Source organism: Mytilus californianus, unplaced genomic scaffold, assembly GCF_021869535.1.
Source record: "Mytilus californianus isolate M0D057914Y unplaced genomic scaffold, xbMytCali1.0.p SCAF_1, whole genome shotgun sequence".
In the NCBI taxonomy this organism is placed as follows: Eukaryota; Metazoa; Mollusca; class Bivalvia; order Mytilida; family Mytilidae; genus Mytilus; species Mytilus californianus.
In genome coordinates, this window is record NW_026262581.1 from 97,919,955 (window position 1) to 98,198,362 (window position 278,408).

The 278,408-nt window shown below is 32.3% G+C and overlaps 4 protein-coding genes, 1 long non-coding RNA gene and 1 pseudogene across 6 annotated transcripts; 2 read left to right on the forward strand and 4 right to left on the reverse strand.

Moving 5' to 3' along the window:
• Nucleotides 1-11,403: 11,403 nt before the first annotated feature.
• LOC127726819 (ectopic P granules protein 5 homolog) lies at nucleotides 11,404-94,541 on the reverse strand. 2 transcript variants are annotated; one of them, XM_052234273.1, is made up of 45 exons: nucleotides 94,449-94,541; nucleotides 86,175-86,951; nucleotides 85,158-85,325; nucleotides 84,560-84,720; nucleotides 83,287-83,369; nucleotides 71,127-71,266; nucleotides 70,021-70,220; nucleotides 69,281-69,386; nucleotides 68,673-68,787; nucleotides 67,778-67,934; nucleotides 66,797-66,937; nucleotides 65,402-65,556; nucleotides 64,098-64,252; nucleotides 61,837-61,977; nucleotides 58,834-58,998; nucleotides 58,317-58,439; nucleotides 57,466-57,713; nucleotides 55,410-55,550; nucleotides 54,942-55,062; nucleotides 52,524-52,630; nucleotides 52,022-52,118; nucleotides 49,765-50,010; nucleotides 49,358-49,524; nucleotides 48,879-49,009; nucleotides 46,390-46,471; nucleotides 45,735-45,858; nucleotides 44,621-44,756; nucleotides 43,963-44,134; nucleotides 42,585-42,675; nucleotides 42,022-42,099; nucleotides 40,790-40,932; nucleotides 40,349-40,517; nucleotides 39,883-40,077; nucleotides 38,829-38,960; nucleotides 34,141-34,222; nucleotides 30,844-30,965; nucleotides 30,082-30,274; nucleotides 27,436-27,606; nucleotides 26,759-27,108; nucleotides 25,962-26,119; nucleotides 23,553-23,752; nucleotides 22,571-22,813; nucleotides 21,899-22,118; nucleotides 15,769-15,975; nucleotides 11,404-15,433 (listed from the first exon to the last, which is right to left on the reverse strand). In XM_052234273.1, exons 1-45 carry the CDS (start codon nucleotides 94,491-94,493, stop codon nucleotides 15,127-15,129), a joined length of 7,665 nt encoding a protein of 2,554 aa, XP_052090233.1. In that variant the 5' UTR covers nucleotides 94,494-94,541; the 3' UTR covers nucleotides 11,404-15,126. The 2 variants fall into 2 exon arrangements, with proteins under 2 accessions (XP_052090233.1, XP_052090234.1); XM_052234274.1 differs by lacking the exons at nucleotides 86,175-86,951; nucleotides 94,449-94,541 and adding an exon at nucleotides 86,007-86,020.
• A 26-nt stretch (nucleotides 94,542-94,567) lies between these two features.
• LOC127726875 (uncharacterized) lies at nucleotides 94,568-99,659 on the forward strand. The gene is made up of 2 exons (XM_052234277.1): nucleotides 94,568-94,689; nucleotides 97,953-99,659. Exon 2 carries the CDS (start codon nucleotides 98,006-98,008, stop codon nucleotides 99,236-99,238), a length of 1,233 nt encoding a protein of 410 aa, XP_052090237.1. The 5' UTR covers nucleotides 94,568-94,689; nucleotides 97,953-98,005; the 3' UTR covers nucleotides 99,239-99,659.
• A 1,799-nt stretch (nucleotides 99,660-101,458) lies between these two features.
• Nucleotides 101,459-124,746, reverse strand: LOC127726914 (EKC/KEOPS complex subunit TPRKB-like). The gene is given in 5 exon segments (XM_052234290.1): nucleotides 101,459-101,775; nucleotides 107,014-107,187; nucleotides 117,063-117,185; nucleotides 124,499-124,528; nucleotides 124,531-124,746. Coding segments are annotated over 5 exon segments (540 nt in total). The 5' UTR covers nucleotides 124,651-124,746; the 3' UTR covers nucleotides 101,459-101,682.
• A 9-nt stretch (nucleotides 124,747-124,755) lies between these two features.
• On the forward strand, nucleotides 124,756-156,708 carry LOC127726859 (coatomer subunit gamma-2-like). Its single transcript, XM_052234276.1, has 25 exons — nucleotides 124,756-124,892; nucleotides 129,253-129,302; nucleotides 132,257-132,337; nucleotides 133,142-133,213; nucleotides 133,689-133,768; nucleotides 136,374-136,449; nucleotides 136,897-136,989; nucleotides 141,583-141,669; nucleotides 142,312-142,428; nucleotides 142,988-143,028; nucleotides 143,401-143,602; nucleotides 145,981-146,091; nucleotides 147,351-147,451; nucleotides 147,909-147,981; nucleotides 148,220-148,298; nucleotides 150,135-150,299; nucleotides 151,687-151,762; nucleotides 152,604-152,707; nucleotides 153,006-153,128; nucleotides 153,285-153,356; nucleotides 153,801-153,943; nucleotides 154,426-154,594; nucleotides 154,932-155,029; nucleotides 155,734-155,872; nucleotides 156,265-156,708. Exons 1-25 carry the CDS (start codon nucleotides 124,853-124,855, stop codon nucleotides 156,495-156,497), a joined length of 2,625 nt encoding a protein of 874 aa, XP_052090236.1. The 5' UTR covers nucleotides 124,756-124,852; the 3' UTR covers nucleotides 156,498-156,708.
• On the reverse strand, nucleotides 131,942-166,791 carry LOC127726933 (uncharacterized). Its single transcript, XR_007993704.1, has 2 exons — nucleotides 166,700-166,791; nucleotides 131,942-132,151 (listed from the first exon to the last, which is right to left on the reverse strand). It is a non-coding gene; the product is annotated as an uncharacterized LOC127726933 (long non-coding RNA).
• Nucleotides 166,792-253,420: 86,629 nt separating this feature from the next.
• On the reverse strand, nucleotides 253,421-254,429 carry LOC127738466 (uncharacterized; annotated as a pseudogene).
• Nucleotides 254,430-278,408: the final 23,979 nt, after the last annotated feature.

Here is a 278,408-nt window from a genome sequence, read left to right on the forward strand (position 1 = left end):
TCGAAATTACTCTTATAATATTATATAAGTATAGATTTTTGCAAGGAAAAAAACAAAAACACAAAACAAAACAAAAAACTATCATCCACAAACAACATGTAGATAATGAACAGTTTGATTACACTCTAAAAGACACCATAGTATTTCTCGAATCAATCCAACTTATTCGTAAACATCGCAAGTGACCTACACTGGGGAAGGGAAACTATGTACATATGTTACTTTTAAATCCAATTTTGGTTGCGAAAAATATCTTGATATTGTTAAAAAAATTGAAGAGAGACAGAGTCTAACAATATTTCGCATATCTGCTTGAACCATTTACTTATAGAGAGAGGTAGATATAATAATAATGTAATAGTAATGAGGTCGAAGATGAAAAACATTTTCTTTTTAACTGTCTATCCTGAGACTACTATAGTCTCAGGTCTATCTGACTAACGAAAAGATATGATAACAATGATAAATAATTGCTGCAAATTTTAAAAATCTAGACCCTACAAAAAAACTGCTGTGCACTGGTCATGAGGAGAACTGCTACAAAATGAGAAACTATATTTCTGGTTCTATTATTTCCTGTTAATAAATTTTATATCTATTTTTTTTATATAAAATCGACCTCATTACACTTAATGCTTCATACTGTAATAACATCCTATATGGTCCGGGAACACAGTTATCACAAATATAGTCCCTAGTGTGGACAGTGTGTTACTTGCCAATTTTGTTATATCCCTTCCAAATTTATTTCTTCATGTTTTATGCTTCAAATAGCAAAGTAAGGGGAAGAAATTACACTGCAAAAAAATTTGGGTCATGAATTTTAAAGAAAAGTAGTGATTTGGTCCAGCTGAAAAAGGTTAAAAATTAGTATTTCGGGAGCTGACAAAAAAATTCAAGACCCCTATCACAAAATTGTCCATATTTTGAGTTAGAGCTGATGAAGTTTTCTATAATTTGATATAATTTGTCCCAAAAGTAGTACACCACACTGTAAAAATATTATTGAGAAAGCGCAGGTGCGATTTCTTTTTTACTTTCCATTTATTGTCTTAAAGAAATGCACTACGAAATAACTGTGGTCTCGGGCCATATTGCTCATATTTGACCTTATTTCTTTGTGTATTGTGTATTTTCACTAAAAACTTGCACACTTTATAATAATTATTGTATTATGTATCTTGCCTGACAAGGGTCCATGATGGTAAATAAAATAATGTCTAATGTCTATTGAAGAAATCTGTAACAAACCATAAAGAACACCACAGACACTAGACGTTCTATCAATAATAATAAAATATGGGCAATGGGAAGAAAATAGTGTCAATATATATTTATAAAAATAAAATATGGGCAATGGGAAGTAAATAGTGTCAATAGATATAAGAAGATGTGGTATGAGTGCCAATGAGACAACTCTCCATCCAAGTCACTATTTATAAAAGTAAACCATTATAGGTCAAAGTACGGCCTTCAACATGGAGCCTTGGCTCACACCGAACAGCAAGCTATAAAGGGCCCCAAAAATTAAAAGTGTTAAACTATTAAAACAGGAAAACCAACGGTCTAATTTATATAAAAAACGAGAAACGAGAAACACTTATGAACCACATCAACAAACGACAACCACTGAACATCAGGTTCCTGACTTAGGACAGGTGCAAACAAATGCAGCGGGTTTAAACGTTTTAATAGGCGCCAACCTTCACCCTAACCTGAAACAATAGTGTAACATCACAACAAAGAAACACACACTATAAAATATCAATTGAAATGGCTTATTTCAATCAAAAGACATAGTTTTTACTAACAAAAACACGTGAACATACACTGAACGAATAAATTTGATCTATGGCACAATGTAAATACAAAATTAATAAATTTATATACATTGACACTATTTTCTTATATACATTGACACTATTTACTTCCCATTGCCCATATTTTATTATTATTGATAGAACGTCTAGTGCCTGTGTTATGACACTTAATACTCTTTGTTAATTTCATCGAAGTTTAGAACATTTGATATTTCCTGTTGATTTACAAGTGGAAAATTCGTGACTATGATCAGAGACATATAACACACAATGTGTATATGTCTCTGGTATCATGTTGTAGGTATAAAACCACTAATTTATAGCCCCATTGCTTTCTATGTTAAATTCTGCAATTTCAAGCATAAATGGCTACTTTATCTTAAGTTCAAATAAAGTGGCAGTTATTTCATGTCAAAACTGTACCTTATGCTGACTTGTGCTGAAAAAATCAACATACCTTTAATTGCATATTAGAGCGTACTGGTTCCCGGAAGTTTGATAGTACAAAAACAGGAACTTCTGATCTGAACAACAGGCCAAATGAGCCCTCCTACTAAAATTTCCTATACTTCTTTATTATTCAAATAAAACTTTCAACAAGGGTTCTACAGTGACCCCAAGTCCCCAAGCTTTCATTTGATACTAAAACTACCCAAATATTCCCACTATTGACAAAGATACAGCTATGCGTAGGAACTATTTTGTTTAAAATATGTACTATTTTCTTGTATGTTCTTTCCGACCGGGCCTGAATTAGTGGTTCTATACCTATAACAGCACCAAACTTGTTATATTGACTTCTGCTTGACTTAATTTCCTTCTATGATCTATTTCTAGCATAGAAAAACACATAAAGCTTTTGTCAAAACACTATATCACTGAATTCAAGCTCAAATTGGACTGGTAGTAGCATATGCGTTAAACAAAGAAAACTACATATAGATACTAATAGTGACAGATATGACACTTTTTCAATTTTTACCAGTTCTGATTTGTTAATATCTACTCAAATAACAGTGTTCTTACCTATATGTCTTATTTTTATCAGAGATTCTTCCTTGAATACAAATACAGTGGTCCGAACATAAAATATAATTGATAATTTTGTCCCCCCTTTTTTCTACATGTTGGAAAAGGAGAGTGATTAGGTAAAAAAACATACTTTTATGTATAAACATGGATCAACAAAGCAATTTATGTATCTCCAAGCTAGACAACTTGCTAAAATGATTATAAAATGCATTTCAAGTGAGATTTTGGAATTCCTATATAAGTATACACCAATTTTCCTTGAAATAAATAATTCACCAAGAAACACAATAAAACATGAACACTCACTAGATAATTTGACCAAAAACAATATTTATACTATAAACTAGTCATAATATACAAGTTTCATTGGTTTCAGTGTTAGATAATCCAAAAATTTAAATTTCAGGTAAAATCTTAACTGTGTGCATGCTAAATGACCAAAAAAGGCTAAAATACCTTATTGTAGCAATTTGAGGGCTGTAATTTGACACTAACATAATTGTTACATAAAAAAAATAATGTAACATGATTTCTGACAACAAATGTGACCAATTTTCACTGTAAAGGGTATGATTTCTAAAAATAGAATTTCTCATGCCTGTCAGTAATAGGTATAAAACCACTAATTTATAGCCCCATTGCTTTCTATGTTAAATTCTGCAATTTCAAGCATAAATGGCTACTTTATCTTAAGTTCAAATAAAGTGGCAGTTATTTCATGTCAAAACTGTACCTTATGCTGACTTGTGCTGAAAAAATCAACATACCTTTAATTGCATATTAGAGCGTACTGGTTCCCGGAAGTTTGATAGTACAAAAACAGGAACTTCTGATCTGAACAACAGGCCAAATGAGCCCTCCTACTAAAATTTCCTATACTTCTTTATTATTCAAATAAAACTTTCAACAAGGGTTCTACAGTGACCCCAAGTCCCCAAGCTTTCATTTGATACTAAAACTACCCAAATATTCCCACTATTGACAAAGATACAGCTATGCGTAGGAACTATTTTGTTTAAAATATGTACTATTTTCTTGTATGTTCTTTCCGACCGGGCCTGAATTAGTGGTTCTATACCTGTAATGGACTACTCCATGCAGTTTAGTTTGGCACCTTCTCCACAAATACACTGGGATGTGCTGATTATTTGCTTAGCAAAACCACTAAAGTGATCATTGATCTGGCAAATAGTAATAATGACAACTAGAACAGTATATGTGAACTGAAACTAGAGGCTCAAAGGAGCCTGTATCGCTCAACTGTCAATTTGAATGAAACTGGTACAATGCAAAGAGTATATTTTAAAGTTTCCAGCAAAAAAATGCAATAACTCCTAAAAGGAGTGGACTGACGATTTTTATATAATTTCTATGCCAATTTGAGAAAAGGTATGTTGTCCAGTATTTAAGAAAAGAAAGAAAAAAAAAAAAAAATAACCAAACAAACTTAGATATTTTTTTTAAATATTCTTTGTAAATGTTATAATTTTTACCCACTATAGTTTCCACAAAAAAACAACACAAAAAAATGGGTAAACAGGGTCTTTCAAGGATAGATCTTGTCCTGCTGATCAATTATTTTAGTTCACAGCTTCAATCTATTATAGTTTCTGTAAAAAACACAAAAATGTGTAAAACACTGTCTTACAAGTACATTAACTCTTTTTTGGAGTCAACGGACGATTTTGGCAATGATATTTTATTTGTAGATCAAGTCCTGCTGATAAATTTTTGGCATTTACAGTTTACCTCTATCTATTAAGATACTAGCCAACATCGCGAAAAGTGGTGAAAATCGTCATTTTAAGGGCAATAACTGCGATAAGAATTCATTCTGTTCACCATGCAGTGTTGGAACAAAACAATCAATATCATTACAATCAGAGGCAGATTTGGTGGGGGACAGGGGAAGAGCCCTGGGTCCTCTCTTGAAAGAAACTTTTTGCTGTGAGTATATAAATATATTCAAAACAAATTCCTATAAACTTTCATGCAAAAAAAGTTATTTTATGAATGGACATGTGTAAAATAGCAATTATGTATATCCCCATTGAGAGGCCCCCGGCATACTGTAATTGCGTCAAGTCTTTGTTGTCGACAGCCAGTGACCGACACGATATCATTTAAATATCAGGTGTCCATGTCCACACTGTTATGAAATTTATTCTAGTCTGAGTTTCTCTCTATCTTCGTTAGTTTTTGCTCAAAACACAAAAGAGGGTAAAAAAATCCTCAATTAAGGGCAATCACTCCTATACAGAGTGACAGTCAACTTACTATATCGACGTAATTTGACTTGTTAGTAGATCTTGCCTTGCTGATTATTTTTGTGATTTAAATTGTCTATTTATCTATTATAAATTCTATCATATAAGGCAAACCGCCAAAAAAAATGCCCGGGTAAAAATCTTTCTTAAAGGGCAATTACTCAAATTGGCAATAAGGAGTCATCGAACCGGCAATTTCTAAGATATAAGGCAAAAATGCAAAAAGTTGGTAAAAATCATCATCAAAGGGCAATAACTCTAATAAGGAGTCGACTGACGATTTTGACCATTAGATTTATTTGCAGAAATTGTCTTGCTGATCATTTTTCCAATTTAAAGTTTCTCTCTATCTATTATAGTTTTCAAGATAATAGGCCAAAATGAAAAAAAATGGTAAAATTTGTCATTTAAGGGCAATAACTCCTATAAGAAGTCGTCTGACAGTTTTGACATATAGAACAATTCGTAGAGCTCAACATTCTAAATATTTTTGCTTTGTTAGATTTTAACGGTTTTCAAAATAATAGACAAAACTTACATTTTACACCTATGTTCTATTTTAAGCCATGTTGCCCATCTTGGTTGGCAGGCTGGGTCATCAGACACATTTTTTTAAACTAGATACCCCAATGATGATTGTGGCCAAGTTTGGTTAAATTTGGCCCAGTAGTTTTAGTGGAGAAGATTTTTGTAAAAGTTAACAGACGACAATGGACAACGGACGCCAAGTGATGAGAAAAGCTCACCTTGACCTATGGGCCATGTGAGCTAAAAAACATCTTTCAAGGCAATAACTCCTCTCATATGAGTCAAATGACAATTTTGGCCATCTTGATTTATTTGAGGATCTTATTGTGATTAACATCTTTGCTATTTTCATTTCTCTCAATATCATGGTTTCTGCAAAAAATGAAAAAAATGGATAAAAATCATCTTTCAAGGGCAATAACTCCTAAAAGGGGTCAATTGATGATTCATCCATAATGGCTTATTTGTAGATCATATTTTGTTGAACATTTTTACTATCCAAAGATTCTCTCTATCAAGTATAGGTTCCTAAATCAAAATTGCAAAAGAGTAAAAAACATCATTTAAAGTCAACAACTCCTATAAGAGGTCATTTGACGATTTCTATCAATTTGACTTATTTGTAGATCTTATTGTTCTGGAAATTTTCACTGTTTAAAATTTGTCTCTATCTGTTATCGTTTTCAAGATAATAACTCAAACCTGGGAATTTTGCAAATAAATGTACATTTTAGGGGCAATAACTCCAAAATGGGTAGTCTGATTTTTCTTAAAATTCCACAGGAGATAGACTATAACATGTATATAAATTCTATTTTATGTAAGATTTTCTCAAATTTAGTGGCCATGTCTGTGGATGGATTAAATCCTCAACAATTTTTAAACTAGGTAAACATAAGGAACATTCAAGTGAAGTTTGGTAACATTTGGCGAAGTAGTTTAAGAGGAGATGATTGTATAAAAAGTTTATGACGATAACAAATGCTGGACGCCAATAGCTCATGCTTTTTTTAGGCCAGGAGAGCTAAAAAGGAAACAGATTAAATACAATTTTAGTCTTCTCAGAGACATTCCTTTTTTTACATGTAGGACATTGATAATATTCCTTTATGCACATATTGCAATATTTAAGCTGGGACCTAATATACTAATGTTAAATAAAGTCAAAGATCAAAGTAAGTAAATTCCATTATCTCCTCTTTAACCTGTAGGATAAGGATAACATTTCTTTATGGACATTCTATGTATACAGTTCTAAAACTTGGAATATTTTCTTCAATCTTCACCAAGCTCTTTTTCAGAGTTGTACTTACAAGAGACTAGTACCCATTGGCTTCTTCCCCTTCCCTATATCTTCCATGTGAATAAGTTTAATTCAAATCAAGCAAGGGTAATTCAAACTCAAATTAATACCATCTACAGACCATTTTTCCCAAAAAAATCTTTTTTTCAGTAATAGTGACTTTGATCTAATGAGCCCAAAGCAATTGGCTTCTTTCCCTTCCCTTTATTTTCATCTGTATAAGTTTCATTCTAATGAAGCAAGGAATACTCAAGTTATCATCTGGGAACCATTTGTTTAAAGCACACATACGGAAGGAAGGATGTACAAAGTGATTACTATATGCTCCGGAAATATTTTTGGAGAGCAAAATAATGAATGAAGGAAAATATGTTTTTGCATGTTTGTTTCAAAAAGAGATAGAAGATATCAAGGTGGGCAACAATAAATCACAAATAAAACAGAACATCATAGAAGATACCAAAGTGGGCAACAATAAATCATAAATAAAACAGAACATCATAGAAGATACCAAGGTGGGCAACAATAAATCACAAATAAAACAGAACATCATAGAAGATACCAAGGTGGGCTACAATAAATCACAAATAAAACAGAACATCATAGAAGATACCAAGGTGGGCAACAATAAATCACAAATAAAACAGAACATCATAGAAGATACCAAGGTGGGCAACAATAAATCACAAATAAAACAGAACATCATAGAAGATACCAAGGTGGGCAACAATAAATCACAAATAAAACAGAACATCATAGAAGAACAGAAGTAAGAGTTAACTGACAATTTCAGTTATGCTGACATATTTGCAGATCTTATCCTGCTGAGAATTTTTCCTTTCTGAAAGTTTCTATCTATTATAGTTTTCAAGATAATAGGTAAAAAATGCAAAAAAAAAATGTCAAGATGATCATTAAAAGGCATTAAGTCCAATAACAGGTTGACTAAAGATTTCAAACATATGGCTTATTAGTAGATCTTGTCTTGCTGATCATTTGTGATATATAAAGTTTCTATCTATCTATTAGTTTTCAAGATAATGGACAACAATGGGAAATAAAATGCTTCGCTGAGCGCAGCCTGATATGACCGCAGAGGTCGAACCCTGAACAGTTGGGGCAAATTTGGACACAATATTCAAGCTTGACACTATATGAATTTGGATAGTGATCAAATTTTTGACATAATATAGGTTTCTGACACAAAATAAATGTGGTCAAAGATCTTAAAAATTTGAAATGGGACATTTAATTTACCTAGAATGGTCTGATATCCAAAATCTAACAACATGGTTAGATTCAGCATATAAAAAAAACACCACTAATTTAATTTAAGTTGAAATCAAACAAAGTTTAATTTTGGACCCTTCAAACCTTAATATGAACTAATTTGAAAACGGCCCAAAATAAAATCTAAATGCACAATAAGATTCAGCAAATCATACAGCCGCAATAATTCAGATTTTGATGAAATAAAACAAAGTTTAATTTTGGACCCTTTTGACCTCAATGTAGACCAATTTAAAAATGGGGCCCAATATCCAAAAAAATTATACAAGGTTAGAACCCCAAAAAATTAAAGACTTAATTAATCCCATCGAAATTGGTTAAAACATTTGTATTTGTTTTCAATTGAAGATTTCTTTCTATTGCGCAATATTGTGCAATTGAAGATTTCTTGCTATTGCGCAATACTGTGCAATTGAAGATTTCTTGCTATTGCGCAATACTGTGCAGTTGAAGATTTCTTGCTATTGCGCAATACTGTGCTATCGTGCAATACTGTGCAATTGAAGATTTCTTGCTACTGCGCAATATTGTGATATTGCGCAATACTGTGATATTGCACAATACTGTGCTATTGCGTAATACTGTGCAATTGAAGATTTCTTGCTATTGCGCAATACTGTGCTATTGTGCAATACTGTGCAATTGAATATTTCTTGCTCTTGCCCAATACTGTGCTACTGTACAATACTGTGCTATTGCGCAATACTGTGTAATTGAAGATTTCTTGCTATTGCGCAATACTGTGCAATTGAAGATTTAAAAAATTTGTGTGATACTTTATAAATTTTGAAGAAAAAAAATGACCCCCCCCAAAAAAATTTAAAAAAAAAATCCCCCCAACTTTTTGACCCCCCCACCTTTTGGAGTAATTACCCCCAAACTCAATCCCAGCCTTTCCTTTATGGTATAGAACCTTGTAGTACAATTTTAGAGAGATCCATACACTTAAACACAAGTTATTGTCTGGAAACTAGAATAAACTGTTATCACAGAGATATGTCTCGCCTTTTTGTAATTTTGATAAAGCAAATGTTGAAATTAAAATAGCAATACTTTAACATGTAATTTATGCAAATATTCAAAGTCAATGAACCATGACTGAAGGTACATGGCTAAACAATCTCCATGGAATAAGATGTGCCAATGCTTATACAACTGCATACCAAATACCATTGACTTATTATAAGTCGTTCCCTTTAAATAAACCTAAACACAAACATTAACTTGTAAACTATGTAAAAGTTTCAAAGACAATAAACCATGATCAGGGGTGGGGCTATGTAATCTCCATGGAAACGATACTTGCAAATGCCAATACATTTGCATACCAAATATCATTGACTTAACATTAGCAGTTCATCTTAAACTGATCTAATCACAAACTAATACATGTAAGCTAAGTAAAAGTTCCAAAGTCAATAGACCATGACTGAGGGGGCAGGACCAAATATTCTCCATGGAATTGAGATGTGCTAATGCTTATTCAACTGAACACCAATTAACATTGGCCTACCACTAATGGTTCCCCTTGAACTGACCTAATCACAAACTAATACATGTTAACTTAGCAAAATTTTCAGTCTATAGACCATGACTAAGGGGGCGGAGCCAAATAGTCTCCATGGAAATGAGATATAACAATGCTTATACAACTGCATACCAAATATCATTGACCTACCACTAGTGGTTCCCCATAAATTGAGTTAATCACAAACTAATACATGTAAACTATGAAAAGTTTCAAAGTCAATAGACCTTGACTGAGGGGGCGGGGCCAAATAATCTCCATGGTAATGAGATGTGCCAATGCTAATACAACTGCATACCAAATATCATTGACCTACCACTAGTTGTTCACCATGAACTAGACCTAATCACAAACTAATACATTGTTGACGCTGCCGCCGCCGTCGCTGCCGGAAACAGCATACCTATGTCTCGCTTTTTGACTCCGTCAAGGCGAGACAAAAATGTTTGTTTTTGGCCCCTTTTTGCCCCTAATTCCCAAACGTTTGGGGCAATTAATCCCAAACTCAATCCCAGTCTTCCCTTTGTGATATGGAACCTTGTGGTACAATTTCAGAGAGATCCATACACTTACACACAAATTATTATCCGGAAACTACAAAAATGCTTGTTTTTGGCCCCTTTTTGGCCCCTTATTCTTAACTATTGGTACCATCACCCCCAAAATCAATTCCAACCTTCCTTTTGTGATATTGAACCTTCTGGTAAAAATTCATAGAGATCCATTCACTTAAACTAAAGTTATTGTCCGGAAACCAAATGTGTCTTCGGACGCCAACGCAGACGACGAAGACATCATAGCATTATACGACGACGACATCATAGCATTATACGACGCAAAACATTTTTCACGGTTGTATAAAAATGGGAAAAATTGTGATTAAAGGTCAATAACTCTAACAAGGAGTTGTCTGACGATTTTGGTCATGTTGAATTATTTGTAGATCTTGTCTTGCTGATCATTTTAGCTTATAGTTTCTATCTATTTTAATTTTGATAAAATTTGTCAAGGGCAATAACTCCTATAAGAAGTCATCTGACAGTTTTGACTTACATGGACAATAGTTAGAGCTCAATATTTTAAATATTTTTGCTCTTGTCAGAATTTCTGTATTTATAGCGGTTTACGGGGTCATGGGACACATTTTCAACCTAAATACCCCAATGATGATTGTGGCCAAGTTTGGTTAAATTTGGTCCATTTGTTTCAGAGGAGAAGATTTTTGTAAAAGTTAACAGACGATGATGTCGAGGACGACAGACACCAAGTGATGAAGAAAGCTCACTTGGCCTTTCGACCAGGTGAGCTAAAAATAACCCATTGACAAACAATAGTACACAGAACCCTACACAGAAAACTAAAGGTTAAGAAACATGAACCCACACCAATAAACAGGGAGTAATTTTTAGGTGCTCTGGAAGAGTCAGCAGTTTGACTGCTGTTTAAATAAATGTATTTATGTGTCACATCTGGTGATAAAGCATTATACAATAGCTGACTGGTAAAATTTTCTTGTCTACCTTTATGTCCTTATCAAATTTAAAACCATCAGTCATGTGAATTTTTCTAACCCTAAATCTTTACCACATGTTAAAATTCAAAAGAACACAACTTGTTTAAATGAGTAAATAAAAATATAAATAATTGCTTTATTGATAAACAAATAATTATTATCACATATGTTTACAACAACCAACAGCAAACTCTAAAATACAGTAAGCATAACAATATATAAATGCATCTTGTTTTATCCAATAGAATTTGTTATGCATTGTATTTTTACTTCATTCAGTGGGAACAGAATATACTGTGAGTGTCCAGGACAAAGTAGGAAAGGGTCTGAGTGAGGATGTATTTGCAAGTCAAAAACTGAATACAGGTAAATTTGAAGGTTATACTGTAGTATCTTAAGATTAATGACTTGGTTTTTCTAAGCACATCCAACTGCCTTCTACCAGTACTTTTAGGGTAAAATATCAACATGAAAGTTTAAACTGCATGCTTCTTCCTTTTCTTGTCCAATATAATTATTTTTCCCTATCATTTTAGGAATCAATTAGAAGCCTGAACCACTCACCTGGCATATTTGACCCTTTATTTGTTCAATAGAAGATAACTGCTGACAAATTTTAATTTCAAATTGCTTTGTTTTTATCAATTTTTTAATGTTTCAAATCATTAAGCCTTGTAGCTTAAGTAGAAACTTTCTTGCAGCTATGTTTGCTATCTCATCAGAACCAAACAATGATCATTTACAGAGGACTTTTAAAATATCATTCCTGCCAAGTGTTATCAAAATCAACCAAGAAATTTCAGAAAAGAAGATGAAAATGACATTTTACATAGGTTTCAATTGGAAATATGTGCCATCATTCAAAATTTAAGTGAGCATCAATCAGAATCAAGATCGCCTAGTTGCAATCTTTTTTTATCCAATCAAAACCAAATGACCATTCTTTGTAGCAGATCTTTAATACTTTATTCCTACAAAGTTTAGTTAAAACCCAATCTAATTAAAATTAAATCTCTGCACTCTCTCATTTCACAGCAACCAAGCATAAAAAATGAGAAAATGCAGAGGTTTCATTTCAATTAGATTGGTTAAAACCCAATAAATGTTTCTTAGAAGAAGCAAGTGACAAAAGTTTACAGATGATGGATGTCAAAGGATGGCAACAGCTGACAAAGCTATTTAACACCAAGTGATGCAGCATATTGGTACCTTTTATTACCAAGAATTATACAGTAAATTTACAAAGATATTGATAAAACCCTGGGATCTTATATTAAGTCCCACTTTAACCTGAAGGATACAAATCATACAAAATTAAACTGGAGTAACATTGTTAATTGGAATGAAAAATTAGAAGTAATCATTATTACCATAAAATGAGTTATATTTTTCACAAAAGAAATGAATATAAATCTATAAGATTTATGAACATATTATAATATTTTGTAATTAATGACACATGAAGAATTATTTGATTTTTAAATTTACAGCAAAAGCACCAGATTAATAATGATATATTATAATGTTATAGCATGTGGGAACTTAATACAATGAACGACATATACTGTTGCTCAGTGTATAACAGAAGGTATTACAATGTCTGATGGATATCTAATGTTGAAATATTGATATATCATCATGGTTTCCAAGAAATAAACTATAACACAAAATAGATCAAAGTCAAGTCAGTCTGAAATATAAGTCAAGGTGAGTGAAATGTTGTTGATCAATGTATTTTTTTAAGAGTATTATAGTGATGACTGATGAGGTATTTTCATTTATCAATGACTTCTGTTAAATGAACACTTAACATAGTCAAACCTGAAAGAATTACACATATATATATATATATATATATATATATATATATATATATATATATATATATATATATATAAACATACAGACAGACAAAAACATTTAACTTTTAATCTATATACCACAATCCCCTCCCCCCCACCCCCCACCCCCCACCCCCGCAAAAAAAATTAAAATAAATTAATTCCTTTATTGCACTTTTAGTTGTTAACAAATACCTGAAATGGTACAACTATCCCATATAGGTATATCCCTTTGTATAAGTGATCAGCTAACAACTTTTCATTCACTTTATCAAATCTAGTCGAATTCAGTATTATAGCAAAACAGGTCATTGACGTCCTGAGTATCATAAGAAAATACCCTGTGTACTTTAACTTGATCAAACAGTACCCAGGTTTATTCATTTTTGTGTGATAGTACCCAGGGTAACTTGGGAGGAAGAAAAGTATCCAGGTCATTGAGAATTTTGGCATATTTACAAGTTTTTATTGATTCCATTGAGGTAATGCTTAGCCTTTAAATCATTTTCGTTTACTTTTGTTATGACTAACATGATACAAGTGGAGGTTCAGCATCACGAACTTTACCAAAAAATTGGAAAACAGCAACCTGGGTACGCTTTTATGATCGGGGTTAACCTGGGTACCTTTAACAGCTTTTGTTTTAACATGGGTACTTTCTCTAAAATACCATGTTCTTATATTACAACAGTGAATCATTCAGCAGTATTATAAAATTATTTGGAGGGAATTTAAACCCAATTACCAACACTGTACATGCATTTTTCTGGATTGTTTCAAGAAACTGCTTCTGATTTTTTTTCATTAAAACTACTTCATAAACCCTTTTACACACCAAAGGAAGCAAAATGATAAATCAGTAGTATGTATTAAAGGACATTGGAGAGGGAACATAGGGGAAAAAATAAATCACAAGATACCATAAAAAAAACATACAATCAACACCAAACACTTTTTTCAATGGCTTTTTAAACTGAAAATATTTCTATTACTAACAGTTTTGATATGGGTGGATAAAAGAAAGTAATTTCTAGACCGAACAAACTTCCTTAAAAATCATGTATACTGAAACAAAATTTACAGTCATAACATCAAATCATCAACACAGAATGAATGTCTTCCAGAGAAACAAAGAAAACTTGTAAAAAAACAACTTATGTTACAGGAATAATAAAGCTTTACAAAGATCTAGACTTTACGATTGAACAAACATAAGAACACAATAAAAATACACATCTGTGCCAGGAGCAAATGATACAATCTTCGACTAATCAGTGAGAGCAGACAATTGTATGAAGATTAAATGCATGTTATTGCTTGAATAATCGTGTAATTATTGCATAAGGATTTGTGAAAGCAAAGATATTGTGACACATATGAAGATTTTCCTGGTACTTTGATATTTAAAATCACATATCTCTTGAATGGCTTATCTGAAAATCATTGAAATTGAAATGGATTTTATTTTTGTAAGTTGTTACACTGTAACAAAAGTTCACAAGAGCAAATCATCAGATATGGGGGAAAATTGTCTTGTTTTTGATGATTTAAGTCTCATAACTCTTCAACAACTAATTTGAAAACCATCAAAATCAAAAATAGCTCGTCTTAATGAAGCCTTTTATTGTGTAAAAAATCATAAATATTCATGAAAGCATACCTCAAGTTGAATTATTCTGAAATATATAAAAAAATTGCCATGTTTTTGATGATTAAAGTCTCATAACTGTAGAGCAATTAATATGAAAATGTTAAAATCAAAAAAGGAAGGTAGTCTTCAGGTAACCTAACATTGTGTAAAAAATTTAGTAAGATTTTGTTACAACATACTTGAGTTATCGTGAAACATGTCTGGATGGACAGACAGACAGCAGTATACCATAAAACATATATCTTAAGGTGTAAGTGTCTAAAAAACTGACAAATACTGTAATAAAATAAAACAAACAACAACCAATTAACAATTCTACATATTAATCAACAGTACAGTTACATATATATATATTATGAATGAATATTATGCAACACTGATAAGAATTTTTTATCACTATAGAATATAGTGCTTAGTCTGCTGAGGAGATCCACTGTATCAGCTAAGTACTTGTCTGAGCCTGTAACAAAGTCACATGACATTTGAATATCTGATTTAAACTGATGATACTGTCTGTTGCTCTTTAATGAATGAAGGAATGTTAGCTGTTGTTTTGAGGAAGAAGTCAATACAACAGGTTCACCGGGACATCGTAGAAGTGATTCACCAAATATCTGTGCAGACAACATGGCTGCTAAGGCTCGACACACTATCCTGAACCTTAAAAATAAGAACAAATGTAAGTAAATAAACTTGAAATACAACCCCAGATGATTCAAAAGCTGCAATTGTAAATGACTAAACTGGTTGACTATTATCTGTCAGGTAAATTTACCATCAAGTCATTAATTTAAAACAAAATAGTTTCTCTCAAAAAGTTTTATAGGTAAACTTATTCACGTGCTTTTGATGGCCCATTTAATTTGGTTGACAGTTTTGACTTTTCAACTCTTTACACTACACTCCCATACAATCATTTCAAACAAAGGTTTTCCTATTTAATTAGATGGTCGTTATAAAAATCTGACTGCCCAAGTACAGACATTTGTACTTACTGTTGTGACATGGGGGACTTTTTACCAAGTCCTATTGCTCCAAGTAATCCAGTAGACAACCTATCTTCCCCATACTGATGTAGGTAAGATATAAGGGTATTTAACATCTTTATTAACACTTTGTGTGAGGCACCAAAATTTACTTCCTTCAGTACTATTTCCACCAATATTGACCACCATAATAACAGCTTACATTCATTGTCAGAGCTACAATGCGTAACAATAAAGATCTCAATAGTAACAGCTATAAAACTACATTTGTTATTTTCTGTTTTAAATTCAAACTATTTATTTATTGACATATTTTAAAATTGATAAATCTTAAAAAAATAAATGCAAAAAGTTATCTTTCCTTAATATTGACCATAATTTTATAGCTATTGCTTCACAGTCTTAAACTCAGAAGATAAAACAAGAGGCTCTCAAGAGCCTGAATCGTTCACCTGTATTTCAGAGGAGAAGATTTTTAAATGTTAGCAAACTTGATGAACAAATTGTGTAAAATTGTCTTTAAAGGGCAATACCTCCTTAAGGGGTCAATTGACAATTTTGGTCATATTAACTTTTTTGTAGATCTTACTTTGCTGAACATTATTGCTGCTTACAGCTTATATATATCTATAATAATATTCAAAATAATAACAAATAAAATGCTCCGCTGGGGCGCAGCTTGATACGACCGCAGAGGTCGAACCCTGAACAGTTGGGGCAAGTATGGACACAACATTCAAGCTTGATACAGCACTGAATTTGGATTGTAATTAAATATTTGACACAGCATAGGTTTCTGACACAGAATGAAAGTGGTCTAAGAACTTAAAAAATTTCAATTTACCTATTCATACATGTGATGGACTGTGAAACTCAGATCAGGAGATTGGGAAATTTTGGTCAGGAGATTAGGACTCAGATCAGGAGGTTTTTAATCGACATTAATTTTGTTGTAAATGTAACCGTGTGCTGTAAAAATGGTCTTTTAAAGTGTGTTTTCTTCAACTTTCCAACCAATTTATTATGTTTATAGTACCCTTGTACTTATAAAGTTTCTCCATCTTTATATTCTACATGTTCAATCTAACATTGTTTTTTTCCAGTATGTTCTTTAAATTTTTTACTTCATATTCTATAAAACAATCATTGCAACCAGAACATTTGTTTAGCTGTCTGCAAATAGTTTTTATTTTTTTTTTTTTTCTCTTGCAAATAGTTTTTATTTGCAAACTCAGAAATTCATTCTATCTGTAAAGTTAGGGTCATAGTTATTATATAAATTTCAATTTAAGCCTTAAAAGGAAGTATAGAATCCTCAAATAATTTTCAAATTATTATTTTTTTATTTGTTCTAAGACATTTAAAATCATTTAATAACCATCCTTTTATGATTATTTGTTCAATTTATATTTTATTTATATTCTTTTAAAAATTTTCATTATTAAAAGGAAAGTAACTTAAAACAGGATAAATCAAGGGAAGTAACCCAATAAATACACAGTTTTTGTTACACAACGGCAGTTAGCCTGAGGTAAAAATCGTTGCTTACCAGTATGTTTGACACCCAAGCTGACAAGTGAAGCCATATAATTATGCATGTTAATTGATTTACAGGTAAAATATAACTTCAGGTAATGTCAGTTACACCAGATGCCTGAGATGTTATGTTGGGCAGAAATTTTTCATTCATGAAAAATTTCATACACGGGATTTTTTCAACGGGAGGGGGGGGAGGAGACCCCTGAAAACGGGATTATTGTACTCCCGTCGGGAGGTTCACATGTATGCCTATTCAAACCATATCATTATTATTTGCTTTTATATATAAATCAGAAATAACCAATTTAAAATGGAAAATGTTAAAGAAAAAAAAGGAAAACCCCCCCCCCCCCCCCCCAATTTTTTGAACCCCCTTATGATTCATCGCCCCCAAACTCAATCCCAGCTTTCCCTTTGTGGTATGGTACCTTGCAGTACAATTTCAGAGAGATTCATACACTTGAACACAAGTTATTGTCTGGAAACTAGAAAAATGCTTGTTTTTTGGCCCCTTTTTGGCCCCAAATTCCTAAACGTTTAGGGCAATTACCCCCAAACTCAATTCCAGCTTTCCCTTTGTGATATGGAACCTTGCAGTACAATTTCATAAAGATCCATACACTTACACACAAGTTATTGTCCTGAAACTAGAAAAATGCATGTTTTTTTTGCCCTTTTATGGCCCCTAATTACTAAAATTTTGAGGGAAAACCCCCAAAATCAATCCCAGCCTTCCCTTTGTGATATGGAACCTTGTAGTACAATTTCATAAAGATCCATACACTTACAAACAAGTTATTGTCATGAAACTAGAAAAATGCTTGTTTTTTGCCCCTTTTTGGCCCCTAATTCCTAAAATTTGGAGACAATTACCCCCAAAATCAATCCCAGCATTCCCTTTGTGATATGGAACCTTGTGGTACAATGTCAGAGAGATCCATACACTTACACACAAGTTATGTCTGGAAGTTACAAAAATGCTTATTTTTGGCCCCTTTTGGCCCCTAATTCCTTAACTGTTAGTACCATAACCCCCAAAATCAATCCCCACCTTCCTTTTCTGGTATTGAACCTTATGGTAAAATTTCAATGAGATCCATTCACTTAAACTAAAGTTAGAGTGCGAAAAACTAATGTGTATTCGGACGACGACGACGACGACAACGTCATACCAATATACGACCACAAAAATTTTTTTGCGGTCGTATAAAAACTGCAAAATTTTGTTAAAACTACCAATTCGGTGGCAGCAACCCAACAATGGGTTGTTCGATTCGTCTGATAATTTCAAGGTCGATAGATCTTGACCAATTAAACAATTTTACCCCATGTCACATTTGTTCTAAAAGATTTAGTTTTTGAGATATAAGCCAAAAACTGCATTTGACCCTTATGTTCTATTTTTAGCCATGGCGGCCATCTTTGTCGATGGATACAAACTTCGGATACAATTTATAAACAAGATACCCTAAAGAACATTAAGTTAAAGTTTGAAGGTAATTGGCCCAGTAGTTTCAGAGGAGAAGATTTTTAAATGTTAGCAAACTTGATGAACAAATTGTGTAAAATTGTCTTTAAAGGGCAATAACTCCTTAAGGGGTCAATTGACAATTATAGTCATATTAACTTTTTTGTAGATCTTACTTTGCTGAACATTATTGCTGCTTACAGTTTATATATATCTATAATAATATTCAAAATAATAACAAAAAACTGCAAAATTTTGTTAAAACTACCAATTGAGTGGCAGCAACCCATCAATGGGTTGTTCGATTCGTCTGAAAATTTCAAGGTCGATAGATCTTGACCAATTAAAGAATTTCACCCCATGTCAGATTTGCTCTAAAAGCTTTAGTTTTTGAGATATAAGCCAAAAACTGCATTTGACCCCTTTGTTCTATTTTTAGCCATGGCGGCCATGTTTGTCGATGAATCAAAACTTCGGATACAATTTATAAACAAGATACCCTAAGGAACATTTAGTTAAAGTTTGAAGGTATTTGGCTCAGTAGTTTCAGAGGAGAAGATTTTTGAAATAGTTTACGACGACAGACGATGACGACGACAGACGACGGACGCCAAGTGATGGAATAAGCTCACATGGGGCCCTTTGGGCCCCGGTGAGCTAAAAATTAATAAAGAACAAGCCATAATTTTTCATTGATAGCTTTGCCCAGTGGTCTCATGGGAGAGTTCCAGGATAGTGGTTGTTTTAATGTGGAGGTTGACAAGTCATATCATGTGACAGTTTTCTTAAACTGGTCTGCCATTCCATCTAAATCTCCACTCCGAAAGGAACGGGTTGGAGCCATTGTCACCTTGGCATTAATTGTACAGTCTTTCAAATCCAACGATTCGCTACGAAATTGACCAATTATATTGACAGGAACTTTTGACCACTTGACCTCAAATGTTAATACTGCGATGCCACAAAATAAATAAGTATCTGTTAATTAACTCCATACGGCAAGCTATTCATATCTTTACGTGGTATAAATTTTGTGCATTCATTGTATTTTAAGACATGATACGGGTGTGTTCAAACATGGACGTACTACTAGTATCAGAGACATATAATAAAATTATTATACAGTACACACAGAGAGGATGTAATCTCATACTCCCAACACTGATTCTGGTGTAACACAGTGTCACACTGTGAAACACAGATTTCTCTCCCAAAAAACACCAAGTAATTACTCCCATCTGGGAGGGTTTTATGACCTGTTGATTGCAGGTAAGAGTAATAAAAATCAACAAAGCACGACTGCATGGTCTGACAGTGACATAATTACAGGTCAACTATTCTCTCACTTCTTCCTATTTCAATCATTTCCTATTTAGTTTTATTTCTGAAAGCTATAAAAAAAAGGTTAACGAAATGATTTTAACATTTTTTATACAAATATGTATTTTTAGATTGGAAAATTATTTACATTCTTTCATAATCTCATAATCAAGAATGGCAACTTGATATTTACAATAAGTTGTATTTATAGTCAGTTTAAACATATAGATATTAGTATATACATGGTTTAAAAAATAATAGTAATGATACAAAAAAAAATAATGAATAAAATAAAATAATGTAGATAAATTACATATATATATTATATTTATATAATCTTCCTTTATTTCTTATCATTTAAATTTAGAAAAAACGATTGAATAAATTCAATTAAAATATATGTCTTTATTTTCTATTAATAATACTCCACTTACAGGTGATGTTTTGTTTGTTTTTGTATGTTTCTTAGGTATGAAAAACCAACACTGTCAGAACAAATGCTGAATATAATTTCAATAAATAAAGTTGTACAGGATTCTTTAATAAAATCAGATTATAATATGTCTCTGATTAAATTTAACAAATCTCACACTTTTCATCATTTTTGTGACTGTCATTTAATGACAGGAAACACAAGAAATGTTTATTGTAGTCATCAACTACTGGCACACTTCAAAGGTAATCATAGCAATAAAAATCATGTTGTTGGGAGAAACCACACCAAGGTAATAAACAATTAAGGAGTTTTAGGGAGGATTTACTCCAAGTTTCTCCCAATTTCCTCCCAAGATTTGGAGAGAGTTGCTGGAGTTTCTTGGTGTGACACCAAGTTTTTACACAGTGTAGGGAGTATGAGATTACATCCTCTCTATGTGTACTGTATGTCTATGCTGGGACAAATTATATATATTTAGTATACTATTGTCTGGTCTATGAACAAGATTCAAAATATGACATTATATTTCATTTTAGGTAGATGTAAAAAAAAATAAAAACTTATCTGACTTAAAATTCTGAGTGTTAGAATGATAAATGCAAAATTTTATTTTTTTATGTTGATCAATCAAATATTCACAGATTTTTTTTTTTAAAGATCTTTTGAACATTCAATTTCATTTATATAGCAGAAACAGATTACGATTGGATTTAAAAGATCCACAATTAACCACGGTAATGTGATAAAATTTGCTTCAATTATTGAAAACCAATGCATGGTGGCAGCGCAGATAAATGCCTCAAAAGCGTGTTATCAAATTCTTGACAAACTGAGAACTCAGTAGGGATAGGAATGTGCTAATTTCTCGTTTAAATTCCTGTTAATATAATACATAGTAAACACATCACATGATGAACTAATCTCTTTGAAATTATTAAATCACACGGTCAGCATTCTGACCACGAGATTTAGGCCATACCTGTTGTTAGTGTAGCAATAAGTGAACACAACAGGGGTCCAGTTTACAGTTTTCTATGCATTTGCCTAATTTTTCAAGCCAATTAATGGAATTATTTAAATAGATTTCCACTTAAAAAATTCAAACCACACTTTTCTATTTTGACCCCCTCATCCTGTTGAAAACCTACACCTAGGTGACATCCCCCATAAGATCATGTTTCATGGAAACAACGTGCATAGATTTCTGATGTTTACACATGAATTTTGTGTGAAAAATGAAATCAGGAAAACAAAGCATCTCAGAACTAAATTAATTGTTGAGATCTGTTCTATTTCAATGACTTTCACAGCAGTAGGTCTGACCTAATAGCTCTAATGACTGACAGCAAGTAAGGGCCCCACTCGAGGGTTAATACCTAGGTTTAGCTTTGCCTGTCCAATCTAGAAGTCTTCCCAGTAAAACATTCATCTGTTCTAAAGATTGACACAGTGGTAGGTTCTGTACAATGTAACCATACAACAAAAGATATGACCCTTCTTCCAAAGCTACTGTCAGGTAATCATCAATGTCAAGGTCAGGTACTTGGATTGCTGCCAAAACATGGTCCCATCCACCTCCTGTTTGTTTGTCATGACCTTTAAAAAAGTTGTATAAAATGCAATTAAAACTTTCTCATTTCAGGATCAATAAAATTTCCTAATTCTAAGTAAGATTAGATCTAATGAGCGGAAATCCTTTGTTTTCTTTTGTCCACAAGAAAGACAAAATTATGTTTATTCTATTCTTTTTCAGATTATTCTACTACAAATACTTGTAAACAGTAAGCAAGCAAACAATACTTTTATTTCAAAATTCTCAATTGACTTAAAAATGATGAGAAGCTGACCATATGCTGAAAATACAAGTTTTTCATAATTCATCTACAGGAAATATAAAAATTCAAGATTTTCTAAAAAAAAAAAGACAAATACTCAAATCCCTAAAATCCCTAAAATAGACGTATTGAGTAGTCAACTAGCATTAAATTTCAAATTTAAACACACTTTTAAATTCATAATTACAACTACAAGCATACAAAATTATTTACCTCCTACAAAATAAGCTTGGATACATTCCTCAATTATCTGCACCATATGTCTATGTGATGCCAGACATCGTGAGGCACTCCTCACACATGGTAACAGTAATATACTGCTAGGTGATGACTCTAACCACTGTATTATAGTTGTCACAACAACAGATTGGTTACTAGGGTTACAGTTGTTAAGTAATGACAACACTTCCTTCATGAGATCTAAGCTTTCCTCCTGTTGTATTCTTGAATCAACAACTGCCAAAATTAATTGTAAACAGTTAAAATTTTAATTCTATTTTTCTTCAATTTTTTTTCACAACATTCCTTTCTTATAGATTTATACAACTCAGACAAAAAAAAAGTTTAACTAGATGTGTCAGAATAACAAGAAAGCCCCACCTCTGACAGGAATCTATAATTCTGTGAAGAAGTATATCATCAAGAACAAAACACATTTATTCACCGTTATACACTAATGAACCAAAAAGTAGCTCAATATCTACAGGCTAAACACAACTGTGTGGACAAGTACTACTATTTATTGTTGAAGACCATCTCAATGCTAAATCTTTTCATTTTTAGTGTCATTGGGTTGCTTGCCTTACAGACTATCTCATTGACCATACTCCAATTTCAAATTACTGATATGACCACAACTATCTCTGTATTGCTAAACAATAAAGTGTAAGATGATAAGAACTTACCACTAGCCACAACTGTCTCCGTAGCTAAACAATAAAGTGTATGATGACAAGAACTTACCACTAGCCACAACTGTCTCTGTAGCTTAACAATAAAGTGTATGATTACAAGAACTTACCACTAGCCACAACTGTCTCTGTAGCTAAACAATAAAGTGTATGATGACAAGAACTTACCACTAGCCACAACTGTCTCTGTAGCTTAACAATAAAGTGTATGGTTACAAGAACTTACCACTAGCAACAACTGTCTCTGTAGCTAAACAAAAAAGTGTATGATGATAAGAACTTACCACTTGCCACAACTGTTTCTATGTCAGTCATCAAGTTCAAGATTACAGTTGTGATAGATTCCATACTAATTTCATTATCGTATGTACACTGGCAGATTAATTGGACATAGCTGTGGACATAGCATTGTCTTTTTATAGCCATATCTGAAGTCCAACTACTAGATGACTGGACATTAAAATCAGAGGCAGCTTTCAATAGCCTGAAAATATACAAATAATAAACAGCTGCGCCATGAGCGCATGATACACCCGTCGTCTTGTGTGTGAATTGTTATGCAATAATCATAAATAGTTTCTGACATACGGCCTGACATGCTAAAACACCTTTTTTTTTTACAAAAAACTCAATATCTCTAAAATAAAATTTTGAATCAAAACCAAAAAGTATACAGATCTTTAGATTAATATAACTAAAAAGTGTGTAAAATTTTAAGCAATAATCATAAATCGTTTTTGAGATACGGCGCAACATGTGAAAACCCCCCTTTTAAAAAAAAAAAATAAATATCTCAAAAATAAAATTTTGAATCAAAACCAAAAAGTATACAGATCTTTAGATTAATATAACTAAGAAGTGTGTAAAATTTTAAGCAATAATCATAAATCGTTTTTGAGATACGGCGCTACATGTGAAAAACCCCTCCCCCTTTTTTTACAAAATACTCAAGAAAATTTTGAATCATCACCAAAAAGTATACAGATCTTAAGATTAATATAACTAAGAAGTGTGTAAAGTTTTAAGCAATAATCATAAACTGTTTTTGAGATACAGCGCGACATGTGAAAAACATGTGAAAAACCTCTCCCCCTTTTTTAACAAAATACTCAATATCTCTAAAATAAGTTTAGTTACTAAGTCCCGTAACTCAAAAAGTTTTAAACTTATTTTCACCAAAAAGTATACAGATCGTTTGACCATCATAAGAAACAACTATTTTAAGTTTCATGAAATTTGGATAAGTCGTTCTCAAGTTACTGTGTGACATGTTTACGCCAGACAGACAGACGGACAGACGACATTTGTATACCATAATACGTCCCGTCAAAATTTTGACGGGCGTATAAAAATGAGTACTAGACTATTATATTATGGCTCTAACTGACAGATAATATGAGGTGGCCTTGAGATCACATATATCCCCTGTCTTCCATAACATCATAATGCTAAAGATAAGCAAGCATAATAAATTCACACATTTCATGTCAACTCTAGCAAAATTGAACTCAATGTATTTTTATAGTCCATGATATTCAGTGTCTGGGTTATATAATAGTGCACACTACAGAAAGTAATTAATATACTGGTAAATGAAATATGATGTAATGCTTTTCTTAATGTTTTTTAATTATTTCTTTTTATATTCTTTTTTAAAAGATCATTCTTTTTCTAACATTTATATCATCTGAATGATATTTGCCATTTATCAGTTCATCATCCTAACTCTCTTTATCTAAATTAAAATAGATGAATTTATCATCCACCTGAGATCCATGTTTAATACAACAAATCTGAACCATTCAATGCACACTGCCACAGCATATTTGAAAAAGTAGTATACTTTTGAAAAAAGAGATATGGTTTTTCATGTTTACTTAGAATCATGAATGCTTATTTTGTTTATTTGTTTCATTTCTATTACACCAGTCCAAAAAGAGGTATGGCTCAAACTGTCGTGGGTGCTAAGCCAGTGCAGAACATAATTTCTGGAACTATACAAATTGATTGATTGATTTTTTGTGTTTGAATACCACTTTCAGCTCTATTGGCTATTTTATGGAGGCCATTTTTATTGGTAGAGAAAGCCGGAGTGCCAATAGAGAGAACCACCGACCTTTTGCAATCATAGTCTCATTTAAGATTGGAGTCAAACACACTTGCCATGTGTGGGCTCAAACTAACAACATCAGTGCTGACAGGCTAGTGGTACAGTAGAAGAACTATTCAGACCATTTGCATTACCTCCTTCATTTTTGACAATATGGCATTAATTTTTTGAAGAAGAAAGTTCTAACCTTGTTCCCAAAAATTCAGTAAATAACTTACTGTCGGTGTTGTAGTTCTTCAGTAACTTTTTATTACCTTATTCCCAAGTTTATGATAGGTGACCATTCTGCAGTGAGCTTTTTCAGAAAACCTTTTCTTACATAAGTGCCACTGTGATTGCTCATGACCTTTTGCTATGAGGTACTTTTTCATGTTCTTACCATAGTCCCAATGTGAAGGTATATGACCTTTCTACTATATGGTTTTTGGTGTAATCCGTCTTTCTTGCCTTTGTCCCAAGGTGACGATAGAAAACCTTTCTACAATGAATTATCAAGGAGGAACCTTTTTTCAAATCTGAGTCTCAAGGTGACAGTAGAAGACCTTTCTACTCTGAATTATTCAGGAGGAACCTTTTATCTTACCTTAGTCCCAAGGTGACTGTAGATGACCTTTCTGCTATGAGGTATTTAGGATCACACATTTGCAGGTACCAGTTGAAGGCATGACGATAATTATCAGATGTTAACTTTATCCAGTTGTAATTAATAGATGATACAATCTTCTGCTCCAAAGCAGGGATCTTAAAAAAAGAAAATATATAGTTTATGCTTGTATAAATAACTTCAGTAGCTACATATGAAGACGAATCTATGTTAATTTGACATATATCACATCTACACTAATCAATCTATCAGAAAATGCAGGTCTTATTGACAAACTTTGTGAATGAACCTTTGATACTATCAATGATGTCACAATCTATAAAATATTTTCCCCACCCTGACCTGTAGTAAATAAGATCTTTACTTAAACACAAACTTAGATAATCATTCATGTATAAAATGTAGGCATTATGTTTGCAAAGAATTCTACTCGTATCGGTGCTAGGGCCGTCTTAAGCTTGCAGTGATGTGAGAGTTTTTTTTTATTTCGTGTTGAAGGCCTCACTGTGAGCAATAAAAATGTTGTTTCTTTGCTTTTTTGTGTATCTTGCTGTGCATTTACTGATTTTGTGTCATAGAAGGATACACCATATCCTTTCTTTTCTATTATGGTGACCAATATTGCATCACCCTTTGTTACTACTTCTATGTGTCTTCTGACATTCCACTACAATTTGAACAAGTTATGTCTCAGATCAACAAATAGGATTTTATTTCATAATGATTTGTCAGTATCCTTAATACATGAAGTGGTGACGCAGGTTATCTAGTATTACCTCAATATGTTTCTGTTCACCAAAACACTGTATAAGCAGGATAAGTATGGAAGACAAAGCTAAACTTTCATCTTGGAAGACTTGTTGGTATACTTGTAATATCTCTGCCCAGTCTAATTCACATACTATATGTGCCAATAAGTCAAATCCTTCATTACATTTCAACTCTTTGAACTGAATCATTGACTGTAAGACATATTTGTCTGGTTTTAAGTGTTTCCAAGGTAACTGACTCAGGACAGATGAATATACATTAATGATATGTGGTGGTGAAAGTTTATGGCACAAAACTCCAGCATAATACATCCAGACCTTTCCTAAGGTGTTTGGTTGATATGGAGGGATCAAATCTACAAACAAAAGAGCACTTCTAATTAGCCTTATCAATGGATCAATGATTTTAACTAAACTGAACCACTGATATTGAATTTCATAGTTCATGGACGAATAATTGGCTCATCGGATTCTGAATTTGAGGATTTGAATACTACAAATTTATAGAAAAAGTTTTTGAAGGGAATTTAAATTAATTGATTGGTTAACCTGTGAAAAATCAGTGACCAATCAATACAAAGTACTAGAAAAGACAACTAATATGGTTGACACTGTGCAATTATTTCTAAAGAAATAACATTTGATTTTATTTCTAGATTTTTTATCTATAATCCTTTTCTTACCTGCAAAACAGGTAAAAACATGTTCAAACACTGTCAAAGCAGATTCCACCATTTTTGTTCCGGACTCTGCATCGGACTGTATCCATGGTAACAGCTGTGTCTTTTCATTCTGTATTGTCTGTATCCATGGAGCATAGGTCTGTACAATAGTCTGCCATACCATGTCTAGAGCTAGAATAAAACAATATGTGCCCCCTATATATTACAGTATATAATATTATTTGAATTTTAAGTATATAAATTTAAAAAAAAAAACATCTGATTATTTTTTTACAATAAACTGTTGACACAGAGATATGTCTCGCCTTTTGTAATTTTGGTAGTATAATGCAAATGTTGAATCCAAATGGCAATATTTAAACATGTAAACTATGCAAAACATTCAAAGTCAATGAACCATGACTAATGTGCAGGACAAATAACCTCCATGGAAATGAGAAAAGCCAATGCTCATAAAACTGCATACCAAATACCAATGACTTTATACTAATCAAAACACAAACTTTAACTTGTAAACAATTTAAAATTTTCTAAGTCAATGAACCATGATCAGGGGATGGGGCCATATAATCTCCATGGAGAAGAGACTTGCAAATGCTAATACAAATGCATACAGAATATAATTGACTTAACATTAGTGGTATCTTCAACTGATCTAATCACAAACTTTAACATCTGACCTATGCAAAACATTCAAAGTCAATAGACCATAACTGAGGGGCAGCGCCAAATAATCTCCATGGAAATGAGATGTAGCAATGCTAATGTATCTACATACCAAATACCATTGACCTACCACTAGTGATCCCCCTTAAACTGACCTAATCACAAACTAATACATTGCTGTAGCCAACACCGACGTTGGAAACAGCATACATAATACATGTAAACTAAGCAAAAGTTTCAAAGTCAATAGACCATGACTGAGGAGTTGGGGCTAAATAATCTCCATGGAAATGAGAAGTGCCATTGCTTACACTTCTGCATACCAAATATCATTGACCTACCACTAGTGGTTCCCTATAAACTGACCTAATCACAAACTAATATATAATAAAATGCTTCGCTGAGCGCAGCTGGATACGACCGCAGAGGTCCAACCCTGAACAGTTGGGGCAAAAATGGACACAATATTCGCGCTTGATACAGGTCTGAATTTGGATTGTAATTAAATATTTGACACATACTAGGTTTCTGACACAGAATAAGTGTAGTCAAAGAACTTAAAATTGATTATATGATTTGAATTTATATTAAATTTTTTGCTTTTGTGCAATACACTATGCTGTTGAATATTAACCCCCCCCCCCCCCAAAAAAAAATTATTTCTGAAATCTGAAATGAGAAAAATTGTAGCCCCCCCCCCCCCCCCCCCCCGCACAAATTCTTATTTACCCCCCCCCCCAAATTTTTTTCAACTCCCCCTTTCCCTTATTCCAAAAATGATCTCAATTCAAATTTCTAATGGAGTTTGCAACCATAACTACTTATTTAAATACATCATAAAATATTAAAATATAAAATGACATACAGTCATCGTTAATATTAATATTAATTAATAGTAACTTCTAAAAATAAATTTACAGCTAATCATCATTTCTTAATACATAATTTACAAGCAGTGTAAGGGAGGTAATCAAACATATATACAACAGTATTCTTGAAATGGATTGCATTACCTCCCTTACACTGCTTTTAAATTGTCTAAATTGTCCTTTAACCATAAAAACCCTTGTTTTTCCCCCTTTTTTGCCCCTAATTTCTAAATGGTTTGAGCCATAACCCCCCATAACCATCCCTTTGTTGTATGGAAACTTGTGGTATAATTTCAGAGAGATTCATACACTTAAACACAAGTTATTGTCTGGAAACTGCTAAAATGCTTATTTGGGCCCTTTTTTTGGCCCCTAATTCCTAAACTTTTGGGACAATAACCCCCAAAATCAATCCCAACCTTCCTTTTGTGGTTATAAACCTCTTGTTAAAATTTTTTTGATTTCTATTAACTTATACTAAAGTTATTATCCGGAAACCATCTGTCTTCGGACGATGCTGACGACAACGACGACGACTACGTGATACCAATATACGACCTAAAAATTTTTAATTTTTGCGGTCGTATAACAAAAAATTTTTAATTTTTGCAGTCGTATAAAAAGTAAGTAAAAGTTTCAAGTCAATAGACCATGACTGAGGGAGCGGGGCCAAATAATCTCAATGGAAATGAGATGTGCCAATGCTAATACAACTGCATACCAAATATCATTGACCTACCACTAGTGGTTCCCCATAAACTGACCTAATCCCCAACTACCGGTAATACATTGTTGTAGCCGACGCTGACGTCGGAAACAGCATACCTAAGTTTCACTTTTTGACTCTCTCATGGGGAGACAATAAATTATGATTGTTAAAAATGTCATTGCAAGTACATGTAGTTAACTATTAACTTTCAATTTTAACATGATAAATTTGTTCACTTCCATTTATTATAACACAAAATTACATCACAACATGTTAACTTGATAACTCCAGTTTGAATTAACACAAAGTTACAATAGGCTACCCCCTCCCCATGTTAATGGAAGAGGATGATCATTTCAGACAGAGTCTTACATTCAGATAAATACAATAACTTAGACCTACCACTGACTGGATTCATGTCCGACATATTAGGAAGTATCTTATGCATCAGACAGAGTAAGAGATCACGTATCAGGTTCCTGATCTCATCAATATACCGAGCTAAACATGGATACAGACCAAATGCACTATTATCTGGCACTAAAAGTCGATTCTGAAGGAAAAAGTCTCCTAGCTGGTGCAAAACTGTTCTAATCTGAAATAATAAGCTTGATTCTGATATGGTGAACTACAGACATCAAATGAAATACATGTAGAAAAATATCAAATAAACAACAACTAGCAGAAATCAAAAATGTCAGTGTGTTTTTCATTATTTTTTCGCAAGTTGGGCAAGTCATAAAATGTGAAAACAAATCATATTTTTCACAGATAGTGCAACTAATAATAGAATCACATGGTATGTTTTAGATTTAACATGTGATACCAGCTATAATGATATTTTACCCATTGTATTTAACTTGTCTGATCTATGATTCAATGAATTTAACTAGCCTGATCCATGAATCAATGTATTTAACTTACCTGATCCATGGATAAATGAATTTAATTAGCCTAATCAATGCATGAATGAATTTAATTAGCCTAATCAATGGATCAATGATTTTAACTTAACTGAACCATGGATCAATGAATTTAACTAACCTGATCCATGGATCAATGAATTTAATCCAGCTTATCATTTGAACAATTAATTCAACTTACTTTATCTATGGATCAATGAATCTAACTTACTTGATTGATGAATCAATGAATTTAACCTACCTGATCAATGGACAATACAGTCATTTTCTGTGTTCCATTAATTCCTTCTTCTACATTTACCTCAAATATACATTTGTTTAAGATCTGCCAACAGTTCTCATGTAATGCCTGGTCAACAGAACCTAGTAATCATAGAGTTATTTTGCATAAGTTCTTTGTGCAGATAACTAGACACTAACATCAGATAGAAATTCACAACATTTGAAATAAATTTTAAATACAGGCTTGAGTGTTTTTTTCAACTTAGATATAGGCACATCTTTGTTTCTTGTGTTATCTTGTTAAATTCATTTATAATCATCACTAACTACCACATAAACAATGAAGTACATAACCTATACAATTGTAAAATAATTGGTGAAATCTTTGTGATAAATACTGGTAGCAAAAAATGTAAAACATATTGGAGGAAATAGTGAAGGGAGGCAATCTGGGCCTATTTAAATACACCACCAGGGTTTCCGCTGGCGGTCGCCATTTTCGCATTTTGCGAAAAAATAAAAGTTGTGGCGATTAAAATTCATTATTGGCGAAAGAATTTGGCGAAAGAAATATTATAACGATTTGATTTCATCCATCTTGTTTTTTTATTTTTTTCGGGTTTCTCGGACTTTACCTGATCAGACAATACTGGGAATTCACCTTGAACTCGTTACGATTTTAACAGAAAATCAATAAACAGCTGATTGCATTTTATAGCTGTAGGCAACAATGGACTAATTAATAAAGGTGTTGATTGTATTGTTTGAAGAAATGATGTGGTAAAATGGCGTCCGTCACATGTCACATAAAGGATTTATTAGCAACTTTGCGACGTACATGTTTGAAGCATAGTTTTATGTCTCCTCTCCTTCTTTTAGTTTAAACGATGGTCCGGAAAGGAAAACTGTTGTTATGACGAAAAATATTCAAAAGCAAGAAAAATCTCCAACTTAAACTTTATCCTTTATCTTTGATATAGATAATTGATTTGAGAGAGTACTTTCGTTTTGGCAACGCATGTGTTTCAAGCATAATTTTACGTCTTGACTTTTTCATTTACGATGGTCTGGAAAAGAAAACTGTCGTTATGAAGAAATATAATCAAAAGTAAGAAAAATCTCTGCCTTTATTCTTTATCCTTCAACTAGAAGGGAAATATATATCCGATAAACTTATTGAAGATGAATCTCATGTTCGGGGAAGTCAAAACGATGATTTCTATAATGCTATTTTTACAGTATCTTTTAAAAAGTAAATGTTTAGTGTTTATTCATTACAATGTAGACTAAAATATAAGATTAAGAGAATAATCATAGACATCAATAGGCAAACTCATTTTGGGGGGGAGGGGGGAGGGTAGAAAGAAGGAAAATTTTAAACGAAAAACATATCTATGTTACTTGGCAAAAAAAAATTGAAAGTGGCGAAAAATATATTGTTTTGGCGAAAGAGGTGGCGAAAAAAATAATTGACCCAGGGGAAACCCTGTACACCACTAAGAAATGTCTGTGTCCTACATAAGTCTGTGATTGAAGTGATCAATTTGGTCTTTTGAGTAAGTCTAATTCATTATACGTGTTATATACTTATTTTTTTAATAGATATAATATATTACAAACCATTAAGTACTAAATAATGAGATCTAAAATCACATTTCCAACCATACATGGCTGTGTATCTATACAAAAATCATTGTGGGGTCATTTTGGTCTGATTTTGTCACATATATCTTTGTCTGTTTGGTTAAAATTTTCTTATGAGCATTTTTAAACACAAGTTTTACCCCCATCTTTCAACAGTAGTTTTAAAAATGTATTTTATAAGAAATATATAGGTAAAATTTGTAGGTAAAGAATACTAATGTCAATTCACTGTAGCCCATCTTTATTCATTCATGCTGGTAACATATGTTCATACTAAAAAGGTTATTTCAATTCACCTTAACCTTCACTAAATAAAACAAGCATGCAAATGCAGAGTGAAATACTTTTTGATACTGTAGGCAGGGTATAACATGTAAAACCAACCAAATAATGATTATCACAGAAATTTATCTATAGTCTAAAAATCCATATATTTGTCTTGAACATCATTAAGAAAATATGTTCATGAAACGTAACACTTAAAATCTGTATGTTTTTCATCATTTGTTTTGCATAAAAAGTTGTATGTATGTATGTATATGTATATATTATATTATTTTATTAACCAACTTACTACAATATGTATAGAAATGCCCAAGCTTTATAAATGGAAAATTTCGACAACTGGTCATTATGAACGGAGAAATTGCTATAGCCAGTCATTACGAAATCTCAGCCATGCATTACGAAATCACACCCGTGCATTACGAAATCACAGCCATGCATTATGAACAGATGAAACGGGACATCGATTAAATCAAAATGTCGTTTATTTCTCTAAATAAGTGACATCTTTTTTAAATTTTTTTTTAACTTAATGTAAAAAAAAAGTTTAAATGATGTTCAGTGTTTTGTAATGTCTTGAAACGGAAATATTTCACAGCCTTTTCGAGTACGACTTTCGATTATTATCACTGTTTCATTTCCGATGATCAATCATCAGAACGCAGACTACTCAAGAGTAAGAATAGTTAAACTGTCTGATTTATTCTTCCCAGCTACTTTATATTTGCTAGATAAAATGAATTGTAATAGCATAACATTAAGTACTTGGACGAGAAAACAGAAATTACATCTGACAATGTTGACCAAAAATCCATCGTGAATGCGAAAAGACAAGTTCAGCTATGAATTCCTGTATCTTCTTCACAGTAAGTTTCTTAATCTTAGTTTAATCTAAGAATAAAAAACAATTTAATAAAAGTGTTATGAACCGGCTGTATTTGTATTGGCCCTGTTATAGATTCGTGGTTAGCTGTATTTGGACCCGAGACTGGAAGACTGTTCTTGAATGAAGTTGGTTAATAAAAGTATCAATATATGGACTTTTTCATATTGGCCCTGTAACATGCCCTTGGTATTAATAATGGCCTCGGACAGGTGTAATGGCCCTCGGTGTTGCTTCTGGGCCATTACAACCATCCTTGGCCATTATTAATACCTCGGGCATGTTACAGGGCCAATATGAAAATGTCCATACATTATTACTATAATATTTTAATTTATTCAGAGGGAATAAGGGGAGATTAGTATTGTACTAACTGATTTTCCCCTCTTTAAATAAAGTATTTATTATATTATTATTATTATTATATATATCATTTATAATAAAATAAATGTTTACTGATATATGTTTGTGGTTAAGCTTTAATGGCAATTATTTATTACTGACCTTTGAGTATGAGGCCTAGGACATCATTCAAATTACATGGAAAATGAAAGTTCAACAAAGACTTCAAGTGACTACAATATAGCTGAAATAAAATCATAGGAACTTCAGCAAAGACTTCAAGTGACTACAATATAGCTGAAATAAAATCATAATTATAAAATGATTGTTTCATTAGATATTTGTTCTCATTTAATAGAATTAAAGCATATTTTCCTCTGTAACACTATTTTGTTATTCTAGCAATATAAGATAAAATTGAGAATAGAAATGGGGAATATGTCAAAGAGACAACAAGCCGACCAAAGAGCACACAACAGCCGAAGGCCACCAATGGGTCTTCAACGCAGCGAGAAAATCCCGCACCCAGAGGTGGTCCTCAGCTGGCCACTAAATAAAATTGTGTGCTAGTTCACTGAAAATGGACGTCACACTAAACTCCAAAACATTTAAATGAACTAAAATTAAAAAACATACAAGACTAACATAGGCCAGAAGCTCCTGACTTGGGACAGGCGCAAAATTTGCGGTGGGGTTAAACATGTTTTGTGAGATCTCAACCCTCCCCCTATACCTCTAGCCAATGTAGAATAAAGAAACACATAGCAATATGCACAGTAAAACTCAGTTTAAAAGAAGTCCGAGTCATATATTCTATTTTTTGTGGTGAATAATCTTGTCAGTTTCATCACAGAACTCCAAGGGTTTTAAAGTTAGAGAGTGGAAATGATTTTTGTACACATGCACAGTGGTGGAAAAGTTGAACTAAATATTTCACCATGACATTCAGTTTAAAAAATAAGGAGATGTGGTATGATTACCAATGAGACAAATATCCACCAGTGTTCAAATGAAGTAGATATAAGCAATTTCAGGTCACCTCCTTGTACATGCACACCTTCTGAAAGTAGTGAATAATCATGTCAAGTTTGATAACTGAACTCCAAACAGATTAAAAGTTAGAGTGCGGAAACAATTTGTGACGGACAAATGCACAAGCTGATAACTATAGGTTGCACTTTTTAAGTACAGCTGAATCATAAACCATGCCTCTAAAGTTATATGAAACTTCAAATTCCAAAAAATAGTTGAATATGTTTTATATATTTGAATGGCTAAGTTTTACTATAAAACAAGTGTATGTGAACTTTCTTGTAAAAGAAAATCCTTTATATCACCAAAATCATCATAAATGTACAGCTATATTGAATTATTGTCTTCCCGTATACTGATTCACGGATATTTTCCCATATGCAGTGACCTTAACTTCAAGACCTCTTGTTAGAGCTTTAGCCAACCCACAGCCCAAAACCATGATGAAAGAATGTAAACAAGCATTCTGCATGGCAATACATAGTCCCCTACCTGTTAAAAAATCATTGTATTGGAACAAAATTCGAACTTGATCTATAACTTGTCATGATGTTAACTAACTAACAAACATCAAGTCATTATCATTAGGCATGACGAAAAAATGTGTTGAAAACTGATTACCTAAGTGAATTTTCTAAGTCCAAGGTTCATAACTCTGCATGAAATCATTTAACCGGAACAAATTCAAGCTTGATTTGTAACTTGTCATGATAAAACTATATACCAATTTTCAAATCAATATCTTCAAGCAAAACGAAAAAAAAGTGCAGAAAACTGATTATTTGAGTGAATTTTCTAATTCCAAGGACTATAACTCTGCACATAATCATCAAACCGGAACAAAATTCAAACTTGAACTGTAAATTGTCATGATAAAACTATATACTAATTATCAAATTAATATCTTCAAGGATGACAAAAAAAAAGTGCGGAAAACTGATTATTTAAGTAAATTTTCAAAGTCAAAGGACCATAACTCTGCACAAAATTATCAGACCGGAACAACATTTGAACTTGATCTGTAACTTGTCATGATAAAACAATAAACCAAATATCAAATCAATATCTTCAAGTATGAAGAAAAAAAGTGTGGAAAACTGATTTGCCGGACTGACGGATGGATGGACACAGATAGACAGACAGACAGACAGAGTGCAAACCTAAAGTCCCCTTTGACTTCGTCGGTAGGGGACTAATAAACGTGCACAGGAAGGTAAATAGTAATAACTGATTCTGAAAGGACAAATTTAATACAACAAATCATTTAACAACTGTTAAGAAAAAGTTTAATCAACAAATTGAACACATGGAAAATATAAAAAAAAATAATATCAATGCTATATCAATTCACTTATTTGTCACGAGCTACACCTGCTCTGTGTTGATTGTTTATCAATGATTTGGTAAACTTAGACAACAAACTTGGAAGTTAATTTACTTGCAATCAACAATCACTGAAGGAAATATTATTTGTAGATAATACATTATAAACTTAGTTTAGTATATATTCATGCATTGGTTCAATAATTTCGATAACATTAAAATTACAAGAACTCATTTCATATGACTTTAATATTCATAGATATTTTTTGTTTACCTACTGGTTCCCAGATATGATCTCCATGTTTCATTTCATAGAGACACAACTTGGGAATTTTACCAGTGTAAAGACAGTTGGATAGCAGTCAAAATAAATTCTCAGGAAGACGCAAAGTAAAGGGAGGGGAAGAACAGAATTTTAGTATAAGTTTAAACTCTTAGAAGTTCAAGGCAAATAAATGTTAAAAATATCCCACACAACCCTATTTTTTGACCTTTCCAAAACTAGAGGCTCTCAAGAGCATGTGTCGCTCATCTGTGTCTACTGTGGTTTTGCAAACCATGTAAAATAAGGTTAAAATCATATAGATACCCTAATAATGATTGAGGCCAAGTTTGGTTTAATTTGGCCCAGTAGTTAAATTAAAAGCAGAAGATTTTTGAAAAGATTTACAAAAATTACCAATAAATCGCAGAAAATAACTTTAAAGGACAATAACTCCAATAAGATGTCAATTGGCAATTGGCCATGTTAACTTATTTGTAGATCTTTCTTTGCTTGAAATTTTTGCTGTTTACAGTATATCTCAATCTATAATGATATTCAAGATAATTAACAAAAAATAAAAAATTTCCTTTCCTCCGCTCCAAAATTTATTTCACCCAGGGCCTGTATAATGCTGAAAATGCCTTTAAATGTTTTTATGGAACACTCTTCAAAAACAATTTAGGCAAGGGTTCCCCTAACCCCGACTAACAAGCCTGGTCTGGGGGATAATTCACCCAATATAAGTATGCTGAAAGAAAAGATATAATGTTGGTTTATAGAAAAAGTAACAATGAATAATTCTAAAAATGGAACATATCAAAGAGAAATTATTAGCACCCCCCTCCCCAAAAAATTGCACGCCCTGGAAAAAAATCAAGTCATCCCATTACAGTCTTACAATAGTAACTGAAGACCCCTTATCATTATTTAAATTAGTTTTCAAGTTGTGACCATTTGAAATTGTTTCTGACATTATCCCCATAGACTTCTATAGTAAATCACTATGTTCTATTTTTACCAATGGGGACCATGTTGGTTGTAGGGCAGGGTCATCAGACACATTTTTCAATCAAGATACTCTATTTATAATTGTGGCTAAGTTTAATTCCATTTGGCCCAGTAGATTAAGAGGAGAAGATTTTTGTAAAAGATTAAAAAAATTTATGAAAAATAGTGAAAAATTGACTTTACTTTAGTAATTCCTTAAGGGGTCAATTGACAATTTTGGTCATGTTTTACTTATTTGTAGATCTTACTTTGCTGAACATTTTTGTTGTTTACAGTTTATCTCTATCTATTATAATATTCAAGATAATAACCAAAAACTGCATAATTTCCTTAAAATTACCAATTCAGGGGCAGCAACCCAACAACGGGTTGTCTGATGCATCTGAAAATTTCAGGGCAGATAGATCTTGACCTGATGAACATTTTTACCATGTCAGATTTGCTCTAAATGCTTTAGTTTCAGATATAAGCCAAAAACTGCATTTTCCCCCCATTTTCTATAATTAGCCATGGTGGCCATCTTGAAAAATGGGCGGGGTCATCGGATACATTTTTTAAACTAGATAACTAAGGATGATCTAGGCTAAGTTTGGTTTTATTTGGCCCAGTAGTTTCAGAGGAGAAGATTTTTGTAAAAGTTAACGGATGACGGACGCCAAGTGATGAGAAAAGCTCACTTGACCCTTTTGGGTCAGGTGAGCTAAAAAAAGCAGTGTATTTGAACTTTCAATTCTAGGATATAATTTTCTATGAAAGTTCATAGTAAAAGTGGTACAGTTTAAGCCATATAAGGAGTTCCTAAGGGAAATTGCATTGTCTTTAATTACAGAAGTGCAACCTATAGGCATTCCCCTGCTTAATTTGCTGGGCCATAATAAAAGATTCATTAATAATTTATATCCACCCTTCATACTTTTTTTCTCATTAGTATTTTCAAATGAACATATATCCCTGCAGCTGTTTTTTTTAATGCAGTTGCAGTGAAATGGACATCTAGCAAGAATTTAGCCCAAACCAGGGAAAGGAGCTGCCTTGAACTTGCTTAACGAGAATTTTTTGCTCCATGTCCACTGTGATAAAGAAGAACCATTAAAACACTATGCCAATGATTTTGTTCCATATTGATTTTATTTCATGAATAAATACATCATATCCTTTCTTTTTCATTTTGTTACTTGCTTTTGTTTAAGACCAAATGCAATCTTTTATGAAGAAAACTTACTGCAAAGACCAAGCTGTGAGGTTTGTCTGGGTCTATACCACAGCTGTACAGGGCTATACCCAAGACATCTATTAGTCGCTTCATCTCTATCTGAGCAGGATTGATTGTGGACAACCATAATGGTATGTCAAACTAAAAATAGATATTTATAATAGATATTACAGTTATTCAGTATTTTCATCAAAAGTGAACTGATGATGATAAGGATATGTATATACACACAATATCTTAATTTAATAAAGATTCACTCTCTCCTTTTAAAAATTTTCAATAAACCTTAAAAGAGTTCATTATTTTTGTATTGGGTCTTGCAGATATTTGTCTGCATTAAAGATAATGAAATTGATCTGCTGTCAAATATCTAAGTTATACATCACAATACTATATTCTATTTATCATTGATAAACAATGTTTACAAATGTATGATACATGCATTTGGTGCATCTTTGTTTACATGTTGACATATTCATTTTTCTAAATAATATTTGTACTGGAGTGCTTTCCATAGTGTATGTTAATATTTGATAAAACCACATAATGTCGGTCCTTTGTCAGCTTCAAGATAGTTTGTAATTACTGAAAGCATTTACATACATAAAAGAAATTTTTGTCAGATTATTGATTGTTCAACAATTGTTTTCTTTTTTATCTTTATTCAATCATCATTAAATTACAAATTTGCCTTTGTTAGAAGAACAAAGACAAGATCTGGATTATCTCTCTTCAGAATCTGTACTAGTTTACCTTGGTTAGAAGAACAAAGACAAGATCTGGATTATCTCTCTTTAGAATCTGTACTAGTTTACCTTGGTTAGAAGAACAAAGACAAGATCTGGATTATCTCTCTTTAGAATCTGTAATAGTTTACCTTGGTTAGAAGAACAACAACAAGACCTGGATTATCTCTCTTTAGAATCTGTAATAGTTTACCTTGGTTAGAAGAACAAAGACAAGATCTGGATTATCTCTCTTTAGAATCTGTAATAGTTTACCTTGGTTAGAAGAACAACGAGAAGATCTGGATTATCTCTCTTTAGAATCTGTACTAGTTTACCTTTGTTAGAAGAACAAAGACAAGATCTGGATTATCTCTCTTTAGAATCTGTACTAGTTTTTCATACATTGTCACATAGATCCTAGGACTATTCAGAGGTATAAAATGTGGTGATATGAGACCAGCAAGGCGTGGAGAGTCCAATGAAAATTGAAGAATGTTCTCTGTCTGTGAAGGGTCCTTTTGCATAAACTCCTGAAAGGTATTTAGATAAGAAACATTGTTATAAATCTTCAAAAGAGAACCAAAAATCTTCTTTTATTCATAAATTCAGAAAACAACAGTGTAACCTGCAAGTAAAAATTTTACTGGTATACTTATCTTCTAAATGTATTAAGTTAAGTCACATAATAAATGTCTGTTTGTCATCAAATATATCTTTCCAACCTTAGTGGCCCCAGATAATAAATTACAGAGTAAAACCAATATGAACGTCCACAGTTCAATAAAATACATTTATGCCTACCATTCCTAATAAATCTATACAAGATGAGTAGAACTGTCGTGCTGGAGGGTAGAACTGTATATCATCGTTAATAGACTCAGCTAACTGGAAAAACAGGGTGCACACTGTATCATTCAATCTAGAAACTTTGATATTATCTGTTGAAGATCTAAACAGCTTTACTAGCATACTGAAACCAAAAATTATGTCAATGTTTTAAGAGTGAAATATTGATATAAAGAAATATTCTTAAGGCAATTGGATAAATCTGAAAATGGAAAATTTTGTCAAATAAAATACAAGAAATCAGATGAAATGAGGAGCTTAAAGTACTACCAAATAATTTGAATTCATTCTACATGTATTTAGTAATTTGAATTATTGTCAAATAATTTTAAATTGATGAAACCATGTAGTTGAGAGAATTATTCAACAAAATTTATACAAGTAGAAAAGTCTTACGTTAGTGCATTTTCCATGTGGACTACAGCAACACAAATATTAACAGGAGGTGGGTTTTGTCCTTCTATCAGCAACTGTTTATATTCTGCCCGGTTCTCATCTATTTGTCGTTGAACATTCTCATCTCTTGCTTTTTCTCTGACCTAATGAGAATTAATGTCAATATATCTTTAAATATCTCCTAAAAAATATTTCTACTCATTTCTCTAATTACTGTCAAGGTTCATAATTTTATCTAAATGTTATAACTTTAACGCAAGGATATGTTTCTCCAACATTGAAATAAAACAGGGATTTTCTATCCATGGACATCACCTATCCATTATCTTTTATAGCTCATTTGATTAAAAACTAATGAACATTAATACATGAGTCACATTTGCAGTGTCACATGACTAAGGTGTCAGACTTGAGCATCAACTTGAAAATGAGATATTCAGATCATAATACAGCAAATCAGCAAATCAGCTTTATTTGGCTTATTTATAGTTTTTCTTCTGTAAAACAATCAACACCAAAAGTTAAATTTATGAAGAATGTAAAAACTTGGATGTTACCAAAACATGAATGCTGTGATGAGTTCTCATATTCAGTTTGAAACTAACAAGCATGGGTGCTAATGCAATACCATATAAAATCATTATCATAAAGAAACATAAAAGCTCACTATTTGAATAACATAAAATGCACAACTAAGAGGAAGAACACAATACTGTTCTTGAAAATGAGTTATATCAACAGTGTATGAAATTATATTTTTATATTCTGTAAAGGGCCTCATCATAAAAATAAAGAAGTTGAACAACAAATGGGAGTTTTTAACGACCTTGACTGGCTATACAGCCCTTGCACGGTCGGTGAGAAGTTGAACTGTGAGCTATAGCTCACTAATAATACCCCCGCTATAAGTATTCGGTAAACAGAAAGTTGGTTTGCGATAAATGTGAAAATACATCACACAGTATAGCCTCTTCCAAAAACTCATTTCCAGAATCATGAATTTTACTCTAGAATTATGATTTGAAGTAGGTCATTTCCCTTGTCTGGAAGTAGAACTGCTTTGGGGCAACAAAGCTCAATAAAGAGTAAACGATAAGTGGTTTTTCATGCCTATTGATTTAAAGATAATAATTGGTTTATATAAATCATTAATGGTGCAAATGCCCCCTCTTTACTACCATCCCTAATATACCCCTTAATTACAATTAAATTGATATTCTTCATAGACTTACATTAACATTAATGACAGCTGGATTTGAACATTTGTGTAGTGGGTTAATATGACTTTTACATTCTGCCGTTACTTTCACCTGAAATGAAATATGAACTGGTGATCAACTGACAAATTAAAATCATGGTTGAAATTTCAAAGCTTATCTTATTTCTTCTTACAGTTAGCTTAACTTTCTCTTGAAAATTTACTCCAGTATTCTAAAATATTGCTACTGGTACTTGATACTCTATACTTGAAAACAATTTTTTTTCTACAAACCCGTCTTGCCTGTTCTTATTATCTGTCAAATATTTAATCAGTTTGTGTAGATATATGCATTTATTCAAATAGAATGTAAGTTATCCAGAAAATATTCATAATGCTGATTTTACTAGGTTCCGGAGACATAACTCCTGAATGGTAGTTGCCATCTTGACCAGTATTTAATGATCAATAATACAAAGAAGAAGGATATTCCTCAAAAGCTTGTCATCTGCTTACCAATTACTTCTAACATTCTGATCAATATTGAATAAAGTAGTCATTATATGCCCCCTACCAATTTATTTTATGATAATATACCTGTTTTTGGTTATTGTAGTGTAACTTGGGTAACAAAGTACAAAAATCATCATCTATGGCAACTTGGTGGTTACATCGACTGTGAAATGATCTGAAACAAACAATATATACAGTTATATGCTATCAGTATTTAAAAAGGGTTATAAAAGTTTTCAAAGTTTATCTAAATCTTCCGAACTTGACCAAACCAATAATGAGACACTGCTACATTTTTAACACTAAAAGAGGAAAAATTTCTTTTTGCTTTTATCTAAAAAAAAATAAATAAGAACATGACCTGTTAATTGTTTCATAAGTGATATATCATATTAGCTTCAAGAATGTCAAAGTTGCAAGAATAAAAATCAATGGTAGGTTTTTTTCTGTATGCATATCCAGTAACAGGAGGGCTTCCTTTCACCAATAATTGCTTAATTTTGCAATAGCTTTATGTAAACCAACTTTTGCTGAACTCAAAGTCTGTCATCAAAAAAGATATTACAATAAAATGCTCCGCTGGGGCGCAGCTTGATACGACCGCAGAGGTCCATACACTTGAACACAAGTTATTGTCTGGAAACTAGAAAAATGCTTATTTTTGGCCCCTTTTTGGCCCCTTTTTCCTAAACTTTTAGGGCAGTTACCCCCAAACTCAATTCCAGCTTTCCCTTTGTGATATGGAACCTTGTAGTACAATTTCATAAAGATCCATACACTTACATACAAGTTATTGTCATGAAACTAGAAAAATGCTTGTTTTTTGCCCCTTTTAGACCCCTAATTCCTAAAATTTGGAGGCAATTACCCCCAAAATCAATCCCAGCATTCCCTTTCTGATATTGAACCTTGTGATACAATGTCAGAGAGATCCATACACTTACACACAAGTTATGTCTGGAAGTTACAAAAATGCTTATTTTTGGCCCCTAATTTCTTAACTGTTGGTACCATAACCCCCAAAATCAATCCCCACCTTCCTTTTGTGGTATTGAACCTTATGGTAAAATTTCATTGAGATCCATTCACTTAAACTAAAGTTAGAGTGCGAAAACTATCGGTCTTCGGATGACGACGACGACAACGACGACGACGCCAACGTCATACCAATATACGACTACAAAAATCCAAAACAAATAAAACTGTCTCAACTCCTTTGAAAAGTTATGTCATTTGAACAGAAAAGTATAATAATTCTTGAGATGTCAAAATTAAACTGAATATCTTGAAAATGTGTTTTTCTTTTCTTATATCAAGAATACATATCAAGTAAGACTCTGTGTCAAAGTTTCAGGGAGAAATCGATGTAGGATCTCTACTTTTACTGTTTCTTATGTATTTCAACAATGCCATAAGAACCAACAGGTTAAAGACAATTATTTTTGTAAGCTTTGATAATTACTTGGCATATTCTTTAACAACATTCAGATCAGATTTGAGAACATGTAGAATGGTAGCTTTGTCCTCTAAAACAGTGACACTGATATCTGGAACTGGTGGTTTGACTGGCTGTAGGGGAGGTAATTCTGATGGTAATTCTGATTGTTTCAATGCAAATAGAATACCTTCTGCTCCTAAAATGACACAGTTCAAATAAAATATGAGAAAGAAATATAAATATATATATATAAATAGATCATCTTAATAATTAAATGTGAAGTCTATTAATTTCTAATTTAACAGTAAGATAAAAATATTCAAGATTAATATGATAAAGAAGGTTGAGAGTTATGCTATCTGAACTTATATTAAAACAATACAGATTTGTCCTGCATATATGACCATTTTTGAATCTGGGCCATAATACATTTTTTCTGTCTTTTTATTTTTAATTTTAAACTTGCTTTTGTATGTAATATGTATCTGATTACCACAAAGTATGTCTTTTTTAAAAATTAAAAATAGCTGAGCCATGCCAAGACTGAAGACAATAAATCTGAGCTTATAACATGACTGATATTTAAAAACTCTTACTAAAAAAACAACATTAAGAAAATGACTTTCATTCTTTGTAATAATGTTGTTTCTAAAATCCATCCCTTAATGTAAAATGACTTTACCATGTTTGATATGATCTGTATGGCGTAAGTAGGATTTTCTAGGTGAGCCAGGTTCTGCTGAGTGATACCATTCACTTGCTGTCTGTGATAACTCATATATAATTCTATCAAGATCTACATACTCAAACCATAAATCCTGTAATATAGGACACCATAACACCTAGTGTAGAACATCTTCATTTCCTTCAGTCTTGTTGATCATTTAGTTTACTGTATCAATAATTGTTATTTTTAAAGAAGTTGATTGATGTGAAAACTCAACCGACTCACTCAAAACTGATGGAAGTTTAAAGGACTTCATGTTCTGTTTATGAGTGAAAAACAGATTATATTCAACAAAGTCTGTAGAAAACTGTCATTTCTATTTCTATTTTTCTAAGTTCAGAGATAAATAAGTTTAACCTCATCTCAACAGATTAAAAATTGAAAAGATCCAAAAAAACCTTTTTATGACATATTTTAACAGAAATTTTCTCACTGAAATAAAGCATTGTCATTTTGCTACTTACTTGCTAGAAGGTTCATGTAATGTAAATCTGAAATCCATTAAGACCATCTTAACATCAATAATAGACAGATAGGGTAATTTCAAAATCAAACTTGAACAGTAGGGTTTATACTAAATTGATATAGCTGATAAGTTTAATCTATATTAGATAACAAGAATTTTCAGCATCATGTATGGATTAAATAGTGATTAAAATAAAAGCCTAGAATACCTGGAATTTACAGGTCATGACTAAGAAATTCAATATATTTAATGGTAATAAAAATAATAGCCTCAAATACCTAGAATTTACAGTTCGTGCCTAACAAATAAAATACAAATACTCCCCTCTTAAAAGTCAAACTTTTAAAGTATATAGATGATTTTTTTAGCCTTTTTTATTGATTTCTTTTTTTTCACATTCATGAACACAAAACATTTCATCATATTAGTCAAACTTTGATAGTAAATAGATAAATAGCTCGGTCAATTTTTTTCATTGATTTCTTTTTGTTTACATAAAAAAGAAAAAAAGATTTGCTTTTCAACTATTTCCAACGATCCCTCTATGGTATACTAGTATTCAACTTCATGAATTGTAAAGAATATTTCATTTGAATAACTTACAGTTTGGTTTTGAAACATTTGAAGTAACTTTCCAGTTTCATATTGTGCAGGAAGAGCAGGGATGTACAACTTAGCATCATGGAGGAAAGGTTCATCTATCCACAGCTGATAGGTCTGGTAAAGTCTGTTCAAAGAAATCAATTCAGTTTTTTTCTAAATAAATGGTCAATATAACATATTTTTTGCATTATCCTTTAAAATAAACCATTTTCTTAAATATTGTCATAACAATTATCTTGTAGATACCTATTTCACATTCATTCTTATACGTTTGTTACAAACATGTTTATGTGTTCTCTATCCCAATCTTGTAATTTATATAACGATGAGAATTATACTTATCTTTTCACACTTCGAAAATCTTACAGTTGTTATGCAAAAAAAAAATTCTAAACAAGACGTATAAAAGGAGAAGATGGTAATACACAAACAGCAAACCAACAACACAAATAACCAAAAGACATCTGGAGGTCATTCTTCAACAATAGACAAGAACTAGTATTGCTTACAGCAGAATTCTCACATGAAAACTTTGTTCTTTTTAAATAATGTCAAAAAATTCTCAATCAATTTAGGGACTAGTAAAATCAGTGACTGCAGAATTAACAATTAATATTAATTACTACTATTCTTTTTTAATAAAAAGATGTCTTACCTTGCTAAATTTAGATGGAATTCCTTCTTTGATACATATCTGAAATTTTCAATATTGTTATGCTGATCATCAGCATTACTTTCTGAAAAAAAATATGTAAAATATGTCACAGGATCATACAGGTTAAATATTATCAACAGTAATAATCTATTACCTGTGCAACCATACAATATAGGGTTGTAGCTGTGATTTTTATACGTACATAAATATCTTTTTTGTCAGTTATGATTGTTTAATATTTGTTTTCTTTTTTATCTTATTTAAATTTGTTAAATGCCAAGAAGTTGCTTTCTGTCAAGTTTTTCTTTCTAGCTTTGTTCATTTTGGTGTGTTCTTGAATGGAACTTTTTTGAAGGTTTTCAGTTCCATTATATTTCATCAACAATGCTGTGGTGATTTATTTGGAATTATTTGTTGGTTTTAAATCTTCTCTTTAATTACTGCAGAAGTTAGTTGCCCATATGCATGGAAAAGAAAGGGAAGATTTAAATATGAGCCCAAGATTCTACAAGTTTTACAAAATTATTTAATCTAGGAAGAAAATGATTCTTACAAATTTCCACAGTTTTGTAGTTTCAGATGAATATGGCTCATAAAAGCTTTAAATTTAATAGTAAATTCTGAGGTTTATAAATGAAAAAGAGTGAGCTATGAAGTAACTGAAGTAAAAGAAATGCTGTTATTTCAAATTGTGAATTATTTCACTTCCATAGGATATCAAGTTATTTGTAACTATCTATATATGATATTTATTCTCAATGGCAATGATTCTTTATAGTAGATACCAATTCACTTTAAGATAGACTTCCAAAAACATGTAAATAATTACAATAAATTCATAAATTTTGGGTATGTCCATTTAAAAAAAAAATTGCTGATCAACTATGGAACAGGACATGGTTGTATAGAATTGTGTAATGTTCTATTTTAGTCATCCTAAAATGAAACAAGTGACATGCTTCCAAACAATTTTAAGGGCATACGATACAGTTTTGATCCCATGGTGATTTTTTGACGAAAATTTGCATACAAGTTAATTAACTTAATTTTAACCTAGTTAATTCATATATGCAATAAAAAATATATCTTCATGTTCTCTTTTAGAGATAAAAAGGGTAGAAATGTTTGACATTTACTCAAAATTTCAGTTTCTTGGACATTTCTATCCTTTGAACAGACACATCTCTAACTTTTTTGTTTCAAAAGATAATCACAAGTCGATTTTTGTAAAAACATTTGAAATATCGTATTTACATATGCATACCATAAGTTTATGGTAACAATTCTTTGGAAATACAAATTGGTTCAAATTAACTTCATACATGATCAAGTCAAATGTCTTTTTAAAAAAAAAGGGTCCATGTACTCGTTTTCAAGCTAATGATTAAAATCAGTCGAAAAATGCATCTTTTTATGATATTTCACAGTTTGGCATAGCTAAAAATAGCATTTTTCGTTGACAACGTCATTACCTCCCCTGTAACTGCATCGTATGCCCTTAATATAACTATTCCATCAATACCGTAGAAAGGCTTGTATAGTTCGCACTGGTACATAGTCCGCACCCCCTTCTCCCCACGAAATTTTAGGTAAAAAAACTTTTTTGTAACTGTTAGAAAAGGTCTAATGAACCTCCGGTAATTTCAAATCCTGTGCGGTCGTTTGCGGTATTTTCTTGGAAAAACCTGTTTTCCATCATCAAACAGAAGCTGAAACTGCTTGTAAATGATTCTAAAACGCTTCATGATTGTTAAAATTAGTTTAATTCACTTAAAAAACAATTTAGAAACTTGTGTATGTTTAAACAGGAAGTTTAAAAAGCACGTGTAAAAGAAGAAATTAACCGGTGGGAGTCGAAATCCGTACATAACAGATATCACTATAATACGACTTTGAAAGTAAAACAGTTCCATCCTTTTGTAAAACAGTCTTTAATATATCTATCACATTAATGTTTGAAGGGTCTTAAGCTAATACAAACCATATTTATTATTAGTCAGTATGAAACACCAAAACGGAACGAACAATAACCGATTACGTTTTGTAGTTTACAAATTCTAAGCTGGTTTACGGTTGTCTTTTTCACTATGTTTGTATCGTTTTAATCAAGCAGATACCAGTTTATTTCAACCAATGCATTGAAAAGAAACGAGAAATTTGTAATGAAAGGTTTAATTTTATATATTTATCAGTATTAATTTGATATTGAATAGAAATAACTTATTAATATGGATTAGTTAAAATTATTAGTTTGAAAAATGATAAGAGCGCCCTCTACAATATAAATAACATAGATGGCGGAACGTAAACAAACCACCTCACCCGCGAAATTGAAATTTTTCTCTTATTTCTTGCTTATTGTACTCTATAGTCCGCACCCCTTCTGGAAGGTCCAATTTTGGAGAATAAAACCGCGGACTATACAAGCCTTTCTACGGTATTCATATATTTTCATTATTTGTTTTTTGTATTTGGCTATAAAAGTTAACCTGATGTTGCAGTGGGATAGTCCATATGTAAATTGATTGCTTCATTAAATCTTTTCTTTATTTTCTTCAATGTGCCAGAATGTCCAGACACTTCAAACATTTTCTCCCCAACACTGGCCCTCTGCTGATTACTGAGAAAAATATAATAAATTTACATAAATAAAACATATTGGAATCTTGTAATAAAGAAAAGTAAAATAAGAAACTGCTTATGAAACTTTTGTTTTTAATAAAAAATAATTTTAAAGAAGAGAATGACTATGATTTTCATGCAGTATGAGCCCTGTGATTATTTGAATTTAGCTAAACTATCTACTGTTTTCTGTCAAATTTGATTCAACAATGTTAGAACTTAATGATAACATCATAGTAAAATATTATAATCAAACAGCAAGAAAATTTTCTACACATGTTTGAAATTGTTGATACAAATAGTTACACAATATGCCAATTCATAGTGTCTAATAAAAGAGACATACCTAGCTTGCGAAACTTGTCGTCCAAGGAATAAAAGAAAGAATCGCTGACAAATAAGAGGCAATACTGGATGGTCTATTGGCAGATCTAACATGAATCTAGAAAACCTATATATAGTCATGCTGTTTAATCCTGGAGCTTGTTCTAACTTCAATCTACTGACACATTTCTGAAATTAGAAGAAACTAGATGATATGTCTGTATGACGAGGGTATCCTGCTTTACAAGATTTAAGCGAAAAAACTTGCTACAATGTACCATGATAAAGTGCTTGTATAAAAAGTTATCCAGAAACTGTTTTGTTCTGATCTCTTTTTTCTCTTCGTTTGTTTATTGTAGTAGGGATATTTTATGAGTGGTTTTGTTATCAACCTCTTCTTTTTGCTGAAGACCTATTCATATATCAAACCTTTAAAGCATGAGATGGAGAAGCTTTTGAGTCAGTGTAAATTTCTTCTCTAAATGAATGCCACAGTTGTGTTTCTTTTTCATATGTGAACTCCATGTCTAGTAACACTAAAGACAACCATCCAAACAGTTCAGGGTTACACATCACTTCTGTTAATGAAGGAATCTGAGAAAAATTAGCTCCTGATGAAACCCAGTTAACAAACTGGGACACTGCACCTTGTTGATGGGTTTCCTTTTGGTGTCTCTGGAAATAAAAAATCAAGTCTAATGATTTTTATAGCAACCAAATACTAAATCAATTGTTATCAATTTTAAAGATATTCATATAAAGTAAGACATATAGTACATCTAAATTATTGATTACTCAAGCAAGTTTGGGAAAAATCAAAAATAACTTTTCTGGGTAAAATTTAAAATATTATATACTGAAAAGCAACAGCTGATTTTAATCAGAATGATAGGAGTATACCTTTCTAGACGTTTCTTATCTATTCAATTTAGAGTTTGAGTTATGGTATGGACACATGTTTACATTGCATACATTATTTTCATCTTTAGATGTCCTTTTAAAAAATCAATTTGTTGTTGTCTCATTTTTCACATATATATATATACTCAACATCTCCTTTTATTCCAGGGTTCACCACAGAATGAAAATCAAGGGTGGGGGAGAAAGTTCATCAAATCAGAGATTTTGTGTTTCTAGCAGTTTATAAAATCATATGTGTTATGTAGAATTTTATTAAATTAACTCCCCTCTTTTCCAATACAATTATGTAAAGGAATTATATATCCAGTTTTACTCTTTTCTTACTTTAAATGAGTTTTAAGATAAGAAAACTCCTATCCCAGATCTAGCTGTCCAAAAATAACCAGACAATGTTTGTCTGTTATTTAGGTATTCCCCAGTATTTTCCTGCCAAAAGAGATCATGTGACATTGGTGTCAACAAAAGGACCTTGTGGTCAGGGAATCCATTTGTTCTCTGGATTACTGCTTTTATTAATCTAGTTAGGATATAAACATTCCATTTAAGGTATAGTCAAACATATATATTTATAAAATAACTGTAGTTTGCAAACAAGTTTTACTTTTCAATTTGAAGAAATTGGGTCATGATCGTTCATTGGTTGTTACCTTGTTCAACCACGCGAGACCATGTAAATACTATAATCAGCTGTCAGTCTACATCCCTTGAGGCAATTAACAATAATTCGACTTCTTAATTGCCACTGACATGATAATTGGATTAGGAATATCTGAAATTTAACTTCAATCTATTGAATTTTCAAGTGTGGCGGACAATGAAATAAGCGTGGCGTTGGGAATTTTAGCGTGGTGCTAGAAATTTAGCGTGGCGCACTGCCATCCTTAAATAGGTTGTGGTGATCCCTGTATTCATATGCATACCAAAATCGTTAATCAATAAAAATAATTATTCCATATTGATAGAACTTTAGTAGGTTTTTCTATATGAATGGGATTTTGAATAAATAAGCATATTCACCTGCGGAAAAAGTATATTCACCGCGCAAAAAGTCGCGTGCTTTTACGTGTATAATAACGATACAATGTTTGACGTTTAGTTGGTTTTGGTAAATAACTGTTATTTTATACATATTTTTCTCGCTCGGAACATGGAATAAAACAATTACTGTCTTTTGTTTCGGTAAATATGTGGTTTAATTGACTTTTGAAAAACCTAGTGACATTCACTTCGGCCGTTGGCCTCAGTGAATATCAGTTTTTCGAAAGTCAATAAAACCACACATTTACCTCATCAAAAGACAGTAATTGTATATTATTACATTGGTTGCAATGAATTACATTGATTTCCCAGTGAAATAAAAACCGATAATTTCACATGTGAAATAAACGTGGTTATTTCACTCCTCTGACGTCATACAACAATAGGCGTTGTCATGACGTCGGATCAAAACAAATTGTGAATGCTTAGAAAAAGATATAGTTCCTTACATATTCTAGTTTAATTTCAGAAAAAAGACCATTTGCCAATGTAATAAAAAGAATAACTAATCAAAGAATTCAAATATCGAAAAATATTCAACTCGTGACCGAACAACACTAATAATAAACTCATGCGCTATGCGCATTCGTGAATTAATGTGTTGTTCGGTCACTCGTTGAATATTTTTCTCTATTTGAATTCTTCGATAAGTTATTCTATAATTATTTTTTAACATATATATTAATTTTTTTACTAAATAGAAAGCTTTACACTTAAACATTTTTACCTGAAAAGCTTCCTGCAGGGCAGTCTTCACTGTGTCTAATCCACTCTTATGTCTAAATGCTGATTTAACTGTTTGGTCCAATACATAGCATGAATTTCTAAAAAAGAGTTTATACAGCTGTGCTGAAGAAGACTGCTCCTTTATTTTTTTCATTGCATTCAAATAAGAAAATTAATTTCCAAGTTGAAATTTTATATTTGATATGTTCCAAGAATCTACACATAAAGAAAAACTAATATTTACGTTTTTTTTTTCTTTATCGCTGGATCTATTTTTTAAAACCCCTAAATTGCATAATATATAGAAAAATCTTGTCATCATATCACTTTTTTGAGGGGTTGTGTTAAAACAGATGAAACCTCTTTGATTAGGAGTTCTGCTATAATAACAAATGATACGAGCTAGATCAGTAGTTATAGTAAATCTAATGTATCTATCTTCTCTATCATGACACCATGTTTGGTAAGGGGTTATATTTTAATAAATGTAGGTGTTGTCTCACTTATCATGGTACCACTTTGGTGGCTTCGTTAACATCTTTATCCAGAAACTGATGCCTCTCATGACACCTGCTACATCTCCTTGGTTCACAAAGGTTGATAACTGACCCTGTAAAATTGGTTGTACAAATTTAATTGTATTATCAACTGAAAATGCACTCAAAATATACATGTGCAGAAATTCTATTAAAACTAGATAGAAGTCTTTAATGGGAATTAATATTTAAGCATATCAGAAAAATTTATCATATGCCCTTAATCAAATTATTTGAGGTCAGTAGTTGAAACTAGAAATTCAGAAATATTATCATTGCAAAAATTGCGATGGGACAGCAAAAATAAATAAAATGCTCCGCTGGGCGCAGCTTGATACGACCGCAGAGGTCGAACCCTGAACAGTTGGGGCAAGTATGGACACAACATTCAAGCTTGATACAGCACTGAATTTGGATTGTGATTAAATATTTGACACAGCATAGGTTTCTGACACAGAATGAATGTGGTCTAAGAACTTAATAATTTTGAATTTACCTATTGAAACCATATCATTATTATTTGCTTTTATATATAAATCAGAAATAACCAATTTAAAATGGAAAATTTTAAAGAAAAAAAAGGAAAAAAGTGAAAAAAAATCCCCCCTCCAATTTTTTGAACCCCCTTATGATTCATCACCCCCAAAATCAATCCCAGCCTTCCTTTTGTGGCATGGTATCTTGCAGTACAATTTCAGAGAGATCCGTACACTTGAACACAAGTTATTATCTGGAAACTAGAAAAATGCTTGTTTTTTGGCCCCTTTTTTGCCTCAAATTCCTAAACGTTTAGGGCAAATACCCCCAAACTCAAACCTAGCTTTCCCTTTGTGATATGGAACCTTGAAGTACAATTTCATAAAGATCCATACACTTACACACAAGTTATTGTCCTGAAACTAGAAAAATGCTTGTTTTTTGCCCCTTTTTGGCCCCTAATTCCTAAAATTTTGAGGCAATTACCCCCAATATCAATCCCAGCCTTCCCTTTGTGGTATGGTACCTTGCAGTACAATTTCAGAGAGATCCATACACTTGAACACAAGTTATTGTCTGGAAATTAGAAAAATGCTTATTTTTGGCCCCTTTTTGGCCCCTTATTCCTAAACTTTTTGGGCAATTACCCCCAAACTCAATTCCAGCTTTCCCTTTGTGATATGGAATCTTGCAGTACAATTTCAGAAAGATCCATACACTAAAAGACAAGTTATTGTCATGAAACTGGAAAAATGCTTGTTTTTTCCCCCTTTTTTTCCCCTAATTCCTAAAATTTTGAGGCAATTACCCCCAAAATCAATCCCAGCATTCCCTTTGTGATATGTAACCTTGTGGTACAATTTCATAAAGATCCATACACTTACCCACAAGTTATTGTCCTGAAACTAGAAAAATGCTTGTTTTTTGCCCCTTTTTGGCCCCTAATTCCTAAAGTTTTCAGGCAATTACCCCCAAAATCAATTCCAGCCTTCCCTTTGTGGTATGGTACCTTGCAGTACAATTTCAGAGAGATCCATACACTTGAAGACAAGTTATTGTCTGGAAACTAGAAAAATGCTTATTTTTGGCCCCTTATTCCTAAACGTTTGGGCAATTACCCCAAACTCAATTCCAGCTTTCCCTTTGTGATATGGAACCTTGTAGTACAATTTCAGAAAGATCCATACACTTACACACAAGTTATTGTCATGAAACTAGAAAAATGCTTGTTTTTTGCCCCTTTTTTGGCCCCTAATTCCTAAAATTTTGAGGCAATTACCCCCAAAATCAATCCCAGCCTTCCCTTTGTGATATGGAACCTTGTGGTACAATGTCAGAGAGATCCATACACTAACACACAAGTTATGTCTGGAAGTTACAAAAATGCTTATTTTTGGCCCCTTTTTGGCCCCTAATTCCTTAACTGTTGGTACCATAACCCCCAAAATTAATCCCCACCTTCCTTTTGTTGTATTGAACCTTATGGTAAAATTTCATAGAGATCCATTTACTTAAACTAAAGTTAGAGTGCGAAAACAAATGTGTTTGGACGACGACGACAACATCGTACCAATATACGACCGCAATTTTTGCGGTCGTATAAAAATCACATTTAAAATTTTGATAGCATTATTTGTACACAACATTTACTGATACAGGAAAAATTAATCTGGCACTTTTGTCCATTGTCTAAACAAAACATTATCTGTGGAACCCAGTGTCTCGCCTGCGATATTTGCTGTCAGTGAAAAAGTGTGATGTTGACTGTAAAAGTGAGTCTATTTATCAGTAAAGTACAGAATTTAAATTAAAAAAATCAATTTATTTCTTTCGATCTTTAAGATAAGTTTCTGTCAAAGTTTCATACAATGGAATCCTGTTCAATGAATTTTTTAAATGATCACAAACCTCAATCATTGTAGAAAACCACTTAGTAAATGGTCCAGGGAATTCCTGTGACCAGATAATCTTAGAAAGCTTTGAGGCAGACTCATCTGCTACCATCAGTGACTGTATTATCTTCTGAAACCTATGAAAAACAAAAAAAGGGGGGTATTAAATATATAAATTTATTCGCTCTATAATCTGTATGTAAAATAGTTAAAAAAAAGAAACTATGCATCCTAGAAAACTGTCTAAAATTCGTAAGTTTTATTGTGCTCAATATGACCATGACAAGATTTAAAAAGTCAATTCCTTTACTTCCAATATTCTTAAAACATAAAATTTGATCATGTAAAGATATAAAGTTAATGTTATAAATATATTTTAATTTTCAACATTAAATATAAAGAAAAAAAGTTAAGAATAAAGCAATTAAAATACAGTGTGATCAATGTGCAAAAGTTAGTTCTTAATATCTTTAAATTTTCTTACTTTTCATTATCTGTTAGAATATGTGGATTCTCAAAGAACATATGAACAATACAGTTCAATACATTGATAGTTGGTTTGTAGTGAAAGTTCTCTGACAATGTTGTTAAGTATTCTAATCCTGCTGGTATAAAATCTCCATACCTAAAAATATGCAAAAATCAATTATTCTACATGACTGTACGTTTAAGGAATAACAGTACTGTGATTAAAGAGTTGCCGCCGTCAGTTAGTGATTTGACAGTCGCAAATGCAGTTTTACTGTTGACGCATGGTACAGACAGTAAAACAGATATTTGCGAAAGTCAAATCAAAAAGACTTATTGTTTATAGTATCAAGAAACAAAGTTATCCAGGAAAACATTGACAATGAACCATGAAAATGAGGTCAAGGTCAGATGATACCTGCCATACAGACATATACACCTTACAATCATTCCATACACCAAATAGAGTTGACCTGTTGCTTAAAGTTTAAGAAAAACAGACCAAAACACAAAAACTTAACATTGAGCAATGAACCATGAAAATGAGGTCAAGGTCAAATAAAACCTGCCAGACTGACATGTACATCATAAAATATTTCCATACACCAAATATAGTTGACCTATTGCATACAGTATTAGAAAAACAGACAAAAACACAAAAACTTAACTTTAACCACTGGACCATGAAAATGAGGTCAAGGTCAGATGACACCTGCCAGTTGGACATGTACACCTTACAATCATTTCATACACCAAATATAGTAGTCCTATTGCTTATAGTATTTGAGATATGGACTTGGCCACAAAAACTTTACCTTGTTCACTGATCCATGAAATGAGGTCGAGGCCAAGGGAAAACTGTCTGACAGACATGAGGACCTTGCAAGGTACGCACATACCAAATATAGTTATCCTATTACTCATAACAAGAGAAAAATTAACAATACAAAAAATCTAAACTTTTTTTTCAAGTAATCACTGAACCATGAAAATGAGGTCAAGGACAATGGACATATAACAGACCGAAACTTCATATCATAAGGCATCTATATACAAAGTATGAAGCAACCAGGTCTTCTACCTTCTGAAATATTAAGCTTCTAAGAAGTTATTTAACACTGCCGCCACCACCGCCAGATCACCATACCTTTGTCGAGCTTTCTGCGACTTTTGTCGCAGACTCGACAAAAATTACAAATGCAAACGCTCAAACCGAAGATCATGTAATTACTTGTAAGATTCAGATTTGGATAAAATCTCATTAAAACGTTGTTTTTAGGTAGGTTATGTTTAATTTTCAATTTTATTGGATTAAAAGAGCATTTGTGGATTCCAGAATGGCTCAAGGCATGTCAACTATGGATTTAAAGGTAAATTTTAGTCAATGAAAAAAAATAAAAAAAGTTGTTACATAAAGATTGCACTAGAATTTTGCAGTATACCAAACTGATTAACTGGTAAAAAATCTTTTGTTTGTAACGGGTTTTACTTTTGCAGCAACAGATAGATAATACTTACTGTGATTTTGAGATGAAAAACAGCATTAAATGTGCTATTGGTTTACTTTAGGTTCCTCAAGTACTAGAAGGGATTTTATGTCATGAGTTAAAACATAATATCCCTTCTTTTCCATTACAACTATAAGAATCAAGCAACTGGCCCTGTTTTGGCTACAACAAAGCCCCTAAAGTCATTATCAACAATTCAACTAGATGATGAGAAACTTCCATTTCCTGATAAGGATTATATTCATGTCTGGTTGGTTTAAATGTGATTTATTTTAAAAAAGGAGTCATAAATATTAGAATGTTTTATGAAAAATGACATAAGAAAACTCAGAGAAATGTCAATGTGCTGACCCTACTATGCAGGTGAAAGAAAATTGTTTTTAAAAATTCAAAGAACAATAATTTAAATTTCTATTGCCAAAGCATAATTAAAAACTTTATGTAGTATATACATGGTACATTTTCTTGAAGTTCATCTCAACGTCAACAATTTATACCAATAAAATTTGTGCAAGACAGGTATATAGCAAAGTTAATTGTTTATAATGAAGCTAGGCAACTTACTTATGGCCAATATTAGAAACAAGTATAGCAACATAGCAAGCCATAGCATTCTTGTCCTTCAGGCCTCTGGTGACAGGAAGAAACGAATTGTCATTGGCCAGATCTGGTGGACCTCCTTCTGCATTGACTAACTGAACATCATTAGGTGGGAGTGTAGTGTGGTGTAGGTGGAGTTTCAGAGCAATGTCCCATGCCCAGTTGTTAAACAGTTGTTCAATGGTCTGTTGTTGCTTTACAACTGATGCCACCTGAAATATAAAACCACTGTCTTTATCTTCTAGTTCTTTAGTGACTATTACCATTCCAAAATCATCAATTTTATAAACTGTCTGTAGATGCCAACTGTCTTTCAATTGTGGGTACAAGTTACACAATGTTTACAGAACACCACAAAAAAGACATTAAAAATCTAACAATTTACCTGCTTTATAATTCTATCCCTGACACAAAACATTTCTACTGTATAGATAATTAGGCAATGAAGCTTGAAAATTATCTATTTTACTCAATAGCTGGATAGATATTATTTAAATCATATTTCCCTTATGAATATAATACAAGTATATTATAAAGCAATATCTGTGAATTCATTACTATTTGTGGGACACCAATTTTTGTGGATTTCTTGAGTATCAGTGAACCATGAATTTAAATGTTAAATTAAGTAAAAATTTTCTATCTGCTAAGCAAACTTTGGCAAAACTATGAAATCAAATATCCTAGAATATACAATTTCCTCCATCTACGAAAATTGGTACCCACAAAAATAAATGAATCCACAGTAGCACATTAAATAATGACTAGGAAAATGTTTTGCATAAGTGTTTCCTCTCTAATGCATTCTATATTACTTGTTTCATTCCTTCTGTGAAGAACATCCAGTGGTGTCTGCTTCCAATAAATTTTCCATAAGCCTGTGTTAACAAAATGGCAGTCTTCTTATGTACATCATATGGAATGAACAGTCTGTTTTTCTATAGCAAAAGTAAAAAATAAGGCAATATATAATGAGTCCTGGTCAATGTGAGAATCGATCAACATTTTCTAAAAATATATTCTCGAAAAATGGTCTAAAAAAGCCTAACCATGAATTTGATTTTAAATTTACAAAAATAATAGCTACCTTGTTTCTTTATATCATTTAACCCTTTAAAATTTTTCTACAGAATGTTAGTCAAATAGGTGATGATATAAATTATCTTCTTTCTAAAAATGTGAAAGTTTTCAAAAATCTTGAATTTTAGGTATTGAATAGTCTTTTTCACTTTAACTTTCAATGATTTTTTAAATTTGACAAATTAAACACAATAAAACCAACAAAAAACAAGTTGGTGAATTATAAAGGGAATTACTAAAATTATGCAGTACCTGTTGGTCAACACCCCAGTTTATATTACAGAGTACAGACTGAGCTAGTTGATTGGTTTTTGAAGTAAGTTCAGAGGTCATCAGCCATTCCTCAATTACAGTGATATCATTGTCCATTGGTAGCCACAAGTGGAATGGTAGTGTTTGAAACAAATAAAGTGACATCTATAAAAAAAAAAGAAACATTTTCATAATTATGTGAAAGTTCTTTACAGTTGTTCCATAAAAAATACAGAACAACAATTTATAATATTTGCACTTTCAATATTAACAAGAAATTGCACAGGTTGTTGTGATAAGCATATCCCCAGTGAACTGGTAATTCAAAGTATAAGAAAAACAGGAAATAGGTGTTAGAAAAAAAACAAAAAGTGCTAACACTTAACAACTCCATCACTGTCAAACTTCTGACCAAATAAGAAGGCATTCCACTCAGTAGTTCCTGAGAAAATTGTAATGGAAATGGTTGTTAAACAACTACACAAAAGAACAAATAAAGCAACAACTACACCTAGAAAGGGGTATAATAAGAAATATCACTTATGTTATGGGTACGTTCACATGCTTTCCCCTAATTGTTGTGGGCTTAATGTTTCAGTAATAATATGTTTCCCTAAGGCTTTACAATGTTTGACCTATGGAAAAGAAATATTTTATATAAAGGGAAATACTACTCTACAAAAACATCTTATCTCACTCACTTCACCTCAGTCGACAATCTTTTCTCAGAGTAACAATCTGCTCTATCACCCTCTCAGCTATGTGTTATTTAATTTATTATACTGAAGGCTCTGTCATTATTGTCTTTTAAATTGAAAGTACTTAACTATGACGTCATGTACATAATAACGTTACAGTTATTAGAAAAACAACAAAATTGAAGCAAGATGGATTTTTGTTTATGTCGAAAGTCGATGAAAAAGGTCGGATTCTGAAACGTAAAAATTGAGCATTATTCATTTAAACTATTGATGAAAATTCAATAGACAACTTTTGAGTTCGTTATATTTCTGTCAAAAACTTTGGTTTTAGTTAACATCATTCGTGCGTTTAGGGGCATCGTCACTTCCTTCTCAAGTTGAGCAAGCGGTTGAAAAAATATGATGCTATATTGCACGAATTATTCGGCAAATTAAATTCTTATAATTGATAATCAGTACTTAGGGAATTGTGATTAAGTACCTACGGAACAAACATTATTTCTTGTTTATCCTGCATAATGACGATCACGAAGACGCTAGATGAACTTTAATAGTGCAGGGATACAGGCGATCCCCTCTATCTGGTAAATGATGTCATAAAGGAGTGCATAATTGACAAACTTTTCCTGTGAAGGGCATAACTCTGGAGTGGTCTATTCATTGTCCTTTAAATGATCAATTTTTATATGTTTGCACGAGAGGGTGACATTAAAAAAATTGTCTCCCTCTGAGCCACGGGATAGATTAAATAATCACCCTTATATTAACTAATCAAAATCTAGCATGTTGATATGAAGTATAATTAAAAATTCGTAAGGGTTCCACGGAACCCAGTGTCTCGCCTACTTTTTCTGTTAATCGTAGGCTCAACAAAAATGAGGAAGTAAATCAATAAAAATATTCCTCATGATACTATCTTTTGATTGCAAGAAGCTTCTGTCCAAGTTAGGTAAAAATCCAGGATAGTTTATGAATCTAAATGTTTAAAAACTTTAACTGCAGACAGAATGTAATGTTAACTGGAAGAAAACAAAATTTCCTTCTAGATACTAGCATTTGATCATAAACAAGCTTCTGTCCAAGTTTGGTACAAATCCAAAATAGTATAAGAAAGTTATTAAAATTTTAAAAACTTTAACCGCAGAGTAAATGCGTTGTTTCCTGGCAGAAAATCTAAGTCCATTTAAAAGTAAAATACGGAAAAAATGGATTTATTTTTTAACAAAATTTCCTTCTAGATACTAGCTTTTGATCATAAACAAGCTTCTGTCCAAGTTAGGTACAAATCCAAAATAGTATAAGAAAGTTATTCAAAATTTTAAAAACTTTAACCACAGAGTGAATGTGTTGTTTCCTGGCAGAAAATCTAAGTCCATTTAAAAGTAAAATAAGGAAAAAATGAATTTATTTTTTTACAAAATTTACTTCTGGATACTATCTTATGATCATAAGCAAGCTTCTGTCCAAGTTTGGTAGAAATCCAGGAGAGTTTAAGAAAGTTATTAAAATTTCAAAAACTTTAACCACAGAGTGAATATTTGTGGACGCCACCGCCGACAACGCCGACGGAATGTAGGATTGATATGTCTTGCTTTTTCGACTAAAGTCAAAGGCTCGACAAAAATATAACTGCTGTTAAATTTTTTAGGTGTGAAACCTCTACCTGGTACCAACAAGTGAAACTTCGAGCTACTGCTCATTGATGATACCCCCGACCAAATACTTGACGGTAAACAGGAAGTTGTTGAATGATGAATCTGAAAACGCATCACACAGTATAGCTGATTTATATAAACCTTGAAACCAAATTTCAGAAATCCTTTTGATGTAGTTCCTGAGAAAAATGCGATGAAAAATATTCAAGGGACAGATGGACGGATAGACGGACGGATGGACGGACAGACAGAGGAAAAACAGTATATCCCCACTTTTTTAAAGCGGGGGTATAATTAACTGAGAAAACTCTTCCACAAAATGAAAATAATAACAATAAAAAGCAATCGTATAACATTATTTATCTTTTTTAAATTCACAAAATAGATGCATGGATACCATAATTTAATAAGCTTTGTACATTTTACATAAAAATGAATATAGAGCCATGAAGGAGAACAAGTTATTTGTTTATGTTACGGTTTAAGTTATGAGGAACAACCCAAACTACAGTATTAAGTAAGAAACTAAAAACAAATATTACAGAACTTCAAAAATAAAGATAAAACATGCTTTTAACACAAAAATTGAGTGAATATTTGATGAATGACTTCATTGCTTTTCTACCACAATATTTTCTGTAACTTACTCCTCCAATGTTTACTAAATTCTGATTGGTCTGCTGTATGATAAGTGAGATAATGAATGGATGTGTTGTTGCTATTGAAACAAGAAGGTCTCTTCCTAACTTGTGACACATTTCTCTTGTCTCTGCACAGACATAGCAAATCTGAAAAGAAAGGGACAGAATGTCAAAAAAAGAAAAGGAAAAAATGTAAGAAAATAACCTATAATTCATTTCTAAGATGTACTATTAGGCCATAATATTCTCTTTCTCCATCAATTAAAATGCCAACAAAGTTCAGACCTGAACAATTATTTCACTGATGTCATGTTTTATTTACCTTTATCAAGGAAAATGTCATTGATTTTTAAGTCATTGGCTTACTGTTTCATTAGATGTATATCTAATCCAGCATCTCTTTTTATTTGTATCACTTGTCTTGCAGATACAAATTGTATATATGTTTTTAATCTTTCAATTCATGCCATTGTGCATTCTTACAAACGTCAACTGAATTCACCATTTTTTAATACATATATATTATTTTCAGAAGCGATTAAATCCAGAAAATGTGAATTCATGTATACATTAGGTACCCTCAAATAATTATTCAAATATCAAGAATACAAACCAATTGTGTATTACATATTATGATTTAAAAAATTCATAAGGGTTCCGCGGAACCAAGTGTCTCGCCTACTTTTGCTGTTAGTCGCAGGCTCAACAAAAATTGGGAAAAAATTATTAAAAATTTTCCTTTAGATACTATCTTTAGATTGTAAGAAGCTTCTGTCCAAGATTGGTAAAAATCCAGGATGGTTTATGAATCTAATAAATGTTTTAAAAACTTTAACTGCAGACTGTATGTAATGTTAACTGGAAGAAAAACTAAGTCCATTTATAAGTAATATACGGAAAAACAAGAAATAAATTTTACAAATTTCCTTCTAGATACTAGTTTTTGATCATAAACAAGCTTCTGCCCAAGTTTGGTACAAATCCAAGATAGTTTAAGAAAGTTATTAAAATTTTAAAAACTTTAACCACAGAGTGAATGTAATGTTAACTGGCAGAAAAACTAAGTCCATTTATAAGTAAAATACGGAAAAACAGGATTTTTTTTTTTACAAAATTTACTTCTGGATACTATCTTATGATCATAAACAAGCTTCTGTCCAAGTTTGGTAGAAATCCAGGATAGTTTAAGAAAGTTATTAAAACTTCAAAAACTTTAACCCCAGAGTGAATATTTGTGGACGCCGACAACGACGATGAAATGTTGGATCGCTATGTCTCACTTTTGCGACAAAAGTCGCAGCCTCGACAAAAAGGAAAGAAAAAAGTAACCGGTAAGTTTTTAAGTAAATACAGAAAAAGGTTTAATTGGTCAACAACCTCATCCCTCCTTTATGAAAATTCACAAAATATAAATATATTAGTTATAATTCTTACAATATTCATACAACCAATAGTATGTCACATATCAACAATTATGTATTTGAATTGAATGTGAAACTGAGGAAATTCTCATTCTGACATACGTTCATTAAGTTTTAAAAATAAGCACCAGCCTCACCAAAAATAATATTCGGCCAAAAGATATTTATGTGATGAAAATATCAAATTGAGTAAAACTGAAGCTCAAATCTTATTGTACAAAAGCTGTCTAAAAATTGTCCATTCATATTCAATTTGTATCAGATCTTTGCATAATATCCCATTTTGGACAAAAATATTAATTATCAATAAGTTTTAATGTGACTGTGACATCATAATATGACATTTATGTAGTAAAATTGCTCGATTTTAATAAAATAAAATTTATTTGATTCTAAAATATAAAAATAAGAAGATGTGGTATGATTGCCAATGAGACAACTCTCCACCAGTGACCAAATGACATAGAAAGTACCAACTGTCTTCAACAATTAACAAAACCCATACTGCATAGCAAGCTATAAAAGGCACCAAAATGACAAATGTAAAACAATTCAAAGGGGAAAACTAACGGCCTGATATATGTACAAAACAATAAAAGAAAATCAATGTGATATACAGCAACAAACGACAACCACTGAATTACAGGCTCCTGATATTGATTTTAAATGGTCATTTGAGTTTGATGGTTTTTTGTCCAATTTATGGACCAGATAATGTGTTTTATCACATCTCCTCCATACAGAATCAATCTCCTCCATACAGAAACAAATGATCAAATATCAAAATCTTTACATTACTAACAATTTATCATTATTAACTTTATGTATATTCATTCCTAAGCTAACCTCAAACAGTCTGAATGACACAGCTTGAATAAAATCAAATTCTCTAGGTGGTCGACAAGATGCCATATGAGCAAGTGCAGTCAATAGATAAATAGTCTCTGCTGAGATCATGGATGTGTGAACAATATCTGCCAACTGCATGGTACTAAAACAGTCTGAAAAGTAGTTAGTAATATTCTTTAAAAAACATTTCTCAGAAAAGTATATCTGAAATTATTTCTCAGATCTGTATGACTATGTTAATTATGCATAGCAATTCTAATAACTTTTCCTGGTGAGGGTGTCAAACAAATATTTTGAGACAAAAAGTGAATAAGGGAACACATATTGAATAATAATAGGTGAGTGCCAGGGGTAATTTGGAACTTTAACATGAGATAAAACTATCATAGTTGGTGCATACAAAAAATAATCTTAAATGACTTTCCAATTTGGCATTTTGGAATCTGATACATTCTGGGTAATAATTTCAAAAGCATACACATAAAAGTTGTGATTGGTTAAATACGTCCCAAACAATAAACAATAGAAATTCAACCAATGATGTAATGTTATCATTATTTTGGGGTTCGAACAATGAGATTACCCATAGTTCTTTAGATTCTGAAATGGTGAATTCTAAATGTAAAACATGGATATGCATCAAACAAAGTTTGATAAACAAAAAAGTGTATCAATAGATAATTCTTTCAAGATTGCATGAAATTCTATATTACATGCTCATATTTATTGTGTATTGTGCTCTTCATTTTCTCTTTATCATTTGATACACTTTTCAAAATAATTAGAGGATTTTTGGTAATAACTTCGAAGTGAAGCAGTAAAATTGTTGTAGAAAACAAAACAGAAGATAGTACCAATCTTCTGAAACTATAGTAATAATCTTTGGGGTCAGAATAGGTCAACATGATGGATAAGTCTTTTAGCTTCCTTGACTGAAGGTACCAATAACTTCAATTGTTTATGCAAGTCCTTTGGAGGTAGAACAACTAAAGCTCTAAAACTCTTCTTATTTAGAAAATACAACAATGAATAATGTAAAAATTTCAATGGAGTAAGACTTGGGAGTAACAAATCAATAGCTGCTTTGAGATGAGACATTCTGATTCCAATGCAACAGCATCAAAAATGATAAACTTAACATAATTATCTTAATTTTTCTCTTAAATCCAGGCAAAATATGTAAAATCTCTGTCATAAAAATAAGAAGATGTAGTATGTTTGGTAATGAGATAACTTACCACCAGTGACTAAATGACAAAGAAGTTTTCTAAAGTATAATCTTAACAACATTATGTTTTTACCATTTATGTATTCTCTACATTTGTTTTCTGTTGGCAGACTATCAATATCTATATTTTGATTGGTGCCCTGATGTAATAACCATAGCAACTTCCACATGGTTTCCCTGGAAACTGTAGCATATGAGGTATTGGTCATAAACTGCCATGATCCTAACCTGTAAATAACAAGTTAAATCAGATATATGGAATACATCTAAAACAAATCCTGTAAACATAGTAAAAAATAGGAGAGGAAATATACCAATTTTTATGTTGTTTCATGGCCTTGCACAATGCATTTAAATGGAACAGTAAAATGTTCATGTCAGGTAAATTTTGGTATAAAAAGGCAAAAAATTGGACACACAGGAAATTGTCCCCATATACATTAATCAGATAACATATTAAAACCTAGTATACCTCTAAAATTTTAACATATATGTTTTCAATCAGAAATCTTGCATTTAAATATCTTAACTTTAAAATTTGATTTATAAAGTGTCTACTTATATCCAGATATATAAGCAGGTATCTCATATTTTAATAGATATGTAAACAGTTATCTGTCTTAATAGCTATGCAAACAGGTATCTCTCCTTTTAATAGATAATGCAAACAGGTATCAACAGTTATTTCCAATTTGAATAGATAATTCAAACACGTATCAACAGCTATCTCCCATTTTAATAGCTATGTAAACAGTTATCTCCCATTTTGATAGCTATGTTAGCAATTATTTCCTATTTCAATAGCTATGAAAACAGGTTTCTCCCATTTCAATAAATATGTAAAAAGTTATATCCCATTTTAACAGCTATGTTAGCAGTTATAGATATGTAAACAGTTATCTCCCATTTTTCTAGCTATGTAAACAGTTATCTCTTATTGGAATCATTATACTATAACCCAGTAAGTAAAACAACTTCAGAAGCTCCTAAATCTTATCGAGGCCACATACATAAAAGCTTTAATTGATAAATTTAGATCTTTTAAAATTCCTTTAATCTTTTTATAATACATAGCCCCTCTATCCTCACTTCCCCATTCCTAATAAACTGTCATTCCTAAGTTTCATCGTTTGAATACAAAAAGTCATTCTTGGATTAAACGTCTTCATGAGTTCATATACAATTTTAAAAGTATATATATTGCAAATCAGCACTTTTTTCTTTCCATTTTTTTCATTTGTTCATTATTTATCTATCTAATTTATCATTATTTGCTCATATTTTTCTGTTTTCAAACCATTTTTTAAAGATTGGGATGTCTAATTCTATTGCAGGAGAAAATGATATTTTCCAAAAAAAAAATATTGTTGAAAATCTTTAACTTTAACGATTTTTTCACACTTTTCTTTAATTTTTGATAAGCATTTACATCTTTATAATGCCACTCACACAATAAAGTAATACATACTTTTGAGAGGTAAGTATACAGTTTGTAGCCCTGAGAAAGAACTGGTCATACTCTAGTTGGAGTCTGTGAACCATATCTTCTGGTAAACTATTATGTGACAGAAAACTCTCTAAATGGTTGGATACATATCCAACTACTTCTCTGTAGAAAGAAAACAACATTGTTATTCTAAAGTAGCATGTTACTCATAATTCAAAAGGATGGAACTCCAATAACTTTTTTATAAACATCAATTTACTAATTATTTAGGTATTTCAGAAAGAGACCTTTTGATTTTTTTTGCGGTCAAAATCTGTTGAAAATATCATTTATATGGAGAATTCCATGGCATTCCCTTGATTGTTTCTGTACATTTATTCACAACTTTAATGTATTTTGTTTTTGTTTTGGGTTGCTGTCTCATTGACAGATACCTCAAATCTCCTTTAATACATACTGTGGATTCATTTATTTTTGTGGGTACCAATTTTTTTCGTGGAATGAGGAAATAATGTACTTAAGTGGTTATTTGGTGCTGTTATCCTGGTACAAGTTTAAGCAAGTTTTCTTAGTCAGGAATAATTTTAGTTATTGATAGTTTATTTCAGGGTTTTGCAAAAGTCTGAATACAAGCCAATACAAAATTTATACTTTGTTAAACATTTAAACTTGTGGTTAACCTTTGCCTATGAAATCAACGAAAATTTTTATCTCACGAATAATAAAGAATTCACAGTAGTTGAGATGGCGTCCTAACAGTTTTTAACATAATATACATTTTTAAGAATTATAATGCCTTTATAAGTTTACCTTTGGCTTCCGTTTTCGATCTCAACTAAAATTCATCAATATAAACCAAACCAACAACATAAATATTGTAAATACTTAGATGTGATATTGCTAACAAGGCAGATAAATACCAGGTATTTCAATGTGTCCTGCTTTGCATTATGTTAAGGGACCAGAAACAGTTGATAATAGGGTGACACTTTCTGTCATTACCTGATGGCTCCTCCTATTCTTTTGTTGAGCTGTCTATATCTTGCCATGTTGTATGTCTGTAAACCTTCCCCTAATATTCTAATGAGACACGTACTGAATGCCAGTTGTTTTATAAAAGTTGACTCTGTAGTTCTATGTATATCATATTGTAAATTGTCTACAAAACAGTAAAAAATATGGACTTTTAAAACAATTCACGATGCTGATATAGATTTTTAAAAGTTTAAAGGCTTATATCAGAGTGTGAAAAAAAGCATGCTATTATTATTATCAGATAAAGATCTTTGAGCTAGGTTCAAGTAAAATGCAAGCCTTCCTTGGTAGGGTATTAAAAAGAACTATCTGTATGTCATTGTGTTCAAATCTTCTGAGATACAGATAAAACTACTGTTATCTTACTACAAGTTTAAGTAAGTTTCCTTAGTCAGTAGTTTTAGTGATTGATAGTTTATTTCCCTTTGATTTTGTCTGGTGAGAATTTTGTTTTCATGTCAGATCTTTATTCCTTCAAAAAAATTTGTCCAACTTAATTTGAAGTGATTTAGATTTGCCACACAGTGTAGTACAATGAACTGCCAATTTCCCGTTTTTCTTCTGTTGTTGGATTGCTATGTCATTGATATCAATCCAACATCTCTATTCATTCCTATTACCGGGTATTATAGGTTATTTGATAAAAATTGAAGGAAGTCCAATATTCTAGAATAAATATATAACTAGAATGTTACCCCATGATATTTTTTATATATATAAAACGTTTTCCTGAATATGACTCCTTACCTTTAAAGTATCCCTAAACTGGATTCAATATAAAACAATTTTAGAAAATGTTAACAATAGACTCAGCTATTTAAGCAAATCATTGTATTAAATCTAAAAGAAAACAATATCATACCTGATCCAGTAATCAGTAAAATGTGTTTAAACATCTCTGACACTGGAAACTGTTTTAAAATGGCAACAAAATCATTCTCCAGTAAATATTTCCATGCATTCTTTGGATCTTCATCCTACGGTAAAGATTTAATGCATACTGGTAATTCAATACTTTCAAAGTACAAAACATATATATACTTAAATCAAATGTAACGATGTCTAGATGTTAGAAATATCAGGAAATAAATAACAAATCAACACACATTAGAAATTTGAACATCTAAAGGATATTGATAAATCAAAAACAAATTGGACTCTACCATGTTAATGTACCTGTTTCACTTCCCATGCTAGGAGCTGTCTTGAGTCATTTCTTAGTGCTTTTTGCCCTTTAAAAAAATTGGGGTTGATAGAAGATCGTTGTAAGTATCTGTAAAGTTAATTTCCATGTTGTCTAGACTTCGTGCAAATCTTCACTTGAGGTATGGTACAGAGACACTTGTCTGTCTTTAAGACTGAATGTTGACAGTCATTTTTTGTTGTTTGATTTGTAAAAAAATACTCAATTTTTCCTTCTAATGCATATGAACCTGTAGTTAACTCGTTTAAGTAATGTGTTTAATATACCTCTTCTCCATCACAGTTTATGAGTACCCAGGGATTTGTAACCTGTTGGGGATCAGGACTAGTATTAACAGCCTCCTTCATCAGACAAACAAAGTCCTCTCTTGATCTGTAAAACACAATCATTATATTTATTTGAAAACTTTTCATAAAATAGTTCTGTGATTCTTCTAATCAGAAAAGATTTAAGTTTTAAATAAACATTTTGATTTTAAATTGATTAATATTTCATGTTTGCCATTTTTGTATTCTTAAAAAATATGAAGAGATGAAAGTTTTAACAGTAACATACATATTTGGCATTAAATAAATAAGTGATGTTTAGAAACTGTCAATGAGATAAGGGATTTCTTTTATTTACTAACTCAATGAGTGAATTGTGCATCTCTGCAAAATGCTCCTTGTAAAACTCATATGATATAACTTTATCAAACATGAACTTCATAATTATCTCTTACAATTGTTTTAACATTTTGACAGAATTAGAATATACCATCTACAATGGGAGATAATTTGTGAACAAAACAAATACCTGCAAGGAGAGAATTTAAAAGAGTTATTGAATAGCAAAACTAAATCAAGTACTAACGACTTAAAATGTAGTAAACTCTTTATCAGCTCAATATAAAGTTTTGTAATCTGTGACATGAGTCATTGACTCTTGTTGAGCTATTCAAAATCAGTAAATAAATATATATGAAAGTTTAACAGAATTGCTTTTACAAACAACTCTTTATTCCTACCTTATTGGTGTAAGTACAAGAGCTAAACAAGCTATATAATGGTCTAACGCAGGATTCCCAAAGCTAGTCACAGACTGTGGGATAGCTGGCATCTGTATGAAGTTGGCTGCCCAAGTCCCAACACCAGCTGGACATCGTAATATATGATTAAGAATAAACATATGGTCATCAAATGATGCTACTTTTACCAAGGCAGAAACCTAAAAACAAATATATATAAAATGAAGATGGATGGATGGCAAATCAAATGCATATTCAGGAAAAGAACATAATAAAGTGATATGAGTTTATACCCTCCTATGTACTAGATTGATATGAAGTTGGCTGCCCAAGTCCCAACACCAGCTGGACATCGTAATATATGATTAAGAATAAACATATGGTCATCAAATGATGCTACTTTTACCAAGGCAGAAACCTAAAAACAAATATATATAAAATGAAGATGGATGGATGGCAAATCAAATGCATATTCAGGAAAAGAACATAATAAAGTGATATGAGTTTATACCCTCCTATGTACTAGATTGATATGAACTTATACCCACCTTTGTACTAGATTGATACTCTGAGCTGGATTTTTAATGTGCTAGTTCACAAGGTAACAGTCCGCAGGTAAACATGTCATCCATCCAGGCACACAGTTCTGACTCTGAGCACACCAGTCTTTGCTCTCACTCCTTAATTCTGTGTGCTTAGTAGAGAAGCAGCAAATAGCAATTTTCAAGTCTTTGGTTTGACCCGGCCAGGGTCCAAACTCACGACATATCCCACTCCAGGCAAATACACTACCACAAGACCACAGAGGTGGTCAAAGATGAAGACATCAAGTAACTGTTGTTTAAATTGGATAATGCCAGTAACTAAATTGACAGATTTATTAATTTTATTTAGTTTTCCAAGCTAAGAACTGGAATTTCATATAATTTTGATATACAAATAAACATACAACTTCAGGAAACCATTAAAAAAATCAGCACAATCTGATGGCATTTTTAAAAATCAATGAGAAAAGAAATATTTAAGAGCTTTTAATTTATAACTATTACTGTAAAAACGCATCTAAAGTTTAAAACAACTGATAAAATAATCATAAAGCTAATTACCAGTCTCTGAGTCCATCCTCTTGTGTTGATAACAAATTCATTATCACTAACCGGTCTGCGATGGAACATATAAAGCACAGTTATACAGTCTCTCAATCTGTTTATCTGGTGTTGATTATTAGGACTGTGTAATCCTAAAGCTATAAAAGTAAACATAAAAGCATATAACTATATAATAAAGAATTAAACCAGAGTATAGTGTTGTGCATTCACTACAAGATCAACGTAAATTGTAATATAATATACAATGTATTTGCAGACAGACATAAATAAATAATGCAATACTGTAAATTCAGAAATTATTGCGAGGTTTTTATTATTACTAATAATGCGACTGGGTAAACATCGCAATAATAAGAACTCGCATTCTGATATATGAGAGATATATCTGTATGCAGCTTTTCCACAAATCGCAATAATTAATCTCGCAATTTTGTTCATTCTGCAAAAATCGCAAAAATAAATGCATGCAATAATTTCTGAATTTACAGTAATCAAAAACATAAATCAATGTAAGCTAGGAATATCACATATACAGGGTGGATCTGTTATCAAGGTTCTGAGTTGGCAGGTGGGAAATAAAAAGTCAAGACTAACTTCTCTGTATCAACTCTTTTGAAGCAAAGTTCACATTTGTCAAGTGCTAAAAAGTTTCCTTTTATAGTTACCGCAGAAATTGTCTGTGCAAAAAATTCAATACTGCCTTATTTCAAGTTTTTGTAATCATTCTGCCTTGTTTCTGTGCTTAGTTAATAATTGTTTATAGTACAGTACTCCGCAATAAGTATTCGTAAAAACAACAATTGCGGTCACGTCATGGAAGGGTAAACAAGTTTTTACCATCGTCTCCATGGCACAATCGGGATGACAATGAATCTATATATAGGTGGTTCTGTAGAAAAAAATGTGCATATCATGTGACACGTGCGTGATGACGTCAGTCGTCTGCACTTACGTTGTAGATAATGTAAACAAATGGGTCGCAAGGGAAAAGAACTGACATCTGATCAGAAAAGTCGTCTTGCTGCATTAAATGATGCAGGTTACAGAAAAAGTGAAATTGTCAAATTGACAGGCATCAAACAGAGTACCGTTTACAGTTTTTTGAAGAGGTAATAACATCGGGGTGATTAGAAAACATTCGGAGATCAGGATGACCAAAATCCTTTCATGACAGAGACATGAGAAAACTTTCCCATTGTGTAAAAAAACATCGCCATAAATCTTTATCTGAAATTACTAATATTTTTAATGAAAGCATTGATCGACCTTTCTCAAAAAGAACAGTTGAACGTAAATTACATTCTGAGGGGTTCCACATGCGGTCAGTAAAGAAAAAAATTTGTATCCGTGAGGTCAACAAGAAAAAACAAGTGGCATATTGCAGAGGAAATTTACATAAAACTGTGAATGCACATAGGAGTAAAGTAATTTTCAGCGATGAATGCAAGGTAGTCATTGGGCAGGATTCTCGTGTCAGTGTCTGGAGAAAGGTCGGAGAAGAGTGGTTGACGGATTGTATTTGCCCTCTGTCTCAGCACAAGTATAGTTTAATGATCTGGGGATGTATTACTTACCATGGTGTCGGAACTATAACTGGTGTTGAAGGGAACATAAATGCCTTAAAATACATTGACATAATTGACAATAAGTGGTTGTTAGTCATTTTCCCGATAATGACTACATTTTTCAAGATGACAATGCCCCCGTCCATCAAGCCCGTTCCGTTCAAGATTTTCGTATGGAAACGGGGTTAAAAAGCATGAACTGGCCAGCTCAGAGTCCTGACCTTAATATTATTGAGAACTGTTGGTGGGTTTTAAAAAGAGAACTATAATCAAAGCGCGAAATCGCTGTAAAGGCAGTTAATTACAGGTTGTGTGTATTTTTAGTCCAGTTATATCATCATCTTGCATAGTACATTGTACTTATCAGAGGTGGCTTTCAGTATTTAAGATTTAGAGTTCTCTAATGATATTGAACAAGTTTTATGAATGTCATATTCTGAGCACTATATGAAGGCGATTGTTCTCACTTGTTTATGAACTAGTGCATTATGTCCAGTTAGTACCTTTTTTATCTATGTTTATAGTCAAATACTGTTTAAAATAGTTTGGCATTTTCTTTTAAGTAATAAGTAAATGTTATCAACTGTATTTTATTCAACTTTGCAAATGTGGTTTGTTACTGGTAAGTACAATGTATGGATGATAGTTGTTTCATTGGCAATCATAACACATCTCCTTATTTATATAATGATCTATATTCAACGACCTCAGGTACAAAAAAAATGTATGTAACTTAACTATGATGGGAAACCTTTGACTTCTTTCTTTAATATAAACTTTTGATTTGGTACCATAGAACTATGTAGAATAAATGTACATTGCAACATGTCAACTCTTTCAATGACAATACTTTTTTTAGAAACTATAACTCCAAGCAAAATTATATTTCCAAGTATAAAGTAATTTATGAATGAACAAGAGTGCACACGCTGAAATGTCTCGCCTTCTTTACTAATCATTGATATTATGTTGATAGTCCTAAATATAAAGCTTTATTACAACTGTCACATAAACTTAACATTAACCAAGTAAACTAAACATTGACCAATGAACCAAGAAAATGAGGTCAAGGTCAGATGAACCATGCTAGGCAGGCATGTACAGCTAACAATTCTTCCATACAACAAATATAGTTGACCTATTGCTTATAGTTTAAGAAAAACAGACCAAAACACAAAAACTTAAAACTGAGCAATGAACCTTGAAAATGAGGTCAAGGTAAAAAAAAACCTGCGTGACTGACATATAGATCATAAAATATTTCCATACACCAAATATAGTTGAACTATTGCATATAGTATTAGAAAAAAAGACAAAACTCAAAAACTTAACTTTGACCACTGAACTGTGAAAATGAGGTCAAGGTCAGATGACACCTGCCAGCTAGACATGTACACCTTACAATCATTCCATACACCAAAATTTGGTAGACCTATTGCATACAGTATAAGAAAAACAGACCAAAACACAAAAACTTAACTATAACCACTGAACCATGAAAATGAGGTCAAGATCACATGACACCTGCCAGTTGGACATGTACACCTTACAGTCCTTCCATACACCGAATATACTAGACCTATTGCTTATAGTATCTGAGATATGGACTTGACCACCAAAACTTAACCTTGTTCACTGATCCATGAAATGAGGTCGAGGTCAAGTGAAAACTGTCTGACGGGCATGAGGACCTTGCAAGGTATGCACATACCAAATATAGTTATCCTATTACTTATAATAAGAGAGAATTCAACATTACAAAAAATCTCAACTTTTTTTTCAAGTAGTCACTGAACCATGAAAATGAGGTCAAGGACATTGGACATGTGACTGACGGAAACTTCGTAACATGAGGCATCCATATACAAAGTATGAAGCATCCAGACCTTCCACCTTCTAAAATATAAAGCTTTTAAGAAGTTAGCTAACGTCGCCGCCGGATCACTATCCCTATGTCGAGCTTTCTGCGACAAAAGTCACAGGCTCGACAAAAAGGAGTTCTTAATAAGTAATAAACTGATTCGCTGAGCGCAGCTGGATACACCCACAGAGGTCCAACCCTGAACAGTTGAGGCAAAAATGGACACAATATTCAAGCTTGATACAGGTCTGAATTTAATTGTAATTAAATATTTGACATATTATAGTTTCTGAATAAATGTAGTCAAAGAACTTGAAATCGGTTATATGAATTGAATTTATATTCAGTTAAAGATTTCTTGCTGTTGTGCAATACACTGTGCTGTTGTGCAATACTTAATAAATCTGTTGCCAGACTATAAACAAATAAAGTTCAATTTCTTCTCAATGTCATATTTGAAATTTATGAAAATCAATAGGGAGATTACATCAATAGCTATAAATAATTCACCAAAGTTTCATGCGAACTGCTTAAAGCATTTTTGAGTTGTTGTCCAAAAACTGGAAAATCCCCCCCTTTTTAATGAATAAAACCCCATAACTCAATAATGTAAAATCTAAAATTTATAAAATTCTAAAGGGAGCTTACGGATTGATAATTTAGTCTTAGATGCAAGATTTTTTTATCAGTTGTTTGTGGCTTTGAACTAGCTGTCAGTAAATGCGAGTACTCTCAGATCTGTACTTAGTGTCTTTTTGTTGTTTGGATGTACAACTACCCGGCCACGTCCACTTGTATTTGTATTTATCCATCTGATGAGTTAAGCCTCTTTCAACTGATTTTTATAGTTCGCTCTTATATTGTACTGTTACACCACTGTCCCAGGTTAGGGGGTGGGTTGGGATCCCGCGAACATGTTTAACCCCGCCACATTCTGTATGTACATGTATGTGCCTGTCCCAAGTCAAGAGCCTGTAATTCAGTGGTTGTCGTTTGTTTATGTGTTGCATATTTGTTATTCGTTCATTTTTTGTACATAAATTAGGCCGTTAGTTTTCTTGTTTGAATTGTTTTACATTGTCATTTCGGGGCCTTTTATAGCTCACTGTGCGGTATGTGCTTTGCTCATTGTTGAAGGCCGTACTGTGACCTATAGCTGTTAATTTCTGTGTCATTTGGTCTCTTTTGAAGAGTTGTCTCATTGGCAATCATACCACATCTTCTTTTTTATATTTACATCAACAGATATAAACAATTCACCAAAGTCAAGGTGAGACAACAAAACTTAGTTGTAAGATCTCTGAAATTATTTACACGGTACAAGTTTTTCTAATTGTTGGAGATTGTATGGTGACAGTAACACCTGTAACTGCTTAACCCATTTCTTATGCACTTTGGTTCGATAAACTCACTGAATATCATACCACATCTCCTTATTTTTATATGCATTACAATTTACATGTGCATGTAATTGTAAATAATATTTATATATATATATATCAGAACAAACTTCATTGCGTCACTTTTATTTATGCATCCTTTGGCACAATACAAGTTCTAAAATTACACAACATAAAACAACTAAATGTTATTTCAGATGAAAGTTTTGTTTCAGTTCCATTCATAGGATTTATTAGAATTTTGTATGTTTTGCCAAGTCCAATAATTAGCTCTATGTGCACGTGTTAATTGGAGACTTTTCTATCCCGTATAAGAGTTTTGGAACTAATTCTGTTTCTTTTTTTGAAAAAAGTGAGCAAACAAATCTTGCACATTCAAACCTTTGTCTGTCATCACACTGTCACCTGGATCACATAATTGAACTATTCTACATCTTTCAACTATTTCACAGTCACTGGTACAACCAACATATGCATTAGAGACATAGTTGACTAAACCACCAGGTGTCGAACATACAAGTATTTTCAGTGTTTCTGTTTTTATATGATGAAAAGGTTGCCTGAGCTCTAGGAGCTTTAGGTTTTATCACGGGATATTCTGTGCTGTCAATTATAATCCAAGTTGTAGGAAACTTTAATTCTAAGTTGGATGGCGAAAAATACCTGACTAAACCACTAAATGGCCAAGTGTTAGCCTCACGCCACTGTTTAGACATAAAAACAATCCATGTTTACACAATATTCTTAACACTAGTTTCAATCTAGAATCTAGACAGTTCAAAGTTGGTTGTATAATGCATCAATTTCATCAAAGTCATAAAAAAACTGATTTTCAAATGACACCCTATCAATTTGAAAATATATGTATCTCAAACAATGTGCTGTTGGACCAAGTGTGGTCAAAACAAATAAAAATTTAGTATACAACTCTAAACCGGTATAAAAATGCATGGCTGTGTCACGTGTCTTCATTTCAAAATTCTCTGCTGAAAATATAGGCATTGATGGTGTTAGCGTAATTCCATCTGTGAAGCTCAACATTAGCTCGGCAGTTGGTGGTGGACAGTCATAAATCCTGTCTGCAGTATGAATTACTTCTTCAGGAAAACCACCTTTACAATCAAAACTTTCCTCTAGATATCTACTACAATATTCATCAAGTTTAGTTCTTTTGTTTTCACAGGAAACTGCCCTGATTTTTCTTTTTGCGAACGATTCAGTCTCTTGCTTGGTCCAGGAAAATAGGCTGGGATTGGCAGTAGACTTAAGTCTCTGTATGGTGGGTTTGTGCCCTGAAAAAAGGTTATAAAACATTAGTTTTTTGATAATTAAATGAACTTCCATTAGCAATGCATACTTTGTACAGAAGCAAGTTAACTCGTACCATTGTAAACTCGTACCACGTAAACTCGTACCAATATTAATAAAATGCTTCGCTGGGGCGCAGCTTGATACGACCGCAGAGGTCGAACCCTGAACAGTTGGGGCAAGTATGGACACAACATTCAAGCTTGATACAGCTCTGAATTTGGATTGTTATTAAATATTTGACACAGCATAGGTTTCTGACACAGAAAGGATGTGGTCTAAGAATTTGAATTTTTTTAATTTACCTATTATGGTCCAATGTCCAAAATCAAAATACATGGTTAGATTCAGCATATCAAATAAACCCCATATATTCAATTTTTGTTAAAATCAAACAAAGTTTAATTTTGGACCCCAACTTGGACAAACTTGAAAACTGGGCCCATAATCAAAAATCTAAACACATGTTTAGATTCAGCATATCAAAGAACCCCAAGAATTCAATTTTTGCTAAAATCAAACTAAGTTTAATTTTGGACCCTTTGGACCTTAATGTAGACCAATTTAAAAAACGGGACTTAAAATTAAAAATCTAAATACACGGTTAGATTTGGAATATCAAAGACCCCCAATAATTCAATTTTTGATGAAATCAAACAAAGTTTAATTTTGGACCCTTTTGACCTCAATATGAAGCAATTTGATAGCGGGGCCCACAAATAAAAAATCTAATTTCATGGTTAGATTCAGCATATCAAAGAACCCCATATATTCAATTTTTGTTGAAATCAAAAAAAGTTTAATTTTGGACCCCAACTTGGACCAACTTGAAAACTGGGCCCATAATCAAAAATCTAAACACATGTTTAGATTCAGCATATCAAAGAACCCCAAGAATTCAATTTTTGTTAAAATCAAACTAAGTTTAATTTTGGACCCTTTGGACCTCAAAGAAGACCAATTTAAAAAACGGGACCCAAATTAAAAATACGGTTAGATTTGGCATATCAAAGAACCCCAATAATTCAATTTTCGATGAAATCAAACAAAGTTTAATTTTGGACCCTTTTGACCTCAATATGAACCAATTTGATAGCGGGGCCTACAAATAAAAAATCTAAATACATGGTTAGATTCAGCATATCAAAGAACCTCATATATTCAATTTTTGTTGAAATCAAACAAAGTTTAATTTTGGACCCCAATTTGGACCAACTTGAAAACTGGGCCCATAATCAAAAATCTAAATACATGTTTAGATTCAGCATATCAAAGAACCCCATATATTCAATTTTTGTTGAAATCAAACAAAGTTTAAATACTGGACCCTATCTTGGACCAACTTGAAAACTGGGCCCATAATCAAAAATCTAAACACATGTTTAGATTCAGCAAATCAAAGAACCCCAAGAATTCAATTTTTGTCAAAATCAAACTAAGTTTAATTTTGGACCCTTTGGACCTCAATGTAGACCAATTTAAAAAACAGGACCCAAAATTAAAAACCTAAATACACGGTTAGATTTGGAATATCAAAGAACCCCAATAATTCAATTTTAGATGAAATCAAACAAAGTTTAATTTTGGACCCTTTTGACCTCAATATGAACCAATTAGATAACGGGGTCCACAAATAAAAAATCTAAATACATGGTTAGATTCAGCATATCAAAGAACCCCATATATTCAATTTTTGTTGAAATCAAACAAAGTTGAATTTTGGACCCCAATTTGGACCAACTTGAAAACTGGGCCAAAAATCAAAAATCTAAATACATGTTTAGATTCAGCATATCAAAGAACCTCATATATTCAATTTTTGCTAAAATCAAACAAAGTTTAATTTTGGACCCTTTGGACATTAATGTAGACCAATTTGAAAACTGGACCCAAAATTAAAAATCTAAATACACTGTTAGATTCGGCATACAAATAAATAAATGTGATCAAAGATTTTACAAATCTAATGCGCCATACTGTGCAATTAAAGATGACTTCTTGAAATTTTTCAATATTTGAAATTTGAAAAAAAAATAATATTTGAAGAATAATTCTTTTTAATTTCTGAAATCTGAAATGAGAAAAAATTGGCCCCCCACAATTTCTTTTTATCCCCCCCCCCTTTTCCCCCCAAAAAAATTCTTTCCCTCAAGATATGGTCATAATCTCAATTCAAATTTCCAATGGAGTTGGCAACCATAATTACCCATTTAAATTTGGACATTAATGTAGACCAATTTGAAAACTGGACCCAAAATTAAAAATCTAAATACACTGTTAGATTCGGCATACAAATAAATAAATGTGATCAAAGATTTTACAAATCTAATGCGCCATACTGTGCAATTAAAGATGACTTCTTGAAATTTTTCAATATTTGAAATTTGAAAAAAAAATAATATTTGAAGAATAATTCTTTTTAATTTCTGAAATCTGAAATGAGAAAAAATTGGCCCCCCACAATTTCTTTTTATCCCCCCCCCCTTTTCCCCCCAAAAAAATTCTTTCCCTCAAGATATGGTCATAATCTCAATTCAAATTTCCAATGGAGTTGGCAACCATAATTACCCATTTAAATTTACCATAGTGCTAACTTAATCTATTTTATAATAGAATTAATAAAAATATAGTGTCAAATCTTTCATATGGATTTTTTTGTAAAAAAAAAAGATGAAAACATTTGCAGATATTTTTACTGGTCTTCCTTTATAAATATGCATTTCTTTAAACATAATTTAAAAGCAGTGTAAGGGAAGTAACCAAAACGTTGTATTTGGATTACCTCCCTTACACTGTTTTAGATTATCTTTATTGTTCATTAACCATTACTTTATACATAATTTAAAAGCAGTGTAAGGGAGATAATTTCAATGATGTATTTGATTTATCTCCCTTACACTGCTTTAAATTATGTTTTGTACTAAAGTATTTGTCCATTAACAAGGACAACCTTGTTTTTCCCCCTTTTTTGCCCCTAATTCCTAAACGGTTTGAGCCATAACCCCCCAAAGCAAATCCTAACCATCCCTTTGTGGTATGGAAACTTGTAGTATAATTTCAGAGAGATCCATACACCGTTCCACAGTTATTGTCTGGAAACTAGAAAATGCTCATTTTTGGCCCCTTTTTGGCCCCTAATTCCTTAACTGTTGGTACCATAACCCCCAAAATCAATCCCAACCTTCCTTTTGTGGTATTTAACCTTATGGTCAAATTTCAAAAAGATCCATTCACTTAAACTAAAGTTAGAGTGCGAAAACCAATATGTATTCGGACGACGACGACGCCAACGTCATACCAATATACGACCACAAAATTTTTTTGCGGTCGTATAAAAATATATTCAAAAATACGAAAGTTTTATGATTTTTTTTTTGGTAAACTAAATAAAAAAAGTTGAATTACTTGAATTTTATACTAGATTTTAATGAAAACTTAGACAAAAATACGAATGTTTTATGATTTTTTTTTTTAAGCTTTATACAAAAAATTAAAATATCTTTGAAATTTATACCAGATTTTAATGAAAACTTAGACAAAAATACAAATGTAATTTCTTAATTACCATGCTAATAAATATATTAAATTCCTTTGATTGTGTGATTATTGGTTGATTATTAACTAATCAACTTGGTTTTTTTTTTATCTTTAACTAATGAACTTGTATAATCATATAAGCATGGTCATATTCTGCTGAAATGTGCTGAATATTGTATAAAAATAAATTTCATACTTTCTAACTGTTGGTCATAAACAATTTTAAACCTTTAAAACACAATCAATAAATTCTTTCATTAAATAAAATTCCTTTTAGAAACAATAGAAAAATACCCAAATCTATTCAATGTTACTGATTTGGAATGATTAAAAATTAAATCAAATAGTTGTCAGTAAAAGTTTAAAAAAGAGTCTATTCAAGGGAGACAACAAAGCCAATCTGCCACGGTTTTCTCTATCCAATTAGACAAGGAAAATTAGCTACAAATTGGTTATTGTAATTTCAAATTATATACATTTTACAGACTTAAGAGGTATTGAGTGAAATTAAAGTATATATTCATCATTAAACACCATTTGAATGCATTTAAATAAGTGGGTACGAGTTTACAATGGTATGAATTTACCGTGGTACGAGTTAGCAGTGGTACGAGTTTGCATTGGAACGAGTTTTTGTTTAGTGGTACGAGTTGACATTGGTACGAATTACAATGGTACGAGATAACTATAATTCCTTTGTACTTGTAACCTGGCAAAATATTAACTAGATTTATTCATTACAATCTGGATAAAACTATGTTAGCCTGATTCAATGTACATCAAAATGTATGTTATGTAAATCCAAAGGACAAACAATGAGAGACGTATGCAACAAACATACATTGTTTGTACCTAAATAACTATAATATAGATGAGAGCATGTCATTGTTTTGTTCCTGTTAACATTGTCATTGATATTTTTCAAGAAAGTCTATGAGGCATAGCTTAAGCATTCCTGTCATTACTACATAAGCATAATTACTGCTAAAATAATACTCAGTATGATATACCTCTTCAAGGATTTGTATAGTGACACTATACAAATCCTTGACCTCTTGTAAGAAATCATTATAATTGTAGCAAGCACCAAAAAATCTCAAACAGATCACATTGAATCGTAATCCAAAAAATTATGACGTCTTGAATTAACCACCCCCTTTTATTCTAAAACGATAATTGCGGTTGTAAACTGACTTTGATTTATTCGCATGGCGATTACATATATAACTATATATTTTAAAAAGAAAATAGAGTTTTACCATGAATAGTTTCCTGCACGTAGTCTTTTTCAGTAAAATGTGCCTTGCAAACAACAGCTGATTAAGATGGACTCCACGATTTCATCGTGTTCTCGTCCAATCTGCGTATGGGCCATGGCGTTGATCCAACTTTTCCTTCTTTTTAAGTCATTTGGAAATGCATGTCCTCCTCTTAAATGACATCCAGGTACACAACAACAAGTACTTGGCATCGTTAATTAAAAATGCAACTGTAATAGTTGCACAGTGCAGAAACCGGAAGTTGAAGTACAGGATCGGCTACCACGGCGCCACCTATTCAGGAACGATAATTTGCTACTTTATATAACTGCGAAATAACAATAACGTTAGACGGGTTCGCGTGCATAAACAGAAATGCGCTTTAAATTGTATAATATAATTCATGTTCAGTCGACCTTTAATTATTATATCAACGACTGAAATGATTTATAAACATCTAGATTGCAGAAAACACTCGGAATTAACCCGAGCTCTTTCCACACGGAATTCAAATAATTCTAGTTTGTCAATCGGTTGACTGCTTATAATGTAAAATACAAATATATCAAAAGTTTTTAAAACTAACAAAACACAATGATCGTTTCTCTATTTCCCAATGTAAATGAAATGAGACAAAAAACATTTTATACCACAATAAGAAGAGGAGAGAATCAACATTTTCCGGATCTACTTGGAGCTAAATGACCCCCCACGTAGATAAGTTGGATATCGCGGAAAGAAATATTAACACGGCAACTAGAAAGGCATTAAAGCACTGCCTTTAAAAACGAACTCAGAACATAAATAATACCTAAGACTTGGAACGTGAAATTCGTGACATATGGGACAATTTAACTGTAACTTACCTGAAATCGTTGTATAACAGCATTCCTAGGAGGATTTTACGAGTAATGAGGAATAAATGAAACATTACAAAGTATTAAGGTAGGATTTGTTTATTTTGTGACTTGTTCAATAGTTTCGAAGTTTTTTCATGTGCAGATTTACATCGACTGTTGGCCATTTTGTTTTTACGAATACTTATGGCGGACAACTGTAGTTTCTTAAACATTAAATTCTTCATGAACATTAAAGAAGATATATCTATTATGGAACCTGTAATTAAAAGTCATTTGTGAAGAAACACATTGCATCAAAGCTTTGTGCAAAATGCAGCTGTCTTGTCAAAGAACAATAAGCAAAATCAAGGGTAGCTGAACTATATACCTTGTGGTGGTGCATTACTGGGTATATCTCTCAGTAAAGGGCAAGTGATAAATAAGTTGTGGATGTATGACTCTACTTGCAGTCTACAATGTAAATCAAAATATGAAATTCAATGAAAAATATATTTACAAATTGTTTTCATTAAACATCATGTATTAATCTATTGTCTACAACATTTGACATGTGGTGTTGTTCACTTTTTTCTATTGGCTACAACATTTGCCATGTGGTGGTGTTTATTTTTTTTCTATTGGCTACAACATTTGCCATGTGGTATTGTTCACTTTTATCTATTGTCTACAACATTTGCCATGTGGTGTTGTTCATTTTTTTTCTATTGGCTACAACATTTGCCATGTGGTGCTGTTCATTTTTTTCTATTGGCTACAACATTTGCCATGTTTTGTTTTTAAAAACTTTCTAATGATATGAAAAACCAGTAACTGTTTCAAGGAATGTGCCACAATCAATACAGGGTAAATAAATCCACATTAAATCAACTTCATCATAATTATTCTATTTAGCTGTCATATTAGTTCATGTTTGTATATTAAATAAATTAATGCAGATTTTAAAAGCTTTAAGTTGTAAGAAAGCAAACAACCTTGCATATTTTAAGCCAGAAGCTATTTAACACTTCATGAAAAATTCAAAGCCTTCAAAGATAAATACCATAGGAGTCTTTAAAATATGTCATGCTCTTAATTAGCCAGAGAGTAGAGTCAACAAGACCAGAACTTGGTCTGGACATGTGTCACTGCATGCAATTGATTCAGGTAACATGTATACTAACGCATTATTATTCATAACCTTTCGTTGAGCCAAGAAAAACTTTGATGAAAGTTTTCAATTTACTATGGTTGTTGAAGAACTTCAAACTATTGGCCATCAGGAATTTGCTACACTGCAGATGTAAAAATTCTTTACATACTACAAATCAGCATTATCAAGCTGCAGACTAAATATAAAAAAAATTCCCTTTCAGATAAGCAAAGCAAATATTGACGAAAGTTTTCTACACAAGATTTTTCAGACAGATGGACAGAGACGAACAGTACCTAGACCTGCTTTTTCAGTAAGTGATGCCGGTAATGAACAATGAAACAAAGATCATGTGACCTTCAACTTGCATTCTACACACTAAATTATATGGCTCTATGAAGGTTTCTGAAAAGTCTGTAGATATACAAGCACTCATGGTCACCTGAAGTTTTTGTTAGCACCCAGCTTCTGCATGTACATAAAAATCAAATATATGTTTAAAACAAATAACCTGGCAAGTTGTGATGAATAAGAATGAAGTGATAGTTTGGTCTGCAAATTTTCTCTGATAGTCTCTAGACTTTTCTTCAATCTTTTAAAAGCATCATCATCAAAGTCTATCATTTCATACTGATGGTTGGCTTTACATGTAACTCCATCCCCACAAGGTCCCTAGAAAAGCGTACAGCGAAAATAGCATTACACTAGAGGACTATATGCAAAAATATTTTTTATAAAGCATAGTTCATTTGACATATTGGTCATTACCTATGATCTCATTGTCATATGTACATTTATCCCATAGTAATTTTATTAAAAGGCAAATCTGCTTTCCTTTCAAGCTATTTCAAAATCATAAGTGTATACAAAATACATGTTCATGTTGCAATATAGACCTTAAACAAATCATATACATATACTTTGCAGGTGTATAAATGTATATCAATCTTTGAGAGAGATGAATATTCCTTTTTAAAGACTTGTGATTTCACTCCTCAAAAAGTTTTTAAATCTTTGCATTGCAGATTGTTTTTTTTTATCGTGTACCTTTTATAGTCACCTCAACTGACAAATTTGTAGATCTAAATGTTCTTAAAGTCAAATCTTACCTTAGCCGTGACAAAATGTTTAGAAGTAACCCATGACTGTTCCTTTATTGCACTGTATTGTTCATGTAAGACTTTTATCTCTCCTTCTGACTGCATTAAGTTCTTACGAGCTCTCAAATAACTCAGTAAAATCTCATAAAATTCATGGTTATCTTTCTTTTCATCTTCCTGTAAAAATTTCAGAAAAATAAATAAAGAAATAACCCCTTCTGATTAAACATGCTAGTTTTACAAGCTTTCACATATCTCAGTAAAATATCATTCATGTAATATGCATGATTTGCCTATTTGCTCATCTTACAAGGGCTACCTCTAAATGTTTATTCTTAGTAAAGTTGTGGTTCTATGTTGCTGTCTTATTGATGTTGCCAAAACCTTTCCTTTGGATGCTACATATATCTAAATAATAATAACATTTTAAAAGTTTGAAAAGGGGGATAATTTAATGCAATCAAGAACCATTAGATAAAAAAAATATTAGACAACACCAAATCCATAAGGAAATTAGGAACTGTCAAACAATTATTTGTAAAACCATACACAGAAAACTAAAGATAGAGAAAGACAACAGTTCTAAAATCAGAAGTGAACTCAGGTGCTCAGGAAAGGTCAATAGTTCCTGCTCCACTATTGATCACATAATAATAAAGACCATAAAGTTGAAATTTTCATGTGACTAGACTTTTCTTCTAAAATCAAAGCTACATGTAGCACATACTTACTCACTAATTCACCATGCAAATGTTTTCAACTAACAAATAATAGTGTATATATGTATCTACATATACTATACTGTACCTGTAAAACATGTCAACAAAGAATTGTGTATCTACATGTACTATACTGTACCTGTATAAACATGTCAACAAAGCATTGTGTATCTACATGAACTATATTGTATAGTACTTGTATAAACATGTCAACAAAGAATTGTGTATCAACATGTCCTATATACTGTACCTCTATAAACATCATGTCAACAAAGAATTGTGTATCAACATGTACTATATACTGTACCTGTATAAACATGTCAACAATAGCATCTATCTGAATTAATCGAGGATTGTAATACAGACTCTTAAGTTGCTCTAATGTTAATGGTTGAACAATATGCTGACGGATTTGTGAATTTTCTTTTCTATGCTGTTCCTTTTGTTCTATGTCAGATCTTTTAAGCCTTGCTAAATCATACTGAAGATTAGGATATAAATTGACAGACGTTTTCTTCTCAGAGAAATCATTTTTAATGTCTAATTGGTTTGTGTGTTCACCTTCTTCATGTTCTCTCACTACTTTTAGTTTTGGAATATTATTTAGGGATGCATGTTCTGATTTAATATTTTTGGTGGATTCTTCTCTATTAATTTCAGATAGCACATGTTCTGTACTACATGTATCATTATTCACATCGGTCTCCTCTGTCTTTTCTTGGTCCTCTTTTATTGTTTCAATCTTTTCTTTTTTTGTCACTTCCATGTCTTTATCTTGCACATTTTCAGCAGAAGAATTGTCTTCATCAACTTTAAGTTTTTCCATATTATCAATCAAAACATTGGTTGTTAGAGCTGGTAAAGTTCCAGATTCTGGTACATTAGGATTTTGAATGGTGCTGTCTTTCCCTTGTTTGTCAAGAGAGAATTTTTCTTCATCTGTCTTTGGGTCTGATTTCTGTACTTTATTTTCCACATTTTCTGTGTTTTCCGATTCTTTTGTGAATGAGACTTTTGTTTTGTCACCAATGTCTAATTTCAGACCTGGTTCTTCACTAACAACATGTATCTTTTCCTTCTTTTTCTACAAATAAAATGGGAAAAAAAGTGTAACAGATGTTCCAAGAACATCATCATGATTATTAGCAGCTTTCAAAAATTATAAGTATTCATATATAAAAAAAAACAGAATTCAACAATTAACATCATCTAATGTAAAGCCTACTAAAATATGTTACAATGGATACCTATGGGACCAAATTGAGCGTTGATTTATCATCTATCCTTTCCATATTTTATTTTAATTATGGATTTCATTTGATATATCAAGAATTGCAACTTGAGAACTACAAAAAAAAAATGTACATGTACTCTCTGACCAGTATAGTAGAGAATTGCTGGCACCAAAATTAAAAAATTCGTAAGGGTTCTGCGGAACCCAGTGTCTCGCCTACTTTTTCTGTTAATCGCAGGCTCAACAAAAATGAGGAAGTAAATCAATAAAAATATTCCTCTTGATACTGTCTTTTGATTGTAAGAAGCTTCTGTCCAAGTTTGGTAAAAATCCAGGATAGTTTATGAATCTAATAAATGTTTAAAAACTTTAACTGCAGACTGAATGTAATGTTAACTGGAAGAAAACAAAATTTCCTTCTGGATACTACCATTTGATCATAAACAAGCTTCTGTCCAAGTTTGGTACAAATCCAAAATAGTATAAGAAAGTTATTAAAATTTTAAAAACTTTAACCACAGAGTGAATGTGTTGTTTCCTAGCAGAAAATCTAAGTCCATTTAAAAGTAAAATACGGAAAAAATGGATTTATTTTTTTACAAAATGTCCTTCTAGATACTAGCTTTTGATCATAAACAAGCTTCTGTCCAAGTTTGGTACAAATCCAGGATAGTTTAAGAAAGTTATTAAAATTTTAAAAACTTTAACCACAGAGTGAATGTGTTGTTTCCTGACAGAAAATCTAAGTCCATTTAAAAGTAAAATAAGGAAAAAATGGATTTATTTTTTTACAAAATTTACTTCTGGATACTATCTTATGATCATAAACAAGCTTCTGTCCAAGTTTGGTACAAACCCAGGATAGTTTAAGAAAGTTATTAAAATTTTAAAAACTTTAACCACAGAGTGAATGTAATATTTCCCGGCAGAAAAACTAAGTCCATTTATAAGTAAAATACGGAAAAAATGGAATTTTATTTTTACAAAATTTACCTCTGGATACTATCTTTAATATGATCATAAACAAGCTTCTATCCAAGTTTGGTAGAAATCCAGGATAGTTTAAGAAAGTTATTAAAATTTCAAAAACTTTAACCACAGAGTGAATGTTTGTGGACGCCGCCGTCGACAACGACGACGACGCTGACGGAATGTAGGATCGCTATGTCTCGCTTTTTCGACTAAAGTCGAAGGCTCGACAAAAAAAAACACAGGAATAGTTTTAAAATTGAAAGGACATAATCATATCTTAGTTTATTTAAGATGAAAATATGTTGTATAAAATAACTTCAGGCAAGCAACTGTAAGATATGAATTTTTATAACCTCCAATCTAGTGGAAAATAATAGAGCTTACACAATGAATCTAATATTTGGGATTCTTTTTAACACGACCCAAGATTTTGAGACATTTGACCTGTTGATGTGATACAACAATCACTTTTGCTTTGTGGCATTTAACTCTGTCTCATGAGTGGGAGGAATTGGTAAGCCTAAATTCAGTGGAATTTGATTCCTCTTCATAAGTGGGGTGAGTTGGCAGGCCTTCATTCATTAGGATTAAACTACTTTTCAATAGTGGGGCGAAGTGGTTGGCCTAAAATGATTGAGATTAAAACTACATTTGATTTGATAAGCCTGAATTCAGTGGGATTTAACTCTTTTTCATGAATGGGGAAAGTTTACAGGCCTAAACTCAGCGTTGATTTAAACCCTTTTCAGTACCAAATTACCACACTTGTGAAATGTAGATCAATCTCAATGATTTGAGGCCGACCAAATCGCCCAACTTATGAAAAGTATAACCCGAAGAATAAAGGTCTGCCAACTTGCTGTGTATCGCTACATCAAGTACTGTCTTTTTTAATTTTCAAATTGATTGAAAAAAATAAAGTTATTCTTAAACAAATACACCAGTTACATAATAATATATAATGTATCAGCAATTCTATTTTAAGAAATGAAGCAACATTTAATTGCAATCAGAATCAAATATTAGATTTTCTTATTAATATTACAAGTGTATTGTAATTCTAACATTACAGTGCGGGCAACTCATTTTCATAAGTGATGCAAGTTTGTAGGCCTTTATTCATCTGGATTAAACTCCTTTTTATAAGTTTGGCGAGTTGACAGACCTTTATTCATCTGTATCAAACTACTTTCATAAGTGGGGCGAGTTGGTAGGCCTAAATTCCTCAGGATTTTACTATTTTTCATAAGTGGGGCGAGTTTGCTGGTCTACATTTAGTGGGATATGACTTCTTTTTGTTAATGGGGCGAGTTGGCAGGCCTAAATTCAGCGGGAACTAACTCCTTTTCAATATTGGGGCAGCTTGATAAACAAGAGTGGGGCGAGTTTGTGGAAAGTGAGGCGAGTTGATCTGGGGAAGATCGGCATTTTGGCGAGTCGATCTGGGGCAATTTGGCTCTGGGGTAATTTGGCAGTAGGGCAAGTTGTCTTGCTTCCACCTTATAGTAATTTGACTGCCATTACTTAACATCTGGTTGCTCCTGTAAAATTTTGATGTCATAAGCATGATAAGGGGAAATGTCTCCACACCACAAATCAAAAGTATTGTTGTATGGCGTCCATACGTGTATCAAGTTTACTGTTTACATTTTAGTGTATAAATGAATGAATCGATTATTTGTAGAGTCAGCATGGTTGATATTATCAACGGTTTAAACCAAATTATAAGAGAATATAATCTTTATTTGTTTCACTAAAAAGGTCCATATATATAAATATATCAGATTGATACATACTTTAAAAAAATATAATAAAATAATTTTCATTAAAATTCATTTCAAGACATACGTATTGTACTACTAAATATAACAAATTTTGAAACTTTAAAATTTTTAACAGCAAAAAATCATCTGTAAGTAATTGACTTTTCAATAAATTTATTGTTTAAATAGTAAATATAAACTTTCTTTTGCTTAATTTGTCTTCTTGTCGCTACTTAGTTCGACTGCAGTAAGCAGGTAAGAACCAATTCAGGCAATTGTTTAAATACATCATTACCACTGATTGACCTCAGGTCAAAGTGTAACTCATTCATAAAAAGCAACTCCAGAATGGTCTATACCTTGACATATATCACTGGTTCTCCGTTAAAGCGCCCAACGTCAGAGTAAAAAATGATAAAATATAAATGGCAGCAAAAACTTGTAAATAAAGAACTTTGAACATCCTCATAGTATATTCTATCCACCATATAAATTTCAGCATGTAATATGCTACCGTTAATTTATAATGATCGAGATAGTTTAGATGAAAAAAAGTAAAAAAAAAATACATTAAACGTCATTTTATTTCCTTTGACGTCGTGATTTTCAATACCAAAAATACTACAAACTTTGAAATAATTTTCTTTTACGGTGTTTTGTTATCTTTATTAATTCACATAAACTTTAATGTGCGTTTTTCTTGTGAGTTGAAATTATGGTCTATTCAGTCATGTCTGCATTATTATATATAAGTCTTTTATTATCTCTTCAACACAAATTAAGGTGATACATCTTCATGTGCACTGTTTACGTCTGAACTAGTACGCTAAAAAATTTACTCAGCATGTCGGTCTTGTCGAAAGCAGGATAAATTTTAATATCGTATTAGCATGCTTTCGACCCGAATATGCATATAATTCGCCGCCGAATCCTCCTCCTTTTCATCATTATCATATAGTTTGCCAATCTGTGTTATCATGAATTATCATTGATGTGGTCATATTAATATCGAACAAAATATAAATTAACTGTTTCAATTTCAAAATTTACAAGAATGGCGTATAATGCATTCATCCCTTCTTTTAATTAGTTTGAATAGTTTGAATAACTAAGAATTTTCTTTTAAAGCAGAAACACAACCCTTGTACTTTTGATGGGTTACTTCCTTTGATATTCAATAATACTTTTTTTCTTTGTATCGGAAATTTGAAAAAAAAATAAATTAGGAGATTGACAAGACGTGTCTATATCTGACCAAAGGATTAAACAAATCATTTATTTGCTAATGTTATTATAATACTTGAAATTTTAGAGGAGATATGATTGATTGATTGTTGTTTTCTGAAAGTAAAGTCGCAAATATTTCATGCAGATTGATGACCGATAGAAGAATTATCAAACAATGCATAAGATGTTGCACGCGTTGTCGTTGAAAAAGAAAATTTTCAAAAAGTCCAATTAAAATAGATAGACAAAACAATGACGAGAGAGAGACGACAAAAAAAAAACCAACAGCAAAATATAAAATATAAAAATATTTTCCATAGATTTTTTAGTCATAGCAGGCAACCCTCTTAGTTGGTTAGTTGTAGCATATAAATCTCACCTACTTTAATTTTAAAAGAGACCCCAAAAAACGACCAATTAAACAGCTTTCCATGTAGATACCCTTACACTAGTACTATTATGCATCCTATTCCGCTTGAATATCAAATATTTATTTGAAATAACCCAAGATATATGTGGTGGTTTATAGAATAGAAAATAATGCACCGCCCCCACTCCACCCTTGCCAAAAAAAAAGGCTAAAGACAAATAGGCATTCAAATAAAGAATAGAAAATACTGGAGTGCTAAAATGTGAAAAAGAAATAATCGTATAAAAATTAAGAATAATGTAAAAAAAATAATACTGATTTCAGAAATAAATGATTTACAGAATAATGAAATTTTGCGTTTTCTGTTTATCAAATTTATTATTGATAATTGACAATAGACTAGTAGATCATTTGGAATGAACTGTTGAACTCTGGTCGTAGTCGGAACTGGTTCATTGAAATTAGCGATGCAAATAATAAGCATCGGTATTTTTCTCCAAAATCTCGGTCTTTCACGAGTTAACGTATCATTTCGTATCCTATTGCAGACAAAGTCAACCTTACATCCTTCTCCTGCACTGTGACAGCAATGATTACATTTTAATAAAACAGTGCGTGACAGAGGTCAGAACAAGATAACCATTGACAACAAAAAGCTCTGCAATAGTAGAAAAAAAACAAGTTATAAATTTCATGCGACCGAAGCGCTTTTTTTTTTTTTATCTTCATTATTTACGCCCAGCGCCGAATATTTGAAAGCCAATGATGTCAAAGAACATTGCCCGATGGAGTTGTAACCTTGAGTTTCTTTATAATTTCAAAATTTATAAATGGACAATTGAAGGGAATTGAAAGGAATTGCAGAATCAAAATGTCTCTTTCGCTTACATAATTCCTACGTCTTCAGTTTCATATTTTTGATATCCATAGCTCATTAAAATTTGAAACAACAATTTATTGGTCAGGGCTGGAAGACTGATGCTTGAGTACGGATGACATAGTCTTAGATTTCTTGGGCGTATAACATTTTTTTTAGTACCAATAAATGTTAAATATATTTCAATATTCTCCAAAACAATTGATTGATAGGCAATGTTTTTTTATATTTTGTTGTACAGGTGGGTAATCAAGGATAAAATCTATTTCTGGTGATCGAATTTTTATTCTATCAGATTTCAGATTTCTCTTAATGTTGGTTAACCACCGGTACTGTCTCTGTTATAAAACTGAATGTTCATCTTCTTAGTACTAGAACCTCATAGCACAAGCCAAATATGATCAAATATATCTAATGTCATCTTAACTTCTGTTTATTATCCCAGATATCGATCCAAATTATTACGAAGAAATTAAAATAGATTTTTTTCTTCACGTTTGATTTTAATCAGATATAATTCAAAATTGATAAATGGTATCATTTGTGCAGTACAGTGACATATATTAAAAAAGGGGGCTACGGGGTAGTGTCGTCATATGTATGTCGTTGATACAGACAAGAAGATCTATCATGCCAAATTGTGATACAACATATGCAGGAACTGAACACAAGAATTTTACAGAATAAACATATTTCTTACTGAACAGAGAAAAATGAACAAAAGAATTACTGAATACAGAAATGTAGACCCCCCTCCCCTAATCCAGACCGTCATATATCATTGTGACTGATAGTTTTGTTTGATCTATTTAACTGTTTTTATTTTCTAAACGAATTTTGTACAAGGTGTTGTTAATAAATATGTAACGCACAATATATACCATGCCCGCTCGGCCGACGTCGTAATTTCTTGTTAATGAAAGAAAGTAATTGAAAGCTTCTCTCCCTGTGCAATATGATATAAAACTCATTTAGGCACTACTTGCATAATTGTTAAATCGTATTAAATTCGGTATCAAATTTATATTAATAATAAAAGTTTCATATTTTGAATATTGAAAACGGGTTAAAATTATTTACTTGCACATATGGCAAAATTTGGGGTACTTTGCTAATTTGCATAGCGGCCATTTTGCCTTATCATGGCGACAGCCATTGCAATAACGTTATACATGCACCTTAAATATAAATGCCAATATGCCAATTCTTATGTCGAATCAACAATTTGTCAGCATATAATAATTAATATTGACAGAAAAATAGCAACTCTGTTACATTTAAACAACTGATTAGTAAAAATTGTTACATGGTGTCTTCTTATGTCGTCTGAATTACAATGTATGTTATTGATCTGTAAGTTATATATCCGCCATCCGTAATAATTATCTCATATGTTTATTTGGCATGCCATACTCGATAAAAGTGCGGACGTGATAGAAAGCACCCTTTACCAAAACGTCAACGGAGATTACATTCCACGGAGGTTACATTTCGTTGATTTCGTCGTTTGTTAAACATTATATGTGTATCTGAAGATAGAAGTTGTACTAAAAACATTTCGACGGCCGGTACGACCGCTATCGTTGTGCAATATGTATTAAACTTTATACAAATTAAAAATATAGATAATAAAGAAATCTAAAAATCTGAGATACAACATGCAAGTATAACAAGCTACATGTATATAACTCGAAGTCGTTGTTTTTGCTTTCTTACGGTGGGACAAAATAACGTCATAAAATGGGCGCTTTAACGGAGAACCAGTGATATGTCTCTTGTGGGACATTTAAACTGGGTATTGTTTGGTATAAGCAAAACATGTTAAATATAGGAAAAAAATCTGCAATAATAAAAATGTTTAATTGAAAATATATGTTACACAGAAAAAATTAAAAGAAGGGGCCTATGGCCCAAGTGCCTGGGTCTGTATTATTTTAATCTGCTTGGTCAGTTAATTGTAGAATATAAATCAATAAATTTCTTGATAGTGAAGTCTACATGCTGAACTTTTTAATCAGCTGTTTCGTCATTCTTCATATCAGAAAAAAATCCGACTAAAAAAACTGAAAATTGAAGGACAACATAAAATAAAAATTTAAAAAGTCGTAATGACACCAAATTGGCAGACGTGAGTGTACTTTTTTCGCCTTAGTCGATGATTTTGGTTGAACTGCTTCAGCCATTGTCACAAGATTATTTTGATTCGTTCGGATCTATATTTACATTTGTTCTTCGATAAATCTAGAAATGAGATAAACACGCGAGGGGGAGTAACTCCCACCTTCAATATTGTAGCTGTTTTAGTTTCTAGGAAGGAAAGCCGAAACGGAAACGTCTTAATGTTTAAAATCGACTCACCATAAACAGGACCTGTCAACAGTAAGCAGCTACTAAGAACGATACACACATACAAACACCAAATAGTACACATGGACGGTAAAATAGAAATATTGCAGTGCAACAAGCAGATAAGCATAATATAACGAAAAAACATTACGGTATAACATAGTCCAACTACTAACAAGAAACATGACTTGGAACAGGCACAGGCAAATGGGATCCGCATGCAAATATGGCAGTAATGTTTTTTGGTTTGTTTTTTTTTTTTTTTTTTTTTTAGATCTAAGCTCTCGCTTTTTATATGACCGAAAAAATATTGGGGTCGTATATTGGTGTCACGTTGTCATTGTCGTCAGCGTTGTTCGAAGACATTTGGTTTCCGGACAATAACTATAGTAAATGTAAATAGAAATCTATGAAATTTAAACACAAGGTTTATAACCACAATAGGAAGGTTTGGATAGATTTTGGGGGTTATAGTCCTAACAGTTTAGGAATTAGGGGCCAAAAAGGGGCCCAAATAAGCATTTTTCTAGTTTCCAGACAATAACTTGTGGAACGGTGTATGGATCTCTCTGAAATTATATCACAAGTTTCCATACCACAAAGGGATGGTTAGGATTGACTTCGGGGGGTTATGGCTCAAACCGTTTAGGAATTAGGGGCACAAAAGGGGGAAAAACAAGGGTTTCTTGGTTAATGGATAATTAAAAAAAAGTACATTGTACAATGTTATGTTTGGATTACCTCCCTTACACTGCTTTTAAATTATGTATAAAGAAATGTTGTATTGTCTTGAGGTGATAAGCTGTCAATTTATTTTTAGAAGTTACTATTTGAAAATGCTGATTGAGGAATATTAATTTTAGCCATGATTATGTATGTCATTTTCTATTTTAAGACTTTTATGATGTATTTAAATGGGTAATTATGGTTGCAAACTCCAATGGAAATTTGGATTGAGATTATGACCATATCTTGAGGGAAAGCATTTTTTTTTTTTAACTTAAAATGGTAACAAAGTTCACAGGTCTTCTTGATCATGACTAAGGGATTAATGTACTAGCACATGAATTTATGATTAACAAGAGGCTAACCGGATTTCCTGCAGAGGTCGACCTCTGAACAGTTGAGCAAGTATGGACACTACATTTAAGCTTAAAACAGCTCTGAATTTGGATTGTGATTGAATATTTGACACAGCATTGGTTTGTGACACAAAATGAATGTGGTCAAAAAACTGAAAAATTTGAAAATGGACATTTACCTATTATGGTCCAATATCCAAAATCTAAGTACATTGTTAGAATCAGCATATCAAAGAACCCAAAGAATTCAATTTTTGATGAAATCAAAGAAAAGTTTAATTTAGGATCCTTTGGACCTCATTGTGAACCAATTTGATAAAGGAACCCAAAATCCAAAGTCTCTAAATACATGGTTAGATTCAGCATTTCAAAGGACCATATAAATTCAATTTTTGTTAAAGCCAAACAAAGTTTAATTTTGGACTCTGATTTGGACCAACTTGAAATCCAATATTTAAATACAGGTTTAGATTCAGCATTTGAAAGAACCCTATATAAATTCAATTATCTTGAAATGAAACACAGTTTAATTTTATCCATATACTTTTAATTTTCTGTTCAAAGGGAAATAACTCAAAGTGAATAAATAATATAAAAAATAGTTCTCCCAAATTAGATATGATGTTATATCTGTTTTCAAATTATAATCCAAAATAGTTCTCTAAAATTAGATATGATTTAACCACTAAAACAAGAATTCAATTTTTGATGAAATTAAACAAAAGTTTAATTTAGGACCCTTTGGACCTCAATGTGGTATTATTTAATTAATAATGAAAATAAATACAGGTTTAGATTCAGCATTTCAAAGAACCCTATATATATATTCAATTTATGTTGAAATCAAACACAGTTTAATTTTGGATCCTGATTTGGATCAACTTGAAAACATGGCCCAAAATCAGAAATCTAAATATATGATTATTAATATTTGGATCAACTTGAAAACTGGGCCCAAAATCCGAAATCTAAATATATGTTTATTAATAGACAATATAAGCTTAGTTTTAAAAGGAGTTCACTTCATAAAAAATACCATATATATATAGCATTCAGAATAGTATAATTTATACAGAATAACAAACAAACCTACCACAAAATTCTTCAAACAATTTACCAAAGAAAAGAAAGAAAAAATCCAAAATGTCATTTATCATTAATACAATGTCTTTTAAAAATCTATAAAACTTATCAAAATGTTTAATAATGAACAGTAAATTTCTAACTATATTTATACAGTCCTACAGAGCACAGAGCTTATAATCATCAACACTTAGGAAACAGAAAATTTTCAAATAAATCTGTCACTCCAATTATAATTCTGTGATATTTACCACATGCTCTAATATCTGATAACAGGTGAAAATTATTTAAAAACACTTAGTGTAATCAAACTTTATATATATAATTAACCATTTCTGCTCAAAGGGAAATAACCCAATCACATAATAAATACCACTTTTGGCTACTAAAAAGGGCTTAAATTCAACAACGAGAAAAGCTGAAATTGTGAAAATTGAACTTGACCTTCATTTAGTCACAGGAAACAACATATCTAATTTTGAAAAGATTTAGTCAAATTTTTTTCATGTTAATGAACAGACACTGTTTGGCAGCCGCCCGTCGTACATCCCCAAATTAATAACCGATTTTTCCTTCGAAAATTCAGTTAAAAACTTTAAAAACAAGATAAATTGATGAGGTTGTAATTTTGTAATTAAAAACATCAGATTAGAACTGAAAATTAGATTTTAAGGTAGAAGATAGTATATGTATAAACAAGTGTTGTCAGCCAAAAATGCTCTGATTTTTCATTAAAATTTAATAACAAATGTATTATGGACATTAAAGATATACAGCTAACAATTGTACTGTCAATTAATTAATCAATTTAAATCCCGGAAGTCATGTTTTGACTTATGTGTATTACTTCGACATAAAGAATGTAATTTTAAAAATACTTTTGTTAACCTTGGGACTGTAATTTTAAATTCGAGACATCCAAAATTTCGACCCGTCTAATTTCGACTTGTCAGGAGTAGAAATACATGTATTTATATGGAACAAAGTTTGGGACCACTGGAAAATTTCGACTTACCCGAAATTTCGAAGTCAACCGAGTTCTAGACAACGAGAGTTAACTGTAGGTTCATGGTTTTTGTTAGAGAATGCTTTGTATTAAATGCATTCATGTATATTCAATTCTGTTTGTAGATGATGAAATTAGCAGATGTCACATAATAGAACTAACGAGAGAAAATAACATAATGCCATCAGTTCGCCAAAAGAAAATTGCCTTGTGGACAAGTGCAGTTTGTATTTGTATGTATGTTTTACTAAAATGTGAATTCAAAGTTGTGAAGTGGATGCAGAATGATATTTATATAAGGTACTTTTATTTTTCAACAAATCTCAGGGAAGAATGGATGAAAAACCAAGTGATGTTTTGTGGTGGAAAATTCAATGGCTATGGGAATGAGTTTGCTAGATTACATGATGTTGCAGTAAATGTTCAACAGCCGGGTGATTTTTTCCTAGAATGTCCACATAATACATATCCTGTTTATACTTTTAAGGAGATAACCAGCAAAAATCATTTGAATGATTGGATAAAATCATTAACTCAAATGAATACAAATATTGTTAGAACGCTCAGGAAAAATACAACATTTGCTGTGTTAAGGTATGAATATGCAAATTTTTTTCACCAAATTACAGACATGTATAATGTTTTTGTTGTTGCTAAATTACTGCATCTTAATCCTAGTCAGATGAATGTTTTGTTCTTTGGACGACATAATCCTGGTCACATTGATAAAACATGGGATACATTATTTGGACAGATTGAAAGAATAGAGAAGTTTAACCAGCCTGTGTTATATAAGGATCTTATTTGGGCTGTTTTAGGATATAACAGTCCAATAAACTTTTTCTCACTGGGATCACTTCCATTTGTTAATGAATTTTCTGGATATTTCCTATCTCAACATAAATCCTCATGGAAAAAATTAAACTGTGATAGTGTCTCAATATTGTTTATATGGAGGCATGACTACATTGCCCATCCAGGAAATCCCTCAGGTTTAATTAAAAGAAAGATATCAAATGAAAATGAAATTATCAAAGCGGTAGAGGATATCTTTCCGGGTCATTATGTTGCAGGTGTACAACTAGATCAACATGACATGACAGATCAGGTACAATGGATATCACAGACAGACATTTTGGTTGCAATGCACGGTGCTGGAATGACACACACATTGTTTCTACCATCTCATGCTGGTGTCCTAGAATTATATCCAAATTACTGGCCCAAAACTAACAGGCATTTTAAATCAATGGCTAAATGGAGAAAACTCCATTATTTAAATTGGCAGAATATAAATCCAACTAATGAGAATAGTCGCTTTTACACCTACATTCCTCCAACAATTGTGGTACAAAGACTTATATCATTATACTACAACATGTGTAATAGAAAGCCAGAGAACTGGAAATAAAAACATATCTCAAATTGTGATACAAAGACTTATATCATTATACTACAGCATGTGTTACAGAAATCCAGAAAACGGGAAATAAATAAAACATATCTCATTTTTTATCATGTTAATAGAACAAATTTGTTATTTTGAAATGATTTTTGTTATGCTTTACAATTAGATTTATTATTCAAAACAGTATATATTTTTTACGTATCCAACCAACCATTGTATTTCTTTGTTTATTATAAGATATTATTTGAGCATGCAGTTTTAAAATTAGTATCACATAATTTAAAATTATAAATATTGTAGACAAAATCTACTTTTGAGATGACTCTGATGATAAAAGTGTTAACTTTGTTAGCGTATATACTTTATAATATTGGTATTGCTATCTGACTTTTTGTTTACGTCAAAAATATATTTAAGAGGTTTACATGTAGGTTGATTAATGGTTATTTGCTTAACATCCTGTGGCAAGAATTTCAAGCATGCTCAGGACAAGAACTCGTGAGCAATAAATTTAACAGGAAAGGCAGCATTTAGAAGTAAAAGCAAGGATTTGTATAGTATACTATACAGATCCTTGGTAAAAGCAAATGTGGTTGGCTTAGATTAAGATTAATGTGTCTGAGTTAGGTGCTATATCTTTCTGCAGACTATTACCTTGTGAACTAGCATGTTTAATTGTTACTATGTCAGCTATTAAAAAGCATGGTATATTCACATCTCATTAACATGACTGTCATCATCTTGAATATAACATGATTAATTATCAATCAATGTATTGTGGTATTTAAGTCTTGGTCTGATTGGGGCATCTAGATTCACACTTACACTACTTTATAATTAGTTTGTTCATCTGGCTCAAATAAGTTTGAGTATATTTCTTAAAACTCTATTATGGTAAATATTTGTCATGATAAAACAATACACCAAATATAAAATCAACATCTTCAAGCATGAAGAAAAAAAGTGTGGAAAACTGATTTGCCGGACTGACGGATGGACAGACAGACAGACGGAGTGCAAACCTAAAGTCCCCTTCTACTTCGTTGGTAGTGGACTAAAAAGCTGAGTTACTTTAACCTTCATGGTTGAATGACTGTAGTATTCTATATTTGTGCTCAGGTTAAATTCTAAACAACTTAAGATGATATATCAATGATATTTTAATGATTATTTACCTTTGAAAACAGTGAAACAGATAGTAAGCAGTGTGGTCAATATGACCTGCATCTTTTATCTGAACAACTATGTGGTTTGTTTCAAGCCCACTCCTTACAAACCTATGATGATAAATATTTACAGAAACATGGCATTGCAGTCAATTCAACAGCAAAATACATGACATAGGTATGTAAATGTGGCTGTGGGGTGAACACATACTGTTTGTATAAACTATACACATGTATTTAATAAGAAAGAAGATATCTAGTAGAGAAATTAATAATAGACAGAATCTCTTTTTGGTACATGTATATAGTAATAGATATATTGCAAAGTATATACCGGTATGTCCATCAGACAGAGTTGATCTGACAATAACTTTGACCTTATTTTCATAGCTGTATGGTCAGCTGTAAGTTTTCATGAATAGGCCTGTTTCTCAGATATTATAAGCAATAACTTTAAGTTAGCTATTTCAGCGTAAGGTATAGAATGATTATTAGGTGTACATACCTTTCTGACAAGGTTCACACAAGTTTGATCTCATATTCATGGATCATAGATAAGGTTATGTTTATGTAACACCTGAAGAAAGACATTCATCTTAAAGGCTTTGGTTTCCAACATACGGTTCAATAAAAATCAGTGAAACAGACACTACATTTCAGTGTATGCACTTTTTTTTCATTCTTCCTGTGTGTTTTTCTTTCAAGACCAAGCTCTTGGTAGGTACATGTCAAAACCGAACTTGACCTGTATTTTTTGGTCCATAATAAAGTATAAATTTAAAGATCTGGTCAAGCTGTACTTTGATTATCATCCAGAAACTAAACATTTGACACACAATTATGTAAACGATGGACAGATGGACATGTGCATCATCATACAACTCCCGTCTTCAAGGCATGAGCATAAAAAAGACTACTGTGGCAATAGTTGTGTATTGAATTCTTATAATTAAAAACTTTCCTTCAAAGAACATATAAGGCTAAAATCTACCTCATTCAAACACTTCTTTTTAAAATGCATTTTTCTCCAAACCTTGATTAAGAAAAAGGATAAAAATTCATGTAACAAGGTTTTTAATTTTAAAATAGGTAATACATGTAGATCATACAGTGTTCTTTTCTATGTGTTTTACTTTCCTCTTCTCACAATTCGCTAACATTATTCTAAAACACCACAATTCCTTTTTCAGTCACAAATGCCAAATGTCACAGTTTGATCTGTTCTATTTCGTTGTTATTATAACATATCAGCTATAAGGTTGCTAGATGTAGCTCTTTGTCTCATAATGTTAAGACATCTTTACTTGATATCCTGGAAAGAATACTGTCTAGTAATTTACTAACTACTAATTCCTCATCTGGTATTTTGTAAATCTGAATTAAACAAATTAACATTCATTTTAATGAGCTTACTAGTTTGTGTCAGAATACCCCAAATTCAGAAATCATTACATGCATTTATTATTGCTATTTTTGAAGAATGGACAAAAATGTGAGATTAAATTATTAAATGCGATTTCAAGAAAATCTGCATACAGATATATGTACATTTGTAGTTGAACCTATTTTTAGCTCAATGGGGCCCAAAGGGCCCCATGTGAGCTTATGCCATCACTTGGCTTCCGTCGTCGTCTGTCGTCATCGTCTGTCGTAAACTATTTAAAAAATCTTCTCCTCTGAAACTACTGGGCCAAATACCTTCAAACTTTAACTAAATGTTCCTTAGGGTATCTAGTTTATAAATTGTATCCAAAGTTTTGATCCATTGACAAACATGGCCGCCATGGCTAAAAATAGAACATAGGGGTCAAATGCAGTTTTTGGATTATATCTCAAAAACTAAATCTTTTAGAGCAAATGTGACATGGTGTAAAATTGTTCAATTGGTCAAGATCTATCAGCTCTGAAATTTTCAGAGGAATCGAAAAACCCATTGTTGGGTTGCTGCCACCGAATTGGTAGTTTTAACAAAATTTTGCAGTTTTTTGTTATTATTTTGAATATTATTATAGATATATATAAACTGTAAGCAGCAATAATGTTCAGCAAAGTAAGATCTACAAAAAAGTTAATTTGACCATAATTGTCAATTGGCCCCTTAATGAGTTATTGCCCTTTAAAGACAATTTTACACAATTTGTTCATCAAGTTTGCTAACATTTAAAAATCTTCTCCTCTGAAACTACTGGGCCAATTACCTTCAAACTTAAACTAAATGTTCCTTAGGGTATCTTGTTTATAAATTGTATCCGAAGTTTGTATCCATCGACAAACATGGCCGCCATGGCTAAAAATAGAACATAAGGGTCAAATGCAGTTTTTGGCTTATATCTCAAAAACTAAATCTTTTAGAGAAAATGTGACATTGGGTAAAATTGTTTAATTGGTCAAGATCTATCGACCCTGAAATTATCAGACGAATTGAACAACCCATTGTTGGGTTGCTGCCACTGAATTGGTAGTTTTAACAAAATTTTGCAGTTTTTTGTTATTATTTTGAATATTACTATAGATATATGTAAACTGTAAGCAGCAATAATGTTCAGCAAAGTAAGATCTATTAAAAAGTTAATTATGACCAAAATTGTCAATTGACCCCTTAAGGAGTTATTGCCCTTTAAAGACAATTTTACACAATTTGTTCATCAAGTTTGCTAACATTTAAAAATCTTCTCCTCTGAAATACAGGTGAGCGATTCAGGCTCTTGAGAGCCTCTTGTTATAACAAATTCATACACCATGCAATATGTAATTTTAAATAATATAAATGGGGAATGTGTCAATGGGACACAGATGATGCCCCAGCTTGCATATCATATAAAATTATAAAGGGACATAACTGAAGAACGGTAAAAGTGACGCTACCCAAATTTGTACTTGATCTGAGTTTTGTGGTAATAAGTATTGTGTATAAGTTTAATAACATTTGGTTAAGGCAAACTTAAGTTAGAGAACAGAAACAAAAAAATCAGCATTTTTTCTATTAGTAAAGGGGCATAACTCTAGAACGGTTTAAGTGACACAACCAAAATTCACACTTGATCTGTATTTTGTGGTAATAAGCATTGTGTATAAGTTTAATAACATTTGGTTGAGGCAAACTAAAGTTAAGAGAACTGAAACGAAAATTCAGCAATTTTTCCATTTATAAAGGGGCATAACTCTAGAACGGTTAAAAGTGATGCCACCAAAATTGAAACTTGATCTGTGTTTTGTGGTAATAAGCATTTTACATAATTTCATAACATTTGTTTGGGGCAAACTAAAGTTAGAGATTGGAAACCAACTTTGGGACGTACGTACGGACGGACGGACAGACGGACGTACAGACGGACAAGGGTAAAACTAAATGCCCCCTCCGCTACAGTAGGGGCATAAAAAAAAAATGTTTTCTTGACAAGTATGGTTATTCAAATACACATCATATTGTAACTTAAATGTCAAAGTATAACATATCACCAATACATTGCATGACATTGACTGGATAGGATCTGCATGACAATGACTTGATAGGATCTAAAAAATAAACTGCTTCGCTGAGCGCAGCTGGATACGCCCGCAGAGGTCCAACCCTGAACAGTTGGGGCAAAAATGGACACAATATTCAAACTTGATACAGGTCTGAATTTGGATTGTAATTAAATATTTGACATATTACAGGTTTCTGAATAAATGTAGTCAAAGAACTTGAAATTGGTTATATGAATTGAATTTATATTCAATTAAAGATTTCTTGCTGTTGTGCAATACACTGTGCTGTTGCGCAATACTTAGTAAATCTGTTGTCAGACTATAAACAAATAAAGTTCAATTAATTCTCAATGTCATATTAGAAAATTATGAAAATCAAAAGGAGCTTACATCAATAAATATAAACAATTCACCAAAGTTTCATGGGAATTGCTGACAGCATTTTTGAGTTATTGTCAGAAAACTGGAAAATCCCCCTTTTTTAATGAATAAAACCCCATAACTCAGAAATGTAAAATGTAAAATTTATAAAATTCTAAAGGGAGCTTACATCAATAGATATAAACAATTCACCAAAGTTTCATAAGAACTGCTGAAAGCATTTTTGAGTATTTGTCCGAAAACTGGAAAATCCCCCTTTTTTTTAATAAAACCCTGCAACTCGGAAACGTAAAATCTAAAATTTATAAAAATCGGAAGGGAGCTCATGTCAATAGATATAAACAATTCACCACAATTTTTTTGCAAGTTGGTGAAAGTATTCTTGAGTTATTGTCCGAAAATTGGAAAATCCCCCTTTTTTTAATGAATAAAACCCCATAACTCTGAAACATAAAATCTAAAATTTATAAAAAACGAAAGGGAGCTCACGTCAATAGATATAAACAATTCACCAAAGTTTTATGCAAATTGGTTAAAGTATTTTTGAGTTAATGTCCGACATGTTGACGACGGACGGACGGACGGACAGACGGACGGACAGACAGACGGACAACGGTATACCATAATACGTCCCGTAAACGGGCGTATAATGATCACTTCACTGCACTATTTTGTTTGAACTATCAAAGGTAGTGATAAACCTTGGAAAATATAGATAACTACCGGTAGTAAGAACCATAGGGTTTTGATTGCATTTCATGCAATCTTAACCCAAAAACCTTGCAATAACTTCCGAATTTACAGTAAAAGAAATGGTGAAAAACTGTTTTAAAATACTGGAATAGGCATGTGTTTATCTGAAGTCAAAAACCTCTTCAGTGGTTGTCTTTAGCTACACCTTTTTTTTAGGAAATTGATTGTTGATGGCTGATAACTGTTTAAGGCGCACTAGCTACGAGATATAAAACTAGAGGCTCTCAAGAGCCTGTGTCGCTCACCTGTATTTACTGATGCTTTGGAAATCATGTAAAATAAGGTTAAAATCATAATTAAGAGTATTAGATATTAGATATTATAATGAAATCTAAAATGATAACAAAAAACTGCAAAATTTTTGTAAAATTACTAACTCGGGGGCAGCAACCCAACAACGGGCTGTTGGATTCGTCTGAAAATTTCAGGGCAGATAAATCTAAATCTGATGAACATTTTTGCCACCTGTCAGATTTGCTCTAAATGCTTTAGTTTCAGAGATAAAAACCAAAAACTGCATTTCACCCCTATGTTCTATTTTTAACCAAGTTGGCCATGATGGTTGGAAGGCGGGGTCATCGGACAAATTTTTTAAACAAGATACCCTAATAATGATTATGGCCAAGTATGGTTAAATTTGTCTCAGTAGTTTCAGAGAAGAAGATTTTAGTAAAAGATTACAAAAATTTACAAAAAATTGACTATTAAGGGCAATAACTCCTAAAGGGGTCGACTGACAATTTTGGTCATGACAACTTATATGTAGATCTTACTTTGCTGAACATTATTGCTGTTTACAGTTTATCTCTATCTATAATAATATTCAAGATAATAACCAAAAACTGCAAAATTTCCTTAAAATTACCAGTTCAGGGGCAGCAACCCAACAACAGGTTGTCAGATTTGTCTGAAAATTTCAGGGCAGATAGATATATGAATTGTGTGCATGTAAATGTACTGATTGATGTTTTAGTCTTAGATGCATGATTTTATTTTATTAGTTGTTATTTGCTTTGAATTAGCTGTCAGTAACTGCAGGTACTCTCAGATCTGTACTTAGTGTCTTTTTGTTGTGGGGATGTATAAGTACCCTGCATTATTTTTTTAGACTGGAGGTACTTTATAGATTATGGGGGTACCAAACCCAGTCGGCGAGGGGTCTGGATTTAAAGGGTTTTGAGACTTAATTTTTTACTTAAAAGTATAGGATTAAGTCTGTAATATTTGCTTCAATTTTGGGTATATTTATCATTGAATTGGGTTTTTTTTCTAGAGTAATCATCTGATAATAAAACATTGCTTATTGTCTAATCAATTATAACATATGTATGACCTATAATGCTATATGCAGGGGTATCATGTTGTTAACATGGTTTTTTTTTTTATATTTTTATTAAATGTTTTGCATTTGTTCAATTTTGTGAATATAAAATGAAATTCCATAACATGGTATATTATGTTGATTAAAAAAAATTGATAATAAAACTTGTTGTTTATTGCCTTGTTATAATTATAACTGTGTCAATTGTTTGTGTGAGAGTCATATATTGGGAATCTGAAGGCTGTACTATGACCTATAGTTGTTTATGTCTGTGTCATTTGGTCTCTTGTGGGGAGTTGTCTCATTGGCAATCACACTTTATATGAAATGTACGTCTGACAGGACAACCAAAAAGTTGAATTATTTTGTACTATAAGCATGATAATAGAATTGTAGGAGTGAAATTTCATGGATATTTTGGTATATTAGATCAGAATCAACTTTACCCTAACCACAAAGATGCATACTATAAGATCATGGTGACCAAAACTCTTCTTCATAGCATATGATTACTGTGTTATTACTGAAACTTGGTTATAAATGTTTCTCTCCACCTATTGCAGTTAATTCAAAATTCTGACCCAATTGTAATTTGTTTTATCAAACCAAACTGTTCAAGTGGTCAGTAATTTTAACCAATTGCAAAACACTTACAACCAATTAACTGTAATAGTAGGTATATTTACCTTCTGTACTAGCTTTGTTTCTGTCAAATGTATAACATCTTGCACATCACTTAATTCCCCTTTAACACATTTACATATTGCTGACATGGTGCTGCCATCTATGTCATCTGCAACAACTACCATAACACTAGTTTCATTATCAGCTAAGCCAAACTTCCGAAAAGAATCGGATATCTGAAAAAAATAAGGCATAATTGAATGAAATCAACTTTAACACATGAAATTGTATTTAGATTCTTATTATCACAAAAAAGACATGGGGAGGTAGGATTTTGTATTTATAAGTTGTTGTCTATTTTCACCCACATTCTTGACATTGTTAGCAATTTACCAAAAAGATTTAAAATGGAAAATAAAATATTGATTCAAATTTTGAGAGATGGCATTACATGTAAATGTAAAATGTAATAAAATGCTCCGCAGGGCGCAGCTTGATACGACCGCAGAGGTCGAACCCTGAACAGTTGGGGGAAGTATGGACACAACATTCAAGCTTGATACAGCTTTGGATTTGGATTGTGATTAAATATTTGACACAGCATAGGTTTCTAACACAGATTGAATGTGGTCTAAGAACTTAAAAATTTTAAATTGGACATTCACCTATTATGGTCCAATATCCAAAATCTAAATACATGGTTAGATTCAGCATATCAAAGAACCCCAAGAATTCAATTTTTGATGAAATCAAACAAACTTTAATTTTGGACCCTTTGGACTTAATGTAGACCAATTTGAAAACAGAACCAAAAATTAAGAATCTAAATACACGGTTAGATTCGGCATATCAAAGAACCCCAATAATTCAATTTTTGATGAAATCAAACAAAGTTTAATTTTGGACCCTTTTGACCTCAATGTGGACCAACTTGAAAACTGGGCCCATAATCAAAAATCTAAATACATGTTTAGATTCAGCATATCAAAGAACCCTAAGAATTCAATTTTTGTTAAAATCAAACTAAGTTTAATTTTGGACCCTTTGGACCTTAATGTAGACCAATTTGAAAACGGAACCAAAATTTAAGAATCTAAATACACAGTTAGATTCGGCATATCAAACAACCCCAATAATTCAATTTTTGATGAAATCAAACAAAGTTTAATTTTGGACCCTTTGGACCTCAATGTGGACCAATTTAAAAACGGGGCCCAAAATCCAAAAACTAAATACACGGTTAGATTCAGCATATTAAAGAACCCCATGAAATCAAGAATAAAACCCCATTGAAATTGGTCAAGAAATAAGCAATTTATAGGAAGTATCTTCTTTTGCACAATCCTGTGCTATTAAATATTTCTTGCTATTGCGCAATACTGTACAATTGACAATTTCTTGCTATTGCGCAATATTGTGCTATTGGATATTTCTTGCTATTGCGCAATAGAAGATTTCTTGCTATTGCGCAATACTGTGCAATTGAAGATTTCTTGCTATTGTGCAATACTGTGCAATTGAAAATTTCTTGCTATTGCACAATACTTATTATATAATAATTTACACATCCTGTTTGGTGTGTATCTCCTACCATATCATTATTATTTGATTTTAAATATAAATCAGAAATAACCAACTTAAAATGGAAAATTTTAAAAGAAACAAAAAAGGAAAAAAAGAAAAAAAAGGAAAAAAAAATAAATCCCCCCCCCAAAATTTTTTGAACCCCCATTATGATTCATCACCCCCAAACTCAATCCCAGCCTTCCCTTTGTGGTATGGTACCTTGCAGTACAATTTCAGAGAGATCCATACACTTGAACACAAGTTATTGTCTGGAAACTAGAAAAAAATGTGTTTTTTGGCCCCTTTTTGGCCCCAAATTCCTAAACGTTTAGGGCAATTACCCCCAAACTCAAACCCAGCTTTCCCTTTGTGATATGGAACCTTGTAGTACAATTTCAGAAAGATCCATACACTTACACACAAGTTATTGTCATGAAACTAGAAAAATGCTTGTTTTTTGCCCCTTTTTTGGCCCCTAATTCCTAAAATTTGGAGGCAATTACCCCCAAAATCAATCCCAGCATTCCTTTAGTGATATGGAACCTTGTGGTACAATGTCAGAGAGATCCATACACTAACACACAAGTTATGTCTGGAAGTTACAAAAATGCTTATTTTTGGCCCCTTTTTGGCCCCTAATTCCTTTACTGTTATTACCATAACCCCCAAAATTAATCCCAACCTTCCTTTTGTGGTATTGAACCTTGTGGTAAAATTTCATAAAGATCCATTCACTTAAACTAAAGTTAGAGTGCGAAAACCAATGTGTCTTCGGACGACGCCGACGACGACGCCGGACGACGACGACGCCAACGTCATACCAATATACGACCACAAAAATTTTTTTGCGGTCGTATAAAAAAAATGAGCAGGTTTGTGTGGATATTTATTTCGAAATATCTTTAAACAAACCCTACACTGTTATTCATAAAAATATAACAATAATTAACCAAAAATATTGAACAGTACAACAAACCATACCAACCACCAACAATTTTTAAGAATGCTATTATTATAAACAAGAGAAAAACACTCTAAAAAGTCTTGCCTCCTTTACTGACTATTGATTTTATGTTGAAAGTCTTAAAGATAAAGGCTTTACTACAAGTATCGCATAAACTTGACATTTTTAAAAGATCCATGACAATGAGGTCAAGGTCAGATAAAAACAGACATGTGTACCTTACACCTTACAATTATTCCATACACCAAATATGATCAAATATAGTTCACCTAATGCTTATGGTATATGAAAAAAAGACCAAAACCCAAAAACTTAACATTGACCAATGAACCATGAAAGACCATGAAATGAGGTCAAGATCAGATGATAACTGCCAGACAGACATGTACACCTTACAATTATTCCAGACACCAAATATAGTTGACCTATTGTTATTAGTATTTAAAAACAGACCAAAACACAAAAACTTAACATTGACCAATGAACCATGAAATGAGGTTAAGATCAGATGATACCTGCCAGACAGACATGTACACCTTACAATTATTCCATACACCAAATATACTAGTAGTTGACCTATTGTTATTAGTATTTAAAAAAAAGACTCAGAAATTAACCAAACAAAATACTGGGTTTGGTGTTTAGGGCACAAATTTTGTACTCCAAGTACTGAGTAAAGTTTTACGACCAAGGGCCCAGATCTTCAACCTTTTGAAATATAAAGCTTTATACAAATATTTTACATTGCCGCCGCTGGATAGTAATCCCTATGTCTCGCATACTGCGACAAATACTGAGACTTTCATCGCAAGCAAGATAAAAATGGATGTACAAACTAAGACAAACAGCATCCACTACACATGGTCAAGACACAAAATGTGATAGGGGTTTGTGCACACACACACCCTTTTTTTTGTGATATATATATAATAATAAGGAGTTGTGTTGTGAGATAAAAAAATGTAAAACAATTCAATAGAGAAACTGCCTGATTTATTCCAAAAGAATAAACAAAAAATAATTATGGCAGACAGCAACCAAGGACAACAGACCAAATATCTTAAAAGTTAAACCCACACCATAAAACCTGCAGTCCAGCTGCCAGCAGCATGGCCACTTGATCAAGGAAATAAACTAAATTTTTCTTCGCATCTTTCTCATGAACTACCGGTACATCATAAGGATTTCTGAAATTTGGTTTCAGGGTTTATATAAGTCAGCTATACCGTGTGATGCGTTTTCAGATTCATCACTCAACAACTTCCTGTTTACCGAACACTTACATATTTTTACACTATTAAAATTATCCAGTTGCGGCGGGGGTATCATCAGTGAGCAGTAGCTCGCAGTTTTACTAGTTATCTCTCTATTTTCTTCAGTTTTTGCCCAAAACACAAAAAAAAGTTTAAAAAAATATCAATTAAGGCAATCACTCCTATAAAGAGTAAACCAAAAATTACGGAAAATTTTACTTATTTGTAGATCTTGTCTTGCTGATCATTTTTGTTATTTAAAGTGTCTATCTATCTTTTATAGTTTTCAAGATAGCAGTCAAAAACGTAAAATATTGGTAAAAATCGTCATTAAAGTTCAAGGAGTTGACTGATGAATTCGGCCATTTAATTTATATGTACATCAAGTCTTGCTGATCATTTTTTTCTAATTTAAGTTTCTATCTATCTCTATAGTCTTTCAGATATAAGACAAAAACGCAAAAAAAAATTATGGTAAAGATCATTATCAAAGGGCATTAACTCCAATAAGGGGTAGTCAGACGATTTCAAGATTGTTAACTTATTTGATTATCTTGTCTTGCTGATCACTTTTGCTTATTTAAGTTTCTATCTATCTATAATAGTTTTTCAGATATAAGGCAAATATGCAAAAAAATGATAAAAATCGGCATTAACTCCAATTAGAAGTCGTCTTACGATTTTAACCATGTGGACTTATTTATAGATCTTGTCTTGATAATCATTTTTGGTTTATAAAGTTTCTCTCTATCAATTATATTTTTTTCAGATATTAGGCAAACATGAAATAAAATGCTTCGCTGGGGCGCAGCTTGATACGACCGCAGAGGTCGAACCCTGAACAGTTGGGGCAAGTATGGACACAAAATTCAAGCTTGATACAGCTATGACTTTGGATTGTCATTAAATATTTGACACAGCATAGGTTTCTGACACAGGATGAATGTGATGTAAGAACTGGAAAAAATTTAATTTACCTATTATGGTGGAATATCCATAAACTAAATTGTTTGTTAATTTCAATATATCAAAGAATATGTAGAATTCAATGTTTGATGTAATGTAATAAAGTTGAAATTTGGACCGTTTTTGTTCAATGTGGACCAATTTGGTAACATGTATAAATAATCAAAAATCTAAATACATGGGAGCCCATTTAAATACATCATAAAGGTATTAAAATAGAAAGTGACATCATAGTCATGGCTAAAAATAAAAAAAATCCTTAATCAGCAACATTTAAAGTAATATCTAAAAATAAAATTCCTTTGTAACCATAAAAGCCCATTTAAATACATCATGAAGATATTAAAATAGAAAATGACATCATAGTCATGGCTAAACATAGCAAAAAACGCTTAATCAGCATCATTTAACAGTAATATCTAAAAATGGAAATTACATCATAAAGGTATTAAAATAGAAAATGACATCATAGTCATGGCTAAAAATAAACAAAATCCTTAATCAGCATCAGCAACATTTTATAGTAATATCTAAAAATAAAATTCCTTTGTAACCATAAAAGCCCATTTAAATACATCATAACAGATATTAAAATAGAAAATGACATCATAGTCATGGCTAAACATAGCAAAAACCTTAATCAGCATCATTTAACAGTAATATCTAAAAATAAAAATTTCTTTGCAACCATAAAAGTAAAATAGAAAATGACATCATAATCATAGCTAAAAATAAACAAAAATTTTTTTTATTGGCAAATTTTAAATGGAGTTTATTATACTAAAACAATAAATTTGCAACCATAAACATGATAAAACCCCATTTAAACACATCATAAAAGTATTAAATAATTCAACTACATCATAAGGCTATAAAAATAGAAAATGACTTCATAGTCAAGGCTAAAGGTAAACAAAAAACCTTCATCAGCAAAATTTTATATTGGCAAATTTCCAATGAAGTTTATTACACTAAAATTGTTGGCAAATTTCCAATGCATTTATTAACAATAAAGTTATTGGCAAATTTCCAATTTACATAATTTAAAAGCAGTGTAGATGAGATATTTAAATGAGTTTGAATTACCAACCTTACACTGCTTTTAAATAATGTTCTTTACTCAATTATTTGTCTATTAAAATGGAAACCCTTGTTTTTTAACCTTTTTTCCCCTTATTCCTTAAACATTAGAGCCATAACCACCACAACCCCCCCCCCCAAAGCCAATTATTACTTTCCAATGTAACTTAAATTTCCAATATACATAATTTTAAATTTCAATTCCTCATGATATATAACCGTATCATTATTATTTTCTTTCATATATAAATCTGAAACAACCATCTTTAAATGGAAAATTTTAAAGAAAAAAAAAGGAAAAAAAAAAATCCTACCTCCCACACATTTTTTCAACCCCCTTTTGATTCATCATCCCCCACCTCAATCACAACCTTCAATTTGTGGTATGGTACATTGCAATACAATTTCACAGAGATCCATACACTTGAACACAAGTTTTTGTTGCAAACTAAAAAAATCCTTATTTTTGACCAATATTTGGCCCCTTATTCATAAATGTTTGAGCAATTAACCCCAAAACTCAATTCCTACTTTCTCTTCGTGATAAAAAATAACTAACTTAAAATGCAAATTTTAAACAAAAAAAAAAGGAAAAAAAAAAATTACCCCTTTTTTGACCCCCGCCCCCCTTATGATTCATCACCCCCACCCCCCTTTCCCCCCAAACCAAGCTCAATAACAGCCTTGCCTTTGTGGTATGGTACCTTGTAATACAATTTTAGAGAGATCCATACACTTGAACACAAGTTATTGTCTAGAAACTAAAAAATGCTTATTTTAAACCCCTTTTTAGGCCCCTTATTACTAAACGTTTTGGGCAATTACCACAACACTCAATTCCAGCTTTCCCTTTGTGAAATGGAACCTTGTAGTAAAATTTCAGAAAGATCCATACACTTACACACAAGTTATTGTCATGAAACTAGAAAAATGCTTGTTTTTTGCCCCCTTTTGGCCCCTTATTCCTAAAAATTTTGAGGCAATTAACCCCAAAATCAATCCCAGCATTGACCCTTTGTGATATGGAATCTTGTGGTACAATGTCAAAGAGATCCATATGCTAACACACAAGTTATGTCTGGAAGTTACAAAAATGCTTATTTTCGGCCCCTTTTTGGCCCCTAATTCCTTAACTGTTGGTACCATAACCCCCAAAATCAATCCCCACCTTCCTATTGTGGTATTGAACCTTATGGTAAAATTTCATAGAGATCCATTCACTTAAACTAAAGTTAGAGTGCGAAAACCATTGTGTATTCGGACGACGACGACGACGCCAACGTCATACCAATATACGACCTCAAAATTTTTTTGCGGTCGTATAAAAATTGGTAAAATTTGTCATTTATCTGACAGTTTTGAAGTAGAAAAACAATATGTAGATCTCATCATTCTGAACATTTTTGCCCCTGACAGATTTTCTCCATTCATATCTGTTTTCAAGATAATAGACCAAACATGCATTTTACCCCTATGTTCTATTTTTAGCCATGTCAGTCATGTTGGTTGGCAGGCAGTGTCATCGGACACATTTTTTAAACTAGATACCCTAATGATGATTGTGGCCCAGTAGTTTCAGAGGAGAAGATTTTTGTAAAAGTTAATGACGACAGCCAGTTGAGCTAAAATAACACATAATTTGGAAAGTTGGAACAATTAGCTCTGGCTTCTAAAGTAAGCTAGCTAAGAAGAAATAGCTATGAGCTATTGGTTAAATATTGTCATTCAAGATGGAAAAAAAACAACACAAACAACACTCCCAACAGGTTTCATGAAGTCTCTTTATAAAATCTAATTGAAATCTGCAGTATTTGTGAGAGGCCAGTATGTATATATACATTTTACATTTTGTTCATGAATTTTCTATTTCTAATTTTTGTTTGTTTTGGAAAACATTAAAATAAAAACATCTTTATAAAATTTGTATGTGAAATTGATTGAATAATTCATGTAATTGTCTCAATACAAATTCTTATTATTATTATTGTGTTGTTTTTTTTGTACCAGTATAGTATGTGTGAAAACTTTTACAGATGAACACAAGCTTTAAACAGCAAAAATAATCAGCAATTTATGACCAAGAAAAAGCAACAATTGACTCCAAATATGAGTTATTAGTCTGTAAATGACATTTTTTACCTCACTGCTGAACAACTTTAGTGTTTTGCCTATTATCTTGTAAACTATATTATTGCAGATCAATAATAAAATGCTTCGCTGAGCGCAGCCTGATACGACTGCAGAGGTCAAACCCTGAACAGTTGGGGCAAGTTTGGACACAATATTCAAGCTTGATACTGTCTGAATTTGGATTGTGATCAAATTGTTGACATAATATAAGTTTCTGACACAAAATAAATGTGGTCGAAGATCTTAAAAATTGGAAATGGGACATTTAATTTACCTAGAATGGTCTGATATCCAAAATCTAACAACATGGTTAGATTCAGCATATAAAAATACACCAATAATTTAATTTTAGTTGAAATCAAACAAAGTTTAGTTTTGGACCCTTCAAACCTTAATATGAACTCATTTGAAAACAGGGCCCAAAATAAAAATCTAAATGCACAATAAGATACAGCAAATCATACAGCCGCAATAATTAAGTTTTTGATGAAATCAAACAAAGTTTTATTTTGGACCCTTTCGACCTCAATGTCAAATGAATGTAGACCAATTTAAAAATGGGGCCCAATCAAGGCTTCCAAAACGGTCATATATTCCGGACATTTGTATAATGTCCGGTAAAAGTCCGGCTGGGCAAAGCATGAAACAGTCATCTACTTTTTAGTTTTCAAGGTTTTCTCAAGAGACGGTCATTTTAACATAATTCGCGATCTTTTTGACCCAACCTTTTGCCTTTAACAGCCACACATTTCCGGTCATAAAAGTGACATGATCATTAAGTACTATCAAAACAACCCCTACTTTAATACCTTCTCATTTTAATCAAGGCTAATTAGTTGTCGAACAGCTGAAGTTTACCTGTTCAGGTGACAGGTAAACTATTTTGAACCGGACATTGATCGGTCTATTCAAAGTTATTTCTTACATTTCAGCGGTTTGCATCTAATTAATTTAGTCAAAAAGATTTAAATTATCAGAAATACGTTTACAAATATCCAAAAAAATTGTACAAGGTTAGAACCCCCAAAAATTAAAGACTTAATTAATCCCATCAAAATTGGTTAAAACATTTGTATTTGTTTTCAATTGAAGATTTCTTGCTATTGCCCATTACTGTGCAATTGAAGATTTCTTGCTATTGTGCAATACTGTGTTATTGCCCAATACTGTGCAATTGAAGATTTCTTGCTATTGCACAATACTGTGCAATTGAAGATTTCTTGCGATTGTGCAATACTGTGCAGTTGAAGATTTCTTGCTATTGCACAATAGTGTGCAATTGAAGATTTTTTGCTATTGCGCAATACTGTGATATTGCACAATACTGTGCTATTGCGCAATACTGTGCAATTGAAGATTTCCAAAATTTTGAAGAAAAAAAATGAACTCCCCCCCCCCCCCCCCCCACCCAAAAAAAAATTGGAAAAAAAAAATCCCCCCAACTTTTTGAACCCCCCACCCCCCTTTTGGAGTAATTACCCCCAAACTCAATTCCACCCTTCCCTTTATGGTATGTAACCTTATAGTACAATTTTAGAGAGATCCATACACTTAAACACAAGGTATTGTCTGGAAACTAGAAAAATGCTTGTTTTGGCCCCATTTTTGGCCCTAATTCCTGAACGTTTGGGGCAATTAACCCTAAACTCAATCCCAGCCTTCCCTTTGTGATATGGAACCTTGTGGTACAATTTCAGACAGATCCATACACTTACACACAAATTATTGTCCAGAAACTACAAAAATGTTTGTTTTTTTTGCCCCTTTTTGGCCCCTAATTCCTAAACTGATACCATCACCCCCAAAATCAATCCCAACCTTTCTTTTGTGGTATTGAACCTTCTGGTAAAAATTCATAGAGATCCATTCACTTAATCTAAAGTTATTGTCTGGAAACCATATGTGTCTTTGGAGGACGACGCTGACACCATAGCATTATAAGACCCAAAAAATTCTGTGCGGTCGTATAAAAACTGTAAACAGCAAATTGATCATCAAGACAAGATATATAAAATTACATTTAAAAGTCTGATTGATTGGAAGATTTTGTAAATAATATTTTCTAATCAATTTTTACATAAATATCAATATGGCATATTTTTTCCAGGTAAGTCTCTACTTTTATCTTTATAGTTTATGGTTACATGCTTACATTTTTAGTTGGTGATAGACAAAATAAGATTTCTGAATGAACATTCTTTGTTATCATCTTATTCTGTCTTTTCAAATGAATGGCTCTGTTGGCTGCTACAATTACTTGGAAAGGATCACAAATCTACAAAATAAAATCAAGCTTTTTTATACTATAATTATATTGTCTCTGCATTATACTAATTCAATATTTCAGTCAAGATATAGAATTTTTTATAGATGTCATGATAGCTCTTGAAAAGAGTTACTTTTATTCACATTGAATCCCTGCTTTAAAGTTGTACTTGAAAGCCAAATGTTTATTCTGATTAATATACTTGGTTTTCTAGTAATGTGAATTTTATATCCCTAATCATGCTAATGGTCCTCAAAGTGAGAAAAATAATTATGTTTTGTATTAAAACAAAAATTTTCTGCCATGATATAGGACATATTACTTTTTCAAATAAGTTGACAGAACCATATGGACATGTGGAGGAAAATTTCCTTCTGGTTTTTTTCTACTTTCAGGATGACTTTGACAGAGAGGTTTTTAGAATGAAGGTCAATGTGTATGCTGTATTTTTAATTTACCTTGAGTGAAGAATTTTTGGAAACATTGTCAAACTGCATTTTCTGACGTCATACCTGTCATTTAATATGACGAAGTACTATTATTCATTTAAATTTAAGGAATCCTATAATATATTTTATATGAGTATTCAAAGTTGAAATTATATAAGTATTCTTTATCTTAATTGGAAAACATTTTTGGTCATATTCTAACGGAATCCATGTCAACTCGCCCCATTGTCAAATTGCATCAGACCAACTCACCCCAACTTTCTACCAACTCGCCCCACTTTTCACCAACTCATCCCATTTACGAAAAGGGTTTCAATCCTAATGGATCTAGGCCTGCAAATTCTCCCCACTCATGAAAAAGAGTTAAATCCAGCTTAATTTGGGCCCACTTATAAAATGTAGATTATAGTTTTATAGTTTAATCCTGATTATTTTAGGCCTACCATCTCGTCCCCCTATTGAAAAGTAGTTTAATCCTGGTGAATAAGGGTCTGGCAACTCACACCACTTATGAAAAAAGAATTGAAGTCCGCTGAATTAATGCCTACCAAATCACCCCACCATTGAAAAGTAGTTTATTCCCGGTGAATAAAGATCTGCCAAACGGCCCCACTTATCAAATGTAGTTTAAATCCTGATGATTTTATGCTTCCCAACTCACCCCAATATTGACATTCATGTTCAATACACAATGTAAAAACAATATTGTCGACATCTCGATATTTACAATGTTAACACGATATCATGTCAACAGTGAACAGTCAACATCATTAACACTGTAAGAACTCTTATATTCTGTTAACATCGTTGACATTGTTAACAATGCAATGTATACAATGAAGTATTGTAACAGGTCTTATATACTGTTTACATTGTTAACATCGCCATATATACAATGTGTTATCAATATCATAAAATTGAGAATGGAAATGGGGAATTTGTCAAAGAGACAACAACCCGACCAAAGAGCAGACAACAGCCGAAGGCCACCAATGGGGCTTCAACGCAGCAAGAAAATCCTGCACCCGGAGGTTGTCCTCAGATGGCCCCTAAATAAAATTGTGTACTAGTTCAGTGAAAATGGAGGTCACACTAAACTCCAAAACATATAAATGAACTAAAATTAAAAAACATACAAGACTAACAAAGGCCAGAGGCTCCTGACTTGGGATAGGCGCAAAAATGCAGCGGGGTTAAACATGATCTGTGAGATCTCAACCCTCCCCCTATACCTCTAGCCAATGTAGAATAAAGAAACACATAGCAATATGCACAGTAAAACTCAGTTTAAAAGAAGTCTGAGTCCGATGTCAGAATAGGTAACAAAAGAAACTAGGCAAAATGACAATGATACATATATGAACAAAGGACTACTAGCAGTTACTAACATGCCAGCTCCAGACCTCAATTAAACTGATTGAAAGATTATGTCTTCATCATATGAAAATCAAGTACAATCCCTCCCGTTAGAAGTTTAGTATCATACCATCATAAAATATATGAGAAGAACATAACCCATATCATGCCAACAACTGGTTTTAGAATAAATGTGTTCATTTCCGATGCAAAGACCCTATGAGTGAATCAATATTAATACCAAAATATGCAATCCTTAATGACTTGACAACAGTATTGTAACTATATCCTTTCCGAATAAGTCTGTTTAAAGGTTTGGTTAGCTATTGAGGTGAATGCCGACATTTTTGTGCTTTGTAAAGAATATTACCATAAAATATTGGATGTGAAATACCTGAACGTATAAGATGTCTGCATGTTGATTTATATTTACGAATGATGTCCTTGTACCGATGATAAAATTTAGTAAATGTTTTGACTAGTTTGTGATATTGAAAACCCTGGTGTAATAATTTTTCAGTAATACAGAGATTTCTTTCGTTGAAATCAAATACATTGTTACATACACGAGCGAAACCGAACAAGTTGAGATATATAAACACCATAAGATGGCGACAAGGGAACGTCACCATCTAAAAATGGATAATTAACAATAGGAAATGAAAAATCATCTCTTTTATCATAAATTTTGGTATTAAGCTTCCCGTTAAAGATAAAGATATCAAGATCCAGGAAAGGGCAGTGTTCATTGTTAGTATTAGCAATGTTTACATTGAAGTGTTCACTATATTGTGTCCACATCATTTATATTGTATGAACTCTTACTGTTTTCATCGTTCACTTAGTAATACAAAATGTATTTACAATGTATTAATGATATCGTGTTTAGATCGTTTACATTTATGACTAATCATAGGAGTTATTGCCAATTAAAGGCAACTTTCCTTTTTTCCTTTTTCAATTTTTGCTTATCAAACAATTAAATCAAATTAAACGTTGAAAACAGAAAAGTATAGACTATGTATACAATAAAATTTGTAAGGGGTTCCGCAGAACCCTGTGTCTCGCCTATGATTGCTGCTGTCTGTGTAATAGTGTAATGTTGACTAAAAAATTGAATTCATTTATCAGTAAAATACAGAATGTCAAAAAATATTCCAACTTTTTCTTTAGATGCTATTTCACAGCCTTGAAGATTAGCTTCTGTCCAAGTTTCATAACAATCCATGAAGGTTTACAAATTTATCATATCAAAAAAATTACTCCCAGACCATCTGTAAAAGTTTATTGATGACTGAAAAACTTTAACCTCAGATTAAATCTGAATGTTATTTGTAAAAAAAACTTAATCCGTTTATTAGTAGAATACAGATAAATGAAAATAAATATTTTTAAAATTTTGCTCTGGATACATGGGATACTGTATTTTTGGTCATAAACATGATAAACAAGCTTCTGTCCAAATTTCATAAAATTCCATGAAGGTTTGACAAAGTTATTGATGTCTAAAATCAAAGTGCTGGGTAGCACCTGTGGAAAGTTTGCAACGATAGATGTGTAATATTTCAAATAGGTTGTAAATGTGTAGATTGGATGTTTAACTTTTTTTCCGACTTTAAAAAAAAATTACTTAATACAAGAAAAAATTGCAACATGATGCTGTTACGAAGTCTCCCAAACAAAGCTCCCATAATAAGTCATTCCCAGGAAGGGGGTGGGAGTGACCCCAGGGGATTTGCCTTTTATTTCATTTGATTTGTTTTATTGTCCCATAGAAGAATATATATGGTTTCGGGGTGGGGATCTTGACAGTTTAAAAGTTCTCAAAACAGGATGGGGTGGGGGTGACACCCAGGGACTCCCCCTATATTTCATTTGATTTGTTTTATTGTCCCATACAAGAATATATATGGTTTATGGGTGGTGATCTCGACCGTTTACAAGTTCTTAAACAGGAAGGGGGGGGGAGTGATCCCAGGGGACTCACCTTTTATTTCATTTGATTTGTTTTATTGTCCCGTACAAGAATATATATGGTTTCGAGTGGGGATCTTGACCGTTTACAAGTTCTCAAAACAGGATGGGGTGGGGGTGACACCCAGGGACTCCCCCTATATTTCATTTGACTTGTTTTATTGTCCCATACAAGAATATATATGGTTTAGGGGTGGGGATCTTGACCCTTTACAAGTTTTCAAAAAGAAGGGGGGTGGGGTGACCCCTGTGGACTTCCTCTCTATTTCATTTGATTTGTTTTATTGTCCCATACAAGAATATATATGGTTTATGGGTGGGGATCTCGACCGTTTACAAGTTCTTAAACAGGAAGGGGGTGGGAGTGACCCCAGGGGACTCACCTTTTATTTCATTTTTGTTTTATTGTCCCGTACAAGAATATATATGGTTTCGGGGTGGGGGTGACACCCAGGGACTCCCCCTATATTTCATTTGACTTGTTTTATTGTCCCATACAAGAATATATATGGTTTAGGGGTGGGGATCTCAACCATTTACAAGTTCTCAAACAGGAGGTGGTGGGGCTGATCCAGAGGGACTCCCGCTATATTTCATTTGATTTGTTTTATGATCCTGTGATCATTACTGAAAACCGTGTGTGTTTATCACTTACTGTTTTCAAGTTATAGTCATTTGAAAATTAAAAAAAAATAAATTCCATAGGGTTCTATAGTAAATCCCTCCCTTCTTTTGGCCCCTCAAAATACCCCTAAAAAGACCTCAAGAAGAAAAATAATAATAACTTTGTTTGGGAGACTTAATAGCAAGTTGTATAATTACGAATTTTGTTATAGTCCGATTTTCTGATGCCGATTATGTAATAGGCCGAGTTTATTGTAGTCCGAGTTTGTTGTGGGCCTAGATGAGACACCGGGATACTTTCGTTACACTCGGGCTTTTACATCTTAAATAAACATTGTAAAAATCGTAATAAGCGTAGAAAAATGTTCATTCATGAAATATTTTAAGCACGGTATTTATTTTCTCTTCAACCGGAGGACGGGAGGAAACCCCTGAACCCGGGATTATAGTACTCCTGTTGATATGGATCTCACGCATGTCTGGGGAATACCGATAAAAGCATAACGTAGAAACTGCTGTCTCGTGTAGATGTGTATTGATTTTACTTTCCGCGCAGCGCAGATGCCCGAAGTAGTGTTTGTGATAGCCATTTTCAAAATGAAGTTGAATTATTTGAATTATCGATGAACATTCAGTACATTTTAATTCAAACTGTAAGCTAATCAAAATAGAAGTTACTCAAAATTTCAAAAGCATCTTTCTAGAATTAGTTGTCAAACACCAGTACTATATTATCTAGGAGTAGAACACACATCCTAAATTAAGATAGTCTGTCACTTCCAGTTTGAGGCTGATGCCTTAGGAAAGTTTTTGCTATAGCAAGCTATAGCAAACTTTCCAAAAACTTTAACCACAGACTGAACCTAAATGTTGACTACGCCAATGCCGACATCTAGGATCGCTATGTCTCTCTTTCGTGTCAATAATAAACATGATGTTGATTAGCTGTTGTCAACATCGCTATGTTGTCGATGTAAATGATGTACATTTTTTGTAAGCACAAAGATAAAGACTTGGTATACAATATAAACATGATGTTGACACAATATTGTCAACATTGCGATGTCTATGATGTATACAGAAAGGTATAGAATCGGTAAACAAATATTAACACGATGTTGATTAGCTATTTTCAACATCGCAATGTCTACAATGTAAACACTATGTCATCATTGAACAAAGTAAACACAAAGATATAGACATGGTATACAAAATAAACACGATGTTGACCCGCTCTTGTCAACATCAGGATGTCTAAGTTGTAAACACAAAGGTAAAGACTTGTTATGCAATATAAACATGATGTTGACTCGCTATTGTTAACATTGCAATGTAACATACCTGCCAACCCTCCCGTTTTGATCGGGAGACACCCGCTCAAATGGCAAAATTTGGGAAATCTCCTGCTTGCCGGGACCCTCCCGCTTTTGGATATTTCAGCCATGAGTTTACCAAAACAAATTTGTACTTTCAATTTCCTCTAATATTTATTTTTTATTTAATAAACGCGATCGCGATTGGACGATTCGATACCAACTAGCCAATGAGTGCGGATCTTACAAACAACAGGTATCACCATGTTCCCTGCAGAAATTGCGTGGAAACACATGGTAGTAAAAGGTTAATTGGCAGTCATGATTCTTACGTGCTGTTATGAATGGGGTAATACTGAGAACTCATTCCAAAAATAGAAAAAGGTAATCCCAACCATCTGCAAAAAATAGACCGTCCACCGGACTGTTGAAATTTAATTTTTGACCGCCAGATCATAAAATAGGATGTCTCGGGCGGTCGGGCGGGCTATAATTTCCAACTCTGATTATCATGCAAATAAAGTATTCATAGTACCCTCAAGAGAGGGAACAATACCCCCCTCCTCATGTGGTTTTTTGCATCAATTCTCCAAATGGAACTTTGTGACTGGTTGATAAGTTCTGTTGGAACTTTTAGGCTAGTTTGTTAGTTCCGGTTTTGACTTATTTGCCAAAGAGGAACTTTGTGGCTAGTTGATAAGTTCCTTTTGACTTTTGTAATCAGTATCTTGGTTTCCCTTTGAAAGGTTCAAATATAATATGTTGCGCTTTTACTTTGCATCAATTCTCCAAATGGAACTTTCTGCCTGGTTGATAAGTTCCGTTGGAACTTTTGGGCTAGTTTGTTAGTTCCGGTTTTGACTAATTTGGCAAAAAGGAACTTTCTAACTAGTTGATATGTTCCGTTGGATCTTTTCAACTAGTCACTTTGTTCCGGTGGAACTTTTAAACCAGAGGAAGAACAAAGTAACTAGTTAATAAGTTCCTCCGGAACTTTTCGGCTAGTTAGTTCTTTCTGCCCGGAACTTTCCAACGTCGGAACAAAACAGCATTTACAAATACACCATCTGTGACAATGTGATTAAACACCTGAAACAGAGGTAACTTAATTGAAAAGCTGTCCTGATGGGATGCAAATGTGGAAGATGATGAAAAAGGAAAGAAACAAACAACATACTTTGTAAAGGATATAACCATACTTAAAGAAATAAAGTATATCTATTAACTCTTACATGTGTTTTGTAGAAGAATAAATAAACAGGTCATATATTTCACCTGAAAATGTCGTTCGCGCAAAATCTCCCCCTCAGCTGTCATAGCTAAGAGGGAGATCTCCCTCTTTGAAGGTTTCAGAGGTTGGCAGGTATGAATGTAAACAATGTTAACACAAGGTATAGATACAATACTATGTAAACACAATTGGTGCCAATTTTACATGACGGCGACTATAATTGGTGTGAATCGATATAAAGTCAATTGAGCTATATAACTATAAGCTACAACTGTCAATTTCCAGCACCTGTTCAAATTAGAAGAAAATGTACTTGAACTGTTAATTAGCATTCTTATTAGTTAACAATAATCATCTTAAATTTATCTAGCATACCATTGAAGGCTTCAATAGAGCTCCTTCAAATGTACCATTCTGCCATTCATCACATTTTGTCTTACTTCTTTGGCATTTTCAACGTTTCTAAAGAGAGCCAGCGAAATAGTCGAATCCATGTAAAACTCATTCTTAATGACTCGCATTGACATTTTAAAATGAAGAAAGAAACGACGTAAATCTGAAGCAATGCAATAATCTTCGAGTCGAGGTGTTTAATTTCTACTTTTTCTTTGACAGGAAACGAAGGTTTTTCTTACCTCACGTGTGGGAGAGCTCGTCGCATGCGTAGAAGTCGTATTCAACGTGGAACAAGAGTAACTTCCTGTCGGGTCAATCTAATTTTTAGGAAAAATGCATATGCTTAGGCGTGATAAGAAAGAAGAAGAAGATGGTAAATATGACAACTGAGGATAAACATACCATCTTTACATCCAAGTTGGATATTTGCTCACACATTTCTTTCAATTTGTTTACCATTGTTAAATCTTTTGGGTACAGTCCTAACCCAGGAGTATGGTTTATGTCCATGTAGTGTGGTAAAACACATATGTGGATATTATATACAGTTTGTCAGTGCTCCATTCAAATTAAGCTTAACCGGTTTATACCAGGTATGGGAAGATTCTCCTTAAGAGAGGCGAAAGATATCGAAGGGGCATTCAAAACAAGCCAAAAATAACTGACAATGCCATGGCTAAAAAGAAAAAGACCATCAGACAAACAACAGTACAAAAAACACAAAATTGAAAACCCCGAAGATTTCGCAACACAAACCCCACCAAAAACGGGGGGTGATCTCATGTGCTCTGGAAGGGTAAGCAGATCCTGCTCCACATGTTGCACCGGTCAACCGTCGTGTTGCTCATGTAACATGTTAGTACAAACCTGGTGATAAGTCTAATAGGCCCCTTCACGGTTAGTGCAGCCATGTTGAATAGGAGGCAGATTTTCATAATGGAGGTAAAAATGGTTTGAAAAATATGAGAAAACATCATTAAAAGAGGACAGTTGCTTGGAAACATGCATAGGATATCCCGTACTATCATACTATTTCCACATCTATCCAAAAAACCTGCCCCTATTCAATATGGCCAAACTAACCGTGAAGTTGCCTTTTCAGTAGGTCACATTCATGGAAAAAAAAGGGTAAGGGTACTATCCATATGGGACAATTCGGCCAGGGACCAACTAATGAGTCAACTCTACAAAATGTATGTTACCAATTGTTTTACATTTGTCATTTCTGGACATATATGTTCATTTCAGGGCCTTTTATAGCTGACTATGCGGTATGGGTTTTGCTCATTGTTGAAGGCCTTACAGTGACCTACAGTTGTTGACTTTTATGTCATTTGGTCTCTGGTGGAAAGTTGTCTCATTGGCAACAGTGTTCTCCCCAGGATTTTTGGATAGCACCAGGGTAACGCGTGTGAACAGCTTGGTGAAATGATTCATACAATCAGTTGTGTCTTGTGGCATCGCTATATTTCTAGTTACTGCAGTTTTTATGTCTCTTGTTTTGTTTTAATACTGTGGTACTGTGTTATGTCAGAATATTATTGGTTAAAAAGATCAATAAAACAGTTTGTATTCTTTTTAATATTTTTGGAAAATAAATAAAACATGATTCATTACATAATATTCATCTAAATTTAAAGTAATTAAATCTTTTATCCATGATCAATAAAAATAAAATATCATTCAAACAGGAACATATATATTGTTAGATATACTGTTCCCAGATTCAAAAGAGAACAAAAATGTTCAATTTAAAAATACTTTCTAGTTTCTAGAAAGAAAGTTGTTGTTTGTGAAAGGATTCCTGTCATGAGGAGATAAAAAATTAACAAGAACAAAATCGTGTTATAATTTGAACCAGTTTCTATCTTAAATTTTAATAAAAAGAAATTTTTCACAAATTTAAAACATTTTGCCATAGATTTCATGTACATGTAAATATTAACCTTTCTTGTCTTTGGTGATGATCAAACATAGATACAAACTTAATACTGCAATGAAATCTAAATCTAAATCTTTATTTGTCATGATCCATTTAAAAAGAATTCCTAAATCTATAAATTTATCTTAGGTCTATAGATCTATAAGTAACATATTCAATGTCAACAACAAAGTCTCCCTATTTTCCCGCCTAAATGACAGGAAGTAGATATAAATAAATTAAACATGTGCTTATGGATTAAAATTGCAAGATCACTTCTGTTATTCATTAATCATCATATGGATATAGATATCCAGTTTGAAGGTACAGTCATGCATTTTATTTATAAAATAGAATAGATTGCAGTTAATTGTAAATAATTTTGAATATTCTACATGAACTAACTGGGTCATGGGATCCTTCCCCTTTGAATTACTTGTTGACAGTTTGAAACCGGAATATCATGCAATAACTATGTCATAATTAAAGATAATTTTGGCCATGGTTTAATCAGAGACATATAAAACTATAATATAAGTATTGAGCTAACTTTATAATGTACAAAATATGTACCGTCGTGTGTACAACTATCGGGTCAACACGGTTTGTGTACAAAGTATTTGCCGACTTGTCAGGTGGTGAGTGAAGCCTTAAAATAGTTATCTATGATCATAAAGTTATGATTTCTAAATTAAAACACAAAAGAATCATGTAAAAAGTGTTAATTACATCGATTAAATCCAATCAACAAAGGTTAACCTCATAAAGGTAAATCGATCACGTGGTGTAAACAATCCGTGTTGAACTGGTTTGAACTGGTCAAATTTCACCTGGAATTTTATACCGCACGGAAAAGATTAAACAAGTCGTTTAACCGATTTACGATTTTTTAACTGAAAATTTTAGCACCACGGAGAAAAATTATACATCGCGGTAACAACGATACCACCGCGGTAAAAAATTATACATCGCGGACCCGTGGTCCTTTAATGGTCTGGGGAGAACACTGGGCAATCAAACCAGTGATTTTGTTAGCGCTCGTCATCTTCACCATTTAAGAAATGATTTTCTAAATGACGAAAGTATTTCTGATCAATTTCATCACGTAAAAGTAAAATTGAAAAAATTGTGCAAAATTTTGCCTGGTGACAAGTTTACGACCCCAAGCTAATCAACGGATACAACATGTGTCATAATTTGTTGTTACAGGTAATCCATTTATCCAATGGGTCATAAATGATCATCAAAATTTATTCACACATATAGAATCGGTCAGTCAGCATTTCGTCATTTCGTATGAAACTGATCATACCACACGTTTACTGTATTTTCATGATGAAAAGGTAATTTGCACCATAACTCAAGGAACTTATTCAAACACATCTTTTTTTATCTCGCCTTGACGGAGTGTAAAAAGCGAGACATGGGTATGCTGTTTCCGGCAGCTGGGGCAGCGGCATCAGCAATGTATTAATTTGTGATTACATGTAGGTCAGTTTTATGGTGAACTACTAGTGGTAGGTCAATGATATTTGGTATGCAGTTGTATAAGCATTGGCACATCTCATTTCCATGGAGATTATTTGGCCCCACCCCTTCAGTCATGGTCTATTGACGTGGAAACTTTTACTTTGTGTACATGTATTAGCTTGTGATTAGGTCAGTTTATGGAGAACCACTAGTGGTAGGTTAATGATATTTAGTATGTAGTTGTATAAGCATTGGCATATCTTATTTCCAGTCCCTCAGTCATGGTCTATTGACTTTGAAAGTTTTGCCTAGTTTACATGTATTAGTTGGTGATTAGGTCAGTTTAAGGAGAACCGATTTTGGTAAGTCAATGATATTTGGTATGCAGTTGTATAAGCATTAGCACATGGAAATTGTTTGGCCCTGCCCCTTCAGTCATGGTCTATTGACTTTGAATGTTTTGCATTGTTTACATGTTAAAGTTTGTGATTAGATCAATATAATATGAACCACTAATGTTAAGTCAGTGATACATGGAATGCAAATGAATTGGCATTTGCAGGTCTCATTTTCATGAAAATTATATGGCACGATCCCCTCATCATGGTTCATTGACTTTGAAACTTTCACATAGTTTACAAGTTAATGTTTGAGTTTAGGTTTGTTTAAAGGGAATGACTTATGATAAATCAATGCTATTTGGTATGCAGTTGTATTAGCATTTGTACATCTCATTTCTATGGAGATTGTTTGGCCCTGTACCTTCAGTCATGGTTCATTGACTTTGATGAATATTTTGCATAACTTACATGGTAAAGTATTGCTATTTTAATTACAAAATTTGCATTTTCTAAATAACAAAAAGGCAAGACATATCTCTGTGTTAACAGTTTATCTTGAATTCCTTAAAAAAGTGTTAAATTCAGACATATTTTGTCTTTATCTGCCCTCACTTTTGATATAGAATAACAAAACGGGCTGCCATTAATTGAATGTGCTTCTACTATCAGTATGTATAATCCTCCGAAGAGTAGGAGCACACCTGAATCAAGAAAGATAATTCGATTATAATTTTTCCTAGTAGTGAAATGCCTTCTCATGATCTGTCTACATACATGTACTTCTCACTTTAGGACTTATAGGTTTAGGAGGTCTTTTGAGTTATGGTGCAAATTAGGAGAAAGGGGGAGGGTGGAGAGGGGGCTTGGGTCATCATTTTCTGTATTCTTTATTTTTATACAAATTTTCTCAATCCTAAAGCCTTATGGCACAACTTGGCTCATGATCTTTAAAAGTGTTCACTGATATGTAACAGTTCATAACATTTCACTTTTTTCTGCAGGAGGAGGGAATCCATTTCATAATTTGGAGAAAAGTGTAGTATTACAAGAGGTAAGTTTATTAAGATGGTAAGAATTTGTCAGATTTGTTAGTCTTGTTTCTTACTGAGACCATATTCTCTGCTGTTACGGAAATGCAAAACTGTTGAAAATGGTAAATTTTTTATCATAAAAAAAAAAAAGATGATAAAACTACACTGTAACAAGTTGGACAATTACAGAATGATGGAATGTATTTTAATATTTTTATTCTGATTAAAATATATTACAAACTAACATCTCTATGCAAGGTCTTTTTTATACGACCACCAAAAAATTTGTGGTCATATAATGGCATGACGTTACCGAAGACATTTGGTTTCCAGACAATAACTGGAGTATAGGTGTGTGGATCTTAATGAAATTGTACCACAAGGTTCCATACCACAAAAGGAAGGTTGGGAATGATTTTGGGGGTTATGGCCCAAACCGTTTAGGAATTGGGGCAAAAAAAACAAGAATTTTCTGGTTTCAGGACAATAACATGAATAAATTGAGTATACATGTAGTTTAATTTTAACAAAAATTTCATTTTTGGGGTTTGATATGCTGAATCTAAACATGTATTACAATTTTGATATTGGTCCAATTTTCAAGCTGGTCCAAATCAGGGTCCAAAATAAAACTTTGTTTGATTTCAACAAAAATTGAATATATGGGCTTCTTTGATATGCTGAATCTAACATGTATTTAGATTTTGGGTCCTGTTATCAAATTGGTCCACATTAAGGTCTAATGGGTCCAAAATTAAATTTTTTTTTGTTTGATTTCATCAAAACTTGAATTCTTGGGGTTCTTTGATATGCTGAATCTAACCATGTATTTAGATTTTGGATATTGGAACATAATAGGTAAATGTCCAATTTCAAATTTTTAAGTTCTTCATTGTTCTTTGACCACATTCATTCTGTGTCAGATACCTATGCTTTGTCAAATATTTAATCACAATCCAAATTCAGAGCTGTATCAAACTTAAATTTTGTGTCCTTACTTGCCCCAACTGTTCAGGGTTGGACCTCAGAGGTCGTATCAAGCTGCACCGTTCCGAGCATTTTATTTAGGAATGATACACTTAAAACTACATTAGTTCTATCATTGTATGAGTAATAGAGAGAATACTGATATAAAGTGGTCTCTAAATGCAATATATTTTGTAACTCCTAGGGAGCTTTCTTTAATTGAAGCCATATTAATTAAGTAAATCAGCGGGAAGAAATTAGGACAAATAAAAAGTTAAGCCAAAACACATAAATATAAATTGATTTTATTTTAGCTTGCTATAACATAGTAGCTAAATCTCTTTATCATTATCCTGCATTTTTATTGCTTATTGTTGAGAAAGCTTGTTTACACATGTTTCTCTTTTAGTTAAAAACAACAGAACATGAAGTTTAGTCATTATGAAGAAATTTTGTCCAATAAATATTCAGGATTCACTAGGCCCAACATTTTTACTAGACATTTCATCCAGAATAAATCACACCTTATTTGACCAATGTCTGATGAATGTTTAAAAGACGTCAGGAAAAGGAAAGGATTCATATATTTTTGGTCAACTTTTTATACGACCGCAAACAATTTTTGCGGTTGTATATTGGTATGACGTTGGCGTCGTCGTCGTCCGAAGGCACATTGGTTTTCGCACAATAACTTTAGTTTAAGTAAATGGATCTTTATGAAATTTTACCATAAGGTTCAGGAGCAGGAAAAGGAAAGGATTCATATATTTTTGGTCAACTTTTTATACGACCGCAAAACATTTTTGCAGTCATATATTGGTATGACATTGGCGTCATCGTTGTCGTCGTAGGCACTTTGGTTTTCGCACAATAACTTTAGTTTAAGTAAATGGATCTTTATGAAATTTTACCATAAGGTTCAATACCACAAAAGGAAGGTTGGGATTGATTTTGGGGGTTATGGTACTAACAGTTAAGGAACTAGGGGCCAAAAATAAGCATTTTTCTAGTTTCCAGACAAATACTTGTGGAACAGTGTATGGATCTCTCTGAAATTATACCACAAGTTTCCATACCACAACGGGATGGTTAGGATTTGCTTTGGAGGGTTATGGCTCAAACTGTTAAGGAATTAGGGGCAAACAAAATTAGTACAAAACATAATTTAAAGCAGTGTAAGGGAGGTAATCCGAATACAACGTTCTGATTACCTCCCTTACACTGCTTTTAAATTATGTTTAAAGAAATGCATATTTATAAAGGAAGACCAGTAAAAATATCTGCAAATGTTGCATCGTTTTTTTTTACAAAAAAATCCATATGAAAGATTTGACACTATATTTTAAATTATACTATAAAATAGATTAAGTTAGCACTATGGTAAATTTAAATGGATAATTATGGTTGCAAACTCCATTGGAAATTTGAATTGAGATTATGACCATATCTTGAAGGAAAGAATTTTTTTGGGGTAAAAAGGAGGGGGGGGGGGGGGTAAAAAGAAATTGTGGGGGTCAATATTTTCTCATTTCAGATTTCAGAAATTAAAAAGAAAAATTCTTCAATTATTATTTTTTTTTTGCAAAAAAAAGTGTGTTCAGAGGGGGTTAAACGCAACAGCATAGTGTATTGCACAAAAGCAAAAAAAAAAGGGGGGTAAATATTTTATTTTTTTTAGTGGGGTTAAGGGGGGGGTGGTCAATTTGCAACAGCAAAGTGTATTGCACAAAAGCAAAAAATTGAATATAAATTCAAATCATATAACCAATTCTAAGTTCTTTGACTACAGTTATTCTGTGTCAGAAACCTTTTATGTGTCAAATATTTAATTACAATCCAAATTCAAACTTGTATCAAGTGGGAATATTGCATCCATTTTTGCCCCAACTGTTCAGGGTTGGACCTCTGTGGTCGTATCCAGCTGCGCTCGGCGAAGCAATTTATTACATATGTTGAATATCTTTTTAATATCAAATATTTAACTATATCTTGGTACATTCTTTTTCAGACAAGACTATTTAATGAAACACCAATAAATCCAAAAAGATGTGGACACATACTGACAAAACTTTTATATCTCATCAACCAGGTAAGACGTGTACATATATATGCAGTTAATGCCATTACCATTTCTGATACATTTGTACTATGTCTCCTTCTAAAGTTTCTTTTTGAGGATAACACAATACCAGAAAAGTTTGACATTTATATACAAATGATACAGATAGATTAATAAAATTTTTAATAAGTGGTGACCAGGATTAAATGTCAGTTGTAATGACCAGATAGATATAATACCAGTTAGCTATGGACCTTCACAATATTTTCCAGGATTGACAAAGTCGTGTACATTTTTAGCTCACCTGGCATCACTTGTCGTCCATCAACGTTAACTTTTACTAAAATCTTCTCTGCAACTACAGGGCCAAATTTAACCAAACTTGGCCATAATCATCATTGAGGTATCTAGTTTAAAAAATATGTCAGATGACCCCACCTGCCAATCAAGATGGCCGACATGGCTAAAAAATAGAAGAAACGTAAAATGCAAGTTTTGTTTATTATTTTGAAAACCGTTATGAATAGAGAAAATCTGACAAGAGCAAAAATGTTCAGAATGTTGAGCTCTACCAACTGTCCATATATGTCAAAACTGTCCGACCATTTTTTTTGCGTTTTTGCCTTATATCTTAAAAATTATAATAGCTCTAGATAGAAACTTAAATAAGCAAAAATGATCAGCATGTAAAAAAACGAACTCAATGTCAGTTAAGCACAAAGCAGGGCATATTTGTTTTATAATATGTTATCATCTTGAATATGCATGTAAAATTTGCCACTGAAGTGTGACTGAACATTCAACAGCTATCAATTTATGTTTGTATTTTGACAGGGAGAAAGTATTGGAACAACAGAAGCCACAGAAGCATTCTTTGCTATGACCAAGTTATTTCAAGCCAAAGATGTAAGTCATAGAAGCTGACTGGAAGTTTAGTTTAAACATATTTTATTTGCAAAAGTAGCAAAAGGGATTGGACACTAGTTATAGCAACATTAGTGACGTCCTCTCCGTAACTGGCTGACTGGAAGCGTGGAGATCATATGTATACAAGTTCAAAAAAATTTAAACAATCTCATGAATAAATCATGCTAAACATTGTTTCATTTATGGTATTTCTGACTAATTCATATTTCTTAGAAGACAGGAGAATCAATGAACAGCAAACAAGCAGAAATCAAGAAAAATGTTAAATTGCATTTGTTTGATAGTCATTTGAAAATTACAGGCATTGCAATAGCAAATATGAAATAAGACATAATCCATAGTTAAACTGTTAGAACAGTATTTTTTTATCAGATTTAAACTGAAAAAATTTAAGCAAAATATCATAGTTGATGAATAATTCTGAGCTTGAATGTTATTTCTTTTTCTTCTGTAGCCTGTATTAAGGAGACTGGTCTATCTTGGGATCAAAGAAATGTCCAAAATAGCAAATGATGTCATCATTGTTACTAGCAGGTAAACATAAAATCAAAATGGGATTCAAGAATTTTCCAAAACATTTTCTAATTATATCTTTCTTAGATGCTTCTCTACTCTACCAGTGCTTAATATAGGTACTTTCATGAAACAGAATATTTTATTTGATCTTATCTGGAAATGACCTATTGGTGAGAACATGTGCCCATAAACAAATCGTTTTTGTTTCTCAAGTGAACAAACCGCCATCATACCACATCTTATTATGCCCCCGCCGTAGCGGTAGGGATATTAAGTTTTACCCTTGTCCGTCTGTACGTATGTATGTACGTCCCAAAACTGGTTTCCGTTCTCTAACTTGAGTTTGCCTGAACCAAATGTTATGAAACTTATACACAATGCTTATTACCACAAAACACAGATCAAGTTTTAATTTTGGTAGCGTCACTTTAACCGTTCTAGAGTTATGCCCCTTTATAAATGGAAAAATTGCAAAATTTTTAGTTTCCGTTCTCTAACTTAAGTTTGCCTCAACCAAATGATTTGAAACTTATACACAATGCTTATTACCACAAAACCCAGATCAAATTTGAATTTTGGTGGCGTCACTTTAACCGTTCTAGAGTTATGCTCCTTTATAAATGGCAAAATTGCAAGATTTTTAGTTTCCGTTCTCTAACTTAAGTTTGCCTCAACCAAATGATTTGAAACTTATACACAATGCTTATTACCACAAAACCCAGATCAAATTTGAATTTTGGTGGCGTCACTTTAACCGTTCTAGAGTTATGCTCCTTTAGTTTAAGTGAATGGATCTCTATGAAATTTTACCAAAAGGTTCAATACCACAAAAGGAAGGTTGGGATTGATTTAAGGGGTTATGGTACCAACAGTTAAGGAATTAGGGTCCAAAAAGGGGCCAAAAATAGGCATTTTTGTAACTTCCAGACATAACTAGTGTGTCAGTGTATAGATCTCTCTGACATTGTACCACAAGGTTCCATATCACAAAGGGAATGCTGTAATTGATTTTGGGGGTAATTGCCTCAAAATTTTAGGGATTAGGGGCCAAAAAAAGGGGCAAAAAACAAGCATTTTTCTAGTTTCATGACAATAACTTGTGTGTAAGTGTATGTATCTTTCTGAAATTGTACTACAAGGTTCCATATCACGAAGGGAAAGCTGGAATTGAGTTTGGGGGTAATTGCCCAAAACGTTTAGGAATAAGGGGCCAAAAATAAGCATTTTTCTTGTTTCCAGACAAAAACTTGTGTTTAAGTGTATGGATCTCTCTGAAATTGTACTGCAAGGTACCATACCACAAAGGGAAGGCTGGGATTGAGTTTGGGGTGATGAATCATAAGGGGGTTCAAAAAATTTGTTGTAGGGATTTTTTTTCTTTAAAATTTTCCATTTTTAAATTGGTTATTTCTGATTTATATATAAAAGCAAATAATAATGATATGGTTTGAATAGGTAAATTAAAATTTTTTAAGTTCTTAGACCACATTCATTCTGTGTCAGAAACCTATGCTGTGTTCAAATATTTAATCACAATCCAAATTCAGTGCTGTATCAAGCTTGAATGTTGTGTCCATACTTGTCCCAACTGTTCAGGGTTCTACCTCTGCGGTCGTATCAAGCTGCTCCCAGCAGAGCATTTTATTAAAATTGGAGTTATCTTCCTTTGTCCATGATTATAGTTGAATCAACTACAATCAATGTTTTATACAATGCAATGTTTAATTTTGACTTCCACTGATAAAACACAGATCAAGTTGAATTTGGGTAGTGTCACTTTAACCATTATTGAGTTATGCCCCTTTATAAATCGAAAGATTGCAAAATTTTTAGTTTCCATTCTGTAACTTAAGTTTGCCCCAACCAAACATTATGAAACCTATACACAATATTCATTACCACAAAACTAAGATCAAGTACAAATTTTTTGTTTCCGTTTTCTAACTTTAGTTTGCCTCAACCAAATGTAATGAAACTTATACACAATGCTTATTACTACATAATACAGATTAAGTACGAAATTTGGTGAGAACACTTTTACCATTCTTGAGTTATGTCCCTTTATAAACATAGAAATTGCTGAATTTTTGTTTCCGTTCTCTAACTTTAGTTTGTCTCAACCAAATGTTATAAAACTTATACACAACCGTTCTAGAGTTATGCGTGTTTACAAATAGAAAAATTGCTGAATTTTTAGTTTCTGTTCTCTACTTAAGTTAGCCTCAATTAAATGTTATGAGACTTACACACAATGCTTATTACCCCAAAACTCAGATCAAGTTCAAATTTGGGTAGCGTCACTTTTACCGTTCTTCAGTTATGTCCCTTTATAACTATATGCTATGCAAGCGGGGGCATCATCTGTGTCCACATGTGAACACTATCCACATTTGTTTTTATAAATGAAATATCATGAATATACTCTGAACAGTGAGTAGTTGAAGAAACCTTAAACTACCTTAGTTGAGATGGTCCATGAAGAATCTTAAATATGTCCTGTTAAACTTAATATACATTGGATCTTACTTATATACACAGAAAAGAATTTGATTCCATTAAAAATATAAATTTGTTAAAGTTTAACATAATGAGAGGAATTTATTTATTTATTTTTTATTAACAGCTTGATGAAAGACATGACAGGAAAAGATGATCAGTTTAGAGGACCAGCCATTAGAGCTCTTTGTTCTATTACTGACGTAAGTATCCTAGTGCAAAGTAAGTCATTAGAGCTCTTCTGTTCAGCAACTGACATGATTCCACATGTATAGAGCTTGACTGATATGTAATGTTCAGAATTTATCTCAAGAATTATAGCATTTAAAGACAGATTTAAACACACCATACATGTACCTAAGCCCTTTATAAACAACAGAATAGTGTTAAAGGTGAGCTAATAGCTATTATAATTCCTCTTCAGCATGAGGAAAAGCAGATGTAGCTTTGTTGAAATAGGCTGTCAGAGTACAAATACAATAAATTTCAACCTAACATAAGAACATTAGGATTTTTGATACATGAATAAAAAGAGGTATACATTGATGAGACGACAACCCAACAATCTAAAAAAAACAAGAGATCAATATGTGATTAAAGTATGGCAAGAATAGTTAAGTGATGTAAGATTTGTAATGTTTCCATTTCAGAATACCATGTTACAAAGTATAGAGAGGTATATGAAGCAGGCCATCGTAGACAAGAACCATGCTGTGTCTAGTGCAGCATTAGTATCTTCTCTGGTCAGTCTTGTAGTTCACATTTTTTTATTCTCCAACAAAAAACAATTGAGAATGGTAACACTTTTCATTTTTTTCTGCAATTAAAGATGAATTCTTGCTTGATGTGATTGGTAAATGAATTGTCTCATATTAAGAAAATCTGTATTCAGTATTTTTGATTCAGCCATGCTGGATCTATGCGATCACTCCAGATTTGTAGATGGTGCAGAATTCTAAGTTGAAGACATATCATGAAACTAATTGTGTTTTTTTATGACTTACAGTAACTATACACCATTTTAATCATCTATTGCCTATTTTGGACATGTTATTTGCCCTTCTATTAAGAAAAGATTGGTCGAACAGCTTCTTTCTTTTAGAATTACACTTGCATATAGTTCCTTTGTAGATCAAAATTCATTATAAATTACTATTTATTAATTAATGTGAAAAAGTTATATATCAAATTTAAGCAGTTAACGAGAATTATGAAAGTATTTTATCAGTATCTTACTTGTGTAAGTAATTGAATAAAATTTGGTACAAGGTGTGTATTGATATCAAAGTTGATTCCTACACTTTTTTGAAATGCTAATTTTCCAATTCTTTTCTTAGGCAAATAAGAGTACAGATACAATACTGTATGATAGACAACTGTCATTATTTAAAAATAATTTCACTCAAAGGTGGGAGTATAAATTGGAATCACCTACACTTTAATGCCAATCTTAATTGACCACAGTTAATATCTCTTGTATTACATAATTGAATACACAATAATATTGACCTCAATAGTAGACCTATAATCATTATTCATCTACACTACATGAAATTATTCTGTAAATTATTTCTCAGAGATGAACGATTAGGATAAAAAAGATGCATGTCTTTGCAAAGAAATGACAAAAAAAATATGTATGAAAAAATGCAAGCATTTTACTTGTAGAATCAGTGTTATAATCATCTGATATTAGTCAACAATTTATGTTAATTTCAGTCACAGTTATCATTAATCAGCTTGAAACAATAAACAAAATTGCATAACTCTAACTTGATGATTTTCTGCAATCAATTTTGTTTTGTTTTTTCCCTATTATATTGCTATTTAACAGTGTAAGCTATTGTACATGTATATTTGAATACAGAAATTATTTTTTCTCAATGAAGAATGAACACCAATTTAAATGAAAATTAGTTATTTGATTTTTATACGACCGCAAAAATTAAAAAATTTTTGGTCGTATATTGGTATGACGTTGGCGTCGTCGTCGGCGTTGTCCGAAGACACATTGGTTTTCGCACTCTAACTTTAGTTTAAGTGAATGGATCTCCATGAAATTTTACCATGGGGTTCAATACCACGAAAGGAAGGTTGGGATTGATTTTGGGGGTTATGGTACCAACAGTTAAGGAATTAGGGGCCAAAAAGGGGCCAAAAATAAGCATTTTTGTACATTCCAGACAATAACTTGTGTGTAAGTGTATGGATCTCTCTGACATTGTACCACAAGGTTCCATATCACAAAGGGAAGGCTGTAATTGATTTTGGGGGTAATTGCCTCAAAATTTTAGGAATTAGGGGCCAAAAAAGGGGCAAAAAACAAGCATTTTTCTAGTTTCATGACAATAACTTGTGTGTAAGTGTTTGGATATTTCTGAAATTGTACTACAAGGTTCCATATCACAAAGGGAAAGCTGGAATTGAGTTTGGGGGTAATTGCCCGAAACGTTTAGGAATTGGGGGCCAAAAAGGGGCCAAAAATAAGCATTTTTCTAGTTTCCAGACAATAACTTGTGTTCAAGTGTATGGATCTCTCTGAAATTGTACTGCAAGGTACCATACCACAAAGGGAAGGCTTGGATTGAGTTTAGGGGTGATGAATCATAAGGGGGTTCAAAAAATTTGGGGGGGGGATTTTTTTTTTTTTTTTTTTTTTTCTTTTAAAATTTTCCATTTTAAGTTGGTTATTTCTGATTTATATTTAAAAGCAAATAATAATGATATGGTAGGAGATACACACCAAACAGGATGTGTAAATTATTATATAATAAGTATTGTGCAATAGCAAGAAATTTTCAATTGCACAGTATTGCACAATAGCAAGAAATCTTCAATTGCACAGTATTGTGCAATAGCAAGAAATCTTCAATTGCACAGTATTGCGCAATAGCAAGAAATATCCAATGGCACATTATTGCGCAATAGCAAGAAATTGTCAATTGTACAGTATTGCGCAATAGCAAGAAATATTCAATTGCACAGTATTGTGCAAAAGAAGATACTTCGTATAAATTGCTTATTTCTTGATCAATTTCAATGGGGTTTTATTCTTGAATTCTTGGGGTTCTTTAATATGCTGAATCTAACCGTGTATTAAGTTTTTGGATTTTGGGCCCCGTTTTTAAATTGGTCCACATTGAGGTCCAAAGGGTCCAAAATTTAACTTTGTTTGATTTCATCAAAAATTGAATTATTGAGGTTCTTTGATATGCCGAATCTAACTGTGTATTTAGATTCTTAATTTTTGGTTCCGTTTTCAAATTGGTCTACATTAAGGTCCAAAGGGTCCAAAATTAAACTTAGTTTGATTTTAACAAAAATTGAATTTTTAGGGTTCTTTGATATGCTGAATCTAAACATGTATTTAGATTTTTGATTATGGGCCCAGTTTTCAAGTTGGTCCAAATCGGGGTCCCAAATTAAACTTTGTTCTATTTCAACAAAAATTGAAAATATATGGTTCTTTGATATGCTGAATCTAACCATGTATTTAGATTTTTGATTTATTGGCCCCGTTATCAACTTTTTCCACATTGAGGTCAAAAGGGTCCAAAATTAAACTTTGTTTGATTTCATCAAAATTTGAATTCTTGGGGTTCTTTGATATGCTGAATCTAACCATGTATTTAGATTTTGGATATTGGACCATAATAGGTGAATGTCCAATTTAAAAATTTTAAGTTCTTAGACCACATTCATTCTGTGTCAGAAACCTATGCTTTGTCAAATATTTAATCACAATCCAAATTCAGAGCTGTATCAAGCTTGAATGTTGTGTCCATACTTGCCCCAACTGTTCAGGGTTCGACCTCTGCGGTTGTATCAAGCTGCGCCCTGCGGAGCATTTTATTGTTGTTGAAAAAGTGCATTTTCAATGCCTCCTTTCTGAAATTATTAAGTCAAACTTCAATAAAAAATATACTACACCTTCCTTTGAAGATTTCTATTTCCTGTCATGCAAAATTATTTAATAGAAAAATAAGAAGATATTAGAAATCAGTGCCCCTTCTAAAAATTGAAATATCTAAAGAATTTGTATCAAAATTGAGAAATCAGTGTCCCTTCTAAAAATTGAAATATCTAAAGAATTTGTATCAAAATTGAGAAATTCTCCATCTATATTGGGCAATAGAAGGGGCACTGATTTCTAATATCTTCTTATTTTTCTATTAAATAATTGAATACAATTTTTTGAGTAAAATTATGGAAATGAAATAAAACCATTTATCTTCAGTGTCATATAATTTTTATCAAAAATCAATAAATGATCTTAGATGATAAAAGTTGCACATATTTGTTTACAATTAGAAATATTCCCAAAAGCAACCATTTACTAGTAAATTTAGGGAGACAAGCTTGTTTTAGATGATAAAACCAAGCTTGTCTCCCTATAAAATTTACTAGTAAATGGTTGCTAATATCAACTGAAAAAAAAAACAATTATCTTTCTGAATTTAATGCAAGAATGATATATCCCAAGTTTTTTTTTTTTTTTACAATACCTGAGAATATGATTTGAAATTATGCACACAACTCTTCCAGTCTTTCCATCAGTGATTTCGATCACTTTGATTGTCAGAAGTACCTTAGAAGAAGTACATTTTACTGGGAATTTCATGAACTGAAAGTGGTGATTTTAAAAAATGAAAAATAAGTGGTTATTTTTTAGTAAAATAATAATGAAAATGATAATGTTCTACATTTAATCCTAGTGTTGTCTGTTTTTTTTTAAACATATGATATTAGATTGTCCCTTGGTTTCTTCTCTGTTTAAACACAAATTAACATTTTGAGCCAAAATCACTAGTTCAAAGTTGTGATGCTTGTCTCTAAATGTCTTACAATAGCGTGTATACATTTTTTTTATTAAAAATGAGATCAGAAAAAATGTCGTTCTACCGGCAGTAGCTAAACAAATGGCTGAATCATAGCACTGACGATGCTTTGATTCTTTTTTCTCTGTTGTAAATATCACATTGATGGTCAAACATTGAAAAAGAGTTTTGTATACATGGAATCTAAAATGAGATTTTTATCTATGTTTTGCTCCTGTTACTCTCCTTAAACTGGAAGTATATTTTGATGATTTCTAAAAAGTGAACAGCATGAAATTTTTTTTGTCATTTCATGATTTATTTTTGTTTTGGAAAGTTTCTTACAGCATCTAAGACAAATGTCAGATGATGATTTTTACCTTCTTCTCAGTACTTCCCTCTGCAGATATCTAGTTTTTAAGCTAACTTTTCCATAGACATCACAATATAAAACAACATACAGCTCTAATACAAGAATTATATATATATATATATATATTTAGACTCTATATTTTTCAGCATTTAAGTAAAGGCAGTCAGGATGTTATAAAGAGATGGGTTAATGAAGCACAGGAGGCTGTATCAAGTGATAATATCATGGTCCAGGTAAGCAAAAAGGATTAAAACAATCTTTTTCAGGTTCAACATATTCTAGTGAGTCAAAATATGTAGGTCCAAGATATACGACCTGTTCATAATTTTATAATGGTAGTCTTTGCAATTATTTTAGCTGTTTAAATGAAAAAAAAACAAAACAGTGATTTTTATGTGACATGAAATTGCCAATAGGCAAATGACTTTTGCTTATACTTGATCTACATAAAATTTACTTGCCATATGTTTGGTAGTGTATTTTTTCTCGCGACCCACCAGACTCAAAATTAAGATCTTTGACTGTGAGATTATTCTACATTAAGGGGTGACAAAAAGATATTTTCCCACAAAATCAGATGAAAATCTATCCCTTATGATCATATCAGTTTTTTTTCATAGGGAAACGTTTAATTTACCACCTCTGTAAAATATATAGGACTACATTAGTATATATATATATATAGGTTCTACCATACCACCCTGTTGATTACGATAGTTATCTCCCCAAGATAGTTAAGATTTGAAAACTATTGAGAGTGAATACAATATTTAGATAAAAGAGTAAAGTGATAGAATATGCTTCTCTAATGATTTCAAGTGCGATTTTGCTCAATCGGCAACACATATTAAATTGATGTATTTCTTTATTTTCAGTACCATGCATTAGGCTTGTTGTACCACATTAGAAAGTATGACAGACTTGCTGTAACAAAACTGGTCAGCAAATTCAGTAAACATTCACTCAAGTCACCATATGCCTATTGTTTGCTGGTAAATATTATATAGTTAGGTTTTTTTTTCAGCTTTGGTCCTCTTATGGTTTATATTGTTGGTATAAAGTTAAAGCATTATAATACTCTTTCTATATCATGTATATATCATTTACATATTTAATTGATTTATATCAGTTTTGCTTTTTGAACTGAAACATGCTTATTACCTTGTTGGTCAAACTATTTGCAAGTAAATTTTTTCTGTGTTTATGTGTAGTAGTAATTGATGACTGACTTGGCACATTTTGTTTTAAATGTTTTTAATACTGTACTGATTATAAATAAGATCTTTCCTGGTTCAAAGTTTATGTTTAGAAGTACAAATGTGGTTTGATTTCTATAAACTCAATTGTTCAAATTTGATTTTGTTAGAATTCTTTTCTGCTTTTGCTATGCAAGGCCCTAATAAAAATAAGAACAAAGACGATGTTGCAGAATAAAGCAAATGTTGCAGTTTTTCTACATATCATGTTACATATTCCTACTACTGCATTGTGTACACATATAATCTGTAAATTTATTGGTGATTAGAAAAAGAAAATATGTCTAAATTGTAGATTAGGATTGCCAGTAAACTGATGGAAGAAGAAGGCGCAGGGTAAGTATATGACTAAAAATAACAATACACCACAATGTCCTAAATGAAACACAGCCAAAAGTTTCAATCAACATCACTTCACATTGTTCTTAAATGAAAATAATATTACAGGTTAATGTCAATACTTCAGTACATAGTTACTGGACAAAAGATTTTAACAAAAACGAAGATGCACCACAAAGTTAAATGATAACAAAATTTGTATTAGACAAACAAAATAGTTCAGTTTACTTTCAATATTATTAATTTCTACATGTACTTGATCAATTGACAATGCAAATTTGGAAAATAAACAAAATAATTCAATTCACATGCCCACAATTTCTCCTAGAACATACATTTCTTTGATGACTTGTTGTTTTTCTTACACAGAACTGACAGTCCAATGTTTGATTTCATTGAGAATTGTTTACGTCACAAGAGTGAGATTGTTATTTATGAGGCAGCCCATGCCATTGTCAATCTGAAGAATACAACAGCTAAAGAATTATCCTCAGCTGTTCCAGTGTTACAACTTTTCTGTAGTTCACCCAAACCTACACTTAGGTTTGCTGCTATCAGGACACTGAATAAGGTATAAAAATCAACATGTATTCACAGTTTTAGCTCACCTGACCAAAAGGCCAAGTGAGCTTTTCTCATCACTTGGCTTCCATCGTCGTCCGTTTACTTTTACAAAAATCGTCTTGTCTGAAATTACTAACCAAATTCAACCAAACAAGGCAAACAAGGATTCAACCAAACAAGGCAACAATCATTATTAGAGTATCTATTTTAAAAAAATGTGTCTGTGACCCCGGCTGTCAATCAAGATGACAGACATGGCTAAAAATAGAACACTGGGGTAAAATGCAAGTTTTGTCGATTATTTTGAAAAAAGATATAAATATTGAAAATCTGAGTAGGCAAAAATGTTCAAAATTTTGAGCTCTACCATCTTAAAAACTATAATAGATAGATAGAAACTTTAAAATCAAAAATGATCAGCAAGACAAGATCTACAAATAAGTAAACATAACTGATATCGTAAGTCGACTCCTTATTGAAGTAATTGCCCTTTAATGACGATTTTATCCAGTTTTCCTAAGTTTTTCCCATTTTTGCCTATCTTGAAAACTAATTATTAATAGATAAATAAAAACTTTTAAAAGGAAAAATTATCTGCAGGATAAGATCTACGCCGTAGCGGAGGGGGCATAAAGTTTTACCCTTGTCCGTCTGTACGTACATACGTACGTCCCAAAATTGGTTTCCATTCTCTAACTTTAGTTTGCCTCAACCAAATGTTCTAAAACTTATACACAATGCTTATTACCACAAAACACAGATCAAGTTTGAATTTTGGTGGTGCCACTTTTACCGTTCTAGAGTTATGCCCCTTTACAAATGGAAAAATTGCTGAATTTTTCGTTTCCGTTCTCTAACTTGAGTTTGCCTCAACCGAATGTTAGGAAACTTATACACAATGCTTATTACCACTAAACACAGATCAAGTTAGAATTTTGGTGGCGTCCCCTATTCCGTTCCAGAGCATATTCCAGAGTTATGCTCTTTATAATTGAAAAATTGCTAAAATATTCGTTTCTGTTCTCTTACTTTAGTTTGCCTCAATTAAGTGTTATGAAACTTATGCACAATGCTAATTATCACAAAGCACAGATCAAGTTCGAAATTTGGTGGCGTCACTTATACTGTTCTAGAGTTATGCCCCTTTACAAATGGAAAAATTGCTGAATATACCACAAAACACAGATCAAGTACAAATTTGGGTAGTGTCACTTTTACATTTCTTGAGTTATGTCTCTTTATAACGTAATATGCAAGTGGGGGCATCATCTGTGTCCCATGGACACATTCCCCATTTATTTTACATTTTTATGCATTTTTTGCCTATTATCTTGAAAACTATATTAGATATATAGAAACTTTAAAAAGGAAAAATTATCAGCAGGATAAGATCTACAAACATGTCAACATGACTGAAATTGTCAGTGAACTCTTATTAGAGTTATTCCCCTTTTATGCTGATTTTTACTGAAAAAAAGTGGCCATTGTTGAAGATGCAGGTGAGCGACACAGGCACTTTAGAGCCTCTAGTTTCTTTCATCGTAAAATAGGTATTTAATTATCAGTTAGACATTCAATGTCCAACAATTTGGTAACAGCATACTGAGTTAGTTATGTACTTTTTAATGAGCTAGTCGTAAAAGGTCCAATAATAATCTATACTCAGTTAGTTTGGTACTTTTTTTATAAAGTATACATTCATTGTCCAACAATCAAATACAATTTTACAGAAAAACAAATCGTAACAAATCACCAATCAGGTGAATTATGACCATAAAGTATTAGCATAAAGTCTTTGTATTTTGACTGCTCAGATAGCACAGTTGTGTTAAGATTGGATATTTTGCAATGATTTCTTGATAAGATTTATACTTCTAAAGATAATATTTGCAATGATTTCTTGATAAGATTTATACTTCTAAAGATAAGGATGGGAACAACCAAAGGTCACTGCACAACTTTAAACTATGAGCAAAACACAAGCTGACAGCAAGCCACAAAAAGCCCCACACTGACCAAATGAGAAAAAATACCAAAGAGAAAACACCCTAACCCATGCCATTGCAAACAAATGAAAAGGATGACAGACAGCAAACAACAATAACCACTGGACCACAGACCCTCGGCCAGGGACAGGCACACAAAGAATGTGATGGGTTGAACATGTCTGTGAGCCCTCAAACTTTCAAAATAGAAGACAGCATAATTACAAAGTGCAAGTATCAGTTGAAAAGACGATAGACTCATCAGATCAGTACTTAGTGGAAAAAAATTACAAAGACAAGAGCACTCACAATTACTGAAGGCTAGTTCAAAGTCCAATTGTAATAGATAAACAAACCATTTCCCCCGGACCTCTGACATATATTCTGTGTTGTTTTGTAGGTTGCTATGAAGCACCCATCAGTAGTATCATCCTGTAACTTGGAGTTAGAGAACCTGATTACAGATTCCAACAGAAGTATAGCAACCCTGGCCATTACTACCCTCCTCAAAGTAAGTCTGTAAATAGTCATGTTTATTAATTCTATTATCTGATTTTGAGTACATTTTTCAGGCCTGTGATTTTGTCGGTAATCCAAGGACTTGGTAGCTTGTGCAATAAAGAGTATTTTCAGAAAAAAATTTGATGATGAAAATTATCTTCAATAAAGATCTGGAAATGAACAGAATATAAGGATTATTGATACTGGAGAAGTATTTAGATACAGAGATTCAAAGAAAAATATTTATACTGCCTTCAATTTATTATTATTTGTAGAATCCCTATTTCTGTGGATTTTTGAGTCATATGAAGTATGAATTCAAGTGAGAAATGAAGAAAAAAGTGGGAATGCAGCTTAGTTTTGCTATTTTTCTGTGGTAAAAAGATAAAGAATATTTTTAAAGTTTGTAGTTCTGACAAGATAAAGCTTTGCAACTTCAGAACATTTTGAAAGAAAAGGGATTTAGTGAAACAGAATTTTTTTTCTTTTTCAGTATTTTTCTTCATGCCTATTCCAGAATTAAGTGTATGAGGGGAGGGATATTTACAGCTTTTAATATTAATTTGTAGGAGTAGTGGGTATCTTAACAAGTTTTCCCACAATAGCTCATTAAATTTCTACTTACAATTGTATGGCTTGGGTTTTTTTTGGAAAAAAGGCCTTCCAACCACCCCTAATATTCAATTTTGGAATAGCCCCACATTAAGTTGGTGAATCTTTGTAGATTTTTTGTTTTCTAGTAAATTAAGATATCTTACCATATTTTGGAAAATATGAATGTGAAATTCTACAAACCATGAATAATTTGAATCCAATAATAGAGGAACTTTTGTTATATGTATATGTTTGTTATATTTGCATATTTTTGTTATACAGTAGACTCCACCTAATCGGATATCAGCTAAACGAATATATCAGCTATTGTAATATTTTTTCAAAACATTAAACCCTTCCCTTTATGTTTAATGTTAATTTTATCTTGTAATCGAATATCGGATATAAGAATATATCGGCAAATAGGATAAGAATATTCAGGAAATTTTGTTCAGAACCATGCACAATCGGATATTTTCAATGTTTTTCTGACAGGAAATGGAACCGGATTAGCTCTACTCATTATTGCAGAATTTTCAATGAATATACATTTATCGTCTAATTGAATATATCGGATAATGGGATATTTTTTGCTGACATTTTGGGTATCCCATTTGCCGGAGTCTACTGTATTTGCATATTTTTGTTATATTTGCAATATCTTGTGAATTGTAGACTGGAAGTGAAAGCAGTGTTGACAGATTGATGAAGCAAATTTCTAGCTTTATGAATGAAATATCTGATGAATTCAAGATTGTTGTTGTACAAGCTATACAGTAAGAAGTTTTATTTATAATTATGTATCACTGATTAAAAATTAAGAACATCAATGAGATAGCAACCCAATGGAACAATAAAAAACATAAATTAGAGATTGCATAATAAATCTGATCTTAGTTCTAACGTGTTCTTATACACAACAGGCTGCCCTATTCATCTTGTATTCTTCTTTGCATCTATCAAAGACCCCTTAGGACACTAAGTTCAGCAAGCACTGGTCTATGATGAGAAAGCAAGATAATTTCTGTTTTGTTTGTTATCATTACCACTAGATTATTTAATATGAGGGAAATGTTATCATTACCATTAGATTATTTAATATGAGGGAAATGTCATTTGGATATCAACCCAGCAGATATGGATACTGAAAGTAACATTTCTGATATGATATGAACTTAAATGGTTATAACTATTACAATATCTTCATGCAAATATTTGTTTCTTCTCTTTCAGGTCATTATGTTTAAAATTCCCAAGAAAGCACAATGTTTTAATGAATTTCCTGTCGTCCATGCTTAGAGATGAGGTAATTAAATTTAAAATTTCTTGTAGGCAGTATATAGAAATGTGTATTTTTTCCTGTTTAGATGTAATATAGTGTGACACTTAACTTGAACAAATTTAGCTCACTTATTGGACAATGGAATTGTACCCAATTTACTGATATATATGGTGAATTTAAAAGTTACTGCATTTTTAATTGGTTATAGTGGAATTACTGAATTTACATTCATATTAAGACTTTTAATATGTTTTGTGTCTAGGGTGGATTTGAGTATAAGAAAGCCATAGTTGAGAGTGTAATCACTATTATAGAAGAAAATCCAGAGGCAAAAGAAGCAGGTCTGTATTTTGTGTCCTTATTTTGTGGTAATGTAAAATTGCATTTTGATAATCATGACAATTTCTGTACTAAATGTAATTTTGTGAGAAAGGATGATGGTAAGAGCCCTTATCTGGCCCTTAAAATTGCTAAAACACTTTTGATTTTTTAATTTCTTTTAAAGTTCAGTTTATTTTATTGATCAATGAAAAAAAGTTCAGTTTATTTTATTGATCAATGAAAAGGATAAAAAAATCTGGACAGTTCTTGATGTCATGAACATTTTAAAATTGACATTTTCAATTTTACACCTTATTTTTTGTTAAAAAAGGTATGAGATAAAGCACTACCCCAAAAGGTATTTTCTGATATCAACTTTTTTGGTTATGACATCCTGTAGCAAATATAATGTTTGTAAAATAGGGGTTCATCTATAAATATTAAAGACAAGAATTAAAGATTGAAAAATTTGGCCTATTTTGCATTTTTTTGTTGTAGTTTTGTGTTAAATGCAAGAAGTTTCAAGCTCTAAAGCAAACATGCAACATAAAGTTCAAAAATGTAAATTGTGATTTCTGATGTCCTGTTAACATTTGAAGAATGTTAGTGGATAGATTTGTATTTATGAGGGACAAAAAAAATTAGCCATATCATGCCTTCTAAACAGGATTTCCCCTGGGTCAATTTTCTTTTTCGCCACCTCTTTCGCCAAAACAACATATTTTTCACCACTTTCAATCTTTTTTCGCCAACTAACAACTAACATAAACATATTTTTCTTTAAAATTTTCTTTCTTTCTAACAAAAAAATATCAGGTTGCCCCATTGCTGTCTATGATAATTCACAAATCTTTTTTTTTAAATCTACATTGTAATGAATAAACACTAAACATTTACTTTTTAGAAGATACTGTAAAATTGCAATATAAATCATGAAATCATAATTTTTTACTTCTGGGAACACGAGATTCATCTTCAATAAGTTAATCGGATATATAGGATAAAGATTAAAGTCAGAGATTTTTCTTACTTTTGAATTAATTCTTCGTAGCAACAGTTTTCATTTCAGGACCATCGTAAAAAGAAAAAGTTGAGACATAAAACTATGCTTGAAACACGTGCGTCGCCAAAACGGTTGTAAAGTACAGGTACCCACTTCAAATCAATTATTTCTATCAAAGTTAAAGGAAAAAGTTTATAAAGTTGGTGATTTTTCTTGCTTTTGAACAGTTTTCGTCATAGGGACAGTTTTCTTTTCCGCACTATTGTTAAAAAGAAAACGAGGAGACGTAAAACTATTCTTCAAACATTGCAAAATTGTAAAATCCTTTAGGTGACACATGACGCTATTTAACCACATCATTTCGTAAAATAATACAATCAACACCTTCTATAAAACGCACTTAGCTGATTATTGATTTTCTGTCAAAGTCGTTACGAGTTCAAGGTGAATTCCGAATATTGTCTGATCAGGTAAAGTCCGAAAAAGCCGAAAAAAGTAAACAAGATGGATGAAATCGAATTGTTATATTTCTTTCGCCAAATTCTTTCGCCAATAACGAATTTTAATCGCCACTATTTTTATTTTTTTTCGCAACGTGCGAAAAATGGCGTCCGCCAGCGGAAACCCTGCTTCTAAGTAAATACTTGTACTTTATTTGGCAAAATCATACTTTTCATGATAATTTATGATTAAATAAAGATGAATCTTGCTGGATAGAAGGCTTTAATGGCACAAAACACATGTTATAATGAACCAGGAGATACATGATATAAGACATATAGATTATGAAAAATTAATTTGAAGATTTTTAAATGTATGTCATAGAATGTTTAATAAATTTTGTGATTTTTAGGACTTGGTCATCTCTGTGAGTTCATAGAGGATTGTGAACATACTGTCCTGGCAACAAAGATTCTTCATTTGTTAGGAAGAGAAGGACCAAGAACACCAACACCATCTAAATACATCAGATTTATATACAACAGAGTTATACTAGAGAATGCTGCTGTCAGAGCAGGTATAGTTCTCATTATTTCAGTTACATTCATTTTAGCAGTAGGCTAATTCTTAGTATTGCCTCAATTTTCTGGATCCTCTTTTATAACCAGTACTGGTAAATTTTTTTACTCTTTTTAAATTATACCAAATATGAATGCTATCATACAGAATATGACTTTAGCGTTAGATAAAAAATGCAGAACAATTATAGAAATATAAGATATTTGAGTCTGTTTTCTTTAAAACATTTTAATTTGACAAGAAATGACAAACACTACTGAAATTTGCTTTTTAAAAATACGTCAAGAAAAAATATATGTTTTATTGTCGAGCCTTTGACTTTTGTCGAAAAAGCGAGACATAGCGATCCTACATTCCGTCGTCGATGTCGACGGCGTCCACAAATATTCACTCTGTGGTTAAAGTTTTTGAAATTTTAATAACTTTCTTAAATTATTCTGGATTTCTACCAAACTTGGACAGAAGCTTGTTTATTATCATAAGATAATATTCAAAAGTAAATTTTGTAAAAAAAAAATTCCATTTTTTCCGTATTTTACTTATAAATGGACTTAGTTTTTTCTGCCAGGAAACATTACATTCACTCTGTGGTTAAAGTTTTTGAAATTTTAATAACTTTCTTAAACTATCCTGGATTTCTACCAAACTTGGAAAGAAGCTTGTTTGTGATCATAAGATAGTATCTAGAAGTAAATTTTGTTAAAAAAAAAATTCCATTTCCGTATTTTACTTATTAATGGACTTAGTTTTTCTGCCAGTTAACATTACATTCACTCTGTGGTTAAAGTTTTTAAAATTTTAACAACTTTCTTGAACTATCTTGGATTTGTACCAAACTTGGAAAGAAGCTTGTTAATGATCATAAGATAGTATCCAGAAGGAAATTTTGTTAAAATTTTGTTCCATTTTTTCCGTATTTTACTTATAAATGGACTTAGTTTTTCTTCCAGTTAACATTACATACAGTCTGCAGTTTAAGTTTTTAAAACATTTATTAGATTCATAAACTATCCTGGATTTTTACCAAACTTGGACAGAAGCTACCTACAATCAAAAGATAGTATAGAGAGGAATATTTTCATTAATTTTTTTCCTCATTTTTGTTGAGCCTGCGATTAACAGCAAAAGTAGGCGAGACACTGGGTTCCGCGGAACCCTTACGAATTTTATATTAATTAGTTACTTCTGCAACCTTTCATTTCATGAAAAAAACTGTAATTTTGAAGAAAAATTTCTAATAATGGTAAGAAAGACCCTTATTTTAACACTCTTCAAAATAACTTTTCAAAATTTTGGACAGTTTAAAGGCTTAGTAGTTTTCACCTGTTCTATTAATAATTTAAAAAACTATGCTTGAATTAACTTTGACCGTCTTTGTATTCCAGCTGCTGTAACTGCACTGGCTAAGTTTGGTGCTCACTGTGAAGAATTATTACCTAGCTGTTCAGTCCTGTTAGAAAGGTCAGTATTTATCTACTATTTTCAATGCTAGTTTCCCAAAAAATGTGGAAAAAGAGATTAAAAGATAGGATTAAATTAAGGCGGTAGTATAATGTAAAAAACAAATATATCTCTTCTCATTATACAGACATGCATCACTTGCCTTTGGATTTTCTGCTTCTATCTTATCTGGTAACTACAGATTTAAATTATAGGAAAAGCACTAAAAATTCACTAAAAAGAGGAGATAATCTAGGAAATATACAAAATACTAACATATCAAAAACAAGATTTTTCTGTTGGCAAGCATTCAGAAGTGACAGCTTAAAATCATTTCTTACTGGGGACAATTTACAATCTTAGTTTGGTACAGTTTGTAAATGATAAATTGCCTTATGTCAAAGAATAGCAGTGACTGTACAAATTTTATATACTTATCTTGTACAAATCAGAGGAGCCTACTAGGTAAATTTTACTAATTGATGTATATTGTAGGTATTTGCGTCAATTTTGACTAAAGTATGTACATGTATATAGTAGGTATTTATCATAAATTTTTCTTAACTTATGTTTATAGAAAGTGTTTATTGTAAATATTGACCAAATCGATGTATATTGTAGGTGTTTATTGTAAATGTTGACCAAATCGATGTATATTGTAGGTGTTTATTGTAAATGTTGACTAAATTATGTATATTGTAGGTGTTTATTGTAAATGTTGACTAAATTATGTATATTGTAGGTGTTCATTGTAAATTTTGACTAAATTATGTATATTGTAGGTGTTTATTGAAAATTTTGACTTAATTATGTATATTGTAGGTGTTTATTGTAAATTTTGACTAAATTATGTATATTGTAGGTGTTTATTGGACACTGATGATGAAGTAAGGGACAGAGCTACATTTTATGTTGATGTTCTGAAACAGAAACAGAAGGCACTCAACTCTGCTTATATTCTCAATGGTATGTTAAAACAAATTGCATCTATATTTCAGAATGAAAGGCTTTCTTGGATATATTTTCAAAAGTCGCAAGCAGACACTAAATCATTGTACTTGGATGAAAAACATCCTGAATAATTGATTTTTGATCAGTAATATTCCATGTTTATTTTGATATTTTGTAAAATTACCAATAGCCTTCAACTTCTGAAACTGAATTTTTTGTCCAATTGTATATTTTTGAATGACATCATTATAACCTTGGATAATGTTCCAATATATTTGTTAATTGGATTACATTCTATTCTTTATCTGTTTAGGTCTACAAGTATCTGTGATTGGATTGGAAAGAGCATTACATAATTACACCCTGGAACCATCTGAGGCACCATTTGACTTGAAGTCCGTACCTCTTGATACTCAACCTGTTTCTGAACAGAAAGGTAATATATATAACATAAAATGTTGACTTGAAAAATTATGAAATTGTTTTTGGTGAAAAAAATAGAAATAACAAAGTTGATTTGTAAACATCATTACACCTAGTCAGTACATTGTGTTACTTTGTACTATATTTGTATAATTGGATTATTTTTTAGTAAGGGAACCAGGAGATTCTGTATCTAAAGCAGCAGACAAAGTGGTTGCTTCAACTCAAGATATTTATGCAGGTAATTTTAAAGTTAAGAGTTACATTCATATTGCTAAACGATATGACAAATTGAAATTCTGTGCAATTATTTCATTCTCATTAAACTTAGGGAATAGTTTTATGTTAAGTATGATGTACATGTATAAACTTTTTATAGTACACAATTATCATTTCAATAAAATCCAATGGCTAATTTCCTAATTTTTTGTGTAAATGAAAAAAAAATGTATTTGTACAATTTTTTTTCCCTGAAAATACACCCTTGGAGAATTTTCATATTTATAGTACAAACCAATGTAAAGAAAAATCAGATATTTGGTCTTAATATAAAATAACAACAGAACCAGCAGAAACCTTCAGACCTTGAATTGTTGATATACTTTATTCAATTTATACAAAGTCTATGCAGAAAATACTAGTTGAAACCATTTAGAATACATATATCTTGTATTGTATACTGCAGAACGATTGGCAGCTGTTCCTGAGTTCTCCAACCTTGGATCTTTGTTCAAGTCCTCCAGTCTGCCAGTGGAGCTTACAGAATCAGAGACTGAATATATGGTCCAGTGTGTTAAACACTGCTTTGGTAGATACATGGTCTTCCAGGTATGATTTAATCTTTATGTTGTTATTATGAAATTAAACATTATGAATAAGAGAGCTTAGTGGTCAGTGCATTTAAATCTGCTTTGACTGATACATGATTTTATACTGACAGTTTTACTATTTGTTTTAAATATTGTTGGAACAAGGTTAATGCAGTCAAATGCTTAACCATTTGATAGATGCTAATAAGTGGGGGGGGGGGGGGGGGGTGGCCAACCCTTGTAAACAGATTTCTCATTTACAGAACATGGTGTTCCAGGCTAAGCAGTTTTTCTGATATATGCCCATTTGTTGGTAGAAGTTCGAATATATGAAGTTGGGAGATTTTTTGTTCCTTACCTAATTGAAAGATTTTAAATGAAATACAAAAATCAGTAGTTTTGAAAGGAGGAATTGAAGAATCATGTAATCCAAAAACAACAAAATTTCCTCAAACTATGAAAATGAAATACCAATAATGTGTTTAATGTCTTAAATTACAGTTTGATTGTACAAATACACTAAATGATCAGGTCCTAGAGAATGTGACAGTTCACATGGATCCTGCTGAAGGATTTGATGTAATGAAGTATGTCCAGTGTCCAAGTCTACCCTACAACAAACCTGGTACCACATATACTATGGTCAGACTCCCAGAGGATCCTACTCAAGGTACGCTATAATCAGTAACCTGCAGAAAATATTTAAAACAGAAAACAAAAAGTTAAATCTAAAAAGCTGTTAAGAGGAAAAAAGGCATATATTGACTGAGGTTATTTTGTGAATATAAGAAAATAAAAATGTAGAAAAAATCCAGACATTTTTGTGATATAACTTATTGATTAAAACGAAGTGTTTGAATTATTCGTTTAGAAAAATAGGTTTACAAAGATCATTTAACTCTTATAATGGATGAACAGCTTCACAAGGATCATATAACTATAAAGATTGAAAAAGGAAGTGATTCGTGCTCAAAATTAAGATAAAAGATGATTATATTAATTTGCAGTAACTGGAACATTTAGTTGTACACTGAAGTTTATTGTGAAAGATTGTGATCCTAACACAGGGGAAGCTGATGATGATGGATATGAAGATGAATATGTTGTAAGTTTTCTAACAAAATAAAATTAAAGTTTGTATGTAGTATCATTCATAATTTGTCAGCAGAAATAAAATATAATTACAAAATTTTCCTTTTAATATGTTATGTGCAGTTAACAACACTCAATACATGATAATTATTTTTGACCAGCAAATATAATTGACTTCATACAAGAATATTCAAACCAACCAAATTTCTGAACAAATGAAAACTAGCATGTTTGAACCAGTGGCAGTGAAACAAATTTAAGGAAATGCACAAGAAATGTTTTAAGACAAAACATTTCTTTAATGAAAGGCTACTGCAGCAGTATAAATACACCATTTGCCAATTTTTTTCATCAACTTTGAAAAGTTTTTGACAAAAAGTGGGGGTCCTGCACCTCAGAGGATTTAAGAAAATAAAAGGAGGTATAGGTATAAAATTAAAATTCAATGAAAAATAATGGATTATATAAAATACTATTAAATATTTTCAATTCTATCATAGTTTAAAGAAGATTCTTAAATCATACAATCTTAATTTTGTAGTATTGTAGATTGATCTGAATAAATCAAGGGGAGACAACAGTTTTATTTGTAGTTTTATTTTGTAACTGCAATAAATTAGAAATTCCAGGAAATGTGGCATTTACTTGTATATTTTCACTGTAGCAGCTTATCAAAATGAAAATGTTAGCCAAGATAATTCTTTGATATTTTCACAGCTTGAAGATGTTGAAGTCACTGTTGCTGACCATGTACAGCGTGTGATAAAACCAAACTTTGGAGGGGCATGGGAAGAAATAGGACCGGAAAATGAACTTGAGGATACATTTGCTCTCTCAACTGTCAAGTCTCTGGAGGGTAAATATAATAAGATATACTGTACTATGTTGTACTAATGCAAGAAAAAATACAACTAATCTCAGGTATTGGCAACAATTAAAGGATGCATATCTAAATATCTAAGCCAAAGATTTTTTATACGAAAATATTTTAAATTACTCAGATTTAATAGTGTTCGAAGTTGACAAGTTTATATTAATGTTCTACATTGATTTAAAATGTCAGATCATGTATGATAAACAAAATGCCAAAAAAAAATATGAATGAAAATTTTTTTAGATGAATTTTGCATTAATAACTATTTAGAAATATCCTTCTTAGGTAAACTGAATCAAGATATTGTGTAGAAATAATCATGTCAGCATCAACACAGACACATGAATAATACTGCTATTGTTTTTTAATTACAGAAGCTGTGAAGAATATCATTCAGTTTATGGGTATGCAGCCATGTGAGAGATCAGACAAAGTACAAGAAGGCAAGAGTTCACACTCATTATTTTTATCTGGTGTATACCGTGGTGGCCATGATGCTCTAGTCCGAGCTAAATTAGCTATGACAGATTCTGGTGTAACTATGCAGTTAACTGTGCGTTCCACTGATCCTTATGTGTCTGAAGTGCTAGTTACAGCCATAGGATAAATATTTGAAGGACAGTAATTTTTTTTGTAGGAAAATTTTGATAAAGAATATTGAAACATACCTTATTGTTTCAATATTAAAAAAAAACTGAAATATTATTTATTGTAATGGTTTACAAATTGATTTGTTTTGATGGAAAACATCATGTAGTGTTGGATGTGTTTTATATTATGTATTATTGCTTTTGTGCAATAAAAGTTGGAGGAGGGAGGATATGTTTGTTATCACATGATTGGAGCCATTAAACAAATTTAAAATTGCATGTGTAACTGTAGGATTATCACATAATTAGAGACTCTTGTTGTGTTTTAATTTTCAATATGAAAGTAAGGCAAGAGACCATACATCAAGAAAAACAAAATGTGAATACTGTACATTGTCATACAAAAAAACTCAAAGATACCAGGCTTATAATTTTGTACAGCAGATGCTCTTTTCGTCTACAAACGACTCATCACTGACTGATCAGTGATGTTCAAATCAAAAAAGTTAAAAGGCTAAATAAAGTACAATTTGAAAAGCATTAAGGACTTGAAGTTCCGAAAGGTTTTGCCAAATATACAGTACACACTGGGACATAGTCTGATAGATCATCAGCATTTTGTATGCCTGACATCAGATACTGGGCTTTTTTTGGGGGTCATAAATCATTGGCTGGTGGTCAGGTTACCTGCTGTGATAATTACAGGTTGACCACCAGGTGTTTGATTACCATGGAAAGGTGGAAAGTTTCATTACTTGATTACATAAATACTTACCTTTACAGGTAGATTTAATTGTGCTGTACACACAAAATTAAGAAAGTGTCATGAATTTTGTTCTGCTTTTGTGTTTTTATATGCCCGTTTACGGGACGTATTATGGTATACCGTTGTCAGTCCGTTGTCAACATAACTCAAAATCGCTTTAACCAAATTGTATTAAACTTTGATGAATTGTTTATATTTATTGATGTGAGCTCCCTTTCCATTTTTAAAAATTTAAGATTTTACGTTTCCAAGTTATGGGGTTTTATTCATTAATAAACTGCTTCGCTGAGCGCAGCTGGATACGCCCGCAGAGGTCCAACCCTGAACAATTGGGGGAAAAATGGACACAATATTCAAGCTTGATACAGGTCTGAATTTGGATTGTAATTAAATATTTGACATATAATAGGTTTCTGAATAAATGTAGTCAAAGAACTTGAAAATGATTATATGAATTGAATTTATATTCAATTAAAGATTTCTTGCTGTTGTGCAATACACTGTGCTGTTGCGCAATACTAAGTATCTGTTGTCAGACTATAAACAAACAATAACTTCTCAATGTTATATCAGAACTTTATAAAAAACTAAAGGGAGGTTATCTTAAAAGATATAAATCAGTCATCAAAGTTAAATGAAAACTGCTCAAAGCACTTTAAGGATATTGTCCAAAAACTTGAAAATCAACCCTTTTTTTATGAATAAAATCTTATAACTCGGAAAAATAAAATCTTAAATTTATAAAAATCAAAAGGGAGCCTACAACAATAGAAATAAACAATTTTCCAAAGTGTCATTAAAAATGCTGAAAGCTGAGTTATTGTCCGAAAACTGGAAAATCCCCCTTTTTGTAATGAATTAAACCCTATAAATCGGAAATATATAGTCTAAAATTTAAATTAATCAAAATTTCTTGCAAATTGGTGAAATTATTTTTGAGTTAATGTCCATAAACTGGAAATGCCCCCCTTTTTTAATGAATAAAACCCCAAAACTCGGAAATGTAAAATCTAAATTTATAAAATTCTAAAGGGAGCTTACATCAATGCTGAATAGATATATACAATTCACCAAAGTTTCATAAAAATCCCCCTTTTTGTAATGAATAAAACCCAATAAATCAGAAACGTATGGTCTAAAATTTATAACTAGAGGCTATCAAGAGCCTGTGTCGCTCACCTGATTCTACTTTGGTTTTGGAAATCATATTAAAATAGATTAAAATCATAACAGATACCCTAATAATGAGTGAGGCCAAATTTGGTTTAATATTGGCCCTGTAATTAAATAAAAAATCCTGGTGGCTATCTTGTACAGTAATCAGCAACAAAGTAGCAACACTTCATCAGCACCTCATAAGAAACATTTATGCCATGTTTGGTTTCATTCCATTCAGAGCACCTCTAGAAGAAGCATTTGTATGTATTTCCAATAGGATCTTATGTTAAAGGAAGTCCCCCCGCTGGCGGCCATCGTGGATGAAGGATCAGCTTCAAAGTAACAACACTTAGTCAACACCTCATAAGGAACATTCATGCGATGTTTGGTTTCAATCCATTTAATGGTTCTCTAAAAGAAGACATTTGTATGTATAGTCCATAGGGTCCTTTGTTAAACACTGTCCCCAGCTGGTGGCCATCTTGGATGATGGATCGGCTTCAAAGTAACAACACTTGGTCAGCCCTTCATTAGAACATTCATGCCATGTTTGGTTTCATTCAATTCAGTGGTTCTCTAAAAGAAGCATTTGTATGTATTTCCAATAGGATCTTATGTTAAACTAAGTCCCCCGCTGGCATCCATCTTCGATGATGGATCGGCTTTAAAGCAACAACACTCGGTCAGCACCTCGTAAGAAACATTCATGCCATGTTTGGTTTCATTCCATTCAGTGGTTCTTTAAAAGAAGACATTAGTATGTATTTCCCATAGGGTCCTATGTTAAACTAAGTCCCCCGCTGGTGGCCATCTTGGATGATGGATCGGCTTCAAAGTAACAACGCTTGGTCAGAACCTCAGAAGGAACATTCATGCCATGTTTGGTTTCATTCCATTCAGTGGTTCTCTAAAAGAAGACATTTGTAAATATTTCCCATAAGGTCCTATGTTAAACTAAGTCCCCCGCAGGCGGCCATCTTGGATTATGGATCGGCTTCAAAGTAACAACACTTGGTCAGCACCTCATAAGGAACATTCATGCCATGTTTGGTTTCATTCCATTCAATGGTTCTCTAAAAGAAGAATTTGTATGTATTTCCCATAGGGTCCTTCCTATGTTAAACTAAGTCCCCCGCTGACGTCCATCTTGGATGATGGATCGGCTTCAAAGTAACAACACTAGGTCAGCACCTCATAAGAACCATGTTTGGTTTTATTCCATTCAGTGGTTCTCTAAAAGAAGACATTTGTATGTATTTCCCCATAGGGTCATATGTTAAACTAAGTCCCCCGCTGGCGGCCATCTTGGATGATGGATCGGCTTTAAAGTAACAACACTTGGTCAGCACCTCATAAGAAACATTCATGCCATGTTTGGTTTCATTCCATTCAGTGGTTCTCTAGAAGAAATTAAAAATGTAAAAAGTTAACGACGACGGACTACGACTGACGCCAAGTGATGAGAAAAGCTCACTTGGTCCTTCGGGCCAGGTGACCTAAAACTCAAAAGGGAGCTCATGTCGATAGAAATAAACAATTCACCAAAGTTTTTTTGCAAATTGGTGAAACTGTTTTTGAGTTATTGTCCACAAACTGGAAAATCCCCCCTTTTTTAATGAATAAAACCCCAAAACTCGAAAAACGGTAAATCCGAAATTTATAAAAAACGAAAGGGAGCTCACGTCAATAGATATAAACAATTCACCAAAGTTTCATGCATATCGGTTTAAGCGTTTTTGAGTTAATGTCCGACATGTTGACGACGGACAGACGGTCAACGGTATACCATAATACGTCCCGTAAATGGGCGTATAAAAAAGGGGGATTTTCCAGTTTTCGGACAATAACTCAAAAATGCTTTGAGCAGTTTTCAGGATACTTTAGTGAATTGTTTATATCTAATAATATGAGCTCCCTTTCGATTTTTATAAATTTTAAATTTTACTCATAAAAAAAGGGGGGGTTTCCAGTTTTCGGACAATAACTGTAAAGTGCTTTAAGCAGTTTTCATGAAACATTGGTGACTGGTATCTTTTAAAATAACCTCCCTTTAGGTTTTGATACGACTGCAAACAAATTTTGCAGTCGTATATTGGTATCACGTTCGCGTCGTCCGAAGACATTTGGTTTTTCACAAAAATAACTTTAGTATAAGTAAATAGAAATCTATGAAATTTAAACACAAGGTTTATGACCACAAGAGGAAGGTTGGGATTGATTTTGGGGGTAATGGTCCCAACAGTTTAGGAATTAGGGGCCAAAAAGTGGCCCAAATAAGCATTTTTCTTGTTTCCAGACAATAATTTGTGGAATAGTGTATGGATCTCTCTGAAATTATACCAAAAGCTTCCATACCACAGAGGGATGGTATAAATTGGCTTTGGGGGGTTATGGCTCAAACCGTTTAGGAATTAGGGGCAAAAAAGGGGGAAAAACAAGGGTGTCCTGGTTAATGGACAATTACTTAAGTACAAACATAATTTAAAAGCAGTGTAAGGGAAGTAATTCAAACACAACATTTTGAATTACCTCCCTTACACTGCTTTTAAATAATGTATAAAGAAATGTTGTATAGACTTGAGTTGATTAGCTGTCAATTTATTTTTAGAAGTTACTATTTTAAAAATGCTGATGAAGGTTATTTAATTTTAGCCATGATTATGTATGTCATTTTCTATTTTAAGACTTTTATGATGTATTTAAATGGGTTATTATGGCTGCAAACTCCATTGGAAATTTGAATTGAGATTATGACCATATCTTGAGGGAAAGAATGTTTTTTTGGAAAAAAAGGGGGGGGGGGGGGATGTTAAAAAAAATTTGAGGGGTGGTGGGGACAATTTGTTCTCAAGATTTCAGAAATTAAAAAGAAAATTTCTTCAAATATTTTTTGGAAAATGACGCTGTCAAAGCGTCAATTTTACTATACCATTGACCAGATTTCATTTTATCGCTTCCGGTCGCTTCCAACCAGACTTCCGAACTCGGTTCCATATTTTACATAACTATGTCCTGTACAGAATTTCATTCTTAACCTGTCCATATGTTTATTGTTATTAAATGGTATTTTGAGCTATCTCTTTGGAATATTTTTCATATTTATATGAACTTTCGCATTTTTTTTTGTGCATGACTTTCCATCCGTAAAAAAATCAGAATATAAATAGATCCGTATTGTTATGGTTTTGGACTTTTTACATACCAATGATAACAAATCGCTATCGCTAGAAAATAGTTCTTGAAAGAATGTTTACTTTTCTTGTCAGCTGAACTTTGAAATCATTCAAAAAATAATAATCAGAATCATCTAGAAATCATACGAAAGATAATGGTCTTTATCAAGATTTAAGAAGTTTTTAAGAATCGAAAATTAGTAATACGATTATATCCACGCGGTGCGTATGCATTTGTAAGTTACTGCTGCAGACATAATAGAGGTCAAATATCGCAGGGGCCAGTTCTATTAAAGAATACAATGGCGATAATTGCAGAAGTTTTTCTGTCAAAAAGACTTTATTTCTTTCTGGATTTCTTCACTTTAAAAAGAATTATAAGATGCAGAAACTTTATGAAAGGAGTAGGCAGTGCTCAATGAATCAAAAGTATTTAAGGAAAGTTTTACCCTTTCTCTGACAACGTGGTCTCGTCCATTTTTGAAACATTACGATTATTTCATTACTTTTAAGCTCACCTGGCCCGAAGGGCCTGGTGAGCTTTTCTCATCACTTGTCGTCCGTCGTCGGCGTTAACTTTTTACATTTTGAACTTCCTCTAGAGAACCACTGAATGGAATGAAACCAAACATGGCATGAATGTTCCTTATGAGGTGCTGACCAAGTGTTGTTACTTTGTAGCGGATCCATCATCCAAGATGGCCGCCAGCGGGGGACTTAGTTTAACATAGGACCCTATGGGAAATACATACAAATGTCTTCTTTTAGAGAACCACTGAATGGAATAAAACCAAACATGGCATGAATGTTTCTTATGAGGTGCTGACCGAGTGTTGTTACTTTGAAGCCGATCCATAATCCAAGATGGCCGCCAGCGGGGGACTTAGTTTAACATGGGACCCTATGGGAAATACATACAAATGTCTTCTTTTAGAGAACCACTGAATGGAATGAAACCAAACATGGTATGAATGTTCCTTATGAGGTGCTGACCGAGTGTTGTTACTTTGAAGCCGATCCATAATCCAAGATGGCCGCCAGCGGGGGGACTTAGTTTAACATGGGACCCTATGGGAAATACATACAAATGTCTTCTTTTAGAGAACCACTGAATGGAATGAAACCAAACATGGCATGAATGTTCCTTATGAGGTGCTGACCAAGCATTGTTACTTTGAAGCCGATCCATCATCTAAGATGGCCGCCATCGGGGGACTTATTTTAACATAGGACCCTATGGGAAATACATACAAATGTCTTCTTTTAGAAAAACCATTGAATGGAATGAAACCAAACATGGCATGAATGTTCCTTATGAGGTGCTGACTAAGTGTTGTTACTTTGAAGCTGATCCTTCATCCATGATGGCTGCCAGCGGGGGAACTTCCTTTAACATAAGACCATATTGGAAATACATACAAATGCTTCTTCTAGAGGTGCTCTGAATGGAATGAAACCAAACATGGCATGAATGTTTCTTATGAGGTGCTGACCAAGTGTTGTTACTTTGAAGCGGATCCATAATCCAAAATGGCCGCCTGCGGGGGACTTAGTTTAACATAGGACCCTATGAGAAATACATACAAATGTCTTCTTTTAGAGAACCACTGAATGGAATGAAACCAAACATGGCATGAATGTTCCTTATGAGGTGCTGACCAAGCGTTGTTACTTTGAAGCCGATCCATAATCTAAGATGGCCGCCATCGGGGGACTTATTTTAACATAGGACCCTATGGGAAATACATACAAATGTCTTCTTTTAGAGAACCACTGAATGGAATGAAACCAAACATGGCATGAATGTTCCTTATGAGGTGCTGACCAAGTGTTGTTGCTTTGAAGCCGATCCATCATCCAAGATGGCTGCCTGCGGGTGGACTTAGTTTAACATAGGACCCTATGCAACATATTTACAAATGTTTTCTTTTAGAGAACCACTGAATGGAATGAAACCAAACATGGCATGAATGTTCCTTATGAAGGGCTGACCAAGTGTTGTTACTTTGAAGCCGATCCATCATCCAATGGCTGCCTGCGGGTGGACTTAATTTAACATAGGACCCTATGCAACATATTTACAAATGTTTTCTTTTAGAGAACCACTGAATGGATTGAAACCAATCATGGCATGAATGTTCGTTATGAGGTGCTGACTAAGTGTTGTTACTTTGAAGCTGATCCTTCATCCATGATGGCTGCCAGCGGGGGGACTTCCTTTAACATAAGACCATATTGGAAATACATACAAATGCTTCTTCTAGAGGTGCACTGAATGGAATGAAACCAAACATGGCATAAATGTTTCTTATGAGGTGCTGATGAAGTGTTGCTACTTTGTTGCTGATATACTGTTCAAGATGGCCACCAGGATTTTTTATTAACTTACAGGGCCAATATTAAACCAAATTTGGCCACACTCATTATTAGGGTATCTGTTATGATTTTAATCTATTTTAACATGATTTCCAAAACCAAAGTAGAATCAGGTGAGCGACACAGGCTCTTGAGAGCCTCTAGTTCGAGTTAACAACTAAACTATTGAACCTGTATTGTTTTGAGAAAAGCATTCCCGTTGTCCAAGTGTTCATTACAAGCCCGTATTTTACGATTACTTTTTCAAAATCGGAAACGAAAATTTCTTGAAAATAAATAAAAAGTATTGAGATTTGCCATCCACTTTTCAATAACTATTAATTAAATATTAATTTAAAATCAATGTTAACTGTGGATGACTTGGATAAGGAATGGCATTTAATGATTCCTAGAGATACAACAAAGTGTTTAAACAGGAAGTTGTGAAGGGAGACAATTTCAAAAGTGCTTAAACAAGTATTGTCAAATCTTGTAAAATATTTCTGGTGGCAATATTTCACATATTCAGAAAATAACCAAACACAACTTTTAAAGGTGGTTGTTATGTTTCAATTAGCAAACATTTATTTATTGATAATCCACCTTTAATAATAAAAAAAACTTCTTAAAAAAAGATTTCTATCATATTTATCTTGGAATATGATCAAATAAGTTAGCCTATTTTAAACATGCCTTTAATAACATTTCAGTACTTATGGAAAGAGTTATTCCATTTCTTCCTTTGATATTTAAGAATATACCAATTTTAATTGCAAAATTGTAATTTGATAAATGTAAATAAAAATTAACGAAGAAATTCCAATTTTGTCATTGTAAACCTTCTTAACTTTGTGTATAAGTAAATTATGAAGCTGTAAAGGATATATAACTAGTTTATTAGTCAAACAACTGAAATTGAGAAAAGAAGATATACCTACTGTGCTACATTTGGAGACGGGTGGTAATAAAATCAAATTTTAGTAATCTAGGTATTTTAATTTTTAAAGTTTACTTAATAATTGAAATGTCACTTATTTGCATTTCAGTTAATGCACATGGCACATGTATAAAAAATCCAGGTATTTGTCTATTCAATAAAATAAAACTAACATGATAGTTACGAATAAATGTAACATCAAGTCACAACATGAAACTTAAGGTGCATCAATCTTTAATCGGGCGCTAATACCACAGCGCTATAAAAAAATCCCTGGGAGAACACTGGATTGTATTGCTTTCAGAGTTATATAATACACCTTGCCTAAGAAAAAGGTTTAGCTAGGTCCTTAAAAAAAATGAGGCTATATTGATGTAAAGTGACTTATAACTGCCAACAGCCACATTATTTAGACTCTGGTGGATAGCTAGCTAGTTATCAGACTGTTATCTCATTAGCAATCATGTAACCACATCTCCTTATTTTAGTACGGGTTAATTATTTGAAATAAATGATTGACAAACATTAAATCATTTGAAAAAAAGATAATTCTGCAATAATTTATGTTGTCATTTAAAGATTTCAGTTTATATATATATAAATATCAACAATGAAATTTGGTTGTATAAATGGTGTCACTATATTTGTAATTGTCAAACTAGTATAACAATACTATTGTCTAAAGTTTGTTTAAGTAACAGAAATAACAATGTCACTAAGTCACTAAGTCACTTGTAACTTGTCTCTTAAATAAGGAATATGTGGGGTATAAGAGCTTGCTTACTGCTAGCTCTCCATCATCATTTTGTTAAATAATTCTACAAAGAAGGGGATTGTCTGTTAATGTATCCTTGACTAAGAATAATGAAATTGCAAGAAACAAATTCACAAATTACTTTGAATATTGTAGATCGTTCAGGTAGTCTTGAGCTATTTCCTCATACAAAAGATACAACCAGTATATAAATATAGTCATGTTACACCACTGTCCCAGTTAAGGGAAGGGTTGGGATCCCGCTAACATGTTTAACCCCGCCACATTCTGTATGTATGTGTCTGTCCTAAGTAAGGAGCCTGTAATTCAGTTGTCGTCGTTTGTTGATGTGTTACATATTTGTTATTCGTTCATTTTTTTGTACGTAAATTAGGCCGTTAGTTTTCTCGTTTTAATTGTTTTACATTTGTCATTTCGGGGCCTTTTATAGCTGACTATGCAGTATGGGCTTTGCTCATTGTTGAAGGCCGTACGGTGACCTTTAGTTGTTAATTTCTGTGTCATTTGGTCTCTTGTGGAGAGTTGTCTCATTGGCAATTATACCACATCTTCTTTTTTATATTCACTTCGCACACATATACACATATCTTGTCAAACAAATAAAAAAGCCATAGACATTGAAAACAACTCTGTTCTATTCTATTGCCTGTCAGCATACCTACCATGAACTAAAAAGTCTGATTCAGTAGGTAAATTATGTAAAAACTAAGACTTGCATCAAAAATATCCCAATATTAGAGACAATGGCGTCATTTTTCCTCAGAGCTTTCAGCTCTGATTTTTTTTTTGCAAAAAAAAGGGGGTGGGGTGGGGGTGGTGGGGTAAAATATTTTTTTTTGGGGGGGAGGAGGTCAATTCGCAACAGCATAGTGTATTGCACAAAAGCAATAAAATGAATGTAAATTCAAATCACATAACCAATTCAAGTTCTTTGACTACAGTTATTCTGTGTCGGAAACCTATTATGTGTCAAATATTTAATTACAATCCAAATCCAGACCTGTATCAAGTTTGAATATTGTGTCCATTTTTGCCCCAACTGTTCATGGTTGGACCTCTGCGGTCGTATCCAGCTGCGCTCGGCGATGCAATTTATTATAAATTTCTGATATGACATTGAGAAGTTATGGAACTTCATTCTTTGAAAAAGCGATGGGCGTATCATCCGCTCATGGTGCAGCTCTTTATTTTATTCTGTTTGAATAACATTGTGCTATCAAGTATTTATATAGTATTATATAATTTCCATTTCTTCTTTCCTGTCTGTATTATTGGAGGACTAATTCAATTTTGTAAATATAAATAAATATTTATAAAAATTCATATAAATGATATTCAAAATATGAATATTATTTATAAATATAAATATTATTATAAATATAAATATCATTTATATGGCAAGCCATTGTGGTATTTATTCTGTATTTATTTATATTAAAAAATCATTTATTAATATTCAAAATTATTTTTTAACATTGATAAATCAAATTTTTAATATAAAAAATTATTTTTTAATATTCAAAAATAGTCATTTTTTAAAATTAATAAATATGTTTCATTTTTTAATATTAAAAATTCAATTGTTAATATTAAAAATTGTTTTGTGAATTTTTAATATTATAAATTCGATTTATCAATACTAGGAAATAATATTAAATATTAAGAAATAGATTTTCTTTTTTCTGCCAAACTATAAAAGATTGGAATAAATTACCTGAACCAATAGCCTGCAGCACCACTACTGAGTGCTTCAAGGAGAAACTCACCAGAGAAGTTCTCTTTGACATTTACCAATACCTACATCTTGTTTTTATCTTATACCAAAAAATAAAAAAATTAAAATTAAAAAAAATTACTTACAAATATAAAAATTAATATGAAATTAGTTAAATAAATTTGTAATTATTAACAATACTGTTAAACCAGGCATGCAGCGGAAAGTAAGCATCAACCAGTTGATGTTTTTCTGTATATAAAGAAGAAGAAGACCACGATCTAACTACGGCTTCCAAAATTTTTCATAATTTGAGAGGTCGTAGCGGTATCGTGGTCCTAGTGTGATGGGGGTATTAAGTTTTGTTTTAATATTGCAAAATTAACAATTTAAAGGGCCAACTGGATTATCAAAGATAATTATTTTTGTAGAAGCTGTTTTAATGTGATCCATGAAAAACTTGATGTAAACTGAGAAATATAATAAGAAGACTAGGAAAGTATATAACTTGTTGAAACTGTCCTTTTAGATAAATCATGACAGTAGTTTACTACTTCTGTTCAAAATCGATTAATACGACAAATCAAGGTATTAAACAAAAAAACTGCCCTTATGGTCATTTTGGTTCTATAGTTTCTTATTATTTTGAGATATATTTAACAATTTATTAACATAGTTTAGAAATATATATATTTATATGCATATACAAGTGTGGACACAGATCAGTGTGGATAGTAATTGTTAAATTTGTGTTAGTATGTTTGACAGTGTTATCATCAGCGAGTTTATGTATTGGTTGTGCCCCTTCCAGATGTTGTTTGAGCTATTTCTTTGTCTTTCACATAGGGTTCTATGTTAAATTGTGTTCAACTGTGACGGTCATCTTAGCTTTTTAGATAAGAAGCAAAAGCTCAAAATTAGCGTTGTGCAGGGTTCGACAAAAGTTTGTTTTTAAACAACTTGCCCTTTTTGCAAGTGACCATCCTATAATACTTGTCTGAAAGAGACAACCCTCTGAAATTTTGTACTTGCTTATGAAATTTCTATACTGCCATTTACAGACATAAAATGATGTAAAATTAGCTTTCTGTTTTTCTGCTGAAAAACTTCCCTAGAGTAAGCTGCCATGTCATCTTATTACAGATAAGCTCAGGATTGTTATTTATGAACATTAAATGTTCTCTATCCGAAGAAAATGCTGAGAATAAAACTATTTTCCAAGGCCCATGTGCTTTACCTGGGATATACAATGTATACTGATGCGTCTCTTGTATATTTTCACCCACAGAAACCCTTTCCTTAAATAAAGTAGTGCTGAACTTTGAGAAAGCTCATAAATTAAATTGTGTTCAGTGGTGGTGGCCACCTTGAATTTTGATTGGCAACAAAAACTCATAATTGGTTAAAGGCTATGTATGGATCATTTTTACAATATTTTAAATAAATAGAAGTTCCAAGATATTTGCAATTTAATGTAATCAGAATACATTTTGACCCTTGCAACTATAAATTTCAGATCCACACTAAAAAATAATTTTGTGAAGAACCTACAAATATGAAAATTCCTGCCAATTTTGATTTTAGTTGGCAATAAAAATTTTGCATAAAATTAAAATGTGAAAAGTTTTCAGACAATTAATCAAAAGTATATGGCAATGCCTCACATGACCCTTTGGGGCTCACCCTAGGTGAACTAATAGGTGTTTAAACTATCATTTTATTGTTTGTCTGGAAGGAAATGATTTCTGCTTAGACTCCCAAGGCCTGGTAGAAATAAAATAAAATAATTTTTTTCTTAAATATAACATTAATTAATGAAATGGTAAATTCAATTTATTTGTTCCCGATTATTGATTTCAAGGAGAAAAAAAAGAAATATGAAATATTAGAATTTAATATCATGACCATAGTATTTGACTGAATTTGAAATGGAAAAAAGTAATGCAGAATCAATTTTGTTTAAAAATTATTGTTTTGTGAGGAAAGATATAAATAACAAACCTTGAAGGAAAATGCTGTTGAAAATAGGTGCATTCAGATTTTACATCATAAAATAAAAATAAAGCAGTGCTGTTAGTACCACAAAGTTAGATTTAACAAATAAGTTAAACAATGTAATTTAATTTTAGAAGTCAGTTAGGCCTTGAGAGTTTCGTCCCTTTACATAATAATGATGTATAAATGAATGACCATTTGTACTTGGGACTCTTCAGTAGGCAGTACAAATGGTTAAACTATTTGTCAAAAATACCTGGCATCATACATGTATTGCAATAAGCATATTTTGTGTATTTATTTGTGTTTTTCTTTAGTTGGCTGTCTGGCAGACAGAGAATGTTAGATTCTAATGCAAATACTATCTATAATTTCCCTTAAGAGTTAATGTTATGCTTCAATAGTACCATGTGCAGACAGTTGGTAAAGAGTGCATAGATTATACAAAATGTTTCAACCATCATACCTTACAGTTCATATCATGTACATGTAGATATGGATTGTCTGTTTTAAAATCTGAATTCCATACATAATGTATATGCATAGCAATAAACTGAGCTTAATGCAAAGGACTTTAAAACTACATTTAGACAGAAAGCTCAATTCAGTGGTATACTTTGTAATACTGGTTATAATCATGATAACTTATAGTTACCAAACTGCATGGAGACCCTGAAAAAATAAAAAAAAATATTTCTATTAGATGTAGAATACAAAGGAAGCTATAGCAAAAATATTCAGTGCTAATCTAGTTGATATTTGCTTTGTGACATCGAATTTTTCCTTGGAAATGCAATAATTGGAAGAAGATTTATATATATAGCTATAAGGTCTTTTAATTTAAATTAATGATATTAAACAATGATTAAAGTTTTAGCATTTAACCCTATTCAATTTTCACAAATTATTACATTATAGTACATGTAGTATACCAAGATATACAACACAACAAACACAAAAACCCCCAATAATTTTGGATAACGAACCCAGTGCAAACCTAAATGTGAGCGAACAGCTCAGAGACATAGAGATGAAAGATTTATTAAGTCAGTACACATTGATGACATAAGTGCACATAACCTAAGCTCTGTAGAGCTTTAAAAGGTCACATATAATTACAACACAGTACGTATATATACAAATTTATACAATTAGGTTAGAGTACCAAACATGCATTATACAGTATAGCAGCTACAGTAAAGTATTATTGGTTATAAGCACTAAATGCATAATCAGCACATTTTAAAAGCAAAGTCTACTATAAAAAGAACTACTTTTTGTAAACAATAAACACTAGCACAACATGGACAAGCAAGTGAGTAAGCTATGTTTAAAATGTTATAAAGAAAATCTCTGTAATAAAGTGTGGATTTTCTGTAAAAATAAAAAAAAGTTGTGGAGTTAAGGTAGATACACTGTATACCGCCATCTTGGATTGTAAAATAGAATAAATTTTTCAACTTTAAATAGGTGGCAGAAACCAGTTGTTTTGCAATAATCTTTAGAATTTCATGGATATGTCAAGGATTTGAAATCCTTGGATATGTGATTTAATTTTTATTGAAAAATCATTCAAGCTAATATGCAAATAAAATTTATGGTTTCGGGTGACTAAGATTTGTGCGTGCTTATGTGAATATATAGAAAACCTGTAAATTTGGGTGTCTGTCCAGCATGGAGATTTTAAAATTTATAAATGCATTGCAAATAAGGCAAAAAATGTGTTGCCCTGATACAAATCTAATCCTCACCCTCAGAATCCTGCTAATTTGTGTGAAGGAAATTTCTTTACCTGTGTATGAAACTACTTACTGGGTACTGATTAATGTAGTACAATAGCCTAGCATTTAAATTCATTTGTTTTTTCAGTCCATATGATGCAATCATATATTTCATTACTTAACTATAACAAAATTTCTGAGTGGGACACATGTTCTGGTACACCAAAAACTGCTGGTACCTGCCACCTTAGCCATTTAAGGGGAGATAACTCTAATAGTAAACATTCTATAAAGGGATGTTAAAGAAATTAAAAATTTTACTTGTAGCAAGAAAACATTAGTAGCACTGTGACACATACTTTTTATTATATTTAAAAAAAACTTGGTAAATTATACACTTTGTGGTAAATTATACACTTTGGCAAAGTATGAGAAAATTATATTTGAGGAAAAACATACTGATGATCCACCTTAAGTAGGACCTTCAATGAATAAAAATAAGATTAACAGCAGGCTTCTCTTATATATGATCAACAAGTAAAGCACATATTACAAATTACACAGTAAAATTCTGTGTTTTTTAATCCTTACTCAGTTATTCCGGGTTCCAGGATGTGTGTCTTGATTGGCACAAGGATTTGTATAGTATACAAATCCTTGATTGGCAGAAGATATAATTTATCAGAAACAGATTGGCCAGGTTAGACATTTTAGAAGCCTGACCTTAGCGACTTTTTTACTACTAATTTTACATTTTTCATACTGTACTTCTCGTTAACCAGCAGATTCACAGCTGGATCTTTGAAGAGTAGCTTTCGGTAGACACATATTAACAATAAAATTTCATCACTGAAATATCTTTGTTATCCTTTTGTACTTTCATTAAATTTAAAAATGAATAAACCACATACGGCCATAAACGAAAACTATAATCAGATACAAACGTTTACTAAAAATAGTGGTACAGAACAAGACTATTGAAGAAATATAAATAGAGTAAAATTAAATGAGTGATCCACCGACAAGTTATATAATTAAGCGCACAAGAGTGTGGTTTTATGTAACGTTTTGGCGATCTTTTACCTTTATATCTTTTGCTATAATCAGATATATCAAAAATGATCCATTGTTGCTACTTTCCTACAAAAGTACCACTTCAAGGGTTTGTCGACTACCACAACGGACGATGAATATTACTGCAGGAAATAGTGGTCGAGTTATATATACTCCATGATTCTTTGCTTGAAAAATGAAAACGCAACTACGGCCATAAATGAAATTGATCATCAAATACAAATGCTTACTTTTAAATCATGTAGTAGAACAAAACAGAACGAGAAATCTTCCGACAAAATAGGCGTACACAGTTGGTCCATTTATTAGGCCGTTTAGGTGATTTATTGTTTTTAAATCTATAGCAGTATTCAGATATATTAGAAATTATCCCTTGCTACTACTTTCTAACAAAATACAATCATTTTGAAAGAATTCGACGATCTACCGAAAAGAACGACGAATATTACGATATTAAAAACGGTTTCGTTAATCAACGAATTAATTGCAAAAGTCTTCAAAAAAACTTGTAGAAGCTGTGATGACTTTTATTAATTCTTAAATCTCTATAGAAAAAAGTAAAATAACAAAAATACCGAACTCCAAGGAAAATTCAAATCGGAAAGTACCTTATGAAATGGAAAAATCAAAAGCTCAAACACATCAAATGAATGGAAAACAACTGACATAATGTTATCTGTAATGAATATAGATTTGACTAAACATAAAATAAATAAATCGTAAGTAAACTTATAAACAAACATAAAGATTTTTCCTTACCACAATGTCTAAACGAACATAACGTATTTTCATTTCCTATTGATATTTTCACTTTCCTTGATGGTAATCATCCGTAGGCTATCTAGACAGGTTGCTACACTTGTTTTTTTTAAATAACTCCGTTTTTATAAAAACGAGGCGAAAGATACCAAAGGAACATTCAAACTCATAAGTCGAAAATAAACTCATGGCTAAAAAAGAAAAAGACCAACAGACAAACAACAGTACACAAAACAAAACATAGAAATCTAAAGACTGAGCAAAACGAACCCCACCAAAAACTGGGGGTGATCCGGAAGGGTACGCATATCTTGTTCCACATGTGGCATCCGTCATGTTGCTCATGTAAGTACAAAACCAGTGATAAGTCTAATTCGGTAGGTCACATTCAGGACGGGATTGTAGTTACGACAATTGGAACATATCCGTCGTCATCTGTGAAACAGATATTCCATAACGGTCAACCAACTCGTGATGGCGTCCGTAAAATTTACGAAGGGATGATTTCAACTTCACCACTTGGAACATTTGGTTTAATAGCTTCCTTGTGAGCAGCAACCCTCTATCAACGAAATCATGTTAGGAAATACAAGCCCTGGAATATTGTATCAACTGGGATATAAGGACTCTTTCATTTTATATACCATATCATAAATTGGTCAGAAACTACTAAATGTTTTCACAAATATGGAGATTCTGTTTCGAAGTAGGACTCCACCTGCAGAAATAAGTAGTATTTTGCAAACAAGCCCTTAAATTGTGTAAACTTCCCAATTAAACGTGTATGGTATAAAGTTGTAGTATGCATGGTGTAATGATGCATTGTGTATGGAGAAATGGTGTAAAGTATGCGATTCTATAAAATAAAAAAAATATTCTTTACACAAATACTTATCTCCAAGGTAAATCAAAAAAGGGGGAAGTCCACAAAACCTGATAAAACCAAACGCTCGACTATATCAACCAAGAGAAGACATTAAAACAGCTGTCAAATTTCTGACTTGGTACTGCCATTTTCCGAAGGGTTACATCTGATTCTATAACTAGCCAAATCACCCACTTTCATTTCATGACAGTTATTTATGGTAACGTTTTGTTGACAAAAAAAATTGTGTGAGCAACCCAAACAGACACAATTTGTTAACGTGACAATAATTCTGACCAAGGAGTCAAAATGATGTTAAAAAAAAACCAACAAAAAAACATACAAATAAATCTGACAAAGACGCCAAGAAAAAAAGTTGTAATTGATAGTACGAGACGGGTCTAAATCACTCACCTGCTGATACGGCACCTGCTGATTTTGCACCATTAACCTGCCAATTTTGCCCCTATGTAGAACAACTAAAGTTGCTTCCCTTTGTACATTAACCGATTTTAAATTGAAAATTAATGTCATGTTACTTTATTAATCAAGTTAAGATAAATGACAGCTAGAAATTAATTATGTAAAATCGCAGGAAAGTATTATTTAAATGGTTTGTATAATTTTGAATACACTGTTGAACATTTTGCCTTTTTTTATAGTTCACAATAAGAATACATCAACGATTTGTATGGTCGTACTATACAAATCCTTGAATACATATATTAATTTGGAAAACAATAATTTATTAATCTTGCAAAGTTAAAAAAAAATAGTGAAATGAAATTATTTAAACTTATACATGTAGCAGGAAAATAACTTATATGACTGTTAGGTTATTTTTTTCTTAAAATATTATTGTTTGGACACCACTAATAGAAGTTAAGCATACAATTAATATAATTTCACAATGATTTGATGATTAATGCAAAACGATATATTTCAGTAATTTACCAGGGATAAAAAGGGGGAGGTAGTCATTCTGGAATTTGACTACGTTTATGATGATCATGATTATCATGATAAATGTAGGGTATCCTTATACTTTCAATGTAAACATGGTGTAAATGTATTTTATAATTTGTATAAATACATACAATTTGATTACTTATTTTAATCACATATATTTTGATGGAGGTACCTACGGAAGCGTATATCGGTCAAGCGTTATTAGTAATTTCGATGTAAACTTGTGTTATTTTACGATAATTAATGCCTTAAAAGATGAAAATATAGGAATATTATATAACAAATACGTCGTTATTAATTATAGTGTTGCTTTAGTTTTCTTTTGGTGTTACTTTATAATATAAAAACAAATTTAATTAAACTGTTGATATTATTATAGTTGACCGATATACGCTTCTGTAGGAACCTTTATATCACTAGTGTTAATTTGCTTCAACTTTGTGTACCAAGATTAACTTTATCAATTACTCATTTTTCAATTATTCAACATATACCCCCATAGCACTAGCAGAAGAAGAATATTTAATTTACACTGATATTAAGAGCAATATTAAATTTATTGATTGTAGTTCGTTTTACGTCCAGTGTCAAATATTTCATGCATGCTAATGGTGATAACAATTTTAATAATGAATAAAACTCGAAATGAATGTCGAGAAATTTGAAATACCACTGGAAAATGAGGGTATACTGGATAGAGAAATTGAAATTTAGCCTTGCAACAGCCCGCCTACAGACCCTTCAAGGAGGATTTCTTTCAAGGATCTTTAACGTGCAGAGAGCCTGGCACTCTATCTCTTTACGAGACAAAGGATGAGAAATCTTTTTTTTACCAGACGTGGCTGCGTATTTATCACCCAACATGACCAAAACTAATGCAACTTTATAAGGGACTTTACTTTCGGTTCAAAGACAAAAGTGATCATATTTTCTGTCCCTGAGTCACCTTTCTTTACTTATAACATCAACTGCTGATATAAGTTTCCCTAAAGGCACCATAAAAAGTGTCTCTATTGACCCTTTCTTTACATATAACATCACCGGTTGATATGACCCCGTCCTATAGGCACCATAGAAAGTGGCTCTATTGACCCTTTCTTTACTTAGGACATCAACTGCTGATATGACCCCTTCCGATAGGCACCATCAAGAAAATATCTATCGAAAATTTCTTTACTTATAACATCACCAGCTGATATGACCCCTTCCTAAAGGCATCAAAGAAAGTGTCCCTATTGACCTTTTCTTTACTTATAACATCTCTTGCTGATATGACCCCTTCTTGTAGGCATCAAAGAAAATGTCTCTATGCCCCTTTCTTAACTTAATATACCATCTCTTGCTGATATGATCCTTCTTAAAGGCACCATAAAAAGTGTCTCTATCGCCCCTTTCTTTACTTATAACATCACCTGCTGATATGACCCCTTCCTATAGGAACAATAGGAAGTGTCTCTATTGACCCTTTCTTTACTTAAAACATCACCTGCTGATATGACCCCTTGCTATAGGCACCATAGAAAGTGTCTGTTGGGTGATGTTAAAAGTAAAGAGAAGGTCAATAGAGACACTTTCTATTGTGCCTATAGGAAGGGGTCATATCAGCAGGTGATGTTATCAGTAAAGAAAGGGTCAATAGAAACACTTTCTATTGTGCCTATAGGAAGGGGTCATATCAGCAGGTGATGTTATAAGTAAAGAGAGGGTCAATAGAGACACTTTCTATTGTGCCTATAGGAAGGGGTCATATCAGCAGGTGATGTTATAAGTAAAGAGAGGGTCAAAAGAGACACTTTCTATGGTGCCTATAGGAAAGGTCATATCAGCAGGTGATGTCCTAAGTAAAGAAAGGGTCAATAGAGACACTTTCTATGATGCCTATAGGAAGGGGTCATATCAGCAGGTGATGTAATAAATAAAGAAAGGGTCATTTGAACACTTTCTATGGTGCCTATAGGAAGGGGTCATATCAGCAGGTGATGTTTTAAGTAAAGAGAGGGCCAATAGAGACACTTTCTATTGTGCCTATAGGAAGGTGTCATATCAGCAGGTGATATTATAAATAAAGAGAGGGTCAATAGAGACACTTTCTATTGTGCCTATAGTAAAGGGTCATATCAGCAGGTGATGTTATAACTAAAGAGAGGGTCAAAAGAGACACTTTCTATGGTTTTGCCTATAGGAAAGGTCATACCAGTAGGTAATGTCCTAAGTAAAGAAAGAGTCAATAGAGACACTTTCTATTGTGCCTATAGGAAGGGGTCATATCAGCAGGTGATGTTATAAGTACAGAGAGGGTCAATAGAGACACTTTCTATTGTGCCTATAAGAAGGGGTCATATCAGCAGGTGATGTTTTAAGTAAAGAAAGGGTCAATAGAGACACTTTCTATTGTGCCTATAGGAAGGTGTCATATCAGCAAGTGATCCCCTAAGTAAAGAAAGTGTCAAAAGAGACACTTTCTATTGTGCCTATAAGAAGGGGTCATATCAGCAGGTGATGTTTTAAGTCAAGAAAGGGTCAATAGAGACACTTTCTATTAAGCCTATAGGAAGGCGTCATATCAGCAGGTCATGTTATAAGTCAGGAAAGGGTCAATAGAGACACTTTCTATAATGCGTATAGGAAGGAGTCATATCAGCAGGTAATGTAATAAATAAAGGGTCAATGGAGACACTTTCTATGGTGCCTATAGGAAGGGTTCATATCAGTAGGTGATGTTTTAAGAAAAGAGAGGGCCAATAGAGACACTTTCTATTGTGCTTATAGGAAGGGGTCATATCAGCAGGTGATGTTATAAGTAAAGAGAGGGTCAATAAAGACACTTTCTATTGTGCCTATAGGAAGGGGTCATATCAGCAGGTGATGTTATAACTAAAGAGAGGGTCAAAAGAGACAGTTTCTATGGTGCCTATAAGAAGGGGTCATATCAGCAGGTGATGTCCTAAGTAAAGAAAGGGTCAATAGAGACACTTTCTACTGTGCCTATAAGAAGGGGTCATATCAGCAGGTCATATGAGTGAAGAAAGGGTCTATAGAGACACTTTCCATGGTGCCTATAGGAATGGGTCATATCAGCAGGTGATGTTTTAAGTAAAGAAAGGGTCAATAGAGACACTTACTATTGTGCCTATAGGAAAGGGTAATATCGGCAGGTGATGTAATAAATAAAGAAAGGGTCAATGAAGACACTTTCTATGGTGCCTATAGGAAGGGGTCATACCAGCAGGTGATGTTAAAAGTAAAGAGAGGGTCAATTGAGACACTTTCTATTGTGCCTATAAGAAGATGTCATATCAGCAGGTGATGTTATAAGTAAAGAAAGGGTCAATGGAGACAATTTCTATTCTGCCTATAGGAAGGGGTCATATCAGCAGGTGATGTTATAAGTAAAGAGAGGGTCAAAAGAGACACTTTCTATGGTGCCTATAGGAAAGGTCATATCAGCAGGTGATGTCCTAAGTAAAGAAAGGGTCAATAGAGACACTTTCTATGATGCCTATAGGAAGGGGTCATATCAGCAGTTGATGTAATAAATAAAGAAAGGGTCAATGGAGACACTTTCTATGGTGCCCATAGGAAAGGGTCATATCAGCAGGTGATGTTTTAAGTAAAGAAAGGGCCAATAGAGACACTTTCTATTGTGCCTATAGGAAGGTGTCATATCAGTAGGTGATGTTATAAGTAAAGAGAGGGTCAATAGAGACACTTTCTATTGTGCCTATAGGAAGGGGTCATATCAGCAGGTGATGTCCTATGTAAAGAAAGGGTCAATACAGACACTTTCTATTGTGCCTATAGGAAGGTGTCCAATCAGCAGGTGATGTTATAAGTAAAGAGAGGGTCAAAAGAGACACTTTCTATGGTGCCTATAGGAAAGGTCATATCAGCAGGTGATGTCCTAAGTAAAGAAAGGGTCAATAGAGACACTTTCTATGATGCCTATAGGAAGGGGTCATATCAGCAGTTGATGTAATAAATAAAGAAAGGGTCAATGGAGACACTTTCTATGGTGCCTATAAGAACGGGTCATATCAGCAGGTGATGTCCTAAGTAAAGAAAGGGTCAATAGAGACACTTTCTACTGTGCCTATAAGAAAGTTTCATATCAGCAGGTGATGTTATAAGTAAAGAGAGGGTCAATAGAGACACTTTCTATTGTGCCTATTGGAAGGGGTCATATCAGCAGGTGATGTTATAACTAAAGAGAGGGTCAAAAGAGACACTTTCTATGGTGCCTATAAGAAGGGTTGATATCAGCAGGTTATGCCCTAAGTAAAGAAAGTGTCAATAGAGACACTTTCTATTGTGCCTATAAGAAGGGGTCATTTCAGCAGGTATGTTTAAGTAAAGAAAGGGTCAATAGAGACACTTTCTATTAAGACTATAGGAAGGTGTAATATCAGCAGGTCATGTTATAAGTAAAGAGAGGGTCAATAGAGACACTTTCTATTGTGCCTATAGGAAGGTGTCATATCAGCAGGTGATGTTATAAGTAAAGAAAGGGTCAAAAGAGACACTTTTTATGGTGCCTATAAGAAGGGGTCATATTAGCAGGTGATGCCCTAAGTAAAGAAAGTGTCAATAGAGACACTTTCTATTGTGCCTAAAAGAAGGGGTCATTTCAGCAGGTATGTTTAAGTAAAGAAAGGGTCAATAGAGACACTTTCTATTAAGCCTATAGGAAGGTGTCATATCAGCAGGTCATGTTATAAGTAAAGAGAGGGTCAATAGAGACACTTTCTATTGTGCCTATAGGAAGGTGTCATATCAGCAGGTGATGTTATAAGTAAAGAGAGGGTAAAAAAAGACACTTTCTATTGTGCCTTTAAGAAGGGGTCATTTCAGCAGGTGATGTTTTAAGTAAAGAAAGGGTCAATAGAGACACTTTCTATTAAGCCTATAGGAAGGTGTCATATCAGCATGTCATGTTATAAGTAAAGAGAGGGTCAATAGAGACACTTTCTATTGTGCCTATAGGAAGGGGACATATCAGCAGGTGATGTTATAACTAAACAGAGGGTCAAAAGAGACACTTTCTATGGTGCCTATAAGAAGGGGTCATATCAGCAGGTGATGCCCTAAGTAAAGAAAGTGTCAATAGAGACACTTTCTATTGTACCTATAAGAAGGGGTCACTTCAGCAGGTGATGTTTTAAGTAAAGAAAGGGTCAATAGAGACACTTTCTATTAAGCCTATAGGAAGGTGTCATATCAGCAGATCATGTTATAAGTAAAGAGAGGGTCAATAGAGACACTTTCTATTGTGCCTATAGGAAGGGGACATATCAGCAGGTGATGTTATAACTAAAGAGAGGGTCAAAAGAGACACTTTCTATTGTGCCTATAAGAAGGGGTCATATCAGCAGGTGATGTCCTAAACAAAAAGAGGGTCAGAAGAGACACTTTCTATGGTGCCTATAGGAAAATTCATATCAGCAGGTGATGTCCTAATTAAAGAAAGGGTCAATAGAGACACTTTCTATGATGCCTATAGGAAGGGGACATATCAGCAGATGATGTAATAAATAAAGAAAGGTTCAATGGAGACACTTTCTATGGTGCCTATAGGAAGGGTTCATATCAGTAGGTGATGTTTTAAGAAAAGAGAGGGCCAATAGAGACACTTTCTATTTTCCTATAGGAAGGGGTCATATCAGCAGGTGATGTTTAAAGTAAAGAGAGGGTCAATAGAAAGAGTCTCTATTGACTCTCTCTTTGCTTATAACATCACCTGCTGATATGACCACTTCCTATAGGCACTACAGAAATTATCTCTATTGACCCTTTCTTTACTTAAAACATCACCTGCTGATATGACCCATTCCATGACACAAACGAAAGTGTCTCTATTGACCCTCTCTTTACTTAAAATATCTCCTGCTGATATGATCCCTTCTTATAGGCACCATAAAAAATGTCTCTATTGACCCTTTCTTTACTTATCACATCACCTGCTGATATGATCCCTTCCAATAGGCACTACAGAAATTATCTCTATTGACCCTTTCTTTACTTAAAACATCACCAGCCGATACGACCCCTTCATAAAGACACAATAGAAAGTGTCTCTAGTGACCCTTTCATTACTTATAATGTCAACTGCCGATATTACCCCTTCCTATAGGCATCATAGAAAGTGTCTCTATTGACCCTTTCTTTACTTAGGACATCATATGCTGATATGACTCCTTCTCATAGGCATCAAAGAAAGTGTTTTTATTGCCCCTTTCTTCACTTGGGACATCACCCAAAAGGGTCTATAGAGACACTTCGTCAAGGCACCATAGAAAGTGTCTCTATAAACCCTTTCTTTACTTATAACATCACCTGCTGATATGACCCTTCTTATAGGCACAATAGAAAGTGTCTCTATTGACCCTTTCTTTACCTATAACATCACCTGCTGATATGACCCCTTCCTATAAGCATCATAGGAAGTGTCTCTATTGACCCTTTCTTTTCTTAGGACATCATATGCTGATATGACTCCTTCTCATAGGCATCAAAGAAAGTGTTTCTATTCCCCATTTCTTTACTTGGGACATCACCTGCTGATATGACCCCTTCCTATAGGCACCATAGAAAGTGTCTCTTTTGACCCTCTCTTTAGTTATAACATCACCTGCTGATATGACCCCTTCCTATAGGCACCATAGAAAGTGTCTCTTTTGACCCTTTCTTTAGTTATAACATCACCTGCTGATATTACCACTTCCTATAGGCAGAATAGAAAATGTCTCTATTGACCCTTTCCTTACTATTACATCAACTGCTGATATGACCCCTTCCCATAGGCACAATAGAAAGCGTCTCTATTGACCCTTTCTTTACTTAGGACATCAACTGCTGATATGACCCCTTCTTATGAGCACTATAGAAAGTGTCTATTGACCATTTCTTTACTTAAAACAACACCTGCTGATATTAACCCTTCTCATAGGCACAATAGAAAGTGTCTCTATTGACCATTTCTTTACTCAAAACATCACCTGCTGATATTAACCCTTCCTATAGGCACAATAGAAAGTGTCTCTATTGACCCTTTCTTTACATAAAACATCATCTGCTAATATGACCCCTTCCTAAAGGCACCATAGAAAGTGTCTCCATAGACCCTTTCTTTAATTATAACATCACCTGCTGATATGACCCTTCTTATAGGCACAATAGAAAGTGTCTCTATTGACCCTATCTTTACTTATAACATCACCTGCTGATATGACCCCTTCCTATAAGCCTCATAGAAAGGGTCTCTATTGACCCTTTCTTTACTTATAACATCACCTGCTGATATGACCCCTTCCTATAGGCACAATAGAAAGTGTCTCTATAGACCCTTTCTTTACTTATAACATCACCTGCTGATATGACCCCTTCCTATAAGCATCATACAAAGCGTCTCTATTGACCCTTTCTTCACTTATAACATCACCTGCTGATATGACCCCGTTCTATAGGCATAAAAAAGTGTCTCTATTGCCCTTTTCTTTACTGATAACATCACCTGCTGATATGACCCCTTCCTAAAGGCACCATAGAAAGTGTCTCTATAGACTCTTTCTTTACTTATAACATCACCTGCTGATATGACCCCTTCCTATAGGCATAATAGAAAGTGTCTCTATTGACCCTTTCTTCACTTATAACATCACCTGCTGATATGACCCCGTCCTATAGGCATCAAATAAAGTGTCTCTATTGCCCCTTTCTTTACTGATAACATCACCTGCTGATATGACCCCTTCCTTTAGGCACCATAAAAAGTGTCTCTATTGACCCTTTCTTTACTTATAACATCACCTGCTGATATGACCCTTTCTTATAGGCACAGTAGAAAGTGTCTTTATTGACCATTTCTTTACTTAAAACATCACCTGCTGATATGACCCCTTCCTAAAAGCACCATAGCAAGTGTTTCTATTGACCCTTTCTTTACTTATAACATCACCTGCTGATATGACCCCTTCCATTAGGCACTATAAAAAGTGTCTCTATTGACCCTTTCTTTACTTATAACATCGCCTGCTGATATGACCCCTTCTTATAGGCACAGTAGAAAGTGTCTCTATTGACCATTTCTTTACTTAAAACATCACCTGCTGATATGACCCCTTCCTTAAAGCACCATAGAAAGTGTTTCTATTGACCCTTTCTTTACTTATAACATCACCTGCTGATATGACCCCTTCCTATAAGCATCATAGAAAGAGTCGCTATTGACCCTTTCTTCACTTATAACATCACCTGCTGATATGACCCTGTTCTATAGGCATAAAAAAGAGTGTCTCTATTGCCCCTTTCTTTACTGATAACATCACCTGCTGATATGACCCCTTCCTATAAGCATCATAGAAAGTGTCTCTATTGACCCTTTCTTTACTTATAACATCACCTGCTGATATGACCCTTTCCTATAGGCACAATAGAAAGTGTCTCTATTGACCCTTTCTTTACTTATAACATCACCTGCTGATATGACCCCTTCTTATAAGCATCATAGAAAGTGTCTCTATTGACCCTTTCTTTACTTAAAACATCACCTGTTGATATGACCCCTTGTTATAGGCACAATATAAAGTGTCTCTATAGACCCTTTCTTTACTTATAACATTAGCTGCTGAGATGACCCCTTCCTATAGGCACAATATAAAGTGTCTCTATAGACCCTTTCTTTACTTAGAACATCACCTGCTGATATGACCCCTTCCTATAAGCATCATAGAAAGTATCTCTATTGACCCTTTCTTTACTTAAAACACCAACTGCTGATATGACCCGTTCATATAGGCATAATAGAAAGTGTCTATAATGCCCTTTTCTTTACTGATAACATCAGCTGCTGATATGACCACTTCCTTTAGGCACTATAGGAAGTGTCTCTATTGACCCTTTCTTTACTTATAACATCACCTGCTAATATGACCCCTTCCTTTAGGCACTATAAAAAGTGTCTCTATTAACCCTTTCTTTACTGATAACATCACCTGCTGATATGACCCCTTCCTTTAGGCACTATAGGAAGTGTCTCTATTGACCCTTTCTTTACTTATAACACCAACTGCTGATATGACCCGTTCATATAGGCATAATAGAAAGTGTCTATATTGCCCTTTTCTTTACTGATAACATCAGCTGCTGATATGACCACTTCCTTTAGGCACTATAGGAAGTGTCTCTATTGACCCTTTCTTTACTTATAACATCACCTGCTAATATGACCCCTTCCTTTAGGCACTATAAAAAGTGTCTCTATTAACCCTTTCTTTACTTATAACATCACCTGCTGATATGACCCTTTCTTATAGGCACAGTAGAAAGTGTCTCTATTGACCATTTCTTTACTTAAAACATCACCTGCTGATATGACCCCTTCCTAAAAGCACCATAGAAAGTGTTTCTATTGACCCTTTCTTTACTTATAACATCACCTGCTGATATGACCCCTTCCATTAGGCACAGTAGAAAGTGTCTCTATTGACCATTTCTTTACTTAAAACATCACCTGCTGATATGACCCCTTCCTAAAAGCATCATAGAAAGTGTCTCTATTGACCCTTTCTTTACTTAAAACATCACCTGTTGATATGACCCCTTGTTATAGGCACAATATAAAGTGTCTCTATAGACCCTTTCTTTACTTATAACATTAGCTGCTGAGATGACCCCTTCCTATAGGCACAATATAAAGTGTCTCTATAGACCCTTTCTTTACTTAGAACATCACCTGCTGATATGACCCCTTCCTATAAGCATCATAGAAAGTATCTCTATTGACCCTTTCTTTACTTAAAACACCCACTGCTGATATGACCCGTTCATATAGGCATAATAGAAAGTGTCTATATTGCCCTTTTCTTTACTGATAACATCAGCTGCTGATATGACCACTTCCTTTAGGCACTATAGGAAGTGTCTCTATTGACCCTTTCTTTACTTATAACATCACCTGCTAATATGACCCCTTCCTTTAGGCACTATAAAAAGTGTCTCTATTAACCCTTTCTTTACTGATAACATCACCTGCTGATATGACCCCTTCCTTTAGGCACTATAGGAAGTGTCTCTATTGACCCTTTCTTTACTTATAACATCACCTGCTGATATGACCCTTTCTTATAGGCACAGTAGAAAGTGTCTCTATTGACCATTTCTTTACTTAAAACATCACCTGCTGATATGACCCCTTCCTAAAAGCACCATAGAAAGTGCTTCTATTGACCCTTTCTTTACTTATAACATCACCTGCTGATATGACCCCTTCCATTAGGCACTATAAAAAGTGTCTCTATTGACCCTTTCTTTACTTATAACATCACCTGCTGATATGACCCCTTCTTATAGGCACAGTAGAAAGTGTCTCTATTGACCATTTCTTTACTTAAAACATCACCTGCTGATATGACCCCTTCCTTAAAGCACCATAGAAAGTGTTTCTATTGACCCTTTCTTTACTTATAACATCACCTGCTGATATGACCCATTCCTAAAGGCACCATAGAAAGTGTCTCTATAGACTCTTTCTTTACTTATAACATCACCTGCTGATATGACCCCTTCCTTAAAGGCACCATAGAAAGTGTCTCTATAGACTCTTTCTTTACTTATAACATCACCTGCTGATATGACCCCTTCCTATAGGCATAATAGAAACTGTCTCTATTGACCCTTTCTTCACTTATAACATCACCTGCTGATATGACCCCTTCCTTTAGGCACTATAAAAAGTGTCTCTATTGACCTTTTCTTTACTTATAACATAACCTGCTGATATGACCCCTTCATATATGCACAGTAGAAAGTGTCTCTATTGACCCTCTCTTTACTTATATCATCACCTGATGATATGACCCCTTCTTATAGGCACAATAGAAAGTGTCTCTATTAACCCTTTCTTTACTAAAAACATTAATTGCTGATATGACCCCTTCTTATAGGCATCATAGAAAGCGTCTCTATTGACCCTTTCTTTACTTAGGACATCACCTGCTGATATGACCCCTTCTTATAGGCACAATATAAAGTGTCTCTATTGACCATTTCTTTACTTAAAACATCACCTGCTGATATTAACCCTTCCTATAGGCACAATAGAAAGTGTCTCTATTGCCCCTTTCTTTACTGATAACATCACCTGCTGATATGACCCCTTCCTATAAGCATCATAGAAAGTGTCTCTATTGACCCTTTCTTTACTTATAACATCACCTGCTGATATGACCCCTTCCTATAGGCACAATAGAAAGTGTCTCTATTGACCCTATCTTTACTTATAACATCACCTGCTGATATGACCCCTTCTTATAAGCATCATATAAAGTGTCTCTATTGACCCTTTCTTTACTTAAAACATCACCTGTTGATATGACCCCTTGTTATAGGCACAATATAAAGTGTCTCTATAGACCCTTTCTTTACTTATAACATTAGCTGCTGAGATGACCCCTTCCTATAGGCACAATATAAAGTGTCTCTATAGACCCTTTCTTTACTTAGAACATCACCTGCTGATATGACCCCTTCCTATAAGCATCATAGAAAGTATCTCTATTGACCCTTTCTTTACTTAAAACACCAACTGCTGATATGACCCGTTCATATAGGCATAATAGAAAGTGTCTATATTGCCCTTTTCTTTACTGATAACATCAGCTGCTGATATGACCACTTCCTTTAGGCACTATAGGAAGTGTCTCTATTGACCCTTTCTTTACTTATAACATCACCTGCTAATATGACCCCTTCCTTTAGGCACTATAAAAAGTGTCTCTATTAACCCTTTCTTTACTGATAACATCACCTGCTGATATGACCCCTTCCTTTAGGCACTATAGGAAGTGTCTCTATTGACCCTTTCTTTACTTATAACACCAACTGCTGATATGACCCGTTCATATAGGCATAATAGAAAGTGTCTATATTGCCCTTTTCTTTACTGATAACATCAGCTGCTGATATGACCACTTCCTTTAGGCACTATAGGAAGTGTCTCTATTGACCCTTTCTTTACTTATAACATCACCTGCTAATATGACCCCTTCCTTTAGGCACTATAAAAAGTGTCTCTATTAACCCTTTCTTTACTTATAACATCACCTGCTGATATGACCCTTTCTTATAGGCACAGTAGAAAGTGTCTCTATTGACCATTTCTTTATTTAAAACATCACCTGCTGATATGACCCCTTCCTAAAAGCACCATAGAAAGTGTTTCTATTGACCCTTTCTTTACTTATAACATCACCTGCTGATATGACCCCTTCCATTAGGCACTATAAAAAGTGTCTCTATTGACCCTTTCTTTACTTATAACATCACCTGCTGATATGACCCCTTCTTATAGGCACAGTAGAAAGTGTCTCTATTGACCATTTCTTTACTTAAAACATCACCTGCTGATATGACCCCTTCCTTAAAGCACCATAGAAAGTGTTTCTATTGACCCTTTCTTTACTTATAACATCACCTGCTGATATGACCCATTCCTAAAGGCACCATAGAAAGTGTCTCTATAGACTCTTTCTTTACTTATAACATCACCTGCTGATATGACCCCTTCCTTAAAGGCACCATAGAAAGTGTCTCTATAGACTCTTTCTTTACTTATAACATCACCTGCTGATATGACCCCTTCCTATAGGCATAATAGAAAGTGTCTCTATTGACCCTTTCTTCACTTATAACATCACCTGCTGATATGACCCCTTCCTTTAGGCACTATAAAAAGTGTCTCTATTGACCTTTTCTTTACTTATAACATCACCTGCTGATATGACCCCTTCTTATATGCACAGTAGAAAGTGTCTCTATTGACCCTCTCTTTACTTATATCATCACCTGATGATATGACCCCTTCTTATAGGCACAATAGAAAGTGTCTCTATTAACCCTTTCTTTACTAAAAACATTAATTGCTGATATGACCCCTTCTTATAGGCATCATAGAAAGCGTCTCTATTGACCCTTTCTTTACTTAGGACATCACCTGCTGATATGACCCCTTCTTATAGGCACAATATAAAGTGTCTCTATTGACCATTTCTTTACTTAAAACATCACCTGCTGATATTAACCCTTCCTATAGGCACAATAGAAAGTGTCTCTATTGACCCTTTCTTTACTGATAACATCACCTGCTGATATGACCCCTTCCTATAAGCATCATAGAAAGTGTCTCTATTGACCCTTTCTTTACTAATAACATCATCTGCTTATATGATCCCTTCCTATAGGCACCATAAAGAAAATATCTATCGAACATTTCTTTACTTATAACATCACCTGCTGATATGACCCCTTCCTATAAGCATCATAGAAAGTATCTCTATTGACCCTTTCTTTACTTAAAACACCAACTGCTGATATGACCCGTTCATATAGGCATAATAGAAAGTGTCTATATTGCCCTTTTCTTTACTGATAACATCAGCTGCTGATATGACCACTTCCTTTAGGCACTATAGGAAGTGTCTCTATTGACCCTTTCTTTACTTATAACATCACCTGCTAATATGACCCCTTCCTTTAGGCACTATAAAAAGTGTCTCTATTAACCCTTTCTTTACTGATAACATCACCTGCTGATATGACCCCTTCCTTTAGGCACTATAGGAAGTGTCTCTATTGACCCTTTCTTTACTTATAACACCAACTGCTGATATGACCCGTTCATATAGGCATAATAGAAAGTGTCTATATTGCCCTTTTCTTTACTGATAACATCAGCTGCTGATATGACCACTTCCTTTAGGCACTATAGAAAGTGTCTCTATTGACCCTTTCTTTACTTATAACATGACCTGCTGATATGACCCCTTCCTATAGGCACAATAGAAAGTGTCTCTATTGACCCTTTCTTTACTTATAACATCACCTGCTGATATGACCCCTTCCTATAAGCATCATAGAAAGAGTCGCTATTGACCCTTTCTTCACTTATAACATCACCTGCTGATATGACCCCGTTCTATAGGCATAAAAAAGAGTGTCTCTATTGCCCCTTTCTTTACTGATAACATCACCTGCTGATATGACCCCTTCCTATAAGCATCATAGAAAGTGTCTCTATTGACCCTTTCTTTACTTATAACATCACCTGCTGATATGACCCGTTCATATAGGCATAATAGAAAGTGTCTCTATTGACCCTTTCTTCACTTTTAACATCACCTGCTGATATGACCCCTTCCTATAAGCATCATAGAAAGTGTCTCTATTGACCCTTTCTTTACTTATAACATCACCTGCTGATATGACCCGTTCATATAGGCACTTTAGGAAGTGTCTCTATTGACCCTTTCTTTACTTATAACATCACCTGCTGATATGACCCCTTCCTTTAGGCACTATAAAAAGTCTCTATTAACCCTTTCTTTACTGATAACATCACCTGCTGATATGACCCCTTCCTTTAGGCACTATAGGAAGTGTCTCTATTGACCCTTTCTTTACTTATAACATCACCTGCTGATATGACCCCTTCCTTTAGGCACAGTAGAAAGTGTCTCTATTGACCTTTTCTTTACTTATAACATCACCTGCTGATATGACCCCTTCCTATAGGCACAATAGAAAGTGTCTCTATTGACCCTTTCTTTACTTATAACATCACCTGCTGATATGACCCCTTCCTATAAGCATCATAGAAAGAGTCGCTATTGACCCTTTCTTCACTTATAACATCACCTGCTGATATGACCCCGTTCTATAGGCATAAAAAAGAGTGTCTCTATTACCCCTTTCTTTACTGATAACATCACCTGCTGATATGACCCCTTCCTATAAGTATCATAGAAAGTGTCTCTATTGACCCTTTCTTTACTTATAACATCACCTGCTGATATGACCCCTTCCTATAGGCACAATAGAAAGTGTCTCTATTGACCCCTTCTTTACTTATAACATCACCTGCTGATATGACCCCTTCCTATAAGCATCATAGAAAGTGTCTCTATTGACCCTTTCTTTACTTAAAACATCACCTGCTGATATGACCCCTTGTTATAGGCACAATATAAAGTGTCTCTATAGACCCTTTCTTTACTTATAACATCAGCTGCTGAGATGACCCCTTCCTATAGGCACAATATAAAGTGTCTCTATAGACCCTTTCTTTACTTAGAACATCACCTGCTGATATGACCCCTTCTTATAGACACAATAGAAAGTGTCTCTATTGACCCTTTCTCTACCTAAAACATCACCTGCTGATATGACTCCTTCCTATAGGCACAATAGAAAGTGTCTCTATTGACCATTTCTTTACTTTAAACATCTCTTGCTGATATGACCCCTTCTTATAGGCACAATAGAAAGTGTCTCTATTGACCCTTTCTTTTCTTATAACATCACCTGCTGATATGACTCCTTCCTATAGGCATCATAGAAAGTGTCTCTATTGACCATCTCTTTACTTAAAACATCACCTGCTGATATGACCCTTCCTATAGGTACCACAGAAAGTGTCTCTATTGACTCTTTCTTTACTGATAACATCACCTGCTGATATGACCCCTTCTTATAGGCACAATAGAAAGTGTGCCTATTGACCATTTCATTACTTATAACATCACCTGCTGATATGACCCCTTCCTATAGGCACCATAGAAAGTGTATCTGTTGACCCTTTCTTTATTTATAACGTCACCTGCACTTTAACTTCAAATGAGGTATATCCATATCTTTTACAATATCGCAATATAAAGGAATTCTTCCTAATCCATTTAAACAGCTATATGTGTTGCTTTTGAAGGGTACTAAGAATAAATTTACAAATGCGTTTTTTTTCTGCAAAACTGTTGTCATACATTTGGTAAAAGGACATCAAACCATTCCTTAATTTAGATTTGAACGCGAGTTAAACATTCTCCACACTTAATTACCATATAACGGTGTAGGTTTAACTGTATGGTCAAGCACGCATTTAGTTTAAATTTTTAACACATAAATAATGTAGACTTTTCATTTCTATGTCATTTGGTGTCTTATGGAGAGTTGTCTCATTGGAAATCATACCACATCTTCTTATTTTTATATCAACTGCACAATCAGGTAGCTTCTCTGATAACAGCAAAATCTAGGGAATTTAAATCAGATCATAATTATACGCAATGGAACCAAGATATTTATGATGATAATGCATGTATACGCGGTGCTTATCATAGCGGTCAGAGATGAGCACCTGTTACAGTTGTCAGCCCATGAAGAGATTACTTCAATGATATCTTTATTGCATTCGTGTCATTTGATATTAACAGTATTAGACATTAGATTGCATTTTATTTACATTTAACTGCTTTATTGAGATATTAATTTCATTGAATCTTCACAGATAATTAACCGTCAGTGAAGTTATCCTATCATGTTATAAGACAATATAACGATTATTCACCAATATGCTCCCCTCTGATAAAATAACTGTATATATTTAATCCATGCAATCTTATAAGAAATAGAAAAAAATCAAAAATAGTTGGGACACCAACTGATAATCTATTTATATTTTGTTCTAAATTGATATCTCAGCCAGTCATGTCAAACGATATTTGAGTTGTTAATTAAAGAATGACAAAAATAAAAATAAAATATATAGATTATATCAAATTCTAGGCTATATGCAGCACTTTTACATTTTTTTAAAACAAAACAAAACATCATCGAATTTTCCAATAACTCACCGTCGTAAACATAAAGGATTCAGTTTTTATATTTCTATGGAAACTTTCGATTTGTGTTAATTTTTTGGTGTAAAAAAAACGCTGAAATAATTTTGACACAATAATAGAATCATAAAAAAAGAATGCGAATATGCGTTTGGGTATTTACATTAAACAAACGGTCAATAGAAAAAAAGAACACTTTTACTGAATGTAAGAACTGCAATTTTAGGATTGTTTACATTTTTACATTTTTTGATAGATGCCATTATCTTATTTTGCAGTCGTAAGATTTAAGACAGTTCTGTATTATACAATGATTTAAACATGAATTATAGTGTCAAGTTATATTGCTAATGCCTGTTTATCGAAGCAGTCTTATGATTATGATATGTCCTAAGACCATCATCACGGCTGTCATTCGGTATATCGAAAGATGATCGTGAAAGAATACCTAATGGTGGTCAAGCATTGCGATCGGATCGTGAGGATCTGGTATCGGATTGTGAATGTAATTAATAGTAGAATTACTTCAAAATCTGTGAAAAATCGACAGTATTTTCAAAACGCGGAACAAATCCGGAAAAATAAATTGTCTGTCAAAATGATTTAACTTTCTCAATAATACTGTGTAAGAAGATAAATAAAATATGCAGTACTTTATGAGAAAACACAAAAGGTGCAACACAAGTATATTGGATGTATTGAAACAAAACACGCTGTGTACCTATAATGGTCACATTCCAATATATAATGGTATATTTGAAACTGAATCTTTGGTGTGTCAGATAGTACAGTAAACATATAAGTTTTTACCCCCTGAAACCGTTCATTTTGTTTTCGAAAACATTGAATTTTGTTAATTTTTTTATCAAAATTGATTGTTAAAGATCGGGCAATGCATAATCTTGATCGTGAAAAAAATGGCGTGACCAGACGGACGCACCTGACGTTTTTGCTTTTTACCTGTAGCACTATAAAGGACATTTGCGCCTTAGACTTTGATACACCTGAATAAAATTGACAAGACATTTGCGCTTTTTACCCATAATAGTTTACATGTAATCTTTAGAAATTTACCAAAGTCATGAAAAGATGTTCACATATTCTTTGAAAGTTCTTCCGAACAAACGACAAAATCAGAAAAAAAAATATTCGGGTTATCCAGACATATTTGAAAAAAAAATTTAGTACACGTTTCTGGGTAAATGATAGAAAAAAAAAGAAAATTTTATGGATGGATCATTTAAATTTTGATCGAAATTCTTTAATAAGCTTTCTTACTAGTGGATTAGAATTAGAAACTGTATTCCTCTTGTGGCTATTTTGTTAATGAATAGTCGAGGAACTGTACCATCATAGTTTTTTTTAAGTTTGTTTCAATTTGTGAAGACCGAAATTTTATTTTTAAACGACTTGCTGTACCTGTTTACTTTTAAAAAGACTAATACTCGTGGTTGTTGTAAGGTATCCATCCTATTGAAGTGTTGTCGTTTTCATCTGACACAAGCATGATGGGGAAATGTTTATGATTTTAGCTGTATATAAATATACGAATGTTTTGTGCCTTTTTTATATATTAAATGATTTTTATACGACCGCAAAAATTAAAAATTTTTTGGTCGTATATTGGTATGACGTTGGCGTCGTCGTCGTCGTCGTCGTCGTCGTCCGAAGACACATTGGTTTTCGCACTCTAACTTTAGTTTAATTGAATAGATCTCCGTGAAATTTTACCATAAGGTTCAATACCACAAAAGGAAGGTGGGGATTGATTTTGGGGGTTATGGTACCAACAGTTAAGGAATTAGGGGCCAAAAAGGGGCCAAAAATAAGCATTTTTGTAACTTCCAGACATAACCTGTGTGTTAGTGTATGGATCTCTCTGACATTGTACCACAAGGTTCCATATCACAAAGGGAATGCTGGGATTGATTTTGGGGGTAATTGCCTCAAAATTTTAGGAATTAGGGGCCAAAAAAGGGGCAAAAACAAGCATTTTTCTAGTTTCATGATAATAACTTGTGTGTAAGTGTATGGATCTCTCTGAAAATGAACTACAAGGTTCCATATCACAAAGGGAAAGCTGGAATTGAGTTTGGGGGTAATTGCCCAAAACTTTTAGGAATAAGGGGCCAAAAAGGGCCAAAAATAGCATTTTTCTAGTTTCCAGAAAATTACTTGTGTTAAAGTGTATGGATCTCTCTGAAATTGTACTGCAAGGTACCTTACCACAAAGGGAAGTCTGGGATTGAGTTTGGGGGTAATTGCCTCAAAATTTTAGGAATTAGGGGCCAAAAAGGGGAAAACAACAAGCATTTTTCTAGTTTCAGGACAATAACTTGTGTTCAAGTGTATGGATCTCTCTGAAATTGTACTGCAAGGTACCATACCACAAAGGGAAGGCTGGGATTGAGTTTGGGGGTGATGAATCATAAGGAGTTTCAAAAAATTTGGGGGGTGGGATTTTCTTTTTTCCTTTTTTTTTTTCTTTTAAAATTTTCCATTTTAAGTTGCTTATTTCTGATTTATATTTAAAAGCAAATAATAATGATATGGTAGGAGATACACACCAAACAGGATGTGTAAATTATTATAATAATAAGTATTGTGTAATAGCAAGAAATTTTCAATTGCACAGTATTGCACAATAGCAAGAAATCTTCCATTGCACAGTATTGCGCAATAGCAAGAAATCTTCAATTGCACAGTATTGCGCAATAGCAAGAAATATCCAATAGCACAATATTGCGCAATAGCAAGAAATTGACAATTGTACAGTATTGCGCAATAACAAGAAATATTCAATTGCACAGTATTGTGCAAAAGAAGATACTTCGTATAAATTGCTTATTTCTTGACCAATTTCAATGGGGTTTTATTCTTGAATTCTTGGGGTTCTTTAATATGCTGAATCTAACCGTGTATTAAGTTTTTGGATTTTGGGCCCCGTTTTTAAATTGGTCCACATTGAGGTCCAAAGGGTCCAAAATTAAACTTTGTTTGATTTCATCAAAAATTGAATTATTGGGGTTCTCTGATATGCCGAATCTAACCGTGTATTTAGATTCTTAATTTTTTGTTCTGTTTTCAAATTGGTCCAAAGGGTCCAAAATTAAACTTAGTTTGATTTTAACAAAAATTGAATTCTTAGGGTTCATTGATATGCTGAATCTAAACATGTATTTAGATTTTTGATTATGGGCCCAGTTTTCAAGTTGGTCCAAATCGGGGTCCAAAATTAAACTTTGTTTGATTTCAACAAAAATTAAATATATGGGGTTCTCTGATATGCTGAATCTAACCATGTATTTAGATTTTTGATTTTTGGGCCCCGTTATCAACTTTGTCCACATTGAGGTCAAAAGGGTCCTAAATTAAACTTTGTTTGATTTCATCAAAAATTGAATTCTTGGGGTTCTTTGATATGTTGAATCTAACCATGTATTTAGATTTTGGATATTGGACCATAATAGGTGAATGTCCAATTTAAAATTTTTAAGTTCTTAGACCACATTCATTCTGTGTCAGTAACCTATGCTGTGTCAAATATTTAATCACAATCCAAATTCAGAGCTGTATCAAGCTTGAATTTTGTGTCCATACTTGCCCCAACTGTTCAGGGTTCGACCTCTGCGGTCGTATCAAGCTGCGCCCTGCGGAGCATTTTATTTTATGTTGATAAAGCGCAAATGTCCTATTAAAAAACAGCCAATGTCTTTTTTTTAAAAAGCGCAATATCCTAAAAATTTAAGCGCAAATGTCCTATCAAAAAGCGCAAACGTCCTGCGCCGGACCAGCATTAAAAATTTGTTTACCAATTGATATATTTGCAACTAGTTGAAGCGTGTAATTATTCAAATAAGAAAGAACATTAATGTTTTAATTTTTTTTTTTTCATTTTTTTTCAACACTTTTACTTAAAAGTTATTAGAATAACCAAAAACGTGTCTAAATAAGAAGATATCCAGGATAAAAGGACCTTCAGCAGCGTAAGATTTTCGAAAAGTAAAAATATATATGTATCTGTAATGCTTAATGCATCCGCCCTGGAAATATATGCATATGTACACATTATTTTTTATTGTGTAAGGGTTGTTACCTTCAGTTATATGGTGTGTCGTTCGTGCGCACATCGTATATATGACAATATTGGCTTATTTATTGTTTATTTCGTGGATGCTCTGGCATAAACTGAAAAGGTACCAAGATAACGTTATTTTACTTGATTGTTTGATCAGTGTGTTCACAATAGCTATACGTCATTGTACCCAACTTAGTGGCGAAATTACCAATTCAAATATTTATTGCCATATAAACTTTAAACATTAAGTTTGTGACAAATTACGAATCAACGAACATCGCTTTAGATTCTGCCTGATGCCATGCTTGCACTGTAATTCAGATTAGGCTCTATTCTCAATCTTAATTTGTATAAAATAATCAGATCATATGGCATTGAACGAGTAATAGCCCTATTCATCAACAAAAGAGAACAGGAATGAGTCATGCAAATCCAATATTTGCTATACCAATTAGAAATATAAACCATCATATAATTAAATAATGGTTTGAACGTTTTCGTTCCATCAAATCTTCCACGATCCTTTTCACGAGCTTCAAAAAGCGGTACGCGATCTTTCACGATCATAAAAATCAATGTTTTGTAAATATTTCATTTTTTGCAGAATGTCTGATTATGCTAACACAAGATAACTTTAGGAACCATTTAAATCATGAAAATGGAATGGCATGTTTCAGAAAAAAAAGTTGGTTAGTAATTTGAATTATGAAAAAAATTTTTGTTTGTTTCCATATCTAATATCATTTAAATGTCGAGGAGCAATCTGCCTTTTGTATTTTTGTAAAAACGGTTTACTTTTAAACCTTGAATTTCTCAGATACTAATCATAATGTTGAACCATTTTGACAGACAGTTTTATTTTTTGGTAAATTTGTCCGTATAATTCATTAAATTAGATAAGTAATTGACCTTGCATATTTATTCTCGATAAGATTTCCTTCCCGATCCTATACCAGAGCTTTCACGATCCAATCGCAATACTTGACCACTGTTACGTATTCTTTTACGATCTTTTTTCTCGATATAACGAATGACAGACATATCTTATGTGGGTGTATCAAACGTGTCGCAACCTAGAATATATCATAGGAATTATCCTAAGTTAAGACACTAATTTAGGTGTCTAAGGATGGTCTTTTTAATATGGTCCTAACTTAAGGATACATTTGATGTTGCTTAATTTGAATATCAGATCCCCCTTTAAGCACTATTATTCGCAACATTGCAACGGAGAGTTCACTGAAAGGTAATGATTTATGCGTTTCCACTGTCAACGTCTATTTGTTCCACCTAAAAAAAAACGTTTTCTTGGATATTTTGAAAGAAACAATGCCATATATAATATGTGTTCCTGTTGGAACAAATATTCTATACTCTTTATTCCGTAAGGTACAAAGACTGTCATAAATGCATTCAGGGGAGTCTGTTGTTCTGAATATGTAAAGTTTGGTTCCATTATTGTGCTCATATTCACTCGTATATTTCAACGTATGTGCTCTTTGACACTTTGAATTAACTCACTCAAAATTATTTCACCATTTCTTATAAAATTATGCAAGTTTCCAGTAATATCATAATTTTACATGATGGTTCTTCTTCTTGTCTGTTTCAACCTTCAGTAGATTGTTATTATTGACAAGTGATTATTGATTGTGTGTGCTCCTCGAATTGTGCTTTAATAGAGCTAACCTCAACTCGACGTCACATTGAGAATGTTATCAAGGGGGATGTAAATCCTGAAAACAGTATAGAAACTGCCGAGCGGAGCTGAAAAATATACGTTTTCCAATCAAACGTGGGTGGTTTGTACATGCGCTAATGATGTTCAAAGTAGAGGTATGGCGACCCTATCCCCTATCCATGACTTTACTTCACAAAGGACACCTTGTATTTATTTTAATTAATATCTGATTAAAACTTAACACGGAAAATTTTTAATTATTTCAATTTCTATGTAATACTTTAGAAATCTGGGATAATAGAGCTTTCTTACATTTTGACGAAAGGTTCGAACGAACGTAAAGGGAGCATGCACTACATTTCCCCGATTACACATAGAATCTTTGTTTTATCCGGTAAAACATCATTCTTGTCTGAATAAAACGTATCTTTAAAAAATTTAAACATATCGCAACTGAAACACGCTTTAAATATCTGAAAATAAAGAAAACTAGTTGCATATAAAAAAAGTAAAATCACAAAAATACTGAACTCCGAGGAAAATTCAAAACGGAAAGTCCCTAATCAAATGGCAAAATCAAAAGCTCAAAAACATCAAACGAATGGACAACAACTGTCATATTCCTGGTACAGGCATTTTCTGATGTAGAAAATGTTGGATTAAACCTGGTTTTATAACTAGCTAAACCTTTCACTTGTAGACATTTTGTTTTACGGGTCGGGTCCGGGTATTTTATTTGTCTTTAATTTTCGGCGTTTGTGTGTCCATTGTCATTCGGTGCTGATCTAGTCCCCGGATTTGTTTATGTGTCTTGATTTACCTTCTAGATCATCAATTTCACCCTTTCGTATTTTCACCGCTATTAACTACATAAGTAAATATACCAGAGTTGGATTACCCTACCCGCCCTCTTTGGTCGTAACACTTTTAACCACTTGTATCACTCAACTAAGCTTTATTTTTTTAATTTGGTCGCGGAAAAAAACAAATGAAGCGTCAGTTAAAAATGAGGAAAATCACCAGACAAATACAAACCCAGGGCCCATAAAAAATAAGACATATGGGACGAACTATGTATGTACTCCGAACAGATTAGCAACTCTAGCTGCTACAATGTATCAAGACACCTAAATTGCGGTTTGATAAATTTCATGTTCGGAAATACGAATCCACGAAATACGGAGACAGTACGCGGCACCTACAATAACGGTCGATCAGACATAGGGATATTACACTCATTATATATGTAGGGCTACCGATTTTATATCCTGAGCTTATTTTGAAATCTAGAAAAAAACATGCCACTTTAATAATGCAGTTTGGGGGCGCAGGACGGGGTGAATAATAACAAAACTATTTACGAAAAACAAATATAACAAGCATGAACCAACGACAACCACTGAACTTCAGGCTCCTGACTTGGGACAGGCACATAAATAATGTGTCGGGATTAAACATCTTTGAAGGCGCCAACCCTCCACAAACTTGGTTCAGTGGTGTAAAAGTACAACATAAGAGCAAACTATAGAAAAGCAGTTCAAAAGAATTTAACTCATCCGATCGAAACAAAATAGAAAGCATCTAACACAAACACAGACCGGACGTGGCAAGGTATTAATACATCCCTCACAGCAATAAAAACACAAATAAGACAAATTTAAAAGCACTCGCAGTTACTGACAGCTAGTTCAAAGCCAATAACAAATATTTAAAAAATCGTGTATGTAAGACGCTGTGTGCCTTTCTTGTCCCATGTGTGTCTTTGTCAAATGATTTCCCTTCTCCTGGACTTACACTTGGAGTGTCTACCATTCATTGGTTTAGTCAGGACAATTGTTGAGACAAACTGACTGTACATAACACTACTGTATCGATTTTATTTCAATATTGGATTAAACTGGCGGCAAGGTCTTTAAAAAGATATTGAAGTTTAAGGTCAATTTCAAAATGCGATTATTGAAGTAAAAAAATACTTCTATAATAAAGAATATCTTGTAAAAAGAAAAGTGTTTGTTAATGTATCATAATACGGGGCCCAGTAGAATACCACCTTAAGGTCGCGTAAAAAATGCAACAGTTCGTCTCACTTTTAAGCAAATATAAAAAAAAAAATAATGTCGTAGGTTGTTATAAATGAAACGCAGATTCGCTTATTTAATCCCTTAAGTGGCGGGTCTGATTACTCTATATTGGGGCCACACAATATCCAATATACACAATAAATTCTGTATTTTAAAAAGCAAACCTGCAGAAGCAAATTGTTGTTTTTGCTTCGCCGGGATTCGAACTCATGCTCTTGTGATATCGAGACAACGCCGCCTGCAATATGTCCATCGCTCTAGACAACTCGGCCACCTACACTGAACTAAATAATTCAGCTTTCGGTGGACTATTGTTACCTTCTCGTCAGTAGAATCTAGAGTTGTAACACAGTGCATGATATATGGAATTGATTGCAGATTAGCTAAATATCGTAAGATACAGTCACAGAAATAATTAATTTGATGAGTACGTCTAAACACGTGATACACGGCTGAAACACATATTATATTCTTAATTATTCCAATTATCAGCAAAGCTCTGTATTTGCGTATAAATGTTACGTCATAATTCCGTATACACGGAATTTGAAGTCTATCCATACGGAAACAGTTCTGAATATCCGTCTTTTGAACTCTGTAATACATAATCGATATCTGTATATACAAAAAGGTGCGAACATACATAATTGAATAATATACCTCTATACACAAATTGTAATTTTATTGCTGTTCTTCATCTCAAAGTCACAGTGAGGCCTTCAACACGGAGTAAAAAAAAAATAAAAACTCCCACGTGCACCTCACTGCTCACTAAATAAAACCGTCACGGCCCTTAGCACCGGCTTCAGCGGAATTCTTTGCAAAACTAATTTGGATAGACTTTGTAAGATGTAACACCACATAATCGGGCCTAGACAGAAAAGAACATACTGGAAAGTAGTACATATTTAAAACAAAATAGTTCCTACGCATACAGGTAAAACTGTCGGAGTAATGGGTTGTCGGATAATTTGGTTGTCGGACTAATGGGTTGTCAATCCCTTGCTGCTGTGCATGTGTCATGAGGAGAACCACTATTGGGATAATCTCATATCTGTAGCTAGTTCTGAATGACCTCCCTTTGATGACCTCTGCATTGTTGTGATGTAAAGTCCCTCGCTGCTGTGCACTTGTCACGAGAAGAACTACTACAACATGAGCTAGAAACAATATTTCCTGTGAATAAATTTTATATCATATTCTTTTAAATTTTTTATAAAACCGACCTCTTTACACTTAATGCTTCATACTGTAATAATATCCTACATTGCTCATATTATCACTTTATTACTTTGTGTTTTATGTATTGTGTATTTCACTAAAAAATCTTTTTTTTTATAATTATCATTGTATTATGATGTTTAATGTCTAATGGTTGTCGACCTAATGAGCTGTCGGAATGGGTTGTTGGAATAATGGCGTTTAACCAAAAAGACAAAGGACAGAAAAACAGTCTATTGCTTGGCTAAGATCAATGACACAGATCCGTTTACGATCATTTCGACATTGTATACCAAATGATCTATACTCGTTTAATGTCAATTATCAAAAATAAATCGTATGTGCAGAAAAATCACAATTTCATTATTTTTCTGTTAATCATTTATTTCTTAAATCATTTTTTTCCCATATTCTTTATTTTTTACAGAATATTCTTTATATTTTAGCACCACATTTTTCTCCATTCCTTATATTTGAGCACCTCATTTTTCTCTATTCTTTACTTTTTGGGTCATTATTCTCTATTCTGTAAAACCCATTGATGTACATTCTCGGCATCGTAGGATAAAACAGTCCTCAGTTCACTCTAAATCATGTCTTCGGACCGATCACAGAACAAATCCCCCCCTCCCAAGGGTGACATGCCCTTTTTTCCTGACGCCATGTCCCTTTTATCGGACGCCATGCCCTGTTTCTTCTGAAAAATTTGACGCCATTTGCCCTTAAGCGTAATAAGGGTCGAGATCGGATCGCGGTATTGGGTGTTTTTCGCTAATCGAAAGGCGACAAGCATCGTCTAAAGTAAGTTGCATGTTATTTCATGTTATTTCATGAATACAGTATTTATCTCTTCCGCAATACTCTGGAGCGTACGTCAAATCATTCTTAATTTCGGCATAATAAGTCGGTAAGAACGTGGTGAAAGTTGCATGAAGTAAATTTGTTATTCATTTATAGCATTAAAAACGTCATATTCCTTTCCAAATTGCGTGCCTAACATCATTTTTTTTTTGTAAATATCCTCGTCCGCCATTGAAATATTTATCGGAGTCGGGAAACGGACCAGCTATGAACGAAATCCGGATCTTTACGATAATGACTACGGACGCACGAATGGCACAGCTGACGGAAGAATATTGATCCCGAAAGGAAAAATTACGCATTCTACACGCATTAACATACTTTTGTTTAGATCAACTTGATTAATGTATATATTTCCATGTATATGCATTGTTTCAATTTATTTATTAAAGTTGCTCAACTCTGGGACTATTATACTTATATCATTATACAATGTATCAGCTTAACTTTGTTAAATTTATATATCTTTTAATGAGAAACAATGAATATGTGTAACTTACTAGTTTATTTATGTGCCCTATTTGGTATAGTAGACGCGTAAAGTGCCCTTTTGGTAAACAAAATACCATGCCTTTATTCAGTTCTGAGATAAAACACTACTGGGGAATAGAATTATGGTCATTTGGTATTCTTCCGACCGGCAGTAAAACGCTTGCCAAAGTGGGGCGTCCGTTTGGCTGTGCGGGATGAATCAAGTTTGCAGCCACGTCCGATCAGAATGGGGACGTTAAATCCGATGCCTCGTGTAAAGAGATTGCCATGCTCTTTGCGCGTTAAGAACCCTTGCATCAACTCTTTGGTAGGTGGCCTGTTGCAAGGCAAAATTTCTGTCCCTATCCAATATACCCTCATTTTCCAGTGGCAGTCCAAATTTCCCCGACCATCATTCCGGATGGCCTCTATTGCAGGACCTACCTATTCTATTTATTGTTGACTTGTTCTCGTCCTGAATATGTATGAAATATTTGCCACTGGACGTTAAGCAACCAACAATCAATCAATCAGAACAAATTTGATTAATAGGCACACGAGGGTGTGGACAAGGGTTTACAGAAAAGAGAACAATGGATAATTTATTCTGTTTGAAAAATGTAAACGAAAAACTTTAAACCGTGAACGTGATTTGATGAAAATATTGAAATGTTCGGTTTACTGGTAACGTTACGCGAAGTCGTTCACGTAAATTTTGATCAAATTTCAGAACTTTGCACTTTTTACACAGATTACATTCGGATTTTAACTATTTACTATTTTAAAATGGACAATGAAATATAGGAAGCATGGGATGTCTGTATATGTATAATACACTCGTTCTATCAAAGAAATGTATCTTGTTCTAGGTGCCATTTATAAGCAAATGCACCGGTTATCTTGTCTTATATACCATAGATCCTTATATACTTACATTTTTAGGATTATGGTAAGATTTATTTTGCGACTTAATATCATGCTGGGCATTTTTGGAACAAGTTATGAGGATGTGGATGGGGGTTTACAGAATAGAGAATAACGAGTTGCTAAATTATAATGAATAGAGAATAAAGGCTGTATGGTTGACTATGATTGTTTACGTCCAATTCATTTGAAATCGCGTGGATAGTTGTCTCTTTGTCACTCCTTATTAAAAAAGAAAGAATAAAGAATAGAGAAAAATGGCATAGAAAATTAAAGAATACAGAATTGAAGGACTCTCCACCACTCTCATGCAGCCATTGCGTAAACTAACGTATTGAAACCGCATTTTTTTCACGAGGTACGTGTGTGGCACTGTTTCGAGAAATTACAACTAAAGTAGTTGTTAGTTTCTGTGTCTCTTGTAGAGAGTTGTTTCATTGGTATGGTGGCCAGTTAAGGCCATTTCGCGTTTTCGTGATTTCGCTTTTCATATTCTAAAGAGCGAAAACGCGAAGTCAACATGCAAAAACGCTAAAACGCAAAGTCGAAAACACGAAAACGCGAAAACGCAAAAACGTAAAAATCGCTAGGTGAAACCATTCGCGTTTTCGTGTTTTCAAATTACTGTTTTCGAGTTTTCGACTTTGCGTTTTCGCATTTTCGACTTTGCATTTTCGCATTTTTGACATCGCGTTTACGAAAAACAAATAAGACTGACACGAACCAAAGAAAACCATTGAACTACAGACATCCTGACTTGGGACAGGCACATAGAGTATATGATGGGTTAAACATGTTGGTGAGAGCTCAACCCTCCCCTAACCTGGGACAGTGTTGTAACAGCACAACATAAGAACGATCTAGAAAAATCAGTTGAAAAGAATTAACTCAACAGATCGATACAATGCAGAAAAGCATCAATCAAAAACACAGACCAGACGCGGGAGGGTATTTATCCATCCCTCATCCCTAACAACAAAACGACACTCAGATCTGATAGTACTCACAGTTACTAACATCAAGTTCAAAGCCAATAACAACTAATAAAAAGCTCATGTATCTAAGACTTAAATATCAATTAGGTCACATCCAAATTCCAATGGATTTAATGTAAACACGTCATTAACATGGCCTTATGCAATGCCAGAATATAGGTATCGAAAGAATGTAGTACCATGAAAGAACATATGTCGCAGTACGAAAGCCTACGGAAGCCGGTTCTGTCAAGGTGGAGTTTTAATTTTAATTCGTTATAACGACTTAGCAAACTTGTTATAACGACTAAGCTTATCTAACTCGTTATAATAGCTTATCAACTCGTTGTAACGACTTAGCTAACTCGTTTTTAACAACACCGCTTACTCGTTTAAACAACTAAGATAACTCGTTTAAACGACTTAGCTTACTCGATAAAACAACTTAACTAACTCGTTAAAACGACTTAGCTAACTCGCTATAAAGGCTTGTGTTAATATGTCTTTTGATTGAGTTAAGCCATTTTAATTGATATTTTATAGTGTGTCTTTCTATGTTGTGATGTTACACTATTGTTTCAGTTAAGGGTGCAGGTTTGGTACCATTAAAACGTTTAAACCCGCTGCAATTGTTTGCACCTGTCCTAAGTCAGGAATCTCATGTTCAGTAGTTGTCGTTTGTTGATGGGGTTCATAAGTGTTTCTCGTTTCTCGTTTTTTATGTAGATTAGATTGTTGGTTTTCCCGTTTGAATGGTTTTACACTAGTAATTTCTGGGGCCCTTTATATCTAACTTTTCGATGTGATCCAAGGCTCCGTGTTGAAGACCGTACTTTGACCTATAATGGTTTACTTTTATAAATTGTGACTTGGATGGAGTGTTGTCTCATGGGCACGCATACCACATCTTCTTATATCTATTAGCTACTTTCCTGAACTTAACTATAACCCCTTATGTATTGGTCTTGATTTATTTCGATTGTCTTCTTATTTATAGATTTTTAAATGTCGACTATAATTGCACATTAAGGTGGCTCGGGCCTATTCGAAGTTTCTGTCAGAAGTGCCGTATTTTTTTATTATTTCAATCTTTACAGAGAGTGAATCAAATTGGTCGAAAAAAAATATGGGGTCCCGGACCATTTAAGATCAAAATATTACTTTTAAACAGGTATGTAAAAGGGACCATTTTTCAATGAAATGATAGGCAAAATAGAGGTGTTGACATATTTTTATCGGAATATCAAAAAAACTGTCTGTGACACTTGGTCCAAAACTGTAATATAAAAAGCTGAAATATAGCTTCAAGGAATAAGCAAAGAATTCTTGTGTACAATTTGGAGTTTCATATGGCGTTCATTATCACTGAACTAGTATATATATTTGTTTAGGGGCCAGCTGAAGGACGCCTCCGGGTGCGGGAATTTCTCACTACATTGAAGACCTGTTGGTGACCTTCTGCTGTTGTCTGTTCTATGGTCGGGTTGTTGTCTCTTTGACACATTCCCCATTTCCATTCTCAATTTTATTAAATAAAAAATATAGGTCACCGATAAGGAAAAAAATATTTAGCCTTAAAACCCAAAAATGTTGGCGGGAAAATGGTGAAATTGGGTGAAATGTCATTTTGAGCCTTTCACAGATACACATAGTGAGAAATAATATGATACCTAATAAACATATCATATCACATAGCAAAAGATAACTTTTTCTTTTAAAAATGGCTGCTATTGCATATTGGTTACCATGGAAACCAGTAGTTGAAGCATGAAATTGTTATTTTTATAAATGATAAAACATGATAAGAGACCTTAAATAGCACCTGAAATAACCAAATAGGTAAAATTAATTTAAGTGTGTGCTGAAAGCGTATATCAAACCAAATAGACTGACATAAGTTGAAAACTTTTATAAGTGCAGAAAGGTCAAGTGAGATGGCACGTGCGACGAAGTATATACATATATTTAAATTCTAAATTAACATATTTGGTAAAATGGCTTTTAAGTCTAAAAATTTAAGTAAAACAAATCAAAACTAAACTAAACTAAAAATCCTTATATTATTGCTAATCTAACCCTCAAAAGTAAATTAAAACAAGCACCAAAACAGATTTTGTCAGTGAAGGGTTTATACAAGTAATTGCTTACTTTTTTGGTACCGGCTTCCTCCATTGATAAAAACTGGCCGCAACGAAATAGCCCAAAAGTGGCGTTAAAATGCCAACAATCAATCAATTTGCTTAGTTTCTTTTGTTACCTATTATGACATCGGACTCGGATTTTTTTTTAAATGAGTTTAACTGTATGTATTGCTGTGTGTTTGTTTTTTCTACATTGGCTAGAGGTATAGAGGGGAGGGTTGAAATCTCACAAAACATGTTTAACCCCGCCGGCCTTTGTTAGTCTTGTATGATTTTGAATTTTAGTTTATTTGTATGTTTTGAATTTAACATGGCCTCCATTATCACTAAACTAGTACACATTTTTGTTTAAGGGCCATCTGAAGCACGCCTTCGGATGCGGGATTTACTCGTTTTGTTGAAGACCCATTGGTGGACTTCGGTTGTTTTTGCACTTTGGTCGGGTTGTTGTCTCTTTGACACATTCCCCATTTCCATTTTCAATTTTATTGAAAGATGTAAAACTGCAAAAAAAAAAAAAAAAATTGAAGATGGTATATATTTTTTTTACTTAAATGTCTTTAATACATCGAAGATTGCAAGCCTTTTCTAATTAATGTAGAACTAAATAAGGGTGTAAAATTAAAAGACATTCACTGACAAATCTAATTTTTTTAATTTGTCTTGATGTATTATTCAAATGGAATAGGTAAATCACAGAAGTCCATTTTTGGTTTTCATTACACGCCGGAAATATTTGTGGATCTATACAAGTGTGTTTTTGTTGAACAATCTACTGAGCTTCAGAGTTAGTACCTCTTTTAACACAATTGTCGTGATTACGAAATGTGCTAAGTTTTTAAGTTCAATTTCAATTAGCGGAAGTGGAATTTATATTATAAACGCGATTTTTTAAGCAGGTGAATATTCGAAGTGTCATGCACAGAGAGTTTTTTTTAGTTATTTTACCGGTTTTTTTTAATCATTATTATCATAGTTTAAAAGAAGATAAATAAAAGAGGCCGAAAGACAAAGCCTTTGAATTTGGATCATAATAACGGGATGAGTACTAGGTAGTGCAGTCAAAGAATTCTAAAATAAATTGACCACAGTTATTTCGTAGAGCAATTCTTTTTTTGGACAATAAATTCAAATAGAAAAAAAAATCGCTCCTGCTCTATCTATATGTTCGTTGTATTTTAGCACCCCAGTTTTTTTTTCTATTCTGTATATGTTAGTACCCTATTATTTATTCTCTATTCTTTAAATTTTAGCATCACATTATTCTCTATTTTTACTCTTTTTTTCAGTTTATTTTTAGTCCATTCTGTAGTCTTTTTCCATTATTCTCTCTCAACACCCTACCCAAACCTTCATTCATGTATATGACAGGCATCACGATTAGTCTAGTTATATAAAAAATTTCAGAACGAAATTTACATTTTAGTCTTTTTGTTTTAGTTTACATATTATTCTCTATTTTTATCCTATTATTTTTTATTCCTTTTTTGTGTGTCTATTCTGTGGTCTTTGTCTTTTATTCTTTATTGTATAAACTCCACCCAAAACTTCATTATGCATATGACACGGCAGGCATCATTATGTGTATAGTTATATAAAAATATATTTAGAACAAAATTTATATCTTAGTCTTTTTTAGCTTATAGTTTACATAATATTGAAACTACCAAGCCAATGAAAAATACTTACATTTTCTAAATATTAATTCATATAAATCCTGACAAAAACAATTTGAATACGTTTAAAATGAGAAGAAAAGAGATGTATATTAAATCTTTTTGTGAAAAATACATTTGTGGATATATTTGTAATTTCAAAATGGTTGTGGGAGCACACATCTCGTTTAGTTATTCTCTGAAAACTTAAGATACTGTGCAAAGGGAGGCAAATCAAATTTTACCAAAAAGGTGCCGTATCGCCAGCTGATGGTGCAAAATCAGCAGGTGCCGTATCAGCAGGTGAGTGATTTAGACCTTACTGGATAGTACTGTATATTAAAACATACTGACATGTACACTTTCCAGATAAAGAACAATTTAGATAAAATATAAATTCAAGGGCATACAACACGAAAACAACACTATAAAAACCTTATGCCACGTCAAGAGTTCTACGTTTGAAAGAAACATCATAGTGCTTGAACATTCGACCTCAAATTCAACAAATATATTGTCAACGAGAAACTGCAGCATAATGATCGCTTGTTACTCGGTGTAGCATGTTTTATCCTTGTATTCATTCTTAACAAAATATGACGAATTGTATCCAAAAACAATACATTTTTAGCGAATTGTACCCTTTTATATGGTAAAAAGCATTTTGTATTTACTTCTTTTAGACGGGATTTAATGTTTTCATGTGATATGGTGGTTTAAAGGGTGGAAAAATCAAAGGTTTTGATAAAATTTATTTCAGAGAAGGACCGATATTAAAATTGTCCAGAAGTTCTTTAGAGTTCTTAAGAATCCACAAACGGTTAATCTCTTCGCGAGTAAACAGTATTACAATATTTCTGTAAATCCTCTTTCACTATGGACAAAATTTTGTCCAGTCTAACAGACAATGCCTTGTTATAACATACAGAAGAGCTGGTAATATACCGTTGTTTGTACGGAGTTTTGTGAAGTTAAGGTATCCAATACAAACAAGGTAAATCCTCAGATTTGTTTCTTTGGAATATCCAATGAGGCCACTAAAACACGTAGTAATAAGATTTACAGACAAGACAATATTGTTGCTTCGTCCACATGAACAACAACATATTTATCGTGAAGAGTAGATAGACAATTCACAGATTCTTTGTCTCTGAATACGGACTGATGTCGAACATTTACACAGTTTTTCGACTGGTGGATTCGACATTATATCAAAAACTTAAAGATTTCACCCATTCTGACAGAGTGTCTTGTTCAACCTGTTCTCGTTTTTCCCATGCTCTGGCGAAGTCCTCAAGCTATAGTTCCAATTGATGTGTTGTGGCTATCTAAATTTCTATTGTTTTTGTTATACCAATATTATGAAGATAAGTGTTTTTGTTGTATAGTTTTTAACGTATTCTATTGACACCTCTCACTGATGGAAATTGGATGCTGATATGGGTCTCTGTGTATGTTCCACATCTTTTACATCTGATATGTTTGATTAAATGACATTTTTTTTACATTAAATCTACCGGAGTTTAGCATTTGTATGATGAAAATATTTTCGATCTTTCCAGCCTAGTGGAAAATAAAAGTAAAGGCACGAAATATATATCAACTGATCCCAAAAATAGGCATTGACTGCAAGCTGAAATGCTAGAACAGATTCCCTAATATAAAGAAATTTTATTTGAAATATCTCTATCACTGAGTGTCATTTCCCCAAATGCCTGTGATCATTTTGATGAATGAAAATAGTCACAAAGAAAGTAAGTATACAGCAGACATGAAACTTCAGTTCATTTAATAAACGTTCCTATTATTAATGTTTTCAGATTAACGACATTTTTTTTGGACAAATATAAATGGTGTTGCATTACATCATTGATAAAATTTTTATTTCTATTGTGAATGAAAGCATGATTTATGACTAATTAAATTTTGTCCAAAAATACCCATCTTTTGAAAAAGTCGGACAAATGATCTATTAGCACTTTTAAACTGAACATTATAATTACACAGAAGGGCAATGATCCACGAGTGCATATGTAATAGTTGACATGTACAATTGTAATTGTACTTTTGTGACGTCTTTTTATCTGGTCTGTAAACTTAGATTGACACATGTATTTGCTATTTAGCCCGCCATCATTAAGTATCTTGTCTTATGGAAGATTAAAGATAAGTCATGGACCAGATAATTATAGGTTTACTTCAACAATACGTTATTTTAATTAAACATCTGCACTTGGCACTGAATATCAAACAAATGGCTTTTTTTAAAAATTTTACGGAACGGTATTATTTTAGTAATTTTGAGTTGACACCGTTTTTTAGACGGTGGTGACTCTTTGGATTCATCTTACGGTAATCATATGTACCAACTCGTTCTCTATAATAGTGTCTGAAGTGACGTTATACATATCAATGCACATAATCTACGTTTCATTAGTAAATTATTAAATCCGAGATATGCATATCTACATATTATATGCAGCATGATTTATGCCAAGAAGTCAACCACTGTTATGTAAAACCAAAAATAAATTTATGGGGTAATCTTTTTATTTTCGGGTGAGTGGAAAAAGGGGGGGATTTACAGGAGAATTTTTCGCGGATTGAATATTCATGTTAACCTCGAGCTAGGCATTCTTATTTACTCTTTGTCATTTTTGATTTGTACACAATTGAATTTTTCATTTAATGTGATGGATATTTTTATTTAGAGATGTCTCAGCAAACAGCATCCAAGTAAGTTTTGAATCTCCCATATGGAGTATTCAATTTAGCATCCGCAATTCATTTGTTTTGCACAAATTGCAGTAATTTTGACCCTGAATTTTAAGGTATTAACCTCAGCATCAACAGGTATCTTCTTCTCATTATATGTGACCAAACACAAGGAAGTTGTAATTCCGATAAAGTGTTTGATTTAGCATCCAGGAACCTCGTTTTTTTTTACAAAATTTGGTCAATTTATAGTAACTGTGATCTCATTATATGTGACCATATATCCAAGTAATGAAGCAAGCTGATATTTATTATTTGAGTTAGAATCCGGAAACAAAAATGACTGACGGGTAACAAGCTATGTAACCCCCGCTACGTTGTTTTTGGGGTATAATAATATAAGAATATAATGATATAGAATAAAAGAGATACACATTTTTTATTTATCAGATTAGTTCAAAATAATACGGAAAGTGAAACATATCCTAGAGTTTAATTTGTGCACACTTTTTAGCTCTAAATTTTGGAGCGGATATAAGAAAAAAAGGAAAACATATCACAAGAGCATTAACAAAAATACCGAAGTCCTTAAAACCCTGACTATATCAACCAACGGAACGAACGGAAAACAACTTTCATATTCCTAACTTGGTACATGAATTTTCTGAAGAAAATGTTGGTTGAACTTGGTTTTATAGCTAGCCAAACCTCCCACTTTTATATAACAGTTGTTTATAGTTCCGTGAAATTGACAAATTATGTGTGCAGCCCAAACAGACATAACAATGATTGAAAATATCTGTAATATAAACAGGATGTAACTGCTCTTAGCACCTGAGTTAGTTTTATACTTCTTAGGTTAAGTTGGATATACTTTTTCTCCCTTATAATTATTACAAGGAAGGTAATCATACAGCAATCGGAAACAACATGTAATAACACCCCTAATATAAGTGTTTACAGCATAAGTAAAACTAATTTGTCGAAACATTTGCAAGTCATATATCAATGGATTTATATCTCAACATTAAATATAATTTAATTTTTTATGGTGAGGAAAAGCTTTAATTATTGTTCAAATATACCGTGCAAAAGTGCACTATCTTTTGGAAAAAATAGACAAAGGAGCTGCGAAGTGTTATTTCTGACAATAACACACTATCGTATACTAGTATATTAGATTTCTTTCGACGGAAAATGTCCGTACTGCTTTTCATAAATTTGTTGTTTCAAAACGAAACCTTTATCCTTTATACAGACAAAACCGGGTCCTTATATTGTAAACAACATTGACAAAATCGGGTCCTTCCATTTTGACATGGCCCTTTTCTTTCGTTCTATGCATAGACATACAACTATTGAGATGCTCAAAGTGGCTAATCCTGCAATCTCCAAGCATATATCTTTCTTACAATATGTTTCTTTCCTTACAATATGTACAATTTAATGAGAAATTAAATAAATTCGAGGTAAGGCTCACTCTACATCATTTTGAATGGCATTTTTACTTATTTCTTCATTAATCTAGAACGGTTTTCAAAATATTACATCTCACAATCGAAAAAGTTATATGTGTATTTATATTCTTTAGTTTCATACAAATAACAAATAAATAAACAGACACAGTGTGTTTGCAATGTTATATTGATCGATGATTATAAACGCTGTAACTAAAGGGCATACTATACAAAAAAGGTCCCTCTCTGATTTTTCCTTAAGATTTTGACATAATGTCAATCTTAATATGCACTATCGAAATATGCAAAGAAAAATAAACCATCATGACTTATTTTTAGAGATATTCATTTAAAAAGAAACGCAACTTTTAAACGGAAAGATGTCTTTTCACTTGGGTTTTGCAGAATGATTCCTAATTTACTAGTCTTTAAGGCAGTCTCGGAAAGGAAGGTTTAAAGCGTTAACACTAGTAAATGAATTTTAGTCTTGGATGGTCAATTTGATCTTAATAGCATCTGAATAGTCTTCACAATGAATTATTCAGTCATGTGCAGTCTTTCAGTCAATTTTCAGACTAATCAAATGCGGTAAATTCAGCACTGTTCATACAATTTCCTTACAGTTAATTCAGTACTGTTCAAAGCTTATTTTATATACTCAGTATGATGTTGATGTGAACAAGTCAATTACAACTACTGAACAACCTGAACAAGTAAATAACAACAACTGAACAATCTGAAGAAGAAAATAACAACTACTGAACAATCGGAACATATAATAAGCAGATCTTAATTGACTGCAAGCGGATACCACTATGGAGAAGTCTGAAAATTGACTGAAAACTGAAATTGACTTAATAGTTTTTTGTTCAGTCTTTTAAGAGCTGATCAGAACAAAATGACCGAATCAGATCAAAATTTGTAATATGATACACTTATCGGTAATAAAAAGCCGTAGACAATTTTCTTGCTAATACAAATGCTAGAAAGAGAAAGCCTAGTTTTTCTAAATGCAAGAGATCCCATTTCCCCTTTTTGGCGCTAAATTATGTTACAGTGTATTCTTTATGTAACATCGTCGTGCCGCGTTTCGCGCCGTACATCAAAACGCAATACGAATAACTGTCATATACGAATTTATTGATGATAGAAAAGTAAACAGTCTTCATTTGCCCCAAATGTTATGCTCCGTAGTAGATTTCTCGTGCTTAAATATGCTACATGTTCGTTTTCCATTGCAAGTACTTTCTAATTCATGTAACCGATTTGATGACGTTAGTGATTTTTCCGCTAGTTTTGTATGCTTAACATTAGCAACGTTGCGACAACATTGCGTTAAATTTGGATGCATCTTATCTACCTTTGCTACTTTATCGTATGCCCTTAAGATTAAACGTATGGGTATAATCTAAAAAAATGCGAAAAATCTTTTAAAAGGACATTTAAATTCTATCCTTTTCAAAAATGAAACTTTGATGATCTTCTGAAATAAACAAATATTGATGCGAAAAACTTCCATTAAACGTGACCATCGCAGCTACTAGATGTTGTAAAACAACGACACAAAAAGACCTTTCAAAGACCTAGTGACCTATGTATAATTTGTTCATAAAAACTACAAATATAGACGCATCGACGTGTTATCAACTAATCTGTGTTTACCATTATAATTGGTTAGTTTTCCAAGAATTCTCATTTGTGTCCTTTATTAAAGAGGCGTATGTTTAACAATCAGGTCCTTTTATTATATAAACAAACAGAAAAAAAAATCAAAATATGTGGTGAACTCGTGCAATTTCAAGCTTCTAACTTATCCTTAAGCAATCCAGAGAAATTTGTACAGATCGCTTGTTTGAAATTCACACATTCCAGAAGTACTAAGGAAAAGATATACGAATATAAATCTCACTTTCAATATGAAATTTATCTAATAAGGACCGGGAAATTGATCAAGAAACGATTGGAATGTTATCTTTATTGTGTTAATACTTTGTTGCTTCATCAACCAGATGGGTGCCCAAAATAACGAACACAAGGAAGGATAGATTCACATATGTCCGATCTAGGGGTGTATAGATTTTGTGTCGATTTTTCTACCTATCTTTATTCTGTTTAGAGGAATTGGTCCTCCATTATATGCCATATTATTAGAATATGTCTAATTCATATAAATTCAATAATCACAAAAAGTAGTTATGAAATGGTTAATTTATAATTGGGCAGTACAATTAATCGCTCCCCAATTAAGCATTCAGGAGAATCGAAATAAGATTTTTAATCATATACTAATACACATGGCCTACTACTTATAAGGATACATTTGCAACATTTAAGAAATGGAAACGCACTTTATAAATTTTGATATAAAGACAGCACTCGACTTTTGGTATCTGCTGAACCGTTAATTTAAAATGTGTTTTTTTTTCATTTGAAATAAGCGTAGTATAAACATTTATCAATTATCTTTTTTGAATCAGCGTGCATCTTGCCATCGTTATTTCGAATATGTCTGAAATGTTTACTGGTGCTAAATATTCCTTAATATTCACGACAAAGATCCCCTGTAACAAAATCATTTTCTCGCAGATCACAATACCTACTATACAGATTAAAAACTGCAAAGAAGGTTTGTCTTCCTCTGGTCATTTAAATTATTTATGTAACACAGGTAATACCTGTCGTTGTCGAAGTGTAAAATAGATAAACAAAACAACTAAGTTACCTCATGCTGGATATAACCCCTTTTGCTGTAAGTTTATTGTTTTGCTTTATAATTATTAATTCAGTCCTCATTTTCTAGATCATGCTGTTACCGAATAAGACTGATCACCAATTTTCTACTTAACATGATCAATACAATATGAGGCTCAACAATGAGCAAAACTAATTTCGTATCAATAAGCTTTAAAAGGTCTCGGTTTAATGAAATTGGAAACAAGTAATAATATAAACCAACGAACCAATTTATAATTGTATGATGAAAGTAAAACAGATATAACATACATTAAATACATTTAATAAACATTTAACATTAAACAGGTTATGTGCATGCTCAATATTTATAAAATCTATGGAAAAATAAAGTAGCTACTTCACTAAAATAACAGTTATTTCTTTTCTTTGATTGTAATGTTACGCGTTTTGTTCTTATTAGTTGTTCATTCCGTAGTTTGTTTGATATTTATACTGCGTTTTGAGAATAAAGATATTATTTTATGTAAAAATTTCAGGTTTTCTGCAGAAAACATAAATCTATGGAATGACGCTATTGTACATTAATTAAAATTAATATATAATTTCTTCAAGGCGTTTTATCTAAAAATACAAAAGCGAACCCTTCCTTCCATCAGTTTCATCTTTCCCTATATGGACAACATACTTTCTATAAAAAGTTAGATAATAAAACGCTATCTTCTCCGAAACTCTCGGAACAAACCTGAAAATTTGGAACCTCAAAAACGTTAAATGGTCTGCATTGTTACTTCAAGAACACTTTTTATATTCGGAAAGGCGTTTCAACACATGCATACATTTCAAAATTGATGAGTTTTATTTCAAAATGCTGTTACTTTCCCATCTAAATTGAGATTTCTACCATCATAAAGGAATATTAAGCTACACGGAACAAATTCACGGAGATGCTCTTATCATTGTGGTCTATATCATTGTTTGTAAATCTAATAACTGGAAAACGTCCTATACAATTATGAAAATTGATGAAATGAACAACTGCAACAGCTAGTCTTAATTTACTGTCATCATAAACTCTCTTATTATCTCATCTGGATAAAGGGGGGGGGGGGGGGGGCATAACAATAACGGCTATATACAAACTATATATTTTGTCGTAGAGTTTGCAACCCTATATGTAAGTTTATAATAGAAGTGTTTTGTTAACAGAGTTAGTGAGAAAAAAAAATGTTATGTAAATGAACCATTTCATAAGTCAACATAACAAATTGGTATCTGATAAATAGTTTTTCATTCCCACATCAAATTTGCAATACTTGCACTTTTGAACATCTGAAAAAGTGTTACTTAATATTTTAAAGTATTTTATAATGAAAACTCTTTAAAGACAGTTGTGTACGCCAGACGCGCATATTGACATCATTATTGAACCGAGGCATTACTGTTTATATGATTTTATAGATAACTAATTTTCAGAGTTGCGCTATACATATAAGGCGTTTTTATTTTAGATGACAAAATATCATCTTTTATTTATCCTGCTTAATGATTTATTATACCAAAATTAATTGAATTGATTGGTTACATGAATTATAATTTGTAGTTTGAACAATTATATAAATTACATATTATTATGTTTGATTGCAAGAAGTAGCAAGTAATCATATAATGGTTTTTCTGTAATTGATATGAGAGGTTGTCATTATCAGAGGTACACAAAATCAAAAGCGTCTACGGTGGTAAAGATACTTAGATAAAGCGAGAAATGCACACCGGACGTATTTGATTGTTATACCGATTAATCATGTAATGTTAAATAATGCTCCTTTAGATAAAAAAAAAATCTCATTACACGTTTTGAAAGGTCTTTTAACACGTCTGCAAACCAGACAAAAGTGACAATAGGAGAACATACTCGAGACGTTGTTTAACCTAGATTATAATTTGATATTGATAAAAGTTATTCATCTTAAATTATGAGTGATTATGCACCTTGAAATGAATTGAAGGTTGCACATGGACAGAACGACAAAAGGTTCAAATCAAGAATAGAACGTCATTTTGACATCGAAAATAATCCAAGTTTAAATTTAATGATATAGTAAAAAAAAAAATGATATTGGCCAACCAATCCGACAACTATATCTACAGCGCTTTTATTGTTTCCTGATAAAAAATAATTCATGTAGCAATCAAAGTGTGTTTCATACTTGTTTATTTATTTATTTCACTAAAATTGATACCTACTATCATTTAGTAAACATACTTATATAAGGACATTAAAAAAAACTACGAAATCAAAACAAATGAAAGGAACAAGAAAAAAAATGAATCATTTATTATAAACTTCATTCTGAAAATCATGAAACATTTGCCATTAGATGTTAAACAAGCAACTTTCAAAAATAATTTTAACTGTGAAAATTTTACTTAGAAAATTACCTCAATTATATAAATGCGTTATAACAAAGATGGCCAATGGTTCAAATTTAACTGCATTTAAAAAAAGGTAACTTTTTTTTTTTAATTAATTAAAGATATAAGAGTTGTGAATCTTTTCTGTCATATAACTGTCAAAAGAGTGCTTTATTAGATTTGGTAAAGAAAGTCAGGTCGTTCATACAAACCCGGGTATATATTGAGTTTATGAATACTAGTGCTACATTTATTTTCACAGACCCAAATAATGACATATATGTTTTTATCTACGTGACAAATATTTTGTTCCTTCAGGAAAAACCTGAAGCAATATAGTTTGCTATTGTAAACTGTTCCTGTAACCAGTAAATATAGTTTGAAATAATTTAAGACACAAATTCATATTTTTCAGTCATTCAGCATGTAAATGGATGAATGATATACGAATGAGCAAATTCAAACTAATGAACACATTATAATTATTTCATATCTTGAACCTTTGATTCTTAATTGGTTTTCGACAGTGCGCGTATTCGAAATAACTAACGACGATTTTTTTTAGCTTGTATTATAAGTCCATCATGGTCTTATTTTGGTATGTTTTCACAGACAAAGATAAAAAGTCTAACAACTATATCTGTAAATGAAGTGTACTTAATAATCAACACACGGGCCCGATTTTACTTAGATTTACATCATCAAAAATTATCTATAACGTAAGTTTCAATTTTGTTTTTTGCATTTTGCTAAAAAATGTGAACAAATCGAAACTAATGTTCTAACACGAACACCAGATAAATTGATTAGCAATTCATTAACGTTGTTTCTTCAATTGATATTATTAGACAATTTCCGGATTAGCAATGTACTACCTGCATCTTTATCAAATGACGTTAACAATATTTTTTCGCGAATTAAAATCTATTTTATGTTTTCTATTATGTAATCTGCATGTAAAAGCAAATTAATTTTGATTTATATTAGAAAAAAAGAAAGTCTTTTAAACTAAAGACTAAAATGTCATGCATGCATTTGACTCTTGACTGGTGAATCTCGAGTTCTCAATAAAGCCTCTTATCTTTGAAAAAAAATGAATAAAACGGCTCGACTACAATCGTTCCGAACACGCACCTTGCTACAATATTCAATAATATTTCAGTATAAGGCACTTTGAAGTTTCTTCCGTGTTTAGTATTTTTAAAGACTGTGTACTAATAATATTTTAGAACACTAGAAAACTTATATTAAACGCGCAAACATATATGTCTATATACATATTAACAGCTAAGTGCAACCCAGTAATTAATGTGCGGGCCTTTGTTTTTTTAGTTTCAAATGATATCACTTATTTGTATTATCCTGACAGAAGTAAAACTTATCGCATTTATCTTTTTAGATGAATTGGAGATGTCATAGGGCTATCAGGCTGAAGAAATATAATATTTGTAAAAGGGGTTAGAAATATTGCGATTGCAATTAAACTTTTAACTAGGAGACATTTGAGCAATTCAAAACTATGAAAACATTCAGAAAGAAAGAATACTTGAATAGATCAATAAAGATAAGATAATATGGTAGTAATACACATACACGTATATATGTGCATTGGATATACAAATCTTATAATGATGGACAACATCTTATCAAATTAATTTTATTATCATTATTTTTTTTTATTAACCATAGTTTTAAGTCCCTCAAACAGGCAAGTAAAAATGTAACGGGTATTACTGCTACATACACGTATACACGGAATCGACACGGATGCAGGTTGTATGTGAAGTTTCAAATTAAGATAAAAAATATTTCATTTTTGTTGAGTGTGTCCTTCTATGCAAATTGTAATGAAAGTGTAAAGTTTGAAACGTGGTATCAAAATTTTCTTCAACAACAATGTGTAGCAATTAATCATATGTAAAATCATTTAACAAGTATATCATTAAGACTCTATAGTATTGCATTCTAGTCGGTTTAAAAAAATTATTTTGATACTAAGTGAAACAGTTACAGGAGAGAGCGGACATGTTTCCTGCAGCCATAACTTGTTGTAAGATGATCATAAATATATTTACAAATAAGATCAAAGAGATCTCTTGTTTTTAAATATAAATCAAAATTAATATGTTCTTGAAGTTACTAGAAAATAGCTCATTTGTAGATGATCAATTTTCACCATATTTTGACATCCAAGTAGAAAGAGTATTTCATAATACACTTTGCTACATGACATTTTGTATAATTGTTATTGTGTCGAAAGGTGCTATAGCATCTTCTTAAAAATATTTAAGAATAATGATGAAATATTTAAAAAAAATATATTTCTATATTTATATTATATAATTTCAGTATACTCTTTTCTTTATTTATCAATATTTATAGAAATACTATTAGTATAATTTTTTAAAAGTTTAAATTGGATCAAACATACTAAAATATGTTATCTTTATAAATATTTAAAAAAAAAATAAATAACGCGATTAATGCTCAATAAAATTCATCAGGATAATGCCAACTGATTTAATTTGGTCGACAATTGTAAATGTCCAGTTTTTTCAAGCGAATAAGGATTATAACAAAAATCATTGACCCAAATATTTTTTGATTAACTAACTTTTGCTTCAAAACCCAAATGTTTACTTGGAACTTGTCCAGTATTGCAATACAACTCTTGCTAAAGATGGACGTCATTTGTCTATGTAGATTGTATTAATATGCAACGAGGTCTGGTCGGAATGTGTATGTGAAATCCAAAGACTTGTGAAGGGAGGTTGCCACGTTATTTGAACGTTAAAAAAACCCCATACAACAACTCTTTGAAGGGTGTATATAACCTGTTTGTAGGCAATTTTCTACCATATCCAACAAAGACACATTCGAGATGCAATCTAAATTTCTCAACAACCATCCAGGTGCACCTGCCTTGCAGAACATACCTGTTGTAGATGACCATTGATGTCTTCCACTTGTCGTAGCTACAATCCCGTCCTTTTTCGTCGATTCTGACATTATCGAAAGCCACTTATCACATAATGTTTACTTGCAATAAATGAAATGATTGATGCCCTACTAAATCTGCAACTATTAATCCCCTCAGAAGCTGTGTTCATTTTTGGTTTTTGTTGGGTTAATGTTGCTCAATCTTTTATTGTCGATGAAGTGTCTTATTATAACGTTTTGTTTGTTCGTCGTTCTGTTCTTTTTGGCTATTGTGTTGTCTGTTAATAATAAATTTATAATTTTGAATTGCCCAATTGTATCTTCTCTCTCTCTGTTAAGACAAACCATTTGATTCCCATCGCCAGTTTGCTTACTGTTCTGTTTTGCAATATTAATATTTCCTTTTCTCTCATTAGACCCTGATATCTTTCATTGATCCTTGAGCTTTTCTCGAATAAAATGTAACATTTGAAAAAATAAAATTATACGTGACCCTTCATCACATTTCCAGACTTATGGAAGTATAACGTCATTGTGAGCAAAACGCCGTATGAGCGAAGCGTTAAATTTTGTTTCAATACAAGTTTATTTCAATACTGAATTTAAAGTCTGGATGCTTTTGATCATTTAACAATAAACAATATAAGCGTAGAGCTAAAACTCAGGAACAGTTGAGTATAAGCTATCAGCTTTTACGGAATATGATCAAGATGAAAGTCCTCGGATCTACAATCTCATTTTCATCATTTCAGAAGAAGGAAGGAAATTAAAAAGAAAAAGAATTACTATATAACATATCATTATTAGATGAAAAACTCTTGGAGAATAACTTGCCATCAGTACAACAAGAAAGGGAAGGGTTGGAACTAGAACTAAAAATATCAAGGGAAAAAAAGGCCAAAGGGATAATTACAAGAGCTAATGCAAGATGGCAAGTAGAGGGGAAAAAGGGAAGTAACTATTTTTGTAATTTGGAAAAGAAACATTACACAGAAAAAAATCATTCCCAAACTTATTCTGGAGGACGAGTCTGAGATAACAGATCCAAGTGTTATTAGAAATGAACAAAAACAATTTTATAAAAATTCATATACTAGTTCTAATCCATTTTTACTTGAAACTCACAACGGCACATTTCTTAAGTATGACAACCCTTTTACTAGCAAACCTACTGAGGAAGAGGTGGGTTTCTGTGAGGGACCTTTAACAATGCAGGAATGTCTGTCTTCTCTTAAACACATGGAGAATTCCAAATCACCTGGTATAGATGGATTCACTGTTGGGTTTTATAAATTGTTTTGGAATGATATTTAGATACCACTGGTAAGATGTTTAAATGAGGCTTTAGAATATGTAAAGTTCTATATCACTCAAAGAAAGGAGTCATTACTTGTATACCAGAGGAGGGTAAGTCAAAATTTTATCTAAAGAACTGGCGACCTATCACACTGTTGTGTGTAGACTATAAGATAGCTACAGCAAGTCTAGCAAATAAACTCAAAAAGGTGCTGGTAAATATAAAAAGCCAAACACAAAAAGGTTTTCTTAAAGGTAGGTATATAGGCGAATGTACTAGATTTATTTATAATCTGATCGAAAAGATGGAGGAATATGACATTCCTGGACTTTTACTTTTAGTCGATTTTTCAAAAGCTTTCGACACAGTCGAATGGTATTTTATATAAGAGGCTTTGCTGTTTTATGGCTTTGACCATACATTTATAAGTTGGATAAGGGCATGCTACTGTGATGCCTCTAGTGCAGTGTTAAATAACGGATATATTTCAGAATTTTTTTCATTGAAAAGTGGGGTTCGTCAAGGGATCCTCTGTCTCATTATCTATTTATTTTAGTGCTTGAATTACTCAGTACAGCTATTAAAATGACCCTGATGTAGATGGTGTTACAATTAATGACTCTGAATTTTTGTTGAGTCAATATGCTAATGATTCTTCCCTAGTCCTGAATGGTGACTAAAAGTCCCTAAATCAATGTTTACATTTGTTTGATAAATTTTCAGAATGTGCTGGCCTTAGATGTAATGTTGACAAAACTGAAGCCATATGGATTGGGTCAAAAAAGGGAAGTATGGAAAATTTTTGCCAGACAAAAATCTTGTTTGGAACCTTTCTGGGAGGTTCAAACTATTAGGGATATGGTTTGAGCTTGCTAAAGTGGATTAGACTCTATGTAATTTTACAGACAAGATAAACAGTATCAAGTCATTGCTAAATACTTGGGCTTATAGAGAACTAATATATTAGAATGTTTGTAGTTACTAAAACTTTAGCACTTCCAATATTGGTTCAAGTTCTGACTGTCCTTCCTAACCCCCCAGAAGGGGTTCTGAAGGATATTCAGAATATATTTTTCATTTTTTTATGGAAAGGAAAACCAGATAGAGTTAAGAGAGCAGTGGTAATGTCCGAACACTGTGATGGTGGTCTTGAGATACCTAATATTTACTATTTTTGCTATAGTGTAAAAATGTCTTGGCTGTATAAATTATTAGATCCACAAAATTACTCCCATTGGAAAGTTTTGCTGCTAAGTTATATACAAAAATTTGGGGGTGACAAAATTTTACACTTTAGTCAAGATGGATTGCTTTATTTTGGTAAAAAAGTCAATCCCTTTTGGCATGATATCCTGGTAAATTTTTCCAAGTTGCAAAATAAGTTTAAAGTTGAAAACAATACCGATATTCCAGCCCAGTCCATATGGCTGAACCCAAACATCAAAATAGGTGGCAAGATGATTTTGAAGTTCAAATATATTGAAAATGTGTATTCTTTATTAATGATCTGGTGTCAGATAATAATATATCATTCTCATATGGAGAATTTAAAAAAAAGTATAATATCAATACTAATTTTGTAGAGTTTTATGTATGGTATTATAAGTGCAATTCCAAATAGATGGAAAACTATGATAGAAGGTAGTTCTATATTGGATAATATTGAAAATAAATTGGTAGATAAAGTTAAAAAGGAACCAAAATCTTGTAAATTTTTCTATAAATTATTTTTGGAAGAAGATAATAAAGTGTTAGCTTTATATTCCCGTAATAAATGGGAAATAGATTTAAACATGCAAATTGAAGATTGGAATAGTATTTACTCTATGCCTTTTATTATAACCAGAAATTCGTTTTTACAAAATTTTCGTTTTAAGATTGTTAATAGGATTTTACCATGTAATTCATTTTTATTGAAATGTAAATTAAAAGAAACTGAACTATGTACATTTTGTTCAGTATTAGAGAAAACATTGTTCACATTTTTTGGGAATGTAATGTTATACAAAATTTCTAGCTATTCATTATAGACTAGATTAGAAATTATGACATTATCTTTCCTTTCAGCGTAAAAGAAGTCATTTTAGGTGTGTATGAAGATTTTGTCAACAGTAAAACAGTTAATAATATGTTATTGTTATTTAGATACTATATATATATATACAAATGTAGATGTAAGAACATATTGCCAACAAAATATGGTGGAATAGAATATTTTTAATATTCGATTAATATAGAAAAATACTCTGTATGTTTCTTAACTCCAGCACAAAAAGTAAAAATGGATCAGAAGTGGCAATTGTTAGAAGCAGCTTTTAATTAACAAAATCAATTATAATATTTATATCTTATTATATCATTATGACTTGATCGATCTTAAAAGTGTTATTATTTTTTTATAATTTGTGTCTAATACTGTAGTATGTAATTTCACATGTTTCATCATGAAAAATAAAAATAATAAAAAAAAAACCTCAGGAACAGATCATAAAAGCAACATAAAGTTGGGACATTCTGTATATTTTTTTTTGGAGTACAACATTTTAATCCTGGTATTTATGATAAGTTTATTTACAACCACTGGGTCGATGCCACTGCTGGTGGAGTTTTTCTCCCAGAGGGCATCACCAGCCCAGTAGTCAGCACTTTTGTGTTGACATGAATAATCATTGATATGGTCATAAATATAAATTAACTGTTTACAAAACTATGAATTTTTCGAAACACTAAGGAATAGATAACTAAGCTGTATTTGGCAAAATTTTTAGTAATTTTAGGTCCTCAATTCTCAATGAATTTGTGCTTCATGTGACATTTTAAACTTTTTTGATTCGAACGTCACTGATGAGGTTTTTGTAGACAAAACGCGCGTCTTGTGTACACAATTTCAATCCCGGTATCTATTATGGGTTTATTTACTTCTTAAAACCTCAAGAACATGAAAATTTTAGGAAAGCACCCTTTTCTTCCGTATTCTTCACATTGGTGCATCGTACATCGCATATTCTTGTGAATATTTATGAAATATTAATTGATAATGATTAACTACTTAATTATTCACAGGTCTTTTCTAATGTAAATATCTGCCCTGATTATGTATTACAAAATGCATGTGATATCTATCGCTGGTGCTTATACTATACAGACAATAAGAAGTACGTGAATCGAAAGAATGGCAATGCTACGCATATATATTGAAACCAGTATTTTACAAAAGATTATTCTAGTATGCGTTTTCTTCTTGTAAAAAGTGTTAAAATTTATACAACCTTGTAAATATTTGTTCATTAAATTGAGAAAATATATTTGAATTTACGATCATTTATTATTCTAACAAATTGTTTGAGTTATTTTCTATGCAATGGGGTAGTTGTATCATTATTTGTTTTAACTTTCTTAAATAAGTCTTTTTTTTTGCAGTTTGAATACCCTTCGATGCGATGATTGGGTCATTTTGAAAATCATATACTTTATATATCGTTGTGAACCAAACAAAATGCAATTTTAATTTCAATAAGTCAATGCAGCCTCTGCAATTTATTTTTCACCTAAGTAAACTAATTTTATCCAACTCCTTTGAAAAAACGTAATTCCTGGTTATCTTCACCTCCCTGTTTTCATTTATCTTAATATCTTTTAAGATACAAATTAATAGTTGTCAAATACAACTACCCCAAATTTTACTGAATTTTACTGTTGGGGTACCTGACATTGAAAATTTTTTAACCGTCGTAGTAAAAAAAGGTACCCAATTTTGCCTTACAGTCATATGATACTTAAAATTTATTAAAAAAATAATATGTTTTATATACTTGAGTTTTTCCATTCTTGTAAAAGAAAATACTCTATTTGATCAAAATCTCCAGCAAATTTACTGTTATTAATTTATTGTCTTCCCGTACTGTAACTCGCAGACATATTTTCAGTATGCAATGACTTTACCATGACACCCCTCGTTAGAAAATTGGGAATATCACAGTGCAAGTGCGAAGCGAAAAACCATAATAAAAAAAAAGTTAAAAAAAACGTGGAAATAATCGATTCTGAAGGAGAAATTGTAATAAACCAAATAGTTAAACAACTGTTAAACAAACATTAATCAACAAATAGAAACGTATGGAAAATAAATTTGATACTAAGCAATCATCTAAAATATACGTTTGTAAACTTTTCATTCAAGTATAGATTCAGAGTTGCTCCTTCATAAATGAAGATCGGAAGAATAGGTGTACACGATATACTATTTTCTTATAAATTGACAAACTTTCGAAAATGTTGAGTTTGATATTAAAAAAATGTAATGTCAAGAACAAATAATATATTTCCTTATGATATAACTTTTAAGATTGTATATTGCCATTGAATTAAATCAAAGCTTCTTCCGTCTTCAAAGGAATCACACATATATATATACCAGGTAGTTTGTTTTCCATTTTTACCTATGCTTATGACACGTATATCTATATTTAGTCTAAATTTTTGATAAACCATTTATCATTAACATAATGTTTTGAATTTATGTTGCTTTTAATATGTGTATTTCTTTTCATTTCTGACTTATTCAAGGGATTAATCTTAAAAGACGTTAACATTTGAATAAAAATCCTTTATTCGGATCATTCTAAAAAAGTAATATAGACACTTAGAAATGTATGACTTGTGTAAATAAGAAGAAAACGTTTGCGTAAACGTTGTAACTGCAAAATAAAAGATTTTAAAATTAGATCAATACTAAATTAAGCTCGATTTATTACTCAGCTTGATATAGAATAAGGAGATGTGCTATGAGAGTGTAACATTCATTTTTTTATAAAGAGCAATGAAAAAAAAAGACCAACCACAGGACAGCGAGTGAGTTCCATACCGCACACTAAGCACAAATGATCCCTGTACGACAAAACGTAAAACAACCTTAAAGGGAAAAGAAGATCAAGTGTTGAACGATTGCTTAGATATTTAGCTTAAAACATTGATTTACCAAGTTGTTTGTCAATTAAATAAACGAAAGTAGAATATTTGGTTATTGATTTTCTTGATAAAAATAGATGGAATTGAATTCAATCTAGTTCACAAAATCTTGACAAGCTTTTTTTTAAGTTCATTTTATTCTTTAAATTTGGTAAAGATTTAAAAAAAACGTATCAATGATTTTTTAAAACACAAAGTTGCTCAAAAGACAATACGGAATGAGAGCTGTTTATATTTAGATATAATATCATAAAACAGATTGACAATTTGCAGGTAGAAAATAATGCAAAAACAATGACTATTTCTTTTTTTTTAACATTACTTAATGTTTGAATAATACTCTCGACTAACATCAGCACGTTTTAGGCGACAATATCGAAACAAGACTATCAGACTATAAATCGTTAAGACAGTCCATGATTTTGTAGGATGGACAAAAAATTCTAAATACAAGTATATATGATAGAAGAAGAGCCCTTGCTCCTGATCTATCATCCCAAAAGTTTGGTTAGGGAAAAGTAAATGCATATCCGTAAAAATAAAAGTAATCATATATCAGATTCATAAAGTATATTCCCGTCATTGATTTCAGGAAAACGAATAAACTCATAATACATAATACGCTATCAAGGTTATGAGGTGAAATCTTTGAACTAAACACATGTGAATTTGATTATCGTTTTCATTAATTTTGTGATAAAAAAAGTATAACAGCGTGTATCTTGTTTTACAGAATTCATTTTACTTAAGATCCAATATGTCCACTATTGAGCATTTAAAAAAAAAAAGTATTATTTTAATATTTCCACTTATGATATTTACTACTGGATAACACTTTGGAAGACATTTTATTTCAATTGTATCATACTGTCAACCTATTTGGTTAAATACGACGTTTTTTTACATCATTAGTAAACTTGTTGGGCTTGAAATCTACATCAGCACGTTGAACAAAGGGATGCATATCTTAATTGGAATAATTTTCATATGGAATTGATAAATGTCATAAATGATAGGATTGAATAATATACAGAAGAATACAGAGATGCTTGTACTATTTCAAGAGGCCAGAATGACCTTGTTGGTTAAAAAATACAGGAATCTAGTGCGCCCATGAAATGTGAAAATGACGAAAATAGTTCAGAGTATGGTAAAAGAGTGGTTCTGGTAATGGAGATGATAGAAATCTGTTTGTTGCTGATTCAATGTATGTGGTTTTTACGTTGGCGTTTTTACCAACATTTCTGATTTTTATATAATACAAAAGGAATATTGTAAGGAACACTGACCCCACCAAAAATCTTAAATAACCTCAGGAGCTGCAGATGAGTAAGTGTTTTCTGCTCCACTCGTGTCAGTCTTGATGTTGTTCATGGCTAGTCAAAATTAAGACAAGTCATATTGGTTTATGTCGCAATAGAAAACTGATGATAGAATTATGATTGTTAACAGTTGAAAGACAATGATGTATAAGAACTAAACACGTGATGAACTTTATGATTGTTTTGGGAACAAGTCGGTTCTCCAGAAAGTCGCATTTTTCATTACCTTATACAGGGAATAGTATAAGCGAGTCCCATTTTTTAAGAAAAGGCTCTGTTTAATAAGACGATGTATTCTATATTTCAGCTGAGACAGGGGAATAGAAGTGTAAGGCTAAAACAAAATTTTATATTACTGCAAAGATTTTGCAATTCATTTTTTTCTTTGGAATTTCTAAGAATCCATACCTAATTGACATTGATGGTTGATTTTGACCTTTATCTTTATCTGCAGACCATCTTTTACTGTAGAAAGAATGGTTGTAAACATTTTTAGAAGATGTTAAGTCGAAAATATTGATGACCAATCTATATATCATTCTTTTTATGGATTTTTGTGAAGTTTAAATAACAAGTATAAAGACTGAAGATTATCTTCCTTTTTAACGTTTATACAAATAGAAGAAAGACACAGTCTCCTCTTTCGTGAATGATGTAAGGGTATGTGTGGAATTAACAGGTTTGCTAGACATTCTAAATATTGAAAACAATATTGTTAAAGACTTCGTCTGTGAACAACAACACATTTTTCGCAAAAAGTTGATAAGGAATACAAACCGACGCTCTTATTTAAAGGATAAGAAACCATTGAGCTCATTTTACGTTGTAGATTTGGAATGCGCTTCGTAATGTATGCCAGGACAGCATTAATCTATTCAGATAAAGTGTCCAGTGTAGGTTCATCTGGCTTGCGTTTTACTCATTTTCTGGCATAGTTCTCAAATACATCCATCAATTACTGAAATTCTTCTCCTAGTTGATGTGCAGGTGAATTCGATGTTTCGGGCCTTTGTCTAACAAATATCAAAGTTGTTCATTATTTACCATGCCACGGTCTTCAATAATAACATGACCAGCAGATCTATATTTGTACATGGACGATGACGAGTTGTATCTTTAAGGTAAACATTATAGTTTCTACACACACACTTAGTGGAAAATATTGCTTGTATTGATAGCATCCAAACCCACGTTTCTCATCTTTTTTGGAAGTAGTTCCACACTGGTTTGAATAGCCTGTTGCAATCAATTTCTATCCAGTATATTGAGCTTTGATTATTGTATGAAAAAGCAGTTAAGGTAGAAAAATTGAATGAGGGTCTGAATGGGGTTCACAGAATAAAAAATAATGACCCAAAAATAGTGAATAAAGAAAATGATAAAAAGAAATTGAGTGAGAGAATAATGAGATACAAAAGTATAAATAAAAATGTGGAAAATAAAAGAATTATGCGATATAATACCGATTTCAGAAATGAACGATGTACAGAATAACGAAATAATTTAATTACATAAAAGGTAATAGTATTAGAATTTTACAGAATACACATTAATTTTTCAAGATAAAAAAATGCCCTAAAAATTTAAAGAAGCCCTCATGAATTCCCAAAAAACATTTTGAGCAGAAGATAACGAACAATACATAGACAAGTTGTGAACTTAAAGTATTTGTAGATTTTCCATGATCGTGACTCCTATTGCATCGAACAGACGTGTACAATTTTTATATTTGTTAATTTCACTCCTCCTGGGACTAAACAAAATAACTAAACCATCATTTTTGTTGTTGTATCCGTAAGAATTGCAAAGACAGACCTTTTCATTAGTCTAGCCAGGAGCTGACCGGTCTAAATCAGACCTGTCCACTTGTCTGATCTAGAGCAGACATGTTTAGAAGACTAGGACAGTTAATGTCTTGTCTAATTCCGATTAAGTCCTAATTATATATTAAGTTAAATTGAAAAGCAGTCAAAATGAAGAAATTAAGGCTGTATATTAATCTGTACACTATATTACAGATGCTACTTGAATTATGATCAAATCGAATGAAATTACACATCCCGGTTAAAACGACGAGTTCTCGTTGACATCAGATAATTACTTACATGAAAAACTACATGTAGCACAACACCGAACATAATACAAAACGTTTGTTACTTTTTTTGTCCAAGTAGCATTTTCTGCATCCATTTAACTACGGTCAAGGGAGGTTAAATTTCACAGACTCTATCATTCAGTTGTTTTTCTAATCACAAAATTGCACCTCTTCTGATTTTCATCCTGACAAAATAATTAATTTGCATCGCCTTACCAAGCACAGCGAATAAACATGACATGATAGATTTATATAATAACCAAGAGTAAACTAAGATATAATTTTATTCTGGCAAACGGGAGATAATCCACTTTGAACCATATTAAATCATCTTATCGTACGTACACATAATGTATACGTAAAGTAAAAAGAAAACACATATACCGTTTGTATATAAACCAACACTTCTTTATCAAGCCAATAAAACATAAACTTTGATTGTAGAATGCAGGGACACTTCGACAAATTAAACGTTAGTTTTATTAATAAAAGAAAAGAGACAGATAAAGGGAATTTTTTTAACCAAAAAAAAAAAAAAAAAAAGTTTCCTTCACAGAATGGTCAACTACTTTTCCTGTTGAGGGTATCATATATAGTTGTTGAAAAAAGAACATTGAAATTGGCTATATCAACATTCGAAAAAATGCTGTACATCCGAAAAAATGTAAAGTTATGTCAAAAAAGGTATATGATCATGTTTATGAAATATTCTGCCGGTTCGTTATACATTATTTGATATTCAATAGCAGTCGGTTCGATATACACATGATACACATTATCTCAGTTAAAAGTTATAAAAAAATCAATATTCGATAACATCAAAATAATAATTGTCAAAGTTGAAAGGAATAAAAAGAGATGTAGAAAATCATCGAAATACAACAACAAACGGACACTTTAGTAACATGTGAAAGTATGAATACATAACATTATGGAAAACCACAAAAAGACAGTTTTAATTGACCTGATATTCAAAATATTATCAGATAAAAGGGCACAGGGCGTTGGCTAGACCTGCATGATTATTCGATCTTCATTACATTAGACAAAGGGTAAGCTAACATATAGATACCAATGACATCAAGAGGAATTACTGAAAACGTTTTGATGTGTACAGATGTCTCAAAATTCCACTTTGATATTGAAAATTGATAACAAACGACTACCGCAGACCGATGAATGACAACGAATTTCATTAAAATTTAAAACACTTAGAACTGATACAGATCCTATCAAAAATATTTCCCAGAAATATACCAATAAGTACGGGGGGCTTAAAATGTCTTTGTCATTAGAAATCGTGAAAAAATCAGGTTAAACTGCCACGAAGTTGACTAGGCCTTCTTAATCTATCAATAAAGTTAGGCATATATTTAACTAACATAGACATATAGAAAGGACATCAAGAGTAATAAATGGAAACCTATTGTCTTTGATCAGTACGGAAGGATGAAAGTGCCAGTTTGATATTCAAATATTTTGCAGAAAACTAGCAGAGACTGCTTAAATGAATAAAAGCAACAGTAGTATACCGCTGTTCAATAGCCATAAATCGATAGAGCAAAAACAAATCCGGGTCACAAACCAAAACTGAGGGTAACACATCAACTATAAGAGGCAAACAACGGAACAACAGAAACACTGAACTGCTACAAAAACAAACATACTTAGACGGACTATTTGATAACAACTGCCATATTCCTGACTTGGTACAGGACATTTTAAGAAAAAATGGTGGGTTGAACCTGGTTTTATGGCTAGCCGAACCTCCCGCTTATATGGCAATGTTCAAAATACCGCTAAAAGGACAACAAATGACCGTGAGACCTTCTTGTTTTTTTCAATCATTTTTGACAGTAAAATGACAGTTTAAGTGACCCATTTATATCGAAAATAACAATTTTCAGAAATATCCTTTTGATAGTATTTATATATATATATGCCTAGCCTAAGTGTAACCCGTATTTTATAGGAATTTAAAGAGGAGGCAGGTCACGCAGTCATTGAGGCGATCCTCGGTATTATTTTGCGATATATCTTTAATATGAAGGCGATTTGAAAATGTTCGTTATGGTTTTCCATAATTAGATATTTTCCACACGTTAATGAATTGTCCATGTTTTTACCTTTAAAATTCAGGCGTGGTCATTTTATGAAAAATATGTTTGATTCATTTCTAGCGAAACACATTGATAAACTATAAAAATAGAATCATGTTCTGCGTAAGGGGTTCTATTTGAATATACGATTAACTGTAGAAGTCAAACAAAAATTGCTATCGTTTTTGTCGAGCCTGCGACTTTTGTCGCTGAAAGCTCGACATAGGGATAGTGATCCGGCGGCGGCGGCGTTAACTAACTTCTTAAAAGCTTAATATTTCAGAAGGTAGAAGACCTGGATGCTTCATGCTTTGTATATAGATGCCTTATAATATGAAGTTTCCGTCTGTCATATGTCCATTGTCCTTGACCTATTTTCATGGTTCAGTGACTACTTGAAAAAAAAGTTAAGATTTTTGGAATTTTAATTTCTTTCTTATTATGAGTAATATGATAACTATATTTGGTATGTGCGTTCCTTGCAAGGTCCTCATGCCTGTCAGACAGTTTTCACTTGACCTTGACCTCATTTCATGGATCAGTGAACAAGGTTAAGTTTTCGTGGTCAAGTCCATATCTGAGATACTATAAGCAATAGGTCTACTATATTTGGTGTATGTAATGATTGTAAGGTGTACATGTCCAACTGGCAGGTGTCATCTGACCTTGATCTAATTTTCATGGTTTAGTGGTCATAGTTTAGTTTTTGTGTTTTGGTCTGTTTTTCTAATACTGTATGCAGTAGGTCAACTATATTTGGTGTATTGAAATATTTTACGATGTACATGTCAGTTTGGCAGGTTTTATTTGACCTTGATCTCATTTTCACGGTTCATTGCTCAATGTTAAGTTTTTGTGTTTTGGTCTGTTTTTCTAATACTGTATGCAGTAGGTCAACTATATTTGGTGTATGGAAATATTTAATGATGTACATGTCAGTCTGGCAGGTTTTATTTGACCTTGACCTCATTTTCATGGTTCTTTGCTTATGCTAAGTTTTTGTGTTTTGGTCTGTTTTTCTTAAACTTTAAGCAATAGGTCAACTATATTTGGTGTATGGAATGATTTTAATGTGTATATGTCTGTCTGGCAGGGTTCAAATGACCTTGGCTTCATTTTCATGGTTCATTAGTCAGTATAGAATTTCCTAGTTTGGTCTGTTTCTTTTATACTATAAGCAATAGGTCATCTATATTCTGTGTATGGAGGGATTGTATTAAAGGTGTATATGTATTTCCGGCTTTGTTTATCTGACCTTTACCTCATTTTCTTGGATCATAAATGTTAATGTGATACTTGTAGTAAAACTTTATATGTAGGACTATCAACATAAAATCAATGGTCAGTATAGTAGGCGAGACATTTTCAGACCCTAACCCTAACCCTAAACATTAACCCTAACCCCTATTTTTAAACATGGCTATCGTTTTAAGAATTTTTTCAAATAATCATTGTTTCATTATTTTCACTAAGAAATTAAGAAAATCGAACCGGCTGTTAGCGGTCGGTTGGATGTTGAATAACGAATAACGAGCCTACCACTTACTTCATATTAATCATATAGTAATAAAGATTAACTTGTTTGTGGGTACATTACAGAGTAACATTTGCATTTCACTAAGAAAAACCTCATTCGAGAATGAAAGTATTAGAATACAAATGTACTAGATGAATAGATGTATTAATTAATAGATTCTTCGATGTATAAATATAATTCTTACGAGGTGTTTCTGTGCTGGCATTATTTAATAGACGCTTTATATAAGACAAAATGGAGATCCATGAAGCAATAAGAAATTGATAATATGAAAATAAAACAAAAATTGTCTCATGCCAATTCCAATCCATATAATCAATATAAAATCTATAAACATTTTTCTTTCCGTCGGTTGTTAACTTATCACCGGATTCAAATTATCTGATTGTAGACGCTATCACTTTTATTGTCTATTCCTGGAAAACCGTGTTTTCTTTCGAAACTTTCACATTCGGTCAGTTATAATGAATAGATATTTTACAAAGGGCATGGTTTATTAATTTCTGGTTTCTGAGGTTTGAAAAAGAGACCAATCAGTTAGTGTATGATGCATAATCACAATTTGATATTACCCGTCATTGTATTCTCACTGGAGTAAAATGCCATTGTGACTAGTTGAGAAGAACTAACCACCCTTTCGGAGCATTTGAGTAGTTTATCGTAGCTGAATTTGGCAAATCTATCGAAATTTGAGTTCTCAATGTTCTTCAACTCGCATTATATTTGGCCTTTGCAGTTTTTTAGCTCACCGGGGCCCGAAGGACCCCATGTGAGCTTATGCCATCACTTGGCGTCCGTCGTCGTCCGGTCGTCGTCTGTCGTCGTCGTCTGTCGTCGTCTGTCGTCGTTAACTATTTCAAAAATCTTCTCCTCTAAAACTACTGGGCCAAATACCTTCAAACTTTAACTAAATGTTTCTTAGGATATCTAGTTTATAAATTGTATCCGAAGTTTTGATCTATCGACAAACATGGCCGCCATGGCTAAAAATAGAACATAGGGGTCAAATGCAGTTTTTGGCTTATATCTCAAAAACTAAAGCTTTTAGAGCAAATCTGACATGGGGTAAAATTGTTCAGTTGGTCAAGATCTATCAGCTCTGAAATTTTCAGACGAATCAAACAACCCATTGTTGGGTTGCTGCCACCGAATTGGTAGTTTTAACAAAATTTTGCAGTTTTTTGTTATTATTTTGAATATTATTATAGATATTGATAAACTGTAAGCAGCAATAATGTTCAGCAAAGTAAGATCTACAAAAAAGTTAATATGACCATAATTGTCAATTGATCCCTTAAGGAGTTATTGCCCTTTAAAGACAATTTTACACAATTTGTTCATCAAGTTTGCTAACATTTAAAAATCTTCTCCTCTGAAATGCAGGTGAGCGATTCAGGCTCTTGAGAGCCTCTTGTTTATTCAAGCGTCACAGATGTAAACGAAATGCACGTTTGGCGCAGACAATTAAAAGCCTGGTTTTGTTGAGTTTTTTTAAGGGATTCATTTCGTCAATATTTAGCTTTTGCGAAGTGTTTTGTAAATTGTTGTGTGTTTTCTCTTTGTCATGTAGGTAGTCGAATCTCTGGTACTGCCATGATTTGTACGGTACCATCTAAAAACCCCGTTGATAAATTGATGAATCATTAAGAAACTAAAATGTCTACGCCTCCCAAGATAAGTTGGCCTTATTCGATAACCCTTACGTTTTGATTATTTGTGCCCGAGGGTATCATTAGAACAGTTATCAGTGCTTCGGTACTAACATGATTTGTAACATACTATTATAAAATTCCATGTAGTTAAATTGATAAATCATTAAGAGTTAAGGTTCCAACTCCATCAGGCAAAGTTGACTCTAGATTAATTTGGCTATTAAGTTCAGACTTTTCAGATAAAATTAAGATCAAAATGGCCAGTAAAAACTACAATTTGTTGTTGAGACGTTCTTCCAGAGCTTGCGTTTCCTATCATGAATTCCTTTATACAGGGTTGATGCTTAAAGTAAGCTATTGAACCAAAGGTTCCTAGTGGTAAAGTTTAAGTCATCCCTTCTATAGATTCACGGACGCCATCATGATTCGGTTGACAGCAATGGGATATTTGTGTCACACATGAACACCGATATGTTACAATCATTGTAACCACATCCTCGTATTATTTTCTTTGATCAAGACATCACCGAACGAGACTTTCAAACAAGGTTGTGCTTACAAAGAACATCACGACGGGTGCCACATATAGAGCAGGATCTGCATACTCTTATGAAGCTCTTCAGATGACTCTCAGGTTTTGTTGGTTTTTGTTTTATATATTTATGTGTGTTATTTTGAAGACTGTTTTGTCTTTTCATCGTTTTCGCTTATTTGCCATGGTTTTATCATTTTGTTTTCGACATATGAATTTCGTATCGTCTCTTTTGATGTTCTATCTATTTCTTATCAACAACATTTATTCGGCAACTAGAACATATATAAACTTGAAGTTTCAGATAGTTAAATGTAAAAAAAATTATGCAAATATAACTGAATTGTAAGTTTGGTTTAAATGTTTGACAGTTTAAAATAGTTGTCGTACATTTTGGGATAATTGCCTGAATTAGTATTTTCTTTGACCAGTTTCCTTCATTTACATTTAATAGAGAGAGACAGTGGAAATTCAAGTTTTGACGAGTTGTTCAAATATACCGGTTATGCTATTCAAAGATACCAATTTAAGATAAAATGAGAGGTAAAATCAAATCAGAAAAAACTGTATTTTAGATCAAAATCGCAAGTAAATGTTTGTTGTTTTTGGAATTTTTTCAGCATTTGTAAAGTCATAAATAGAAATATTTGTAACACTTAATGAAAATAACGGAATAAAAGGTCTTACATTTTGAAATTTTTTTTTCAGATATGCTTTTCATTTTTATATTCAACAGAAAAGGAAGAAATAAAATAACGGTAATTGTGAGTTCCTTTGAATTACCTGGCTATGCTATTAATAAGGCAGTAGCAGTTTACAATTGTTCAAAGCTCATTAGTTGATTAAGAAGACAAAAAGGAAAAAAAAAACCAATTTAGTGAATCTAAAGAACACAAAATGAGCGAGATCCGGTGCTACAACAGGATAAGTGTCTCCTGCTACAATAGATATGAAAGGATATGGGGTAATCATCCATGACACAAAATCAGTATATGCGCAGCAAAAAATACATAAAGGAAAAGAACAGCGCTTGTAAGTTGTATTGCTGTTCTTGATATCAAAGTCAAGTGAGGCCTTTAACATGGAGCAAAAATAAAAAAAACCTTCTCACCTAACTGCAAGTTTAGTACGGCCCCTAGAACCGGTTTGAGCGGAATTCTTTGCAAAATGACGATCACACCACAAATATGAATTGAAGAACAAAACAATGAAATAACATCAATAAAATGAATCTGGCAAAAAAAAAAACCAGACATGTACTGTCATAATTTAGCCCGACAACCACACTGAAACGTGCAAAAAACAATACAAATATTTAGACAACCACGGGCACATCGAAATATATGTTAGATAACTTAACGTATGTAAAGGGCAAATAATTCAAAAATATTGTGATGAGATATATTCAACTAGTGGTGTCAATCAGATGCGGATTCTCAAAAATTCTAAAGATCTACTGCTAAATCTTGGATCACAATCTCTGCAATTTTACAGCAACATTAAGACCTTTGATTTTTTTTACACTACTATTTTCTATGCTAAATTGAAAGATCGACTTCACCATCTAATTAAACAGAACTTTTTCTATAAAAATTGGAATCGTAGATATAAATTTCTTGTTTTGGGTTATAATAATTTTATATTTTGTGAAGAACCACACTGATTAATATTTCAAAAGACAATGGGTACTAATTATGCACCTCTTCTGGCCGATTTGTTTTTGTACTCGTATGAAGCAGAATTCATTCAGAACCTTCTAAAAAACAAAAAGTTAAAGCATCTTGAGAAATTCTTTAATTTTACTTTCAGATACATTAATGATCACTGAATAACCCATATTTCAGTCAGTACTTGCATCTCATATATCCCAGTTAACTTGAAATTAAGGATACTACTGATACTAGAGGACTGCTTCATACCTTGATCTTGTCCTCAATATTGACACATATGGACGACTTTACACTAAAATCTATGACAAACGGGATGATTTCAACTTCCCAATTATCAATTTCCCATTTTCAGCAGTAACACATCCTCTGCTCCGTCGTATGGTGTTAACATATCTCTATTGATACATTATGCTCGTACATGTTCACACTTTACGGTCTTCATATACAGGAGTGTGCTCCTTACGCAGAAACTGATCTATACGATGTGTCTGTGTCTTAACTAACTAACGACACTTTTACCACGTCTTAGATTGTGGTTTACCATCTACATCGTCTGTCTGCTGAGTTCCGAATGTGACCTATTCCCGAATATGACTGTTTAGTGTGAATTCGCATTACTATACGACGTGTCTCGGTATTTATACATCCAACATTTATGTATTTATTTATGATGTTTCTTTTTTAAGTCTGGTTAGATATTGTGTATGTTTTATCGTTTGTGGTTAAGTTCTGTGTTTTCGGTGCATTTCACGTTTGTCTTGTATGTCAGTATAGTCGAGTTAATTTCAATTTTCCATGGATAAAGTATTGTGTTAGTCCAAATAATTATGACGTCGTCACAGCATTAATCTAAAATAGCCTTTCAAGCCCGTCATAATCATGATAATTATTTGGACTAGTATTGTAAAAATAATTGTGAATTTTTGGATCTCGTTCCATACAATTGTATGAATTTCAAGATTATATATACGTCACAAAAATACGTCACTGTTCGTGGTGTTTTGCTGTCGTTAATGGGAGATGTTCGTTGTTATTCTACGGTTTACATGTTGTAATGTACTATTATATTATTTATTATGCATTTCTTTGTGCTGAGTGTAATGAAAAGAGGGACGAAAGATACCAGAGGGACAGTCAAATTCATAGATCTAAAACAAACTGACAACACCATGGCCAAAAATAAAAAGACAAACAGACACCTGTCCTAAGTCAGGAATCTGATGTTCAGTAGTTGTCGTTTGTTGATGTGGTTCATAAGTGTTTCTCGTTTCTCGTTTTTTATATAGATTAGACCGTTGGTTTTCCCGTTTGAATGGTTTTACACTAGTAATTTTTTTGGGGCCCTTTATAGCTTACTGTTCGGTGTGAGCCAAGGCTCCGTGTTGAAGACCGTACTGTGACCTATAATGGTTTACTTTTATAAATTTTGACTTGGATGGAGAGTTGTCTCATTGGCACTCATACCACATCTTCTTATATCTAAATAATAGTACAGATGACACGACATAGAAAACTAAAGACTAAGCAACACGAACCCCACCAAAAACTGGGGGTGATCTCAGGTGCTCCGGAAGGGTAAACAGATCCTGCTCCACATGTGACACCCGAATTGAAGGCATATACTGCCTGTTTCTCAGATATGAAGTACATGGTTTGGTGTAACCAAACACCCGGTAACCAGTACGGTCTGATGTGTAAATAATGGTATATTGATCCCCCATAAATGTTTGAAAGTGAAAAATTTAACAAAGAAAGCAATGGGGGTATGCATGCATCAATTGCCAAGGGAATCCGCACTCAGTCAAAATGTTACAATCGGGAATAGTATACATTAGGTAAAATTGTAGATAAATATATTGTATCTAAAGATCTGACTGCGAATTTGAGACACAGACCTATACCCTGTCGAAGCAACCAGTATTGCTCATTTTCGGGTTCATGAGATTATCTTATTTAAAAGTAAAATGAAATAAATGAAACAATTTGTTCATCGCTTTCGATAATAAGTTGTTTCAATTCATCGTCAGAAAATTTGAAAACTTGAAGTTGAAAAAATAAATTTAGTAAGTATGAATGCATTAGGAATCATGGATCGCAATTTTTGCAACACTTAAGATGAATACAAAAACAAGTTGACAGCCTCAGTCACAAATTGAACAGAAATTCATTGTTAATTTTAAACCAGTTTTGGTAAGTTATTTAAGGAAAGTCTCGCAACTTGTCAAAAATATTGAAAGACTCTCAAGTAAAAAAAAAAGATTCTGCTTCTTTATCCACAGATATTTCCAGGTACCTGAACATCGGTAAACTGCTCTTGCCTAAATATTCAATGAAAGGTCAGAAAATGTTAACATAAAGTTTTTAACAATAAATTGAAAAAGTATTTGAGAGATAATTTTTGCGATATTACATACAATTTACCTGAATAGACACCTCATCTGTAAATTAACCGATTATGACATTTTGCCTGCATATGCATTCGCAGAGCTAGTGATTCAAACATTGCAGGAGGGCATACTCTTTCGACGCATACGGTATCCTTTTGAAGTTCGTGCTACTCCTTCAGTTATTGTTGTTAACCCTGATTTGTATCTCCTTAATGGATTTATGAGATTTGAATATCGGTAAACTATTGTTTACTCTTATTATGCAAGCAGAACTACATGGAAATAATGGAGTAAAATAGTTGAAAAGCAAAATAAAAATAAAAGAAGACGTCTACGTAAATAAAATATTAAGGTATGAAGAAATGGTAAATTTTGTAATCTAAAAGTAATAGCAACTAAAATTGTCAAAATATTCATCAAATCTGAAAAACAAAATGGTTTCACGCTTTTATTAACAAGTTGTTCAAATGATCGTCGAAAATTTGTTAACTTTCAGACAATAAATTATAATATCAATGGAGAAAATAAAAAACCATTGTTGGGTGTAGATTACAACGTCTTTGAAAGATTGTGAAAACAAATATAAATCATATTATGAAAATTTGTTTTAGATAAGGTATTTGCTTTGATAATTGACATTTATTTATATTAAACAGATTAAAAAGGCGATGAAAAAGGTAGTGATGAGTCTGTGTTCATGAAAAGTCTATCTCATTTAAACAAAGCAATTTCAAATCAGATGTCAGGATGCATCAAATATACAAGGCTGCATTTACAAAACACCATATTTGTATTTAAAATTACAAGTATTTGCTAGTGCATTTTTTGTAAGATTTTTACGAGTAAAAAAAAAACAAAACTCAAAGCAAAGTTTATGCAATGTCTGTTTCTTTATATCTTACATTGAGAAAAGTGTCAGAAATCTTCGAAAATATTGACAAAATATAAAAGAAAAATGTTTCAGCGCTTTTACCAAAATGCATTTTCTTTTGACAGATTGATGCATATTAGGATGTGTTTTCCCCGACCACGCAACCAGTATTGATCCCTTGAGAGTTTATGCGAATTCCTCAGTTTTTTGCTTTTTACCCTGATTTGTGCATTAATGGATTTATGACAGTCATAAACTGTAAACAAATAATAAAATATTTCTAAATGCAAAGTGCAATAACGGAAGATATATACGTATAAAACATTCAACTCTAAAGCAATGATTAATTACATTCTTCCATTTTCTGTGTTGTTTTTGTCGAAACTATCGACCAATTCTGAATGAATAATTGTTCAGCAATTTTATAAACAAGTTTTTTCAATTGACCATAAGAATATTTATAGACTTGAATTTTCATACAATATATTGAAAAAATAATTGAGGAAGTATAAATTCATTGTTGGGTATGTATTCTTCGGAATAAAAACCTGCAACTCTAGCCATTTAAGAATGGAGTTGAACGCACCTGCGACGTACGGGGCTCGCCTCCCAACAACAGTCTTTAAGGACTAGTGATACAGTTGTTGAACTACTTAGACCACTGGGCCACCAAGGCCCCGTTTCTTTGACAGTTTACATGCAATTATAATCGCCAGATAAAAACAGGCCGGCGTATAATGGTTATGGTGACAACTTCCAAGTGTATAGGCTATCTTACCTAAACAGAGTGATTTAAGATCAGATATTAGGAAGAATCAGATTTACTAGCCTGTATTTTGAAAGCACCGTACGTTTTTTGAAAACGCCAGATATATATTTATAAGAATAAGGAGATGTGGTATGACTGCCAATGAGACAACTATCCACCCAAGTTCAAATGAAGTGGATGTAAGCAATTATATAGGCAACCGTATATAGCCTTCAACAATCAGAAAAACCCATACCGTATAGTCGGCTATAAAAGGCCCCGACATGAAAAATATAACAATTCAATTGAGAAAACTAGCGGCCTAATTTACAAAAAAACAATTCACGAATAACAAATATGACAGACATGAACCAACGACAAGCACTGAACTACAGGCCCCTGACTTGGGAAAAGCACATAAAAATTGTGGCGGGGTTAAATTGTCTTTTCTAGAAGTTTTACGTAAATCTAACAAATCAATTGCAAAAGCAACGTTAAACTCGATACATATTTCTTTTTCTTGAATTGACATAATTGCTAGACTTCTTCGACCCTTTTGACAAAATCCGACTCAAAATTTGTCCAGCGCTTTTACCAACAGGTAATTAAATTGCCCGTCAGAAAATATGTAAGCCTGAAGTTCCAGAAAAAATTTACAATCACAAGAGTATATATAACTGCATTGTGAGTCACGAATTGGATTTTTTTAACGCTAAAATGAAATATAAACAAATTTCAGAAAGTGAGTCACAAATAATACAGTAAAGCAGAATTTAAGGAAGTCCCAATTAACCAATTCTGAAGGAATAAAAATTCGGCATTTTTATAACAAAGATATGTCCAAGTATTAAAATATCGGTACACTACTTTTGCCTGAATGTTTAATTAACAGTCAGGAAATATGTTAGCCTAAAGTTTTAAACAAAAAATTGTTACAAGATGTGAGCGACAAGTTTTCGCGGTCTTAGATATTTAGATATCAGAATAGTTGTCTATTTGGCAAATTTACAGATTATGTGTCATATTCCAAATTAGGACATTTTGACTGATCAAAAATTCGCATGGCTGGTTCTGCATGCATATAAGCAGGTGCTTACCGTGTCGACGCAGCCGCCAGTTTTGCTCTTTTTAAGTTCATGCGATTCCCTTAGTTATTGCTTTTTACTCTGATTTGTATCTCCTTCATATATGTAAAAGATTTGAATACCGGTAAATTACTGTTGCCTCTAATTTAGCTTATATAACTGCATTGTGAATAATGGAGAAAAATAGTTGGAAAATTGAAATAAAGATCTCTTCGTGAAAAATACTTAGCAGAAAAACAATTGTACACAGATTGTGTTATCAAAACACTAAGTATACCTCCTTAAATTGTTAAGCATATTAACGAAATCTGAACGTAAAATTGTTCAACGCTTTTACTAACAAGTTATTTCTTTTAATCGTCAGAAAAAAATGTACACTTGATGTTTCAGACACTTCACTATAAAATCAATCGTGCATATAAAAGTGCATTGTTGGGTGTTGATTACAATTTTTAAAAAGCGTCATGAAAACAAAAATACATTATGAACATTTGTTTGAAGTATGGTATTTTCGTTGACAATTTAAATTCATTTATATTTTACAGAGAAAAAAGCGGTCAATAAAAGTTATGGTGAGTCTTACTAAGTGTACAGTCTGTCTTATTTACAAAAAACATTTTAAGATCAGATGTTAGGAGGTATCAATTATACAAGCCTGTATTTAGAAAGCACCGTTACAAAAAAAATCTTTTCTTTTTCTAAAAGAATCTCACGTAAACAAATGAATGAAGCGCAAAAACGATGTTAAACTTGACACATGTTTCTTTTTATTTTAAATTGAGGAAAGTGTCATAAATCTTCGAAAATATTGACGAAATCTGAACGTAAAATTGTTCAGTCCTGTTACCAACAGGTATCTCTAATTGACCGTAAGAAAATATGTCAGACAGCCTTAGGTTCGTCACAATGAATGAAAAAAGAAAACTGGGGGAAACATAACTGCATTGCGAGTCATTTATTGAAATTTCTGCAAAACTAAAGGCAAATACAAAAAAGTTAACCAGGTACGATACAAATAACACTCTAAAGTAAAGTGAATTATATACCAGTTTTTGGTCTGGAGTTTAAGGAAGGTCTCTGAAATTATCGAAGATAACGAACATCTCTGACCTAAAACTGGTTCCAGAATCTTATAAACAGGTATTTCAGATATTTGAAATTCATACGATAACTATTTTTTTTAGCTGTATTTGTATACTCATGATGGATTTGATTTGAATTTCTGGAAAACCGTTCTTTCTTTGGAACTTTCACATTCGGTTAGTATTTATTTAACACATGGTTTATAAATCTGATGTATTCTGAGGGGTAAAAAAAGGGTTATAAAAAGAGATCAATCAGTTAGTGTGTAATGCATAATGCATAATCACAATCATTATTTGATTTTACCCGTCATTGTATTCAAACTGGAGTAAAATGCCAATGTGACTAGTTGAAAAGAACTACCAACACTTCCGGAGCATTTGAGGTCCAACCGAACTTTTGAATAGATTAACTTAGCTGTATTTGGCAATCCTTTCTGAATTTGAGTCCTAAAAGCTCTTCAACTTCGTACTTTATTTGGCCTGTAAACCTTTTTGGTTCGAGCGTAACTGTTAGGTCGTTTGTAGACAAAACGTGCGTCTGGCGGCCAAAGTTATAAGCTTAGAATCTTTGATGGTTTTGTGAAAGGGGTTCATGTCGTGAATTTTAGTTTTTGTGAAGCTTTGTGAAATGTTGTGTGTTTTCTCTTTGTCATGTTGTAATTTTTACTTATATGAAATATGATTTAATATAATAGCAATTTATATTTTTCATAGTCGAAGTTAAAAGTCGGTCCTTTGGAACTGCTATGATTTTTAAGGAACCTTTCTTTATACAGAGTTGGTGATTACAAGTAAGCCTTTGAACCAAATGTTCCTAGTAGTAAAGTTAAAAAGAGTCATCCTATCGATAGATTCACGGAAGCCATCATGATCCAGTTGAAATAGATTGGATATTTGTGTAACAATCGATCACTGGTATGTTCCAATCATTGTTACCACACCCTCGTCCTATTTTCCTTGGTCATGACATCACCGAACGAGACTGTTTAACATTTCTTTAGTTACAAAGTACATCAAAACGGATGCGACAATAGAGCAAGTTCTGCTGTTCAGATGACTACCAGTTGTTTGTGGTTTTTGTTTTATAACTGTCTGCATATTATTTTGAGGACTGTTTTGTCTTCTCGTCGTTTTTCGGTTTTTATTAAGTCTCCCAAACGAAGTTTGGGAAGACTTATTGTTTTTGCTCAGTTCTTATTATTATTATTATTCTTCTTCCTCTTCCTCTTCCGCCGCTTTTAAATTTGAACTTGTCCGCACCCGTTCTCCAAAACCGCTTGTCAGATGAACTTAGGGTTTCACAATATGTTAGACTAACATGTCTAGTGGTGCAAACAGGGTTTTGTTTGTGCAATGGGGTTTATTAAGGGGTACTTTGAGGGGCAAAAAGAAAAGAGGGTTTTACTATAGAACCCTATGGGATTTTATTTTTTTAAATTTTCAAATGATTATAAATTGAAAACCGTTTGTAATAGACACAATCTTTTTAATTGAAAATGTTCTAAATGATAAAACCCATTAAATGAAATACAGGGTTAGTCCCCAAGGGTCATCCCCACCCCCTGCCATTTAAGAAAGTTCTAATACCTTGTAAGTGGTCAAGATCCCCACCCCTAAACCATATATATTCTGGTTTGTCATGCTAAGATGGTTTGAATGATATACAGGGTTAGTCCCCAGGGGTCATCCCGACCCCCTGCCATTTGAGAAAGTTCTAATATCTTGTAAATGGTCGAGATCCCCACCCCTAAACCATATATATTCTGGTTTGTCATGCTAAGATGGTTTGAATGATATACAGGGTTAGTCCCCAGGGGTCATCCCGACCCCCTGCCATTTGAGAAAGTTCTAATATCTTGTAAATGGTCGGGATCCCCACCCTTAAACTATATATATTCTGGTTTGTCATGCTAAGATGGTTTGAATGATATACAGGGTTAGTCCCCAGGGGTCATCCCGACCCCCTGCCATTTGAGAAAGTTCTAATATCTTGTAAATGGTCAAGATCCCCACCCCTAAACCATATATATTCTCGTTTGTCATGCTAAGATGGTTTGAATAATATACAGGGTTAGTCCCCAGGGGTCATCCCGACCCTCTGCCATTTGAGAAAGGTCTAATATCTTGTAAATGGTCGAGATCCCAACCCCTAAACCATATATATTCTGGTTTGTCATGATAAAGCACATGAAATGAAATACAGGGTTAGTCCCCAGGGGTCACCCCCACCCCATGCCATTTAAGAAAGTTCTAATATCTTGTAAGTGGTCAAGATCCCCACCCCTAAACCATATATATTCTGGTTTGTCATGCTAAGATGGTTTGAATAATATACAGGGTTAGTCCCCAGGGGTCATCCCGACCCCCTGCCATTTGAGAAAGTTCTAATATCTTGTAAATGGTCGAGATCCCCACCCCTAAACCATATATATTCTGGTTTGTCATGATAAAGCAAATCAAATGAAATACAGGGTTAGTCCCCAGGGGTCACCCCCACCCCATGCCATTTAAGAAAGTTCTCATATCTTGTAAGTGGTCAAGATCCCCACCCCTAAACCATATATATTCTGGTTTGTCATGCTAAGATGGTTTGAATAATATACAGGGTTAGTCCCCAGGGGTCATCCCGACCCCCTGCCATTTGAGAAAGTTCTAATATCTTGTAAATGGTCGAGATCCCCACCCCTAAACCATATATATTCTGGTTTGTCATGATAAAGCAAATCAAATGAAATACAGGGTTAGTCCCCAGGGGTCATCCCCACCCTATGCCATTTAAGAAAGTTCTCATATCTTGTAAGTGGTCAAGATCCCCACCCCTAAACCATATATATTCTGGTTTGTCATGCTAAGATGGTTTGAATGATATACAGGGTTAGTCCCCAGGGGTCATCCTGACCCCCTGCCATTTGAAAAAGTTCTAATATCTTGTAAATGGTCGAGATCCCCACCCCTAAACCATATATATTCTGGTTTGTCATGCCAAGATGATTTGAATGATATACAGGGTTAGTCCCCAGGCATCACTAATGCATATAACTTTACTGGACCAAACTAATTTTCACTGGACTTTGCCCAATGTCAGGCGACCCTGGGAATTACGAATTATGGGAGCTTCGTTTGGGAGACTTCGTAACAGCATCCTGTTACAATCATTTCTTGTTTTACCATGGTTCTATAATTTTATTCGACTTATGCTTTTGTTTTGACAGATCAAAACAATTATCATACATTTTTTAAATATTTTTCTGAAATGGTATTTTCTTTGACCAATTTCCTTCAATTTTAGTTTTGATGAGTCTTTCAAGATGTAATGGTTATGCTATTTAAAGCTAACAATTAAAGACAACATGTAAGTCAGAATCAAATTAGAAAACACTGTATTTTAATAAAAACCACTGCTTGTCGTTTTTTTCTTTCAATTTTACAGCATTTTCAATATGATTAATAGAAAAGGTAAAATAACAAAAATACCGAACTGCAAGGAAAACTCAAAAAAAGAAAAGTCTCTTATCAAATGGCAAAATCAAAAGCTCAAGCACATCAGACGAATGGAAAATAACTGTCATATTCCTGACTTGGTACAGGCATGTATAAAATGGTGGATCAAACCTGGTTTTATAGCTAGCTAAACCTCTCACTTGTAATTTGAAACGTTTGAAACGCTTAATAAAAATAACGAAAAAAAAAACCAGGTCTTACACAAGAAGACAAAAAATGTAAGAAATAAAAACTAAGGGAATTCATGAACACCAAATAAAACGATACCAGGTGCATGGACAGGTAAGTGTCTTCTGCTATTAATGCATCACTTGCCAAGCAAATACGTACTAAGTCTAACTGTTACAATCGGGAATAGTTCACATTCGGTAAAGTTGCAGATTAAATCATTGTATCTAGAGACGTTAGACTGGGAAATTGAGACACAGACATAACGTATCCTCAACCAATTCGTAATGATGTGCAACACAACTAGTGTAGTCCATCACTAGTTGGTTGACTGTTATGGAATATCCGTTTCACAGATGACAACGGATATGTTCCAATTGTCGTAACTACAATCCTGTCTCCTTTTCCCCGGAATGTGACCTACCAAATTATCACTAGCTCTGCAAATCCATATGCAGGCATGATATTGCAATCGGGGATATTACACAATCAGTAAATAGAGCTAGTGATGCAAAGATTGCAAGAGGGACTTACCATGTCGATGTATACGACATCCTGTTTTTAAGTTCGTGCGATTCTCTCCATTTTTGCTGTTAACCCTGATTCATGAATTCGAAGATTTCAACGATTAAGGCAAATATAAATAAATGTTAACAACGTCAGTCGCAAATAATACACTAAAGCATTCATAATTAGTTTTTGATCTGGTATTTCCAAGTATTTAAAAATCGATAAATTACTTTTGCCTAAATTTCGAATTAACTGTCAGGGCTATGTATTAATTAATTTCCAAAAAAGGAATTTTAAAAAGATTTGAGCGACAACTTTTCACTCTTTTTGAGTTCATGCGATTCCCTTAGTTATTGTGGTTTTTTTTTATTCTGAATTGTATCTTCTTATAACATTAATGAGATTTGAATAAATTACTGTTGCCTCTAATTCAGCGCATATAACTGCATTTGGAATAATTGTTAAAATATTTAGAAGTAAAATAGAAATTGAAATCTCTACGCGAAAAAAACAAAACAAAAAAAATCAAAAACAATTAGCTAAAAAGCCATCTTAAATTGTACACACATTTGTTTTATCTAAAATTTAAGCATACCTCCAAAAATTCTTCAACATATTAACGAAATATTAACGTTGAATTATGGAACGCCACAGCTGTCTTATGTGAAACTCTGATATTACTTTATGTTGTTTTATTATTACTTGATGATATTTTGTCTTTACTTAATATGGTTTTGACATTACGTAATGATGTTTTGATATAACTCAATATGGAATAGTCATTACTTAATGATGTTTCGATATTACACGATATGGTTTCGTATTGACTTGATATAGTTTTGTCATTACTCGATGTGGTTTCACCATTATTTAATGTGGTTGTGTCATTAGTCAATGTGGTTTTAACATTACTTGATGTGAATGTGACTTAACGTTATGTAGTTGTTTCATTACATGATGTGGTTTTGTTATTTCGTAATGATGATTTGCCGATTCTTTATATGGTTTTAACATTACGCAATGATGTTTCAAAATTTGACGATTTTACACTACATGATGTGTTTGTTTCATTATTTGATGTGGTCCTGTCATTCTTTGGTGTGGTTATCCCATTACTTGATGAGGTAAAACCACGTGACCAATTCGGAAAAAAATATGTTCTATTTTTAAACAGATTTCAATATATCGTTGTCAAAGTCTGAAGGAAGGACATTCAGATCTTAAAACAATAGAAATTTCCAATTCACTGTCAGAAATTATATAAGCTTGGATTTTCAAACAATTCGCAATTAAACAAAATCACTCGAGCAAATATATGTGCAAATGCAGTGAAAAACATGGATGTAATCCTTTGCAAAGTTAAAGCCAAATTCAAAATAAGAGAATACAAATAACATACTCAAGCAATGTTGAATATATATAATTTTTTTTATCTGGAATTGAAGGAAAGTCACGAACATTTTCTGAAAGGTTGACCAATTCTAAACGAAAAAATCACATCTATCAACATGTATTTCAAAGTATCACAATATCGGTAAATGAAAATAAAACGTTATAAACTCGTCAACCTGAAGCGCTCTCCTGGGTTAAGCTTCATAAAAAAAACCCGTTCAAACTTAAACATTTGAAACCAAGGAACGTATAAATAATTTGAAAACGTTAGGTAATTAACGATCAGGAAATGTGTAAACATGATGTTTCAGACAGTACACTGTAAAATAATTCGAGAGAAAAATTTCTCAAAATCGATGCATGCATACCTGGTGTCGCTTCTTTTAGAGTTCATGCGAATCTCTTATATTTTTGTGGTTTTACCTTAATTTGTATCTCCTTAATGTAAAGATGATATTTGAATATCGGTAAAAGACTGTTGCCTCTAATTTAGCAAAAAAGAGCTGCATTGTGTTATGAACTCTGAACGAAAACTGTTTCCAGGTATTTTGTATTTGAACATCGGTAAGCTACTGTGACCGTAGTTTTCAATTGACGGTCGTGAAAGGATGATACCGTCAAGTTTTAATGGTTTAAAAAATTTAGATACCAGAATAGTCGATTGATCTGGAAATTTTTCCGATTGTGTCTTTTACCGATTGCGACATTTTGTTTTATTATTGAATTGCATGGCGAATAATGCATTGAACAGCAGGAGAGGCTACCATGTTGACATCGCTCATTTTGGAGTTCATGCAATCCCTAAGTTTTTGTGTTTACTTTGATTTGTATCTCCTTAATTGATTCAAGAGATTAGAGCTACAGATGCCTGTAATATAGACAATAGAGATGAATTATGATTAAGGCTACACCAATTTGATTAATAGTTCTTTGGATTTTCCCGCTCCTGTTTTGGTGAAATTTACTTTTCAATAAAAAAAAAAATTACCGCTTCCGCAAATTTTTGGGCCGCATGCCGCTCCAAATTTTGTTTCTCCTTGAATTTTTTTTTTCACATAGACCTGTTCTAGGAGACAAATATTAAAAATCTGTCTTTAGATGACCACGATCACATCAATGTTCGTTAGAACCATCGTCATCCCGGATTATTGTTTCAACAGACATAGACCTGTATTGTTTGTACCAAAAAAAATGCCCCTGCAAAATATTAAATATTTTTTGATATAGTTGTTTTCATTATATCTGTATATGGTAATGATTGTTTATTGGCTGCTTGATGTCCACTTTGAACTATTTATCCATACAAAGGATCAACATAATGAGTGAGGTGAATATTTCAACATCATGAGTAAGATATTTATATTGCTATGCATGTAGATCTCAATGTATTAAAATATTCCCTTAAAATACTTGTCACAACATTCACATGCATTATTCTGACAGCAAAATACTCTTTCCTTTTGCTCCTAAAAGCTGCTATGCATTTTAAACTCTTTAGCTTAACTAGAAGTGGTTGAACCAATTACACATCCCTAATTGTTATGAGCATGCCAATTACAATACCACCACTTTGGTCTCGAACGTTGGAACTCTTAAATTTTTCCCTTACAAAAGATTTCTGCTTGTATGCCAATAGACTAACAAGGGGATATGGACTTTCATCAAAATAAGATAAATCTGTGATTTTTTTAAAATTCAAGGGAATTTAATATTAATTTCATCCAAGATAGATAGGTCTATAAAACAACAAACATTGTAGATACATTTGTACAAAACAGCAGCCGGTGTTTCAAAATTCCACATAGCAAATCTGAACAATATAAACCGTCATTCTTTGTAAACACATTTTTTTACTGGAATAGACTACCAAACAATCTCGTGTGTACCAATACAATTGAGAGCTTTAAAACTTCGGTTGCTCTCACATCGTTGGATTAATTTTCCAGCGCCTCTCTTCCGTTGGCGTTGCCATTGATGCATATCCTGGCCCTGCAACGTACTTATTCAGATTCAGGTCTATGTCTGTTGAAACAATAATCCGGGATGACGATGGTTCTAACGAACATTGATGTGATCGTGGTCATCTAAAGACAGATTTTTAATATTTGTCTCCTAGAACAGGTCTTTATAGATAAAACGAGATGCATTTCGGATAACTGTGTGTTCAGTAACTACTTGTCCACGACAATGAGCTGACAAAACTACATGTTGGCATCCCGATTTTTGACCTTTTATTTACAATTCGATTTATCACACGTGCGTTTGAATCGAACGAAGCAATATATGCACAAGAAAAACGTCTATGTGAAAAAAAAAAATTCAAGGAGAAACAAAATTTGGAGCGGCATGCGGCCCAAAAATTTGCGGAAGCGGTAATTTTTTTTTTATTGAAAAGTAAATTTCACCAAAACAGGAGCGGGAAAATCCAAAGAACTATTAATCAAATTGGTGTGGCCTTATCTTATTTTAAAGTCTGAATCTTGGTAAAAAAAAACAAGATTTTCTTTTACCTGAAAAACACACCTGTACTGACGGCAATAAAAACCTTATAAAGGTGCTTCTTGTTTGACATGTGTTTTTTTTCTAACAAAACTTAATTCACCTAAATTATTGAATAAAAACTACATAGGTTTCATGGTAACATACAATAGTTATATAACTACCTTTTAAACTGACGCAACAACAGCCAACAAAATCGCTGAAATTGTTTAACCTGATATCAAAAATATATCTATTCTTATTATAATTTAGCATATTTATACTCTGTTGGAGCAGTGTTTATGTTAGGAACTTATCCCTGTTTATGAAGATCCGACGTGGGGGCATGCACGAGGGCAATGCATCTATTCAGTTCAGACATGCAAACGACTAACAATTGGTAAGAGGATAAGTTATTGCTGAGAAATGGCAAGTTGACAATTGGAAAGTTGAAATTACCATGTGTCATAGGTTTTAGTTTGAAGTAGTCTATCTGTGTCAATATCGAGGAACAGATCAAAATATGTATCAGATCTTTTACCATCAGAGGTTTCCTTAATCTCAAGTTCATTGAGTCATATGAGATGCAAAACACGCACTGAAATGTGGTTTATTAAGTGACTTGACATCCTCTATTAATTATTATCTAAATGTGAAATTAAGAACTTTGCAAATAGTCAAAAACCTTTTTTTATTCAGCTTTTAAAAAATTGTATTCTACAGCCACTTATGGTAAGCATGACACTTGGCTTTCTAAAAGATTAAATGACATAGACACATAACCCATCCGGAGCAAGTTTTGGTGGGATTCAAGTTTTTCAGTTTATAGTTTTCTAGGTTTTATATGCTGTTGTTTGAATCTTGGTCATTTTTCGTTTTGTGCCATGGCGTTGTCAGTTTGTTTTCGGCTTATGAGTTTGAATGTTTGTATTTATGAAGATTTTGTATGAAATGCTCCATATGATTACAAAAACAAGTTACAATCCACTAACACAAGAATTAAGTTGACTATCAAAAAGTGCAGCATTTTGATGGTATCATCTTTGATGTATTTGATATTTGAATCAGTGCAGTTCTTTACAATGTAAAAATATGACCTAAAACAACAAATGTGTATCTACAATTTCCAATTTTATAGTTAAAGCTCTGTTTAATGAGAGGATGTATTCGAACCTTCGATTGAGATTTGAGAATAGTATTGTAAATCGTAGGAAAATCACTAGTTTTACTATTTTTAGCAGAATTTCACAGAATTTAATGATTATCATTGCAGATTTTGTAGTAGAAGAACATTTTACGAATTCAAATCTAATTGACACCACTGTTTGAATATACCTCATTGCTATTAATCATTCTTTATAGGTTTGTGTGAAGTTTAAAAATCTTGTATAAAAACGGGAGATTTTCATTATCGTTTGTTATATTACTAACAAAGGAAAAAAGTACAGATTTGTGATTACTCAACTCCCATGTTTTGTGAATGATTTATATGTGATGGATATATGTGATATTCGAAGTTTTGCTGTGAATTTCAATTCTTTAGTGAGACATATGAAAACAATACTGTCTACAATTTTTTTTTCGGGAACAACATTATATTTAATGTGAAGATGAAGATAAAGCATCAACACCCTCTGGCGTATTAAAAGGGTTAAAAAAACTAGTGCTCATTATATATCGTAGATTTTGAATGTGCTCCTGAATGCATCACCGATCAGCTTTGACCCCTTCAGATAAAGCGTCCAGTTTTGGATCATCTGATTCGCACTTTATTCATTTTCTAGCATAGTCCGGCGCTGGATCCATCGTAACCTAGAATTCTTCTTTTGGACCCTTGGATTATAACTCTTTTAGTTATTCATTGTTCCTGTAAGTATCCTGCTAATGCAAATGTTTCATTTATCTTAAAATGTACATCTCTTTAAACGATGTTTGAAACATTTAAAAAACAAGAATATATTTGATATTATGTGTGTCCCCAGTTATAGTTTCATGGCAAGAAATAGATTGTCCTATTTAAGTCCTCTGCATACTCTCTAAGATTTACTAAAAAAAATGAAAAGCTGAATCTAACAACAAATTGACTTCTACATCGACATAGGAACATGAAAAACCTTCATTTGAAAATAGAACCATGGTAATACGTCGCACTTCAGCGTTAACACCAACAGACTTTGGTGTAGCTATCAACAAGATGGCATCACAATGCCACTTAAAACGTCATATTGCGAATAGGATTAAAAAAATAACTGAGTAGCATTATTATTCTGGTAGTTTGCTTATTTACATGCAACATGATTGCATCTTTAACAGTGCTCACCCATGTATATTATGAGCCATTCTATCAGATTGCAAGCCTTGATGGTTCATTACACCCTGTGTATTAGCATTGTTATCAGAAAGTGCAAGCATGATAGCACCTCCTTCCCTTATGCTGTGTGCAGTTTCACCTTCAAAAATGCCAAGTGTGATGAGATAACCCCTGAAATGCCCATAGATAGAAGAATATGATACATGTTTTTCGAGCACTCTACCCGATTCTGTAATTATTCTAGATAGATAGCCAGATTTCAGGGAAATTTCGTAATTTTTCATGAACGTATGATATGACTCAAGCCCAGAAACAGGACAAACAATTTTTTATCATCGCATCTTTTCAGAACAAATGTGTTGCATTTATTTGATCCGCCACGCAGTGTTTTCGCAAATGTGTGTTTAAAGACAAAACCACTATCATCATTCAATTTCTTAACTTCTTGTGATAGGAAAAAAAACCTGTAATTTCAAAAGAGCTTGATCTCTTTGCAAAACAAATCTTTCCCGCAAAGTAAGGTCATATCTTTTTAATTCCCTACTAATATATACGGTTATCGAACGGACTTTGTTTATAAAAAATGGTTTTGCTTGTTTCGATACAATGTGGGCTCTAGCCTGTTCTTCCTGGACTGTTTTCAAATATGTTTTAATTGCTTCCGAAGCAGCAGGGCTGTCCGCATTTAAAGCTGCATTCTAAGTTCTGACTCTGCCGACGGACTCAAATGTCAGTAAGGTATGAAATTAGGTTTTCAACAGTTCCGGAAGCCAATCAAATAGGGCAAAGACAAGCTGTAACAAACTTTTTACCCAAATTGATGCACGATTTAACATGGATTTGTGTTTTACCATTATTATCTTTCCAGACCAGAAATCTCTTAACATCGTGAGGAGAAACTATGTCAAGACACTGTTTATGTGTTAATATATCTAAAAAATCTAAAAACATTTCTTGAAGAGATTCTCTTCTTCTACGATGGAATGAATCTATTGATTGGTTATAAAGTTGCATAATTCTGTCGTCAATTCTTTTCAGATCAACAACCACAGCCTGAAATATTTCATTATAAAAGTGATAACCTATATGCAACTTTGGATCACATCAAACCTCTTTTATAATAGGTAACCATATCGGTGCTTGATCCCACAAAAGTGTGATAAAAGTGCACTGTCTTACACGCTGTTCTATCAGAAAAGCTAAAAGCTGGTTAATAATGTTTATAGGCGGGTAAACGTAAGAATTCGTTTCTAAAGAAACATCTTGTGCAAATATATCTACACCTGCAGAGAACGGAGAAGGTGCTAGGGTAAAATGTTAAAGTTTTTTACCTGACGTCGTCGTCATAGCATTTGAATCAAGTGACATTAGATCAACAGTATGTGGTCCGTAAGTACTTTCTACTCAGGACCAGCTTTCTACGCTAAGTTTCGAACCAACTAAAGAGACTGATCGAGAGGGGGCATCCGCATAATTGAGAGAAGATAGAATGTACTGTAAACGAAAATCGATATTATTTTCGCACACCGGCTTAAATAAATCCTTCATAAAATCATTAAATAACTTGTCTCTACCTCCCTGATTTTCCCACACGGCAATCACTTATTTGTTATCCATTAAGGTAACTACACGATGATAGCACACGACGGAACCTAAAGATTTAATTGCTTTGATAATGGCATATGCCTCTTTCAGATGAATAGAACGCTCGTCACAATTTTCCCAAAAATCCCAAAACAGTAAACTTGTTTTTTCCCCGTAATAACTGAGACCCCATATTTGTATAATGAAGCATCTGTTGCGATAGTCAACTGCTTGTGTAATTCGAGTCTCCGATGCGTAACACCGTTCCAATTATCTAGAAAATTCCAGTGTTCGATCTCCTTTTCAGGTCATTACTAATGTTTACATCACGTGAATTTTTTAATGCCGTTTGAAATAAATGCAAAATAATTTTGCTGCCGGTGTAGTAGCTAAGTTCATTCACACACATTTACCTGCAAACCGTTGCAAACTCTTCACGCTGCTCAGATTTCAAGGTAAGCTCTCTAAATGCTATAAACGTTTGTTTCTTATCTGGCGGCAAACAAAAACATTTTTGTTCATAGTTAATAAAGAAACCTAGAAATTTTATAGTTTGGGAAGGGTTTAATCTACTCTTTTAAATCGATAATGTTTAACCTAGTCTAGTAAATAATTCCATTAAAGCGATTAAACTGATTTTGTTTATATTTCCATGGGAGAGGTGAGGCTTATAAGATGCAATTAATAGCCGATCATCAATGTATTGTAAAGTAAAGATATCAAGCTTCCTGCGGAATGACGTAACTTGCATACCAATTGACTGATAAATAATAGCGCAAGCTTTCCAGCCGAAAAAAAGTACTGTGTACGAAAATACCCAGCCAACAAACTGAAAACCGCCAAACGTTTCGGATTTGGTAATCTTAACATGATCGTAGCCTGATTTGTCATCCAACGCTATCATTTCAACTTTCCGAAACCATTCGGGGCACATGTTTTAGATTTTCTAATTGAAACGGATTATCCTTGATCCATAGAATAAGAAAGCGTTCAACGTGACACAGTCGGGATTTAATCGGCTCAATTTTCAAAGGCATGATAAGACGAGGCAACACACATTCACCCAGCTTTCCCAAAAGTCGTATTGAACCTGATTTTAACTTTCCGTAATATCGTTCTCAATAAAAGGTATGAATAAACGACAAGAGGAAGAATTATGAAATATACTTTTGGTGGTGTCTTTCCTTCATATGATTTTCCTTTGAATTTGCTTTTAAAAGGTTTAACGAAATCGTTTACGTCTACAACATTGGTTACTTAACCTTTTATTTGTATAGGAAGATCTTCGTCGAAATGTTTCAACCATTCATCGCTACTATTATTAAAGCCACCTGATACAAAACCGTCACGATCTCGAATAGAAAATTTTTTAAGATCTTGAACTATTCCTGAATTCAAGATATCAATCGTAATATGGTGGACTGCATTTGCTGGTTTGTCCCTATCCAACATTACCAATGTTGGGTGCTTCCTTATATGTTGCAAGGCAGTACGAGAATCAAACTAAACCTTTTTCTCCGAACACCAGAATTCTGTGTATTCACATCCTAGAATACAGAACAAATTTCTATACCAAAATGGTATACAAATATAATGGAATCAACCAACTTAGGTAAATATAGAAAGGGTACAAGGCTAGCACCTGCAGTCCACGTGGTCTAAAGATCACTAGGGAATCAGTGTTCCCGGACAATGTTGCTGGCTTGAACATAAATATATAAATTATTAAAGGTAAAACTATACTAATCTTAAAAACTACAAATTATAATTCAGAGCACTTATTAATAAAAAACTTTATATCAAAATTGTTACAAACTAAATATTAAAACCGATACAGTTATTTTCCCATTGCGTGTTTCTTATTCTCACAATTCTTCACAGAGTGATCAGAAGTAACAATTTCCTCTCTGCCGCCACTGGCCATTTCTTGGACTAAATCTTCTTGGGTCTTGGGTATGGTAGATACTAGTACTAAAAAGAAATATTCCTTGTTGCCATCCAGTGGGCAGCTGAGAATGTAACCTTTAAAAACATCAAAAACTACATCTGCTTTTCAAATCAATCAAAAATTTTATTACAAATGCATATGTTTTCCGTTTAAATCATTTATTACTTTTACCCAAGGGAAGGTTCGAGACGGAGAGAATTACAACAACTATAAACAGAACATATCCTCCCCCGTGATACATGTAAATTGACGTTTACATTCATCGTTTGATAAATCCTCCGTACGAACTAGGGATTTTACTCTCCTCAGCTTTGACCTGGGGGAATTCTTATATCCGTAAACTTCTTAAGAATCTTCAGACCCATATTGTTAACTGACTTCAAATCATGCTTCTTTTTAAAAACCGTGAAATGTGGCATCTGAAACAAAAGGGGTAGCAATAAACTCAAGAAAATTTGAAAAGTGTTTTCTAAAAAAAGGCAACAGTAGTATACCGCTGTTCAATAGTCATAATTCGATTAAGCAAAAACAAATCCGGGTAACAAACTAAAACCGAGGAACAGATCAATCCCAATTTAGAATAGAAATAATATAGTAACGAGTAAAAAATATAACAGTAATCGAAAATTAAAGCCAACATTTTAAATAAATCAGACCACATGTAACAGCCAAACAAAGAAAATGTCAATCACAAGTGCCAATCAGGCTAACTTTATACTTAAGACTTCATCAAATCCTTGTGATAATCGCTTACATCATAAGCGAGTACTCGTTAAGTTCCAAAAAGGGGACCACATCACGTTCCGATCAAAATAAAAAAAAAAATATATTTACCTTGGAGGTAGGCGATGCGTCCTCTCCCGTAGCAAAATCGAAAGTGAGGCTTGTAATCGTGCATAGTTACGATTCACTGACGATGGCAAGACTTTTAAGATAAACATACTTGAACCTGCATTTTCAGACAATAAATGAGAAAAATATATAAGTAAATACACCTACATTGGAAGTTGTAGCTAACGGATTCTTTTAAACAACAGGTCTCCCAAATTGAACGTCAAAAAATGTAAACAGGAATTTTCAGACAAATATGTGTAATGCATTTTAACAAAATCAACTGTTTTGTAAGTTGTATTTTAACTTATATTAGAAGTACAAGGCAAAAGCAACTATACCTTCTATATCATTTTTTGTTATCTGCAATTTGCGTAAAACTTCAGAAATCGTGTGAAAAAGTGACCGAAAATAATTGACAGAAACAGAACGAGAATTGTTTATCGCATTAAAGAACAGGTAATTCTGACTAATCGCCAGAGTATATATAAACCTACATTTTCAGACAATAAATGTGAAAAATGTGAGAGCAAGTATAGCTGATTTGGAAGATGCAGCATGCAGTTTTTTTTTTAAACAACAGGTCCCACAAACTCACCGTCAGCAAATATGTAAACAAGACATTTAAAAATATGTAAATGTATTTTAGCAAAACTAACTGTTTTGTGAGTTGTATTTTAACGTTTAAAACAAATGAAACGCAACGCAATTATATATACCATCACATTCTTTGATTCGCAATACGAGAAAAACTTAATAAATCGTTTAAAAAATGTAAACAAAAATATATGACAGAAACGAAACGACGTATTGGTAATCGCTATTAGGAACAGGTTTTTCCGATTAACCACCAAACAATATGTAAACCTGCATTTTTTAAACAATATAAGGAAGAATCTTTAAGCAAATATAGCTGAATTGGAAGTTGTAGCTTACAGATGTTTTAAAACAACAGGTCTCCCAAATTGAAAGTCAAAAATAGTAAACAAGAATTTTCACACAAATATGTGTAATGCATTTTAGCTAAATCAACTGTTTCGGAGTTGTATTTCAACTTATAATAGCAATAAAAGGCAAAAGCATATATATATACGATATCATTTATTTTTTTATCTGCAATTTGCGTAAAACTTCAGAAATCGTGTGGAAATGTCACCGAAAATAATTGACAGAAACGGAACGACAATTTGTTTAGCGCATTAAGGAACAGGTAATTCTGACTAATCGCCAGAATACATATAAACCTACATTTTCAGACGATAAATGCGAAAAGCATGTGAGCAAGTATAGCTGATTTAGAAAATATAGCATACAGTTTTTCTTTTAAACAACAGGTCCCTGACTAATCGCCAGAATATATATAAACCTACATTTTCAGACGATGAATGCGAAAAATATGTGAGCAAGTTTAGCTGATTTGGAAGATATAGAATACATTTTTTTCTTTTAAACAACAGGTCCCACAAATTCACCGTCAGAAATATGAAAACAAGACATTTAAACATTTGTAAATGTATTTTAGCAGAACTAACTGTTTTGTGAGTTGTATTTTAACGTTTAAAAAACAATGAAACACAACGCAATTATATATACTATCACATTTTTCGATCTGGAATTCGAGTAAAACTTCATAAATTGTTTAAAAAATGTGAACAAAAATATATGACAGAAACGGAACGACGAATTGGTCAGCGCTATTAGGAACAGGCATTTCAGACTTACTACCAAACAATATGTAAACCTGCATTTTTTAAACAATATAGGGAAAAATCTTTAAGCAAATATAGCTGAATTGGAAGTTGTAGCTTACAGATGTTTTAAAACAACAGGTCTCCCAAATTGAACGTCAAAAATAGTAAACAAGAATTTTCAGACAAATATGTGTAATGCATTATAGCTAAATCAACTGTATTGTGAGTTGTATTTTTTAACTTATATTAGAAATAAAAAGCAAAAGCAACTATATATACCATATCATTTTTTTTGTCTGCAATTTGCGAAAAATTCAGAAATCGTGTGAAAATGTGACCGAAAATAATTGACAGAAACGGAACGACAATTTGTTTAGCGCATTAAGGAACAGGTAATTCTGACTAATCACCAAAATATATATAAACCTACAATTTCAGACGATAAATGCAAAAAATATGTGAGCAAGTATAGCTGATTTGGAAGATATAGCATACATTTTTTCTTTTAAACAACAGGTCCCACAAGTTCACCGTCAGAAAAATATGTAAACAAGACATTTAAAAATTTGTAAATGTATTTTAGCAGAACTAACTGTTTTGTAGGTTGTATTTTAACGTTTAAAAGAAATGAAACGCAATGCAATTATATATACGATCACATTTTTTGTTCCGCAATTCGAGTAAAACTTCATAAATCGTTTTAAAAATGTGACCAAATATATATTTCAGAAACGGAACGACAAATTGGTCAGCGCTATTAGGAACAGGTATTTCAGACTTACCACCAAACAATATGTAAACCTGCATTTTTTAAACAATGTAGGGGAAAATCTTTAAGCAAATATAGCTGAATTGGAAGTTGTAGCTAACAGATGTTTTCAAACAATAGGTCTTCTTAATTGAACGTCAAAAATTGTAAACAAGAATTTTCAGACAAATATGTGTAATGCATTTTCGCTAAATCAACTGTTTTTTTAGTTGTATTTCAACTTATATTAGAAATAAAAAGCAAAAGTAACTAAATATACCATATCATTTTTTTATCTGCAATTTGCGTAAAACTTCAGAAATCGTGTGAAAATGTGACCGAAAATAATTGATAGAAACGGAACTACAATTTGTTTAGCGCATTAAGAAACAGGTTATTCTGACTTAAATCCAGAATACATATAAACCTACATTTTCAGACGATAAATGCGAAAAATATGTGAGCAAGTATAGCTGATTTGGAAGATGTAGCATACAGGTTTACTTCAAAACAACAGGTCCCACAAGTTCACCGTCAGAAAAATATGTGAACAAGACATTTAAAAGTATGTAAATGTATTTTAGCAAAACTAACTGTTCTGTGAGTTGTATTTTAACGTTTAAAAACAAATGAAACGCAACGCAATTATATATACTATCACATTTTTCGATCTGCAATTCGAGTAAAACTTCATAAATCGTTTCAAAAATGTGACCAAAAATATATGACGGAAACGGAACGACAAATTGGTCAGCACTATTAGGAACAGGTATTTCAGGCTAACCACCAAACAATATGTAAACCTGCATTTTTTAAACAGTATAAGAGATGTTTTGAAACAACAGGTCTCCCAAATTGAACGTCAAAAATAGTAAACAAGAATTTTCAGACAAATATGTGTAATGCATTACAGCAAAATCAACTGTTTGTGAGTTGTATTTTAACTTATAAAAGAAATAAAAGGCAAAAGCAACTATATATACCATATCATTTTTTTTATCTGCAATGTGTGTAAAACTTCAGAAATCGTGTGAAAATGTGACCGAAAGAAATTGACAGAAACGGAACGACAATTTGTTTAGCACATTAAGGAACATGTAGTTCTGACTAATCGCCAGAATATATATAAACCTACATTTTCAGACGATAAATGCGAAAAATATTCAAGCGAGTATAGCTGATTTGCAAGATGTAGCATACAGTTTTTCTTTTAAACAACAGGTCCCACAAATTCACCGTCAGAAAATATGTAAACAAGACATTTAAAAATATGTAAATGTATTTTAGCAAAACTAACTGTTCTGTGAGTTGTATTTTAACGTTCAAAAACAAATGAACCGCAACACAATTATATATACTATCACATTTTTCGATCTGCAATTCGAGTAAAACTTCATCAATCGTTTCAAAAATGTGATCAAAAATATATGACAGAAACGGAACGATAAATTGGTCAGCACTATTAGGAACAGGTATTTCGGACTAACCACCAAACAATATGTAAACCTGCATTTTTTAAACAATATAAGGAAAAATCTTTAAGCAAATATAGCTGAATTGGAATTTGTAGATTACAGATGTTTTAAAACAACAGGTCTCCCAAATTGAACGTCAAAAATAGTAAACAAGAATTTTCAGACAAATATGTGTAATGCATTTTAGCTAAATCAACTGTATTGTGAGTTGTATTTTAACTTATATTAGAAATAAAAACAAAAGGCAACTGTATATACCATATCATTTTTTTTATCTGTAAATTGCGTAAAACTTCAGAAATCGTGTGAAAATGTGACGAAAATAATTGACAAAAACGGAAGGACAATTTGTTTAGCGCATTAAGGAACAGGTAATTCTGACTAATCGCCAGAATATATATAAACCTACATTTTCAGACGATAAATGCGAAAATATGTGAGCGAGTATAGCTGATTTACACTTGTAAACAAGACATTTAAAAAATTGTAAATGTATTTTAGCAAAATTTACTGTTTTGAGGGTTGTATTTTAACGTTTAAAACAAATGAATCTCAAAGCAATTATATATACTATCACATTTTTTGATCAGCAACTCGAGTAAAACTTCATAAATCGTTTAAAAAATGTGACCAAAAATATATGACAGAAACGGAACGATAAATTGGTCAGCGCTATTAGAAACGGGAATTTCAGACTAACCACCATACGATATGTAAAGTTGGATTTTTTAAACAATATAGGGACAAATCTTTAAGCAAATATAGCTGAATTGGAAGTTGTAGCTTACAGATGTTTTAAAACAACAGGTCTCCCAAATTGCGTCAAAAATTGGAAACAAGAATTTTCAGACAAATATGTGTAATGCATTTTAGAAAAATCATATGTTTTGTGGGTTGTACTTTAACTTATAATAAAAATAAAAGGCAAAAGCAAATATATATACCATATCATTTTTTCTTTATCTGCAATTTGTGTAAAACTTCAGAAATCGTGTGAAAATGTGACCGAAAATAATTGACAGAAACGGAACGACAATTTGTTTAGCGCATTAAGGAACTGGTAATTCTGACTATTCGCCAGATTATATATAAACCTACATTTTCAGACGATAAATTTGAAAAATATGTGAGCGAGTATATTTGGAAGATGTAGGATACATTTTTTTTTCTTTTAAACAACAGGTCCCACAAATTCACCGTCAGAAAATATGTAAACAAGACATTTAAAAATTTGTAAATGTATTTCAATAAAACTAACTGTTTTGTGAGTTGTATTTTAACGTTTAAAACAAATGAAACGCAAAGCAATTATATATACTATCACATTTTTTGATCTGCAATTCGAGTAAAACTTCATAAATCGTTTAAAAAATGTGACCAAAACTATGACCGAAACGGAACGATAAATTGATCAGCGCTATTAGGAACAGGTATTTCAGACTAACCACCAAACGATATGTAAACTTGGATTTCTAAAACAATATAGGGGAAAATCTTTAAGCAAATATAGCTGAATTGGAAGTTGTAGCTAATAGATGTTTTAAAACAACAGGTCTCCCAAATTGAACGTCAAAAATTGTAAACAAGAATTTTCAGACAAATACGTGTTAATACGTGTTATGCATTTTAGTAAAAATCATTTGTTTTGTGAGTTGTATTTTAACTTATAATAAAAATAAAAGGCAAAAGCAACTATATATACCATATCACTTTTTCTTTATCTGCAATTGGTGTAAAACTTCAAATTCAGACTAATCGCCAGATTATATATAAATCTACATTTTCAGACGATAAATGCGAAAAATATGTAAGCGAGTATAGCTGATTTGGAAGATGTAGGATAGATTTTTTCTTTTAAACAACAGTTCCCATAAATTTACCGTAAAAAAGTATGAAAACAAGATATTTAAAAATTTGTAAATGTATTTTAGCAAAACTAACTGTTTTGTGAGTTGTATTTTAACGTTTAAAACAAATGAAACGCAAAGCAATTGTATATACTATCACATTTTTCGATCTGCAATTCGAGTAAATCTTCATAAATCGTTTCAAAAATATTACCAAAAATATATGACCGAAACAGAACGACAAATTGGTCAGCGCTATTAGGAACAGGTATTTCATACTAACCACCAAACGATATGTAAACTTGGATCTCTAAAACAATATAGGGAAAAATCTTTCAGCAAATATAGCTGAATTGGAAGTTGTAACTAATACATGTTTTAAAACAACAGGTCTCCCAAATTGAACGTCAAAAATTGTAAATAAGAATTTTCAGACAAATATGTGTAATTCATATTAGAAAAATCATTTGTTTTGTGAGTTGTATTTTAACTTATAATAAAAATAAAAGGCAAAAGCAACTATATATACCATATCATTTTTTCTTTATCTGCAATTTGTGTAAAACTTCAAATTCTGACTAATCGCCAGATTATATATAAACCTACATTTTTAGACGATAAATGCGAAAATTATGTGAGCAAGTATAGCTGATTTGGAAGATGTAGCATACATTTTTTCTTTTAAACAACAGTTCCCACAAGTCACCGTCAGAAAATATGTAAATAAGATATTTAAAAATTTGTAAATGTATTTTAGCAAAGTAACTGTTTTGTGAGTTGTGATTTAACGTTTAAAAGAAATGAATCTCAAAGCAATTATATATACTATCACATTTTTCGATCTGCAATTCGAGTAAAACTTCATAAATCGTTTAAAAAATTGACAGAAACGGAACGACAATTTGTTTAGCGTGTTAAGGAACAGGTAATTCTGACTAATCGCCAGAATATATATAAACCTACATTTTCAGACGATAAATGCGAAAAATATGTGAGCGAGTATAGCTGATTTGGAAGATGTAGTATACATTTGTTTTCTTTTAAACAACAGGTCCCACAAATTCACCGTCAGAAAATATGTAAACAAGACATTTAAAATTTGTAAATGTATTTTAATAAAACTAACTGTTTTGTGAGTTGTATTTTAATGTTTTAAACAAATGAAACGCAAAGCATTTATATATACTATCACATTTTTCGATCTCCAATTCGAGTAAAACTTCATAAATCGTTTAAAAAATGTGACCAAAAATATATGACAGAAACGGAACGACAAATTGGTCAGCGGTATTAGGAACAGGTGTTTCCGACTAACCACCAAACAATATGTAAAATTGGATTTTTTAAGCAATATAGGGATAAATCTATAAGCAAATATAGCTGAATTGGAAGTTGTAGCTAACATATGTTTTAAAACAACAGGTCTCCCAAATTGAACGTCAAAAATTGTAAACAAGAATTTTCAGACAAATATGTGTAATGCATTTTAGAAAAATCAATTGTTTTGTGAGTTGTATTTTAATTTATAATAAGAATAAAAGGCAAAAGCAATTATATATACCATATGATTTTTTTATCTGCAATTTGTGTAAAACTTCAGAAATCGAGTGAAAATGTGACCGAAAATAATTGACAGAAACGGAACGACAATTTGTTTAGCGCATTAAGGAACTGGTAATTCTAACTAATCGCCAGAATATATATAAACCTACATTTTCAGACGATAAATTTGAAAAATATGTGAGCGAGTATAGCTGATTTGGAAGATGTAGCATACATTTGTTTTCTTTTAAACAACAGGTCCTACAAATTCACCGTCAGAAAATATGTAAACAAGACATTTCAAAATTTGTAAATGTATTTCAATAAAACTAACTGTTTTGTGAGTTGTATTTTAACGTTTAAAACAAATGAAACGCAAAGCAATTATATATACTATCACATTTTTCGATCTGCAATTCGAGTAAAACTTCATTCATCGTTAAAAATTGTGACCAAAAATATATGACCGAAACGGAACGACAAATTGGTCAGTGCTATTAGGAACAAGTATTTCAGACTAACCACCAAACGATATGTAAACTTGGATTAATAAAACAGTATAGGGAAAAATCTTTCAGAAAATATAGCTGAATTGGAAATTGTAGCTTATAGATGTTTTAAAACAACAGGTCTCCCAAATTGAACGTCAAAAATAGTAAACAAGAATTTTCAGACAAATATGTTTATTGTATTTTAGCAAAATCATCTGTTTTGTGAGTTGTATTTTAACTTATAATAGAAATAAAAGGCAAAAGCAACTATATATACCATATCATTTTCTTTATCTGCAATTTGTGTAAAACTTCAGAAATCGTGTGAAAATGTGACCGAAAATAATTGACAGAAACGGAACGACAATTTGTTTAGCGCATTAAGGAACTGGTAATTCAGACTAATCGCTAGAATATATATAAACCTACATTTTCAGACGATACATTTGAAAAATATGTGAGCGAGTATAGCTGATTTGGAAGATGTAGCATACTTTTTTTTTCTTTTAAACAACAGGTCCCACAAATTCACCGTCAGAAAATATGTAAACAAGACATTTAAAAATTTGTAAATGTATTTCAATAAAACTAACTGTTTTGTGAGTTGTATTTAACGTTTAAAACAAATGAAACGCAAAGCAATTATATATACTATCACATTTTTCGATCTGCAATTCGAGTAAAACTTCATAAATCGTTTAAAAAATGTGATCAAAAATATATGACCGAAACAGAACGACAAATTGGTCAGCGCTATTAGGAACAGGTATTTCAGACTAACCACCAAACAATATGTAAACTTGGATTTCTAAAACAAAATAGGGAAAAATCTTTAAGCAAATATAGCTGAATTGGAAGTTGTAGCTAATAGATGTTTTAAAACAACAGGTCTCCCAAATTAAACGTCAAAAATTGTAAACAAGAATTTTCAGACAAATATGTGTAATGCATATTAGAAAAATCATTTGTTTTGTGAGTTGTATTTTAACTTATAATAAAAATAAAAGGCAAAAGCAACTATAAATACCATATCATTTTTTCTTTATCTGCAATTTGTGTAAAACTTCAAATTCTGACTAATCGCCACATTATATATAAACCTACATTTTCAGACGATAAATGCGAAAAATATGCGAGCGAGTATAGCTGATTTGGAAGATGTAGCATACATTTTTTCTTTTAAACAACAGTCCCCATAAATTCACCGTCAGAAAATATGTAAACAAGACATTTAAAAATTTGTAAATGTATTTTAATAAAACTAACTGTTTTGTGAGTTGTATTTTAACGTTTAAAACAAATGAAACGCAAAGCAATTATATATACTATCACATTTTTCGATCTGGAATTCGAGTAAAACTTCATAAATCGTTTAAAAAATGTGACCAAAAATATATGACAGAAACGGAACGATAAATTGGTCAGCGCTATTAGGAACAGGTATTTCAGACTAACCACCAAGCGATATGAAAAGTTGGATTTTCTAAGCAATATAGGGACAAATCTTTAAGCAAATATAGCTGAATTGGAAGTTGTAGCTTATAGATGTTTTAAAACAACAGGTCTCCCAAATTGACCGTCAAAAATAGTAAACAAGAATTTTCAGACAAATATGTGTAATGCATTTTAGAAAAATCATTTGTTTTGTGAGTTGTATTTTAACTTATAATAAGAATAAAAGGCAAAAGCAACTATATAAACCGCATCATTTTTTCTTTATCAGTAATTTCTGTAAAACTTAAGAAATCGTGTGAAAATGTGACCGAAAATAATTGACAGAAACGGAACGACAATTTGTTTAGCGCATTAAGGAACAAGTAATTCTGACTAATCGCCAGATTATATATAAACCTACATTTTCAGACGATAATTGCGAAAAATATGTGAGCGAGTATAGCTGATATACACATGTAAACAAGACATTTAAAAAATTGTAAATGTATTTAAGCAAAACTAACTGTTTTGAGCGTTGTATTTTAACGTTTAAAACAAATGAATCTCAAAGTAAAAATATATGCTATCACATTTTTCGATCTGCAATTCGAGTAAAACTTCATCAATCGTTTTAAAAATTTGACCAAAAATATATGACAGAAACGGAACGATAAATTGGTCAGCGCTATTAGGAACAGGTATTTCAGACTAACCACCAAACGATATGTAAACTTGGATTTTTAAACAATATGGGGACAAATCTTTTAGTAAATATAGCTGAATTGAAAGTTGTAGCTTACAGATGTTTGAAAACAACAGGTCTCGCAAATGTAACGTCAAAAATTGTAAACAAGAATTATCAGACAAATATGTGTAATGCATTTTAGAAAAATCATTTATTTTGTGAGTTGTGTTTTAACTTATAATAAAAATAAAAGGCAAAAGCAACCATATAAACCATATCATTTTTTCTTTATCTGCAATTTGTGTAAAACTTCAGAAATCGTGTGAAAATGTGACCGAAAATAATTGACAGAAACGGAACGACAATTTGTTTAGCGCATTAAGGAACTGGTAATTCTGACTAATCGCCAGAATATATATAAACCTACATTTTCAGACGATAAATGCGAAAAATATGTGAGCGTGTATAGCTGATTTGGAAGATGTAGCATACATTTTTTTTCTTTTAAACAACAGTTCCCACAAATTCACCATCAGTAAATATGTAAACAAGACATTTAAAATTTGTATATGTATTTTAATAAAACTAACTGTTTTGTGAGTTGTATTTTAACGTTTAAAACAAATGAAACGCAAAGCAATTATATATACTAGCACATTTTTCGATCTGCAATTCGAGTAAAACTTCATAAATCGTTTAAAAAATGTGACCAAAAATATATGACCGAAACGGAACGACAAATTGGTCAGCGCTAGTAGGAACAGGTGTTTCAGACTAACCACCAAACGATATGTAAAATTGGATTTCTAAAACAATATAGTGAAAAATCTTTAAGCAAATATAGCTGAATTGGAAGTTGTAGCTTATAGATATTTTAAAACAACAGGTATCCCAAATTGAACGTCAAATATAGTAAACAAGAATTTTCAGACAAATATGTTTAATGTATTTTAGCAAAATCATCTGTTTTGTGAGTTGTATTTTAACTTATAATAGAAATAAAAGGCAAAAGCAACTATATATACCATATCATTTTTTCTATCTTCAATTTGCGTAGAACTTCAGAAATCGTATGAAAATGTGACCGAAAATAATTGACAGAAACGGATTACAATTTGTTTAGCGCATTAAGGAACAAGTAATTCTGACTAATCGCCAGATTATATATAAACCTACATTTTCAGACGATAAATGCGAAAAATATGTGAGCGAGTATAGCTGATTTACACATGTAAACAAGACATTTAAAAAATGGTAAATGTATTTTAGCAAAACTAACTGTTTTGAGAGTTGTATTTTAACGTTTAAAACAAATGAATCTCAAAGCAATTATATATACTATCACATTTTTTGATCTTCAATTCGAGTAAAACTTCATAAATCGTTTAAAAAATGTGACCAAAAATATATGACAAACGGAACGATAAATTGGTCAGCGCTATTAGGAACAGGTATTTTAGACTAACCACTAAACGATATGTAAAGTTGTATTTTTTAAACAATAAAGGGACAAATCTTTAAGCAAATATAGCTGAATTGGAAGTTGTAGCTTACAGATGTTTTAAAACAACAGGTCTCCCAAATTGAACGTCAAAAATTGTAAACAAGAATTTTCAGACAAATATGTGTAATGCATTTTAGAAAAATCATTTGTTTTGTGAGTTGTATTTTAACTTATAATAAAAATAAAAGGCAAAAGCAACTATATATACCATATCATTTTTTCTTTATCTGCAATTTGTGTAAAACTTCAGAAATCGTGTGAAAATGTGACCGAAAATAATTGACAGAAGCGGAACGACAATTTTTTTTAGCGCTTTAAGGAACTGGTTATTCTGACTAATCGCCAGATTATATATAAACCTACATTTTTAGACGATTAATGCGAAAAATATGTGAACGAGTATAGCTGATTTGGAAGATGTAGCATATATTATTTCTTTTAAACAAGTTTCTACAAATTCACCGTCAGAAAACATGTAAACTAGACATTTAAAAATTTGTAAATGTATTTTAGCGAAACTAACTGTTTTGTGAGTTGTATTTTAACTTTTAAAACAAATGAAACGCAAAGAAATTATATATACTATCACATTTTTTGATCTGGAATTCGAGTAAAACTTCATAAATCGTTTAAAAATTGTGACCAAAAATATATGACAGAAACGGAACGATAAATTGGTCAGCGCTATTAGAAACAGGTATTTCAGACTAACCATCAAACGATATGTAAAGTTGGATTTTTCAAACAATATAGGGACAAATCTTAAAGCAAATATAGCTGAATTGGAAATTGTACTTTACAGATGTTTTAAAACAACAGGTCTCCCAAAATGAACGTCAAAAATTGTAAACAAGAATTTTCAGACAAATATGTGTAATGCATTTTAGAAAAATCATTTGTTTTGTGAGTTGTATTTTAACTTATTATAAAAATAAAAGGCAAAAGCAACTATATATACCATATCATTTTTTCTTTATCTGCAATTTGTGTAAAACTTGTGAAATCGTGTGAAAATGTGACCGAAAATAATTGACAGAAACGGAACGACAATTTGTTTAGCGCATTAAGGAACAGGTAATTCTGACTAATCGCCAGAATATATATAAACCTACATTTTCAGACGATAAATGCAAAAATATGTAAGCGAGTATAGCTGATTTGGAAGATGTAGCATACATTTTTTCTTTTAAACAACAGTTCCTACAAATTCACCGTCAGAAAATATGTAAACAAGACATTTAAAAATTGGTAAATGTAATTTAGCAAAACTAACTGTTTTGTGAGCTGTATTTTAACGTTTAAAACAAATGAAACGCAAAGCAATTATATATACTATCACATTTTTCGATCTGAAATTCGAGTAAAACTTCATAAATCGTTTAAAAATGTGACCAAAAATATATGACAGAAACGGAACGACAAATTGGTCAGCGCTATTTGGAACAGGCGTTTCCGACTAACCACCAAACGATATGTAAAATTGGATTTTTTAAACAATATAGGGACAAATCTTTAAGCAAATCTAGCTGAATTGGAAGTTGTAGCTTACATATGTTTTAAAACAACAGGTCTCCTAATTTGAACGTCAAAAATTGTAAACAAGAATTTTCAGACAAATATGTGTAATGCATTTTAGAAAAAATCAATTGTTTTGTGAGTTGTATTTTAACTTATAATAAAAATAAAAGACAAAAGCATCAATATATACGATATAATTTTTTTTATCTGCAATTTGCGTGAAACTTCAGAAATCGTGTGAAAATGTGACCGAAAATAATTGACAGAAACGGAACGACAATTTGTTTAGCGCATTAAGGAACAGGTAATTCTGACTAATCGCCAGATTATATATAAACTTACATTTTCAGCCGATTAATGCGAAAAATATGTGAGCGAGTATAGCTGATTTGGAAGATGTAGCATATATTATTTCTTTTAAACAACAGTTCCCACAAATTCACCGTCAGAAAATATGTAAACTAGACATTTAAAAATTTGTAAATGTATTTTAGGAAAACTAACTGTTTTGTGAGTTGTATTTTAACTTTTAAAACAAATGAAACGCAAAGCAATTATATATACTATCACATTTTTCGATCTTCAATTCGAGTAAAACTTCATCAATCGTTTAAAAAATGTGACCAAAAATATATGACAGAAGCGGAACGATAAATTGGTCAGCGCTATTAGGAACAGGTATTTCAGACTAACCACCAAACGATATGTAAAGTTGGATTTTTTAAACAATAAAGGGACAAATCTTTAAGCAAATATAGCTGAATTGGAAGTTGTAGCTTACAGATGTTTTAAAACAACAGGTCTCCCAATTGAACGTCAAAAATTGTAAACATGAATTTTCAAACAAATATGTGTAATGCATTTTAGAAAATTCATTTGTTTTGTGAGTTGTATTTTAACTTATAATAGAAATAAAAGGCAAAAGCAACTATATATACCATATCATTTTTTCTTTATCTGCAATTTGTGTAAAACTTCAGAAATCGTGTGAAAATGTGACCGAAAATAATTGACAGAAACGGAACGACAATTTGTTAAGGGCATTAAGGAACAGGTAATTCTGACTAATCGCCAGAATATATATAAACCTACATTTTCAGACGATCAATGCGAAAAATATGTAAGCGAGTATAGCTGATTTGGAAGATGTAGCATACAGTTTTTCTTTTAAACAACAGTTTGTGAGTTGTATTTTAACTTTTAAAACAAATGAAACGCAAAGCAATTATATATACTATCACATTTTTCGATCTTCAATTCGAGTAAAACTTCATCAATCGTTTAAAAAATGTGACCAAAAATATATGACAGAAGCGGAACGATAAATTGGTCAGCGCTATTAGGAACAAGTATTTCAGACTAACCACAAAACGATATGTAAAGTTAGATTTTTTTAAACAATATAGGGACAAATCTTTAAGCAAATATAGCTGAATTGAAAGTTGTAGCTTACAGATGTTTGAAAACAACAGGTCTCGCAAATGTAACGTCAAAAATTGTAAACAAGAATTATCAGACAAATATGTGTAATGCATTTTAGAAAAATCATTTATTTTGTGAGTTGTGTTTTAACTTATAATAAAAATAAAAGGCAAAAGCAACCATATAAACCATATCATTTTTTCTTTATCTGCAATTTGTGTAAAACTTCAGAAATCGTGTGAAAATGTGACCGAAAATAATTGACAGAAACGGAACGACAATTTGTTTAGCGCATTAAGGAACTGGTAATTCTGACTAATCGCCAGAATATATATAAACCTACATTTTCAGACGATAAATGCGAAAAATATGTGAGCGTGTATAGCTGATTTGGAAGATGTAGCATACATTTTTTTTCTTTTAAACAACAGTTCCCACAAATTCACCATCAGTAAATATGTAAACAAGACATTTAAAATTTGTATATGTATTTTAATAAAACTAACTGTTTTGTGAGTTGTATTTTAACGTTTAAAACAAATGAAACGCAAAGCAATTATATATACTAGCACATTTTTCGATCTGCAATTCGAGTAAAACTTCATAAATCGTTTAAAAAATGTGACCAAAAATATATGACCGAAACGGAACGACAAATTGGTCAGCGCTAGTAGGAACAGGTGTTTCAGACTAACCACCAAACGATATGTAAAATTGGATTTCTAAAACAATATAGTGAAAAATCTTTAAGCAAATATAGCTGAATTGGAAGTTGTAGCTTATAGATATTTTAAAACAACAGGTATCCCAAATTGAACGTCAAATATAGTAAACAAGAATTTTCAGACAAATATGTTTAATGTATTTTAGCAAAATCATCTGTTTTGTGAGTTGTATTTTAACTTATAATAGAAATAAAAGGCAAAAGCAACTATATATACCATATCATTTTTTCTATCTTCAATTTGCGTAGAACTTCAGAAATCGTATGAAAATGTGACCGAAAATAATTGACAGAAACGGATTACAATTTGTTTAGCGCATTAAGGAACAAGTAATTCTGACTAATCGCCAGATTATATATAAACCTACATTTTCAGACGATAAATGCGAAAAATATGTGAGCGAGTATAGCTGATTTACACATGTAAACAAGACATTTAAAAAATGGTAAATGTAATTTAGCAAAACTAACTGTTTTGTGAGCTGTATTTTAACGTTTAAAACAAATGAAACGCAAAGCAATTATATATACTATCACATTTTTCGATCTGAAATTCGAGTAAAACTTCATAAATCGTTTAAAAATGTGACCAAAAATATATGACAGAAACGGAACGACAAATTGGTCAGCGCTATTTGGAACAGGCGTTTCCGACTAACCACCAAACGATATGTAAAATTGGATTTTTTTAACAATATAGGGACAAATCTTTAAGCAAATCTAGCTGAATTGGAAGTTGTAGCTTACATATGTTTTAAAACAACAGGTCTCCTAATTTGAACGTCAAAAATTGTAAACAAGAATTTTCAGACAAATATGTGTAATGCATTTTAGAAAAAATCAATTGTTTTGTGAGTTGTATTTTAACTTATAATAAAAATAAAAGACAAAAGCATCAATATATACGATATAATTTTTTTTATCTGCAATTTGCGTGAAACTTCAGAAATCGTGTGAAAATGTGACCGAAAATAATTGACAGAAACGGAACGACAATTTGTTTAGCGCATTAAGGAACAGGTAATTCTGACTAATCGCCAGATTATATATAAACTTACATTTTCAGCCGATTAATGCGAAAAATATGTGAGCGAGTATAGCTGATTTGGAAGATGTAGCATATATTATTTCTTTTAAACAACAGTTCCCACAAATTCACCGTCAGAAAATATGTAAACTAGACATTTAAAAATTTGTAAATGTATTTTAGGAAAACTAACTGTTTTGTGAGTTGTATTTTAACTTTTAAAACAAATGAAACGCAAAGCAATTATATATACTATCACATTTTTCGATCTGCAATTCGAGTAAAACTTCATCAATCGTTTAAAAAATGTGACCAAAAATAGATGACAGAAGCGGAACGATAAATTGGTCAGCGCTATTAGAAACAGGTATTTCAGACTAACCATCAAACGATATGTAAAGTTGGATTTTTCAAACAATATAGGGACAAATCTTTAAGCAAATATAGCTGAATTGGAAATTGTACTTTACAGATGTTTTAAAACAACAGGTCTCCCAAAATGAACGTCAAAAATTGTAAACAAGAATTTTCAGACAAATATGTGTAATGCATTTTAGAAAAATCATTTGTTTTGTGAGTTGTATTTTAACTTATTATAAAAATAAAAGGCAAAAGCAACTATACATACCATATCATTTTTTCTTTATCTGCAATTTGTGTAAAACTTGTGAAATCGTGTGAAAATGTGACCGAAAATAATTGACAGAAACGGAACGACAATTTGTTTAGCGCATTAAGGAACAGGTAATTCTGACTAATCGCCAGAATATATATAAACCTACATTTTCAGACGATAAATGCAAAAATATGTAAGCGAGTATAGCTGATTTGGAAGATGTAGCATACATTTTTTCTTTTAAACAACAGTTCCTACAAATTCACCGTCAGAAAATATGTAAACAAGACATTTAAAAATTGGTAAATGTAATTTAGCAAAACTAACTGTTTTGTGAGCTGTATTTTAACGTTTAAAACAAATGAAACGCAAAGCAATTATATATACTATCACATTTTTCGATCTGAAATTCGAGTAAAACTTCATAAATCGTTTAAAAATGTGACCAAAAATATATGACAGAAACGGAACGACAAATTGGTCAGCGCTATTTGGAACAGGCGTTTCCGACTAACCACCAAACGATATGTAAAATTGGATTTTTTTAACAATATAGGGACAAATCTTTAAGCAAATCTAGCTGAATTGGAAGTTGTAGCTTACATATGTTTTAAAACAACAGGTCTCCTAATTTGAACGTCAAAAATTGTAAACAAGAATTTTCAGACAAATATGTGTAATGCATTTTAGAAAAAATCAATTGTTTTGTGAGTTGTATTTTAACTTATAATAAAAATAAAAGACAAAAGCATCAATATATACGATATAATTTTTTTTATCTGCAATTTGCGTGAAACTTCAGAAATCGTGTGAAAATGTGACCGAAAATAATTGACAGAAACGGAACGACAATTTGTTTAGCGCATTAAGGAACAGGTAATTCTGACTAATCGCCAGATTATATATAAACTTACATTTTCAGCCGATTAATGCGAAAAATATGTGAGCGAGTATAGCTGATTTGGAAGATGTAGCATATATTATTTCTTTTAAACAACAGTTCCCACAAATTCACCGTCAGAAAATATGTAAACTAGACATTTATATAAAAATTTGTAAATGTATTTTAGGAAAACTAACTGTTTTGTGAGTTGTATTTTAACTTTTAAAACAAATGAAACGCAAAGCAATTATATATACTATCACATTTTTCGATCTGCAATTCGAGTAAAACTTCATCAATCGTTTAAAAAATGTGACCAAAAATATATGACAGAAGCGGAACGATAAATTGGTCAGCGCTATTAGGACCAGGTATTTCAGACTAACCACCAAACGATATGTAAAGTTGGATTTTTTAAACAATATAGGGACAAATCTTTAAGCAAATATAGCTGAATTGGAAGTTGTAGCTTACAGATGTTTTAAAACAACAGGTCTCCCAATTGAACGTCAAAAATTGTAAACATGAATTTTCAAACAAATATGTGTAATGCATTTTAGAAAATTCATTTGTTTTGTGAGTTGTATTTTAACTTATAATAGAAATAAAAGGCAAAAGCAACTATATATACCATATCATTTTTTCTTTATCTGCAATTTGTGTAAAACTTCAGAAATCGTGTGAAAATGTGACCGAAAATAATTGACAAAAACGGAACGACAATTTGTTAAGGGCATTAAGGAACAGGTAATTCTGACTAATCGCCAGAATATATATAAACCTACATTTTCAGACGATAAATGCGAAAAATATGTGAGCGTGTATAGCTGATTTGGAAGATGTAGCATACATTTTTTTTCTTTTAAACAACAGTTCCCACAAATTCACCATCAGTAAATATGTAAACAAGACATTTAAAATTTGTATATGTATTTTAATAAAACTAACTGTTTTGTGAGTTGTATTTTAACGTTTAAAACAAATGAAACGCAAAGCAATTATATATACTAGCACATTTTTCGATCTGCAATTCGAGTAAAACTTCATAAATCGTTTAAAAAATGTGACCAAAAATATATGACCGAAACGGAACGACAAATTGGTCAGCGCTAGTAGGAACAGGTGTTTCAGACTAACCACCAAACGATATGTAAAATTGGATTTCTAAAACAATATAGTGAAAAATCTTTAAGCAAATATAGCTGAATTGGAAGTTGTAGCTTATAGATATTTTAAAACAACAGGTATCCCAAATTGAACGTCAAATATAGTAAACAAGAATTTTCAGACAAATATGTTTAATGTATTTTAGCAAAATCATCTGTTTTGTGAGTTGTATTTTAACTTATAATAGAAATAAAAGGCAAAAGCAACTATATATACCATATCATTTTTTCTATCTTCAATTTGCGTAGAACTTCAGAAATCGTATGAAAATGTGACCGAAAATAATTGACAGAAACGGATTACAATTTGTTTAGCGCATTAAGGAACAAGTAATTCTGACTAATCGCCAGATTATATATAAACCTACATTTTCAGACGATAAATGCGAAAAATATGTGAGCGAGTATAGCTGATTTACACATGTAAACAAGACATTTAAAAAATGGTAAATGTATTTTAGCAAAACTAACTGTTTTGAGAGTTGTATTTTAACGTTTAAAACAAATGAATCTCAAAGCAATTATATATACTATCACATTTTTTGATCTTCAATTCGAGTAAAACTTCATAAATCGTTTAAAAAATGTGACCAAAAATATATGACAAACGGAACGATAAATTGGTCAGCGCTATTAGGAACAGGTATTTTAGACTAACCACTAAACGATATGTAAAGTTGTATTTTTTAAACAATAAAGGGACAAATCTTTAAGCAAATATAGCTGAATTGGAAGTTGTAGCTTACAGATGTTTTAAAACAACAGGTCTCCCAAATTGAACGTCAAAAATTGTAAACAAGAATTTTCAGACAAATATGTGTAATGCATTTTAGAAAAATCATTTGTTTTGTGAGTTGTATTTTAACTTATAATAAAAATAAAAGGCAAAAGCAACTATATATACCATATCATTTTTTCTTTATCTGCAATTTGTGTAAAACTTCAGAAATCGTGTGAAAATGTGACCGAAAATAATTGACAGAAGCGGAACGACAATTTTTTTTAGCGCTTTAAGGAACTGGTTATTCTGACTAATCGCCAGATTATATATAAACCTACATTTTTAGACGATTAATGCGAAAAATATGTGAACGAGTATAGCTGATTTGGAAGATGTAGCATATATTATTTCTTTTAAACAAGTTTCTACAAATTCACCGTCAGAAAACATGTAAACTAGACATTTAAAAATTTGTAAATGTATTTTAGCGAAACTAACTGTTTTGTGAGTTGTATTTTAACTTTTAAAACAAATGAAACGCAAAGAAATTATATATACTATCACATTTTTTGATCTGGAATTCGAGTAAAACTTCATAAATCGTTTAAAAATTGTGACCAAAAATATATGACAGAAACGGAACGATAAATTGGTCAGCGCTATTAGAAACAGGTATTTCAGACTAACCATCAAACGATATGTAAAGTTGGATTTTTCAAACAATATAGGGACAAATCTTTAAGCAAATATAGCTGAATTGGAAATTGTACTTTACAGATGTTTTAAAACAACAGGTCTCCCAAAATGAACGTCAAAAATTGTAAACAAGAATTTTCAGACAAATATGTGTAATGCATTTTAGAAAAATCATTTGTTTTGTGAGTTGTATTTTAACTTATTATAAAAATAAAAGGCAAAAGCAACTATATATACCATACCATTTTTTCTTTATCTGCAATTTGTGTAAAACTTGTAAAATCGTGTGAAAATGTGACCGAAAATAATTGACAGAAACGGAACGACAATTTGTTTAGCGCATTAAGGAACAGGTAATTCTGACTAATCGCCAGAATATATATAAACCTACATTTTCAGACGATAAATGCAAAAATATGTAAGCGAGTATAGCTGATTTG

What these genes read in the sequence shown, in the direction of transcription:
- LOC127726819 (XM_052234273.1), bottom strand. Translation starts at nt 94,493, where the DNA reads ATGGCTGAAGCAGTTCAACCAAAATCATCGACTAAGGCGAAAAAA. An exon ending in CCCTGCAGGAAGCTTTTCAG is followed by an intron (nt 50,011 to 52,021) that starts GTAAAAATGTTT and finishes TTTTATTTCCAG; the next exon opens with AGACACCAAAAGGAAACCCA. An exon ending in CAGCTGTCATTAATGTTAAT is followed by an intron (nt 40,933 to 42,021) that starts GTAAGTCTATGA and finishes AATTCTCATTAG; the next exon opens with GTCAGAGAAAAAGCAAGAGA.
- LOC127726875 (XM_052234277.1), top strand. Translation starts at nt 98,006, where the DNA reads ATGCCATCAGTTCGCCAAAAGAAAATTGCCTTGTGGACAAGTGCAGTT.
- LOC127726859 (XM_052234276.1), top strand. Translation starts at nt 124,853, where the DNA reads ATGCATATGCTTAGGCGTGATAAGAAAGAAGAAGAAGATG. An exon ending in CATATGCCTATTGTTTGCTG is followed by an intron (nt 142,429 to 142,987) that starts GTAAATATTATA and finishes TCTAAATTGTAG; the next exon opens with ATTAGGATTGCCAGTAAACT. An exon ending in AACTGTCAAGTCTCTGGAGG is followed by an intron (nt 155,873 to 156,264) that starts GTAAATATAATA and finishes TTTTAATTACAG; the next exon opens with AAGCTGTGAAGAATATCATT.